Source organism: Dama dama, chromosome X, assembly GCF_033118175.1.
Source record: "Dama dama isolate Ldn47 chromosome X, ASM3311817v1, whole genome shotgun sequence".
Classification (NCBI taxonomy): domain Eukaryota; kingdom Metazoa; phylum Chordata; class Mammalia; order Artiodactyla; family Cervidae; genus Dama; species Dama dama.
Window position 1 is genome coordinate 112,374,581 of NC_083714.1, and position 288,358 is coordinate 112,662,938.

The window sequence follows — 288,358 nt, forward strand, 5'->3', positions numbered from 1 at the left end:
GAGACAGGGTGCTCAGGGCTGGTGCACTGGGATGACCCAGAGAGATGGGATGAGGAAGGAGGTGGGAGGGGGGTTCAGGATGGGGAACACATGTACACCCGTGGCTGATTCATGTCAATGTATGGCAAAAACCACTACAATATTGTAAAGTAATTAGCCTCCAATTAAAATAAATAAATTTAAAAAAAATAAATTAGAATGGTGGTTGCTAGGGGGTAGGGGAAGGAGGAAGTGGGGAGTTAGTGTTTTAAATGGTACAAAGTTTCAGTCTGGGAAGATGAAAAAGTTCTGGAAATGGATGGTGATGATGGTTGCACAACAATGTGAATGTACTTAACGCCTCTCAACTTTTAATATTTCATCAGTTCAGTTCAGTCACTCAGTCATGTCTGACTCTTTGCGACCCCATGGACTGCAGCACGCCAGGCTTCCCTGTCCATCACCAACTCCTGGAGCTTGCTCAGACTCATATCCATCGAGTCGGTGATGCCATCCAACCATCTCATCCTCTGTTGTCCCCTTCTCCTCCTGCTATTTCATACTTTATACATTTTTTAAAAATGTAACATATTTTAGCACAATAAAAATTGAATAAAAACAAAATACATACATTCTTATATATGGGAATATACGTATATCTCCTGAGGAATATAAACCAGAGTGAGCAGGTGTTGTTTCTGGAAGGTGGCATGTGTTCTCACTTACTCAGTCATGTCTGACTCTGCAATCCCATGGACTGTAATTCGCCAGGCTCCTCTGTCCATAGAATTCTCCAAGCAAGAATACTTGAATGGGTTGCCATTTCCTCCACCAGAGGATCTTCCTGACCCAGGGATTGAACACACATCTCCTGCATCTCCTATGTAGGCAGGTGAATTCTTTACCATTGTGCCACTTGGGAAGCCGTCTGGAAGGTGGAAGCACAGAGAATACTCTATATTATATTGGGTTGGCCACAAAGTTCATTTGGGTTTTGTCGTGAAAAACCCAAATGAACTTTGTGGCTAACTCAATATATTTTCACATTGTTTGAATGTCTTCCAAGGAGCATGTAATTTTTAATCACCAGATAATTAAAGATGAAAAAGCTCTAACAGAGGAGGCCGTAATATGATGGATGACCATGAAAAGAGCATGTCATGGGACTCCGGCTGAAAGTCATCTCAGGAGAGGGTTTTCCTTTTTGGAAGAGGGAGGGGTCTGCTTTCGCTTAAATCCCTGGGAATGACTGGGAAAGAGGCAGACAGACAAAAGGTTAGGGCTCTGGAAGAAGCTGACCCCCAGGAAACTGTGATGATTCTCCTGCTTGAGCAAAAGGGACTTGTCAGCAGAGCAAATGCATATCCCCAACCTGGGCCCTGGCCAGGGGTCTGAGGTGGTTAAGTATCCAGGAGCTGAGAGACCCACAAGCAGAGGCCCCAAGACTTAGGCATCTGGCTAGAGAGCCTAGGCCAGGCCTCAGGGGCTACATAGCAGCCTCTCCACCCAGCAGAGACAGGCTCATACAGACATTCTCTGTGGCCAGCCTGCCCTGTGGGAGAAGCTGGCACAATCCAGGGGGCTGGGAGGGAACTGGCACTTGAAATGTTTGTTCCTCCGCTCTGCTCCCAGGTTGCTAGGGTGAAATTCATAAACACACTGACTAGCTTCGTTGCGGATTAATGAGCTCCAGCTTTATGTCTGACAATCCTTGGACTTGAACCAAGTGGCTCCCAGCTCCTCTTAACAGAAATTCCAAGCCTTGTGCTTCTCCCCCCAGCCCCACGCTCCGCCAGCACAGTCCAGAGGGATAACTGGTCCTTCCTTCTTCACTGAGGGCCGCTAAACCCTCAACTCCTCTCTCCTCATTTGCCTATTTAAAGTTCAGTCAGTTCAGTTGCTCAGTCATGTCCAACTCTTTGCAACCCCATGGACTGCAGCACGCCAGGCTTCCCTGTCCAGCACCAACTCCCAAAGCTTGCTCAAACTCATGTGCATCGAGTTGGTGATGCCATCCAACCATCTCATCATCTGTCATCCCCTTCTCCTCCTGCCTTCAATCTTTCCCAGCATCAGGGTCTTTTCCAACGAGTCAGCTCTTCACATCAGGTGGCCAAAGTACTAGAGCTTCAGCTTCAGCATCAGTACTTCCAATGAATATTCAGGATTGATTTCCTTTAGAATTGACTGGTTTGATCTCCTTGCGGTCCAAGGGACTCTTAAGAGTCTTCTGCAATACCACAGTTCAAAAGTATCAATTTGCCTATTAGGTCCCTCCTAATTCAGAGACTGGCTGAGTGGCCGTGTCCCCTCATGTGGCTGACAGGGCACTTGTGTCCTTGAACTCATCCTTCTCATCCATACCTGAGACCTTTCATGATTTCCCTACTCTTATGTATTCTCTCTTGAACCAGACTTCATCTTCACAGGCTGTCCATGTGATTCATATTTCCCTTGTCCTTGAAAAAATAAAACCCAAATTGTGGCTTTTAGCACAGCCTCTGTTCCAGGCCATACCACATCTCTCTTGCCTCTCTTTCCAGCCCCCAAACCACTGCAAGTCATTGTCTAGGGCCAGGGCACCTCCTGTGTGTTCAGAATTCTTTTTTAAAAGACAGTTTTATTAAAGTATCCTTTACATATAATCAAAGAACCAATTTTAAGTGTATATTTTGATGAGTTTACAAATGTATACACATGTATAACTACTATCACAATCAAGGTATAAAAGATTTTATTACCCTAAAAAGTTCCATAGTGTCCCTTCTCAGGCAACTACTGGTCCTCTTTTCTGTCATTCTAGATTAGATTTGTGTTTCTAAACTTCCACATAAGCGGAATCATACAGTATGTACCCTTTTGCATCTTGCTCTGTTTGCTCAGCATGTTTTTTGAGAGTCATCCATGTTGTTGCATGTCAGTAGTTCATTCCTTTTAATTGATGAGTAGTATTCCGTTGCATAGAAGTACCATAATTTGTTTATCCATGTAGATGTACCATAATTTGTTTATCCATTTACCTGTTGAAGGATATTTGTGCTGCTGCTAAGTCGCTTCAGTCGTGTCCGACTCTGTGTGACCCCATAGATGGCAGCCCACCAGGCTCCCCCGTCCCTGGGATTCTCCAGGCAAGAACACTGGAGTGGGCTGCCATTTCCTTCTCCAATGCATGAAAGTGAAAAGTGAAAGTGAAGTCGCTCAGTCGTGTCCAACTCTTCACGACCCCATGGACTGCAGCCCACCAGGCTCCTCTGCCCATGGGATTTTCCAGGCAAGAGTACTGGAGTGGGTTGCCCTTGCCTTCTCCGATATTTGTGCTAGTTCCAATCTTTTAAAAGATATTATGAATAGAGCTGCCATGAACATTTTGTATCCAAGTCGTCTTTTTTTTTTTTTTTTTTAGTTGCAGCATGTGAAATGTGGGATCTAGTTCCCTGACCAGGGATGGAAGCCAGGCCCCCTGCATTGGGAGCTTGGGACCTTAACCACTGGACCACCAGAGAACTCCCTGTTTTCATTTATTTTGGGTAAATATCTAAGAATAAAATGGCTGAGTCATATGGTAATTTTATGTTTATGTTGATAGTTGTTGTTTAGTAGCTAAGTTGTGTCCGACTCTTTTGAGACCCCGTGGACTGTAGCCTGCCAGGCTCCTCTGTCTATGGGGTTTCCCAGGCAAGAATACTGGAGTGGGTTGCCATTTCTTTCTCTAGGGGATCTTCCCCACCCAGGGATAGAACCTGTGTCTCCTGTATTGTAGGTGGATTCTTTACCGCTGAGCCACCAGGGAGGCCTCCTTATGTTGATTAGGAAGTATCAAACATTTTCCAGAGTTTCTGTAGCATTTGACATTCCCACTAGCAGTGTATGAGAATTCCAGTTCCTCTATATCTTGGTCAGCACTTGGTATTGTCAGTCTTTAATTTTAGCCATTCTAACCATTTTGTGTGATAGGACTCTGCTTTCTTTTAGATTTTTATCATGAAATATTTTCAGCATTTGAAACATTAAGAGAGATTAATATAATGAATACCATCGACCCAGCACCTAGCTTTGTCAGATGCTAGCATTTTGCCATAATTGCCTCTGATCTAATTTCTTTTTATCCAGAGAGTCTACTGAGAATTCCATGTATAGCACAATCATAGGTCTACATTATGTTTGAGGAGAGAATTTAGTTTTGACCTTAGAAATAATTTTCTTAAGCCAACCATTGACAACAAATTGCAGTAAATTTTAGTGACTATCAATATCAGTATTTATTTTTTTTCAATATCTATTTTTAAAAAATTATTTGACCTTGATAAAAATTTTTCTAAATGAGCACTTTTTTTTTTTAAATCAGAAAGTTCAGCGTATAAAGTGTGAAGTGGTGAAGCATCTTCTTTTTAAACAGCTCCATTAAGATATAATTTACATACATACCATTCACCAATTTTTAAAAAAATTTTAATAATTATATTTATTTTATTTTTGACTGTGCTGAATCTTCATTGCTGCATGGGCTTTTCTCTAGTTGCAGAGAGTGGGGGCTACTCTCTAGTTGTGGTGTATGGGCTTCTCGTTGTGACTTCTCTCATTGTGGAGCAAAGGCTCTAGGCCACATGGGCTTCACTAGTTGTGGCACATGGACTGAGTATTTGTAGCTCCTGGGCTCTGGAGCACAGGCTCAAAAGTGGTGGCACACGGTCTTAGTTGCTCAGAGGCATGTGGGATCTTGCTGCAGCAGGAATTGAACCTGTGTCTCCTGCATTGGCATGCAGATTCTTTACCACTGATCCACCAGGGAAGCCCTCATTTTTATTTTTTAACTTTTTTTTTTTTTTGGCTGCATCACACAGTTTTCAGGATCTTAGTTCCCCAACCAGGGACTGAACCCAGGCCCCTGGCAGTGGAAGCGTGGAATCCTAATCACTGGGCCACTAGGGAATTCCCTCACCCATTTAAAGTGTACAGTTCAATGCTTTTTAGTATATTTACAGATGGGTGTAACTATGATCCCTCTGAGTTCTGAGTTCTTTCTATTTTCATAAATTTGTTGAAAATTGGATACTTTAAACAAATAATATGACAACTGTGGAAATCATAGTCTCCCCCATTCCAAAGTTAGTTATTGTTGCTGCTGTGTATTCTTAATGCTTGTTTCTGAACTAATTCTGTAAAATGTATTCTTTTTTATGAGTGGCCGCTGAAGTCTGCTCATCAGCTTAGTGGTCAGCTAGTGAATGAATGGCCAGCGATGTCCTTAAGTGTCTGGAACTAATAAGTCTCTCAGTCATTGCTGGAGGGCTTTGTGTATTTGTTGTTCAGTGCTCAGTCAGGCAGTTGACAACTCTGCCATAGCCTTCACTTCCTGTTGGCACAGAGCCTGAAGCTCAGTCAGAACTGAGAGATGAGGACTTTCTCAGGTCTCTCCTAGGCACATGCACATTCTTATGCATGCAGATGGCCTTCTAGATTCCCCGGTGTATTTGGAACTTTTCAAAGGCCTCCTCTATGAACATCTCCTTCTCAGCTCCTCCTCCTCTGTCGTCCCTCTCTCTGTTGACAGTATCTCCAGTTTAATTGGGACTTTTTAGATTATAGAAAACAGTTTTTCCTCAGAGAGGTCAGCTGTAGGTCCCATGTGTGGAAATCAGGGATACGGGCCACAGGGCCTCTTCAGGCCACCAAAGGCAGAAAGAAGCCAGGTTAGCAGAAGCCTGAGACTCTTCCAGGCCACCCTCTCATCACATCTCCCCAGCTCTTGGGCAATCTGCTGTCTTCTCTCTCTGATGATCACATCCTAGGCTTACTCATTCATCCTTTCTGTTCCCTCATAACCTCTGCTGACTCAGGGCCTACCCACATCGTGACCTTTTAGCTTCTGCTCGCACTATTATCCGATGAGTTCCTCAGCATGCCCTAGTTTTAATCATCAAGTGAGAGGAAATCTTGTCTAGGCTTGTGGATTTATTTGTCTCAGGTTAAGTGCTCACGCTCATCTGATTGGCCTTTGAAAGTGGGTGGAGTCAGGTGTTTCATTGAAAACCACCTTCCAGGGGGCCGTGGCTGGGACAGTCTCACTCAGAAGATGGTGAGGATTGGCAGACATCACAAATGACATCCCTAGGACTGTCAAGTGCCATGGCAGAGCGTAATGATTAAAAGCGCAGTGTCTGAAGCTAAATTGCCTCAATTTGCATTCTGGCTCCTCCACTTACCAGTTATGTGTCCTTAAGCAAGTTAACTTCTTGGAACCTCAGTTTTCTTACCTGTAAAATGGGAATGGTGGTAATAGTCATACCTAGTGCAAGAGGATTAAATGAATTAGTGCGTGTAAAGCACTTAGAATAATGTCAGATGTATAATATGTACTCAATTAATGGTAGAAATCATTATCTAGCCACTAAACGTAGAAAATGCAGACTCACTTTTTCCTCTCTATCTCCCACTTCCAACATCACATTCTATCAGTTTTATAACCAAGTTCCCTTAAGATTCCATCTGGACTGCCTCACTGTTTCTCTTTGAGAACCTGGCAGGCACCTCCCAAGTATTGTCCTTATTTTCGAACCTTCCCATTCTAGTCCCATCTTCTCACTGCCTCCAGAATTATTTTCTAAAAGACACAACTGGTCATGACACTTTCCTTCTTGAAAAAACTCTAGTAGCCTCTAATGCCTACAAAATAAAGTTTAAGTTCCTTAACATTCCCAGGTTTGTCCCAACTGATCACTCTCAGCAGGATGAAGTACTGAACTAGTCTTTTATATGCTCTTGGGCAAGCTGGCCAGGCCTGTGTAGCTCCTTGCCTTAGGGCCTCTGAAGGGTCAAAAGTGAGCTGCTCTCACTGTTTACAACAGCCAAGACATGGAAGTAAACTAAATGTTCATTGACTGATGAGTGGATAAATAAGATGTGGTGTATATATATACAATGGAATGTTACTCAGCCATCAAAATACTGAAATAATTCTATTTGCAACAACATGGATGGACCTAGAGATTAACTAAGTGAACTAAGTCAGACAAAGACAAATATCATATGATATAATACATGTGGAATCTAAAAAAATGCTACAAATGAACTTATTTACAAAACAGAAACAGACTCATAGACATAGAAAACAAACTTATGGTTAACCAAACAGGGAGGGATAAATTAGGAGATTGGGATTAACATATACACACTGCTATATAGTGAAGTCGCTCAGTCGTGTCTGACTCTTTGCGACCCTATGGACTGTAGCCTCTACCAGGCTCCCCTGTCCACGGGATTTTCCAGGCAATAGTACTGGAGTGGATTGCCATTTCCTTCTCCAATATAAAAAATACAAAAAATAAAAAATAAAATAAAATACACAACAAGGTCCTACTTCATAATACAGGGAACTATACTCAATATCCTGTGATAAACCATAATGGAAAAGAATATGAAAAAGAATATGTATATGTATAACTGAATCACTTTGCTATACACCAGAAACTAACACAACATTGTAAATCAACTATACTTCAATCAAAACAAAACGAAGCAAAACAAAACAAAACTGAACTATTCAAGGCAAGTCCTCTTTCCAGTCTTTAGGGAAAACCTGGGTTGATGGAAGAGGTCCTTCGGGCCCACAAGGGAGTAACAGGAGGGAGAAGCATTCATCAGAGAGGGCAGGAAGGGGCACTGGCTAAGTTCTAATGCTTAAAGAACTCAAACTCCCCCATGGCTTTCAGGGAAGGGTTTTTAAAGCAACATTTTGGGATGAGGGTTGTAGCTTGTGAACGTCCTTCTAATTGGTTGATGGTGTGGTAACAGGGTGGTGTTTCAGGACACTTTAAAAAAAAATTTTATTGGATATAATTGATTTACAATGTTGTGTTAGTTTCAGGTATACAGCAAACTGAATCAGTTATGCATATATCCATTCTTTTTTAGATTCTTTCCCCATGCAATTCCCAGGCAATTACAGAGTATTGAGTAGTGTTCAATAACAAGCCTACAAGTCCTTGTTAGTTATCTATTTCACATATAGTAGTATGTATATGTCAATCCCAATCTTCCAATTGGGAAGATATGGTTAACTCCCCCAGTTAACCATAAATTTATTTTCTACATCTGTAACTCTATTTCTGTTTTGTATATAAGTTCATTTGTACCTTTTTTAGATTCCACATACAAGTGATATCATATATTTGTCTTTTTCTAACTTACTTCACTCAGTATGACAATCTCTAGGTCCATACAGGTTGCTGCAATTGGCATTATTTCATTCTTTGTTATGGCTGAGCAACATTCAATTGTATATATGTACCACATCTTCATCCACTCATCTGTTGATGGACATTTAGGTTGCTTCCATGTCTTGGCTATTGTAAATCATGCTACTATGAACATGGGGGTGCACGCATCTTTTTGAGTTAGAGTTTTCATCTTTTCCAGCTATCTGCCCAGGAGTGAGATTGCTGGATATGGTAGCTCTATTTTTAGTTTTTTAAGGAACCTCCATACTGTGTCAGGAAATTTAATCATCAACCTTCTGGTTCCAACCAGTCTGGGGTCTACCTGCTTGTGGTTGGCGTGTGGTAGCCATTCTCTACCTGGATTGGGGGTCTTCATTTCAATAAAACAACTAAAAGGTATGTGTCAGATTGTTATGTCTGCTCTTTTTATTTTATTATTATTATTTTTAATTTTTTTGTTATGTCTGTTCTGAGAGGAGGAACCAGGACTCTGCTTCATTGCTCACTGTTGTTTAAGCTATCATTATTTTTCTTGCTTAACTGCTTTCCCTTTGTTTCTGAGTTCCCTCACTTCCCTAATTAGTAAGTGCTTGAGTCTGCTCTTTGGGAAGGCCTACGAGATTAAAGCTTTTTCTCTACAAACAAGAAATGGGAAACATGGGGGGAGCTTTGGTACCCGGCAGGACCCTACAGGGTTCTGCTTGGTTTTACACTGATGTTTTCCCTGAGACTACCACTCTAGTGAACATGGCTGTGGCCCAGATTTCTCAGCAGAAAGCTCAGACCATTACCTCTTACGCAGGATGGAGGGTGGGGCTGGCTGCAAAAGGTGAGTGTTGATGTCTCCAAGCCCAGAGATCTCCCCTTCACAAAGCTTCCTCTATTGTCTCTGGGATTAGCTCCGCTTCCCAGGCCACACCACCTGGTTAGACAGCAACCAGGGCTGAGGTTTGTTCTAGAACCTGGGATTGCCCTGGGGGTGGAAAACTTGCTAATCAGAAATGGCAGTAGCCATACTTCTCCTCCTCCTTGTCCTCCTTTGTAGCACCAGTGATTTTCAAGGTGAGCTTCTGGGCCCACCGGCAGCAGCAGGACCTGGGAACTTGTTAGAAATGCAAATTCAGAAACTCCGAGGGAGGGGCCCAGCACTCTGCTTTAATGAGCTCTCCAGGGTAAAGGGATGCAGCTTGAGTGTGAGAATTTGCTAAGCTCTTTTAAGTCTTTCCGGGGATTTGATTAGAGTGCATCTTTCCTCCCCACTAAGTAACTCAGCTGGGGTGGGTGTTGACCTGAGCAGCTTCTGCAGAGGATGGCGGAGCCTCTGGGATCAACTCTTTTTGATTTGGGAGCATTGATGGGTGAGGGACCTTAGGTAACTGGGTAGATGGAGACAGACTTATTTTATAAGCACCATAAAAAAATAAAGTTCTCCTGTGGTCCACCTGAATGTGAGATCATAAACACAGCTTTTTTGTTATCTTGTTTAACCTCAGGTGCAGAGAGTCAAATTAATAACACTGCTCTGTGGTATATCAACAACAAGGATCACATAAGACCTGTTGTGTGTGTGTGTGTGTGTGTGTGTGTGTGTGTGTGTGTGTGTATTTCCTTTTGATCTCCATTCCCCACTTCCCTCCCCCCATAGACAATCATTTTATTTTTATTTTTTTTTCATTTATTTTTATTAGTTGGAGGCTAATTTCTTTACAATATTGTAGTGGTTTTTGTCATACATTGACATGAATCAGCCGACAATCATTTTAATGTATGTCTTTTCCTTTATATAGGCTCTTACAAAATGGGTACTGGCGTTTTCCATGAATGTATTTTTGGTTTTAATGTAAATTGTATAGCCATGTAACAGACATATGGAAAATGCACACATCATAAGTGCACAGCTGGATGGATTTCCATAAAATGAGTACAGCTGTGTAACTAGCTCCCAGCCCAAAAAAGACAACATGATGAGTGTTCCAGACGCTCCTCTCCAAGGGCAATTTGTCCAGACTTCTAACAGCATCAATTAGGGTTCCTGTTTTTGCAATTGAGATGAATGGCACCTGTATGCATATATTTTGAAATTACATTAATGGTACTGTGTTCTATAATTCATCCTGTTTCTTTTTTCACTGTTTTTCAGAAGCGTCCCTGGTACTGTGTGTACATATAATCCTTTGCTTCTAATTTCTGCATGCTAGCTCTTTGCCGTCACCTCTAGAGCAGGTTTTAGGTTTTTCTGTGGACATGGTCCTTTTGTTTAGCTCCTTTTCACACCTGTGGTAGCCAGTCTCCAAGATGGCCTCCAGTGATCTCTGCTTCCTGGTGCTTTCTGGGGTTCATGCCTTTGTGTAAGCCCTCCTGTTGAGTGTAGGTTGGACTTAAGAGTAGAATAAGGCAGAAATGATGATGGGTGACTAGGAGACTAGGTCATAAAAGGCAGGGTGGCTCATCTCTCAATCTCTCTCTCTCTTCCCCTCATCCCTCGGGCTGCGGGAACACTTGTCTGGAGGAGCCCCACAGAGAGGCCCACGTGTCAAGGCACTGAGGCCTCCTGCCAACACAGCCACATGAATGAGGTCGGAAGCAGATCCTGTAGGCCCAGTCAAGTCTTGGGAGACTACAGCCCTGGCTGCCAGCTTGATAGTAGCCTTCCCCATAAGCTCCCCTGAGCATCCAGATTCCTGCCCCTCAGAAGACACGTGTGATAATAATAACTGTCGATTGTTTTAACCTGCCACATTTTGGAGTAATTCGTTACACAGCAATTTATAACCATGAACTCTGAAACTAGGCTGTCTGGACTTAACTCCTGGTTAGGCTACTTCGAGGTTGTGTGACTTTGAGCATGTGACTGAACCTTTCGGTGCCTCAGCTTCCTCAGTTATAAAAATGGGGGACACTACTGTTACCTGCTTCATCGGGTCATGAGGATTACATACATACATAAAAGGGGCTGAGCCAGGTGCCTGGCATGTAATTAGCAGTTGGTAAATGTTGATTGCTGCTGCTGTTATGATTCTGGCTGATGGGAGAAGGCTGCAGAGGCTGTGTGAGGAGGAGGGGCAACACTGCCACGCACCATGATAATGATTTCCAGAGAAGTAAGGGTGTCTTTACCAGTCCTCCTGAAACAGGCCCCTGTGATTTTGCCTCCAGGCAGAGCATGGCCAGGCTCTGTATATTGCAGGTGGGACCATCCTGCCCAGGTGAAGAGAGGCAGCCCTTAGGATGGCTCCATGGATGCCAGGCCTCAGGTCATGCCCATTCTTGAGTGAAGCGGCCATGATTCTGAGCATGCGTCCTTGGGTTTTAAAAAATCCCTGCTCCGGAAGATGAAGTCAGAGAATGCTTTAGAAAGGTTGGACTTTGACATATACACAGTACTATATATAAAATGGGCTTCCCTGGTGGCTCAGTGGTAAAGAATCTGCCTGCCGATGCAGGAGACTCAAGTTCAATCCCTGAGTCAGGAAGATCCCCTGGAGAAGGGAATGGCAACCCACTCCAGTATTCTTGCCTAGAAAATTCCCCGGGCAGAAGATCCTGGAGGACTACAGTCCATGGGGTTGCAAAGAATCAGACACAAAGAATCAGAGCGGCTGAGCGTGCACACACACACACATATAAAATAGATAACAGCACAGGGAACTCTCCCCGATACTCTGTAATGACCTATATGGGAAAAGAACCTAAAAAGATGGATATATGTACATATGTATAACTGATTCACTTTGCTGTATATCTGAAACTAATACAATGTTATAAATTATAGTCCAATAAAAATTTAAAAAAAGAAAAAGTTTGGACTGTGGCTGAAACTGGAAACACCAGGATTTCTAGTTTCCAGTATGCAGGAAGTATGAGTTTTCCTTGTCCCAAAGTTAAAACATTTGTTTCCAATTTATTTGTAAGCCTGACATAAGCTTTTTTCCCTCAACTGGAAGGTATTATGGACTGCGTACTAAAGGAGAGAAGGGTTAGAAAAATGTAAGCAGCAAACTTTTACCACAAAAGTAAGATGAATTACTAAGTGAGAGAAACCAATCCAAAAAGCCATACATACTGCACAATTCCAACTATATGATATTCTGGAAAACACAAAGCTATGGACACAGTGAAAGGATTAGCAGTTGCTGGAGGTGGGGGAGGGATGAGCAGGAGAAGCACAGAGGATTTTTAGGGCAGTGGCTTCCTGTACGGCTTTCCCGACGGCTCAAGCGGTAAAGAGGTCGCCTGCCAATGCAGGAGACACAGGAGACTCGGGTTTGATCCCTTGGAGTAGGAATGGCAACCCACCTCAGTGTTCTTGCTTGGGAAATCCCACGGACAAAGGAGCCTGGCCGGCTACAGTCCATGGGGTTGCAAAGAGTCGGACATGACCGAGCACACACTAAAACCCTAAAATGGTGGATACAGGTCACATTATACGCTTATCCGAACCCACACAACACCAAGAGTGAACCATAATGTAAACTCTGGACTTCGGGTGATGATGGTGTGTCGGTGTAGGTTCATCAGCGGGAACAAACACACCACTCTAGGGGAGGTGTTGATAATGGAGGAGGCTGTGTGTGTGTGTGGCAGGGGGGAGGGCAGGAGTTATATGAGAAATCTCTGCACCTTCCTCTCAATTTTGCTGAGAACCTAAAACTGCTCTTAAAAAAAAAATTAAGTAAAATGAGAAGGAAAGCTTCAATTTGAGGGCATATTATTTAGAATTCTGAGTACAAGTACCAGAAGTTTCAAGCTTCCTGAAGCTCCGAAGAAAGTTATAGGTTATAGGTGTCTGGTGAAACAGAAGACAGAGATTTTTGTTCTAGAAAATGAGAGAAGGCAGCAGTTGGGGCTCGGAAAGGCCTGGAAGGCAGCAGGGAGTTCAAGCAGAATTCCTGTGGCCTGTCTCTCTCTACGCCAGCCTGTCTTTATATTCTCTTCTCTCTCTTTCTCTCGCCCCGCCTCAGCCTTTTGTTCTTTCACACAGCTCCCCTCCTCAGGCTCACAGCCTCCCACAGTCCCCTACTTACACAGACCGCTTTCTGGCTCTTCATAAACACTGTTTTCTTTTTCTCCATCCCAATCCTAAATTCCTGGGCAAAGGGGCGCCGGTGGTCCAGTACCTTGGGGCGGGTGTTTGCTCCCTCCCCCAGCAGCTCGACCCGCGGGCTGGGGGTGGGGGCCACCTTACAAACGAAGCTGCCTGGAGCCCATCCCTGCAGAACAACAACGAGTGAGGGTTCCCGGAGGTGGGCAGGGGCTGCGGACTTTTAGCTGGGCCGAGTTCTGCGACCTGTGACAGTCCTCTCCCCAGAAGCAGATCATGTTTGCTGCTGGCAGAACTCTGCCCCACTTTCCCTTTTGATTTAAGGCCGGTGCAGGGGCTCGGGTTTGGAGCGACTCTTTACCGCCAGCTCGCCTTAATTCGTCCTTCTTATATAACCAAATGGCAACCGAGAGGATATTTGGATTCCGTTTGCTTTTTCTGTTGTTGTTGCAGTAGTTTATTTATTAGTGTGAAAAAAAAAATTTTTTTTAATTTAAAAAAAATTAAAAGGAAGAAATGAAATAACCTTGTTTATGTTCTAGTGCGCGGGTCTGTGTGCTCGTGTGTTTGCAGCCTGGCAGGGGGAAGGGGGACGCAGGGCCCCCGGGGAGGGGGCTGGAAGGAGGGTGTCAGCATCTTCCGCTGCGGAGACGACGGGCCAATGCAATTCACTCCTCTTCCTCCCTCCCTCCCCCCACCGACTCCCCACCTTCCTCCCCGCTCCTCCGCGGGTTCCGGGCGTCCTTGGAAGGAAAGGGCTTGCTGAGAGAGTGGTTTCGAGGCCAGAGAACTCTCCATCAGTCATTCTTTAAGGAAGCAGGGACGGGATCAACAGGGCGGTCGCAAGCCGCCCCACCTCCCGGACTGCCGGGCGCCCAGCTGCGCTCCTTCACTTCGGGGCTGCCCGCAGGCGTTACAGTCTAGAATCTGAGCCCGGGGATGCTGGGGTTCCGGGAGAGCGTGTCTCAGAGGGGCAGAATCCCGGAGAGCTCCAGAGCGACCTTTAGCCCCAGGGTGGCTCGCCTGTCCCCTTGCAAGGATGAAGGGCTGAAATTCAGGCTGGTCCGCCTTTTCCAGCCCCTTTCAGCCCCACTCTCACCCTCCCCCGGAGCCCGAGGCCGTGCTGTCGAGCAGGGCAGGCGGGCCTGGGTACAGTCTTGCCCTTCCTTCCAGGGCAGGAAGGAAGAAAGGAAGGCAGAGCGGGCTGCCCCAAGCCGAACTTCCTCATCGTCTGATACTCCGGGCTGCGGGGTTGGGGGCTCCTGCCCCGCTGAGTCCTGCCTGCTGGGGGCCCTCAACTGCCTTAGGAGCTGGTTTCTCATCCTTGTTGGTCTCATGACACACCCAGAAATTTTATGTAATATCTCTATGACCTTCAGGGGTGAACTGGAGAGTCAAAATGTGGCCTGCTGGGGGAAAAAATGTATTTCATTCTGTGTATTATGTAATCATGTAAAAAAAAATTCAGTGGTATAGCTAAAAAACAAAAATAGACATATACATTTTAAAAATATATTTATTTATTTAGCTGCACTGGGTCTTCGTTGCAACATGTTGGATCTTTAGTTGCCGTATTGAGGGTCTAGTTCCCCCACCAGGGATGGCCCCCTGGCCCCCTGCGTCAGTAGCATGGAATCCTAGCCACTGGAACACCAGAGAAGAGCCACATTTTTCCGATGAAATCTTTCCAACCCTCCCTTTTATTTTTTACTTTTTACTATGGAAAATTTCAAATATATACAAAAATAGATGAGTAGATAATGAATCCCCAGCTTCAGTAATTATCAAGGTAAGGCCAATTTTGTTTCCTCTCTACCCTCACCCACTTCCTCTGCCTATTACGCTTTTTCATTTTTTAATGATAAATTGAACTCCAGTTTTAATTACCTTTTCCTGTGTAACAAGCCACCCCAAGGGGTAGTGGCCCCAAACAGTAATAGGTTATGATGTGTTAAGATTGTGCTGGTTGGTTGGGTACTTCCTCTTGCCAGTTTTTACTAAACTCATTCAAGAGGGAGAATCAGCTGAGCTGGAAGATTCCAGATAACCTGACTCACATATCTGGCTATGGACTAGAGCTCCTCAGGTCTCCTCTTCTCCATGGCTTTTTATGTTCTAGTCGGCTAAGTGGACTCCTTTATATGGCAACCAGAACTTTCTGAGAGAATCAAGGCAGAAGCCTCAAGCTTCCTGAACTGACTGTGGGAGTCTCAAGTCACTTCCATCTACTGCTATTGACCAAAGCAGGTTACAAGGTCAGTCTAGACTCTGGGGTAGGTGGGTGAAGAAATAGACCCACCCTTGGATGGAAGGAATGAAGGGCAGGGATACACTGCAAAGTGAATACTAGAATGCAAGGGATTGTAGCCGTTAACCAGTCTAGTACACAGTTTTTATCAACATATGAGGTTTTATGCTTGCACTGCATGCATGCTCATGTCACTAAGCCATGTCTGACTCTTTGTGACCCCATGGACTATACCCACCAGGCTCCTCTGTCCATGGGATTTCCCAGGCAAGAATATTGGAGTGAGCTGCCATTCCCTTTTCCAGGGGGTCTTCCAGACCCAGGGATTGAACCCAGGTCTCCTGCATTGCAGGCAGATTCTTTACCATCTGAGTCACCAGGGAATTTCCACAATATGAATGTATTTAATACTACTGAACTGTATACCCCAAAATGGCTCAAATGATCAATTTTATGCTGTGGATATTTTACCAAAATAAATTTTTTAAAGTACATCTTTACCCCAATAATTTGAAATGCCATATACTTTGTCATATACTAAATTGCCAAATATATTTGAGTCTCTTTCTAGACTTTCTCTGATCTATTCCACTGGTTTCTTTTCTATTCATGTACCAGTATTACATTGTTTTCATTCTAGAGGTTTTATAGTATTTTTAATATATATTGGGGAAAAATCGTGAAATTTATGCCAACAAATTTGACAACTTAGGTGAAATGGAAAAAGTCCTTGAAAGACAAACTATCGAAGCTCAATAAGAAGAAATAGGTAATCTGTTTAGCCTTATATTGATTAAGGAAATTGAATTTATTGAAAACATTTCTACAAAGAAAACTCCAGGCCCAACTGGCTTCATGGGAGTATTCCAATAAATATTTAAAGACAAAATGAGTCAATTCTCCACAAACTCCTCCAGGAAATTAAAGAGGAGAGACTATTTTCCAAATCATTCATGAAGTGGTCAGCTTACTCTATACCAAAATCAAACAAAAATTTTATAAGAAAACTATATACCAATGTACTTCAGAAACACTAATGCAAAAGTTCTTAACAAAATTTGAGCAAATCAAATTCAATAATATACAATAAGAAAAATACATCATATCTGAGTGGGTTTTATCCTAGGAATGCAAGATTAGTTCAATATTCAAAAATTAATCTGTGTAATTCACTATATCAATGATGAGAAAAGCCATATAATCATGAATATGAGATATATATCTCTCACATCTTCTTTATATATAATAGATTACGTCTCAGCCATAAAAAAGATGAAATCTTGCCATTTACAAAAACATGGATGGATCTTGAGGGTATTATGCTAAGTGAAATGTCAGAAGAAAGACAAATATTGTATGATTTCACTCATATGTGGGATATAAAAAAATAAATGAACAAACCAAATGAAACAAAAACAAATATGTAGATACAGAGGGCAGAGTAGTGGCTACCTGTATGGCTGGTAGCATAACTGATGCCATCTTGGGCTCTTGCAATTTCTCCCATCTTTTCACTGACCCTACCTAGACTGTACTATGTAGTGAATCACTTATCTGTCATCAAGGGTTTTGTAGTTAATAGATGTCATTTCATAATCATCAGGATCTGGTAGGCTCTATGCTTTCTTAGTCCCCAAATAATGATGAAAACCCTTTGTGACGTATTCCCAGTGCCCACATGACTAGCTACCCATTCATAAATCTTAATTTAGGAATGCATTGCCTGCTTTCAAGTATCTGTATCCCTACCCTAGATTAACTATAAAATTGTCCCAATGCCCCTCGCTGGTGCAAAGTGCAGCTGCCAACTTGATTATATAGAGCTGCTTGCCTAATCTTTTGGTCTCAAGATGACTTCTCAGTTTCATGGGCACTTTTTGTTCCCTCTGTCCCCCAATATTACCAGAGGAAGGGGGGCAAATTGGGTAAAGGGGATCGACTGTATGTTGATGGATGAAAACTAAATTTTTGGTGGTGAGCATGTTCTAGTGTATAAAGAAGTAGAAATATGGGAATTTCCTTGTGGTCCAGTCGTTACGACTCCTCACTTTCACTGTCAAGGGACCAGGTTCAATCCCTGATAGGGGAGCTAAGATCCTGCAAGCTGAAATAGAAATACGTTGTACACATGAAACTTATACAAAAGAATGTTACCTCAATTAAAAAAATTTTAGAAAAAGAAAAAAATGGCCGTCATTACTATCTTCTTTGTACCTTCATCCCTTTTCAATGCAGAGTAGCTGCCCCCATCAAGAACTGCAGCCCTTGAACCTGAGCTGGCCTTGGGACTTGCTCTGACCAATTGAATACAAAGTGAATACAAAGTGAATACGAAGTGAATACAAAGTGTCCTGGTCCAGGCCTATCTCAAAAGGCTGTGAGCATTTTTTTGCTGTTTCAGCTTACTCTTCAGCAACTCAGCTACCTCCCTGTGAACAAACCCAGGCTAGCCTTGGGAGATATGAGACCACACGGAAGAAATACAATCTAACTAGCTGAGGCTATCTCAGACCAGCCTGTCCCCAGCCAACCTGGCAGTTGATGTCACAGATGTGGGCATGAGCCAAGTGCATCACTGGAGTTTAGCCCAGATTGCCAGTCTGCTAAATCCAGAGTTGGTACTTTAAGGTAGGGGTCCCCAACCTCTGGGATCTCATGCCAGATGATCTGAGGTGGAGCTGATGTAATAATAATAGAAATAAAGTGCACAATAAATGTAATGCACTTGAGTCATCCTGAAACCACCTCTCCACCCCCTGGTCCATGAAAAAATTATTTTACATGAAACCCACCCCTGGTACCATAAAGGCTGAGGATCACTGCCTTAAGGCAGCAAGCTTTGTGGTTGGTTGTTTTGTAGCAAAAGCTCACTGACTCAGAGTATGACAATGGACTTTTTTGATGAGGAGACTAACCCTCTCAGATGCTGGCTTCCTTAAAGTTGGAGAGTTTGAGGGACACTGTTTGGTAATGTAACCAAGCAGGACCCTACGGGGGCCTTCCCAGGACGGACACCTCCCCCCACCCATGTCCTCCACCTGCCTCTTGTCTGTAGGAAAACTTTAGCCTTCTAGCCCTTCCCCGGGTTCCAAAGAATGTAATCAGAATCGTGAGAAAATGCAGAAAGCAACAGTCAAGCAGGACAAAATAATGATAGTTTAGCCCTTAAACAAAGTCAGGGACTTTTAGTTCCTCCTCAAAGGCTATAGATAAAATTCTGAGCCAAATCCTTTGAGCTGTTTCGCAGAGACCGAAACCCCCACCAGATGGAAGAAGTTAACTGTCTGTTGGCCACAAGCACACAGGCCCCAGACCAGGTGGAACTTTTGATTACCTCATCACCAATCCACCAGAAGAATGTCCACCAGCTGATCACATACCCGGCAACCCTCTCTCTCATCTTTAAAAACCTTCCCCTGAAAGCCGTCAGAGAGTTGGGTCTTTTGACCCTTAAGTACTGCCGAGGCTCTTTGCTGGAAGCCCTGAGACAGATGGTGCACTTTCCTTCCCCATAACCGGGCGTCAGTCGTTGGGCTTTACAGTGCGGGAGAGCGGATCCAAGTTTGGTTCGGTAACCCTAAGGGTTAGGGGAAAACTTTTGGACGTGGCTGTTCCCTTCAATAATGCTGCAGAAGGCTTCCCTGGTGGCTCAGTGGTAAAGAATCCCCCTCCCTAATGCAGGAAGCATGGGTTTGATCCCTGATCCAGGAAGATCCCACATGCTACGGAGCAACGAAACCCGTGCGCCCCAACTATTAAGCCTGTGCTCTAGAGCGCGGGAGCTGCAACTATTGAGCCCAAACATGCTAAAGCCCGTGCTCCACATCAGTAGAAGCCACTGCAATGAGAAGCCCGCGCAGCAACGAAGACCCAGCACAGTCAAAAATAAAGAAATAAAATTCTATAAAATAATGCTGAAGAAACCTAGGATTACTTGGAGGTCATGTTTCCAGCCATAATTGTTCTTGGACCTCAGACTCCAGTATGAAGGAGATATGGGTGAATCAGCGCCTGGCTGAGGATTTCAGTGTACTGATGGCAGGGCATGGGGATAGGAAGGGGTGGGAAGCCAAGCTGGCCCCCTAAAAAGCAGGCCCACTGGCTCCCCCATGGGCCTCCAGGATCCTTTGCAGCCAGCCCTGCAAAAACAACTCCCTGCCCGCCCCCCTTCGCCCCTCCACCCCAGGAAGGCTGGCAGGCCCACCCTGCTTCACCTGGTGGGAGGTTCACACAGGCCAAGATTAACACTAAATATGGAGACTGTTATTCAGAGCTGGGTTTCACACCTTCTGGCATTCCATGCTAGCCTAGTTTTTAATGAAAACAACACTATTTTGGTGCTGTAAACCTATTTTTCACCATCTGGCATACCCTTGTGCCTCTTATGTTTCTTCTTCTAGTACAGCCTGACAGGAAAAAAACCAACGTGGGACTAGAAGCTCTCCACCAAAGAGGATACTGTTGTACATTCGAATGGATAAGGCACCTTTCTGTAAGTTGTAGCCGCTTAGCTCTGAGCAACAGACTTTCAAAACAAAATCCTCTTTCTACAGATGTCAATAGGACAAGATGAAAGAAGTTTACCTCATGAAACATTAAGGTAAAACGTGAAATTTTGTTCTGTTTTGTGTAACAGACGATGACAATCCTAAAATATCCAAGAGACTAACAAGGAAGAAAACTCACCCCTTCTGTCTGAGAGAATGGTGACAGAATGGCCCCAAGCTGTCCTCTGCAGTTTCTTTGGGGGATGACACTAAAGGAATGGAAGGCTCTGGGGGAACCAACAGCAAAAGTACCTTAATGAGTGAAGGTCATTCTCATTGGATCAAGCTTTTAGTAAGTCTATGATTTTGTGATTCTCTGAATTTTCTAGAGTCAAAGTCAGCTGTTGGACCTAATGTTCACCAGCACCTTTTTACTGATAAAAGAGCCACTTCAAAGCACACAAATATCTCTAGAAAACAGATCATGTGCCTCTTTTTACTTAATGAGGCTATAGTTCTTGATTCTCAAGTATGTGATGAATGGTGTTGTGTGGGTGTTCGTTTGAGGCAGCTCCAGGTTTTGTGGGTTACTGAGGATTATATAACTTGGGGGGGGGGTAAAAAAGAACAGAAAATTAGGAATACAGAATTAGTTAGGAAAGGAATGTTCTTTGGAATCAGAAAAAAAACACAATACATAACATTTTAAAAGCTGAGAAATACTTCAAATCTCACATAATTCAGAAAACTGATATAAAGTTTTGTTAACTGCCTGACAAACTCCTATAACACATTTTTCCCCCCTACAATTTTTGGCTGCAGATGCTTTGCCTGCCTTTTCATATGACAACAATCTTGTAATACCATTTTCTAGCAAGAGGATAGAAAAATAATTCATGCTGATTTTCTTTTGGTAGATGGAAATTTGGTTTTCATTATTGATAGTTTAGAAGTTTCAGCTTTGCAATTTGTTATTAATGCTGTGTACATTTTTAGGACTGCTGTCAAATTTCGGGAAATCTCTGTCAAGTTTCTTTCCTATGAAAGCTATACATTTTCTGGGTATATCAAGGTTTCATATTCAGAGACCCATCTTAAATACTCTGAAGTGACAATACTCAGTCAACTTGACCTCAATGTCCTGTAAAGATCTATTATGAGATGTGTGTTATTTTTATCAGTGTCAGTATTTTGGTCAAGTCAGCAAGAAACTTAATTTTCCTCCAGTGTGTTCATATACTTCACTTCTTCTCATTAAGTATATTATTAATCCCCAAACCCATATATTGCCTCTATTCAAATTTTATCTCTTTTCTCTTTTTCTCTATCTCTTTCTCTATGATCTGAAAAAAAAATTGTTACAATTTACTTCTCCATGCCAGAATTGTTTCTGTTGGTTACATATGGACATATTTGAAAAATTTTTATAGAGGGAGTTTGCAGTTATATTCACTGCATTATTGATGATAACTCTCAACAGGAAAAACTTCCGTTTTGAGCTGCTCATAAATTTAGGCATTTGATGATTGGAAGAATTTTCCACATACCAGCTTCCGGCTCTGTACATTTCAAACCTTGTTTCTCCTCCTCCTCCTCCCACATCCCAGCTGCTCTAGTGCTCAGTGTCATGATGGCAGGTGGGCAGTGGGATTATTCCTGGAAGTCATTCCTACCCCAGGATGGCCAGTAATAGCTATCTATGTAAACAGTTCCCATTAAGGCCACAGTAAAATGTACCCCCCAACTCAACTTGCTCTCAGGCAGCTTCTAATGCTTCAGGACCTGAGGGGAAGCGTGACAGAGTCAGGGTGAGAAGAGAGCCATCTTTACCTATTACGATTCAATACATATCTTAACTAATTTGCAGTTCACTCCTGCAAATGGTACCAACGCGTAGGACCAGGTGGATCCATTTCTGGCCGCGCCCCCAACCCCCACCTCTACCTCCGCCAAGAGTCGTCTGCTAACGAGGGGCTCTGCCGCTTAAGCTCTGTGTAGGTACCAGCCTGTGAGGGGGTTTTTGTTGTTTCTTTGACTTGACAAAAGCGGAAGCAGAATACCAAAGGGCCGACTCCGGAAGGCTTGGATTTGTGTCTCTCCGTGACCTTGAACGGGTTGTTCCCCTCTCCGTCTGCCTCGGTTCCCCCACTTCCCAGCCTCCCACGCGCGAAGGGCCTCCTAACGCCCACCCGGTGTCGGTCCCCTGCCGTGTCAGCACGCGGCCGCTAGAGGGCACCATAGCCCCGTCGCAGAGCTGGGGAGGCCAGGCGACTGGGCCGGGTTGCCAAGGCGACGGCGGCGGCAGTCTAGCAGCTGCTGGCTCAGCTCCGCCTTCTTGGATGCTTTACCCGACCAATCACGAATCGTGCTCCATGGGAAACGTCGACGCCCACAGAAAACTGGTGAAGTGGGCAGGGCCTCGCGCAGACTCCGCTTGACTTTGAATGGCCGCTCGCGACGCGATGGGAGCTTTAGAGAGAAGGCGGGTTCCGTGACGGGGAGTGCTGTGATCCCTGCCGTGGCCCTCCCTGCCACCAGGGGGCTTTGTCACCCCTCAGGCTCCTGACACTCACAGGACACTCCTTGATTTGAGGTGTCTGGTCCGGGGAGGGACTGATCAAGTGATCTGTGACGGACTGGACCACCAATGAGAGAGCAAGGCTCAGGGCCTCCCAGGCGGCTGCTCTTCCGGCTCCGGTCCTGGAGGGCCTGTGTTGGTGGCACCGCCCTGGGCTAGGTGGTAGGATCTGATGGCGTCCGCAGAGCCCCCATTTGGAGGTCAGGTCATGCACCCGCAGAGGATCCCATCCTGCCGTGTGGCCCTCTTGCAGGGTGATGGGCATTGCTCAACGAAAGTTCGCAAGAGATTTTGTCTTTCATCCCTGGGCCTGAGGCATGTGAGGGGGCTCTGAAGCCCCCCTCACATGTCTGGGTAGAAAGGGTGGGGGTGAGGAGGCAGAAGCAAAGGATGTAGGTGAGCGGAAATCGATCTGCCTAACAACAGTTGTCTGTCCCCACGAGTGAACCCTGGGATAGCCCTGGTCCATGGTGATGTGGAATTCCTTCGTGCAGGGCTTAGTGCAGGGCTCAATTTAAATGGATACTTATTGACTTGGGAGGGGGAGGATAGATGGCAGAAAGGGTCAGCCAAACAAAGAGGGTACAGGAGGTTGTGCAAGGAACCAGTGCATACCCAGCAGTGGGAGTAGGGGTGTGTGCAAGAGCTCCTTGTAACCACAAGGGGGCGCGGTGGAGGGGAAGCCTGTGTAGTGTGTATGTGTTAAAATACACGTAACATAAAAGTCACCATTTTAACAATTTGGGTTTTGTGGGGGGTTTTTTTGCCCACTCTCTATGGCTGTAGGATCTTAGTTCCCCAACTAGGGATTGAACCCAGGCCCTCAGCAGTGAATGTGCAGAGTCTTAACCACTGGACTGCCAGGGAATTCCCAACAATTTTTAAAGTATACAGTTCAGTAGCATTTAATACATTCACAGTGTTGTGCAACTATCAACATTGTCTAGTTCCAAACATTTTCATCACCCCAAAAGGAAAACCTCACCCATTGGCAGTCACTCCTTATCCCTTCCCAGCCCCTGGCAACTACTAATCTAATCTGTGAATTTGCCAATCCTGGGCATTTCATGTAGATAGAATCATAACAATGTACAGTCTTTGTGTCTGGCTTCTTTCACTCAGCATGATATTTCCAAAGTTCATCCACGTTATAGCAGGTATTTAGTACTTAATTCCTTTTTATGGTCAGATAATATTCTGTTGTGCAGGTAGACCACATTTTGTGAATCCATTTAGCTGTTGATGAGCACTTGCACAGTTTTTGCCTTTTGGTGATTGGGAACAGAAGTACAATTACATCTGTGTTTTCCTGTCCTCTGTGGGCCCCTCTGGCTGCAGCTGTCTCTGAATGTTGGGCTGTGAGCAGGTCTTCTGGCATCTACCCCTGCTCCCCACCACCCCAGCCCAGGGAAACTTTGTGTGGCCTGGGGGAGCTTGGACTCATCAGTCACCACCTCAAACAGAGAGAGTTCACTGGAGTTATTTTGTTTCCTCTCAGGGGCTAGGCCTTTACAACTCAGACATCAGAATCTGCTCTTTTTTCTGTTCTCTGCTAATTATCAATACATCCATAAAGCAGAGAACAAGACTAGTCCGGTTGCCGCCACATTGAGAGGGTGAAAGAGCGAGGAACAATGGAAAAACCCTAAAAGGTGGGAGGACATGGGGGAACAGAGGTGTCAGTTCGAAAATATGACCGTGCATACTTTGATTTTTACTTACTCTCTTGCTAACAACATGTACACATGATTGGAGGGTGGAACAATGTGGGACATGGAGGACACGTCCCAGGAAAATGCGGATGGGAAGTCGGGAGGGGCTCTCTGCCTCAGCAGGGCCAGTCTGCCCAGACCCTGATACGAAGCAGGAAGAGGGGAGGCGGCATGTGTATGTGGAGCAGGGGGCAACCCCACTTGGACAAGTAGAACCAGGGGGTCCTTCTTTGCCAAGTGAGATGGGTAAATTGTGATCACCGGTCCTGAAAAAGGTAGCCAATGGGCCTCTGGTGGGGGGAATCTCTCCCCAAATCCACAAAGTACACACGCAAAGAATCCTCCCTAGGCCTGTGAATCAGCTAACAAACCATGTCAATCTGGGATTTTAGTGGTTAGGACCCTTTGATGCATCAAGTTCTCTTTTTTTAAAAAGTTGCTCAGTCTTATCCAACTCTCTTGCCACCCCATGTACTATAGCCTGCCAGGCTCCTCTGTCCATGGGATTTCCCAGGCAAGAATACTGGGGTGGGTTGCCATGCCCCCCCTCCAGGGGATCATCCCATCCCAGGGATTAAACCTTGTCAGGTGGGTTCTTTACCACAAGCGCCACCTGGGTTTGCTAGATTCTAAATCAGCTGTTCCACTGAATACATGCAGCCCCAGTAACTCACTGCAGTTGGGATTCAGCGTTTACTGAGATGTCCTGGATGAGCTGCTCTCAGATTCCCAGGTTTCACTTTTTTTTTATTTGAAAGGAGACCAACATCCCATGGACAGAGGAGCCTGGTAGGTACGGTCCACAGGATCGAAAAGAGTTGAACAGCACAACAATGGTTTGCCAACTTTGTTTTTTCTTCTTAAATCCTTTTTTGTTGTTGTTTAAATTGAAGTAAGCTCTTCTCTGGTGGTCCAATGGTTAAAATTCTGTGTTTCCAATGCAGGAGGCATGTGTTTGATCCCTGGTTGGGGAACTAAGATCCCACATGCTGTGCAGCATGGTAAAAAATTTTTTCAATTAAAATATTTTTTTTAAAAAATAATACAAATTGAAGTATAGTTGATTTACAGTGTTGTTAGTTTCTGGTTTAGGCTTCCCTGATGGCTCAGACAGTAAAGAGTCTGCCTGCAATGCAGGAGACCCAGGGTGGGTCGGGAAGATCCCCTGGAGAAGGAAATGGCAATTCACTCCAGTATTCTTGCTTGGAGAATTCTATGGACAGAGGAGCCTGATGGGCTATAGTCCATGGTGTCGCAAAGAGTCAGACACGACTGAGCGACTAACGCTTTTCTTTTTGGTATATAGCAAAGTGATTCTGTTACATATGTGTGTGTTTATATATATATATTTCTTTTTCAGATTCTTTTCCATTATAGTTCATTATAAGACACTGTATATAGTTCCCTGTGCTATATAGTAGGACCTTGCTGTTTATTTTATATATAATAGTGTGTATATATTAAACCCAAATTTCTAATTTATCCCTCCTTCCTCCTCATTCCCTCTTTGGTAACCCTAAGTTTGTTTTCGATGACTGTGGGTAGGTTTTGTAAATAAGTTCTCTTGTATCATTTTTGAGATTCCACATATAAGTGATATATGGTATTTGTGATGGTACCCATCTAACTTCCTTCACTTAGTTTGATCTCTAGGTCCATGCATATTGCTGCAAATGGCTTTATTTCATTCTTTTATATAACTGAGTAATATTCCATTGTATATACAAGCCATATCTTTATCCATTCATCTGTTGATGGACATTCTGGTTCTTTTTGTGTCTTGGCTTTTGTAAATAGTGCTGTAATGAACATTGGAGTACATGAATCTTTTCAAATTAGTTTTCTCCAGATATTTGTGCAGGGGTGGGATTGCTGGATCATATGGTAACTCTATTTCTAGTTTTTTAGGGAACCTCTGTGTTTTCCATAGTTCCTGTACCAATTTATATTCCCACCAACAATGTAGGAGGGTTCCCCTTTCTTCAAACCCTCTCCAGCATTTATTATTTCTAGACTTTTTAATGATGGCCTTTCTGACCAGTGTGAGGTGATACCTCGTAGTTTTGATTTGCATTTCTCTAATAATTAGAAGTGTTGATTAGCATCTAATAAAAAAGATGGTGATCATCTTTTCATATGCTTATAGGCCATCTGTATGTTTTCTTTGGAGAAAGAACAGACCTTCTGCCCATTTTTTGTTTGGGATGTTTGTTTTTTTGTTATTAAGCTGTATGTGCTATTTGTATATTTTGAAAATTAAGCCCATGTTGCTCAAAGTGTTTGCAAATATTTTCTCCCAGTCTGTCGGTTTTCTTTTTGTTTTTCTTATGGTTTCCTTTGCTGTGCAAAAGCTTATAAGTTTAAGTAGGTCCCATTGGTTTATTTTTGCTTTTATTTCTATTATCTTGGGAGGAGACTGACCTAAGAAAACATCACTACAATTTATGTCAGGGAATGTTTTACCCATGTTCTCTTATATGAGTTTTATGGTGTCATGTCTTATGTTTAAGTCTTTAAGCCGTAAGTTATCTGCATATAATGACAATTTTACTCTTCCCTTTCAATTTAGACAACTTTTATTTCTTTTTCTTATCTGATACTGTGTCTAGGACTTCCAATACTATGTTGAATAGAAGAGGTGAGAGTGGACATCCTTGTCTTGTTCCAGAATTTAGCAGGAAGGCTTTTAGCTTTTTACTGTTGAGTATTATGTTGGCTGTAGGTTTGTCATAAATAGCTTTTATTATGTTGAAATATATTCCCTCTATTCCCACTTTGATAAGACTTTTTATCATGAATGGATGTTGAATTTTGTCAAATGTTTTTTCTGCATCATTGAGATGATCATGTGGTTTTTGTCTTTTCTTCTGTTGATATGTTGTATGACAAGATTGGGTTACATATGTTGAAACATCCTTTTGACCCTGGGATGAATCCAACTTGATCATGGTGTATGATCTTTTCTGTATATTGTTGGATTTGATTTGCTAATATTTTGCTGAGAATTTTTGCATCTATATTTATCAAAGATATTGCCCTGTAGTTTTCTTTTTTGGTAGTGTCTTTGTCTGATTTTGGTATCAGGGTGATGGTGGCTTCATAGAATAACTGGGAGTACTCCCTCCTCTTCAGTCTTTTGGAAGAATTTGAGAAGAATCAGTATAAGTTCCTCCTGTGTTTGGTAGAATTCCCCAATGAAGCCATCTGGTTCTGGACTTTGTTTGCAGGGAGGTTTTTTCTATTATTATTAATACAAATTCTATTTCACTTCTAGTGATCTGTTCAAATTTATCTAATTCTTCTTGATTCATTTTTGGTGGGCTGTCTGTTTCTAGAAACTTGTCCATTTCTCTAGGTTGTTGAATTTGTTGGCATGTAATTGTTCATTGTATTCTATTTTTTAAAAAAATCTCTGCAGTATCTGTTATTATTTCTCCTTTTATTTCTTATTTTGTTTATTTGGTTCTTCTTTTCTACTTGGTGAGCCTGGCCAGAGATTTGTCAGTTTTGCTTACCCTTTCAAAAAATAGCTGTTAGTTTTATTGATGTTCTTTTTCTATTATTTTTGTAATTTCTATTTTATTTATTTTCTCTCTGCTCTTTATTATTTTCTTCCTTCTGCTGACTTTAGGTCTTGTTTGTTCTTTTTTTCCAATTCTTTTAGGTGGTCAGTAGGGAGTTTATCTGAGATTTTTCTTGTTTTTTGAGGAAGACCTATATTGCTGTGAACCTCCCTCTTAAGACTGCTTTTGTTGCATCCCATAGATTTTGTATGATTCTGTTTTCATTGTCATTTGTTTCAAGGTATATTTAAGTTTTCTCTATGACTTCATTGTTGACCCATTGTTTTTTTAGAGCATGTTATTTAGTCTCAATGTAATCATTTTTCCCTTCTTTCTGTGGTGGTTTTCTACTTTCATACCATTGTGATCAGAAAAGATCCCTGAAATAATTTCTATTCTCTTAAATCTGTTGATGCTTGTTTTGTGTCCTACTATTTTAGAGAATGTTCCATGTGTAATTGTTAAGAATGTGTATTATGGTTTTTTTTTTTTTCCTGGCTTCATTCACTTTATTTTTCTCATATAAAATTATGTGGTGGCTACAGCTGGAGCCTGGGTCCTCTGCTTAGAGACTCTGGTGTGGGTCTCGACAAGATGGTCAGTGAATTCCTGATACGGAGAGTTGGTGGACACCGTCTCTTTCTAGAGATCAGGGGTGAGATAACTGTAGGTCTTGGAAATGGCATCAAAAGTAGCCTTGGCGAAAATGCCAGGGTGATGGTGCAGCCACTGGCAGAGATGTAACAGTCATCAGTGCCAGCCATCATCAGGAGCTTCTTGGGCACAGGGGCTGAGGTGATGCCAGTGCCCCTGGGAGCAGGGATGAGGCCCACCAGCACAGAGCCCCAGCAGCCAGTCACCTTGCAATGGACGCTGTGGGATTTGCCAATCTTATTTTCCTAGTAGCCTCGTCACGTGGGGATGATAGAGAGCTTGGCCAGGATGATGGCCCCATGGATGCCAGTGTCTACTGCCTTAGAGCACTTGACATCTGAACCGACACATCCGTTGTAATCCCTGATGGCAACAAATGCCTTGAACCTGGTCTGCTGACCAGCACGGTCTGTTTTTGCATGGGCATAATCTTTAAAACCTCATCCTTGAGGAATGCTCCCAGGAAAAAGTCAATGATGTCAAATTCCTTGATGGGCAGAGAGGAGAGATGGATTTCCTCCAGGGACTTGATCTTCATGTCCTTGACCAGGCAGCCCAGCTTGGTAACCGGGAGCCACACCTTGGCCTTGGCCTTGCCTCCGTGAGCTCTGTGATCTCTGCCCTATCCCTGATCCTGGCTGTGACCCAAACCCAGGACCCCCCTGCTGAAGCCACCTTGGAAGCCGCCACGGCCTCCCATTCCAGGCCTTCTCTAGGCTTTCTCACAGCACCAGTATCATCCACCATTTGGTGTTCTTGTGAAGAAGTGTATTCTGGTATTTTGAGGCTGTAATGTCCTGAAAATATCAATTATGTCTCACTATTTTATTGTGGAATTTAGGATCTCTGTTGCCTTATTGTTTTGTTTTGTTTTGGTCTGAAAGATCTGTCCATGATATCAGTGGGGTGTTAATGTTTCCTAGTATTATTGTATTCCTGTCAATTTCTCCCTTTATGTCTATTAGTATGTTTCATGTATTTAGGTGTTCCTATATTGAAGACTGAGGGCAGGAAGAGAAAGGGGTGACAGAGGATGAAATGGTTGGATGGCATCACTGACTCAATGAACATGAGCCTGAGCAAACCCTGGGAGACAGTGAAGGACAGGGAAGCCTGGCATGCTGCAGTCCATGGGGTTGCAAAGAGTCGGACACAACCGAGCGACTGGACAACAGCAACAGCAAATACTGAGTGTATGTATGTTAATGAGTGTAACATCCTCTTCTTGTACTGATCTTTTATCATTGTATAGTGTTATTCTTTATCCTTCTTTATGGCCTTTTTCTTAAAGTCTATTGTGTCTGATATGAGTATTGCCACCCCTACTTTCTTGTCATTTCCATTTGCATGAGATAGCCTTTTTCATCCCCTCACTTTCAATCTATGTGTGCCCTTTGCCCTAAAATGGGTCTCTTGTAGGCAACATATTGTAGGCTCTTGTTTTCTTACCCAGTCTGCCACTCTATGTCTTTTTTAAAGTTCTTTTTTATTGGAGTATTTTATTGGAGTTATTTTACAGTGTTGTATTAGCTGCTGCTATGCAGCAAAGTGAATCAGTTATATGTACACAGATGAAAGGTTGCTGCTATGAGCCATGAACACACCAGGATTCCTGGCCTCTGGAGGAGAGGAATTCAATCCAGGGCCAGTGATGAGGCTTGATCGCTCAGAGCTTGTTGAGTAATAGCTTGTTGTGTAATAGTATAAAAGAGAGAGAGAAAGTTTCTGACATAGACAGCAGAAGGGGACAGAAAGAGTGCCTCCTTGCTAGTTTTTAGCAAGGAGTTATATACCTGTTAGCAAGCTGCTAATTAGAGAAAGGAAATGCCTCAAAACTTAGAGAGCTGCACCAGGCCCCTCACCCACAACATGCATTTTGAGATAGCATTGGCACAAAGTGAGTCATCCCGGGCCATAAAACAATTCACAGGAATCTTGAAGAAAGGCAGATTTCCAAGCAAATACATAGTTCATTAACACAGCTTAAGAAAGATATTTCCATAAGAAAAACACAATGGTTAGCTCAAGGTTTGAGATAAGTTCAGGTGGAACCAGGTGTTACCATGACAACATAGGATTGGAAGAGAAAAGAAAAAAAAAAAGTCTGCCACTTGCAGTTTGTTTCCTCCTGCTGCTTAGAGACCTCTGGCCTCCCTACCGAGGCTATTAACACTTTCACGTATATCCACTCATTTTTAGATTTCCTTCCCATTTGCACTGTATGTCTTTTGATTGACGCATTTAGTTCATTGACATTTAAGGTAATTATTGATAGATAATTATTTATTGCCATTTAAAACCTTTTTTTCCAGTTGATTTTATATTTCTTCTTTTTGTTTTTCCTTTTGTGGTTTGATGGTCTTCTTTTATGGTTCTTTTTTGAGACTCTATTATGCTTGAGTTATCTTCTTTTTGGTTTTTGTGTATCTGTTATGTTTTTGATTTGTTGTTGTTCAGTCGCTCAGTTGTGTCTGAATCTTTGTGACCCCATGGATGCCAGGCTTCCCTGTCCTTCACTATCTGCCGCAGCTTGCTCAAACTTTATGTCCATCGAGTCGGTGATGCCATATAACCATCTTATCCTCTGTCGTCGCCTTCTCCTGCCTTCATTTTTTTCCCAGCATCAGGGTCTTTTGTAATGAGTCGGCTCTTCATATCAGGGGGCTAAAGTATTGGAGCTTCACCATCAGTCCTTCCAATGAATATTCAGGATTGATTTTGTCACACGAGTGTATGCTCCTCAGTTTTTGTCTCATCACAACAAAGATTTGGAGTGAAGGACATTAAAGCCCCCCTCAGCGTGTCACAGCTCTCGGGTCTTGGACAGACCGTGTTATAGCTCTCAGGTCTCGAACGGACCGTGTTATAGCTCTTAAATAAATCAGTGTTACAGCTCTCTTTTATTTAGATAATAGCAGGAAAATCCATCTTCGAGGCATGAGGACACGTTGATCCAAGGACGCGAAGAGAAGAGCGCCCCATCGCACGGGGGGTCGGGGGAGAGAGAGAGAGCCCTTTGGCTCCTCTCTTTATATGTTTTTGTTCTTTTTTTTTTCCTCCCTGGGCCTGTCCTATCTAAATTGGGCCAGCCAGGGGTGCTGTTTGTTTTACCTGAGGTTCTCACTCCAGTCCTCGGACCTTCCTTTGTTCTATTTTCACGGGCTTTTCCCTTCCAGGTCTTTTAGTAACCGCCATTCTGGACTCCTTTTCCCTATTCTAACTACCTAACAATTTCATTTAGGATTGACTGGTTTGATCTTGCAACCCAAGAGACTCTCAAGAGTCTTTTCCAATACCATACTTCAAAAGCATCAGTTCTTCAGCACTCAGCCTTCTATATGGTCCAACTCTCACATCCATGCATGACTGCTGGAAAAACCCATAGCTTTGACTATATGGACCTTGGTCGGCAAAGTAATGTCTCTGCGTTTTAATATGCTGTCTAGGTTGGTCATAGCTTTTCTTCCAAGGAGCAAGCATCTTTTAATTTCATGGCTGCAGTCACCATCTGCAGTGATTTTGGAGCCCAAGAAAATAAAGTCTGTCACTATTTTGTTTCCCATTTATTTGCAATGAAGTGATGGGACCAGATGCCATAATCTTAGTTTTTTGAATATTGAGTTTTAAGCCAGCTTTTTCACTCTCCTCTTTCATCTTCATCAAGAGGCTCTTTAGTTCCTCTTCGATTTCTGCCATGAGGGTGGTGTCATCTGCATATCTGAGGTTATTGATATTTCTCCTGGCAATCTTGATTCCAGCTTGTGCTTCATCCAGCCCCACATTTCCCATGATGTATTCTGCACATAGGTTAAATAAGCAGGGTGACAATATACAGCCTTGACATACTCCTTTCCCAATTTGGAACCAGTCTGTTGTTCCATGTCTGGTTCTAACTGTTGCTTCTTGAACTGCATACAGGTTTCTCAGGAGGTTGGTAATGTTAGGGGAAGCACACTGATTGAAACCGCCCACCCTGGCCAGGCACCACAGTCACCATCTGCATGAATTATTTTACGACAGGAGGTCCTGGTAAGGAACAGGGAACTAATAAGCCTCTACCAACCGGAAGAGTTCGAGAAAGGTCAAAAGGAGACACCACATGTCCGACCACCTCCCAGAATCCTTCTCTCTGGCATCCATCTTGGCTGAACATGGCATGCACCACCAGGAAGGACTCTGAGTCAGAATGATTGGCTAAAGACAACCCAGAAACTAACCCCAGCACCATAAAACCCGAGACTGTAAGCCATGTGGCAGAGCTGTTCTCCTGGGTTCCCTAACCCTACTGTTCTCCACCCAGGCGCCCTTTCCCACTAAAATCTCTTGCTTTGTCAGCACATGTGTCTCCTTGGACAATTCATTTCCAAGTGTTATACAAGAGCCCAGTTTCGGACCCTGGAAGGTGTCCCCCTTCCTGCAACAGTAAGGTGGTCTGGTATTCCTCTCTCTTTAAGAATTTTCCATAGTTTGTTGTGATCTGCACAGTCATAGGCTTAAGCGTAGTCAGTGAAGCAGAGGTAGATTTTTTTCTGAAATTCTCTTGTTTTTTCTATGATTCAGCAGAGGTTGGCAATTTGATTTCTGGTTCCTCTGCCTTTTCTAAACCCAGCTTGAACACCTGGGAGTTCTTGGTTCACGTACTGTTGAAGCCTAGCCTGCAGAATTTTGAGCCTAGCTTGGCGAATTTTGATTTATGTTTGCCCTGATTTTCAAGTATATTAACCCAGTACTGTATCTACATGCTTAACACTGGTAGTCATATAGGCTCAAGCACATTCTTTAGAAAAAACTACAGAACTTGCCTGGTCAAGAATCTGTCTACCAATGAAGGGAACATGGATTCAATCCCTGGTCTGGGAAGATCCCACATACTGAGGGGCAACAAAGCCAACGTGCCACAACTACTGAAAGCCTGTGCTCTGCAACAAGAGAAGGCACTGAAATGAGGATCCTGTGCAGAATAACTAGAGAAAACCTGCAAACAGCAACAAAGACCCAGTGCAGCCAAATAAATTAAGTTTAAAAAAACTACATTTTTTTATTCCCCTTCCCCACATTTTATGATTTTGATGTCCTCTTTTACATCTTCATGTTCATCTTTTTGCTGTTCTTTGGAGTTATAATTGAATTCACAAAAAAATTTTTGTATTCTGTAGCTTCCCCCACTACCTGCACCACGTGGCTTTAGGGATCTTAGTTACCTATCCAGTGGAAGCACTGAGTCCTAACCACTAACCCTGTACTCACTTATTTAAGTGATTTACTTTCCAATTTTTATTTTCCCTTACAGATTCTTGCTGCTTTTCTGTTTCGAGAAGACCTTTCAATATTTCTTTTAGGATTGGTTTAGTATTGCTGTAGTCTTTTAGTTTTTATTTCTCTGAGAAATTCTGTATCTCTCCTTCTATTTTAAATGATTATCTTGCTGAGTAGAGTATCCTAGGTTGCAGGTTTTTCCCTTTCAGGATTTTGAATATTTCTTGCCACTCTCTTTTGGCTTGCCACTTTTCTGTAGAGAAATCAGCTGATAGCCTTGTGGGAGTTCCCTTGTAACTAACTTTGTTTTTTTCTTACTGAATTTAGAATCCTCTCTTTAACTTTTGCCATTTTAATTATGTCTTAGTGTAGGTCTGTTTGGGTTCATCTTGTTTGGGATCCTCTGTACTTCCTGTACCTCGATGTCTATTTCCTTCTTTAGGAAGTTTTCCACCATAATTTCTTCACATACATTTTTGATCCCCATTTCTCTTTCTTCTCCTTCTGGGAACCCTGTTATGAGTAGGTAGGCTCACTTTATATAATCTGGTAGGTCTCATATATTGCTTTCACTTTTCTGTCCACTGTTCTGATTGGGCAATTTCTATTATTCTATCTTCCAGATCATTTATTACTCTTCTGCAATATTAAACTTGCTATTTATTGCCTTTTGCTCAGCTTTCATCTTAGCACACAAGTTTTCTAATTTTAATTGGCTCCTCTTTATAGTTTCTAATTCCTTGTTATAGTGATCTGCACTTCTATTGATATCCTTTTATAATTCCTTCAGTATTTTTATAACCTCCTTTTTGAACTGAAGATCTAGTAGACTGGAGAGGTTGGTTTCATTGTTTATTCTTTCAGGGGATTTCTCTTACTCTCTTAATTGGGAGTGCTTCCTCTGCTTCTTCATTTTACTTATATTTGTCTGACTATGAATTTAGGAGAAACAGTTATTTAGTGTCATCTTGGAGGTGTTTGTCAACCTTGTGCTATACCATTTAGAGAATGAAACACACATACACACAAAGCCACCTCATCATATAAGGATGGAGATTTAAATTTCAAAAGATCCATCTATATAAAATAGATAACTGACAAGGACCTACTCTGTAACACAGGGGACTATACTCAATATTTTGTAATAACCTATAATGGAAGAGAATGTAAAAATATATAAATATTTCAATAAAAATTTAAATAATACCAAGAAAAGATCCAAAGATCCTATAATCTTATAGGGCAGTCTTTTATTTTTCATTTATTTATTTTTATAATTTTATTTATTTATTTTTGGCTGTGCTGGGTCTTTGTTGCTACAGAGGCTCTCCTCTGGTTGCAGTGGACAGCTTCTCATTTTGGTGGCTTCTCTTGTTACAGAGCACAGGTCCTAGAATGCATGGGCTTCCGTACTTGTGGCGCACGGATTTAGTTGCCTCATGGCATGTGGGATCTTCCAGACCAGGGATCGAACCCGTCTCCTGCATGGACAGACAGATCCTTTACCACTGAGCCACCAGGGAAGGTTATAAGGCAGTCTTTTAAATGAGACAAATTCAATTTTATTAAAATCTTACTATGTTGTCCCTATTTCTCTCATTTTTCCTTAATTTGACCAAACATATGCTCAGAATATGAGGTTTGAGGACCAGTCCAGGGTTTAGGGCTTCCCTGGTGGCTCAGACAGTAAAGAGTCCACCTGCAGTGGACTGGGTTCAATCCTTGGGTGGGGAAGACCCCCTGGAGAAGGAAATGACAACCCACTCCAGTATTCTTGTCTGGAGGATTTCATGGACAGAGGAGCCTGGCAGGCTATAGTCCATGGAGTCTCAAAGAGTTGGACATGACTGAGCGACTAAACATTTTCACTAGGGTTTAGAAACCTCTTCACTGATCCCCTACCAGGGCCCCTGGAATCTTCTCATCTGGTTATCTTGTTTCCTTCTTCAATTAGTATTCCCAATTTGATTTTTAAGCTTATGTATTTATTTATTATCATTTTATTCCCCCGGAGGAGGGCATGGCAACCCACTCCAATATTCTTGCCTGGGAAATCCCATGGACAGAGGAGCCTGGTATACTGCAGCCCATCAGTCCATGGGATTGCAAAGAGTCAGACATGACTTAGCAACTGAACAACAACTTCATATATATTTATATGAAGTTCATTTATAAACATTTATATGATTAAAAAATCATATAAAAACTTCACTTATATATATGTTTCCCAGGTGGCGCTACTGGTAAAGAACTCGCCTGCCAATACAGGAGGTGTAAGAGATGAGAGTTTGATTCTGGGGTCAGGAAGATCCCCTGGAGGGAGGGCATGGAAACCCACTCCAGTATTCTTGCCTGGACAATCTCATGGACAGAGGAGCCTGGTGGGTTACAGTCCATGGGCTTGCAAAGAGCCAGACATGACATGACTGAGCACAGCACATCACATAGCTTTATAATGTTGTGTTACTTTCAGGTATATAGTGAAGCGATTCTGTTATATATATATATATGTATATATTATATATATGTATTCTTTTTCAGATTCTTTTCCCATATAGGTTATTACAGAATATTGAGTAGAGTTCCTTGTGCTCTGTAGTAGGTCCTTGTTGGTTATCTGTTTTATATATAGTAGTGTGTATATGTTAATCCCAACCTCCTAATTTATCCCGTGTTTCCCCTTTGGTTAACCATAAACTTATTTTTGAAGTCTGTAAGTCTGTTTCTGTTTTGTAAATAAGTTTATTTGTATCTTTTTTCATAGATTCCATATAAGTGATATTCTATTTGTCTTTATCTGACTTATTTAGTATGAGAATCTCTAGGTCCATCCATGTGGCTGCAAATTGGCATTAGTTTATTCATTTTTTTGTAGCTGAGTAATATTCTACTGTACATATATACTATGTCTTTTTTGGTGGGGAGGGCTGCTCCATCAGCAGTGAGAGTCTGTTGTCCTAACCACTTGACTGCCGGGGAATCCCCTATGCCATGTCTTTTTTTTTTTTTTTTAATCCCTATGTTGATGGATAGTCAGGTTGCTTCCATATCTTGACATTTATTGAAAATAGTGCTGTTATGAACATTGGGGTGCATGTATCTTTTCAGATTAGTTTTCTCTAGATAGTTGCCCAGGTGTGTGTGTGCTGGATCATATGGTAGTTGTTTTTTTTTTTTTTTTAATTTAATTATTTATTTATTTATTTGCTGTGCAGTCTTTTTTCTAGTCACGGTGAGCTGGGGTTACTATCTAGTTGCAGTGCACAGACTTTTCATTGCCATGGCTTCTCTTGTTGCTGAGCACAGGCCCTAGGGTGTGAGGGCTTCAGTAGTTGTGGCACGAGGGTTCAGTAGTTGTGGTTCTTGGGCTCTAGAGCACGGGTTCCATAGCTGTGATGCATGGTTGCTTCTTGGCATGTGGTGTCTTCCCGGATCAGGGATTGAACCCATGTCTCCTACATTGGCAGGAGGATTCTTTACCACTGAGCCACCAGGGATGGTGCTGGTAGTTCTATTTTTAGTTTTTAAAGGAACCTCCATAGTGTTCTCTATAGTAGCTTTGCCAATTTACATTCCCACCAACATTGTTGGAGAGTTCCCTTTTCTCCACACCCTCTCCAGCATTTATTATTTGTAGATTTTTTAATGATGGTCATTCTGACTGGTATGAGGTGATATCCCATTGTAGTTTTGATTTGCATTTCTCTAATAATTAGTGATGTTAGGCATCTTTTCATGTGTTTATTGGCCATCTATATGTCTTCTTTGGAGAAATGTCTATTTAGATTGCCCACTTTTTGATTTTTTTTTTTTATATAAGGTTGCATGTTGCTATTTGTCTATTTTGGAGACTAATCCCTTGTCAGTTGCTTTATTTACAAATATTTTCTCTCATTTTGTGGGTTGTTTTTAAATTTTTATGATTTTCTTTGTTGTGCAAAAGCTTTTAAGTTTAATTAGGTCCCATTTGTTTATTTTCACTACTCTTAGTGGTGGATTCAAAAAGATATTGCTGTGATTTATGTCACAAAGTGTTCTGCCTATGTTTGCTGCTAAGAGTTTTATAGTATCTGGTCTTACATTTAGGTTTTTAATCCATTTTGACTTTAGTTTTGTATATGGTGTTAGTGAATATTCTAATTTCTTTTTTTTTGCATGTAACTGTCTAGTTTTTCTAGCACCATTTATTGAAGAGGCTGTCTTTCCTCCTTTGTATATTCTTGCCTCCTTTGTCATAGATTGACCATGGGTTCATGGGTGTATTTCTGGGCTTTCTATCCTGTTCTGTTGATCTATATTTCTGCTTTTGTTTCAGTACCATACTGTTTTGATTACTGTAGCTTTGTAGTATAGCCTGAAGTCAAGGAGCCTGATTCCTCCATCTCCATTTTTCTTTCTTAGGATTTCTTCAGCTATTCAAAGTCTTTTGTGTTTCCATACAAATTAAAAAATGTTTTGTTCTAGTTCTGTGAAAAATGCCATTCGTAGTTTGATAGAGATTGCATTGAATCTGTACATTGCCTTGGTATTTCCAGTTTACTCTTTTTTCAAATTGAAGTATGGATGATTTCTAGTTTGCTTAAAAAAATCTGTATTGAGGAGTAATTGCCAGATATAATTGTATTCATTTAAAGTGTACAATGGGGGACTTTCCTGGCAGTCCAGTGGTTAGGACTCTGCACTTCCACTGCAGGAGGCATATGTTCCACTCCTTGGTTTAGGAACTAAGATCCTGCAAGCCATGCAACATAGCCAAAAGTTAAAAATAGAATAAAGTTTATGATGTGATTTATTGACATGCATACACATAGAATGATTACCAAGATCAAGATAATTAACACACTCATCACCTTACATAGTTAACATAGTTAACTCTGTGTGTGTGTGTGTGGTTAGAATGCTTACAATCTACTCTTGCCAACTTTCAGGTATCAAATACCTTTTTATTAACTATCATCAGCATGCTATTCATTATAGCCTCAGAACTTATTCTTCTTGTAGATGCAAATTTGTACCCTTTGACCTACAGCACCCCATGCTAATTAGAAAGCATACTGCTCAAATCAGAACCTCTGATAGCTTCTAGAAATCTCTAGTGTATTAGTGGTGAGCAACCTTTATCCGCTCCCCCCCCCACACCCCGCCTCCCCCGCGGCCTTCCTCAAGAGACAATTTCAGGGAAAGAAAATGATGCTTATGGGCTGCCTGTATTTGCATTGCAAATGAAAATAGCTTTGAATCCTGTGGGGGAAATATGTATTTTCTTCCAGGGGAGCTTGCCTGTGCAATCAAGTAGATTTATTCTAATGAGCAACCGATGCCATTTGCCAGTTACTAAAATGTTAATATCGGCAGAATTGAAAACTAGTCACATAGAGGCAGTTTTCTAATATTTTATCCTAAAATTAGTTGACAGGCTGAAGGTAGAGATAAATAGAAGAGCATAAAACCATTTATTACAAGTAGTAGGCTTCATCTCACTCCCTTTGATACATCAGTTAGACTTGTTTTGATGCACTACAGGAAACCAGCTTATTAAGAATTCCGCTTGTTGGTAATACATTGCAAGCTGTACATTTCAGTCAGAACTCAAATGGTTTCTAAGGTACAGCCATAAAGGCCAGTGCTCAAAATAGCTGCTGCCCCCAGGGAGTGAGGGCTTCCTAAGAGGCCCTTAAGGGAGCCCAGACCGAATTTACTGGAATCGCTGGTTTTGGAGTCTTTAAAAAAATATTACAAATATAAGTCCTTATGTGTTATCAGGCAGATTTTGACACACAGGTCCTAACTCAAAGTATTGTGTGGTTGACACTTGTATTTACTAAATCATTCAAGTCCTAGTTGATTAGAACTATGGTAACAAAGAATTTGATTCCTTTGATGCTGAGGCAGCTGAGTTAACATCTGGAGTCAAAGTGCCCAGATTGGAACCCCTGAGAAAGCACTCTTATCTATTTAGTTATCACTCTGTTCTGGCCACTAGTGCAGGGGGACTTACAGAAAGGACCAGGGGAGGGTAAGGTGGTTAGCAAGATGGCACATATGGGAACTTATTAATGATACAGCAGAGGAGGAACAGACATAAGGTATAAAACTTGGAGAAATCACATGATTTGGGAGACGCTTCGAAATTCACTTCCTTATGTTTGTAGTTTTAGGCAAGAATGTTCCTTACCATAGCAAGACTAAATACATTGTCTGCCAGGCCTTAATTCTCAAATTGGTTTTCATTGTTAAAAAATGATGTAGAAAATCCTGAGTTGCATTCTCTCTGAAGTCTGCAGCATTGCAGAGCCCATTTATTAGAGGCCATGAAAGCTACAGAAGTTCTCGTCTTATTTTCTGCATTTCTAGTTTTATGCAATTTCATTAGATATTTCTGCTTTGGTAATAAGTTTAGAAAGGAGAAGGAAAAGAACAGTTACAAATACAACACTTACGGACTTTCCTGGTGGCCCACTGGTTAAGAATCTGCCTGCCAATGCAGGGGACACAGGTTCGATCATCGGTCTGGGCAGATCCCACATGCCATGGACCGACTAAGCCCATGCGCCACAACTACTGAGTCTGTGCTCTTGAGCCGGCAGTCACAACTACTGAAGCTCAGGTGCCCTAGAGTCTGTGTTCCACAACAGGAGAAGGCCGCACGCTGCAACTAGAGAGTAGTCCCCACTCATAGGAACAAAGACCCAGCACAGCCAAAAATAAAAGTATTAAATATATATATATATAAAACACTTCTTACCGTTTGAAAGTGAAAGTCACTCAGTCGTGTCTGACTCTGTGACCCCATGGACTATACAGTCCATGGAATTGTCCAGGCCAGAATACTGGAGTGGGTAGCTGTTCTCTTCTAGAGGGATCTTCTCAACCCAGGGATCGAACCCAGGTCTCCCTCATTGCAGGCTGATTCAATTACAATTTGCTTGCCAGTAATTAATGATAACTTTAATCCCTGCAATACAGTTTTTCTAATTGAAATACATTTGATGTGTAACATTGTGCAAATTTAAAACTCAATTTTTCCTTTGTTTCCTTTGAAGATAGTGTGACTTGTTTCTGGACAAAAACATCTTCAGTATTGGGTATGTAACATTAATCACGGGGTGGGGAGTAGAATTGATCAACAAATAGTATCAGGCACAGTCAGGAAGAGGAGAAAGGGCGGCAGTGGATGAGATGGTTGGATGGCATCCCTGACTCAATGGACATGAGTTTGAGCAAACTCAGGGAGAGAGTGAAGGACAGGGAAGCCTGACATGCTGCAGTCCATGGGGTCGGGGTCGCAAAGAGTTGGACATGACTTGGTGACTGAACAATAACAACAGTCAGGAAATGCTAGCTTTCTCTTCAAAGAGATAAAACCATGTATTTTGGTCCCCAGTCCCACAGATGAAACATTTCATTATTAAATGCTGATGGATTCCAGTCAAGTCACGACACAGGAGCCCCAGCCATTAGCACCATCCATAACTGTGGGGTAGTTTCGCAAAGCTACGTCCTGTTTGTTTTATTCATTTGACTGATAGTTTGATACAAAAAAAACAATTTCTCATTTTTCTCTCTCCCTGCTGAGCAACCCCAGAAAAAGTCATTTAAGCTTTTTGAGCTGAAATTTCTTCATGTGCATAACTCATATGATGCTGAGGATTAGGGCTGTCCTGCTCGCTAAGAATGAAATAATCCAATCTTTTCATGTTGTCCTATTCTGTAGAAAAGAGCAAATAAATATAATGTGATCTTGTGATATCACTTAGCAAATCAATAAGGAAAAATCCCCACTGGGCTTTTTTTTTTTTTTTTCCCCCAAAGCAAACACAGAGGAAAGCTAACTGCCATTGGCCATTTATGAATATCATTCCCCAAGGGCTACCAGGAATCACTTGGTGAACTACATGGGCCAATGTTCCAGAAGATCCTTTGTGCTAATTTTAGCAACAAAGCCAAATTTAAACAGAAAAGTACCCCCTCAACATTGCCACACCCCCACATTTTCTTGCTTTTCTTCCAAAAGGAAGGGTGCCTGAGCAACACCAGAGCACATTACATTTCTTTCTCTGAAGCAAATCACACGTTTCCAAAACATCTTGGCTAAAAATAAATTAAGTTGTGTTTCTTTCCGAGATGGAAATTGCTTTTGGCTGCTCACCCAGCCATACTTTTCTGCTAAACTCTGGGCTTTGTTTTTGATTTTCATGGAAGCAGGTTTATAAACACCAGAGGCAAAATGCAGCAACTAGAACAGATGGTTAAAGTGCTATTTCATTTGTCATTATCGGTTTGGGGAATACTGCAGAGTCGGGCTGCTGGGCTTACAGGCGTTCGGCTAGAGGAATTGTCTTGGGCAGAATCAAAGCCCCCCGTTGCAAAGCTGGGGATCAGTATTTTCCTTTCCTGAAAGGAACAGGTGACAAAGAAACCATTCTCTTCTTGCCTGTGGGGCTCTTCCCCCAGGTGAAGAAAAATCAGGTGGCTAGAAATCTTGTCTTTACAAATGGGGGAAGGCAATGTTGATGAAAAGAATCAATAAACAGTCTATAGTAGGAATAGAAAAGAGTTTTATTTGAGCCAGACTGAAGATTATAGCCTGAGAGACAGCCTCTCAGATGACTCTGAGAAAGTGCTCCAAAGAAGCTTGGTTTTTAGTGCAGTTTTATTAATATATCTCGTCAGAATGAAGAACATTAAACAAGTCAGGGATACATTCCTGCAAGGTTTGAAAAAACAGACCAGCACATACAGAGCGAGTCAGTATGGCCTTGGCATCTGGGAAGGGAGTCTTATCATTGAAGGAGCACCACCATTGGTGTCCCAGGAAGGGGAGCATTTAATCTTTATTTTATTATTATTATTTCATTTTTACTTTTTGGCTGCCATACAGCATGTGGGATCTTAGTTCCCCCACCAGGGACCAAACCCGGGCCCCCTGCATTGGAAGCATGGAGTCTTAATTATTGGGCATCCCGGGAAGTCCATAATCTTTATTTTTTAACACAGACTTCCTTACTTCTGGTCAATGCACCCTTTTCTTCAATAATTAAAGCAGATATACAATATATGTTTCATAGGCCACAAACAGGCTGTTTAGTTAGCATGACGTTCGAGTTAGATTATGTCTAAGCCAGAATGACTTCTCCATACCTCAATACCTGAAATCGTCTTCCATCAGTGGTCATGTCTTATCCCATGGCCTTACAGTTGGTGGGGAAAACCATTTCTAACCCAGAATCCCTTCACCACTTTTGACCTTTGACACCTTTGCCTACAAGATACTACACTACGGTTGTTTTGTTCACACACTGCATTGTCAATGTTCCTGAATTTACTAAATCCTTTTTTTTTTCCTTGGGGTTCTTTAGGGAAGATTCTCCCTCCTCCTTCTCTAGAGAAACCCTGTGAGGTGCCCGGGGGTGTTGCTGCACCCCCTGCACGGGCCACCTGGCAGCAGCCTGGGCACCATCACAAACAGTGCCTGAGGGACACTCGCTGAGTGACAACCGCGATGGCTTCTGAAATGGAGGAAGGGAATGGGGCTGAGCATGCGGGTGGGGGGACTCGGGGGCTTTGTTGTAACACTTGATGTTTTTTAATGAAAATAATACTTGAGGCAAATATGCTAGTAATAGGCACCTGGGTGTCTGTCTACTTGTCTCTAGTTTTAACGTTTGACAACCCCCCTCCTTCTTTTTTTGAAAAGAACAACAGTGCACTCTGGAAATGGTTTTCAAACCTGACTGCAGTTACATGTGGAACTTTAAGAAATATTTCAGATTCCTGGGCCCGCTACGCCTATACTCAGTTTTCAGGGGTGAAAATTAGGGTCCTCAGAAATTAGGGTCCTTTAAAAAGCTCCCCAGATGTTTCTCATTCAGTCAGTCCAGTGTTAGCCCTTAGACCAGATTTGAAGCACCACTACGTTGCAAAGGTTATTCTGTTGATACTTATAAGTATTATAATACTTACGCGTGTGTGTTAGGTCGCTCCAGCTGTGTCCGTCTCTTTGTGACCCTATGGACTGTAGCCCGCCAGGCACCTCTATTCATAAGGATTCTCCAGGCAAGAATACTGGAGTGGGTTGCCATGCCCTCCTCCAGGGGATCTTCCTGACCCAGGGATCAAACTTGCATCTCTTGTGTCTCCTGCATTGGCAGGCAGGTTCTTTACCACTAGCGCCACCTGGGAAACCCATAATACTTATAATCCTATGTATAACCCCAAATTGTGTTAACTTACACTATGGGGTGGTTGTTTTTTAGTATGTATCTATCATTGGGTCCTTTTAATCTAATTATAATAACCTAAATTTTTGGTCTTGCAAGAGTAATAAAAGGGTCTCTTTTTAGTCTCTTTGTGAAAACTAGGTCAAAACTCATTTGACAACACATAGATCCTTGTGCAGTTTTAAAGCCAAACTTTTAAACTTTAAGAGATTAGATTTTAGATTACAACACAGCCTATAAATGGCCTTTCAATATACATAAAATTTCCTTTTCAATCTGAAACTTTAATTCTGCCAGGTTTAGGGCAGTTCAGCTTGACAATAATAGCATCTTTTCCCCAGTATCATTGGATATTATAGAATTGTGTACACAATTTCTTTTGCTTGTCCTCGCGTTTAGCTTTTCTTTTCCCAGGCTTACTCAGAAATTTTTTAGTTTTATTTTATTAATTAATTTTTATTTATTTATTTTTTGGCTGCAGATAGTGAGAATTTAGTTCCCTGACTAGGGATCAAACCCAGGCCTTCAGCCGTGGAAGCATGGAATTCTGACCACTGGACCACTAGGGAATTCTGCCATGTTCACTCAAAATGATTGTTTTAAAGGTAATGAGTTTAAGTACACATATGTGTACTCACATTTACATGTGTGTGCCGGGAGCCGTTATGGGATGTCCCGCTTGTGACGAGGTCATGAGGAAAATACCGGGCAGGCAAGGCCGTCCGGGACCCCATCCATGACGAGGTCACAAGGAAAAAACCTGACAGGCAAGGCCGTCTAGGATAAGGGACCCTCCAGGTTGGCCTCGGCCTCTACCCCACCCTATGTCCTCCCCCCTTTTCTGCTGTTGCTCTTATTTGCCCTGCTGCGGATTCTTGTGTTGCCTGCCGAGAGCTCTCCTGCTCCTCTTTCACTGAATAAAGACCAACTTAAAAGCTAATTAATAAATCTCCTGGATGCTGGTACCCTATGAAGGGGCCAGGGATGAAGGAAATGCTTCAATTCAAACCCTTTTGCTGGCATTCTGGCTTGTGTGATAAATATGTGCTCTCATTGCAAAAAATGCTCTTGATTGTTCTAAACTTCCTAAGCACAGCACGCTAACAAAAGAAACCATTAAGCATAGGCCCCTTCACGGGGTGAGAAAAGCTCCACAAATATGATAGCCACAAATGTGCCTAATAGAAAATAGTTTAGATAGAGATTAGCTGGCGACTTCTTGCAGGTGGTTAACTTTTAGACTAAGAGCCTGTTTTGTGCCATATCTGCTGTTTCTGCAGTCCTTCACATTTCTGTTCTGTAAAAATGTAATCCTATCTAGTTCCCATAGAGATGACGCTTATTAGAAAGAAAATAGATTAATTATAAGAAAAACAGGGTCGGCTACTGAAGTTGCTTAAGTCACACCAGGTGCAAGCCATAAAATGTTAGCAGGCCTGAAGGCCAAATGATAAGAAAGACTCTTGTGAGCGAAAAGTACGTGGGTGACATCCTGTTTCTGTTGAAGGTCAAGTTGCTGTAATGTTTTGAGATGCCGTGTGTGTCAGCAACATGCACTTCCCCCAAAGATGTTGTTAAGGGTATAAAGGGGCCGTGCAAAAATAAACTTCAGACTTAGCCCCGAGCTTTGTCTCACTGTCTCTCTCTCTCATTCGCCGATGCCATTCATCCTGAGGGTTCCCCTGGATCCTGCTGGGGCTGGACCCCGACATGTGTGCAAAGTCACTCATTGACAGTTTTGTCCCAGTGGCACACGTGAAATCTCTCCCTTTTGCTCAATCTGTGCTCAGCGGCTCAGTCATGTCTGACTTTTGTGACCCCGTGGACTGTAGCCTGCCAGGCTCCTCTGTCCAGGGGGACTCTCCAGGCAAGAATACTGGAGTGGGTTGCCATTTCTTCTTTCAGGGGATCTTCCCAACCCAAGGATCGAACCCAAGTCTCTTGCATCTCCTTCACTGGCAGGCAGATTCTTTACCACTACATTACCTTCACCACTACCCCCATCCTCCATGAGATGGTGAGCAACAAAACAAGGAAGTGAAATTAAACAGCTCTCTTTGCTATTTGGCAGCAGCTTGGTCGAGGTAGCTAAACCTAATAAATCAAAACCAGGACAATTTTATGACTATGTATGGCTTGCACTAAATATGCAAGCATATTTTATGGTTTGTTTTCTTCACAACAGCTAAGACTAGGCTGGGTTTTTCTCTTTTCTTTAAAAAAAATTAAGATCGATCCTCTAACAGGTGAGAAGCACTTCCATGTCAGAAGGGCCCTCCAGCCCTGGCTGTCCAGACTGTGTTTGGGACTGTGAGTGTGAGGCTGGCCCGCTTTGGGCTGGGCAGGTTCTTAGCCCAACCTTGCAGGAATCATTGTGTATTTCTTTGGCACCTGTCATGATCGTGTCCTTCATCCATATTCCTGGGATACCTGTCACATGTCCAACAACGTCTTACATACATTTCAGTAGGTAGCGAAAACTGAGAAGATTCTCTTCTTCTCAGTGTAAAATTCTCCTATCCTCTGACTTGTTTGCAACTTCACTGATGTGGACAGGCTTATTATAAGAGCAGAACCGGAGACCTAGTGACCAGCTGTACTCAGGTGAAGTGTCCCTGCTCTTTTTGTCTGGCTCCAGAACTTTCCTAGGGGTCACTGCAGCCCTTGCTGATTCCTTGATTTCATAACATTAGAAAAAGGAAAGCAAGTTCAAGTCTATAGGAACATTAGAACAGCAGAGAGTTTTTGTTTGTTTGTGTGACTGTACCATGTGGCATGTGGGATCTTAGTTCCCCTGCAGTAGAAGTGCAGTCTTAACCATTGAACCATCAGGGAAGTCCCTCGATCATCTTCAGTCAGTGCAAAGTAATTCAAGCAAATACAAATAAATAAGGGCTTCCCAGGTGGCGCTAGTGGTAAAGAACCCGCCTGCCAATGCAGGAGACATAAGAAATGCGGGTTTGATCCCTGGGTCGGGAAGATCCCCTGGAGGAGGGCATGGCAACCCATTCCAGTTTTTTGCCTGGAGAATCACCATGGACAGAGGAGCCTGGCAGGCTACAGTCCATGGGGTCACACAGAATTGAACAGAACTGAAGTGACATAGCAGGCCAGTCACAAAGAAAGTGGCCAGAGTTGGACAAAATAATATTCCTTAAATGTGTATATGTTCAAAATCTGAATGTTAAAAAACAAATACGAACAAGCAACTCAAAAGCCAACAATGTAAACAAACCACTTTGGGCTGTGTCCACCTATCCAGGTAACCAAGCTCAACATAGGATTTTATTTACAGGAATCCTAAACTTAGTTTTTCGATTTTAATTCAAAACTGAAAGGTCTGACTGGTTGCCTTTTTTTAACTTGAAGGTTGCAATGACTATAAAGAAAGCTGGCTTTTCTTATAAAAGACACAAGCAAGTACATCTGAAAACCCCCAGTAAGGACATGCTGATCCTAGCATTTATTTGGAGCAAAAGCAAATGACTTTACACTCAGGATTAATGACTGCACTTGATGACCAGAGACCAGAGCTTATGAGGGATGCACTTGGAACCCAATCCCCATGTTCAAATCAAGGGAGCAACCGTTGTTGTTGTTTAGTTGCTAAGTCATGTCCAACTCTTTGTGACCCCATGGACTGTAGCCCGCTAGACTCCTCTGTACATGGGAATTCCCAGGCAAGAATACTTGAGTGGGGAGTCATGCCCTTCTCCAGGGGATCTTCCCAATTCTGGGATCAAACGTTGTGTCTCTTGTCTCCTTCACTGGCAGGCGGATTCTTTACCACTAGCGCCACCTGGGAAGCCCAAGAGAGCAATGCAAGATGATGCAATTAAACACATTATCTGAAGTTGCCTTTGAGTGAGAAGTGTGCTTGACATGCAGCACCCGTGCTTCCATTTGCTCTGATAAGCACCCTTACCTCCTTTCTTTACATTCATTTATTTCTTCAGGGCCCATAACCTGTTTGTAGTACTAAGTACTTCTTCAGAGTGACCATTACAGCAAAATTAACTTCTGATGAAAACTCCCTTTAACAAAGCCCAGACTAAAATGCACAGGAGAAAAGCCCCTGTCCTGCGGCTACCCAGGTGCACTTTAAATTCCGACCATTTCCGAAAGGGTTATAAGGAGGTGAGTCTTTAAATCAAAATCTCCATGGTTGGGTTTAATATGAATAAAGAAGCTTTTTAAAAAAGCGTCTTATTTTTACACAGAGGAGAATGTTTATAGTTGAGCTCCAACTTGAGAACCACACAGAAAGTCAGGCTGCCTTGTTCTAGGCATTGCTATTTGAGTGGGCAAGAACACAGCGCATAGACCACCTCTTCTGTTTGGTGTGGGATTGAAGTCATTACTGGGGTCTGTGGCATCCATACTTTAGGGCAGAGGAAATGGCTGGGAGTGGTACTAGGGCAGGATACATCCTACTGTCCCTTGGAAATATGAGGTGTCATTTTCTTTTCCCTAGGGGTCTATGTTTGTTGAAGGCATGTTAGCATCTTCTCATGCCAAGAATTGGCTACAAGAAGCCCCTCATCTGAGCTACCAGAAATGTGTGAGTATAGCTTTTCAGAATGTGTGTGCACACTTCGCTGTGTCTGACTCTTTGCAACCCCATGGACGGTAACCCGCCAGGCTCTGCTGCCCATAGAATTTCCCAGGCATGAATACTGGGGTGACCTGCCATTCAAATGTACTTATTTTCAAATCAGAACTAAGAAAAAAAGTAAAATGCATATTTCAGTTTTCAAAGTTGTAACCTCACGTCAAATTCTTAACGCTATTCCTCAATGAGAGCTCACACTAAACGCATGGCAAAGGACTACTGCAGTTGATGTAAAGCATAATTTAAAATACGGGATATTATTTTAGGCAGCTGTATTTCCTCTTTTAACCTAGGCTCAAAATGTAACACTATGTTTCAGATTTAATACACCCATAAACAAATTCAGAATACACCAAAAAACCTTACTTTTTCCCCCCTTAGTCACTAGTCAAATTTAGAAGGCCAAATTTTAACACCTGCTTTCAAACCAACCTTGTTTTTCCCTGGTGGCTCAGTTGGTAAAGAATCTGGCTGCAATGCGGGCGACCTGGGTTCAATCCCTGGGTTTGGGAAGATCCCCTGGAGAAGGAAAAGGCTATCCATTCCAGTATTCTGGCCTGGTATAGTCCATGGGGTCGCAAAAGAGTCGGACACAACTGAGCGACTTTCACTTCCTTCCAACCTAACACTGAACTTGAGTATTTAGGAGATTCAGGTATGACATGTATGTCTTCCTTTGGTTCTAGCATTATATTTTCAGTTCATTCTTGACTTTAAAAAAAGTGTTTAAATGTGTTTAAAGTGTTTAAACCTTCTAGAATTAAACCAGCTTTTCTATGATATATATTATCAGTCTTCTTTTCAGCTTCAAACTGGTTTTGTAATGACTATTGCCTGTCACACTTTGTCACAGAGGAATAGCAATTACAAACGTAAACGTGAATTGCATATTGATAAATTATCACTGCAGAAAAGCGTCTGAAAATGTTAAGTGCTACTTTTGGTTACTTGGCACCATGCTTTTCTAAAGACAAAAACACAATGAGAGGGACATCCTATAGCCATTTCTCGTTTATCAAAGTGTAAGGTTTTTTTCAACACTCACTACATTCTACTCTGGCCTGCACTCCTTCCAAAACAGTATATTGGAAGCTTTTCCCTGTAAGAATGGAGGGTCTGCAAATCTCAGTGTAAGAAGCCTACTTCAAGTGTCTGATGCTGAGTGGATAAGTGCTAAACAAAAACCCAACATCCGATTTATCTACCACTTACATTACTAGTTACAGTTAACTAATCCAAGCTTCAGTAAATTAGAAAGGCAAATCTGTTCATATTTTACTGCAAATCTTTTTTTTTTTTTAATTGATTTGGCTGTGCTGGGTCTCTGTTGCTCCGCAGGCTTTGTTGTAGTTGCAGCGAGTGGGGGCTACTCTCTAGTTGTGGTGTGTGGATCTCTCATCGTGGTGGTTTCTCTTGTTGATTACGGGCTCTAGAGCACAGGTTCAGTAGTTGTGGTGCATGGACTTTTTTTTGTCTCCAGGCATGTGGAATCTTCCTGGACCAGGGATCAAACCCATGTCTCCTACATTGGCAGGCGGATTCTTTTACCAGTGAGCCACCAGGGAAGCCCGCAAATCTCAATTTTTGGTTTTTGGCTTTTAATGAAAAATCTCAACCTTGAGGCAATAGAGAAGGTTAACTACAACCCAAGAGCTTGGTATTTAAATCTGACTCAGTAACTTTAGCTTTTAAATCTCTCTAATGTAATACATTCATGACCTAGTCAGACTTCCTAAGGAAGATATGGTTAACACAGCCTTGTAGGAATCCACATTAGGCCCATTTTGCTGAGAAAGGACTTATACTAAATGCTTAAGACATTCTGAAAGTAGATGACTGGAAGAACTAACTACTAGTACTACTGATTAGTATTTTCAGTAGTAATAACCTTCTAGATTTTTGACTTTAAACACACAGCCTGAAAAAGCTGTTTCCCTATTCACCCAACAGAACACACTAATTTACATCAAGAACCCTTTAGGGACACATCCTAAACATAGAGACCTTTGGGAAAAGGATTACGAAGCGTTAACCTATATCTCCTTGGTGACCCAAAGACACTATTCCTTGCTGACAGCCTTGGGGCACGCATAGTAGGACACTGCCAGCCTTCACAATGTTAACACTTCCTTCTCAGTCCCACTTAAGAGCACCAGATTTAAGACCCCAAGTTATCTACTTCCAAAGATGCACCCAGTGTTTTAATGGGTGGGGAAGAACTAGATGGCAACTCAAAGAATACACATGGAATCCTCGTGTGAGGATTTGCTTGCGGAAAAACATTCCACTGTCCAAAGCATCTGTTTTGAATAGTTTTACATCTATACAATTGAGAATAAATAGGAGAAGAGTTGACTTCAATTTTGTAGGGTGGTCCCCACTGGGCTCCCTGTGGGGGCAGGAGGTGGTGAAGGGAAGGTGAGGCTGGGGCAGCTGGTGTTTGAACTGTCATTTACATGAAAAAAGCCCACCACAATGAAAAACATCTATTTTTAGATAAATGCTGATGGAGCAAAATGAGATGACCGTCTGGTCTGTTTTCAGATGACAACTAAAAGCATTCCCATTTTACTCTTGAGCTGCATACATTTCAGTGGAATATCTTTAAAAATCAACTGATTTTTATGTGGGTCTGTAATTTGTTTTGTGGAGGGAAGTTTTTAGTAGAGCTTAAGAACATTTCCCTTGAGAATTTAGGTCCTAAAGCAAATGAATTATTAAGGAAGCCTTTGCTATCACCTTAACTTTAAACTTCGAGGTAGAAATATTATCCATTTTCTATCTACCTGTAAATCATCAGATTACAATGAAGCAATTCAAAATATTGGTGGCCATATACATTTTCACTGTTAGATATGTTCATGTGTCTAAAAATACTTAAAAGTCAAACGGCTTAATCCAACTAGTTATCCAAACTGCAGAATACTGGATTTATTCATCTTCTCATTCTTTTCAAAAAACAAAGTTTGATGAAAATTAGGGCTACGTCTCTTTCTTTAGCCGTAATGCTTGCAGTAACCCAACTTAAGGGAAGTACCAACAGGTTTCTATGGAAGTCATATTTCTTTGGAACATGGCAACAAAGAATTACTTTTCAGATGCAGAGCAGATGGAATCTGTTAGACAATTAAGTGAATTTCCACTTCTATTCAGTTCAGTTGCTCAGTCATGTCCAACTCTTTGCGACCCCATGAATCCCAGCATGCGAGGCCTCCCTGTCCATCACCAACTCCTGGAGTCTACTCAAACCCATGTCCATTGAGTCGGTGATGCCATCCAACCATCTCATCCTCTGTCGTCCCCATCTCCTCCTGCCCCCAATCCCTCCCAGCATCAGGGTCTTTTCCAATGAGTCAACTCTTCGCATGAGGTGGCCAAAACTGGAGTTTCAGCTTCAGCATCAGTCCCTCCACTTCTATTAACACCCCTCAAATATGTGACCTGCTTTATTGCTGATTTAAGTGAACTTTGAAACCAAGTGTTTGACCAATCTTGGTTTTATAATGAAGGGTTGTCAATAGTTAGACCACATCTCGTTTGAAAGGCTTAGATGTGAATATACAAATTAAGGGCTGCATCCCTCTACTTAAAGTTCCCTGCAGATCAATTACACCTCTAATTTACCTTCCATTTAGAAAATCTTATTTTAATAAATAAAAGGGGAAACCATAATTTAATTTATAAAGTTTTATTTTTGTATATGTGCTAAATCTTAGGAACTGTGGACAATCTTCAGTCTGTTGGCTTGTAAAAGGCTGAGAAGTATGTGATCTGGGTGGTGAGATTTCCTTTTAGGAATCTGGATTTCAAAATGCAAAAAAATTTTTCCACTCATTTGCAAGTTTTAGAACATGGTGCACCTGTCCCCCTTTTTTCTTAGACCTATAAATTCAGAGGAAAAGTGCTACATTTCTGCGGACGTAAAAGAATCTAAAATAATCGTAAATACAATCGGCAGCAAGTTCTTAATACATTTAGCACTTCCGTAGTGATTTACCACACCCAAAACCTTATTTTCAAACACTAAACACTCACATAGGTGCAGGACCAATTTTAGTTGAGCCCCACTAGGAAACCAGTATTGAATTTTTTTTTTTAAATCAGTAACACAAAAACTGGGGGTTAAGAGGAGCAGTGTTTACTTTCTCGGCAGTATGTAATACCTTCAAACTAGAAAACAAAATTGGGCACTTATGAAAAGGCAATTTTTTTTTTAATCCAGTTATAATTCTAAATAAGGCAGGATATATCCACCAAAATTAACCACAAGATTCAGCAAAGTAAGAGTTCCAGCTGGAAAAATAAGAAAAAATGGAACTATTTTGGAGTAGTCATCTGAGTATTCACAGACTTGCTTTCATTTATAAATGTAATTCAAATAAAAAAGGCTCCTCTTCTTTTTAACCCACTACTAGGGTTAAATACTTAAATTGTTATCATTCACTAATAAAAGTTAATCATGAAAAAAATATAAAACATTTTCATAATTCTAAATTTGTACACATAACAGCTGAAAGACAAGGCTGGGAAATTATCATTGAGAGAAAAATCAATGAAGACAAAAATCCCAAATATGAGGATGTTCTTATTTCTGCCTCGACAATGCTGAACATGAAAATTTGGTTGATAGAGGGCTTAGAAACAGCAGCAGTAGGGTTTTTGCCAAGTTGTGCACTGAAATACTTAGATCCAATAGGGCAAAGCCCTTGTTCACACAGATTAACAATGCAAGTATCTTCAGTCTTTATGTTAACAGATTCTACTGTCTCCTATAAAGTAACCACGCCATTTAGAATTTTCGGGGGTACTTTTCTGAAAGGAAGACTAGTGATTCTGCAACAAACATTTAAAGTAGGAAATATATATATGGCTCAAGAAATCAGTTGAGGGAGAATTAAATAATCTGTAGGCACTTTGAAGACTTGAAGTTTAAAATGTGCCATTTGTTTTCAGAAAAAGACCTCAAAATCACCGCTATGTTGCTCTTACAATAACATGCATCTTAAAATTTTCAGTTATACATTAATGCTTGCTTAAGAGTTAAATAGAGAAAATAATTTGCACAAACAAACAAAAGTAACTCTTTCCATTCACTTTCCCTAGATCCTGATCACAGCACAGACCACTCTTTCTCAAGTGGAGGGGGAAAGGATTCACAAGCCCTCAAAGCAGCCAAGGTGGGATCTCCCTCCAAGGAGAAAAATTCACAGCCTTTTAAAATGTCAAGTTTTGACGTCTAGGAAGTCATTCGTTTTTAAATTAAGTATATTACATACTTTTGTTAAGGACCAGGACACACACAAATCACTTCAGATGGTTAGACGGTGTAATTTATGATAGCAACTTGTCCAAATAAATTTAACCTATTTTTGCTCATTGTTAAGTAAACTTGGAATTGAGGAACTTCTAAATTAAAGTTACCAATTGGAATTGCAGATAGTGTGTATGACTCTGGCTCACACTTAAACTCATATGTAATATACTCAAGGTAAAAACAGGCTCTATCTGGTGTCAAATTTTCCTAATGTTACAGAAAACCTAGAAGCACAGATTGACTAGAGTACTGCAAATAAGATATCCAAAGCTTTATCTTAAATACCTGCCCCCTTTAATCACAAAATAACAAATTCTCAATTTTGTTTCTGCTTTGTTCAATTCCAACTATAGCCTTTTTGACAAAACATTTGCCTATTAACTGAATTGTAAAAAATACAACCAAGCTTGTGCTCATTAAATATACATGTATATAAAAAACATACAAAAAGTACAAGATTGATTATGTTAGGAAACTTTTACAGTGTCAACATCCTGTTTTTCTCTTAAATCTTCAGTCAAGGGCCAAAGGTTAAATCTTTCTGTGCACAAAAACTCAATGGGACTGAACTCCTGAATTCAGGGTCATGTCTAGGTGTGTTATGCACAGAATTAACCTTCATATGCAGTCCTTAAAAAAAAAAAAAAAAAAAAAAAGACAAAAAAGTAACAACAACAAAAAACCCAGAAACACACCACAGGACAAAAAGTTCTTCTTAAATCAAATTCTATTTGTGAATTCAGCAAAATAATTTCTATAAAATAAAACAGCAAAATATTTAAATAGAATAGGGTGGACTGTATCTGTTTGCAGGGGTATTTGGTTTTTAGACAGGTTCCAAAAAATTACACACATTCAAGTTACCAATTCTCTTTTAAATACAGTATTAGCTGATGAATTTATCATCTTAAATGTTTATTCTGATATTGATACCTCAATTATATTAACCAGTTTTCTTTTTAATTAGACCCTGCTTCAAACATGAAAATTTTTGGAATAATGGAAAAGGAGCTAGGACAACTCTTGCTTTCAAGTAAGACTGTGACTGAGCAGCAGCTCAGCAAACATCTTGGTGCAGTGGTATTCCAAGTACTGTGGGTTTCTGAGGACTTCCGCTTCCCTGGGATCCAGCAGAAGGCAAGTTTTAGAAGGTTCTCCTAGTAAGCTCTACAAAAGAAACAAAACAAGCACACCAAATACAGTCTTCTATTATGCTCCGAGCATCCTGGCATAGCAAATTTTTGCATATGTGTTTTAAATCTTTTAAAATTCCCATTACTGACACTTAAAGTTTCTTTATCCCACCCAGAGATTGAATTGTCAAACATTAAGATGTAAGCAACATATGTGTAACTGAAATCCACCTGTTTATCACACTTCTCCCCTTGTTTTTCTATTTTATATTCTAGGTGTAAGAAGGAAAAGCTCTGAGCAATCCAGCTGCCACACTGGGACAACTGCTGTCATTACGGTAATTTTTTCCTCATTGGCTACACTAACCTGGTGTGAAGCCATGCTAAATGTTACAGCATAACTATAGCTTCAAAGTGATTAACCTAACATCAGAATAAAAAGGCAATGAAAAAGATCTAGAAACAATGTTACATCACCAATTTTCCACATCAACCAAATAATTTAAAGGTTACCAGCCTTACATTGCTCATAATAAAACTGACTCCAGTGGCAAAGAATTAACATGAAACTATTGGTGTGGCTGACATGGATGGGCTCTGGTTTGTTGCTGTTGGTTTAGTTTTTGTTTTTGTAAAGGAGTTGATCCAACTGCCGTCAGGCAGGCAACACTGGTTGCAGAGTGCAATGGGTATAACAAGAAAATTAACTTTTGTAGGTTTTGTAGATCTGTGAGTCTCATCAAGAAAAAAGTCTCGCTTAAGAATTAACAGTCAGACATTAATATACTATATACACCTTTGCCATTTACACATTAGCATCAGGCCATTTATTACAAAACACTATACACTTTCCACTGCAGGCGAGTTATATATTGACAGCAAATTTCTGCAGATAAGACAGTGAATAAACTTTCCACTCCATATTGATTAGGAATAGTTTTTTCTAGTTTTAAATATTAGCCAGACACAGAAAAAGGTTGGACTGTAAGGCCTGGGTGCACAGTCTTGATGGAACCAGTTAATCATGTGCATTTCACTGATCCTTCGTCTGAGGTGGGGACACTTCTTCACTGCCTTCATAATTTTCTTGTGCTCGTTGGCCAGTTCTCTGAGGGTTGTTCATGTGATGCGCCGCTGGGCCTGTATACGGCTGTCCATGCACATGGTTATTCTGGGAGGGGAGACAAGATCTGCATGTTAAAACTTTTAATATATTGAACTTTAACTTTAAAGACCACAGGCTGAAGTTTGTGGAAATGTAAACATTTCCTTTTATTCCTGGGACTTAACGAGGAAATACGCTTAGGCTAATGATGAGAAACATTGGTTTGAAACAGAAAAGACAGCCTCAAAGCCCCAAGTAAGAGCAGCGTAGGTGTGATTCTTTGGCCAAGGTGATTTTAAGTGTCCAAAATTATTCACATTCAAGTCTGACAAATAAGGGATAACACAGCCCATTATTGCTTGTGGTAAAAAAAAAAAAATAAAAATTCACAAAAGAGCCAGAACACATCCATTCTCACTCTAAGCACATAACTTCTATATGAGAAATCTGACTAAATGATCATATGAAATCCGCATAAGCAACAACCCTCAACACAGAATGATGTTAATGAAAACAAAACAACATTGAAGATATTGGATTAATCAGGCATGATTAAGCATGAGCTTTCTCAGGGCTGAGGGAAGTAACTCTTCTGCTGGATTTGGGTCCTTAATGTTTTAAACCCCTGAACTCTCATTTTTCTGTACATTCCCACCAGGCAAGCCAAGAAGATTTTAGGCTTTCACTTTCTGTAATTTCTATTAGGAAAATAAATATCCTGAATATGCATTTTCTAATTATCTAGCATGCTTCTCCCTCTACTATGAACTGTAAGAATGCTTAAATAATGGCTCTGAAAGCATGGTTCCTAGACCAGCAGCAGCATCAACTGGGAACTCATTAGAAAAGTAGATTTTTCTGCTCCCATCTCCTAGACCTATTGAATCAGAAACTCTGAGGTACCCCCCCACCACAACAGCCCACCAGGGGATTCCAATGCTTGTTCCAGAATCACTGCCACAAAAGATCAAAATTAGTCACACCTGGGACTTAGACACATTCTCATTTAGAAAGTTTCATCTAAATTTAGTTATTGATCTTCTAAAAAAATTCAGGGAAATCTGTCAAATCCCTGACTTTTTTCCAATAATTTTTTACTGTCATTGAAGCCTTGGTTATGCTATGTAAGCAAACAGTTCTTCCTTCATTGCCATATCCAGGGTCTTCCTTCACTGCCATGTTTCATGTCCCTACTCGCAGACTTGGCCTACCAGGAAATGTCATCTTAATCCATTATACTAAATATTATCATTTTATATTGATACAATTAATCATAGTTTTTACTAACTTCATCTACTAAGTACAAGAGGGGTGCATATATTTGACCAGGAAACATCACAGGGGAAGCTCAAACATGTCACACTGTGACCCCATGCCAACCATTCCTCTTTTGATCATGCCCCCAAAGCTGGTCTAGATTACCCCCCTATTACTTTACATTGGCAACAAAAAACTTAGCCATCCTATAAATAATGCGTACAAATTCTAGGGGATAAAAACCCAAACTAAGCCTGATATACCTGCTGATACTGAGATCCGGGTGAATGGGGGTATAACGGGGCATCTTCAGGTGGAGGTGACTCATGCTCATCCGGGGCATCTTGGTCATCTGGCTCCTGATTTTAAATATTTAAAGATAAAGAATTATGTAGGCAAATTCAGTTTTTGGGGGGTTTGAAATAAAATCTTTAAAAAACCGACCCACTAACAAATTTTATTATAGACAAAGTAAATGAAAGAAACCTGATTTGGGTTCTTTCAGAAATACTAGATTCAGGCAATCTCCCCCAAATTACTTTAAAAGAAGACTCCCTCATTAAGTTAAGACCACATATAGTATACACATTAAAGCAAACAAAATCTCCACATAACCCCCCGCCCATTATCATTAATATAAACACTGGCCTATAAAGTAAAGAATTACTTTGCTTTCTTCCATTTCTATCTGCTGCACACTGGTGGCTTTTTTTACCTCCTCTGGACAGAGTTCACAAGCTTTTGCAAGTGTCATCCTAGCACTATGTGATCTCTCCAAGAAATAACCATTTGATGTTTCATTGCTTTGCACCGGAGGAGACCAATTATTATAAGTGTATTGAGGATTGCCAGTGTATGGTCGTCTTTCAAGTTCATCTCCAAGCCATTCCACGGCCCAGGTCCACTTCCTTTTAAGATCTCCATTGCCCTTCAAAAGAAAAGAAAGCTATGCATGTAAAAAGGTTTTGCAATATTTTTCAAAGTTAACTTGAAACGACAACTCCAAATTCTCATAATTCTCTTCTTTTAAAACAGAATCCTTAAATCAGATTCAGGTTTCTACAAAATTATACACACACACAGACAGAGGTTTCTACAAAATTATATACACAGACACACAGAGAAAAAAACCCTCACCTGTAGAATCTGGTAAGCAACAGGACAATTGCTGAAGAGAGCTACCATACATTTTATACACTGGTATGCTCTTTTTTGATAGTGATTCTTAGAGCGCTGGATTGTGTCAAACAGCCCATCTCGGTCATCTGGGATTCCTTTGAGTGCATTGTGAATTCTGAAAGAAAACGACATAAATTAAAACTTCTAAAATCAAATAGCAGCTAACATTTACTAAGTACCTACTATGAGCCATTCAATAAAGGTCTTTAGTCATGTGATCTAATACTTGAACACATAAGAAAAAAGAGGTTAAAAGGCTTGTACCCAAGGTCATGTGGCTGCCTAGAACCAACTTATTTCTGATCCAAAATGACAAATATTGTGTGATTCCACTTACATGAGGTATTCAAAATAGGCAAAAGTCAGAGAAAGCAAGAATAATGGGCACAGAGTTTCACTTTGGGATGATGAAAAAGTTCTGGGGATGGATAGCAGTGATGGTAACACAACACTGTACACTTAAAAATGGTTAAAACAGCAAATCTTGTTATGAATACTTCCAATTTTTCAAAAGAGATTTTAAAAATTACCTGCCTGCAATTCTACTCTGAGCTATGTAAAAAGAGAATTGAAAACACGTGGTTTTTTGAAAATACAAAACGTGTACATGAATGTTCACAACAGTATTCCTCACAATAGCCAAAAGGTGGAAACAATTCAAATATCCACCAACAAATGAACAAATAGATAAAATGTAATGTGTATCCATACAACAGAATATTATTCGGTCATGAAGAGGGATGAATTAGATATGTACTCTAACATGGATGCATTTGAAAACTCTGCTAAGTCAAAGAAGCCAGATACAAAAGAACATATTGTATGATTCTGATCATATGAGATGAATGGAATATCCAAGTCCTGGGTATTTTGCCCATGGATAGACAAACCTATAGACAGAAAGCAGACAAGTGGGTGTCAGGGTCTGGGGGATAGGAGGACAAGGAAGTGACTGCTTAACTGGGTTTGGATTTTCCTTCCAGAGTGATGAAAATGAACGAAATTAGACAGTGGTAATGGTTGCACAACACTAAATATACTAAAAGTCACTGAATTGCATATTTCAAAATGGTTAAAACAGTAAATTAAAAAAACCTGAATTTTATCTCAATAAAGAAACATTACCTGTATAGTCAGTAATTTTAAAAAACCTTTTATACACTGTATATTTTACTTAATAGAATATTTTAAATCAAAAGGCAAGTTTTGTCTTTTTTGTATTACATGCATTCATAAAATTCATTTTGTTTGGAAGTAACTTTGTAATTCTGCAAAATTAAACCATCTCAGGCCACACAATCAACCACATACAGGCTTCCTGCTATTTAATCTGAAACACTGCAGTGTATTTTCTGTTTTTACCTTCAATTTTTTCAAGTGATAACGAATCAACTGCTTCACAAATGCCATCTTTATCAATATTATCTTTGCCTCCCTTGTTCTTCAATGCCTAACAGTGCCAAGCCCATGGGAGATGCTCCATAAATACACAGTTTACTGAATGACTAATAGCCCACTATGAGAAAATTATTTTCAAGCTTGATGCCAGGGAATCATAACAACAATCTTATTACACAAAAAACAAACTCTCATGTTTAAACCAGCACACGTGCTTTTAGCGTTATTACTTATTCTAATTAGGGCTAAGATATGGCTAATTGGTTTAAAGCTATACATATTTACAATATTTTCAAAAGAAAATAGTGAAAACTTAAGATTCCATTTCAACTGACTCATAAGTTTTAAATCCTCAGATCATATTGAGAAAGGTACTGGTAGTGTTCAAAATAAACAGCTACAGTTTTGGAACTATTAAATTTTGTTTTTAATGGAAACGGATTTCTGGTTTAATCTGATTTTTGTAATATTAACTGTTTGAAAACTATGATTGTTAATTTTGGTGAATAATTTGAAAATATTATTTCATGATTTCTGACATTTGCAATCCACACTAAGACTCAAGACTTTTTATTTTTTGTTGTTACAGAATTTGTTTTCAGGTTTCTGTTTTAGTTATAGTGACAGAGAGGAAGCAGTCTACTATACAAATTCTTAATGGTTTCCCAACAAATTCTTCAATATATATTAAATAAGATTTCTTTAAACAGAACACAATTTTAAAAAGGTTATGTATTGATTGGTTGAAAAAAAATGTGCCCAGAGGCTTGCATGAACCTAACTCTGTGTATCTCCCAGGAGCAATGACCTAGCACTTGCTCAGTGTTCATACTGACTTTCAGATCTAAATTAACCACTATGAATATTGGGAACCGCCTATACTTATTTACCGAAGGGACTCTCACGTAATTCTAAAACTAACGTAATCCAATCCTAAAATAACTCTAGTGCATCACTGATGAAATGGTAACATTCACCAAAAAATTCCTCCAAATAAAAAACATAACGCCAATTGAAAGAAGAAGGTTAGTATGTTAAGTATGCAACTTGGGCAATGAGAGGAAAAAAAAAAAAAAGGAAGTTGTGAGGGAAGGGGGAACCTTTTTATTCATCCTTAAGTTTTACAATAAAACATTTACTAGACTTCCAAGAGGTTAAAAAGAATAAATGTGCTGTTAATTTCACTTACTCTAAGAACTGGGCAAGAAACAAAAAAAGGGTAGCTACCTGTGAGTCTGCCAGGAGTCCTCAATCAGCAAGATCTGCAGAAGCAGATCCAAGTAGGGCCGGAGTTCGTAAGTATAGGAATATGCCACCTAAAAACAGGTAAAACATGGTGAAGACCTTATTTAAAGCAGCAACAGTGGTGATCACTTTGTAATGTGTAATGTATAAAAACATCAAATCACTATGTTGCACACCTAAAACTAGTATAACTATAAAGTCAATTATACTTAAAAATATAATAAAAATAAAATAACAAGTTATAAAGATATATGAATGTATGTTTTCCTTTAACCTGCCAGAGAAGTTCACTGAGGACAGTAGATGAGAACTGAGGATTCTCCCAGCAGCAAAAACGAAGCAATTTGACGGTTTCCTCTGAGTTGCTGCAGTCCTCAATGATTTTCTTCACATAACTTGTCCTCACAAATAAAATGTCTGCCACGTTCTGCTGAATTGGCATTATAGGTTGTGATAAATTAGGATCACCAAAAGGATTGGGAAGTGGAGGGTTACCTAGAATACAGATTTGTCATCAATGAAAAACTAATCGGCTTCTCCACAAGAATATCCAGCTTTCACTACAGAAAATAGGTTCATCATTGTTTTAAAAGAAAATAATAATATAGACCGTTTCCTAAGTACAAAGAAAGTAATATGAAGCATTATAATGATAAGATACAACAAGATGATAAAAAAAATAAAAGTTAAACACCAATACTGGTGTTTTCTTATTTAAAAGTTAGTTCTTAAACTACTTCATAAACAAGATACCAACCTCAGTAGCAAGTAGATAGAAAGATTCCCTTTTAAGCATGTGAAAAACGTGCAGGACTCAAAATATTATAAAATATTCCAAAGCATGGACTTTCAGATTCTTGTTTCATACTGAAACTTCTTCAGAATCACTTTTAATGAGGTACTATTTATGGCCAGCAGTACTTTAAAACCAATGTAAAGAATGGAGTATTTGACTTTACCATTGATTGAAGACTGCATTCTTGACGAGACATTGCAACAGCGGATCAGCTGCGACACTACCGAGTATAATTTGCCTAATTCAGCATACTGATACTTGATTGGAGGACCTGGACCTTCGTCTAAAGACACAAGCATAAAGGTAGCAGGTACACTCAATTTCAGAAGCTGTGTCTTCTCTGCCACACCTACAGTACAGAAGGGAGAAGCAGGAAGAGAGGGGAAGAATTATGTGAAAGAACTGGGACGGAAGGGCTTCATAATAAAGTAGTTATTTTTTCTACAACCTTTATGATCAGAAGATTACTTTTACTTGGCATTCAGAGTATTATTAAATCATACTTAATACAAAAAATAATTATTAAAAAAATTAAAAGAACCAAAAATCTAATTGGAGTTAAGTATTAAAAGGACACTGCAATCCTCTGGACACTTTCTATGGCCAGGGGAGTCTCAGGGACCAGCCTAGACAGCAATCCTTAACATTAGGTGAACGCCGAAAATGGAGAAATCAGAGTTCTTTTATAAATTGCCTTTCTTCTTTCTTCTAAGCCAAGCTTCTTGAAAGACGCCTAACCTCGTTCCCTCTACTTTTCTCGTTTTCCCGCTCTTCAATCCATGCTTATCTGGCTTCTGCCCCTCTTTCTGGTTTAAAGTTAAGGAATAGTTCTCAAATTGTAACCATTTCACCCTTTCTTGGGTTCCTCTCTTATTTTCTTTCTACCTCTTCTTGGTCTTATTTGTGAGTCCTCCTCCTGTCTCTTAAAAAGTGATGGCCCTCCAAGTTCCCATGTCAGGCTATCTCCTCACACACACACACACACGCCTTCCCTGGATGATCAAACCCATTCTAATGGCTTCAAGTTCCAGCTATTTTCATTCAGCTGATTCAAAAATATTTCCAAAGAGATCCTGTTCTACTGGACACCTCTATTTGGGTGTGACAAAGACTCAAATTCCCTGTCCATGTTCTTCCTGTGTCTCCCCTGCTCAGTACATGGCACTACTACCTGCTCAGCTTATCAAGCTGGAATTCTGGGCATCATTCTTAACATCTCTTCCACTTTACCCTTCCCTGAACATCCAATCACCAAATCCTACTGGCCTTGCATCTAATGAAAAGCACCAGAATTTGTCTACTTGTATCCCCCTCACTGTCAATTTCTCAGTATAAGCCACATTTCTGGTGACAGGTGGTCTAGGATTAAAAAATCCTCTAGCCTTACTCTCCCTGTAATCCATTTCACACTGCAGCCAGGATGATCTTTCTAGAAGCCAGACATCTATTCAAAATTCTATAATGGATCATCAATGCCCTCAGGATAAAGTCCAGAATCTCTCAAGGCTTGACAGAATAGCACAATTAGAGAATTCTGCTCACCGCTCCTGCCATCCCCATATTACATCAATTCTAGTCAGACTGAATAACCTTTCATTTCCTCCAATGAGCCATGCTGAATTTACTTCCAAGTCTCTGCACCTGCTGTTCACTCTGGATGGAAAAATTCAACCAATTCCTACAATCAATTTCTCCACTAAGTCCCACACACTCCCCAAATCTGGTCAGGTACCCCTATTGATGTACTTCCACAGCACTCTGTATTTTCCCCATTATTGTCACAAACATATTTTATGGCAAGTACCCTTTAATTTGCTTCTATACCCCATTAGAAAGTAACAGTCTTATTTATTGCCATGTTCCAAGAAGTATATAATAAATACAAGTCCACAATCCCTTATTTGAAATCCCTAGATTCAAACAGCTCTTTTCATCAATATAAACAAGTTCACTTATAAAGTTGGTTTGAAAATCTGGCCTAAACTGATAAAAGCTATTACAGTCTTCCATCCAGCCCCTCTCAATGTGAATATTCATGTGTATGATTACAAAGTGCTGTTCTGGACACTGCTCCAGGGATGTTACATAATTCATGGTATATGCACTATTTTACCTTTCTTAAACCCGAACAGTTCTGAACCCCAAAGCCTATTGGTCCTAAGGATTTTGCATTAAAGTTTATAGACCTGTATTTGCTTTCAGCAGCGAAACTTTAGATTACATTATGGACAAATGATGAATGCTTTTTTAGACAGGGAATACCTAAAAAAGGGAGTTGAGCAGAGTAGAATTTTTATAAATACCTATGATTTAGCACATCTAAGTGTAAAGTACAGATTCCCCTTACGCTTGTTTGTGTAATAAATATTCTTTTCAACTGCAAATATGCAAGTATTTCTAGTATGGGGAGGTAAGGGAAAAGAAGACAAATACAAAGTAGAATGTTGCTGTGTTAAAAGGGTCATGGATCAGTGGTGATTAGTAAGTGACACACACAAACCCTGGAATGACAGTAATGTTTGGGTTTAGAATTTAACATAAATAACAGGCAATTTAAGTGAATATTTATATTATCCCCAACTTTTAATTTCATTTACTTCAAACCAAAACTTAAGTATAGACCAAATCCTTTACCCAAACTTGGTGAATATTACACAATCATCTGGGGCCTTTTGAAAATGTGGATTCCTCGTGTTAGTTCTGAGAATTCTTATTCAGTTGGTTTGGGATGGGGCCTAGGAATCAGTATTTTCAAAAAACCAGGTCTAGCACCACTGCTTTAGGGAGATAAAAATATGACTAAGATACAGATTCTGACCTGTGTCTGAGCAGAGATAAGACACATGCATAAATAAAAGTACAAGGTAAAAAGTGTAGCAAAAAGTTTCAGATAAAATTCATAATAGGTTTTATGAAACACTTTCTATTTTAGACCAGGTTATATTTCATCACTTGACTTATATGATTTCATTACTTAATACATTAAAAGAAAATTACGAAAACTTAAATTCTTACCTAAATTGGCATACATTACAAACAGGTTGAAATACTGCTGTAAATGACGCCCATGCTCTGAAACTTCTCTTCTCAGCAGATTTAATACTGCTCTTAGTAAGTGATCACTCAGGCTTAAGTTGTCATAAGCCTGTAAAAGATGAAAACATTGGTTGTTTTCTAGCAACAAGATGCAGGTATGATATAATTTCCTTCACATAAAAAAGGAAGATGTACATATACATGTTAAATATAGGCAGATATTTCTGGAAGGGCTGATCACACAAGAACAATTAAAAAGGGTTGCTTTTTTAGGAAAGGGGATGAATTAAAATTCATGTATAACATATAACGGTAAGTGTATAACTAAGCCACTGAATGTAACCAAATTAACAGAAAATTCCGTTAAGTTTTAAAGAAGCAATAGTCACTATTCATTGCTGGGAAGTACTTTTTAATGGAACTCATAGACATTGAGGCATCAGATCACATGGTTATTACATGCTCATGCACATTTGTTAGGTAAACATCTCAAACAGATGCACATATGTGTGGCTTCAGCTTCCAGGAAACAGAATTCACGTGTAAGCATTTAATCATTAGAAGTAAACTGGGCAATTACCTGACTAGAAGGTCCTGGAGAGGCAAAAGGTGAAGGACATGGTCCATCTTGCAAGGAAAAATGTGCAATAAAAACTATCAGTTTTGCAAATGCACCTCTCACTTCTGCACTAGGGCACTCCAGAAGGTATTCAGAGAAGCGATTTGAAACATTAAAAAGGACATTATGAGCAAACCAAAAACGTACATTCTTGCTGTGACGAAGCAGAATACATAATGCATCATACCTAAGACAAAACAAAATACGAGGTTCAATGACAAAAACAATAACCCCCATTAACATCTTACTATTAGAATAGTTAAGTAAATACTGTTAAATCAAGGTATGATATAAATGGTCTCTAAACTTCCACAATTAGAAACAAATTCATTTTAAGGTTTTACCCTTTTAATCTACGGCTGAATGTAATCTAGGGAAGCTAAAATGTGATAATTTTGTGATTAGATAACCTTTAAGTATCATCCTGTAATGTTTTGTACACAGAAGTCAAAGATATGATATACACTATAACAGAAGCCGGCTCTTGAGTAATAAAAGGCCACATTTAATCTCAGGAATTACTTAAATATGATCTTTCAACTATTGCTACCAAGATTTTTTAAATTCTGCATTCCAAATCTGAAACAAGATTATTAGGGCTTGGAAAAAATAAAGCAGTATATTAAAGAACCAAACTAAATGCCAGTAATAATAGGAATGAAAATCCAAAACAATGTACCAATCACTGGCGGAGCCACGGACTATTTTCTTGGTATGAAATCCTGTGGTAAAGAGGAACCTAGCGGCAAGCTGAATACTAATCATTGTGATTTCTTCTGCTTCAGGCAACAGGTGATCTTGCCCTATAAAAAAAGTGCAGATTAAAAAAGAGTCAAATTTGTATGCCCAAGCCCCATTTTCACACAAATCTCCATCACCTACAATTTTCCAAGCCCCAATTATGTTAAAACCCCTCTGAGGCTACTTATGAAATAATTCTGTTCATTAAAGCACACTTCAATTAGTGCCTGAGTAAATAAAAACAAATTGTTATAACAAACAAAAGCTCCTGTCTCTAAATACCCAGACAATATATAATTCTCAAACAGTCATCTGAAACAGGACTTGAAAACAATCAGAAAGAAAACGAACATATTGACACTTGCTAAGAAATCCTGCAAGAGGAGGAATGCTTTGTTACTAAGAAGATAAATTCTTGATACTTACCTGGAGGAGGATTTAAGTAAACACCATTACATGTAAGCAGTTTTTTCATAAACTGAAAATATTCCAAACTGTATTGCATTCGGTTATGCATGAATTGCACGTTCTGTTTCCGTACACTTCTCTCAATGGCTGATGGCATAATAATCTGATGGGGTCTTGTGGTGATAGCAAGCTCTGATATATATCTTATCAACTCATCACCCTGGTCTATTGTGTCCAATCGTTCATAAAAAAGTATGTAAGCATTCCACCACCTTTTCTGGCGCCTGTATGACATGCGCTTCATCATGTGATCGAATACTTCTCCCATGTACTCTCCACCAAAACACTGGTTTTTCATTTCTTCATCGTCATCCATTTTACATTCAGTTACATCTCCATCATCAAATTTATACCAACGGTTTCTCTCACCATCTCCTCCATTCCTTTGAATGATATAAGAATAGTAATGTCCTCCGCTTGCTTGACCGCTGTGTACGAGCACCCCCACAAGTCTGTATTTCGTGCTTCCTGCTGTCTCACTGTCAGACTGCTCATTCTGTTGTATCAACTGACTCTCTGGGTTTACGTTATCTCCTTCCAGCTTTGCAACACCTGCAACTGTGTAAGGTTCCATGTCCAGCTCACGAGGAAATTCAAAATAATCATTAAACTTGATTGCACATTCTCTTTCCCAATCATAGTCGAATCGTTTTAGTTGGATAGCAAGAACAGGAGGCAATTTTTTAATAAGCAAGCGCTTTACAGTATCAACCTAAAATGAACAGAGCAAATTACTAGATGTTCTCTTAATCCACTACAAAAAAACACCAAACTTTAAAACTCTATTGTTAAATTCTCAACACTAATTTGAAATTTTAAGTGTAAACATAACGTGATAGTGAACATAATCAGAGCAATTCTGTCAGTTTATAGTTTTAATGTTAACTAAAACAAGTAATATAGAAGTACCCTGATGCCACTTGCTACAAACTGCAAAAATTAGTGATTTACTCACTGCCTGATTTCAATATTGGCAGTATTATCTAACCATTATTATCTGTTTGATATTTATTGTTATTTTAATGAAGGTGTGGTTTCCTGTGAGCCAACTACAGAAATATAATAACAGCACCTAATATATATTGGGCAGTTAGGTATCAAATTATATGCTAAGTGCTGCCGCAGTAGTAACATGTACAATCCTCACAACCCTCTCAAGCAGGTACTACTGAACCTTAGCATGAGAATGAGGAGCAGTTGAAAGATTTAAGTAACCTGCCTCAAGTCTTAGAGCTGTGAGTGGCAGGGGTATGACTTTACAGGTCATCTCAACCTCTAGATTTTAAAACCTCTCCAAGTGGTATGTAAAGTCAAAACAATACAGGTGACTTAGAGGTGAGAGGGCTTGGGAGCCCAGAAAGATACTATTAAATGCCCATAGACAAAAACCAATACCAGGTGAGTCAAAAAAAATTTGATCCAAGTGGTTTAAAAAATACAGGTGGTAGAAGAAATCTTATGTGGCTAAATAAAGCAATTAAAACAGTTTGGTTTCAGCGAACTTCTCGGTCTTGGCTAGTAACTCTGGATGTGAGAGGAGCAATGTTTTCCTCTATGAGCTCTGTAGCTTTGTGGAGCTCAAGCAGTCTGGTCAGATATGGATGAAAGGTGCCTGTGTAAGTCAGACAAGAGATTGTGGTATTAATAAGCTATTGTGACCTCGAAAGTGATTCACTCATCTTTACCTGTTTCCCCTAGCCCTTTCTGGCACTAGTTTCTCTCGATAGTCTTTACCTGACAAACCTTTTAAGTCTGTTATCTTAACTACCTCTCTGCTACCACCGTTAACAAAGGAGGGCAGGGAATAAAGAGGGCAAATTTCGAGAACAAATGAAAACAATCATTCTTCCAAACCCATTATATGTAACCATCATTATTTTAAACAAAACTGAGCAATCCATACCTTTTTATTGCATTTTTCACAATGATAAGCATTTGCACCTTCTAATAAATCTCCTTTGACATATTGTTCCAAAGAATCAAGAAGATTTTGGTGATTTCTAATGTCTACATTCAAAGTCGTAAAAGATTCTTCACACTCGTATCTAGAGATATTATTTAAGAAATGATCAAAGAGAATTTATTCCTTAATTTTCTAAACATCTTAGTTATGAGCTCAATGTAAACTACTTTTGCAATATTTATAATAGAACACAAAACCCATTAAGTCAAAAAAATGTATTAATAAATGACAGTTACCATTTACGGGCCATTTACCCTCTGCTGGGCACTACATTAAATTATTTACACACTATATACTTTGTCTTCACAACAAATATTCTCTATCACCATCTCCACATCAGAGATGAGGGAAATGGGGTTCAGAATGTGATTTGGCCAAGATTACCAGAAGAAATGGTGTTTTGAAGCTAGATCTGTCTGGCTTCACAGCTCTGTCTATCTATATAATCTATGATGCTCCTTCCGCCATCATCTGTTTAGATTATAATGAGCTAAATTTCTGAATGTTTCTCCTCTTCTATAATGGAAACATTACTAAAGCACAAGTTGAACACACAAATGAATATGTGCTAAGCAATCTGACTAGGAGCCAGAATCCCACCTTTTGGCAACATTCTACCAAAGGAATTCTCAGATTTGTGATGAGACATATTCATAAATTTAGAACATGCGATGTGAGAATTTCACTCTCAACCATTAAATTAATTCACTGAACAATGCCATGCCTACCATGTATAAAGCACTGTGGGATAGTCAGTGTTTAAGATGGTCCCTCATATTAAGGGCTTTTCAATTTAGTTAGTGAAAAAGGCATTTATAAGTGACATGAATGGAATATGAAGTATTAAGCAAACTGTTATGATAACTAGGGAACAGCCCATAGATGAGGAAAAAGTTCGATTTTATGATTTCAGGTAAAAAATTGGTCATTCGAAAATGAGAAGTCAGCAAAGTTTTTCTGTATGTAAAAGGCCAGAGAGTAAATATTACCAGCTTTTTCGGACAATGAGGTCCCTATAGCAACTACTCAAGTCTGTTCTTACAGTGAGAGCAGTCAGACAGCTGGTAAAGGAGCGGGTATGTGCCAATAAAACTCTACAAAAACAGATGCAGGGCTGGACTTGAACTATGGTCCATAGTTTGTTAACGGTTATTCTAGATAAATACCCTAAAACAGACTGTCACAGGACTCTCATTTATGTAACCTTCTAGCATGGAACAGGACTAGTTTAGTTGTGGAGTTAGGTATTTGAACTTCAGGAATTTTACTTAAGAATAGAGAACAGCATCAAAGCATGTATATTATCTAGGGTGAAACAGATCACCAACCCAGGCTGGATGCATGAGACAAGTGCTCAGGCCTGGTGCACTGGGAAGACCCAGAGGGATCGGGTGGAGAGGGAGGTGGGAGAGGGGATCAGGATGGGGAATACGTGTAAATCCATGGCTGATTCATGTCAATGTATGACAAAAACCACTACAATACTGTAAAGTAATTAGCCTCCAACTAATGAAAAAAAAAAATTATAAACTAGAAAAAAAAAAAAAAAAAGAGTATATGTTCTCTGGACATTTTCACTTAGCAAAGAAAACCAGTAATTTCCCAATAATTTTGAAAACTGTCTATAAGAAATCAAGACAAACTGACCAAAACAGATAGCCAGAAAATTTTTTTTAAATCAGTATAAAAACAAGAGGTTAAAACGACAATTTTATGGTCCACCTAATAATGCACAAGGTCTTTCAAAAGAAGCAAAAGTTGCCCAGTCTGTGTAAACAATTTTATGGCCTCATTCAGAATGAATAGCTTAACATTTATATATAATATTACCACTCCCTCAATCATTTCCAAAATGAAATGATTCTAAAATGGTTCAAAAATGAAGCACCCCCAACTTACCATACACACACACAACCTATGACTATACATAATGCTCTTTTGTTGCTGTTGTTCAGTTGCTAAGTTGTGTCCTTGTAGAAAATACTACCTCTTACTGTGATCTTTTGGTGAGAAGGGACTTCAATAACTAACATTGATTAACTGATGACATACAAGAGAAGTTCCAAAGTAAAACTTCCATAAAGTAGTCGTAAACGTGTATCTGTCAGTAATAAACTTTAATAGTTATTTTAACTATTTTCAATAAGTTCTTAATCAATTTCCCTCTTAAGAAAAAATCCAAACAAATTTGTTTATAGTCATTTTTTGCTATAAATGCTTTGTGTGGGAATGACAGTGAATCAATGCTATTTTTAAAGTCAGTATTTCATTTGTATAGGAAATAATGCCCCACACTTGTCATCTTCTAAACTTAACATATTTACAATATTATTAACTATTTTAAGATAAAGGAAAAATTCATTAGTAATACCCGTATATGCAAAATGCCATGTTATTTTCTTAGGCATGATCATACATAAGGACATATAAGAGTATAAAATAGTAAGAGCTTAGGTGGAGTTAAAGGAAGCAAGTATTATTTGACAAAAACAAACAGATCCACAAAGGTCATGTAACTTTTCTGTTCTGTTAAACTTCACTGTAATAAAATGAGAAAACAAACAAACAACCCCCAATAGTAAGGTATGCACAATATATTATTCATCCCATCTCAGGTATTTAGTAATCGGTAGCATATTTCACTTGTTTACATAATTAATAATAAACAGTACAACATACATATAGAGTATGCAATTAGTACTCACCTATGTGGGCAGCCTTGGCAAATCTTCTGATCGGCAAAGGAACCTCCTAAGACTTTACTTAGCATAGCTGGATGTCCTAAGGCTTTCAAAGCTTCATCTAAACTATCCACCAATGAATTAAAAAATTCTAAAGCATCATGTTGTTCACGAAGATTAACAGGCTCACCCCAAAGCCTAAGAAATGAATGGAGTAAAATATGTAATGTGCGACACTCCCAGAACAATAAATACCATATATTTTCCAGGAAAAAAGCAATACAACCAAAATAACACATATAAACTGAGATTTTATTCCTCAATTACATGAGGAAGTAGGAAAAAAAGGAATGCTCTTTATGTATTGATTGCTGTGGAGGAGAAAGTAAGATTCACAGTAAAGGTGGTACTTTAATAGGAAAGAAATACCACAAAACTACAAAGAAAAACTACGTAGGTGATGTTACTATATGCTTCTCATTGCACTGCATTCAGAGGTATTTCTTCTTGCCAAAAAAGTTTAACCTGAATCTAATCATGGGGAAATAATCATACAAATCAATAAAGTACCATAAAGGTCATGACAAATTAGGGAGATTAATTTAGAGATGACTGAAGAGCTAACAACCAAATTCTTGTGATTCCTTCTAGGAAACCAGTCTGAAATTGGGGGAAAAAAATTACAAAGACTATTTTGGGGAAATTGGAATATATACTGATGAATTAGACATTACTGAATACTAAATTTCATGCATGTGATAATTGTATTAAATATTATGTAGAAAAATGTCCTTATTCTTACAGGATACATTTTGAGGCATATAAGGAGATCAAGAGTAATATTTGCAACTATCAACTAGTTTAGAAAAAACAAACAAAACCCAAAACTCAAGTATACCCATAAGCAAATATGGCAAAATGTTAACAACTGGTAAATCTGAGTGAAGAATATGCATCATAAAGGCGATTCTTATACTACTTTACCTTTTCTGCTGGTGTGAAATTTTTCAACATAAAAAATTAGGGGTGCAAAATGTGGTTAACTCACCCACATGTACCTGGAGTACATCACAGGTCTAAAGTGTAGATAATCCAAAAGTGCTAGTCTAGACAAATTGAGAGCTCCACTAACATAGGGAACAATTAACTGAGAAGCCAAAAAAAAAGCAAACATATTACAAGAAGAGTGATAATTATAACCAAATAACAAATTTTAAGACAAAAGTTCAAAAAGTTTAAGAGTAATAATCTGGAAGAGAAAGAACAGAAATGCTAAAAGCCTTATGGCAGAGATGGGACAAGCTAGGGAAAGAAAGAAAACTTGACTAGTCAGAGAGGAAGGTGAGAGTTCTGCCAGGTGATGGGACTGAAAGAGCGAAAGCAGAGCTGGGAAAGGGGTGTGTGTGTGTGTGTGTGTGTGTAAGCCAGTAAGTGTGCATTAAATAGGGGGCCTAGTTAGAGAAATCGGTGGAATTTATATGGTGAGTCATAGGGAGGTCACTGTATTATAAACTAGTGGTTTCAAAAGAAATCTAAGTAGTATCCTGGTAGGCAAAAGGGCAGCTGCTATGACTGAAGCAGAGAAGGTGGACCAGAGCAGCAGTGTCAGGTGACCCTTGGCTCCCCTGCTCTCAGGTGTCTGGGAGATACCCTGAAGGGATTCTAAGGAGTATTATTTAAGGGAATTCCCTGCTGGTCCAGTGGTTAGGACTCCACACTTTCACTGCCAAGGGTCTGGGTTCAATACCTGGTTGGGGAACTAAGATCCTATAAGCTGTTTGGTACAGCAAAAAAAAAAAAAGGGGCAAGAAAGGAGTACTATTTAAAAACAAAAACACTACTACGAAGGATTATGGTGTTTTCATACATAGTACAGATACGTAGTTGTATAATACTACAGTATTTTAGTACAGTGCATGACACAAGAGGTAATAAAAAAAAAAAGGTGAAATAAATGAAGCCAGAGAAATAAGATCAAGATATAACTGAAGATTTTTTAAAATTAAAAACAACAACAAATCCTGCCCCACCCCCCCACCCCAAGGTATTTATCACACCTTTCCTATAAAATTGTCCATAAGACTAGCCAAAAAGTTGCTATGGGGATGTTTCCTTTACAGATCTACTCTGGCTATTAAATGAAAGAATGATAAAACTAGGATGTGACCATTTTGTAGTCCTGAGGAAATGTTGCACTTAGGCAATGATAATCAATGGGTGTTATCCTAAGAGGCAGAGAGACATTATGTACTTCTCCTCACTGAGCTTATTGTTATCACCTATGAGGTAGGCCTTGTCTAGCCACTCCAAAACAAGAAAAAAATAACAGTGGAACCTGATCAAGCCCCTCTCTCTTTACCTATTTATATGACATGTAGGGAACTGAGGAAAACACAGCACCACAGGGATCTCAATAAAATCCAAATGGGAAAATGTATGGAGTTAACTACTTATTTTTTATCCCCAACAAATAATTACAAGGGTGAAAAAAGAGACTACAGAGACATATCAACACCTGTAGCACATGGACTTCATTTGGGTCATGATTTCAAAAAACTTAATAGTACAAAAAAAAAAATTATGAGGTCACTGGGTAAAATCAAATATTGACAAGGATATTAAGGAATTTTTTAAAGACACGACAATAGTATCATGGTCATGTTAAAAAAGACATTAGAGATACACACTGTAATGTTTATGGGTGAAATCATGCATCTGCTTCAAAACAACCTAAAAAGAAGCAGATGGGAATGTAGATTAAATGGCAATGAGTTGACAATTATTGAAGTTGAGTGATGAATACATAAGGGTTCATACTCTTCTCTCTACATATGTAAATATTATAAGCTTTCAAAATAAAAAATTATTAACATCTTATGAGACTAAAGAATGCTGCCTCTTACTAAGACATTTTCTACCTCCTTTGGGGACAATGAGAAAACAAACCTAACTATGGAAATAAACTTTGACTATTACTACTTATTAAATATTAAACATATAAGTGCTTTCCCATATAGGTTTTAGAAGTTTAATGTTAGTGTCATGAGACGGTCATAAAGGTTTAAGCAATATCCCAATTACCAGTCATCCATAATTTACCTGAACTGTTTCCAAAATCCTCTGGGCACATAGTACTGTAGTCGAGAAGCAGCTAAATGACCAAAGATGACCTGAAGGTGTCTCAAAACACCAATATTGTACTCTTTTCTGTCTTCTGTTTTACTTAATGCTGGTTTGTCTTCAAATTGTTGAGGGTATCCAAATACATCATCTCTGGGATCAACATTGCTCTGGAAAGCAAAACGTATCACTAATGAGCTAATCGAACTTCAAAGTACAGTAAAAATTATGTTGAGACAAATGCTGAATGATTAGTGAACAAATCACTTGTATTTCTATTTATTTCCAAAGCACTTAATGTTCAATTTATAAATTTTAATTTACAGTATCAGTGTTTATCCCCACCCATTTCACATGAGTTGTCATAAAGGAATAAATATGTATTGCAGAGGTAGGTGATAGAGCAAAGGACAGTTAAGTAATTAACTTAGGCTGTACTGGACACAAACGCAGGCTTTGCTACTTATAAGGCTAAGTGAGCCATTAAGTGCCTCATGTGTAAATGGGTGAACATAACTCTTCATGTAGCTGTTGTGAGGAGGATATGAGATAATATATGCCAACTGCTTAGACTTGTAAACATTCAATACAATGTACATGTTAAGAGAGTAGTACTCCAACAAATGGTGCTGGAAAAACTAGATATCCATATGCAGAGGAATAAAGCTGGACTTTCCTCTAACACTATACACAAAAGGTTATTCAATATGGATCAAAGATTTGAATGTAAGAGCTAAAACTATGAAACTCTTAAAACATAGAGCAAAAACTTCATGCATTAGATTTGACAATGATTTACTGGATATGATACCAAAAGCACATGCAACGAAAGAACAGAGACATATTGGACCTCAGAAAAATGAAAGAGCTCTGTGCAAAGAAACTGGAATCCTAGGACGCAGTTAGTGGAAAATGTAAAATGGTGTAGCCACTGTAGAAAACAGTTCCTAAAGAAAAATAAAACTATCAAATGATCCAGCAATTCCATGCCTGGGTTCAACAACCGAAGAACTGCAAGAAAGATCTTAAAAGAGATATTTGTATGCCCATGTTCAGAGCAGGATTATTTGCCAAAAGGTGGAAGCAGGGACTTCCCTGGTGGTCCAGTGGTTAAAACTCCAAGCTCCCAATGCAGGGGGCACAGGTTCTATCGCTGGTTGGGGGACTAAGATCCTACAAGCCGAGTGGCAAAAAAAAGAAAAAAGAAAAAAGTAGAAGCAACCCAAGTGTCCATTGATGAATAAATGGATAAACAAAATGTGGTACATACATTCAAAGGAATATTATTCAGTCTTAAAAAAAAGGAAATTCTGAAACATGCTATGAAATGGATATTACGTTAAGTCAAACAAGCCAGTCACAGAAAAATAAACATGGTACGAATCTACTTTGATGAGGTACCTAGAATGATCAAATTCATAGAGATGGAAAGACAATGCTGGGTGTGGAACTGTGTGTGAGACCCAGATGTAGAAATAGACAATGGTCAGCCCCTGCTCAAGAGAAACTTAGTCTAGCGAAGGAAAAAAGCACAGAGGCAAAAAAAAGCAAACCTGGGAAGAGTTGAGGGAAGTGTATGTTTCAGAAGCCCTCCCCGTAAGTGATTGAACTACTCAGAGCAAAGAGTTTGGTGACTGAAGAGATGGAATGAGAAAAGAACCATTTAAGATATTTGCTACAGACAGAGCATGCTCTGGCTTCTCTCCTCAGCTCTCACCAACACCATGAATGGGAAAAGGTCAAATAAAAACAAAGAAATACAGGGTGAACACAAACATGACCACAGTCTCTTCTTTAAAGAACTATGCCATAGTTAGATCAGCTCTGCTCCATCACTATCTAATTTATTCACAGCTTTATTTCTGCATTGGATACTTGGCAGGAGCCTAAATTTTGTTCCAAGTAGAGAGAAGCTTGTTTCCTAAGTAAAAAGAGTTATGATCTGGGAGAAAGGCAAAAGTAATCAAAAAGTAAGCATAGGTAATGAAACTGGTATATTATATAACAGCATAAATGGAGATACATAATTAAAATACCAAACAGGAAAGTAAAAGTGTAATCAAACTATTATTAAAGATGAAGGTTTTTATCATCATACAAACTCTAAATTAAACCAAACCTCCAAAAGTGAGTACATTAACTGTTGCTTTAAAAATATTAACTATCAAAAAAAAAAAACATTAACTATCATAAAAATCAGCTGTAGTTGGAAGTCCCATAGGTAGTGAGCACTATGTCGAGGGAGCAGTCTACACTGGGAGGTTCTAGGTTTATTTTCAAATATAGGCCAACAGGTCCAATGAAAGTAGCTCTCTAAGAACAACAGTTATCATGTATTAGAACTTCGAACACAGAAGACAAAAATGCTAAATAAAATTTACCTCATTGTCCTGCTTTTCATCCCCAGACAAATCATCGTCTACATCACTACCTGTGCCTTCAATTGCAAGAATACCATTCCTAATGGACGGAATCATGTAGAGCTGCTGAATCACAGAGTTCATGTAACAAGTAGCACCAGCGTTTTTCAGCCCCACAAATCCTTTTGGTGGGCGAGGTCCAACAGGCGGTAGATATTCCCACTCAGTAAGTGCTTCACAAGCTGAGAAGACAAAAGGTTCTTGGAGTGTGAATACAAATATTTTGCCCACTTTATACTTTATCAAGTTGATAAATTAACATCACCAACAATTCCACTACTCTTAAGGTGACCTGAAGCAGTGCTCTAAGCATACATTTCAGTCTCAATAAACCTAAGATGTATGGCAACATGTACCTCTGTATACATTCTTACCCCAGGGTCTGTGAACCCAAGTTTTACCTGAGGTTTCTTCTAAGGCAGTCTCAGTAGTCTCACAAGATGGCACAAAGCTATTTTCCACATGTTTACTTTTAACTTTATTATAGTTTAGTCATTATGAACTTAACTTTTTCTTCTCTTGTATGTTTTTTTAAAGCACCTTCAAACTCATTCTGGCATGAAGTGTTATATAAAATATATAAATACATAATAGCTTACTCAGTTTTAAATAATCCTAAGATATTACCTGGGTTAATATAGCCAGGTTCTGATACCTACCAACTCTTTCATCTTCAGCTAACCTCCGTTTTCTTCCTAAGAAGTGTCATAATAAGAGTAACACTTGGCTTGCTTATAACTACAATGTTATTTTGAGGAGCAAAGGAGACAGTGGATCTGAGTTCTGTGAGAATTATAAATCACTGAACATCTCCTTCTACCTAGTATAAACCTGAAAACAATGCAAATATCATCACTGCCTATAAGACCAGTTAAAGAAATTATAGCACATTGAACTGAAAGATAAATAGCTAATAAGTGGATTTAGGTAAATATTTATGTGTTGATAGAAAATAGATATATTAAGGGGGAGAACAAAGTGAAGAACGCTGTGCACTACATCACAATGTGTGGTTAAAAAACTAAACAAACCGAATAAGATTTTGTGTGCGGATTCTGCATACAGAGATGCTGGGAGGACAGCAGGGACTGAAGATGATGGTCACAGCTATTGAAGAGGACGACGGGACTGGAAGGGGCAGGAAACAGTTTGTAGGATATACCCTTCTTTGGTACTTGAAATTTTTACCGTGCAAATGTACTACTTAAAAACAAGTGGCCTTTCTCTTTCTGACATCTTGGAGCCTGTGGAGGAATGCTGGGAACAGTACTTCTAAAACAAATAGGTCTGGAAGGCTATGGTCCAAGGCTCCACTTTTGGTGGCTATAAGCAGGGTCCTGTGAAACCAGAGGGAGCATTTGGTTCCTCTTCTGAAAATTGGAGGAGTTTATGCCCAAGATGAAACCGAAATTTGGGCAAGAGATGTGCTCACGTGTACAAAGCAAAGAACAGTGACTCCTGGTGCCAAACTGAACAAAACTGTAAGAATCTGGGAAAAAGATAACTTGTGTCCATGGAAACAGTGGCTTGGCTCTTGTGGAATTCCGCTATATCTCTTGAGGGCTTAAACTTATTGAAAACTAAAGTGTGGAATTGTTTAAAAAAATGAAAACAAAAAATCCCGATCCTACTGTATATAGATTTAGATTGGATAACTATATAATCTTTTAAGCAGTTTAATCAGAACCTCCTAAAATATTATTAATTAAACATCCTGATATTCTAAAATATAACAAATCACAAAAAAATTTGACATGTTCTCGAAGACTGCCTATTATCAAATATATTCTTAAGCTTGGTTTTCTTCTAAAACAGAACAGCCTCCATTGTGGTTTGCTTTCTTATGTCTGTTGTATCAGTCATTTTCATATCACCCTCATCCCCTCTGAGCTTCAGTTCTGTATCAGCGAGATCTGGAGTCTACAGTCAGTTCCATGGGCTTCATGTGAGCATTAACTGAGGATCAAGGGCACTAGAATGTTACCTTCTCACATCCTAGTCTTTAAAACCAGATTTTCTCAGAATTCATTTGAAAATAACATAAAGAGCTTCTAAGTGAGGGCCTAAAAGGTTTCTCAATGCATGTAATTTGAATTTTTACATTGTTGAACTCTGAAATCTATTGACTATTTATTCCCTCCTGGAAAAGGAAATGGCAACCCACTTCAGTATTCTTGCCTGAAAAATCCCATGGATACAGGAGCCTGGCAGGCTACAGTCCATGGGGTTGCAAAAGTCAGACATAACTTAGCGACTAAACCACCATTTATTACTCTGGAGTTTGGATTTTAGTCCATATTTGACTGAAATCAAATTTTGTGGCTAAATGCTTGTACCACTCACAGGAAGACATTTTACAAACATCTGAAAACTTTTCTACATTAAGACTCGCTTGTAATGGTGTTAAACTGGTTGTGAAAGAAAGGAAAATATTGAGTTGAAGATATTTACTAAAAGAATTTGAACACATTAGAGAATTATCTGTCATCAGAACTTTGTATTTTAAAATACTTACTAGTTATTGCTGTGCCAATGTAATACATTTCAGTCAAAGAATCTACTATCTGTTTGAGGTTCCTCACACAGCCAACAGCTAATGCTACAAGTAACTCAAAGCCCGCATTAATGGTAGCTGGTGAACCACAGACTGGAATAGCCTGTTCGGCTGGCAGTTCTCCATTTCTCATATACTGCAGGTAAACATTGGACGCAGGGAAGATGAAATCATCAATTAATTCCTGCAAAGTTGAAAAAGGATTATGTATTAGCAATGGTATGTATTTATATAAAACAAATATAGTTATTTATGTGTGCATGTGTTTCTTAAGAAAGAAATGTCTCTTGGCAGGAAATATTGTTAAATTACTCGTCAGAACACAAGATCTCATTACATTTCCGCTAACTTACTTGTATTTTCTAATAAAAAGATCCCTACTTCAAAACACTTTCCTACAATTAACAAACAAATCTAATTTGTCAGGTTAAAAACTATGTTAAGTATCAACAACAAGCTGATTGTAGCACTTACAATTCACATTAAGTAAATTTACTCTTAATTACATGTATACCTAAACTCACTTTGAATTAAAAGAAAATGTCCTAAAGTGGTACTTTTTGTTTCCCTGTGTTACCACGTATGTGAAAAAACTCATTATAGAAATATGCACAGTCTTGGGACTTCCCTGGTGGTCCAGTGGCTAAGACTCCACACTCCAAATGCTGGGGGCCAGGTTTTGATCCCTGGTCAGGGAACTAGACCCCACACACTGCCACTAAATACCTTGCATGCCACAGCTAAGACCCAGTGCAGCCAAATAAATATTAAAAAAAGAAAGAAATATGCACAGTCTTACATAATAGAGGTCTGTCTCATTTTACATAGTCTGATGAAGTGAAAAGTTCAGATTTTCTAAATAGAAAAATTAAATAGTGCTTATTTACATAGTACTGAAATTTTATTTATGTATAAAGTTTAGAAACGATATTTAAAACATTACTGTAGCCTCTATATTCTTTAAAAGTAGAAAAGAGAAAAGGACAAGATAATACACCAAAGACTAACGATACCATAAATTAACCAGATTTGCTAACAAACATTCAGAAGGTTATGATATCTAGCTTAGGACCAAGATGACATAACTTACCTTAATGAGATTAGCACCTCCTTTTTCACAACCAATATGATACTTTTTCTCAGGGGTTTGAAAAGCCAGTAATTCTTTTGTTACCCCAAGATGACCTTCCAAGATCGTCTCTTCAATACCCGTTTCACCTGTTCTCTTAACATCATCCTGCCAAAGAAAAACATCAAATGCCTAACTTATGAAAAGGTGGTAAAGAGGGAAGGAGAAGCCAGAACAAAAGAGCTGGACAGACAATTCCCTTAAACCTTTCTATTCTAAACAATTTTTTTCTCTCCAGAACTTTCAGAAGTAGGCTTCCCAAACTAGGAAGAAATGTTAATCCGAAGGCTACTAGCTATCAATCTTTTTAGAAATAAATTCTTCTACAACTAAGTATCAGATGTTAATAAAGTTAAATTAAGTGCTGGCCTATCACTGATTTTTTGATGAGAACAATTCAAAAATACTTTTGAAAAGATGAAAATTTGCAAATGGGCCTAAGATTCTAAAATGGAAGAAGCTGAATATCAGTGTTTTGAGTCTCATGTAAAACAAAGCATTTCACAAAACTAGTTATGCATTCATTCAGTGAATCAAGAGTTAGTAATATCCAACACCACAGAGTATATTCTTTGGTTCTTTAACCAAATTGCTCAAAGACTATCAACTATCTATTAATAAAACATTCTATTTATTGATACGATAAACACAGTATTAAATGCAACTTACCCTGATTCTCTTAAGCCAATCAATTTCGTTATTAAGAAGAACTTCAGCATTGGGTATGTTAATATTACTATTGTAGGCATAATTAAGAAGGTGCCTTAAAAGAGTAAAGTAGTCGCCTGAATGTTTAGCTCTCTCTCTGGCTGTGCTCTGAAACAATAAAGTTGAATAATATTAATTTACAAGTCCATCCTTGGCATCCACTTTTTAAAAACCCAGAGTTAACTAGAGTAGATGACTAAGATAGTATGGGCAATTACTAATATTTATTAAATAGACTGCTCTGACTTTAATATAAGCTAGAACCATCAATTCTTGACTATTCCTGGTGTAAGAATGAATCACAATGATAAGCATATTTTTAAAATGTCTCACCCCCAAAACGGTGAAGAGCAGAGTAATGAAGAAAAGTAGAGGCCTGTGTCCCATGCAACATCTGGTGCACATTAAAAAGAACTGCTCCTGTGCCACCTGGCGAACAGTTCTGAAATAAAAATTTTTCACATTCAATATATTATCTTCATGAAAAAAAGGAAAAAAAAAAAAAAAAACTTCCAACACTGTCTCTTGGGACGGGGGACGGTGTTAAGGTGTTGGTAAATTCAAAGTAAAAATACAAGAATATGTAACACCCCTTTAAGCAGCAACATTTCATAGATGAACTTAGGCTCTGTGTCAAGAACTAAAATGTCAAAATGTCACTGAGGGAATTTGAGGGATACCCTCTCACACCCTCTCTTCGAATAGGCTGGAAATGTTCCTCTAGATACAAGAATTCTATGGTAAGTCTTATGCATCTTCTGGGCATTCCACAGAATTTTTATCTCAAAGCATATTACCCAGATCAGTAGTATCTGAGAACTTGCTATGTGGTTTCTCAGGTCCCAGCAACCCGTGTTTTAATAAACCCTTCAGGTGATTCTAACATGTGCTAAAGACTGAGGACAACTGTATTACACAACATTCTGTGGATTACTCATGGGAAAAACTTCTCTGGTCCCATTACTGGGAATTTTACCTAAGCATCATGGATCTCTTAAAAAATATGTATCCTATACAGCTATCACTAGAATAAATGCTTCAAGAGGGCAAAGACATCATCCATTTAGTTTACTTCTGTGCCTCCAGAATGAAGAATCATGTCTGACATGTAACAGGTGCTAAGGACTAGTTACCAGATGTATAAGTACTGTTGGTTTACAAGATGGAGGTCTGTCTCCATTAGATAGTAAGCTCTTTCAGGGCAGGGCTTTGCTTCATTGTTACATGAGTTCCTGGCACCTAAAGCAAGTTCTGACATATGGAAGATGCTCAAAAAGTTATCTCCTGACAAAACATTGGTGCATTTCAGACATTACAAACTACATTTTGAGAATAACTATGTTTCTGTCAATGTGCTAGCTGATAGCTTAGAACCAAATTTTTAATTCAATACGAGAAGCTGAAAGTATACATTCTGTGTACTAACCTCCCTCATGGAGATTTTTTAGGTTTCTGAACTCATACATAGTCCTGTAAGTCTGAGGGACCTTTAGAAGCTTTGTCGGTTGAGTCTGGTGAAATCTCAAATAAATCAACACCAAGAGTACTTTGTTTTGGGGGTAGAGGGTCTGTGACTTTTACAAAGATAAATGTCATTCATACTGTCCCAGCTTATTTATCTTTTTTGAAGTTAGATATGCAGCCCAAAGAGCATGAGGGTCTATAAAGAGTTGATGCTTGCCAGTTCCTAATGAATCCTCCCTCACACATGAAGACTTCAGTAACTCATCAAAAGAAACATGTCTTTAATAGGATTTTTAAATAAAATCTGGTTGTATGTATCCTCACAATTTACTCAATCTGATTATTTCTCACTTCTACCTAAGCATCATGGATCTCTTAAAAAATATGTATCCTATACAGCTATCACTAGAATAAATGCTTCAAGAGGGCAAAGACATCATCCCTTTAGTTTACTTCTGTGCCCCTAGTCTGTACTTCCAGACTCTCTCATCTTTTATTTGGACTAATGAAGTAGTCCAAGTGTGTTTCCTGCCACTCTGTAACTTATTCTCAACAAAGCAACCAGAATAAACTTAAATGTTAACCCAGGGCCAATAGGGGCCTTCCCTCACAGTCCAGGGGTTAAGACTCTGTGCTCCCAATGCAGGGGGCACAGGTTTTAATCTCTAGTCAGGGAACCAAGATCCCACATGCCCAGCAGAGTGGCCAAAAAAACCCCACAAAAAACAAAACAAACCCCCCCCCCCCCACCAAAACCACCCAACCCAAATGGAAAACAAACCCTCCAATGGATACCCATTTCACTTAGGGTAAAAGTTAATGTCTTTACAGTGATCTATAAAATCCTCACAAGCTGCTTGTTGCCTCTCTGGCCTCACCTCCTATGACTTCCCTGCCTCTGCTGTTCCAGTAATCCTCATCTCCTCCATACTGTTCCTGCCTTGGGATATTTGCATCTGTTGTTTCTTTCTGCTTAAAGCACACTTTCCCCAAGGCGGTAGGGGGAGGGATAAACATGGAATTTGGGATTAACAGACTACTATATACATATATATAAAGGACCTACTATATAGCACAGGAAATTATATTCAGTATCTTGTAATAACCTATGATGGAAAAGAATCTGAAAATATATATATATAACTCAATCACTTTGCTATACACCTGAAAAAGCTGTAAAGCAGCTATACCTTAATTAAAAAGCAAACATTGAAAAAAATATATATTTGGTCACATAACCAAATATATATTTTTCACATAAAACAAAATTTTAAAAAAGATATGATGGCGGTGTTAGCTAACCTAAGGCTATGGTGGTAACCATATTGCAAGATATGAGTGTATCAAACCAACACTCTGTACACCTTAAACTTACACAGTTATGTTGACTACATCTCAATAAAGCTGAACAAAATAAAAAAATACAATTCAAAATGAAAAACAAAACACAAAAAAATCCCACCCAAAAATCCAACACACTTTCTCCAAAGATCTCTATGTCACTCTTTTCAGAGCTTTGTTTAAAAGGTCTCCTTCTCAGGGAAGCCTTCTCTGACTATCCTACATAAAACTGAACTCCACTGACCAACCCCCCCCCCCCCAATCCCTAATTCCTGCTTTCTCTCAATAGCATTTATTATTATAACATACCATATTTCCCCATGTCTTCCCTCCCCACTCCTCACCTCCCTTTTAGTACAGACTCCCAAGAAGGTTGACATTTTGCCTGTTTTATTTACTGCTATATCCCCAGTAGCTAAGTTACATATGACAGTAATAATGATTAGAGCTCAAGTTTAAAAAGTTACCTTATGAAGGTCAAGATTAGATTGACATAAGAGGATGGAAAACCGACATTTTCTACAAATTTGATTGACTTGCACAAAAAGAAGCCCAAAGAACAATCAATGTCATTGATTAAATTCTTTTTTTTTTTATTAAATGCTCTTAAAATGAAAAGCTAGGACTTTATAATTGGCCTTTATTCTTGGTGTATAATGTAAAAGTTATTACCATAACCACACCTTGTGAATTTCATACTGACTTAACAACTTCACTAAAAAAAACACTTGCCTTCTAGGTATGCAAGAAAGGAAGCCAATGTCCTATTTATTTAAATCCTGTAAACCACATTTTTAAAATGGACTAAAATACATACCTCTTAGGTGAAACTAAATTCTGGAATTATAGAAAAAGTAATTTTACTTTTGAGAATAATGTTGGCATTGTGTAGACAAAACCAAACAAATTCAGGTCTAGGCAAAAACACAGTTTAATAAAAATTTCCTCAATATTAATGTTCTATAGAGACAATAAACATTTGATTTCCGGGACAAATTTTGCCAACATAAATTAATTCATTTCTGCTTCAAAAATTAAGATCAAATCTCTTACAATTAAAAAGATACTTACTTGCTGTGACAGTGCAATAGTAAATCAATAATGAATGTCTGCCAAGCCTTTTCTTTACTAAGAGTATCTAAGGCTGTTGGAATCAAGGCAAAACATAATGTCATCACTTCCATTGCTTCACAGCAAACCTGTTCATCCTCCAAATCTGGCTCATTGCCTGCATTGGTCTGTAAAATTATAGTCAGGGACAAATTACCTAGAGATGCATTTAAGAAAAATCTCATACAACTTCAAGTTAGTGCTTAATACATACCTACTCACTTAAACCACTTGGCCTGAGCCTCTTTCCCTACAACTCCTAAGGCCCCTTTGGAATAGTCCAGAGATGACTCCAGAGGATGAAGTCTAATGCCATTCTTCTGCTACATCCCAAGGAGGGCTGTGGAAGCACACCGAGCATACCGCCTGCTTCTCTGCCCTTCTGGCTCCCAGAGACCTTCTGAGTTGTGTACTTCTGCACCAACAACTGTTCCTTCCTCAAGAATCATTCTGGCACTGCAGACAGACTACTCAACTGACTAGTTCCATCATGTAGCTTGCCTACAGCACTATTTTATTCAAACACAATGGTCTTAGACCACTGTTCAGGAAGGATTTGAAGGTTTTATAAACTAAAATATGCTTCAGTAGGTAGCTAATAAATTCTAACCTGAATTTATCAATAAGCAGCGTTTCTAGTACATGCTGGCAAAAGAACAGGCATTCAAATATTAACTAAATGAATAAACAACACCACACCAGACATACTACAGGACATAAAAACATATCCCAGGCAAATCAGGGTTATGTTGGCCATAAAAGGGAAGCTCCTACAATTTAATTTCCCCTTCTATAAAGGCAGCAGTGGTTATCAAGGGCAGGTATATATAACAGAAAGTCAAGAGTCAGTCTCTCTTCTTTAAATGACTTGATTAATCTAATGGGAGATCAAGGATGATACCTAACTGGTTGATATTCTTGACTGCTTTAAAAGAATCAAAAATACTTAAATGCCATGGTATCCCAACTGACAGTCACCTAAACTAAAATTTACACAAGACAAAAAGATAATGAAAGAAGAATAAAGAGAATAGGAGAAAGCAAATTCAGTATGGAACAATTATATCTGATCATAGTGAGAAGTAAGCCTTGTGGCACAAATCCGAAGTAGTTTATTTTCAAAGTAAAATTTTACTATATCCTCACCTTAACTATAGCTACCAGTTTACTTTCAACCATTAAAATGCAACTGGTTTTACTTTTAAAGATGGCAGATATAATAATTCAGCCTCATGCACAATTAAACAGCATTTACTTTAAAGTATTATATTTCTGCGGTCATTCTTACCTTCTCATAAATTTTAGTGATTTCTTCATTTGGGCTGAACACTAGCTGTAATGCCCCACATCCTGATGCCCAGATGATTTTTTGGATAGCTCTAATTACACAAATATCAGGCATGTATCTTGAAGCCTGCAAGACAATGGGTAATTAGAACAGTGGATAAACCATTGGAATGAAAAAAATCCCTAGAAAAGCAAAAATGCTTCTCTGTAAAGGAAACAGAAATGGCTATGAAGCAGTACCACTGACTTTAGGTTCCCACATTGCCTTTGTTCCATTATTTCGTTTAACAGCAATACCATGAAGTCTGCTCTCCAAGTTATTATCCGGCTCTACAATACTTTCAGAAGAATCTGAAAAACACTACAGACGTGACCTAACCATTCTACTCCTAGTTTTTTTACCCAGGAGAAATAAAAACTTACATCCACACAATCACTTGTACAGAATGTTCACAGGAGCTTTATTCAGAGCTAAGAAAGAGAAACAATCCAAATGTCTTTCGCCAAGTATATGGATAAACACAAGGTGGAATATTCATAATGGGATATAATACTCAGCAATAAAAAGGAATGGACTAAAAGGTCCACACCACAGATAATGCTCAAAGCCATTATTTTGCGTGAAAGAAACTAGACATAAAAGAACACAAACTGTAAGAGTCCACTTGTGTAAAATTCTAGAAAGTGAAAACTACTATACAGTAAGAAAAGATCAGTGGTTATCTGAGGCCAGAGGAAGAAGCGACTGCAAAGGGGCATACAGAAAGAGGGACAGAGATGTTCTGTGTCTTGACTACAGTGGAGGTGTGACACAAACATCTATTTGTTAGATTTTACTGAAGTATATACTTTAAAAGGATGCTATTCATTGTACATCATGTATTATGTGTTCAGCTGCTCAGCTGTGGCCAACTCTTTGCGACCCCATGGACTGTAGCCAACCAGGCTCCTCTATCCCTGGGATTTCCCAGACAAGAACACTGGAGTGGGTTGCCATTTCCTGCTCCAGGGGATCTTCCCAGCCTCGGGATGGAATCCACATCTCTTACATCTCCTGCATTTGCAGGTGGATTTTTTTTTTTTTAACCACTGAGCCACCTGGTAAGGTGATTAAAACCAAAAGGTACTAATATTAACATTAGATACAATTCATGTTAAGGGGACTTTATCTGGACTGACTTGGTGATTAGAGTGAGTGGGTCTAGGAAAAGGAAGCCCCCAAATGTGATAAGGGTTATTTCTACATTAACAGAGGGTCAAAAATGAAAGAAATGAACCTTCTGGAATTTGAGAGCCTTACAAGTTTAATACTAACCTCATCAGATATTTGCTGAGCAAGACGAATTGACACATTTCTAAGCATGCATTCAGATGATGGATTGGGAATGCTCTGAAGGGCACTTTGTAGCACCACTGCTTGATCATGAGTCACTTGGTTGACCTGAAAAAAGTCAAACATTTTAATACTATGTACATAGCCAGATCCAATCATTTGCCCCTCATTCATCCCCACCCCGCCTCCCCCCGATGACGTGCCTTCTGTAAATACACTGTAGAACCTGTGTGGCTTACACAAAAAGTTCTTTGCATTACCAACAATGTGGGCTTTCTCTTTACCTTGTGCAGTGGAGGGCCACATATCCCTCTGCAAATCCCTTTTAGATCAATCTGACTTGTACTCTACAGCTGCATTCAGCAGAACTTGTAGAAGTGAGTGAATGATAAACCAAACTGACTCATTCCAATTCTATCTAGAAACTCAGTAAAGTACTCCACATGCATGCTCCTGGGCAGAGCCTGCTCCCCATTCACCTGGTCATCAAATTCTTCTTAGAAAAGGAGAAAAACTAAGGAATATCAGTAACAGAATAGAAGCATTAATGTATAAAAGGCACTAGAGCATCACACTTAAGTTCATAAAGAAAAAATGTTACTTTAAAGTCATTAGCCAGGCAATTCTGTTTTATAAGTTCTACCTCCTCTTTATGCTCCAAGTATTTCTACAACAGTATTTAAGACAACTCTGTGTTACTAATTTTGCCTTTAGTGTCCTGCTGACTGTGAGCTCCTTGAGATTAGAGGCTATTATGTACCTTCATATCCACAGTAGCACATTTTCTGAATAAAAGAGAAAAGTGAAAGAGGGAAGCATTTATATTTTCTGTTTACCTCATTAACAAGCTCCTGTGTCAGGGATTACAATAAAAATTTGTTTTTATCTTAAGAAGAATACCACTGTTTAAAAATCCTAGTAAATATACTTTTAATACAGAACAATTTAAGACTTAGGCCACTTTTTTTCATTATCCTTTTTAATGAAAATTTCTAATATATATGACAATGGAGAGAATAGTATTACCCACTGTGCTGCTTTAACAATTATGAACAAAAGGACCAAAATGATCTTGGCTAACCACTCCTGCTCACTTTCCATCCTCTCCCTACCCCAGGATTATTTTGAAGCAAATCCTAAATACTATAATTTGTAAATGACAATTATTTTTGAGAGGGTTCTTTCTTTTAAACATAATCATAAGTATCATCATCACACCTAAAATAATTATGTTATTACCTCAATTACATGTGATTATTATAATATCACATACATAATCAATATTCTAATCTCCCTAAGACCTAAGCCATTCCTAAAACAGAAAATTTGTACTCCTGAAACTTGTATCTTCTATTGCTAACTTAGAAAACTATCACTTATGAGGCATGTAAAAGAACTCAAATGCATAGTTTTGACTTCTCGTAACAGACACTGAATTCTGGCATGTCTTGAGAACCTTTGCTAAAATGGATCAAGGATGCCATCAAGAACGACAACAATCAAAATGAGATCAGAACTGGAGGTTAAGCCTGTTAAGGCGGCAAGAGAGGCTGGCAACAGGGTAAATCAGTTACAGGTGACCCCTGAACAGACATTCCATGCAGTCGAAAATCTGCACATAACTTTACAGTTGGCCCTGGGTATCTGTGGTTCCAATCAATTTAGGATGGTGTAGTACTGCAGTGCTTATTGAAAAATCCATGTACAAGTAGACTCGAGCAGTTCAAACCTGTGTTGTACATGGGTCAACTGTACATCTTTTTTATTACCACCTGTGTCTATATGAGGTAGTAAAAGATTCATATGGAGTTTTTAATAGGTTTAAAATAATTGAAAGAGTGACTTCCCTGGTGGTCCAGTGGTCAGGACTCTGCGTTTTCACTGTTGAGAGCCCCGGTTCATTCTCTGGTTGGGAAACTAAGATCCCACAAGCTGCTCAGCAAGGCCAAAATAAATAAAATAACTGAAAGACTATCTGGGGTTTCTAGTGGTTCCATACCAACTTTAGGATTATTTGTTCCAGTTCTGTGAAGAATGTCACAAGTATTTTGATAGCAATTGCATTAAATCTGTAGATTGCTTTGGGTATGAACATTTTAACAATATTAATTCTTCCACTCCATGAACACAGCAAAACTTTCCATTTCTTCATATTGTATTACAACTTCCTTTTATCAATGTCTTATAATCTTCAGACTATAGGTCTTTGATTTCCTTGGTTAAATTTATTGCTACAAATTTTTTTTCATGTGATTCCTTTCTTGATTTCTCTGATAGTTTATTATTAGCATATAGAAATGCAACAGATTTCTGTATATCAATCTTGATTCTTACAACTTTACTGAATTCACTTTTTCTAATATTTTTTTTTTGGTGGAGCCTTTAGGGTTTTCTAAAAATCGTATCATGTCATCTGCAAACAGGGATCCAAAAATTCCAGTCCTGGGTATATACTTCAAGAAAATGAAAACCCTAATTTGGACAGACACATGCACCTCAATGTTCATTAACAGCATTATTCACAATTACCAAGATATGAAAGGAAGCAACCTAAGTGTCCATCAACAGATGAATGGATAAAGACGACATGGCGTGTGCATAGTGTATGGAATATATTACTCAGCCATAAAAAGAATGGAAAGGTTTGCCATTTGTGACTACATGGACGATCATGAGGGTATTATGCTAATAGAATAAGTCAGAGAAAGACAAATATCATATATTTTTATGTATATGTGGAATCTGAAAGATAAAACAAACAAGTATAGCTAAACAGAAATAAAACCACAGATACAGAAAACAAACTAGTGGTAATCAGAGTGGAAAGGGGTAGGGTGGAGAAGGGCAAAAAAGGTGAAGAGGATAAGAGGTACAAACTACTATGTATAAAGTAAGTGAGTTATAAGGATGGAAGGTAGAGCACAGGGAATATAGTCAATATTTTATAACTACATGAAGTATGATCTATAAAAACATCAAATCACTATGCTGCACACCTGAAACTAACCTAACATTGTAGTCAACTACGTGTCAATAAACATTAATTGAAAGTCAACAGGACTTAAGGGGGCCGGGAAGAACTCTCTGCTCAGAGTACAGTCAGTGAAAAGCATTTTTAATTTTAATACAAATATAACTTATTAGAAGGAAACCAATAAAATGAGGTACTACTGGAAAGGAACTGAAAGCATTTTGAATCAACTCTGAACTCTATACTTAAGAGTTACTAAGTTTACCTTTAAAAACTGCCATCTGTTATTATAAAAAGATTTTTAAAAAGTCTGTATTACCGATGCCATGGGATTCACGCCTTCCACACCTGGCTGACAAGCTTCTGCCACGGCTCGAACGTGACCATAGCCAATGGCAGTTAGCAACAGCTTGGCTATTTTAAGAGCATTGAGGTAGGCACCCCTTCGAGTTTCCATATCTGCATTTGGTAAGAAGTTGTTTCTGGTTAGCATGCTCAAGACAAGGGGGAGGCCACCACTTTTCAAGAAGTGAAATTGAAAATCAGAGGAATCATCAGCCAGAGGTGCACCAGCAGGCATTAACAAGGCATAGACTACCTGGAAAAAAGAAAAACTGTATTAAAAGATTTTAAAAAGACAACTTATTTGCCTCATCATCATTAGTTTAAAATTTTCCTGCATTTTTAAATTCTTTCAAAAATACTTCACAAGTATTCCATGTTCTTCACACTATCATATAAGAGGTCAAATTTAAAGAACATGGGGTAAATTCAAAAAGTAAAAACAAACCTCTGTTAGGTATAGTACTTGTGAGGCTGAAGGACCAAAGAAAAGTGAGTCAAGAGATGGACTAAGGCTGCTGTCTCCAAGTTTGGCATGGTCTAAACAAATAGCTCTTAATTTTTCTATTGTTGTGCTGTCTGTAAGAAAAAAAAAAAAAAGACATAGTCTAAAATAAAACAATAATTCATGCATTCATATTTCATTTTGGACATTCTGAAGACTACTTTAGTATGAAATAGAAATCAGTTGAGTTATAGACTCAAACTTCACAAGACATAACCAGATCTGCATTGATTTAAAACAAAGAAAAAGTCACAATCAATCAGGGCTCTTTTATCATTCAACACAGATATGAAGGAAGCAGTCTCCTCCTACTCAGAGATCTGAAATCAACATGTCTTCCTCAGACACTAGAGGCTGAAAATGGAGAAGGAAATGGCAACCCTCGCCAATGTTTTTGCCTAGGAAATCCTATGGACGGAGGAGCCTGGCAGGCTACAATCCATGGAGTCACAAAGAGTGGGACACGACTGAGTGACTGAGCACACAGCAACGGAGACTAAAAAATATAACACACTTCAAAAGGAAGTAGTTCTTACTGAAAATAACAAAATGAAAGTATGACAAGCTCTCCTTTCCAACTTCTCTAATTTTAGCCTCCTGTCATGACACCATGTATTAACTGGTTTGTTACAATGCAAGAAACTTAGTGGTACCATTAGTAACTGTACCTTAAAAAGTAAACATTAAAAAAAAAAAAAAAGAAAGGAACAGTATCTCAAAGTAAAAAGATTTTTTTTTAATAATATTAGAAGATGCACTTCATTTAAGTCACGGTGAAAAGATACAGTAGAAAAGAGAAAGAATCCTATTATTAGCTACCAAATACTCAAACTTACTTCAGAAAGTACTTTAATAATGAAAAAATTTGCAAGGTAAATGCCCTATGATTTAAATACACTTGGATAAATAAGATTTTCTTTTTTTAGTAAAAGCTTTTTTTCTTTAAGAGTAAAGATAACTGAAAATTACTATAATTTCCATAGGCTAAGCTAACTTTTAGTGGCCCGGAAATATCTTATTAAAAAAATTCAAATTAGTGTTGAAATATGTTGGTTTTCCCTATTCTGAAGAGGGAGTAACATGTACCTAAATGAAATATTGTTTTAATAATATAACATTTGTGACTATTTTCTCCTGTCATTAAATATTCACCCCTACATCATTTTTAATGATTAAAATGATACGTCATTTTAACCAGTATACTAGTTTAATATCTAACAATGGTTATTTTAGGTTTTCTCAAAAAACGTTTGTTAGACAATAAAGATTCAAATTATTCTCTACAAAGAAACCAATTCATACACTATATCTGAAAATATCTTGCTTAGTTTTATAAGTATTCTGAGTGAAGGGCAAAGGGAATAGGAGAAAAGAAACAAGAGCTATAAGAAAAGGATGCACTGAGTTTTAAGTAAATCATTTAATGTTGGATTATAGTTTATTCACTTGCGGGATCTGAACCAAATCACTAGTGGCCATTTCACCTTTAGCATCTATGAACCTAAATAACTTTAGGTCCTCGATTATGTACATGCTCATTTAACAAAAATATGGAAAATAAAGAGAAAAATTTAAACTGCCCATAAAGCTGGATTTTAGTTTATTTCTTTCTAGCCTTTGGAAGAGATACCTAAGCCTAATTAATTATATGATATAGCAGCATGCTATTAAAAAGTCTAGAAAATGATGAGCAGTAACACATGGGTTAAGAGTACAAACTTTAGAGCCCAACTGCATGCATTATTTTAGAACTTCCTCTAAGCTGTGTGTCTCTGGCCAAAAGCAGCAGCAGCAACAACAACAACAACAAAGTCACTCCATGCCTCAATTTCCCCATCTTTAAAATACAAATAAAAATAATTCCCTCCATAGGAATGTTGTGAGGTTAAGTAACTTAACAAGTGTGAAGATATTAGTTAGACCAAACTCCTGGGAAAAAGAAAGCTCTGAAGAGGAAAAGCAACTCCTCTGCTGGTAAAGCAACATACATTTTAACTTCTCTCTATCAGGCAAGAACCTGGTTTCCTTATGTGCTTAAGGGTCACAAGAACTCTTGAGGAGTTTACCTACAGAGGACTGTGTAAGTTCTAAGGTTTAACAGCAAATTATAATGGAGGCACTTGAGTTTAGGCAAAGATTCAGAATAAACAGAAGTCAATTACTAGGAAAAAGCTTCTAATTCCACCTTGGTTTTGTTCCTCCTTTTAAAATATGTGCAAGTGTACACAAACACTAAATGACTCCTCAAATGTTAGAAACAGAATTTATAACTACTTCCTCTTCTTTGAGTTCCTGCTTCCTTTCTTAAAGAATGTGTTCGTGCACAGCCCATGTGTGCAACAACCACAGTGACAAAGACCAGGTTGACATTTGTTGAATACTGATTAAATACCAGTCACCAGGCTAGGGTTTTCCATATATGATCCCATTTAATCCATACAATTCTATGAATTGCTATTCATAGTTATTCAATAGTTATTATTGGTCCAGTTTTATAGATAAGGAAGCTCTGAAAAACTAAGATAACTTACGTCTAAGGCCATGGAATAGCAACTTGAAGAAGCAGGATCTGAACTCAAGTTCATTTGAGTCCAAAGCCTATGATTTGTCTACTGTTGTACAACCATTACTGGCATTTTCAAAGCTGGCTATTTCAAATTAAGGTATGATACTTGGATTATATAAAGTATGATAAAAGCACCCTCTTAAGTTTTCTGCTTGAGCTGCCTGGCAAGAGCTCCCTCTCACCATCTGGTGGCAGTATGCTCCAATCACAAGATCAGGGATTATGAGATGGCCTTTTCAAATGTTAAAGGTGAATTTGCATACATAAAGCAACAACTCTTACTCGAATACTAGGTAAGTAAAATAAATTCTAAGCAATACAACGGATAAAGATCAAATTAAATCAAGTCATTAAGAAAAGCTTTATTTAAGAATCTAATTAACATCTGAATTGATTATACACCGCATGACTCAGGAAATGAGATGGGGTGAGAAAGGTCAACATACTTTAGAAAAAGAAGATAATGGAAACATAAGACAGTTTTAAAAATTATCTAGGCCAATTACTGAACTGCATTTATCAGCAACAAACTTCACTAAAATGAGAATAAATTAAAATAAATAAACTCAAAAAGAATAAAGACATTGAAAGGAGTGGAAAAAATGTTGGAGATGTCGGTTAATTATTGAAGGTGTAGAGGGGATGGAAGATATTAATAGCTGGCTTAGCTGAACCCAAGAAGTGCTTTTTGGGGAGAAAGAAAAAGGGTACCTATAAATCAGCACCCCACCAAATTCTAGGAAAGTTAAGGATATGAAAGCAAAACATACTTGAGCAGATACAGATGAATTAAAGACTTTAAAAACAGAGTGACTGAAGTCTGCAAAAGAAGCCACTTTCTACTCTATTTCCCTAATAGACTGATAAAGCTGGGAAGCAGATGTCTCACTAACAGAGAATAGAGACAGATATGGAATGCAGAAAAACTAAGAAGTAGGATTAGTCAGTATGTGTCCATGTTTGTTTTCTGATATAAATGTGTGTGTGTTTAAGTGTGTATTACTTCCTCAGTTCAAAGAAAAGGCCTAGGTGACAAGAACACCCCAATAGTAACAAGCACAATTTAGCTGTTGGATTCTGGTTTCTACCAGAGTACCCTCCCCCTTGGTAAAAGGAGAAATACCTGTTTCTAGGGCTGGAATAGAGAAAGCACTACACGAACTTTAAATATCTTGTGCCAGAAAGTAAAAAGTACTGGAAAGATGATAAAACTATATCTAAACTACATCTAAAAAAGCATTGGGTTCATATAAAAAACATAGTGCGTACATCCACTGACCATAACTGGGACAACTGAGCATCAAAATAAATAATGATTGTAATGGCTATAATGGATAAGGTGGTTAGATAGCATCACCGACTCAATGGACATGAACTTGAGCAAACCCTGGGCGACAGTGGAGGACAGGGAAGCCTGGAGCGCCTGCAGTCCATGGGGTCACAGAGAGTCCGACACGACTCAGCAACTGAGCAACAACAACGTAATGGCTATAACCCAATGAATAAAGTAAGAATCTATGAGTAAATAGTGATCACACGTTAATTTACAGGGGAGAAGCAAGGCTCTACTTTATCGCTCTTGGAGTTCTTGAATTGTACTTGCAACTTTTCTGTAAAGGAGTAAATGTTACCAAAAAGTTTTTTTTAAACATTTTTAAAAAAGTTGTATAGAATTGAATGATCTGGTTCAATTCTTCCCACCAACTCTTATTTTCAGCTCATAACTTTGTAGAATGTTAGGTTTTAGACAAAAACATCTATTAGAGCACAAACACTGAAATGTGTTCATGAAAAACAAAATCCTATGGAAAGGATTCCTTGGAGGAAGGTCTTAAAATTTTAACACTAGAACACCTGGGGTCAAGAAGTTAACAGAAGAGCTAGAAAAAGTTAAGGATGCCACCACAAAGCCGAACTACTAATCAAATGTGAATGTTATATATTCAGATTAGTATTACTTTGGAAACCAACAAACAAACAAACCAAACCACCTCCCATGTACCCCCCTTCTGAAATAAATGCACGAAGGTTATCAGCATGATAACAGAGTCCCTCAAAAAAGGTTCAAGACATAGGAGCTGATGAACAGAAATCTACCATAGGAAGGCTGAAGAAAGAAGTCCCAAAATGGTAACTGCAAAACAAACAGCAACCAGATGAGAGGAGGCAGAAGAAAAATTCCAGAACAGTGGAGCCGACATATTATATAATACCCATGATAATGGAAAATTATTTTGAGAGATTATTAGAGAATACGTGGGAAGAATTAGTGATAGGTGTATAGAAAATCAAGAAAATGAAAAGGGAAAATTATTAAGCCCCGAAAAAAAAAGCTGCCATTAATCTAGCAAACTATTTTTCACACACTTGAACAAGCAAATGCTGAATATGATTTTAAGAAAATATTGGAGGAGGGACTTCCCTACAGGGCCAGTGGTTAAGACTCTGCCCTTTCACTGCAGGGGGCTTAGGTTAGATCAGGGAACTAAGATCCTGAATGCCATGTGGTGCAGACAAAAAAAGGAAAAAGAAAAAATTGGAAGAATGTGGAAGTAAGTTTACATTTACACAACGGAAAACCAGTAGGTATGTAAAACTGACAGTTGTATGAGGGTATTATTTACAGATAATACAAACATAGATAATAAAAGCTAACAAATCGAAAATGGTTGTTTCCCAGGAATAAAACAGAAACAATGCTATAGATGACACATGATCCAAAACACAGTCCAAGGGTCAGAAAATGTTTCCTGTAAAGGGCCAGATAGTAAATATTTAAGGCTTTGCAGGCCATATGGTTTCTCCCATAACTGCTGCTATGCTATGACAAAAGCAGTTACAGACAGCATGCACATGAATGAGCATAGCTCACACACCAATAAAACTTTGTTTATGGATATCAAAATTGAAATGTCGATATAATTTTCGTAAGTCACAAAATATTCTTTTTTATTTTTTTCTATAGCATTAAAAAATGTAAAAACCCTCCTTAACTCTTGGACTGTTCAAAAAGCAGGCAGTGGGCTGGATTTGGCCAGTGAGCTATAGTTTGCCAACTCCCGTTATTTTCCATCTAGGAACATAATTTGCTAACAAACCCATTCCTGTCCAACATGTACTTTATCAACACTATAATTATTTAAGAAGGAAATTCTTACCTGGTGGCATAAGTTTCATAAGTACTCTTGCTCCATCTCTAAGAGGTGGCATATTTAAGCTGCTACCCAAGTCTGCAACTTGCCAAAGGAAAGAGATGTATCTGGGATTCAGTGACATTATCTAGAATACAAAATACACCAAGTGTTTATCTGTAAATTACACCTCCACAAAGGAAGTCCCCGAATAAATGTTTGTTAATCTCCATACTGCTGCTTCTGTCATTTCTGTCCTGAAATGGTCGGCCTACACCATTTTCTCACCTTTAGAAACCCTTCATAATGTAGACTGAATATATTATCCGAGCCACCTCTAGTACGTTGTGTCCGACAGCTTTTTTACTATTTTGTTAAACTATTCCCATTATTTATACAAGTCAGATTCTGTACAAACAGCTGCCATGCCCCACTAACAGTTAAATTCTTAATCCAACTGATAGAGACTGCCAACTCTTCCGACACTAGAATGGCTGGTATTATTGTAGCCATTAAAATGTTTGTGGGGAGGTAAGGGAGGGAGACGTTACTTTCTTTAGAAACAAAAATACATTACTGACGATCTGAGAAAGACTGCGGGTATTTTCCTACAGAAACAGTTCTGAAGAATTCATTTTTTGTGACACAAATACAAAATACAGTGCTATTTTTCTCAGTGAACTTATGTAAATATAATGACACTCTATCTATACAAAATGTGGTTTTTAAAATTTCAACCAAGTTACAATCACCTTTCAAAGGGATCCATTTGAAAGTTGATGATTAACTGTACAGTTGATATTTTGCCACAATAAACTCTAAGTTCAAAAAAAAAAACCAAAAACTATTCTATACATGCTCTTCTTAAATAATCCAGCATAATGCCTGCATACAGTAGTTCAAAACTATCTACTCACCACCCCAGGCAAACAGCTTTCCACTTCTGGATTGGGACCATCACTGTAATGATTACCATGGTTTCCAGGAGACCCAGTTGAGGAATCAGAAGAGCTATCAGGGCTTGAAGGCATATTGGAACTGATCTGTGTAAGTTTGGCTGTAATTAGCTAAAAATGATATACTAAGTTAGTATCAAAGACAAGGAAAACTACACAAAACAGTAGTGATACACCAATCAAAACAAAAAACGACACACTATATTTTTAGAAATGTAATTTATAACTATTGTCTAACCTAATCACTTAAACAGTTTTGTTTTTAGAAATCTTTTCCTCTGCTATATTGTAGGTACCAATATGCCTGTCTCAGTGTTATAGTAATTCAAACACCTAATACAGTCACACATTTAATGGATGCTCCATCAACATTTATTGATTAAAATGTTGCCTACTAAATTGAGAGTCCCAGGCTTGATTTTCTTGAAAAATTTGGTAATTATACTTACCGACTTATCTTTTAAGTTTAATTGTCCGATCAACTTTCTATCATCTGCAGGATCTATCAGTTCACCACCCACAAAGAGCTCAATTTTTGTATGAGCTACATTGGCTTTGATACGATTGAGAATACATCGTCGTACTGAACCGATTGTATCATTTGTATGAGACCATACATCCAAGTCATCAACCTGTCTGCCTTGGTTTGGAAATCGAACTATAAAAGAGAGATGTTTACCACGGAAAGCTCTGGGGAAATAAAAAGGGGAAACATCATTGTATTCAGCAGACTTTCAATTTTCTTGCTAAGAAAATAAAGCTAGGAATTTAAAATGGAATATTTTCTTACTAAACAAGAGAAAATGAGTTAAAGACATATTATTTTTGTGTGCTGTGCTTAGTTGCTTAGTCATGTCGACTCTTTGCAACCCCATGGACTGTAACGTGCCAGGCTCCTCTGTCCATGGGGATTCTCCAGGAAACAATACTCGAGTGGGCTGCCATGCCCTCCTCCAGGGGATCTTCCCAACCCAGGGACTGAACCCAGGTCTCCCACGTTGCAGGAGGATTCTTTACCATCTGAGCCACCAGGGAAGCCCATATTTTTAGGACCTTAAAACAAGTATTTACTGCTCCTTTCAACTACAAATATTATAAGTAATCTTCAAAACACAACAATCATAGTTGTTACTCTTGTACCTGGTTTGTAGGTATCTAGTTACAAGACATTATAACAGAGACATGAGTAACATTTCACTTATTTTTATGCTATAAAAGCCGATCAAAACTCATCCCCTCAATGATATTTATGTTGGCATATTATCTTCTGCAGGTAAGAAGCAAAAAACTTAACATATTCAATGAGCAATTTAAATAATTTCATGGTCAAAAACAGAACTCTTAAATACTAATGGCTCATATTCAATAAATATTTCTAAATTATACATATTATTTGAAATTACTACATGGTAAAATCTTAAGAGAAGTATTAATAGACCCAAAGTTTAGTGAATTAGCTAAGGGGAATTTTTTTTTTTTTTAAGGGGAATTTTAAGAGGCATTAATTCCCTTACAAAAGTCACAAGACACGTAGTAACTAGGCTTATCATGGTGATCGCTCTGTAATGAAATATTCAACCACTATGTTGTATACCAGGAATTAACATAGTATTGTAGGTCAATTATATCTAAAGATCAAATAAACTCATAGAAAAAGAGATCAGACTTATGATCAGTAGGCAGGGGGAAGGATAGGGAGTGAGGAATTGAATAAAGGTGATTAAAAGGTATAAACTTCCAGTTATAACTAAGTACTAGAGATGTAGTGTTCAACATGATTAACATAATGCTGTTATATATGAAAGCTGTTAAGAGAATAAATCCTTACAGTTCTTGGCACAAAGGAAGAGTAATTTTTTTTCTTTTCTATCTATATGAGATGATGAATGTTCACTAAACTTATCACAATCATATCATGATGTACTAAATTATTATAAACTTATAAAGGCTGTATGTCTATTATATCTCAATAAAATTGGGTGAAAAAAGAAATGTTAGTAATCATTTGAAAATATTTCTTACTATATTGGCTATCTGTCAAAGCAGCCTATTTTAAGAGTTCTTTCTAACTAACTCTGCAATCAGACTATACTATTATTTTCAAAAGTGGAAATGAATGTTGTCAAAACACCTCAACTGCAAAATATCCCTGGCAACATTTAATGGGCAATAAAGTCAATGGCAAAAACAAAAACAAAACACCAAACAACCCTCCCCCCACAGAATAAAAAGAAACCAGACTTAATTTGAATGCCCTAAACAAAAACCAACAAAAAACAGATCCAGAAAACAAAACAAAAATGGTCTACTATTAAAAAAAGATTCTATAAGACATAAACACTGTTCGTAAGCAAGATGCTAAACATTTTCAAAAGTGAAAAATTTCCTCTCCTTCTTCCTGTACATCACTTTTTAGAATCCATTGGCTAGGAGACTGTCAAATAATTAAGGAGCAGCACAGTAGACAGTTACAAACCTTGACATAGGTAGAATTGTTCTTTCCTCATGATAATCACTGTCACATTCATTTATATATTCCCTTAATACAGTTAATACTCGAACCATTCGAACAGCTTCTTGTCTTGCACAATTAATACTGTCTTTGTCACCATCCAAAACACATAAAGTGTCATAGGAGGCTTTCAAACGATCAAAGCAAGACTGAATGAAGTCTTCATGGATAACCACCTACAAATAATGGGCCAAATAAAGACAGTTCAAGTTTTCTATAACAAAAGATGGGAACAATTAAGTTAAAGGTCGATTTCATTTAACCATAATCATATTTAACAAGAGGTTATACTGATAATAAAACACACTATGTTTGAAATAGACTTGTGGTTGCCAAGGGGGGAGAGAGGTTAGGGGAGGGAAGGATTGGGATTAAAGATGTAAACTATTATATACGGAATGGATAAACAACAAGGCCCTACTGCATAGCACAGGGAAATATATTCAATATCCTGTGATAAACCATAATGGAAAAGAATATGAAAAAGACATATTGTATATATGTATAACTGAGTCACTTTGCTGCACAGCAGAAATTAACAAAACATTGTAAATTAACTCCACTTCAATAAAATAAAAACAACACTCATTATGTTTTGTCAAAGAAAGCTAAGGTTATTTCTAAGTTAACAAGTATAAACTAGACACACAAAAACTGAATTTCAGGATGAGGTGTTAAAATTGAAAGAAATTCAGCTGAAATCTCCTACTATAATTATACTCAAAAATAATCACTTTAAGATAATTTTCAAAACGAGACTCATTTAGACAGCATTTTGTATGAGAGAAATGTGGATTAAATATTTTAGGTATATTTTTATAGTATGAGTTAAAACAAAAATTTTCTAGTTAATTCTGAATTAAAGATAAAAATTCTCATTAACACGAGTTCTTCAATCAGAATTCAAACTTGTGAAAACTTTAATACATGTTAATCCTCACCTGATTGACCTGTAGCCTTGGACCAAGATTTGTGTATATCTCTTTAAGGAGATCTATAGCTCGGCTGGCAATATCATCATTACTCTGAATCACCACCTAGATTCAAAAAGATTCAAGTGTAAGTATCTTTCAAGAAATATCTTAGTTGGCCATTTCCATTCAAACCATACCTTCAGTATTTTTAATACAGCATTCAATAATTTAAAAAGGAATAGGGACTTGTAATAATCAAATAAAATTAAAGTGAGAAAACAGACCAAAACTGTAACAAAAGCAAAACTCAACTCTTTGTATAAATCAAGTTAAGAAAGGAAGACACATTTCACTAAGAAGAAAATATGCTGTCATTAGTATCCTTTACTCCTGCAATTCAACACCTTGGTAACCAAGCAGTGGGCTTCCCTGGTGCTGTGTTTAGTTGCTCAGTCGTGTCCGACTCTGTGACCCTATGGACTGCAGCCCACCAGGCTCCTCCGTCCATAGGGATTTTCCAGGCAAGAATACTGGAGAGGGTTGCCATGCCCTTCTCCAGTGGATCCTCCCAATGCAGGGACTGGACCCAAGTCTCCTGCATTGCAGGCAGATTCTTTACCATCTGAGAACCAGGGCAGCCCAAGAATACTGGAGTGGGCAGCCTGTCCCTTTCTCCAGGGGATCTTCCTAACCCAGGAATTGAGCTGGGGTCTCCTGCATTGGCAGGTAAGTTGGATCCCTGAGTCACAAAGATCCCCTGGAGAAGGAAATGCTAACCCACTCCAGTATTCTTACCTGGGAAATCCCATGGACAGAGGAGCCTAGAGGGCTAGGCTATGGTCCATGGGGTCGCAAAAGAGTTGGACACAACTCAGTGACTAAACAACAACAACCAAGTAGTGAGATATTAAAGAAGGAATTTAAATTAGTTAAAGGAAATCAAGATTACATGAAATACAGCTTAGCATAAAAGGCTACCCACCCCATTACTATAGATCTTTATCATCTAATCATATCAGTGGTTTTCAAACTACGTATAGAACTCTACCAGTGATGAAGAATGTTAGGGATGAACCCTGTAATAGGCATGGGAGGGGGAAGGGAGTAAAGCACAGGGAGACTGAGTCACAAGAAAAAAACAACCACCAGGCTTTCTTTTCTCACTTCAACTAATTTTATATTTTGAAGTGTTATGTAAACTTTGATTTTTAAAAATGGTTTCTGCTGTTTAAAAATGAAAACCACTTAAAGTGTGAATAATCAAATACTAAAATAAACAACTTAGTCTGCCTATGGTTTGCAGAAACACATTTCATATCCAGAAAACAATATAAACTGCTGCGAACAGGTCAGATTTTTAAAGATATTTAAAGATAGGACTAATAATTAATAACTACAACATGGATGGAACCTGACGGCATTATGCTAAGTGAAATAAGTCAGAGAGAGAAATACTGTATGATCTCACTTGTATATGGAATTTAAAAATCAAAGAAACACAAACAAAAAATTGAACTCATAGATACAGACAATAGATTGGTGTTTGCCAAATGAATGAAGGGGTTCAAAGTAACATATAGCATGGTGCTATATTTAATAATACTGTACTGCATATTTGAAAGAGTGAATGCTAAGGCAATAAATTTTTCTTTTTGACCATGCCACACAGCTTGTGGGATCTTAGTTCCCTGCCCAGGGACTGAATCCAGGCCCTGGCAATGAAAGCAGAGCTCTAGCCACTGGACCACCAGGGAAGTCCCAGGTAAATCTTAAAAAGTTCTCACTACGAGAAAAAAAAAACTCGTGACAATAGATTGTGATCATTCTGTAATATGCACACATCGAATCATTATGTTGTACACCTATAACTAATATGGTGTTGTATGTCAATTATAACTCTACTAAAAAATATATATAATATTGCAAGTTAAAACAGTGCTGATAAAGTACACATTCATAAGCCTCTCTAAATAAAGTCTCCTTTTCTGTCTTCTATATTAGCATTAAGTGCAAAATAAGCTAAAATTAATACTGAAAAGAAACAGAGGTCTACATTAAATTAAGAAGGGGAAGAAAATAACTTTCATGGAGAGGCATGATTTCTATGGTTAGTGCACTTACTTCTAAACACATCGGGGGCAGACAGATTCAAAGCCAAGAGAAAAGGAATATCAGTGGCAGGACAGGGAGGTAGAGGGAGAGAGATATGAAAAAGTCCAATGACAAATGACATAGTAAGATAAAGATGAACTATCACTAGCTCCTAGGACAAGCATCACAGCAGCATATATACATGCAATTTATACATAAAATTGTGATTTCTTACCTATTTGAAAAAACTATATCACATACAGTGTTTATCAAGTTCCTACTTCTTACTTACCCTCCAAAGGTAGTCTAATCCAATTAGTTCCAAATCATCCATCATATATGCTCTCCTTTTGGCTACCAGTTTTCCTTCCCGACAATTCACAGCTTTGAAGAATCGTTCAAAACATTTCATCCCATTTTCAGTCAATAAGGATGGATCAAGCTGAAGTACATTGCTTTCAAAGAAGTCCTTATTAATATCAGGATCCAAGTCTGGTTCATCCCCCATCAACTTGGAATACCACTTAAAACAGGCTTCGCGATCACAAAGGTAAACTGCATTCTCTGCTAAGCATTTCCATATTTGCTTTGCCTGAGGAGCGCATAGCCACAGCTGGCCATCCTTTAATAAAAATCTTGAAAAACATAAAATTAGCAATTAGATCTACATGATTTTTTATTCTGAAAGGCAATCTATTTGTATACATGGGAAATAACCCACTTATCACAACTATATTTTAACTACAGGTAAAAGGATGTCAGTTCTTATCAGCATCTTAAAATAATTCATTTCTTAGTTTTTATCTATTACTAAAAAATACTAGGTATTCATTCAGCAAGCACATATTAAGCATCTACAATGTGCCAAGAACTCTGCTACATCATTGGACCTAAACTAGAAAAACAAAACAAAAACAAACCTTTGTTCTCTGTACACCTGAAAACACTAAAAATTCAACAGGATGCTTATCCATTATTCAACGGCATTCTCAGGGGTCTTTAAAAAGTTTGAGGACTATAGGTTTAGTCAAAGACAATAAAGGTGAACTCTGTTTCACCTAGTTTCTTCAGTTAGCTTTCTTTTTCTTTTAGCGTTCATCCACCCACCCTGTCTGCCGTTATCTCTGAATGACAGAATGAATCTCATTTTATTCTGAAAAACTTAACACAATTTTTAGCTAATCTAATGGTGCCTCTTTACCCAATTACAGAGTAGGGTGAATGTATTTAAGGTTCCCTTTTCATTTCAAAGCATTTTGAGTTATTAATTCTAGTGTCTTTGGTATTTTCATAAGATTGTTGACCTTAAAGAGGGCTTTCTAGCACCTGTCCTACTTAACCCTGTCGCCCTGTCTAATTTATAGATAGGAAACTGAGGTGCAATGTGATAAAATACAACTGTTTTCATTTTTGGGTTGTGTATGTGTGTGTGTGTCGTCTTCTTTTTTTTTTTTTTTTTTCTTTCTTTAAGCAAAAATTCCATTTGGAAGGGCACTGTATAAAAAATAAAAACAGAGTTGCTCCAACTGTTGGGAAGAGGAGGAAAGAAGTGAGAAAGGGAGATAAAACTTCTATTGCTTGTCCAGAAATCTTGGAGGAAGCTCTTCAGAAGCCCTAAGGCTCCAAAGTAGGTTTGAAAAATCACTTGTCTAATAGAAACAGCAAAGACTGAAGTTGGAAACACCTAGCTGAGTAGTGCAACTAACTATATACTGGGGCTGTGTGATTCCAAACATAGCTTTAAGCCATGTGAATCTCAGTTTCCATATTAATCAAATGGGGATAATACCTGTCTCTCCCTGTGCTGCTATGAGGTTTAAATGTAAAGTGAGTAAAGTTCAGTTCCTGCACCTTCAGAGAACTGATGTAGGTCATACAGGTAAGTATTATAGAGCAGGGACTAAAACAGGTTCTCTGATCCCAAACTTTAATTTAGCAAAAGAGCTTATAATCACTCTTCTGTTCTAGGCAATCTAAAGGATACAACACACACCAATCAATAACAATGACTTAACTATGGCAATGATTCTCAATCTGGGGAGGAAGGTCCTTTCATTCAGATGGTTGAAAAACCACACCCACACCCCCACCCCACTACAACTCACAGAACCATTTTGCTTTAAACAAAGGCCAAATTTCTTAAACTCTGGTGTCTAGACTTTACCCTCAAGTTGAAAATCTTAATGTAACTACTTATGCAAATATTTCCAAGTAAGCACATAATAAGCAATAAACACAAGCCTATAATTAATGCAGTCCAGGAGAAAATTCCCCAGTGCATCAAAATAATACATGCAATAGATTTTCTGAAGCACTGATCATTTGGGCATCTCCCTTAGCGTGCTTATGATCTCAAAATATATGGTGGGGTTTCTGAATTGCAAGAAACCTCTCATCATCAAAATTTTTTAACAATTTTAAATATATAAGTGTATGATCATTAAAAGCTAATCACTGAGTATATCAAGCCCTGGACTACATTTAGCTTTGGCTTACAGGAATAAGGGGCTTCCCTGGTGGCTCAGCTGGTAAAGCATCTGCCTGCAATGTGGAAGACCTGGATTCAATCCCTGGGTTGGGAAGATCCCCTGGAGAAGGAAGCGGCACTCCAGCATTATGGCCTGGAGAATTCCATGGAGTCACAAAGAGTCGGACACAACTGAGCGACTTTTCACGCCCTCACTCACTCACTATGGGAATAAATCTCTTTTCTCCATCCCCAACAGAATGTTATTAACACATGATTTCAGACTGCCTTTGAAAGCCACTGTTAGGATAAACAAAGCACCAGAGAACTCAAACCACTCTTTTAGGGTACTGGTCAAAAAGACTTTTGTCCCCATTTCCTTAATATGGTTCTCCAGCTGGCTGTGTCAAATACGGAAATTTGTTCTTTAAAAACTAAATATATTCTCAATATAAACACATATGAAGACCAGAAGTCTATACAAAAGGTTTAAATATGTTCTTTTCCAATACTGCAAAGAAGAAAAGTTAAAACCCAGTCAATAATTTAAAAATATTTAATCATGAACACTCAGGGAAATGTCCTGTGACTTTCACATAAGGATTTCCAGACTGGAAAAATCAAAGGTGACAAGAGTCACCTGACAAAGACCTAGCCATACAGCATATCAACTTGACATTCTTTATCTGTGTCTTAGAAAGAGCAACACTAATTGTTTAAAACAAACCTAAGGAAGTTAAGCCGTTCTTGGACTTCTTGAACATGACTGTATCTACTTCCCAGCCTCACAGTTTGTGGGTCATAGTCTTCATGGTCTGCAAATTAAGAAAAGTTGTGCATTACACACATGGTTATCCATATCATTGCTGACTTAATCGAAGGAAAACAAGACAGTTAAAAGATCATTAATTCTTTGTCACTAAAGGCAACTTGAAATTTACTTATTAGTCATAGTTTCTATCCATCTCCTTTTTTCCCAACCAGAATAATCTTCCCTTTTTTCTTACCAAAAGAAAATGGTCTGTTAAATGCATCATCAAAAAATAATTCTTCATACAACCCTCTGTCCAATTTTCATACATAATGAAGTAATGTCTGATTATAGCATAAGACTGACCTGAATGGTCTATGAAAATGGCCACCAAGACAAACTTTTTTCTCTCATTTCCTTTCTGTTATATTGAAATGTCTTCATGGAAAAAAATATAGTTATAAAAAATTATATTACTAACTTCTATCTGGACATTAGAGTGACACAAGATGCTCCTCTATATAATGAAGTTAGCATACCATAATTATCATCAGCATGTTGTTATGAAAGTCTTAGATAAATTTAAGAAAACCTACCCTTCTATCATGAGTATGAGTAGGTACTGGTCACAAGGTCTAGCTTAAATGGGAAATTCTTAAACAAAAAACTTAAAAAAAAAAGTCAGTAAACCCTTTGATTTTACTTTCATTTGAATATATCATACAATGGGGGAAAAAAAAGAGCCTTGGTGTTTGCAATGGAAGATTAGAGCAAAAAAAAAAAAAAAGTCTTTAAAAGCACCTCCAGTCCTAAAACACCGCTGAGAAAAGGATTCATGGTAATGAAGGCTGTGTTGTTAAGTCCCACATTCTGATTACAGAGAGCATGTCAGTGCTGATGGTGGGGTAATGAATATAGCTTCCAACTCGGCAACTACCTAGATACTTAAAACAGAGGCAGCCTGAAAGCTTGGCTCATTGCATCAACATAAACATTGGGAACACACTACAACAGAGCTTCCTAGCCCATAAAAATGGATCCCAGGCTTTGGCCCAGCAGTGTGAAATGGGGATACAGTCAATCTTCCACAAGGCAGCGCTTCCTCAAGAAAACAAACTTCACTGGGCAAGTTAACCTGATGCTAAATCTTCTGAAAGTGCCTTCTAGTATCTGTTGGCCACTGACATCGGTATTGCCAGGATAAACAACATAAACTGCTTCGGGATACCTACTTTTCCTGCAGAGCCCTTAAGGCACACCATAACATTCTTTCCCTTCCTCCGCCAGCATTGCAGTATGGATGAAAAACACAATCACTGTTTGATTTTTCCCAGTTTTGCTAGATGACACAGACTTTTTCTCTGTAGCAGCACTCGGACTCCCCAAATGACAGTAAGTAAACACACACATAAAGTTCCACATGCAATTAGCCCAGGGAAGAATAATGAATTAAAAAACCTGAATTCTGGAGAGAATACATACACACTGCTATTGAGGATGCTACGGTATTAATGATCAATTTTCAACCTCAACTCACACAAGCACCAACCCCTTTCGGTGGCCGCCATCTCTCACTGACCCTTGAACTCAGAAAGCTCTTCGTTGTTCCTCTTCTCTATTGGCTCCTGATGGATTATGTCTTAATTGCTGAGTTGTTAAGATACTAGTCCCTTGTGAGATGTATGGTTTGCAGATATTTTCTCCCATTCTCAGGTTGTCATTTTAAACTGTAGCAGTTAAATGTATGATATATTCCAATCACTGTTTTTTATCCTTACAATTTTCCTTTGCTTAACTCAAGACCACAAAGATTTATTTGTATGTTGTTTTGTTTCAGCTGAGCCTTGAACACCACAGGGGTAAAGCCAAGTATAACAAATTCAGCAAACTGCAATCGCAGTTTCTCTGCATACACAGATGAAACCAACCATGGACCATTCAGTACTGTAGTGTTTACTACTGAAAAATATTCATGTATAAGTGGACTTTCACAGTTCAAATGAGATTTTCAAAAGCCAACTGTACTTTATCTATTGTAAATGCAATTATTTTGATTTCATTTTCAGAATGTTCATTGCCAGTGTATAGAAATACAACTTGTGCATACTGATCTTAATCCCTGCAATCTATGGGAACTCATTTATTATTAATTTTAATAGATTTTAGCTGACTCTTTAGGATTTTTTTGCATATGAGATGTGTTATCTAAGATTAGAGGCACTGTTTCTTTTCCAATATGGATGCTTTTTCTTTTTCATGTGTAGTTAATTTCACTAGCATCTCAAGGAGAATGTTAAACAGAAGCGACTAGAGTGGAAATCCTTGTCTCAATCCTGTTCCTGAGAGGGAAGTAGTCAGCCTTTCACTGTTAAGTATGATGCTAACTGTAGCTTTTTTGAGATGTGCTTTAGCAGGTTGAGGAAATTTCCTTCTAGTCCAGGTCTGCTGAATGTTTTTATAATGAAAGGTGCTGGACTTTGTCAAATGCTTTTTCTGCATCTACTGAGATAACCTCATAGTTTTGGCCCTATATTCTATTAACAAATGACTTTGGAGTGTCAAATCAACATTGTATTCCAGGGACACACTGATTATCTTTCTTATACGTTGTTAAGATTCTGTTTGCTTGTTTTTTGAGAACTTTTAACTATATTCACAAGGTCTGTAGTTTTCTTTTCATGTCTTTGTATTACTTTGGTGTCAGAGTAACAATGCTTCATAGAATGAGCCTGGAAGTGCTCCTCTTTGTTTTATTTTTTGGCTGTGTTGGGTCTTACTTGTGGCATACAGGATCTTTGTTGTCATGTTGGATCTTTCATTGCAGAGCATGGACTCTGTAGTCGTGGCGTGGGGGCTTACTTGCTCTGAGGCATGTGGGATCTAAGTACACTGCAAGATGGATTCTTAACCACTGGACCACCAGGGAAGCCCCAGTTCCTCTGAAAGAACTGGTTTAATTCTAGTGTTAATTCTTCTTTATATACCCAGTAAATTCACTAATGAAGCCACCTGGTTCTGGGCTTTTCTTTGTGAGAAGTTTTTTGATTACTAATTCAATCTTTTTACATGTTATACACCTATTCAGGTTTTCAATTGCTTCTTGAGTCAATTTCAGTAATTTGGCATTCTCTTATTTTTCTTATTTTCGTAAGGTTAGCAGTGATATCTTCTTTTTGACTTTCCCAACTGAGCCTAACTAGAGGTTTGTGAATTTTGCTGATCTTTTTGAAGAACGCTAATTGATTTTTCTCTTCTCTATTTCACTTATCTCCACTCTAATCTTTATTAATTTCTTTCTGTTTTCAGGTTAGTTTTCTCTCCCCCACTTTTTGAAGGTGAAATGTTACTGATTTGCTATCTTTCTTCTTTAATGTAAGAACTCAGCAGTATAAATTTCCTCTAAGCACTGATTTAGGAACACTCCATTAGTTTTTATATTTCACGTTTTTTTTCATTCATTTCAGCATATTCTCATTTCACTTGTCATTTCATCTTTGACCCACTAGGTTAGTAATGAATGTATTCTTTTGGCACACTTGTGAAATTCCCAGATTTACTTTTTAATTCATAATTTAATTTCACTGTGGACCAAAAAAGACCCTACTTTGTATAATTTCAACACTTTTAAGGTTAGTAAGGCTTGCTTATGGCCTAGAGTATGGTCTTGTCCTGCAGAATCCTGTGTATATATATGAGAATATACATTCTGCTGTTTTGGGTGGCTCTGAATTACTGTCTGCTGTCACTTGCTTTCAGTGTAATTACTTCCTTTAGTATTTCTTCTCAGGCAAGCTGGCTAACAACAAATTATCCCACTGTTTGAGAATGTCTTTACTTTTCATTTTTGAAAGACAGTTTTGCTGAATTAAGGTTCTTAGTTGTCAGGTCCCTCCCTCTGCCCCTGGCACTCTGAATAGGTGGTCCTATTGCCTTCAATGTTCTGATAACTTAGTTGTTAATTTTAGTGGGGTTTCCTTGCCTATGAGGACGTAATTGAAAGTGGCAGCCCTGAGAAGACAGAATGCAAAAATGTGATCTACAGTAAAGACAAGTCCTCCAACTCTATCCAGAAACCAAGGAAAAAAGGTAAATAAAACCTTTACAAGTGTTCAAGTCACTACAGTCTATCCTACCAATACGGTAAAACTTGAGTAAAAACTGAAAGATGGTTTTATATTGTGTTGTACATGCACATGAAAAACTTTTAAAGAATAACTTGGTAAGCACCAAGACAATAAGAACATGAGTAAATACTGAAGATAATTTTATTTTTTTTTCTGAAGATAATTTTAGTTATAAATAACGCTAAAACAGGAGGTAGAATCAGTTGACTGTACTATTGAGAAGTGGGGTTTTTTCCTCCCCATAGCTTAAGATACTAGTAGAGATGAAACATGGGCAGGACAAATACTTAATATTGGTGAAATACTTATCAGAAACTAAGAATATCAGTAAACTAGAAACCTGATATTATCCTACTGAATAATGTCTCATACCTAATGGGATCCATGCAACACTTTTATTATAAAGAGGCTAAAAGAAATTTATTTTAGAATTACAGACTTGGAAATTAGTGACTGATGGTATCATCAACCACCAATTTCTAAATGCTGTGAAAAGCCTGTTTTAATAGGAGAATTTTACTAGCTGGAGACTGATCAGTATTAATCAGAAGAGTACTATAATATAGCAAGAAAAGGTATATCAAAGGTTAGGACAAACAGAAGGTATGGTTCCAATAAACTCAGGGGAACATAGCAACAAAAATTCAAGGGCTTACTATGTGCCAGGCATTATTCTAGCATAAATAACTTGTTCAAGGTCATACACCTAATACGTTAGGTCATGTTTCAAATCCAGGCAATCTGTGCAGATTCACAGCTCTTACTTTATGAAGATACAGATAATATAAGAAGGGGAAACTGAAGCCTGAAGATGTTAAGTCCATGCAACTGAGATGAAGCAGACTCATGTAGAATTTGACTACAAAGGAGCAGAAAATTCGAGTGAGACTGAATTGCATGTGCATCATCTCCTGATAGCCTCCACAGCAGGGGTCTCAACCTGTGCCAATGAAACTAAATGAAATACCATATGCAAATAAAGTATGTAAAAATTAGTAATGGAGTCATGTGATTTATATTAAGGCTTCATTGGGGGAAGGCCTGTATTAGCCTCTGTTGAGGGCATTATACCAAAAAGAGGAGGTGACATCATACTGAAGAATCAATTACATTAAACTAAGCTTATATCTCTCTCAGATTTCGTTTGACATATGCAAACATGTCCCAAATGTTGGCTGCATTCATATACTGCCATGATTATTCTAACATGCTACTTAGAAGGAACTAAGGAATGAAATTATAAAAGATCACTGCCTGGTGCCTATCAGTTGCCTGATTGCTTATGCTCAGAGTGGTAAATGGAAGACAGTCAACAAAATCAGCTCAGGTATCTGAGAGCCGTTTCATTTTTCAATTATATTTATCTGAATTTTATATGAGAATGTATGTATGTACCTGAAGTGTTAAGGAAAAATATCCTTGCAATGTGTAAGAGCCTTCGTTGGAATTTTATTCAACAATGCCAACAGTCTAAATCTTCAAATAATGAGGTATGAGAAATATCCTCATTTTTAGTACATATATTGGCTTCTGCAGACTCTAACCTGTTAAAAGGAGTGGTATGTTCAATATCCATTATGTTAATTCTATCTCTCTGGTAATATAAAGTTTTCTTTCTGTGCCTATGGGGACCAACTTCAACCTACAAGAAAGTTTGGGGGTTTATTTTGGAGCCTATGAATTTGGTGTAAGACAGAGGAATATGTACCAACAACCAATCTGCACTCTGGCACACACACTCAGACACAATTGTCAGAGGGCAAAAACATGCTGAAACAGAGCTCCATATATGGCAGGTGCTTAAAAACTGACTGTTGACGCCACAGAAATCTCTACCAGAACATGTTAAAGCAAATTCACACTTTGAAATCCAATGTAAATATGTGGACTCTAGTAGTCTCGGATCTCATAAACTTTCAATTCATAAAGTCTGAAGAACTTATGAAACACAGACTTAGGATTACAAAAGAATTATGGTACTTGCAAGAACAGACTTTGACAAAAGTTTTCTTAAAAAGATAAAGGTGGTGGTAGGAAGGAAACAAAGGATGGAAGTGAGTCAGGTACATACCTAGAAAGGTAACAACCAATTGTAGTATAGGCAGGCAGAGCTCCCAGGCAGAGAAGAAAAAGAAATCAATTTAAGAAGGAGAATAAGAAAGGCAAGCACTTAGTAAAGAGCCTTGAACTGCTGGCCTGGAGTTTAGGGTGTGTAAGATAAGAAGTAAAAGAAGATCACAAGCTCATAAAGGAACACAAGTTATAAAACCTTGCATCTTTAAAAATATATCTGTTGTCACTTCTATGGTAACTGATTAAAAAAAGCTGGGAAGGGAAACTGCTGTGATTTCCCATAGCTCATGTTAGATTACAATACATACCTCTAGCATATAGCCTCATGCTTTCCATGTACGTTGCAAGGTTTTCTGCTACCAAAGTAACTAGGGCATGATTGTGCTGAAGTTGATTGATTAAGTCATGGCGATAGAACACATGGGGACTTCGCTGTGTTTGACTGAAACGAGAAGAACTTAACAATATAATTAGGCAATTAAACTCTGCTGTAATCAAAAGAGCTTATACAATTCTAAATTCTTAGCTCCTAATTTAAAAACTTAAAATGGTTTCCTTCGTAACAGAATTAACTTGGCCATTTACTTTAATGATAATATTAAGCGATTTAAAAGAAAATAATCAATGCCTCAAAAATAAGACATTAATTCCATTATTCTTACTTTATAGAAAAACTACACATTAATATTTTCCAATTCACACCATGGGAAAAAATCAATGACTGATGTCTTCTTCTATACTATATAATAGTAGTACCAAGGTGCTTCTAAGTTTACATGATTATTAGCAGAGTTATAAAACAGAAACATTTCTTGTAACATTAGCACCAGGAAGATCTATGTTGTAATTGTAGTGGAGGATTTAATCAAAGAAAGGGCTTTCATTAAAATTTTATTAGCCAAAGTACAGAATTATCTCTTATTTCTAGCAAATATGCCAATATACTTTCAGTGGCATGTTTTCTGTCTATTAATGTCATTCCTCATTTCATTTTCTCTCTCCTGCTTTGTTTCCCTTTTCACCAGTATCTACACTAATCCATTAATTTTTCTTACAGATGTAATCTTCCCATGATCGGTTTACTCTGAAATAGTTAATGTTTTATTGACTTTGAAATGTCATACTATGTTAAGTCTTCACAGTAAAATAAACCTACTGGTTTTTTAAATAGTTAATTTTTAAAGTTAATTTCAAATATTAAATTGCACGTATATTTAAATGATGAAAGATGACAAGGCATAGTTTGAAAATACCTTTTCTGATTTTTTTTTAGCTAAATTTCTGTTAAATAGCCAACTTTAAATATCTTAACATGCCAAACTTTAGTTACTGAAATAATGTGTTCTTGAACTTTCTGGTTATGTGAGCTGGAACAGATAACATGAAGGCAATATTATCACCTCTATTCTGATACCTATCACTAAATTCTGTCTTCTTCATCAATAAAATTAAAGAGGTGGATGTGATAAAGGAATCCTCTTTTTGAATTTAGTGTGTAAGCTTCCTGTCGCCCTACTCTAGTTTTCTTTTTAAAACCTGCTTTCATGAAAAAAATAAAATAAATAAAAAAAAATAAAACCTGCTTTCAAAAAAAAAAAGAAAAAAACCTGCTTTCACCAATGTTTCTTTTCAATAAAATATGTAATTAAAAATATTGAAATTTTCTGTTAAGTCTTACCTCAAATTCTGAGGTGCTTCACCAAACAAACTACAAATTTCTCTAATTTGTTTCAGTGCAGGAATTACCCATTTGTCATTTGTGCGAAGCTCTTCTATAAAGCGATCTATCCACTGTATCTTCTGTGTGTCACGGTCCTTAAGAAACAATTTCAGTGTTTTATATAGGTCAATACTCAGAAGAATTCTACCTCCAAATTAGTTTGAGAATTACCAAATAGAGCTCTTCTTGTAATACCAGCATTGTTGCAGTAAAGAATTTAATGATAAAAAAAGCTGCTTTAAATATGCTTTTATTCCACATATACTACCAAAACTCCTAAATACTATTATAAAAACTCAACATGACATGGATTCACATATATCTACTGAAAGGTATTAAGCACACTGACAGAAAGTTTGATTTTAAAAGTTGCCAGGAGGTAGGCATTTAAGCTTTACCCAATGCTTTAAGAGATTCTACCATATAATAAAAATCCAGTAAGAACACGTAACTCCGATTGCTACTCTGTATGGGTTTGTTTTTAGCATAGAAAGAACACAGAAAATTTGTATTTTACCAAGGAAACAATGGTACAACAACTGAATGAAAAAAATTCACCAAAAACAAAAATAAGGACATCTCCACATACACACAAGGAGAGAAAGAGAAACAGTGATAAGCAATTAAAAATTAATGTTATAAAATCAAAACTACTTCAAATATTTTTACTTCTCATACTTTATTTACTTTACTCCTTCCCTGAGTCCATAGTAATCAGAAATGCAGGTTTGTGTACCTAAAAATTTAAGTTCGGATTACTTTTATTTTGTGTTTGTGTGTTTAATGAAATAATTTAAACTTGAGGTTCTTATTATTTGATATACCAAATACTTAATGAACTATCTCAAGTATAGGAAAAAAAACACCTACACCTGCTTGAACTTATTGGTTTTTATCTAAATTTCAGTTCATCAGTATAGCAAAAAAGTTTTAACAAGCAGGAAATTAGTTTTTCAGCAATATTCATTTTACCATGAATTAAAAGATACACATGCTACAAGTTAGAATGCAGGGAAGTTGTATGACTTGCTTACAGGGAAGGCACTAAAATGTTTCAGTGTTTAGGAAATTCTATTAATTTTTCTTAACTTCCCTAAGAAGCAAAGAAAACCTAACTTCTCTTACCTCTGAAGTCCATAATTAGCTTTAGTATCATATGATCTACTTGAAACTGGTATTTAGCACCATACATCTGACATTACCGCAACTTTGTAACTTACTTATACTGTCTTTCTACCAAGAAGACTAAAATGTGTTCAGATGATGCAGAAAATTTAAGACATAAGAGACAGAGGAAGGCAGTGAACCAAGTATGTCAATTCTTAAAGATCACTTCAAAAATGATGTCAGAAAAACCTAGAACTATTCTATATCTAAAAGCCATCCTCATCGTGAAAGAGAAAGGTCACAAAAAGTGAGCAAGACAGCACAGCCTTACCTGGGAACAACTGTAATCTAGTATTTTTATGTGGGCGCTGAGGGCCAGGTCCATGATGTCTACAGGCACATCATCACTATGGGCCAGATTCCAGAGGAGGTTCAACACTTTGTGCGCCATCACACCATCTTTGTCATCTTCTGCAAGACGACGTATCAGCTCAAGTAGCTTTTCTCGCTGCTTTTTACTCGCATTTGTCCAACTGGCCTAGAAAATAAATTGTAAACGATATGGCAACACCACCTATTTATTCATCACTGCTTAAAAGTGTCACCAGATAAACAATATTCATCAGAAAAACGACACAGCTGAGCACAGAATTATTCAAGTGGTATTTGAGCAGTAAGATACGATAGATTTAAACTCCAAGAAAAATTTTAAAAATCTCCATTTACAGTTAAATACCATAGATCAGGGTTTCTCAGTCTTGGTATTACCAACATTTTGGACTAGGAAAACTGTTGTGGGGGGCTGTCCTGTGCACTATAGGAAGTTTAACAGCACCCCTGGCCTCTACCCCACTAGAAGCCAGTAGCAACGCCTCCTTTTCTCTGTAACAACCAAAAATATCTCCAGGTATTGCCAAGTATCTCTGGGAAGCATAAGAGCCTCCTGCTGAAAACTAGTGCCTTAGATTCAGTCTGTCATTTGTACCTTTAAAATTATATTAAAAGATGTTAAAGACAACTTGATATACAAAAATATTCATAATAAATGAAAAAGCAATGTGCATTGCACACATTAAAAAAAAAGTCTATAACAAACTCTGTTATTATTTAAGAAGAAGTTTCTAACTTACAGGCATGAAACAATGCTATTTCAATTTAGTAGATGACCGGCCACTCATTTAAAAATTCTAAAATAGAAAAGAAACAAAACAAAACAACCAAACACCCTCCCTAAAATACTTCTTTCTAAACACCCAGTTTATATAATGGTGTGTGTGTGTCTGTGTCTGTGTGTATGCACTAGTGGCATGTAGTGGGTAGAAGCCAGGGACATTGTTAAACAACATGAGGAAACGTGTATGTATAAAGTTGGTAACTGGTTGTTTATTGGAAAATAAACTGAAAGCAACCAAATGGCAAATAGCAGGATGATTAAGTAATTACAGAGGATTCTTTCAATGGAATTATTATGCAGACATTAACAATGTGGTAAATACAGGATATCTTGAAGTCAACTGGAATGCATACTTCCAATTCCTCCAAACGCCTTAAAATTATGAAAGGAATATCTGAAAGCTGCTAAGAATATGACTGAAATATTAGATTATATTACAAATAAGAATATTTTGAGAGACCAGCAAGCATGATGTGCCTCGTAAAGGAAGAGCACATCACCACCTACGATATATATTAGCAAAAGAACAATGAAAAAGCCTTTTTTTCATACTTTTCACAATCAATAATCAATCCAGTTTCAACAAATAATTTACAAGGAAAAACAAAAGACAATGGGGGAAACTATAGCTTCAAAGAGCCTTAAAAAACATTTGCAACTAACTACAAACTATGGAGCCTAATTCAAACAAACTTCAAACAAAGTATAATCTGAGACAACCGGAAGTTTTATCACTACGTGACAATTAAGGAAGCATTAGTTTTTAGGTATGATAATGATATTGCATGTACTCATGTACTCATCTCATGTACTCATCTCAAACAGATACATACTAAAATCATTGAACATGAAAAGGAGAAATTGATTAAGAACATTTGCTCATCCAAAGCCACCATAAAGTTAAAAAAAAAAAAAAAAACCAACCACAATTTACAACACTTGAACTGATAAAAGACTAGCATTCAAAATGTGTCAAGAATTTCTATGAATCAATAAGGAAAGTATAAATAACTCAAAAGGGAAAAATTAGGCAAAAGACTTGAATAGGCTTCTCTCTCTCTCTCTCACACACACACGGAGAATAGAAACGTATGAAGAGAAGTTTAACTTCATTAGTGATCAAGGATATAAAAACCAATACCACAATGAGGTAACACTTCATACCAAGCGGACTGTCAAAAATCCCTAATTTTCACAAAAACAAGCGCTGGCAAGGATGTGAAAATCTTGATGGGACTGTAAACTGGTATAAGCACTTTATAAAGAACACAGACTTAATTAGAACTCAAACAATGAAAAAGTAGACCAGGTAAGTACATAAGTCTAAGTCACTAAGCTTTGAAATCATTTGGTTGCCCTCTATAAAGAACTGCAAAGTGACCTGGACTTCATGTTTCCTTTCAATCCTCATTAGTAGGAAGTTTCAACACACTCTATAAAAATTCTAGTTTTACCAACATCTCCAAAAACACTGCTTGTTACCACATAATAAATGCTCAATAAAAATCTATTAAGCCAAAGTAGGTGGAACATAGATAATGGAATTCTTTTTATATTTAGACTATTATTATATTTAGACCACTCTGAGAAGAGGGGGTAGAGGGTCTAGAGAACATCATAATATTCAACCTTTCTTCTTTCCTTTTCCCATCATGGTCATCACTGGTCACGAACCATCATTTCATTAAGTCATCTCAAAATTAGAAATGAATGGCAATTAAGAGTACCCACCTAACTGATTCTATTATTTCCTTAGCTGCCTTTGATAACTTCAAACTTAATTTTTCCATAAGGCAGTGATTTACAACTCTACTGTAATTATCTGAGAATCCTGCTTAAAATACAGACTCCGAGGTCCTAGCAACTCAGAATTAATTGGTCTTGGATGGAAGCTAGTAATTGGTATTATTTTTTCTTCAACTGTGAAATACACATCAAGAAAGGTACAAACATACACATTAAAGTACATAATATAAACACCTATGTTAACTATTACCCAGGATGAAAATAACAAACGGCAAGCAGCACTCCAGAAGCTAGCTGGGTCTATTTCTGAAGTTTATGTTCTATCAAAGTTTATGAATTCTTGTGTGCCTTCATTCCTTTCTTCAACCTTCTGTTTATTAGACTCATCCCTGTGGTTGAGTTGGTCATTCTCATTGTTATGTTTCATTATATGAACATTCCACCATTTATCCAACTTACATAGCAACTGTTTGCTATTACAAATAATTGTGCTGCAAATGTTGAATGTGTATACTGGTGCACATATGCATCAGTTCCTCTAGAGTATACATTGAGAAGTCAAACTGACTGTCATGAAAATCTTAACATTTTGCCAGAAACACCAAACTATTTTCCTAAGGGGTTGCAAGAACTTATGTTCCCATCAGCAGTCAGTATACCTTATTTTTAACAAGATACCTTCATGATCTTACACTAGTTATTAACAGAATACCCCTTTGTGAACACTGCCATGGCGTCTTGTCTTCTTAATCCACAAATTCACTCATCACTTGGCTTTTACAAACCCAATACTAGTAACTGGAGAGACCACTATACAATAATGGCCTTAAAAAGTGCAGGACGGCACTAATGCAGATATGACCATAGGAGCTCTTGGGCTACACCTTATGAACTACAATTCCACAAAGTCCATGAATTACATTTCCAGCTTGCCTGTGCATATCACCCTAGACTACCAGGACTACCCACAGCAGGTAGTCCTTGCTGTTGACGATATTTCATTGTAATCACTTATCTTTCCCTTCAGTCCTACAGAACCTATAATAAAAACACAAACTGCTAGGGGAAAGGAATCCAAATTGACCACCTGAGTTTAAAAACCAAGAAGGAAAAAAAAAAAAAAAAAAGGTTCTTTGTTTATAAGGGCTATTATTATAAAAAGTGCTCACTGAAAAAGAAAACAATGGTCAATTCTCTTACACCAGAAATCATTTAAAGATTTCTATTTAAGTATTTACTGGGTAAGAATCATTCATAGATCTAATGAACTAATTCTATTAAAAATGAAACTGTACTACTAAACTACGTTAACTATTACCTTAAAGCAATCAAAAAGATGATCAAGTTGCTCAGGAGAAAAATCCCACGCCAACTTTGCCAGTAGATCGTGTACATTCTTCACAATGGCTTCATGCTTCCCTGCCTGTGGAAAAAACAAACAAAATCAGAGCACACTAAAATCTCAACAGCAATAAGTAGCATATACTGTCTCAACAGCAATAAGTAGCACATACTGTCTATGAACACTATTAATTAATCAAGTGTTCCCATCTCCATCTAACTGTGTAACCTAAGAAAATTCCTAACATTTTAAATGCTTTAGAACAGCCATCTAAAACCTGACAGCTTGATTTCTTGATGGTTAAATGTAGATGGTTAATGTAGACTTTGGGAACTCATGTTAACTTTTAGTACAGTTTATTGAATTTAACATGACAATTTTAACAATGCAAATAGGAAAATAATAAGGCACACCAGTGGTATTGTTTCAAAACTGGAGCTAAAGACAAAACTGAATGTTTTCTCAGTTTCTGAAGACTAAATAAGGGCTTCCCCGGTAGGCTCAGTGGTAAAGAATCAGCCTGTAATGCAGTAGACGTGAGTTCAATCCCTGTGTTGGGAAGATGCCCTGGAGAAGGAAATGGCAACCCACTGTAGTATTCTTGCCTGGGAAATCCCATGCAAAGAGGAGCCTGGTGGGCTACAAGTCCATGGGGTTGCAAAAGAGTCGGACACAAGTGAGCGACTAAACAACAACAACAAACTCAATAAACAAAGCTTTGTAGTACAGAACTCATGAGTAATTCTCAAGTGCTCCAATGAACAGAAAACTTGTCATTAAGATAATCATACAGTTTCTATCTCTGAAACCAAAGACTACTTACCGTTCTAAAAACTATTAATTCTTTGGATTATTACAGGTTTTTATAAATAATTTAGTGATTTAACTCTCCTGACACTAGAGTTCTTTAAGTATATGAAGAAATCAATTATAGATGTCTTATACTCTTTCAATAGACATTTCTCATTATTTTACTCTTTGCTTCTTATTTAAAACCTACAAATTGCTGACTTTTACCAAATATATATAGTAGATGATGGACTATTTTTATTTTAAAAATATGACTGGCTACTTCAAAAAGATTCTTGACAGGACTTTCAAACAATGTAAGCCTTCATTCCATTTCACTACAACTACTTCATTTCTTTAGTTTTTAGTACGTTTCTTTTTACAAATCAAATAACCACCATCTTAAAGTCCTTACCTGTGCTGCCCAGATATTATCAAGATCTTGTAAGGTCAGGGCTTTTTCTTTGATGACAAAACGAAGAATCTTCTCTAGCTTTTCCACATACTGTGGTTGATGAAGACTATCTCGCAAGACTATCGACAAAATATTGTTCTGCTGTATCCATTCCTAAAAAGAATTAAAAAACTTGCCTCAAAGCTTTCAAAAATATATACATAAAGTATTGCTCACACTTCTAAGCATTAGTAGGAATTTAAAAACTCACAAAATATAATGTACTAATGTAACACATTTATGTGTTTTGATACAAAATTATGAAAAATCACAATTTCATGGAACTTAATTTTGCACAAACAGAAATGCTTCATGAATTAAAAATAGTGAAATCATTAAAAAATATTTTACTCTAGCATTTACTCAGAAAATCATTACTTAAATGTAGCAATCACCATGGTTTAACTATGGTAGATACAGGACCCATTTTAGGATTTAGATTTTTTATACCAGTTTTGATTTGGATAAAAGGTACTTTTAAATTTTTTGCTTTTATTTATTACCCAATTACACTATTATTGTTTATCCATTAGCTTGTTTAATCTTAACAATCCTAATGAGGGCTATACTGCCCTATTACAGAAAAGTAAACAGGCTCAGTAGTATTGGAACCAGAAACTGAATCAAGGCTGTAAGCTTCCTAAGTCTGAACACTATGCTACATTGCTTGACAGGCATTTATTTAAGCCAATAAAAGAAAACTAACTCATGATATTATACAAAGTAATAGCCCACACTGTATGATTTCACAGTATTCAACTTACTAAAACTATATAGTCCCAAAACATGTTAGAGAAAGAAGTACACTTCTCAGCTAGTAAAGGTCCATTTTTACTTCTAATCTGTTACAGGCATATACTTTTGAAAAACACAATTAAAATGTGGCAGTATCAATTTGCTACAGAAGTTCCGAAACACTTACTGCCATTTTCTGTATTCATCTAGGCTTTGCAGCAGCTCAAGGACCAGAATGAGACCTCAGACCACAGAGTAACTCTGTGCTAGACCTCCCATAAGGTGAACAGACAAATAACACACACCAAACCAGAAGGCTACCACCTGACCCCCCAACACACAGCCAAAATCAAGGCATCCTCCACATACCATACCTTTTTATCACATCCTAATCACTGTCTTCCCTATTAAACTGAGGCCTCCTTGAGGTCAGGGACACTTCTTTTACAGATGTCTCCTCAGTACTGTCAGACAGTATGCACTGAGGTTATGCAACCAATGTTTAAGTGGCATTCTTACTCATTTTTAAACTACAAGGATGCAATCATCTATGGTAAGTAAAATTTCCTAAACTTTCAACATCAAAATAATATAAACCCAAGTGCTTAAGTGAAGTCCTTATAATTATGATAAAACATTAACTTACGTGTTCTGTATTCCAGTAATTGTATTTCCTATCTTAAAATCTTTAAGTGGAATTCATCAAATGAATAGGTGACTTCATTCAATAGGTACCAGATACTACCCAATCACCTTTCTTTACTCAACTTCAACTCCCACCCAGCTAATAATTACTTCAGAACACCGACATACAGCAGTAAGTGTATCAAAGATGTGCTAAGCTACCCATTATCATCAAATAATTATATATCACCAAAAAAACCACAAATAATAAACCATGTTACTTACAAAAAGTTCTCAGGATTAACAGTCACAAACTGATCCAACCATCTCCCAATTGCAAAATTTTCTTTAAAATGCTAATATCACTAACTTTAAGTAGAGCTACGGTTTTTGCCTTAGATTCTTATTCATGAAATTAGAATCAAAGGACTTACCGCCATTCGTTCAGCTGTGAGCCATTCTTCCTCCTCAGGGTTACCGTGCCGATGGGTGTAGTACGATACACTCGATATCACCTTATTCACCTCATTAAGTGCATTCATCTTTCCATTGAAAGAAGAAATTTGCAATAATCTGTAAGAGAAATTAGGTGTTAAATATGATTATAAAATTCACATAAATTATTTCAAGAGGTAAATATCTTACCTAAGTATCATTTTTAACCTAAATATTTCTAAATTTTTTACAGTTTCTTCTTGTCCTGGAACTCTTGAAGCTAAATTTTTCAAAGATTTAATAATCATTGAAAGAGCATCATTTTTGGCTTCATTCTTTGCTTCTTTTTTCAGTTCTTCATCAGTTAAGTTTTCTAAAAACTGTGGAACCATTTCTATTACTGGAAGAAAGTACTTTTTCACCGTATGAAGAGTGAGAAACTCATAGCATTGTCCAAATGGTCTGAAACAAGAAAGACAGAAATTTCTTTCAATATACAATTTCTTACAATCAACTAGGACTGAACTCAGGCTATTATTTTTTTTAATCCAAGTTACCAGCTAAAGAAACCATATTTGAGAAAGGAAACTCAATTTTTATTAAGCAATTAAGTAGCAATTTCTAGAATGCACTGAAGATTCATTTTAAAACATAACTTACTTAATAAGGGCTGCGATTATTTGAACATTTAATGCTGATCCATTAATAAAACGATCATGCAAAATCTGGAATCCATTTAAAGTGCCGAATTTGTTGAGAAGATCCACTAGCCAACCCTGTAATACAGTTAGTAAAAAAGTTAACTTCCGACTTTGGGAGGGAAAATGCTATCTGAAGTAATTTCTTAAACACATTAGAAACAGGAAATGCAATAAAGGAAAATAATTATGTAAAACCATCTTTGAAAAAAAGACACAAAATACTGCATGTTGTTCACAGTAATCCTGTCTATGAGAGAAAAGCATAATTGGTAGTACCGATTAGATCATTAGGGCACAGCTGTTTGTATCAATATAACTGGTAAACTGGAATTAGAAGCCATGCTTCTATCTCAAATACCCCATCATGAGACTACCTTATTATCTGAGGTCTATTTTTAAAAATTTAAGAGGGTAAAAAGACTTCAAGAAAAGAAAGATTATTTGGTAACCTAAGATACTATTTGAAATTTATTTTTTGTTGTAGCTTTGAATAACCACAAATACCCTTGAAACACAATAATTTTAAAGCTCAAGAGTGACCTATCCATTAAAAATGAATTCCTGGTATCCTATTTGTTGCTCCTAATTAGAACATGCTGGTTGATGCTTTGTGCTGACTTGTGAATACTTCCCAGTTCTCATGCTAGAGGTACCACAATGCAATATACTATGAATTACCTTTCAACCTCCTCCCTAAGAGACAACAAGTACAATGTAGCTGGGATAGGCAACAGTATGTGTAGTTAAAAGCATGCCTATAGGTAAAATTAAAAACAAATCAATAGCTTACATAGATAAAAGAATCAAATATATTTAAAAACTCATCTACCTAAAACAGCTTTCTATTCCTTGCCTTCTAAAAGGCTGCATTTTGGAAGTCCCTAAGGGAAGAAAAACAAAGGGAGCTGGGGGTGAGGGAGGGGAGGGGCACTTTCTATATTAGGTCTTAAGCGAAAGTCATTTCTACAACTATTTAAAAACAAACAAAAAAAAACAATGTTCAGGACATGGGGAAAATGCCAAGTATTAGATAATGCTTTAAAGAAACACTATGGCAGTTTTGATATGATTTTTATAAGTTCATTTTAATATTTTCCTTTTAATTTGGCCTTAAAAGGCTAAATCAAAACAATGAAAAATCTGAGCATTTAATTCACCAGGTCCCTTCTGGCATTCAGCAATTCAAAGAAAGTACATTTTTATTATGTAATATATTTTTATTTCTCCAGTAACTGCAATGGGACTATTAGGCTGATACACTCAACAGTTATTATAATATATATAGCATATTATATATGTATGCACAAAGTAAAAATCAGTCTAAAGTTAATCTCATATGTTTTTAGTTGAAATGTACATTTAAGCAATTAGAAATACTCAAAAACTAGTAATATTCAAGAAAAGCTAGGCTTCAAAGATACATAAAAAAATCTTCAACTCAAAGCCATCCTAAATCAAGTTGTCCCCTCTGAGACTCTTGCAGATTATTGACTATAGGGCAAAAAATAAAAAAAATAAAAAAACAAACAGGTATATTTTGGAGATTGTCATTATTTAAAGACTGATTTACTCAAACAAAAACAAGCCTGAAGCAGCAACAATATCAATCTTAGGAAAAATCAGAAAATCTTAGCTCAATGTAATCAATATACTTTGATGACTTCCACTTTTAACAGGATAAACCAAACATTTTAAGTTCAAATTTTCCTGTTTTTAAAAAAAAGAATAATAAGGTCATCAAATTTAAAAATGTCTTCCTAAATTCTAAAATTTAAAAACTATATATGGGTAATTATTTAATATTTATTAGAATAAGTATAGTTAGGCATTCTTTTTTTTTTTTTAGGCATTCATTTTTTAATGTACATTCTATTTATGCTGGTATAGAAAATTTACACTGGAGGACTTTTGCATTTTGTATACTAAATATATTTAATTGATATTTGTCAGCTTTGCTATTTTGCTTTCATTTGTATTTTCTATTGTTTTATGACACATTAGACAGGCCTCAGTCAAAGAAATAATCTACTCCACCCTTATTGAAAAGGAAAAACATGTTCTGTTTCATACTAACTCAAATTGTGACTATTTCCCAAGAGAATGGGCAAAAAACAATGGGACTAACTATACTGAGAAAGCCAAAAATATTTTTAAATTAAAAAAATAACAACAACAATGCAAAATCCCTTTAAGAGCTATATGAAATAACTCTACTCCATGCTACCAGGAGGTTAAGGTCATTTAAAGTTCTGTAGCAGAGCAGAACAACTGTTAACATTTAACTTTAAAAACAACAAATCAACACACTTTTGGTGATCGAGGGTCTGGAGAACGAGCAAAGAGTTCGTCTTCAGGCAATTGAACATTTGAGGAAACAGATTCACACGGACGTGTACCATTGTAGATATGGAATTTGCAATGAGGATTTAAGGCCATGGAGAGAAGTTCTAGAAGTGGAAACCAATCCTGGGACAACTTGGCCACACATAGCTCCACCAGGCGATGAGTATTATTGATAATACACCTCTGTTATATAAAAGGAGAGGGTAATTAATGAGATAAAGACATTCTGAACAGAAGTATCTTCCAATCTTGATTAATTATATTTTAATAATTATCCTTCAGTTGTTCGATACTGATCATTTGAGTTATGTTTAACTTTACTAATATTGGGATCAAACCGATGTATCAAAAAAGAAATTAGGGAGGTGGCAAAGAGTTTCAAGAGGGAGGGGACATATGTGTACCTATGGCAGAAACCAACACAATATTGTAAAGCAATTATCCTTCAATTAAAAATAAATTTTAAGAAAGAAACTAGCATTTACTTAAATTATATAGTATCTACTTTCAAAAAACATTTGCAATGGCTTACAAAATGAAGTAGGCACTGCTCTGTGTCCCCAGACAAGATGCAAATTACCACTGCTTCCTCTCTGCAATTTTTAAACTAGAGGCAACAACTCTAAAATCTAAGCAATGTACTAAATATCCAAGATGGAATAGGTTTACTATCTAAGCCTCAATGCAAAAGTCTGATACAACTCCCAAAGCTTCCATTCCATACTCAAAAACTCACAATTTGAGACCATATTTCCCTATAATAAACAAGGAACAGAGACTTGTAGTAATTACAATACTTCAATCTTAAAATGCACATTTTTTTTCACTTTTTAAGATCTTTAGAATCTGATTATATCATATAATCATATAATATTATATCATATAAACCTGAGACCACTACTGAATATTGGCTTGTGGTTAAAAATTTCAAGAGATCTTCTCCCCCTCCATCAGGTGCCAAAGTTGAAATGTGCAGGTTTCTTTGGTGTCTCTTTTTGTATGTAGAGTTTATTTCTCTGCATTGACCCTTTGTGTGCCAGATAATAGGTTCCCCATCTTGGGCATTTTCCTTCCTTAATGGTACATAAAATGAGTGACTGGTGCATTTCACAACCGTGTCATATTTTCAGTGAAATAAGTCACATCTCAAAAGTCACAAGGCACTTGAGAAATAAGGAAACAGATTAAACCAATGTTTTCTAACTTGAAAACTCACACTCATTCTAAATGATTATGCTTCTTCCAACCGAAATTATAACAAAATTTCTCATTTTAAAAAATCCTTTAATTCAAGTAGTGATCAAATATGTAACCAAATATATATATATATATATAAATCAGATTTTTAAAATAAAAGACTCACATGAATTTCAAACTTCCAGCCACTCACTGCCTCGTCTGTAAGGATTTTAGTGAAAGATATTGTTAGCCCATCTCGAAAAAATCGCTGACATGCTTCACTTTTAACATCAAGGCCTAAGAAAAGGAGAGAAAAATTAATGTAAACAAATTATTTATCCGATTGTCTTACAATGTCCAATTACATGATAAAAGCAGTAACTGTAAAATAGTCAGTAACAGCTAACAATTGCAGACTAGTTTTGGAAAAAATTCATAGCATTATCTAAGAAGTCAAAAAAGTAACAGATTGAAAAATAAAAACAACCATCAGTGAATTTCAAGAATACTTAACTGTATAGAAATACATTAAGCCAAGTAATACTAAGATGAACTGAAAATATTTCTAATTATGACAGTGGCCCAACATTAAAAACACAATGGTTATGAGAACAATGTGCTAGGAGATTTAAATACATTATAGTATTTTATTGACAACAAACTTTAAAACAAACAACAAATGATGCTTCTCAACTATTTTTTTTAAAATCTCATTTTGGTTGTAAATTATCCACTTGACAAATACTATTATATTATTCTACAGAAGCGCTTCATCAATTAAAGATAAATTATCATCTTCATTATTAGTCTCTTTTACTGGCCTAACATCTGTTTCTTAATGTCTTTAATTCCATCTGGTTTCAGAAAGGCAATAGTGCTACATGTCCCCAAACACACACAAAAGATCTTTAACTCTTGATGACAAAATGAAAAGCCATTCAATTTGTATATAAAGTATTATCTGATTTTGGTTGTAAAAAGACATGACATTTAACCCTAGTACTGTACTTTTAAAAAATCTGAACCTTGTCTAAAATTAAAAACAACCATGGGTCCTAAAGAAATATGGGGGAGTGGGAGGGGTAGAGACTGCATGTCCCATGGATGTCAATGATATTAAATGAAATAACCATTGTGTGTTTTTACCTAACATTGTATAGTCAGGACTTAAAACATGCCTAGGACAGAAGTTTTCAAAAAATTTGCTGAACTGATGAATAAATGTGTAAATGAACAAAAGAAATTTGAGCAGTAGAAACAATGGTAATCTGAAAATGCATTTTCGTAACTCATTATATTGGTTTTTATAAGATTAATAAGGTGTAAAGACACATTCTTTAAATGAAGGAGGGTAATGAAGACAAAGGAAATTTTACCCTTGCCATGGAATGAGACAGACTTAAGCAAGGTACCAAAGACAATTTTTACAATAATTAATTTCAACTGATAATTGGAACACATCCATGGCTACCCAATTTCAGAAGCTAAAATGTTACTGCTGTTTACTTTAATCTCCAAAGCCTTAAAAATAAGTAGATATTACAATAGTAGCCCTTTGCTAAGAGAATTCAGTTGCACCTCAAGAATCAATCATTGAAAAAAATTATTTCCAAAATTAAGCTTTTACTTCTAGACAAGAATAAAAAGTTTTTAAAAAATGGGTTATTTAAAAAAAAACAAAAAACACACAGTATCTCATCTTTCAAGTCTTTTTTTTCTTTTAGAGGAAATTCAAACCTTTCTGTGTATTAAAAAATAATCAACACATAAGCTGGACAGTTTAAACATGATTATATACAAATTTCATGTATAACTTCAGAGTTCACAAACATCCTTGAAGGTTGTCCAAAGGATATGAACCCGTGCTCCAGGTATAAATCTTAAGCCATAGCAAGAAAACTTGCTAAATGTTCTTGTCTAGGAATATACAGAAAAAGTATTCAGGCATGAAGTGAAACTATTTTCTAGTAGGATACATTATATGGAAAGCCTCATACCATTTAAACTTACCTTTTTTACTAAGGTCAATAGCAGCTTCTAAAAGCACTTCTAATTCCCCTTTTGGCAAAACTGGAACCACCCATCGAGGCCTAAGAGTTTTAATAATATACAAAGATGTTTATTGGTTGAACACTGAAAGAGGCACTATAAATGAGTTACTAATTACTTACCTCACCATGAAAATATTAAAATTAAAATGACACTAAAATATTAAAACCATAAGTTGGCAAACTATCTGCTTTGTTTGACTAAGTGTCATCTGTTGTCTCTACAAACAAAAAACTTTAAGACACTGTCAAGAAAAAAATATAAAAAAAAAAAGAAAAAATATAGCAATGAGAGAAGGGGGAAATAGATTATTTTAATAACTTAGCTATAAAACTACTATAATAATCAAATATCACTTAAATGGCTATCTATTGTTAGAATTCATACGAAAGTGCAAAAAACAATCATTTTATGTTTCTCTTCCCCAAGAGATTTGGTAACATGCAATTTTGTCCTTGAGTGAGCAACCACCAGACAAAAATTGAAAAGCAAAATATAACTTTTTGCTATTGTATCTCTGTTATAGAGAATGGTCAGAGACATCACAACTTTATACAACTGTTTGCTTGCTTGACTAATTCATTATATACATTTAATGTGTTCTTTCAAATATACCTCTGAAAACAATGAATATATATTAATAGGAAAAATATTTAAGATAAATGAAATGAGGAAAACATTTCAGTAATATATAAGAATTCCATTATTTGTAGAGAAAGCAGTACTTATGATAATAAACACAAAGATAACCTGGAAGAACGCACACCTTATTGCTAGTGATAACTTTTGGTTGGGAGGTGTGTACCTAAGGAGGAAATTACAGTGAACCTTATTGACATGACATATTTCTATGTTTAAGAGTGCGTACTTACATTTTATTAGTTATGTAATCAGAATGTTTTTAAGAAGTAAACTTAGTAAAAGCAAGTAAGTCCCTATAAGTGTGTGTTTGCCTTTTCTTTTGAGGGGATGTGTCACACCTCCCTAGGACTCACTTGTTGAGCTTACAGCCTGGTGTAAGACCACAGACCTGTGGGGGCGAGGGGGCGGGTCCCTGACACACTCTTCCCTTATCTTCTTTTTAAATATTTTCCTTCCGTATACACAAGCTTAAACTTTCACTCTCTGAGTCTTATTCCAAATAAAGCGTGGGGGTGGGTGGAGGTGAATGTTTGTATTATGAGTATGAAAAACTGTATACTCTGAACTACCCCCATGAGATGACGATCAGGAGAAACAAATGGGTGAGATGCTTAAATGCCTCAAACTAATCAGTTGACAAGGGGCAGGCTCTGAGGAACTCAATCTCCTTATGACCTGGTTTACCTCAGGGCCATGCAAAAAGTATTCAAGTCATCCAGTAACCCATTCACCAATAAGAAAAAAGGGAAATCACACATACGGTTATACTTCAGTAATACACCAGCTAGAGTGATCATCATTAATCTTAACACTTTATTGACACTGTTACTTCCTTTCATTTTTAAATCCATTAAGAACCACAGGTTGCAAAGTACTTGGTAATGACTAAGATGTTAAGGTTATTAAAACAGGCAACATAGTTTACTGTGATATTCCTATCCACTCTTGCTGTTTTCTTAGTACTAATGACTATGCTGAAAATCTTGTTTTTCCTATGTATGACATACATCAAAAAACAAGACAAAATCAACTCACCTATTGATCATGTCATCCAACTTTGCTAGGTCAGTATGTGGAAATGCAGGCTCCTCATCTTCAAGCTGTGATGGGGCATCACCCTGACCTTGTTCATCGGGAGGAGTTGCCGGGGAATTTTCATTGGAAGAATCAGGCGATGAGGTCTTAAAGATTAGATATTCCAGATTTAAGTTTCTATAACAAATGTACATCTAATAATTCAAACACCAAAACAGATTAGGGGGACATAATTTAAATTTTTAAAGAAGATATGATCATTGTAAATTTATGATGTATCAGGCAGTCTCTGGGCTACTACACTTTAACATAATTTCATTTAATCGTCAACAGCCTAAGGAAGCATTCTTCCACTTAATAGATTAAAAAAACAAAACCTCAGACAATACATAATTAGCCCAAGGTCACAAAGCTCCAATTCTGTGGTCAGGATTTAAATCCAGGTCTAATTCTAAAGTCTGAGTTCTTATCTACAATGTGTACTGCTTCTCCACTTACATTTTCCATTATATGAGCCCTTCATGATACAAATTATTGCACACATTTTACAGATTAAAAAGTCTCTTGACTTATAACTTTTATTTTTCATTTTGAAGAGGAAAAATAACTTTTATTCCATAGCTACCCTAGTCTCAAACTACTATCGAAACAATTATTAAAACTTTATTGTGGTTTCTAAACAAGTCACTTCATCTTCAACTAATAAGGCTAACTTTACTCTTCACTGTTAGTGCTTCTTCCCCACCCCCCATACTTTAGTTGTAGAAATACTGTGCACAGCTAAGTGTATGAACTTTTAAAACCCTTATTAATTTTGAAAGCAGACGGTATTTTTCTCCTAATTGAAACTAATCTAAATTTTAAGCTGATTTTTGTGTGTGTTTGAATTTTTCTACCCACTTGAGGTTGATGGCCCTTTTAGAGAAGGCCCCATTCCTTATCATTTTATTAGCACTTACTGAACAGATGCATAAATAAATGCTTGTACTGAAGATAGGTGGGTATGCTATATTCTAGTTACAAACTTTATACATGAACTCATAGAGACAATTTGCAAGAAAACAGTAAATCTTTACTTAAGATGATGAACACTATGCAGGTGCTAAAGGGCTAGTTTCAAGGCAAAAAAACTACAGAACAGAATTCAAGTTTTAGAAGCCCAACAGAAATATTTGCATTTTAAGTATGTAACTTAGGAAGTCTGCCTCATTAATTTTTAAAAAGCCCCCCCCCCATTTCCTCTGGTATATATGTATTATAGATATGCTCACAGAAATTGTAAAGACAAAAATAACAATTAAGATACCCATAATAAAACACCAAAGATAAGCACCAGAGACATTTTCAATTATTTCCTGAAATTTTTGTTCTGTGATCTCCACAAATCCTGTCCATATACACGTATAAATTTTCAATAAAATTGGGATTATACTTGCTTAAGTTTGTGTCTTTTTCCATTTAAGTATTTTCCCACATCACTAACAATCTTTTTTAAAGAGCTGATTAATGGCCATATGGCCATAGCATTCAATCAATTAAAATTAAAGGACATTTAGCATTCTGCAATTTTTACTGCTAACATAAAATTATACTTTTATATATAAATCTTTTACATAAAAATTTTCAATTTTTCCTTAGGACAGGACCCTGGGAATATAATTAGTACAACAACGGTAAAAATTATTTCTTTTAGGGCTGCTGACATATATATTACCAAATTCCATTCCAGAAACTTTGCACCCTCCCATAAACATCTCCCGAGTGTTCATCTCATAGGGCCTTTGCTGAGGCTGCTTCATTTATCACTGAGCTGTAGTAGAGCTTAAAATTCTCTCCTGTGGGAATGCTTTTAAAAATTACTATATATTAAGTGAAAAATCTGATTGATTTTAGAAATTCCCTTTATGCCATATGAAAAAAAAATACTCAAGGTAAGCCATAAGGTGGGCAGTGATTAGTGCTATGGTAGCTTCTCCCAGGTCCATTAAGTGCCAAACCTTTTGAAATAACTAGAATCCTAACATTAAAAAGTAGAGAATAAGAAAGCGAAAAAGGGAGGCTACAGACGGTTATGAATATAATTTGTGGGAATTCCCTGGCGACCCAGTGGTCAGGACTCCGTGCTCTCACTGCCAAGGGCCCAGGTTCAATCCCTGGTCAGGGAACTAAGATCCCACAAGCTGTGAGGCCAAAAAAAGGGAAGAATGCAATTTGTTTGTTCCTTTTTTAATTATCATCTCCAAAAATATAAAGAGCTCTTTAAAGGAAGAGGACATAATGCAGATGCATAATATTAACTTGAAGATCACAAACCCAAGCGCTCTTAGTATACCTTAAGAGTAAGATTAGAGATTTAATTTCTACCTAAAGCCATGCAAACCACAAACACTGGCGAATGATTTAGGAGTCTGTGCACAGTGCAGGTATGAAACAGAAAAGAGAGGGCAAAAGACACTGGAAATCGAACTACAAGCTCCTGGTTTAAAAATATAAATCTCTGGCATCCACCACAAACTGACTACGTTTAAAGAAACATGAGTACTGGCTAACAAATTTATGACATAGGAAAGACTTAACTCTGTCCAAGACCCGTGACCATATACCTAAGTATTACATGTCCTAAAAGTGGGAACTGGAGAGGAAAAGGAATAAAGTTGACATTTATTAAAACCTGACTTGCTCACTTCTCTAAAATGACAGAGGGAGAGGATGAAAGTGGGGGAAGGAGGGTAGGAAAGAGGACGACGCACATGGGCGCGCACACACACACACACGTGTGCAACTCTTTCCTATCATACTTGTAAATAGAGAGAATGACCTATAATAGCTATACAATAAAAACTTACCCTCCAATGACAGATGTAAGTACTCTACAATAACTTTTGCCTAAAACTTACCCATACAGAATTCTACATAAACATACACCAACTGTAAGCAAGTTTGTGATTCACGGGCACGCCCCGCAGTGACAAATTCACCTCTAAGTGCTATTTGAGCTGCATTACAAGTTTTAATGTTTGTCTTATTCAATTTAATGTTTCCTGGTATAAAAGTATGTACAATAGAAAGCTGAAAATTAATTCTTTAAACTCCCATTTCAAGAAATGAGAAAAAGAACAGCAATTCAAATTCAAAAGTAAAAAGCGAACATGAAATAAGGGTTAAAAGCATACAAGTAGGAAGGAGGAAGAGAGTTAAAGCCAAAAATTGGTTTGAGGGAAGGTTTGATGAAATTGGTAAATCCTTTAGGAAAGGGTAATCAGGAGAGAGAACACAAATTAGCAGTATCAGGGATGAAAAAGGAGATGTTACCACAGATCCTAAGACATTAAAAAGATAAAAAAGGATATTATAAACAGTCTTGCTTCAATAAATTTGACAATCTAGATGCAGTGGACAAATTCCTTGAGAAAACACATTACCAAAAGTTACACACACACACACACACATCAGAAAATCCCCCTGTTAAAAAAACAGCTGGATCTGCAGTTATATCCTTTCCACAAATAAAGCCCCAGGCCAGATTGTTTCAATTTTACTGGTGAAATTATTAATGCAGAAATAACTGAAATCTTACACAAATTCACCCAGAGAACAGAAAAAGAATATTACCCTCTGAGTTTTGAGGTCAGCATAAAATCTTGATACCAAAATCTATTTTAAGCTCTTAGAAAATATTATTTCATTTGATCCTCTTAATGATCCCATGAAGTAGTTACAGTATTGTTATCTTTTTACAGCAGAAAAACTGAGGCTTAAAAGGTCATATAATTTACCCAGAGTCTTAAAGCTAGCATCGCATGGTGCAAAGCTAAAATGTGAACACAAGCAACGTGACTTGAGTCCATTCGCTCACCACAGGCTACATCAAATGACTTAATGCTTTGCTCTGGAACTGACAAAGGGCTTAACTTTAATGATTACTGGTAGAATAAGACACCAGAGGGAAAAAGGGGGCTACAGACCCAAGCATCACCACCTATACAGCATTTGAGATTCTTGTTACTGTGTAAGACACCTGTTTATTTTTCTTAATAACAGCTTTATGGTTACTTCCCAAATTATTCAGAACATGGGATATTTAGTTATTTAGAACATGGGATATCTGTATCCGTAACAGATACACCAACATAGCTTTAACTAGTATCTTAAACTTCCTACCTGATTCTGTTGGAGGGCGGGCTGAGACTGTCCATCAGGAGCCTGGCCCTGGCTGTCATTCCCTCCTACTGGAGAGCCACGAGTCGTGGCTGTCATACTCGACACAGGGCAGATCTTTGCAATTTTGTCTGCTTATGTAGTTGTCTTGAAAAAAGAAATTATAGTCCACTTATAGAAGATGAAGTACCAGCATTTGTCAGTCTTAAAAAGCTCCAATTCAAGAATAAACCATCTTGCAGAGACCATTGCATAACCTACAAGTAGAAGAAAAAAGAGCACATTTGTTTTAGACATAAAAAACATTTAAGAATTGTTCAAATTCAATATTACCAGTGAATCTAGTCAGGAGAAGGTGGCTATATAAAAGAGGACAAAGTGAAAAGTTAGTTTCATTAATACTGTATTTAAATAAATTGATAATAGTGTATCAGTAGTTACATCAAGAAAACATACAAGTACAGCCTCATAATATTTCAGTTTCCTCCTGGGATTCCAAGGACCTTATCAAGGTTATTTACTTGGCTGTTATTTCGATTCAACTATGGAGTGGCAAAAACTGTCTTCAATTTGCTAATGCCTTGAATATACACAATTTCACAAACCTATTTAAGACATAAACCAAGTAATAAGATCTGAATTATTAAAAATATTTCATGTCAATGTATGACAAAACCCACAAAATATTGTAAAGTTATTAGCCTCCAACTAGTAAAAATAAATGTAAAAAAATAAAAAATAAAAATAAAAAGATTTCAGGAAGAACTGTACAACTAACATTTATCACTGGTACATGGGTATTAAAATGATTTCTAAACAAATGTACATGTGGTTTTAACAGAAACTTTAAAACTTTGGGGGCCTTTTTCTTTGGAGAGGGTTCAAACTGGATCCTACTCCTCCAATACAACCTGTTTTGTCAAATGACCTTGACTTTTCCCTTTTGGGAAGGTTTTGGCCACAAGCACTCCCAGAGCCACGGCAGGGCTCCAGACCCAAACTGTTTAACAATGGAATTCTTCTTTGCTACCTGAGCAGCAAAGGTGTATAGAGGAAGACCACCAAATCCTCAATTCTGTATTCTTGGCTGCAGAGTAAAATCATCCAAGGTGCTTTTAAAAACACTGATGTCCAAACCCCTCTCCAGTATGAATAAATTACAATATTTGGAGTTAAGCCTAGGCATCAGTACTTTTAAAAAAATCTCCCCCATAACTAATTCTAATATGTCACAAGAATGAGAACCTCAACTGATTGATTTACAGGTATTTAGTTTTAAGGAAACCACATTTCCATTTACTCCATGTTTGCCTCAAACTTAAATATAATCACTTAACCTAGAGATGGGGTTCTAAGAAGATTTCCTTTCACTTATCAAACTGGAATAACAAAAAGCTTAAGACTGATAATATCAAGTACTGGTGAGGCTAAAAACGGAAAAACCTTTATTTAATACGTAAAGTGGAAAAACAAAAGGTAACATGGTTGAACAGCCTCTCTCTCACTTTTGCTTTCCATTTTTATACAACCTACACTACAAAAAAGTTTTACGTGAAGTAGACAATTTAAAAAACCCAGAAAAACCCACCTATCACTTTCTTCAGCCATTTTGGGTTGGCTGGCAAATTGTTGAACTATTCTTTTTCTTACCACTCAAAACATCAGCTAACCAATTCAACTTCAATCTTCTCTACTTCAACCCTGCTCCATCCAATCTCTTCCTTTTGATCCCATTACTCATGATCCCCAATGATATCCCAATTGTCACCCCCCTCAATCTTTTCCTGGATGTCTCTTAGCCTATAAATGTGCTTGAATCTTCATTACCAAAATGAAAATTCACCACCTTCTGCCCTTCCCTTTCCCCTCAAATCTTAAAAAGAATGCCTCTGCTTCCCCCTTCCTTTCTTCCATTCTCTCTCATCATCTACTTGTATCTAAGCTATCAAGACTGTTTTAAGCCAGTGGGTCTTAGACCTCAGTTGAGGTCTATGGACAGGTTTGAGGATTAAATCCCCTCAAATTACATGCAAATTTTTATAAATATGTACTTGAGGGGGAAGAAGGTCTGGTTCACTGACCAATGCTCTACTAATTGACAGCTGATAGTCAAACGACTGTCTGTTGCTGTTCACCCTGTCTGTCCTCTTCTCAGAATTAGCCACAACTGGCTGCCACTACTCCCATGTCTGTTCCTGAACCTCTGAGGTTCCTTGGCTTTTACAATCCTGAACTTTGATTTCCTTTCCACTTCTTTTCAAAGGGGAGGGAAGAGAATAGTAAGTAGATAGTAGTCACATCAGTGACAAGTACAGTTTTTGACGCTGAAACAACAGTGAAAACATCCACTAAACAGTTGACTTTAGGTTAGAAACTGAAGGAAAACTTGGGGGTGGGGGTTTTGAAGAGAACGCTAATGTTCACAAAAGAGTGGGAGATGGATTCATTAGCATCGTATGGGTTGTTGTTCAGTCGCTAAGCCATGTCCAACTCTGTGATTCCATGAACTGAAGCGAACCAGGCTTCTCTGTCCTTCACTATCTCCCTAAGTTTGCTCAAAATCATGTCCATTGAGTCGGTGATGCCATCCAACCATCTCATTATGTTGCCCCATTCTCCACTTGCCCTCAATTTTTCCCAGCATCAGCGTCTTTTCCAATGAGTTGGCTCTTTGCATCAGACAGCCGATGTACTGGAGCTTCAGCTTCAGCATCAGTCCTTCCAATGAATATTCAGGATTATTTCCTTTAGGATTGACTGGTTTGATCTCCTTGCAGTTCAAGGGACCCTCTAGAGTCTTCTCCAGCACCACATTTCGAAAGTGTCAATTCTTTGGTGCTCAGCCTTCTTTATGGTCCAACTCTCACATCCATATATGACTACTGGAAAAACCACAGCTTTGACTATATGGCCTTTGTCAGCAAAGTGATGTCTCTGCTTTTTAATATACTGTTTAGATTTGTCATTGCTATTCTTCCAAGGAGCAAGTGTCTTTTAATTTTGAGGCTGCAGTCACCATCCACATTGATTGTGGTATTTTCCTATAAACTAGAAAACCATGGCTCTAAGAAGTGACTTGAACAAAACACAAATAGATAAGTTAATAACTCTAAAGAGAATTCTATTCCTTTGTCCATTAAACCAATGCCATCACTCTTCAAAAGGTATTTCCAGGAAGCAAACCCAAGGGTGAACAGATAAACATTTGGTATACACACACAATGGAATAGTATTTAGCGTTAACAAGGAAGAAAATTCTGACTTTGATGTACCTAGAGGACATAATGCTAAATGAAACAAGTCAGTCACAAAGGGGCAGACAGTCCATGACTCCACTTATACGAGGTAACTACACTCAGAGAAGGCAAGTAGAAAGGTGGTTTCCAGGGGCTGGAAAGTGGGGTGACAGGCAATTATCGATCAAGAGGTACAGAATTACAGTTTGGGAGGATGAAAAGTTGTGGAGATGGCTGCACAATGTTAATGCACTTAATGCCACTGAACTGTATTCTTAATAATGGTTAAAATCGGTTATATATTTTCCCCACAATAATATATTTTATATATATATATTAAACAGCTCTCTTGCTTTGTACTCCTTTAACATTAGGACATTAACTTAAAACATCTTAAAATTATATTCTCATGTTGTTTGTTTATGGTCAACATCCATATGCATCTCAGTGACTCTCCATCTATAGACAAATCAAAAATATCTGGCAAAAGTCAGAGGACAAATTATTCTAGATAAAAGCATTCTGTGGATAACTAAGGGACTATCCTTTTCAACAAAATAACACTAAGGTAAATGGAAAGGGCAGCAGTCTGAGACCTCTCCCCAAATAAAACCTTTCTCTCAGACCACAGAATTAAATCATCCTCTCCACATTCCTGTGCTGGGCAGGCACAGTAGGTCTCAGCACAGCACATGCTCCGCTCTATTCTGCTATTTTTAACAGTCATCTCTCTACCACCTCATTAAGAACTGGATACTTTTTCCTTAGTGTGCTAGGTTGAGAGATTAAGAACAAGACACAGGAATGGAGCAATTAAAAGTAACTTCTGGATTCAAACATAACTCTTGCTCAAAACCCCACCTCTGCCACTTACAAGCTGCCCTATCTTAAAGTCTAGTAACAAGTACTCTCACTAATTTTCCAGGTCTTTAAAGCAGACAGTGCTACCCACAAAAATGCCATGAAGGGGCTTCCCTCGTGGTCCTGTGGTTAAGACTGCATGCTCCCAAGGCAGGGGACAGAAGGTTCGATGCTCGGTTGGGGAACTAAAATCCCACATGCCATGTAGCACAGCAAAAAGAGAAAAAAAGTCATGAGAATTATTTTAACAAAAGTGTTTCATAAATACCAAACACATAGTAATTCTCAAAAATTTTAATTTTCTTTTCCTTTTCTATAGTGTACCGTGCAGGGTTAGTGAATATTTGAGCTAAAAATTTGAAAATAATGTATTCAAATATAATTTGGAAAGTCTGAATGGGAAAAAAAAAAAAATCAAAGATATGCTACAACTATGTTACCCAAGAATAACACCACTATTTTTTTCCTTCTTTTTCGTTTCTTCTTTTTTTGGGCTGCACCACAGGGCTTTCAAGACTTTAGTTTCCCCACAGGGATCGAACCTGGGTCACTGGCAGTGAGAGTGCGGAGTCCTAACCACTGACAGCCAGGGAATTTCCAACACTAGTAGCTTTCTAATTTTTTTTTTTTTTAAGTGAAATGTTAGTCGCTCAGTCGTGTCCAATTCTTTGCCACCTCACGGACTGTAGCCCGCCAGGCTCCTCAGTCCATGGGATTTCCCAGGCAAGAATACTGGAGTGGGTAGCCATTCCCTTCTCCAGGGGATCTTCCCCACCCAGGGATCGAACTAGGGTCTCCTGCACTGCAGGCAGATTCTTTTACCATCCGAACCATCAGGGAAACCCTTGGAACATTGGTACCTTTCTTAATAAACCCCATTCAATTCAAGTGGATGGGATTTGAATGGCTATCACACTCCTTTACTTGATTACAAGAAGTACTCTCGAGGTTCTAAAGGAGCTTATCTTCCAAGTCACAGATATTTAGGCATTCATAGCTGAGTTAGAACAAACTTTCTACCAAGTCAAAGTAGCAGTATCCTACACAGAACTGAGCAACTCAATAATCATTCAAATCATTTAAAATCTGACACAATACCCACCACCTCCTGTAGGAACACTAAAAGTCAACAAATCACAATGTGAAAATTTACTGTACGAAGTAAAGTCTGAAACTTAACATTTTATTTTAGAAAAACAAGAGTACTGCAAAGGTCATTGTTCTCCCTCCCTTCCATATGAATTTTACCAGAATGCAACTTGGATTTTCTGCAATACAAAACGGCAATATTAGGTGTTTTATCTGGGGGGAGGTCTCAGACTGCTGCCTTTTCCATTTACCTTAGAGTTATTTTGTTGAAAAGGATAGTCCCTTTAGAACCTACAGTATTTTTATATTCAAACTTAGCGTCTTCCAAAATGGGAATAGCATCATTATCCATTCACCCTGAATAAAGCTTGGTCACCCATTATACTAAATAACCTAGTATTCCATAAACATCAACCATTTGTATTTATTTTAAACTTTATATGACTGAATTTCTATAGCAGCTTTCCAATGCAAGGGCCTTAATACCACAGAAACCCTCAAGACAAAGAATGGTCCTTCTCTACATTCTTCCATCTCTGCTCAAACTTTCCCTACATTCCAGAATCTCTTTTATACAGCACACTGAAAGTCTCTACAATTCCACATATATGATCCTACTATACTTAAAGAGTCCCTTCTCTTTCTAAATTTTCCTCTTTTCATCCAAAATATAAAGGACGTTAAAATAAAAACTCAAAGCTTAGTCATTTGAGAAATATATGCTGAGTAGTGGGCCACATATTGTTTTAAGCATAAAGGAATAAATGCATGGCATTACACAGCTGGCAAATCTCTCTACTCTTGTGGAACTAACATTATACATTGTGTTGAGAGATAAACAAGCAACAATGGCAAGTCCAACAGTTCAACAAATTATTTACTGATCACCAAAATGAGTTCATTAGAAACTAATCTGATAGATCATCCTTATATACATCCGTGAAATTATCTTGAAAACCTAACTTATTCTGGTTTTATGTGTGAAAACCAAAGGGGAAAATTATTTAGCATCTTTCTCCATCTAGTGACTTTCTATGTTTAATTGGCATCTATTACCCTTGTTTTCCTCTTAAAATACTTGACTCAAGAGGTGAGACACGTAACTGTGAAACACAAGCTGTACATACCTAGCACTAGACCTTACTACTCTGACCAATCACTACAAAATGAAAACCTTAATTACAACTAATTAGACAAACTATTATTTTGCAATTAATACTCTAGCACATAACAGAAAGAAAGAACTTACATGTTGGTTTAAAATTTTACTGCAAAATGTGTAAGTCGTCTCATCTTTATTGTAAGTCAACATGAAACATCTTTTAAGTACTAAGCTTTATTTCAAAATAACCACTATTTTAGTGTATTGGCTTATTTTAAGCCCAGAGTACTTAGATCTTCTTGAATCTTAAATGGGAATTTCTATTGCTATGATAGATCCAACATGTTTAAAAGCAAACTTTTTATGCATTGTAGTCTGGAAGAAAAAATATCCTTCCCTACATAGCAGTTCTTCTACAACATAAGAAATGACACACATGGGGTATTACAGGTTTGACACACTTCCATGGACAGAGAAAAACTGCCAAAATCCTCAACATGTATGAAACAGAACACGAAATTAAAAAAAAAAAAAAAACCATCAAAAACAGGTATGTACTTTTAATCATTTGTGCAATACCCGGACTTCTGGTTTTTTAAAAATCCCTTCTAAGATAACATTGAAATGTTAAGTGAAAATTATTGTGGGATAATCCTGACTAATTTTTAGATAAACTCATTTGCAAACATTGTCACTGTATTTGTTTTAACTAATTATTTAACTACTTATTATTATTACTTGTGACATAGCTCACAATCAATTATATTAATACACCATGACCCATAACCACTTTAGTGGGTAAGGCAAGACACGTTTCAGTATTTATACTATCCAAGGAATTTTTTCTTTTGTGGAGTTGTTGGTTCTATTCCATTCAAAGTTTCTCTGTGGCTCTACAATTCTGTATCCCATTATTTACAATGGGTGTTTTTTTGCCCCACACCAAGTAATTATCGATACCAGCTGGATGTCCTACAATTCAACTCAATTCTGACACTGTCTACCGAAAGACAGCTTCAGATTCCACTTGCTAAGGGCTCAGTGTTACAAGATTGACCCTCCTCCCACTTCACCTATCAGCCACAAATCCAAGTTGTCACCTGTGCTTCTGACCGACAGGCTACAGAATGGAGGCTCCAAAGATTCCCTCTTCAGGTTAATTTGCTAGAGCAGCTCACAGAAATCAAAGAAACATTTTACTTACTAAATTATTGGTTTATTTATTGTAAAAGGGTATAAGTTAAGAACAGCCAGATGGTATACACTATTCATAGGGTTGGCTTCCCTGGCAACTAGCCCCCATCCTTGGGGATCTAGGGGCTTTTCAAGTTATTTCATTAACATAACAACAGACACCTTCCAGATCCTCACCACTTAGATAATGCCAAGTTTTAAAAGCTCAGTTGCCAATAACTGGGATACACAACATTTCTTATTATAAATCACAATATCACAGGTTCCTTTCCAGTTCCATCTTAATTTGTACATTACTCTAGAAAAGTTATGAGCACTTTTGTACGAGGCACAATAGTAGGTCCTTTATTTATATAATCTCATTTAACCACCAGGATACCTATTCCATGATTATCAGTCCAATTTAACAAACAGAAGCTAAGAGATTAAGTAACTTCAGTTTGTCCAAAATGGCATTAACATCTTTTTAGATTCTCAAAGCCGTTGGCTCTTCCATTATATATCATGAAGATTCTCTACAGCCCCCAAGATAAAGATATTCTTTCCATATTTGAAGAGGGAGAATTCAGAGGGAGGAGAAGGTGGGAAGCAAGGATAAGAGACTGATTTTTCTCTTAAAAGTATGGTTACTGTCAGGCCTGTCTGTGCCAATTATGTTTCTCTTTTTTTGGCATTAAAAATGATCACTATTGAATTTTATTAAAATGCAAACCCTAAAATATCATGGCCCTGCTTAAAAATCCTCAAAGACCTGATGAAGACCAAAATACTTCTCTAATGGTCTAGGAGGCTCTTCAACACCCAACTTCGGGCTCATCTTGCAACTACTCTACCTAAAACTTCTTGTTGTCCCTTCAAAATGTACTTTCTCATGCTGACTGTGCAGCCTTTGCAAAAGTGGTCTTAGTCTTGCCCATGCTGATTCACCAATCCTCAACTCTCCTTACTCAGAATCCATCAAGTACTCCTATCAGAGGCTCTCAGAGGAAACTGCACTTTTCTTTCATAGCACCTGTGTATGATCTCTCTCCCTACCAGAACAGAAAAGCTCCACAAGCGGGAATTCCCCAGCAGTCCGGTGGTTAGGACTCTGAAATTCTACTGTAGGGGGCACGGGTTTGATCCGTGATAGGGGAACAAAGATCCCACGTGCCTCAAAGAACAGTTTAAAAAAAAAAAAATAACTCTAAGGGCTGAAGCTGTATGAGCTTTGCTCATCATTGAATCCCAAGAATTCATTGGCACACAATAGGTAAACACTCAAAACAAAAAAAAAGGGGGTGGTGGTGTTAAACTACAAATCAAACCTCTCCCTTTCCAGTTCTATTAATTCCTTTTACGACATGTCCAACATCATTTTTTCCACTCCCACTCACACCACTCCAGGCTAGACTCCAATTTTAACATCCTGGATGGTCTCCATACTACCAATCTTTTTAGTATATTATTGCTAAATTAATCTCTCAACACTTTCAGTCTCTGAAACCTTTAGTGGCTTCCTCCTCTCTACTTTTTACATAATATTGTTCAAGATCAATCACAATCAGCCCTAACTTATTTTTCCAAGTCTATCTCTCATTCCCCAATTTCAATACTATCACAGTCAGGTTGACAAGCCTCAGAAAGTGAGGCAGAGTGAAGAGGCAGTCAAGTGGAAGGGCCAGAATTCTAACTGAGGCAGTACAAGTTCCAGGGTTCTACAGTCTTAACTACCAGGCCATGCACAAATGATGCCTGAAAATAGGGAGAAAACTACCATTAATCTCACCATATCCACACCTCCAAGATACAGTATCAAAACATTTATGATGCAGAAGCACATTTGATAAAATTGGATTTTTCACCTAATTTATAATTTCCTCATGCTAAGTATTCTTCTATATTCACCTTTAATGGCTACATATCACAAAATATTTTCTTCTAAAGCACAATAGCTGTACTCCTAAGAAACATGGCATAATCAAAAATGATGTTATAAAAATAAGAGTTCAATGGGAAAATGCCATTTCATATCCATAACTATAAACCTAAATATCCCTAGGCAATTTTAAAATGTAGCCTTCACTCAAGAGTAAAGGCCTTTCTTTTCGTCATTCAACCAGCACTGCCATTATCATTATAACAGGACTCATCATTCTTATCACACATTATTACAATACACAAAACCAGTCAAGGCAGCTATATTAAACAGAGTCCCCACCCCTCCAGTGTGATGCTAGTTTTAGATAGCTTCAAATTCGATCAATAACTCAGGCTAATGCAATTGAAGATGTCTAATTAATCTTTGTTAAATCCAAATACATTACTTAAGCTAAATGTCCATATTCTATTATTATCACTATTAAACACACACACACCGTTAATTTGTCACCAAATCACTACGTACATCCACTAGTACTTCCTAGAAGTCATCACAACAGAACTGCATCCTGCATTCTCAACTCTGTGGCAACAGAAATTTATTCATTTAGAAATGCTCAGTAAATGGTCCTTTTTATTCAAAACTTCTCCATACTGTGTCTGTCAAGCCATATGTACACAATTGGGGTACTGCAGGTTTTTGTATGTACATAAAAGCTTTAATAAATTCTAGCATCCTTCCCAAAGCATTCTCAAATGTGAATTTTTTTAGTGGCTGTAGGCAATGAGTAACAAATTAAAAATGACTTACAGGGGACTTCCCTGGCAGTTCAGTGGTTAAAACTCCCCCTCCCCTCAACACAGGGGAGACTGACTGGATCCCTGGTTGGGGGACTAAGATCCTTGTATGCTGCTGCTGCATCGCTTCAGTCGTGTCCGACTCCGTGCGACCCCATAGACGGCAGCCCACCAGGCTCCCCCGTCCCTGGGACTCTCCAGGCAAGAACACTGGAGTGGGTTGCCATTGCCTTCTCCAATGCATGAAAAGTGAAAAGTGAAAGTGAATTCACTCAGTAGTGTCTGACTCCTAGCGACCCCATGGACTGCAGCCCACCAGACTTCTCCGTCCATGGGATTTTCCAGGCAAGAGTACTGGAGTGGGGTGCCACTGCCTTCTCCAAATTGTATGCTGCACAGTGTGGCAAAAAAAAAAAAAAAAAAAGGACTTGTGGAATGATGGCATCAGAAGCTCTGTGGACGCTCTCGCCAGTGAATCAACTGTAACTGGTAAAAACCATTAAAAAACTTTTTGTAAGTCTCTAGGAATCATCCTAAGGGTATACAGCAAATGAATACTAAAAAAAAAATCTACTCAGTAAAAACAGAGAGTCTGGCATTTTGAGCCAGCTCAGCAGGACAGAAGCTCCATTCCAGGTGGGTCCAGAGAGGAACACAGGGCTCTTGCCCCCAAACTCCCAGTCAACCCCTCCCCCCGCCCACCCCACCCTCCCCTTAAGAGGAGGAAGACAGCAAGCATTTCTCCTCATCCTCAACTCTCAGCTGCAGAGGCTCCTACTGCAGGGAAGAGCAGCTGAGAAGTCTGGAGGGGGCTCTTTCCTTCCATCCAGGTCCCACTTGCAGAGCAGAAGCTTTGACCCCAGGTTCAGCAGGCCGAGAATAACGCGGTCCTAATGCCCCTCACTCACTCTGTCTCATGCACATGACTGAGATTCCACACCAAGAAACTAGAGGCTGCTGCTCCCACTCAGCACTGCTCATGAAGCAGGGGGTCACTGGCAAGCACCCCATGAAGCAGGGCCACTGTTCGACCCCAATTCTGAAGCAATGGTGTAAAGGTTTTGTTCAAGGGAAGAAGGAGGCCAGAAGGGATCTCTGAAGTTGTCTCCAAGTGAGCTGACTTTACTTGTAACAGAGTAAAGGGAAGTTCATGCCCGAGGCTGCACTTTAACATAATGCAGGCTGAGGTAATAAACAATTAAGGGGCTGTCTGTCTGATGAGGGCAACAAGCTCAACTTGACCAGAAAGAACAAGGGGAAAAAACAGCCAAGAAGAGCCTCCCTGAGGTCAGAACAAACCTAAAAAGCTGACCTCAAAGATTACCTCTTTGGAAAGGAGGGGAAATCCAGCTGGATTAGGCTGTGGGGCAATTAAATCCCAGGATATCACCTAAAACAATACAGCAATCAGCCAACATTTTTAGTGGAGACTAGCATTTGCAGGTGATGCCAACAGAGGGGGACAGTTTGAGAGGGAGATCATCACAAAGCCTCGCTAAAACCACTGTTGTCCCAGGATGGCTGTGTGTGTAACTAAAGCTGCGCCCGCTGAAGAGCAAAAGCGCAGGCTGAACAATGCAGGGAAAACAGACTTCTTTAAAGTAGTCTAGCCAGTCAGTAGACAAATAGGTGAGCAAATAACAAGGCCCTGGGGATGGGGGTACTGGGGACTCAGTATACAAATCTGCTGCATTATATGAAAGGTCCGATTTTCACAATAAATAAAATTACAAGATATGCAAAGAAACAGGAAAGTGTGACCCATACACCGGGGGTGGGGAGAAGAAGGCAAGCAAAAACCAAACGACTTGGTAAGTATGTTTGGGACTTCCCTGGCAGTCCAGTGGTTAAGACAGAGGGCATGAGTTCAATCCCCGGTCAGGGAACTAAGCTCCCACAAGTGGAGTGACACTGCCAAAAAACAGACTTCAACCTCGCCCCACCCCACCCCCACTTTCAATAATAGATAGAACTAAGCAAAAGGTCAACAAATAAAGACTTTAACAACTACACATCAACTAGGTCATATAGACATCTATAGAACACTCTACCCAACAGCAGAATATATAGTCTTCTTGAGTATACGTGCTAGACTGTCATCAGTCTCAAGATATTTAAGGACAGAAAGTTAAGTCTATTCTTTGAACACAGTGGGATAAAATTAGAATTTAGCCAAAGGGAATTTTGGAGATTCACAAATATGTGAAAATTAAATAGATTAATTTTGGCATGATAATCATTCAAACCCCTTACTAGCTCCTCAGCTCATTTTCCCGGTATAAAATCCTGCCACATACAAATAATAAAAATTCTAAATTCTCCTTAAAGATAAAATAAAACTAAGGTAAGATTTTGTCACTGAAATATACTTTTAACATTTTTTTCTTGGTTAATGTGTATATAAAATACAAAAAACTTAGGCACACAAAATGGTTAGACTAATGCACAGCACTTACCTTAAGAAATAAAAGCATTACGAGTCCTTATAATCACTGATTTTTAAGACTGTCCAGCCCTACAAACAACAGGTATTCAAACATATACACCTAAAACATTAATGAAAACTTAGGAAGTATTGGAAAGATTAATAGTCGTAAGTATAATCTATATTTAACTATTTCAAATCAATGATACAAAGAGATGGGGAGGAAAGCGAGATATTAGGAAAACAGTATGGAATTAGCGTAGAAAAAGAATGAACCAAAAAGGAAATGAGGGAAGCAATGGGGCAGGAGTGACAAACAGTTAACATCTACTGAGCAGTTACTACGCATCAGGTATCATTTAAAAGTTTTGACCTATTAACCCATTTAATACTCAATCTCAAGAATTAAGTACTCATTATTATTATTACCATTTTACAGATGGAAAAAAATGAGGCACATAAAGGTAATCTGACTAAAATGAAATAACAAATAGGGGACAAAGCTAGCAAATTAAATTTCAAATCTAGATACCCTGGTGCCAACAGTTTTGCTCATCTCCCTGCTATGCTACAATTGCTATTCCTATTTCAGCGCTATAGGAGGAAAGACCATAGAGGGGATAAATAGAAGGACTTCATCAATTCTATTAAGTGTGTTAGTCAACCACTTTTGTTAAAGATCTCAAACTTATTTTGCCAGAAGCAGTGTGGTATACAAAAGCAATCCTCTGGCAGCACTGTTTATAATAGCCAGGACATGGAAGCAACCTAGATGCCCATCAGCAGATGAATGGATAAGGAAGCTGTGGTACATATACACCATGGAATATTACTCAGCCATTAAAAAGAATTCATTTGAACCAGTTCTAATGAGATGGATGAAACTGGAGCCCATTATACAGAGTGAAGTAAGCCAGAAAGATAAAGAACATTACAGCATACTAACACATATATATGGAATTTAGAAAGAAGGTAACGACAACCCTTTATGCAAAACAGAAAAAGAGACACAAAAGTACAGAACAGGCTTTTGAACTCTGTGGGAGAAGGTGAGGGTGGGATGTTGCGAAAGAACAGCATGTATATTATCTATGGTGAAACAGGTCACCAGCCCAGGTGGGATGCATGAGACAAGTGCTCGGGCCTGGTGCACTGGGAAGACCCAGAGGAATCGGGTGGAGAGGGAGGTGGGAGCGGGGATCGGGATGGGGAATACGTGTAAATCTATTGCTGATTCATGTCAATGTATGACAAAAGCCACTGAAAAAATAAATAAATTAATTAATTTAAAAAAAAAAAAAGCAATCCTCTGGCCAGAAATATATGAACTTAAATTTCTACTCTGGTACGTAACTGTGTGATCTTGGGCAAAATTCCCAAACCTCTTTGGGACTTGGTCTCCTCACCTGAGGTGGACACAAGGCTACGGTTGTGATGATTAAATGAGGTAATGATTATCTTTAAATGTCAGAGGTGTCCAGTTAAGCATTAGTTCCCTTTCTTTTCAAATTATATTTCATTGGAAGGGTGACACTTCAGAGACAACTATTTTGGTAACTAAGTACTGCGGATGGAACATGTCCGAGGGTTTGGGAGTGAAAAACACTTGGTAAATATGAAGTCTGGGGGGGCGGGGGGGAAATGTGTTGTTACAAAACATGTACAGGCATACCTTGGAGATGCTGTGGGTTCAGTTCCAGACCACCACAATAAAACAAATATCACAAAGCGAGTCACATGAATTTTCTGGTTTCCCAGTACACACAAAAATCGTGTTTACAGTATACTGTAGTCTACTAAGTGTGCAACAGTGTCATGTCTAAAAACACAATGTACACACCTTAATTTTAAAATACTTTATTACTAAAAATGCTAACCATCACCGTAGTCTTCAGCAAGTCATAATCTTCTTGCAACAGTAAAAAAGATTACTGATCACAGACACAATAACAAATAATGAAAAAATTTCAAATATTGCGAGAATTACCAAAATGTGATCGAGACACAAAGCAAGCAAATGCTGTTGGAAAAATGGCACCAACAGACTTGCTCGATGCAGGGTTGCCACAAACCTTCAATTTGCAAAAAAACCCATCTGTCAAGATCATTAAGCAAAACACAGTGTAGTTTTTTTGTACTGAGATTTACCTCACTGGAAATACCAGTAAACACACCTGAAAATCATGTTAGCTCATAAGCAATTTTCCCCTCAATATGCTAATATTTTGTACCAAGTAATCGCAGCTGAATAATGCAGCCTGAGGATGGCATAAAGGTCTGGACTGGAAAGCCATCATCCTCCATTTTTCTTGGCTCAGTCTGGCCATACATACACTGTTCCCGCTAGTCTCTGTACATTTTCATTTTATCTCAGTCTTGTTCCTAACTCAGTAACCTCCCCATTCCCTATATGGAAGGGTTACCTTTAAAAAAATAAAGAAGTCTATATTTACCATACTTCGTCAGGAATTTAGGATCTTTTAAACTGTGCTGTTTATTTTACTGAAATTTTTCTTGTTTTTGTTGCTGCTCTAACTACAAGATTACACAGCTTCTGAGCGATCAGTTTGCTCTCAACCCTATTTTCCCCATAAGTCCTGTTACTTTGTGGTGCATGATTTTGCAGAACATGGTTTTTTAGCAATTGCAATATAATAGATACACATGGAATAGATCATATTTAACCTCCAAGCATCTTTTTCTCTCTCTCAAGGTGGCCAACACCTTGAGAGATTCCTGAAACACTTTAATGGAAGAATGATTTTGAAGTGCCATGCGCAAAGGCGGCACTCAACAAATAGTAATGTTTTAACAAACGCTGGTTATTTCTCCCTTGAAATGCTAGTTCAATTATTATGCACACTTGACAACTAATTCTGAACTTTCCTGGGCTCCCTATGAATATGATCTCTAGATCAGTCCAGGGGAAAAGTATTCTCCCAACTGTAAATTACCAGGATTCTGTGTTCCTGATATACATATCATCACTGTGCAGGTTGAACTTAATAAAATGAACCACCTCAACAATGTTAAAATGGTTACTTTTATTATTCTGTTAACATTAACACAGAAATCCCATATTTCAAAAATTTGCCCTACTTTTCTGAAAAGTCTCAAATCAAATCTTACCATCTGTAAGACAATTCATAGCACAGCATTCCTATCAGAATTTGTGCTGGCTCTAAAGAAAATGTTACAAGAGGAAAACTAAGGAAACCAGTAACCAGACATAGGTTACTTACTGTGTAACACTCAGTAATTTCTATCTTTTGAGTAAAATAATGAACAAGTGAACCACCCCTTTAAGTATAAATATATTTTTCACTTAGTAAATAGGGAAATAACCTGGTAAACATGGAATTGGAGCCCCAGTTCCAGTCATGTGACTCCAAGCATCAGATTTCCATCAATAATATACTAAGCTGACTCAAGTTTGCCAAATCTGGTTCTACCTTAACAGTATTTAAAAAAAAAAACTAAATTACTTTCTATTTTAAGGCTGCTTAAATATGTGCATAAATGAAATTAGAATTCAACTCCTTATGCTTACTGCTCTACTACAAAACAAGTTTACAAACTAAATACAAACAAAACTATTAATATTAATAATACGTGACAGATGGCAGCACACTGCTGACTCTTCGGGCATAGGTTCCTTTGAGTGCTGCATGGCTATCCTACTACCATCACCTACCACGCGGGAGATACAGCTTTCCTACTTAAATTACTCCATCACTCGGTCTCTATACAGGATTTGCTGTGACATCACTTTTCCTTCACACCAACACATCATTTGTGTGTCAGGTCTGCTTCTGTTGCTCTCATCTGACAAACTGTACAGTTGAACGTTATTACATTAAAAACACAAAGCGAACATTAAGTGCTGAAATGGTGTGGCAGTTCTTGACTCATAAGACAGTCATCCAGGTACCCAAAAACACATACACTAATATTTAATATCATAAAAATGAAAAAGACTTGTTTTAAAAAGAGAATACTTCTTCTAAATTGAGCAGAAAAAGGGCACCATAGAGATACTTGTTTTAAGGCTAGAACCTTGCAGGGCATCGGGGAGAGGTGCTTAAACACTACGAAGATTTGGAAACTGCTCCAATTGTAGGAATTTCTACATTTACATCTTCCCTTGAAGGTTTTCAGTTATAACACTGTAAAGCTCACTGCTCTCAGCAAGGTCTCTTTTTTATTGAGTCTAAGGTCTATTTCCCTTGTCACTGACACCTACTGCTTACAGTTCTGCCTACTGAAACAAAAGTTAATAATATTCACCACTTTCTAAATTATAATCCTTCAAAATACGGGGATTTATACTGTACATAAACTCAAATCACTTCTCAAAAAAAGATATACTTTTCCTTAAATATTCCTTTATTAAACCCTTAAAAAGAGTGCAAGGTCTCAATAAATTTTAGTCCCTAAACAAATCAATCTACTCATAAAAAGCAAGTGAGCAACACTGACTTAAAATATTAGACACGGTGCCATATCAAATATCACAGAACATATGCCTACTTATCAGTCTCCTCTTTGTTAAAAGACAGGTTAAGATAAACAACACAAAGTTATTCATTAACAACTCTCACCAATCTTTATCAAAATTAGTTAACACCTGGCTTCCCTGGCAGCTCAGATGGTAAAGAATTGGCTTGCAATGCTGGAGACCCAGGTTTGATCCCTGAGTCAGAAAGATCCCCTGGGGAAGGAAATGGCTACCTACTCCAGTATTCTTGCCTGGGAAATTGCGTAGACAAACGAGACTTGGCGGCTGGCAGAGTCGACACAAGTTGAGGGAGTGACACTTTCACTTAAAAGTCACTAATCCCATCATGACTATGTTGATCCAACAAATTGAAAAGAGACTTCATTTCATTTAGTCATTTTATATAAGGCAGATAGATTGCCAATAATTACCATTTTCAATGTGCATCCAGTAGGTAAGGACTCTTTTCGCCTGAATCTTCACAAGACTAAACCACAAATGTAAAGAATTTGAAAAACCAAGAATTTTAAATTCCTTCTCGTCAATGAGACTATCTTCACTACATCTGAGGTTACATATAATAAATTTTTAATAAGTCTTGAGATATAGTTCTACTGTATTTAGTTTATTTAGAGTTGTACAGCTATCACCAAAATCAGTTTTAGAATACTTATCACCCCAAAAAGAAATCCCATACTATTAGTGGCAATCACCCCCATTCCCTCCTGCTTCACCCCTAGCCCCAAATTAATTGATACTCTTTGTCTTTATAGATTTGCCTGTTCTGAATACTTCTTATAAATGGTACCATACAACATGGAGTCTTGTGACTGGCTTCTTTCACTCACCACGACTGTTTTCAGGCTCATCCAAGTTTTACCATGTATCATTTCTCTTTGCTGCTGAAAAATATTCCATTGTATGTTACACGTTTTATTTATGTATTCATTAGTTGGACACTGCATTATTCTATAATATGGTTTTATACATGCAGACTCCACTGAGAGAGATAAGAAAAAAGCTATCCTTTCAAGTTTGCATGACTGTGTACAATTAATCCTAAAGGTTCAAAATAACATTCTTACAGTATACCATGAAGGCTAATACTCAAATCAAAAGAGGAAGCTACATAAAGTCACTGAACATGAAAACATTAAAAAGTTTAAAACATTCTAATACCAATTATGGCACCTCCCCCACTTAGTATACTGAGACCTTTAAAAAAGAGGCCAGAGGTTAGCAATATTTTTGACAGATCACAAATGAAATAAGAAGCATAAGTGCTAAAGGCAAGGGAACCTCATCTTTAAAATGAGAGGCTGCATGCTAAGGGCCCTTTAGCTACATTTTATGCCTACGTGCTGTTGGCAAAAGAAGGCCAAATTAATAACAAGGGGAATGCTAATGGAACTCATTTAGTCGGACATTATACAGTGCAGTGGTTAAAAATATAGAATGAAGACAAACTGCCTCAGTTATTTACTAGGTGTCCAAACCGGACAAGTTCCTTCACATCTGTATCTTGGTTTTCTTACATATAAAATGAGGATAATAGTAGCTATCTTTTCAAGTTGCTGTAAGAATATAAAGAAATTTTATGCATATATATATGTGCTCTGTGTGTGCGCGCGCAGTCGTGTTTGACTCTCTGTGACCCCATGGACTGTAGCCCACCAGGATTCTTTGTCCATGGAATTTTCCAGGCAAGAATACTGGAGTGGGTTGCCATCTCCTCCTCCAAGGGATCTTCCCAATTCAGGGATCGAACCCTCATCTTCTGTACTGGCAGAAACTGGCAGGCAGATTCTTTACCGCTGAGCCACCAGGGAAGCCCAAGGATGAGTAGCAGGCCAACCCAATAAACGTGTGCAGGGACAGAGGAACCTAAGACAATGTAGTTCAGAGTAACAAAAGATCAGCACCAATTACCAAATAAGGCTGATGGCATGCATAACTGGGCAGCATCCACAACCTTGGTTCTCCCCCTCTGTCATCAGATGTAACATAGATATATTTTTTGGCCATGCCACGGCATGCAGGATTTTAGTTTCCCTGACCAGGGATCAAATCTGTGCCCTGTGCAGTGGAAGCACAGAGTCTTAACCACCAGACAGCCAGGGAAGTCCCTAGACGCAAAATTATAACAAAGAAAATTTGGTCTATATAAAAAGTTCACTGGTGGTAAAACATGCAGTCTTATTAAAACAAATCAGTAGTGTTAAGGGTATGCAAGAGTTATCTCTACCCCTGCCTATTCCTTAAAGTATGTTTAAATAGGTGAAATCTTGTTAAATAAAGGCAGGGTGAAATAAAATATCTATGAGAAAGATAACTTGTTTTATCTTGGTGACATTACTGAATAGCAACTCTGTGCCAGACCCTGAAAAGATAACTAATAAACAACACACAGTTTCTGCCCTTCAGGAATTCACTAGTCTAGCTCCCTCCCCACTAAAGGAACAGACAGCAAGCAAATTCTTTAAAATGTATTTCATGACTGAATTTCACACACACAAAAAACAATAGCCAACCTGGGCTTCCCTGGTGGCTCAGTGGTAAAGAACCCACCTGCAATGCAGGAGACTCAGGAGATGCAGGTTCGATCCCTGGGTTCAGAAGATCCCCTGAAGAAGGGTATGGCAACCCCACTCCAGTATTGTTGCCTGGGAAAACCCATGGACAGAGGAGCCTGGCGGGCTGCAGCCCTGGGGTCACAAAGAGTTGGACATGATCGAAGCAAATGAGCATGCACACAAGCTTAGCGACATTAGGATGCATTAAGAATAAAAGTCCTGGACAGTCCTGAACAAACGGAGAATGGAATAAGCTTCCTGGTTTATAGCTTTTATGATAACAAACAAACTTTTTTTTAATGTTTTTACATTTTGCCAGTCCTTCACCCATTTCTCCCATCCTACTCCCTACCTCTGGTAATCACCAATCTGTTCCCAATATCAGTGAACTTCAATTCGTTTAAGATTCCACATACAAGAGAAATTATAAGGTTTCTGCCTTTCTGACCTATTTCACTTAGCATATTGCCCACAAAGTCCATCTGTGTCGTCACAAATGACAAAATTCCATTCTTCTTTATGGCCAAATAGCATATACAAACATACCACAATTTCTTTATCCATTTATCTATCAATGGACACTTAAGTTGCTTCCATACTTTGGCTACTGAAAATAATGCTGCAATAAACATGAGGGTGTATACGTCTTTACAAGCTAGTGTTTTCGTTTTCTTAGGAAAAATACCAGAAGTAGAATTGATGCATCATATTGTAGTTCCTGTTTGTAATTTGAGGAACCTCCATACCATTTCCCACAGCAGCTGCACCAATGTACACCCCACCAACACTGCACACTCCTTTTTCTCCAAAACCTCACCAACACTTGTTATTTCTTGTCTTCTTGGTTTATTTCTAAAGGTCGTATTTTAATTGGAAGTATTCAATCTCTCACGTGCAAACGTATTTCCAGACATATTCTAAAGCCATAAAATGCACAATTACGTTTTAAATTATCACAGGAATGTTTATCCTCTTTGTCACTACTAGATCAATTACTAGTTCATCTTAAAGAATCTCTTATTTCAGAGAATTCACTGAACTAGTGATTTTGAGCAGCAAGACAGTGTGTGTGTTTGTGGGGGGGGGCGGTGTGTGGTTGTGCTGTATCTTCACTGCTGTGAAGGTTTTCTCTAGTCTCATTGTGGGGGTTTCTTTTTTTTTGGGGGGGGGGGTTCTCTTGTATTGGCTCCAGGGGGTGTGGACTTCAGGAGTTGTGGCTCCTGGGCTCTAGAGCAAAGGCTCAATAGTTGTGGTGCACGGGGCTTACTTACTCTGTGGCATGTAAGATCTTCCCAGACCAGGGATCGAACGCATGTCTCCTGCATTAGCAGGCAGACTACTTGACCACTGAGCCACCAGGGAAGCCCTTGCAAGAGACTTAAGTCATCGACTGGCCAAGCTTCAATTTTACAGGTAAGAAAGAGTTAAATGGACCAATAAATGAGAGTTTAAAAGACCAATAAGCATATGGAAAAAGTTCTATCATCATTAAACACGGGCAAATAGATACTGAAGCCACAATTAGATATTTCTAAATCTCCACCCAAATGGCCAAACTCAAAAGGACCAACAATGCTAAGTGCTAAGGAAGAACATCAACTACACTGATGGTAGGATTCTAAACTAGTACAAATACTTGAGAAATCGATTTGGCAGTATTTACTAAAGTTAAACACATATATACCCTACAATCCAGCAATTTCACTTCTGGGTGTATACCAAAGAGACCATCAAAAGACACATATTGGACTTCCCAGGCAGTCCAATGGTTAAGACCCTGTGCTGCCAACGCAGAGGACACGGGTTTGATCCCTGGTCAGGGAACGAAGATCCCAGATGCTGCACCACAAGGCCAAAAAATAGAAAGTAACCTATATAGCAGGGAAGCCACTCAAAAGATAATATCAAACTTCCCTTGGGAGTCTAACGCACTGGTTTTCAAAGTGTGGTCCACTAAGAGCCTTTCAGTAGATCTAACGGATCAAAATTGTTTTCACAAATAATATGACATTATTTGCCATTTTCACTGTCATTCTCTCTCGAGTATACAGTGGAGTTCTTCCAGAGTCTTTATGATGTACAAATTGAAGCAAATAGTAGACAGAGACTCCACCTTTTTTCTTTTTTTTAAATTAAGTCAGATATGAAATTTTGCAAAAACATTTTAAAAATGTCACTTTTAATTTCTGTTTTGGAAGTTATTTTACATGAAAGTATTATTTACATTAACATGCAATGAATTTTATTTTCAAACACACACAAAGTTTTTAAGTGTCTCTGTTTTTAGTTTCTAATACAGTAAGCATCGATGGACAGAACTCCACATAAACAAAAGCTCCTTGGGGTCCTCGATAATTATAAATGGGTCCTGAGATCAGTAAGTTTAAGAATGACTGGCCTACTGATAAACAATAAAAACGATAAGCTTCTTTTGCCACTTAAAGTGATGAAAAAAAAAAAAAAAAAAAACCCCAAGGTTATCAACATTTTCTCTGAAACCATCTGTGCCAGACAAAAATCACTGTGACTATATTTATCGGCATACTTTCTTAAAGCTTAATCTAGACTTCAGATGCGGAGAAGGCAATGGCACCCCACTCCAGTACTCTCGCCTGGAAAATCCCATGGACGGAGGAGCCTGGTAGGCTGCAGTCCATGGGGTCGCTAAGAGTCAGACACGACTGAGCGACTTCACTTTCACTTTTCACTTTCACGAATTGGAGAAGGCAATGGCAACCCACTCCAGTGTTCTTGCCTGGAGAATCCCAGGGACGGCAGAGCCTGGTGGGCCGCCGTCTATGGGGTTGCACAGAGTCGGACACGACTGAAGCGACTTAGCAAAAGCAGCAGCAGACTTCAGATGAAAACTTAACCAAACTTTTAAGCTGCTCTGCTAGCCAAGAAATTATACCTCTGGCTAAATTCACACTATTAGCTGTTGGGCAAGCACAATTAACCCACAGGATACTAAATAAAATAAAGCCCTCCACACACACACACGCACAACCAAAAACAAGGGTGAGGAAAAATTCAAATTACATTATCTCTCCCTACTTGTCAATCCCATGCTAACTAATAGGCTTAGGCCTATTAACTCTTAAAAAAAAAAAAAAATTTTCCGATGTTCCTTTACTTGAAAATGTCTCTTCTGTAAGACTCAGTTTTTTCCACATCTCTAGGGGATACAGATAAAATTCACTAACTTAAAAAAAATAAAGTTCCTTAAGTCATCTCTTATCCAACACCTTGGTTTTACAGGTAAGTGTAGGGAGGACTCAGAAGGTTAGTTAAGTGATTTAACATATAGAGGGGGATACACAACTATAACAGCCCTTCTGACTCCAAATCTAGTACACTTTCACTGACTATGTCATTTTCATTTCAAATATGAAAAATTTTTTAAAACAAAAAACTCTCCAAAATAGGAGTCAGTGGGGTTATTGCAACTATTTAAACAATAACATTATTCATCTATTTTGTGTATCAATCTGTTTAAAAAGCTGTAAAATATCACCTATACAAATCATGGAGAGCCTACAGTTAACACTTAACTGGATGCCAGTCAGATTCTAGTCCCCTACATGTTGAGGGAAAGGGTTGGTTATATATATATAAAAAGGCATGTGCTTTGAGAATCCACTGTTTAAGTAGTGGAGCCACATTGAGAAAGTCATTCTATAATACAGATTCCTTTCTCCTGATGACCGTTCAATAGATCTGAACAGAAAGAAGCTCTCAGTGGAGAGAGTGGGGGAAAAAAGAGTTTAAAGGGAAGATAATAAAGGTTTTTAGCTAAGGACTGTTTTTTAAAGGCTTTCCAGGTGGCGCTAGTGGTAAAGAACCTGTCTCTCAATGCAGGAGAAATAAAGAGACACGGGTTCAGTCCCTGGGTTGGGAAGATCCCCCTGGTGGAGGAAATGGCAACCCACTCCAGTATTCTTGCCTGGAAAATTACACGGACAGATGAGCCTGGCAGTCTACAGTCCATAGGGCAGCAGAGTCAGACACGACTGAAGCGACTTATCACGCACTCCATTCAGTGATACAGAAGCCAAAGCATCATCCTCATATAAGTGAAGTCTCAAGTACCTCCTTCCCTTACTCCACTCGCCCTAAACCACTCTTTTATCTTCGGCCATGCGTGCGTACATGCATGCTCACTCACTCAGTTGTGTCTGACTCTGTGACTCCATGGATTGTAGCCCGCCAGGCTCCTCGGTCCACGGGATTCTCCAGGCGAAAATACTGGAGTGGGTTGCCACTTTCTTCTCCAGGGGATCTTCCCAATCTAGGGATTGAACCCAGGTCTCCTGCACTGCAGGCAAATTCTTTACCGACTGAGCTATGAGGGAGAAAATAAATACTACTTCCTACTATAGAAAATCAGAAAATAGTTCATTAAGGTGGCTTGTGAGCTAGGTGGCAGGCTAGCCACAAAGGGGAGATAGAGTTCCAAAAGTACAGCCACGGGAACTGCAAAGACTAGAGCATCCACATCAACCATGAATAGTTTGATTAGGTGGGAGAAGAAGTAACCTCTGAAAAGTAGATGGCAATTACATCAAAATGACCTATTTGGGTAAAGCTGGTAAGAGTTTTGAGCAGTATTTGGGAAGAGAGAAGGAAGAGAAATGGTGGTACTTGAAGAACCTGATTTTTGTGGCTGTGTGGATGAACAAAAGGCTCCCCAGGTGGCGCAGTGGTAAAGAATCCGCCTGCCAACGACACAAGAGCCGATCCCTAGATTGGGAAGCTCCCCTGGAGTAGGAAGTGGTAACCCACTCCAGTATGCTTGCCTGGAGAATCCCCATGGGCAGAGGAGCCTGACGGGCTACAGTCCCTAGGGTTGCAAAGGAGTCGGTCATGACTGAGCTACTAAACAGCAACGACAGATGAACAGAAGCCAAAGAATCTTTCCATTAGTCTCTTTTCACTGACATGATTCTTCTTCTCATGGTGCACTGAGGATAACTAAGGTGATCCTGGTGTACTGTGCGTGTGTTCAGTTGTGTCTGACTCCGTGCAATCCCATGGACTGCAGCGTGCCAAGCTCCTCTGTCCATGGGATTTTCCAGTAGAAGCAATTCAAGATAGCTGACAGGTAGCTCTGATAATGACATTCATTATAAGACAGAGACTCCACTGGGCTTCTCCAAACCTCTGCCCAGACTCACAGTGTCTCTCACCCCAGTTCAGCATGCTTCAAGTTAAAAACTCTCAAGAATTTTGGATAACTATATCGTACACTTGATACTAATACTGTATGTCAATTACATTCAACAACAACAAAAAGAATTTTGGTAACTGATTGATATCTGTGTACAGGGAACACGGTAAACGTTTATACACAGGTTAAATATAAGAAAACGAGACTTTCTGTAGTCATTTCCACAAGAGTCTGGGCAAACGCTGTCTATAGTCAGTACCCTCCTTTCATACATAATGCATTCCTGAAAATATGACAGAAGTCAAATCTTTCAAAGCCAAACAACAGATTCACATGTTTATAGAGGCGTTTCCAACTTTGTCAGAGTAAAGGAAAGTATTATAAAATCCCTAATTACACTTCACCTTTCACAAATAAGCTTTATTACATACTTACCATACTTAATTTCCTATTTTGTTCTAATTATTTCATTCACCACTGAACAAAGTCAACCAACATAACCAATGAGCAGAACCTAATCCAGTTAAGGTTAAAGATTCACATCCCCAATCAGTTCCTTGCCTCAAAGACATCAGGTGTGAGCCCCAAGCTGATGCACTTTTGTTTTCCTACTCATTTTTGAAGGGGCAAAATACAATTGAACTTGCAAATTAACATACAAGACAGTACTGTACAAATATAGCGTAACTGCTGAAACAGAACTGTTCTCAGACAGGCAATGCTGCTGCTGCTAAGTCGCTTCAGTCATGTCCGACTCTGTGCGACCCCATAGACGGCAGCCCACCAGGCTACCACCATGCAATAAAAAGACATTTGCTTCATTTCAGCTAATGGACAGAAGTCTGAACGCGACTTAAAGAAGGGAGGTTACTTCCCTGGTGGTCCAGTGGTTAAGTATCTACCTTCCAATGCAGGGGATGTGGGTTCAATCCCTGATCAGGTAATTAAGATTTCACATAATTCGGAGCAACTAAGCCCATGCACCACGACCAGAGACACCCTTGTACCACTAATGAAAAGTCCATGTACCACAACAAAGACCCAGCGCAGCTCCCCCCACCAAAAAAGAAAAAAAGAAGGGAGGTTAATACATAGTGTATTAAAGTACTGAGTATACAAAAATCTTACGTATCACCGTTGAGGACTAACATGTTTCAATGGAAAAAAATACAGAAACAGGAAGCAGAGCTCAAAGTTCTTGGAAGAAATTCACACTCTATATACATATATACACACACACACACACACACACACAATTAGACTATTAACTCTTACCTCCTTTCCCAGTCCACAGCACAGTTTAAAGGGTGGGGCGGGGGGGAGGAGGAAATAAGACTGGAACCAGGACTGACAAAAGTGAAAATAAACATTGAGAAAGTGAGATAGCTTAAGGGAAAAAAAAAATTTTTAATTCAAAACAGTCTGGGACCTTTTTAGTGTATATGCGAACCATCCTTAAACTTCAATAGCCACCAAAGAAGAAAAGCAAGAAATACCTAAAATGAAACAGGCCAAAAATAGTTAAATTATACTCCCGATGTTACTCCCACTAGCAAAGAACAGAAAGCCCCTAAAAGGGGGATTGAAGAAAAGGCAAGCGAAGTGGGGACTCACACAAGGTGTACCAAGAATCCTGAGTCAAACGAACAGAGGGCAGGGAAAAGAAAGTTTTAAACAGCAGGAAAGTTGGAAAATCATATTAAAATCAATTTCATGATTTTTGAGCAATATTTACCAAAGCAGCATCTTAAAAAGGAGCAGTAGAGTGAGGAGGGACCCAAAACTGCGTCTTCTAGGATGAACGAACAGCACACTCTGAAGTCCTGAGGCAGAAGTGGAGGCAGGACAGGAGCAAACACGACTTAATAAACTGATCATGTGACGAGAACCTTTAACACACAGCTAATAGCAAGGTTGCTTCTACATGACGGCATTATCAGGGGGTGGAGTCTGTGTGTTTTGCTCCTTGCTTTCATTCTCTTATGCTACCCAAACTTTTAAACCGAATAGAAAACAGTAATTTCATAATCAGATAATTTTTTAAAAAGCACATAACATCTTTAGAAAGCTTTCCATCAAATAATAAATTGGTTTTAAGTATTTAAAAGCAAGTTTTGGGGTTTTGAAAAATTCATTTAAACAGAATATTATCCCCTCAGAAATCAAATTAATGAATATTTTGATAATGAACCTTTCCAATTTAGCTTTCCTTTAACATGAGTATCAAACACCACTGCACTGCTTTTAAAATCATGCTCTTTGTCCCCAGACTCCAGTTCTAAAGGGTTTGTGAAAATTAATTTTTAAACTCCCTCCAACCAGTATGTATAATGGGGACAACTCTGTTTTGTTCACCTTGTGTATCTGTTACCTGGTATAACACTACACAACAGGCATTTAACGTGTAATCACTGAATTTAAAGTACAAAGCAAAATAAAACAAAAAATATTCAAAAAAATTAGACAAAGCGATTAACCTGAAGAGAATTAGGATATGCTGGATTTCATCTCTAAACCAGTAATTCTCCAAGAGTAGTTCCATGCTTGGGAGTTGTTAGAAATGCATGTTCTCGGGCCCCATTCCATACTTACTAAATCAAACTCTGGAGGCAGGACCCAGCAATCTGTTTTAACAAGCCCTCCAGGTTTGAGAACCAATGCTCCATACCAGGGCTGCCAAACTACAATCACAGATGAAACCTAGCCTCCTGTTTTTGTACAGCCCACAAACTTGAGAATGGATTTCACACAGGGTGAACCTGATGGCAGAGCATATGAACTTTAAACTCCCAATAGGCAAAATACTGTATTGTTAGTCTTCCCCCCCATTCTATATGCCTCTCATTAGACCAGAATTACAATTAATTGTACTCAATTATCATTAAAGTTTAAATTTTATCAACAAAAAATTTACCTAATAGCTTTGATTTTGCCTCTTAGAATGCAAAAACTGAAGTCTATAATATTTATAATCTGGCCCTTTACAAGAAACGACTCAGGCAGTGTTATCAAGGAGAGGCCAAATCTTTCTATACTACCTAGGCAGAACATGCGGAGAAGGAAATGGCAACCCACTCCAGTGTTCTTACCTGGAGAATCCCAGGGACGGGGGAGCCTGGTGGGCTGCACAGTCGGACACGACTGAAGAGACTTAGCAGCAGCAGGCAGAACATGGGTCTAATACCACATAATTTCCTTATCCAAGTTAAACAGGGTAGACTTACTTAGAAGTTCTAAGTAGCCAGCTGAAAGAAAAGACCAGAACACAGAGAGGAAACCAACCACCTAAACTTACAACTCTTAATAATCACCAAAGTCAGTATGAAGGAAATGGACATTAATAAATTGACAGGAAAAAGAGATTTCTCCTGCTCCTTTTCTTTCTAAATTTTCTTCTCTTCCCACTTCATAGGCTCTGTAGCAGAGGATCGGATCCAAGACAATCAGCCCAAAGCTGTCCCAAGGAAAACAATTCTTCGGTAGTGGTTGGCCAATTAGTCTAAAGTGTTCAAAGCGTACATGATTGATCAGTTACAGAAAAGATAAACAGAAAGGGGCCATAATATGATACATCAATTTTGTATAGGCCATTCTAGACATCAGGAGTCAAACATTCCCCCAAATTTTGCCATTCAGGCCGTCAAAGTTATTGTTTACAATCTTGGGGGGAGGTTTCTTTTTGTTTTGGAGGGTTGGTTTGTTCTTGGCCACACGGTGGGCCATGTGGGATCTTATAGTTCCCCAACAGGGATAGAACCCATGCCCCCTGCAGTGGAGGCACAGAGTTTTAACCACAGGACCACCAGGGAAGTCCCGGTAAACAATGTCATTCTGTGTGTTCTGTAATACACAAAGGTGAAGGACAGAATCTCTGACCTTATTTATCCATTATTAAGAAGAGATTTTAAGTGTGAATTTTGAATGACTACAAAGGTTATGGAATCCAAAGAATTCAGTAATTAACATGGCTTGTTAGATATGGAAATAGCTTCACACAGAAGCTAGTCTATGCACACTATCTTAGTGAAGTTACTTAGTTTGTTGAGCCATGTTCCACACCTGAAAAACAAGGAGTTTGACTAGATCCTTCCAGGACTGCTCATCATAAAAGGATTATTTGGTCAAGTTAAGTGACTCCAAGTAATAAAGAGAATTGGGGGGGGGGGGGGGGCAAAGAAATAGAGGAATCATACTAAGAAAATGAACTAAATGTCCAACAAATAATTATTGAAAGTCTACGTGCCAGGCATATGTCAATGACTTAGGATCTTGAATCTGATCAGATAGATGCCACCAACCCAGAAAGAATGTGAACTAGTAAAATTAATCAAAGCATCTGAACAAAATAAGACAAAAAAATACAAGCAGTGCAGAGATAACTGACAGAACATCAATGGTAAAATAACAGTTGACACCAGAGTATGTAGTAGTTACCGGCCCAAAATTAAAAGCATCCTAAATACGGCTATTTCTAAAACCAATACTGAAAGAATACATGTCCGCTGTACTTGACATTTGGGCTCACCGGAGAAGGCTGGCATTCATAGGGAAATTCTATTTAATTTACTTAAAGAGAATAAAAGGTAAAAGGCAAGTTCCACTGGCTTGAACGATAACTAAGCATATTTCTTGCATGCGTGCGTGCTCAGTCACTTCAGTCGTGTCTGACTCTATGTGACCCCATGGACTGTAGCCCGCCAGGCTCCTCTGTTCACGGGACTTCCCAGGCAAGAATATGGAGTGGCTTACCATGCCCTCCTCCAGGGGATCTTCCTGACCCAGGGATCAAACTCATGTCTCCTGCATTGCAAGCGAATTCTTTACTGCTGAGCCACCAGAGAAGCCCCAGCGTATTTCTTACAACAACTTAAACTAAGGCCCCTTCTATGAAGCACAATAAGGAATAACAAAATTAGAGCTAGGAAGGACTTCAGAGACCAGCTAGTCCAATGGCCCTCATTTCATATAACAAAAGCTTCCAAACAGTAATCTCTAGAACAGTGCCTGGCACGTGGTAGATGCCAAATAAATATTTGATGAAAAGAAAACTAATGCCTTAACAGGTATTAATAATGTTAGTATTAAAGTTGAAACTCTAACTCTAAGGAGATGCTCAGTAAGAGATAAAAAATTAATATGTGTTAACTCAGAATCTCATTTTCCCTTTTTCTAAAATACATTGCCAAAAAACAACCTAGCTGCTCATCAGAATCATATTCTTAGTCTTTAAATGCCAGTTGCCACCTCAAATCTACTCAATTATAATCTCCAGAGAGTAAGACCCAAGCAAATACATTTTGAAAAAGCTGCACAGGTGATTCTGATACACAGCTCAACTAGAAAATTGTTATAGACAGTGACTGTAGAACTGGAAACCCACCAGCTATGAAATGCATGTAGAGAGAGAGTGCGTGTGCTGGGGCCCAAAAGACTAGCATGGGCACATTTGAAGAAAAAAATTTATGTAACGTATCTCATCTTAACAGTATGCCTTTTCACACCGTATTCCTTAAAAGCGTATTACATTGATCATTACTTTATATGCAAGAGTAATAACTGAACGATAAATTCAAACTCCAATATCAGACCTTTCGTGATATTTTTTTTTCCTCATGATGGACCCTACAGCATAGGAAATAGGAAGCCAGTGATCATTAAAGTGACAGATCTGTGACAAATCGTGTGACACCTTAAGGATGCTCACAGACTCTGTTATTAGCAACCTTCTCATATAGAATTTAGCACAATGGACCAAGGGAATTAAGAGAAATACCAAATAAAGGTGTTATTGCTATTTCATTCATCCCATAAAATTATCAACCAATACTGCAAAAAAAAAAAAGGCAAAATAAAACCCTTCATTTTGAAAATCTTTTTGTGAAAATTACACCGATTTTAAACTAAGCTAAGTAAAACTCAAGAGTTCTCAAATTGAGGTAACAGAAATTCACATGATACTAAATGTTCACTTATGGGATGATTTAAATAAATTGCTGGGAAAGAAAATGTCTGATGTTGCATCTTTTAGAAATCTTAAGTTGCCTTACGTTATTTTAGTCATAAACAGATCCACCAACTAAACGATCAACCTGAACGTGTTGGGAAACATATGGAAGGGGAAGGAAGAACCTATTTGCAGCAGAGTTTTAGCATTTCCCTTAGTCAATCAAGATATTTCTGAAATTGCAGACTATTATATTTTTATTAAAATTTTAATCTAAAGCCTCTCTGGTACAGGAAACAAAAGTCCCATTAAAAAAAAATAATTGGCATCATTTTATTAACAAGGCAGAGTAGTCGAAGCACCACTACTTGAACCTAACAGACCTTAGCCCTTTGTTTAATGGAAATAATATTTAATATCCACATATGGTGTCAAATGGAGTGTTTAACACAGTCCTGGCACATAATTCAACAAATGACAATTGTTGTGATAATGGAAAACAGTTAAGGAAGAAAAAACTATCTTATTTATCCACTAGAAAGTTCAGTAAGAACATGCTACCAGCAACAACAGTGGTTTTTCAACCCTGACAGCGTGACAATCACCCACAATCCTTTTAAAAGACACCTCTGCCCAGGGCCCGTATCAGACCAATTAATAAGTCTTTGGGAGCAGGACCCAGGCATTAGTTTTTGTTTTGTTTTTAAAAACAAAAAACTTCCCTAAGTGATTCTAATGTACAGTCAGGGTTGAGGTCCAACGCATTAAACCTTTTCTAAACATTGTTAGACTCCATGTTAAAATTAGAAGAGAATTTAGCAATAAATACAATACCTTTCGAAGATACAGCTCCTCAAAGAACTACAGAGAAACTAAAACCTCATTTTCCAAATTCTGGGGGAAAATATCTCAAGATTCAGAGAACATACCACCACTAAGAAAAATATAATGCAGGCTAAATAAAAGCATTACACTGTTTAAAATTAAAAAAAAAAAAAAAACAAAAAAAAAAACCAACTAGCTCCACAGCCACAGAGTAAAATTCCCCTACCCCTGTTAATTGTCCAAAACATTTATAAGAGAACTAATCCTTTAAAACAACTTTCTTTAACCTGATTTAAACAAAGTTTGGTTGCAATATAAAAATTCTGAAAGTACAAAAATTGTTATGAAACAAACAATAAGCTTACGAAACAATGAGCGAAAAGAATGCTTGCTGTGCCCAACTAATCAGGAACTTGAGGACTAGCAAATTCATGAGAAAAATCCATTTTCAAAAACGAAGCAGCATTATTAATATCATATCAGAAGAATTATCTTTAAGGAGGTATGCATAAAATATCTCGTTTTCTTGAGATATCAGAAAATTTATTTCAAAAGCCTGGGTAAAAAAAAAAAAGATCTAAAGTAAATCCTCCTGAAGCATTTTCATCGATAAAACAAGAAAACTATGTTAACACCAAGGGATTCCAGAAATTTGATGAAAGGTAACACTCGCCCTTCAAAGTTCCTTTCTTAGGAATTTAGATTCTCAGATTCTAGATTCATAGATTCTTGTATGGTTTTTGCTGCTATTTAATCCCTCCAGAAATTTTCTCTCTCAGAAACTACCAAGGTCAGCAAACAAAAGAAACGGCAAGAGAACATTAAGATAACAGGTTGAGAGTTACAAATTGTGTTCTTGCAAAAAATATAGGGAACAGGGTAGAGGAAAAAAAGCATGTATAGTTCAAAAGGATCATTTTTAAATGAGAAAACAAAACATAATACGCTATCAGAATCATTTTGAGTTCGCCCTTGGTGTATCAACTCCAAATGTTTTTCACTCTAATCCAAGCGCTGTTACAAGTATGACAAAGCACATGGGTTATCAAATGGAGAATGTTGACATCTTTGTACATTGAATGCATAAATCTTTCAGAACTATGAAGGCATTTGGTAAAACCAAAATGGCAGCCCACCGAATCAGTACACCAGTAAGATCTAAAGAAGAGTTTGTAGTCTCTATTTTTAAGTTCAAGTGTACGGATTAACAAAGCCCAGCGAGTCACGGTTAAGGAGTCCTTACCATATAATCGCTAAGAATGGATAATGCGCTCCAAAAGAGGTTAAGTACCTGCTAAAAAGTTTCTTTAATCAAAGACTCCCAAATTCTTCCTCAAAAGTTAAGGTTTACCAATGTTAGGCAGATTCAGGGGGACTCGAGGGTTTCCAGGTCAGAGAGAGCTGCAAAAGTCTTTTCCCTCGCCTCGAAATGAAGCGTGACTATTTAACCATGAACCCGCTCAGTTACATTCAAAGATAATCTGAAGAAATTACACACACCTGTAAACTGCACGACGGAAAACCCAATTAACATTTTAACTATGGAACTTCCAAATAATAACAAGCTTAATTTAAGCAGATTCTGTTGAAGAGTTTAAAAATCCCCGGGTAAGTTCCAGTCGCCCCAGAAATCCATACAAATACTGCAAAACACGTATACACCTGCTCCCTAACTCTTGAATATTTCACAATGAATGAAAAATATACTATTTCTCAAATCCGAAGCCTCACGTCACAAGAATCCGAAGGTTTTATCATTAACCAACTCGCACATGCTAGTACTTTTTTTTTTTTTTTCCTTGCAGAAACAGTTAAAAATATAAAGGTGGTGGGTCCAAGCTCGCTAGGAAGCGATTTCTGCATCAAAACATCTTCCGCAGCTTTAGCCCTCCGTAAATGAGGGAGGTGGAGGAGGCCGATAACCCGGCTCCGGCTCCCAGACCCCAGGGCCCAGGAGAAGCTGCGGGTTATCACGGGAGGGTGGGGGGGAGGTGGACAAGTCGGCGGGCCCGATAGCCAGGCGTAGCCGAGGCCTAGCTCTACGGCTCCAAATCACTCCACCTCAGTAATGGCGTTTGGTGTCAAGTGGAACGAGACCGGGAAAGAGAGCGATTGCGAGCCCGCCGAGCGCCGGGCTGCAAGCCCCGAGGCCTGGGGGCGAGGAGCCCCCGGCGCCGACCTGGCCGTGGGCTGCGGATGCGGGGGCTGCACGCCGCGCCCGGAGACTCCCTCCTCCGACTCGGCCCCAGACAGGACGGGAAGGGGAGGAGGGGGGAGGGACGGAGCCGTCAGCCATTTTCCCTTACAGTCCAAAACATACAGACACGCTCCCGGGACGCCGGCTCGGCGTGGAACGGGGACCCGCGCCCCCACCCGCGCCGCGCGCTCCCTCCCCGCCCGAGGCCCAGGACCGGGACCTGGAAGCCCCCGGCCCGGCCTGCGGCCGCGGCGAGAAAAACCGCGCACACGCACACCCCCTAGCCCTCCTCCCCTCCCCTCCCCTCCCCTCCCCTCCCCTCGATCCAGCTGTTGGCCCCGGAAAAGCGCGTCGTCCCGGCGCTGCTGGCTACTCACCGCACGACACAGGCGTCTTCTCTTAAGAAGCAAGACACGCGGAGGCGACAATCAAGGCTCAGTCCCGGGACAAGGCCGACCCTGGGTGCATCCCAGGCCCAAGGGTGACGAGCGACAAAGTGTGTCGAAGGACCGTAGGCGTAGGGACCGGGGAGCTGCACAGGGGCACCGGAATTCGCTGCTCGCCGCGCCCGCCTTGCAGCAGAGGTGGCCGCGGCCGCCTCCTCCTCCCCCTCCCTCCTCAGCCGGCGGCGGGCCTCTTCCCCCTTCTCGCCTCGGGCTGAGGCTCTTTCTGAGCGCAGACGGGCTCCGGGCGGTGCGTTTCTCCTGCGTCACCTCCTCCTGCTCCTCCTCCCGCAGTGGCGGCTTCACCTTCTACTGGTCGCCGCCTCTGTCCCCGCTCCGGGCCTGCTCACTCTGCTGCGGCTTGCTCCTAGCACCCGGCGCCCAGCGAAGCACCGGGCGCAGAAGAAGCCGCCTCCCGCGAGGCCTGTGAGCTGAGCGATACGGGGAGGGGCTCCGCGCGGCAGAGGCCCGGACGGGCCGGGTGCAGGGAGGTTGCGGCTCCGGCGGCGGCGGAGACTAGCTTCCGCAGCCGCGGATGCCCGTCCTCTTCAATATGGCGGATCCGGCAAACCAAAAAAAAAAAAAAACCGCTCGGCCAGTGGCGGCGGCGGTAGCGGTGGCAGCAGCAGTGGCGGCGGCGGAGGCAGCAGCGCGACGGCGCAGACTCCTACAAGCCCCAGCCCCGCCCAGACCCGAGGTTCCCCGCCCTCGCCAAGCCCCGCCCCTCACGGGGCCAGCCCCTGAGCCCTCCTCCTCCTTCACCCCACCCCCCTTCTCGCTCAGCGGCTCCTTCTCTCCCTTTTCTCCCCCGTCCAGCCGGGGCGGTCTTCCGTCGGGGGAGAATGGCTCCCGCCTCGGGAAAAGCCGGGCCAGGCGAAAGACCCTTGGAATTCGAGGAGCCGGGCTGGGGGAAGGGAGGAAAATGCGGTCAGGATTTCTCAAACAGTACCGTTTATTTCGGTCGGGCCCTCCAGGGTTGTACTACGGCCAGGAACTGTTCCATGCCCCTCGCCTCCGGGGCGGTGTGAGGACAGAAGTGGCAGGATGGGCAGAAGCGGGGGCGGGGAGACCCGAAAGGCTCTGGCACGCCGAAGAAGGAACTGGGATGTCAGGATTGGCAGGGTGCGTGGACAGGACAGAGTTAACCGCGCAAGCCACAGTCGCGTCGCTCAGAGTTTGACTCGGGCCGCTTGTTTTTGTTCCATTGTGAACCAAGGCCCCGCCGCCGAGTGCCCGGATGATGACGTCACCACTCCCCCCCCTTTCCGGGATTGTGGGGGGAGGGGTGGCGGATCCAGAGACCGCGCGCTGGGCGGTCGCGCTCGCAGTGGTTGGGGGGGGGGGGTCCCAGTGGCACAGCTGACCCTCGACACGTGTGAGCCGGCCAGGCCCACGGGGCGGGTACCTTGCGAGGGCCGTGGTGCGAGATGCCAAGGGCCAGCCACCTGCTCCTTGCCGATAGGGAGAAGGTGTGGCTATCTCCTGTGATGGCAGGGGGGAGTTGGGAGTGGGGGCCCTCTCCCCAATCTTAGAAGCAGGTGCTCTGAGAAGTTCATTCAGGTGATCCTGCAGCACCTGTGCCAGAAAGCATTTGGGCTCCTTCACAGCCTGACCGTGACCTGCCACCCTTTGGAGCCTTGAAACATCAAAAAGAACACTGTTAGGTGCCACTGGTGGCATAGCGAATGTGCCAAGATTAGCCTCATACCAAATCATCGGCACAATTCAGTGTTAGAACCCGGAAGGGCCTTACGAACCTATGTCATCCATGTCATGCATTATTTTCTACTTTTGTTTATAATCCAACGTGAAGCCTACCAGGCTAAACTCAAATAAATGGAGTGCAAGGAAAATACAGCCTGTCTTGAATGCCCAGAAGAGAAAAGAAATGTAGCTCCTAATTTAAGCACAGATACTCTTTGGACGTAAAAATCGCTGTGGACACCAAATTGTATGCAAAATTAGAGCAAAACCCTAAAAAATAAAATTACATTTTGTGTAGAACAGGGTTGGATTTAGTGGCTACAATTAAGTTCCTTTTTAATAAACGCTTGTTAAGATGGAGTCCAAACTAGGATGACACTAGGAGAGCATAATGTTATCAGTACATTAAATTTTCAGGGCTTCCCTGGTGGTCTGTTGGTTAAGAATCCGTCTCCCAATGCGGTGGACACCAGTCCAAGCCCTGATCCGAGAAGATGCCGCATGCTAGGAGGCAGCTAATCCGTGAGCCACAACTACGGAGCCCGAGTGCCCTAGAGCATGTGCTCCGCAGCAAGAGAAGTCACCCCAGTGAGAAGCCCAGGCAGGGCAACTAGAGAGTAGCCCCCGTTTTCTGCTACTAGAGAAAACCCATGCCCAGCAATGAAGACCTAGAGCAGCGAAAAACAAATATTAACAATAACTTTTAACTATTTCCGTATACAGTAGTAAACTACACAGTTTCACCATAAAAATCATCCAATAAAGTGTCCAAGACACAAAATTCATAGGCCTAATAACTGACACCACATTTAATCTTATTTTTATAATTATTTCCATGAATGGATTGTCTTCCACTAGTGTATGAGCTCCTAAAGAGTAGACTGCCATCCACGTACACTCCTCTAAGTGAATGGTTGTTTTATTTAATCCTCAGAACCGCATGAGATAGCCAGAACATTTATTACTATTGATGTTAGATAACAAAAAGAATCAGTGATTCTTACAAGGTCACCAGACAGGATTGGTAAATGTTGAACATAGGTCTTTTATTTACCCCTATCAAAACTGCACCTTTAGGGACTTCCCCGGTGACTAAGACTCCAAGCTCACAATGCACAAGGTCTGAGTTTGATCCCTGGTCAGGGAACTAGATCCCACATGTTCCAGCTAAGAGTTTGAAAGTTACGACTAAGACCCAGCACAGCCAACTAAATAATACTTAAAATAAAAAAATTTAAAAATGCATCTTTAAAAGGATGTCACTGATTCTGTTCAACATTGTACATGTGGCTCAAACCAAGGAAAGAAAAAGAACTACAAGGCATTCAGGTAAGAAAGGAAGAATTAAACTATTATTTGCAGATGACATAATCTTATATGTAAAAAATCCTGGTGAATCCACTATAAAAAATTATTAGAAGGGCTTCCCTGGTGGTCCAGAGGTTAAGAATCCTCTTGCCAATGCAGGGGACACGGGTTCAATCCCTGGTCCAGGGATGACCTCACATGCCACAGAGCAGCTAAGTCCGTGCACCACAGCTACTGAGCACACACTCTAGTGCCTATGAGCTGTAACTACTGAAGCCCATGCACCCGAGAGCCCATGAGCCGCAACAACGAAGTCACTGCAATGAGAAACCCATGCACCACAGCTAGAGTTAGCCCCCGTTTGCCAAAATCAGAGAGAGCTTGGGTGCAGCAATGAAGACCCAGTGCAGAAAAAAAAAAAAAAACTATTAGAGCTAATAAATGAGTTTAGCAAGATTGCCATATATAAGGTCAATATTTTAAAACTCAATTATATTTTTATATGCCAGCAATCAACAGTCTGAAGATGAAATTAAGAAAACAATTCTACTTCCAATAGTATCAAAAAGAATAAAATACTAATGAATGAATTTAAGTAAAGGACAAGATTGGTATACTGAAAACTACAAAACATCATTCAAAAATTAAAGACCAAAAGAAACGGAAAAACAGCCAGTGTTCAACAATTAGAAGATTTAATATTGTTAAGATAGGAGTACTCCCCAAATATATCTACAGAGTCAACCCACTCCTTACCAAAATCCCAGCTGGCTTTTTTGCAATAGGCACAATGAAAAGATGCTAAACATCATTAGACGCTGCTGCTGCTAAGTCGCTTCAGTCGTGTCTGACTCTGTGCGACCCCACAGACGGCAACCCACCAGGCTCCCCCGTCCCTGGGATTCTCCAGGCAAGAACACTGGAGTGGGTTGCCATTTCCTTCCACAATGCATGAAAGTGAAAAGTGAAAGTGAAGTCCCTCAGTTGTGTCCGACTCTTAGTGACCTCATGGACTGCAGCCCACCAGGCTCCTCCGTCTATGGGATTTTCCAGGCAAGAGTACTGGAGTGGGGTGCCACTGCCTTCTCTGCATTAGACATTAGGGAAATGCAAATCAAAACCATGAGAAGAAGCCACTTCACACCCATTAGGATGACTGTTATCAAAAAGTGGAAAATAACAAGTGTTGGCCAGGATGTGGAGAACTTGGAACTCTTGTACACTGCTGGTGGACAATGTAAAATGATGCAGCCAACATTTGGCAATTTGGAAAAACAGTTTGGCAATTCCTCAAAGAGCTAAACTTAAATCATATGATCCCGCAATTCCACTCCGAAGTATATACCCATAAGAATTGAAAGCAGGGACTCAAAACAAATACCTGTTCACCCATATTTACATCAGCATTGTTCACAATAGCCAACATGTGGACACGATTCAGATGTTCATCAACAGATGAGTGGAAAAACAAAATGTGGTTTAAACATACAATGGACTATTAGTCAGGCTTAAAAAGGAATGACATTTCAATACATGCTACAAATGGATGGACCTTGAAAACATTGTGCTCAGTGAAAGAAGTCAGACATAAAAGGTCACGTATCAAATGATTCCACTTAATGAGGTACCTATAATAAACAAATTCATAGAGACAACAGTGCTTCCCTGGTGGCTCAGAAGGTAAAGAATCCATCTACAATGCAGGTTTGCTGCCTGGGTTGGGAAGCTCCCCTGGAGAAGGGAATGGCAACCCACTCCAGTATTCTTGCCTGAAGAATTCCCGTGAACAGAGGATCCTGGCAAGCTACAGTCCATGGAGTGGTAAAAAGTTGGACACAACTGAGCAACGAAGCACACACATAGAGACAACAAGTAGGATAGAGGTTACCTGGGTTGGGGGAAGGAGAGAATGAACAGTAATTGTTTAACAGGTACAGTATTTGTTTGCAGTGATGAAAAAGTTCTGGAAATTGAAAGCGGTGGAAGTTGCACAGCACTGTGAATGCACGTTAAGCCAATGAATGGTACACATTTTAAAATTTTATGCTATACACATTTTACCAATTTTTTCCTACCTGCAATGTTGTGCAAGTAGGAAAAAAATCAATGTCATATGCTTTAGCCTAAACTACATCCCCATCAGCAGTTCTAGGGGGACTTAGTCCACCAAGTCAGCAGCAACTCATTCCTTTCTCTGCTCTTTGGAGCTACCCAGTGTGCAACGCGGCTCCCAGGGTGGGTGTGGCCTATAAGACTGCCCTCTTTTGACACCTTCCACTTGGCTTCCCTCCAAGCTCAGTTGGTAAAGAATCTGCCTGTAGTTCTGGAGACCCAGGTTTGATCCCTGGGTCGGGAAGATCCCCTGGAGTAGGAAATGGCAACCCACTCCAGTATTCCCGCCTGGAGAATCCCATGGACAGAGGAGTCTGGCAGGTTACAGTCCATGGGGTCACAAGAGTTGGACACGACTTAGCGACTCAACCACCACCACTCAGTTAATGGGATAGAAAATGAACAGTTTTAAATTTAAAGCATAGGGCTTCTCAGGTGGCCCAGTGGTAAAGAATTCGCCTGCCAATGCAGGAGACGCAAGACACTCAGGTTCAATCCCCGGATAGGGAAGATCCCCTGGAGGAGGAAATGGCAACCAACTGCAGTATTCTTGCCTGGAGAATCCCCATGGACAGAGGAGTCTGGCAGGCTATAGTCCATTGGGTCACAAAGAGTCCAATAGGACCGAATGACTGAGCACAGCACAAGTTTAAAGAATAGGTTCAATGTCACAGTGCAGCTCCTTAAAATCCTTATAGTCCAGGGCCTCCTCCTTAGGTCTTTCATTTTGGTTTCTCTTTTCTGACACCTATCCTTTAGGTTTAAAACTATAATTTTTTACTTCCTAGTCCTGCCTCGGTAGAGCAAAGCCTTATTATATCACATTTCCTAGTAAAATTTCCCAATATACTCTTCTTTCCATGATCCCCCAGAAAACCTTGGTAAGTTTACTCATTACTTCCTAGTACACTTTACTTAAAGAATAGACAGAAGAAAAAAATATATAATTTCCTGAACAATTGTTATTATTTAATACTTTCAGGGCTACACATTTCAAGGTTCTATAGGCAAAGTGTTAAATGCTTCACCCCTGCAGAAGTGTCTTCTAGGTTAATGTCCAAGCTAATATAAAAAAGGAGGGATCTTTGATAATATGCCCCCTAGAGAAGGCTTTGTGATTTGAATGGAATGAAGAAAGCCCACAGTGACTGGGTATTTTAACATAAAAATATGAGAACCAAGAATCTGAGGACATGGCCCCATTTCATCTTCCTTCATGACATCAAGCAGAGAATGAAGCCAGGGAGAAAAAGTACAACATAAAAGATCACAGCCGATAATATGCTAGTGCTCAAGGATATTCAATTGAATTTTAGACACCAGTGCCTAGAACAGACATGCTTAAAAATAGTCTGTCCAGCCTGCTCTGAGAGGATCTCTCTGAAACCGACTTATTCCCAGTCAAGCACTTGGTTACAGTCCAGGTTGTTATTTCACTTATTTTACTCTAGAATTTTTGGTTCTCTTGGGTTTTACTTAAATTTTGAAGAATTCTATTTCATATATTTCACATAAACCACAGTGCAAAATGATCTGATCCTTTAAATGTGTTTTTACTAGCACAGTCTTGCTATTTCATCTAAGCGAGAGAAGTACATATTTTCCCAGTTGGAGAGTAACAACTGCACGTCTAGAGAAGCCTGAATCTTCCTTTCTCCAGTTTGTGGCACAGGTGAGCTGCTTGAGCATGACTTCCCGATGCTAATTAGGCCTCCCTCCTGCCCTTATGCTAGTTCTAATAAACTCAGAGCTCCTCAACAGTGGTATAGCAAGGCTCTGTCCATGTATCTGTCCAGAATATTCCAAATTTTCCAAGTCTTGCTTAGCCAAAGTATATGCCTCATGATTTAAATGTCGAAGTGCAAAGTTGACCTGATCTTCTCAACCATTTTCACAATCAAAACAGCACTACGGTTACCCTGCCACCAAGATGCTACCATTTAGCTGCTGTGTGTGTGTGCTAAGTCACTTCAGTCATGTCTGACTCTTTGCAACCCCATGGACTGTAGCCCACCAGGCTCCTCTGTCCATGGATTCTCCAGGCAAGAATACTATAGTAGGTTGCCATGCCCACCTCCAGGGGATCTGCCCCACCCAGGGATTATACCTACTTCTCTTATATCACCTGCATTGGCAGGCTGGTTCTGAGGGCACCACCTGGGAAGCCCTCATTTAGCTGCTACGGTATGCCAAATCATAGTGGAAAGTTCCAAGGCAGGAGAAGCTATCTGCACTCTGCATAGGGGTCAGGCTGAAACCAAGAAGCTATAGATTGGAAGTCTGGGCCTTAAAACACATTTTTCTGGATAAATGTTATTGATTTTCTAATTAGAGCCAAAGGCCAATGCGCAGTCATCCATTAAGCCTTTGAGATGCCCAAATGTTAACCAGGTACCCAGAGTATTATTGCCTGCAGGAGTATTTGAGGCCAAGTACCTCCTGAAGAACGGCTTCCGTTGTAGTTCAGTTGGTAAAGAATCTGCCTGCAATGCAGGAGACCTGGGTTCGATTCCTGGGTCAGGAAGATCCCATGGAGAAGGAAATGGCAACCCACTCCAGTATTCTTGCCTGGAGAATCCCATAGACAGAGGAGCCTGGCAGGCTACAGTCCATGAAGTCGCAAGAGTCAGACACAACTTAGCAACTCAACTACCACAGTCTCAAAAACGACAGAATGATCTCTGTTCATTTCCAAGGCAAACTATTTAATATCAAGGTAATCCAAGTCTATGTCCTGACCTGTAATGCTGAAGAAGCTGAAGTTGAACAGTTCTATGAAGACCTACAAGACCTTCTAAAGCTACTACCCAAAAAAGATGTCCTTCTCATTATAGGGGACTGGGATGCAAAAGTAGGAAGTCAAGAAACACCTGGAGTAACAGGCAAATTTGGCCTTGGAGTACAGAATGAAGCAGGGCAAAGGCTAACAGAATTTTGCCAAGAGAACACAAGAGAAGACTCTACACATGGACATCACCAGATGGTCAACACCCAAATCAGATTGATTATATTCTTTGCAGCCAAAGATGGAGAAGCTCTATACAGTCTGCAAAAACAAGACCGGGAGCTGACTGTGGCTCAGATCATGAACTTCTTATTGCCAAATTCAGACTTAAATTGAAGAAAGTAGGGAAAACCACTAAACCATTCAGGTATGACCTATATCAAATCCCCTGTGACTATATAGTGGAAGTGACAAATAGATTCAAGGCATTAGATCTGATAGAGTGCCTGAAGAACTATGGACGGAGGTTTGTGACATTGTACAGGAGGCGGAGATCAAGACTATCCCCAAGTAAACGAAATACAAAAAGGCCAAATGGTTGTCTGAGGAGGCCTTACAAATAGCTGAGAAAAGAAGAGAAGATACAGGAGAAAAGGAAAGATATACTCATTTGAATGCAGAGTTCCAAAGAATAGCAAGGAGAGATAAGAAAGTCTTCCTCAGCAATCAATGCAAAGAAATAGAGGAAAACAATAGAATGGGAAAGACTAGAGATCTATCTCTTCAAGAAAATTAGAGATTCCAAGGGAACATTTCATGCAAAGATGGGCACAATAAAGGACAGAAATGGTATGGACCTAACAGAAGCAGAAGATATTAAGAAGAGGTGGCAAGAATACACAGAAGAACTATACCAAAAAGATCTTCAGGACCCAGATAATCATGATGGTGTGATCACTGACCTAGAGCCAGACATCCTGGAATGCAAAGTCAAGTGGGCCTTAGGAAGCATCACTACGAACAAAGCTAGCAGAGGTGATGGAATTCCAATTGAGCTATTTCAAATCCTAAAAGATGATGCTGTGAAAGTGCTGCACTCAATATGCCAGCAAATTTAGAAAACCCAGCAGTGGCCACAGGACTGGAAAAGGTCAGTTTTCATTCCAATCCCAAAGAAAGGCAATGCCAAAGAATGCTCAAACTACCGCACAATTGCACTCATCTCACACACTAGCAAAGTAATGCTCAAAATTCTTCAAGCCAGGCTTCAACAGTATGTGAACCATGAACTTACAGATGTTCAAGCTGGATTTAGAAAAGGCAGAGGAACCAGAGATCAAATTGCCAACATCCACTGGATCACCAAAAAAGCAAGAAAGTTCCAGAAAAACATCTATTTCTGTTTTATTGACTATGCCAAAGCCTTTGACTGTGTGGATCACAACAAACTGTGGGAAATTCTGAAAGAGATGGGAATACCAGACCACCTGACCTGCCTCCTGAGAAATCTGTATGCAGGTCAAGAAGCAACAGTTAGAACTGGACGTGGAACAACAGACTGGTTCCAAATAGGAAAAGGAGTACATCAAGGCTGTATATTGTCACCCTGCTTATTTAACTTATATGCAGAGTACATCATGATAAACGCTGGGCTGGATGAAGCATAAGCTGGAATCAAGATTGCTGGGAGAAATAGCAATAATCTCAGATATGCAGATGACACCACCCTTATAGCAGAAATCGAAGAACTAAAGAGCCTCTTGATGAAAGTGAAAGAGGAGAGTGAAAAAGTTGGCTTAAAACTCAGCATTCAGAAAACTAAGATCATGGCATCTGGTCCCATCACATCATGGCAAATAGATGGGGAAACAATGGAAACAGTGACAAACTTTATTTTGGGGGGCTCCAAAATCACAGCAGATGGTGATTGCAGCATAATTTGGATGAAAGTGAAAGTCACTCAGTTGTGTCCGACTCTTTGTGACCCCATGAACTATACAGTTCATGGAATTCTCCAGGCCAGAATACTGGAATGGGTAGCCTCCCTTCTCCAGGGGCTCTTCCCCACCCAGGAATCGAATTGGGGGTCTCCTGCATTGCAGGCGAATTCTTTACCAGCTGAGCTACCAGGGAAGGATAGCCAGTCATTTATTGATGCATCCATTTGATATGTTTTTAATCTTTTGCTATTATAAGAAAATGCTGTCTTCCGGTTTCCCATACAGCATGTAAGGAGTTTGGAATTCATCACTCCCATCCTCACAAGAAGAAAGGTAAATAGATTGAAAATCAACAACTCCTTTTAAATCCATCAGAAAATTGAGATCTCACAGTTAACTGCCCCTCAAATGGGAGAGACAGGCAATTACAGAAAATTATAGTTTACTAGAGCAGAAGCCTTGGAACAGAAGCCTGCAGCTGGAGCCAGTACCAGGATAGGAAAACTTAAATTGTCATCAATAAATCACTGGAGATTCAGTGTGGAAAAACTAGAGAGCTAAAAACGTGAGGTTGGGGGTGGGGGTGTCCCGTCTTAGGAGGGCCCCCATAATTTTCTAAGTTTTACCTCTAGGAGTTCCACCATATTTTGTGCAGACTGAAGAAAAATCCCCTTCTACTTCTCAGCAGGGAGAGGGAAAAATAACCTTTGTGAAATATGTCCAGAATATTCTATTCTCCTTAATAAAGACCTGCCTTCAAGGGAAGCTTTTTTTTTTTGACTGTGCTGGGTCTTCTTTGCTGCGCGGACTTTCTCTAGCTGCAGAGAGTGAGGTTACTGTCTAGTTGTGGTACTTGGGTTTCTCACTGTGGTGACTTTTGTTGTGCAGCACAGGCTTTAGGTGGGTGAGCTCAGTAGTTATGGCACACAGGCTTAGTTGCTTCACAGTATGTGAAATCTTTCTGGACCAGGAATTGAACCCATGTCCCCTGCATTGGCAGGCAGATTCTTATCCACTGGACCACCAGGGAAGTCCCAAGGGAAACGTTTTAACATTGCTGATCTATGTTGGGTATCACTAGAGCCTAACAGATGTGGGCTGGGATGTTGGTCCCTGTAGCCTTTCACAAACAGTAAGAGAAATACTCAACTCCAGTCCCCACTAGCCTTCCTATTTCATCTATCGTGAGGAAGGGGGAAAGGATGAGAAGTACTTGTGAAGGTCACGGTTCAAGGACCCAGGCTCACAAAAAGACTGAGACCTAATCATAAACTATAGAATGCTCCCCCTCCCCTACATATTACCACCACATCACTAAAGGGCCATTTGCTACAGTTTCCTTTTTCCCAGTACATCATGTCCTAGACTTTCGACCAAAAAGTACAAGGCGTACGAAAAGTCAAAAAGTTTCAAGAGACAGCAGTATCAGAACTAAACTCAGATGCAGAAAAGATGTTAGAATTATCATACAAGAAATTTTTTTAGGCCCAGCTCCCCGGCACGGGCCCGCCGTCAGCACGTCACGTCACCGCCCGGGAGAGAGACCCAGGAAAATGCGGAAGGATAGATAGGCCCCCTCCTTCGCCCGGTGTGTCCCCCTGGCGCCCCGGTCGGTGCGCTCACGCTCCGCGACCGGGGAGCCCAGTGGCCTCGCTGCGGCGGGGTCTCCGGCGGCCGCAGTCTCCGTGACAGCGCCCCGCTTCTTTCCACCTCCTCCGCGCTCCCGCCCGCCGCCGCCGCCGCCGCTACACACGCGCCACTGCCGCCGTCTCGGCCGTAAAAGCCCGCGCGGGGCCGTGGTCCGCCGACCCCACGGAGAGGCAAGAGGCCCGCAACCGGCCCGGCCGCCCCCCACCATCTCCCGAGGGCCGCGGCCGGCCCCCGGGCCCTCCCCGGAGACCTACCGCCTCTCCGCGCCGGTCCTGGCCCAGGCGGGCCCTCAGACCCCCGCCCGCAGTAAATGTGTTTTCTTCATCCCTGTGGCTGGAGAAGATAAATTTAGCAACCCCCACTGTCCCCTGCCTTCGCTTAAAAAAAAAAAGCAACTTTGAAATAAAATGAAAATAGGCTTGCCAGTCTAAATGGGTGTGTGGGCAAAAGGAGGGGCAGAAGGGTTATTCTAGAGCACGTACCAAACTGTTTAATTTTTTCTTTTTAATAAACGTTCAGAGAACCTAATTGGTTAGCTTACAGCGGGAAAAATAAGAAGTGTTACATTTTGAAACTTGTTTTGCACATTGCAACGAACAGGAATTTTTAACGTATATTTTCTCTATATCTGTGTTTCACGGCTGGGGAGTCTGAAATATATGTCTTGTGTGACTGTTTCATAAATAAAGAATTTTTCACATTCTTTAATAAATACAGAGGGAGCAGCAGAATGGCGATATGGGTGTTTTTTACAAACGACTTAAGCCTTTCAAAGTTTAAAGAGACTTAGAAAAATATGAGTTTGAGTAAATAAAACATTCATCAACTCCAAAAATGTGTATTTTGCAATTTCGCTACTGAAATTGTATGCCTTTTCCATAGTGAACCCAAACTATGTTTAAAACTTACTAGTTAAACGCTAAATAATATAGCCTTTACATTAATTCAAATCTGATATGCTTTATTTTTTTGTTCAGTTCACTAAATGCTAAAGATACTTCTAAACAGTAAAGAACACAAAAGTTATAAAGCAAACAGCATATTAGTGTGAAATCTCTTCAAATATAGAGGCCTTCTATTTTAGTATCCCGTGATGACTTTTTAAAACTCCCAGAATGCAATTTGTCCTTTACTTTAGAACTCTTAAAACTATAAAGTTGCTTTCAAAAAGGAAAAGCAAAGGTACAGTAAGAAGTACTCTGAAAATGTACTTGATGGTAAATTTCCTCTCAAGGCTGTAACCTTGATTTTTTTCAAGCAATTAAATGATAAATGACATGTCATTTATAGAAAATTTCGCTGGGCTGAGATACTATTCACAGAAAGGTAAATAAAACTAATATTTTTTCAAGTTTTAAAAAAAAAGTGAAAAATAGCTTGTATACCCACACTAATATGATTTCAAAATATTGGTAACTAGCCTTTAATAGGTACTTTCCAAGGGCCTCCTTTTAATGCTATAACATGTCAAGAATGGGTCTCATCAATCATGTAACTAAGCAACATAGGACACAACCTAATGTCAATATTCTTGTTCTAGTTCTTCCATAATTACCCTCCAATACTTCTAAGTCCACCAGCACTTGAGGAAAAAGTGTCAAGGAACATAAAAAAGATTTAAAAAAAAAAATTTTTTTTTAAAAATCTGTGATTAATCTTAAAACTTCTGGTGGGAACAATGGACAACACATAAGAACAGACAAATAATGTAAAGCAAAGGGTTGGAAACTCTAAGAAATAATTTAAAAGAATTGCTAGAAATAAAAAACACTATAACAGAAATGAGTGCCTTTGGTGGCTTTATCAGTAGACTGGACATGCCCAAGAAAAGAATAAGTGAGTTGGAATATATGTTAATGGGAACTTCTACAACTGAAATGTAAAGAGGAAAAAAAGAATGAAAAAGACAGGATAGAATATCCAAGAACTGGGAGAGGGGCACAGTTATAAATGGTATAATGTATACATAATGGGAATAACAGAAGGTGAAGAAAGAGAAAAAGGAAATGAATAAATATTTGAACTAACAATTGCTGAGTATTTTCCAATATTAATGACAGACATCAAACCACAGATACAGGGAGCTCAGAGAATACCAACCAGGATAAATATCAAAAAAAAATCTATACCTAGGCATAGCATACTGAAACTGTAGAAAGCCAAGGACAAAGAGAAAATTTTAAAAGAAGCTGAAGGAGATAAAGAAACCTTACCTATAGAGGAGCAAAAATAATAATCACAATGGAATTTCCTTCAGAAACCAAGCAAACAAGAAGAGAGAAGGCTTGAAACATTTCAAGTGTTGAAAAAAAAACACTAACCTAGAACTCGGTATCTAGTCAATTATCCTTCAAATGTAAAGGAGAAATGAACACGTTCTCAGACAAGGAAAAATTGAGAGGATTTGTTGCCAGTAGATCTGCCTTTCAAGAAACGTTAAAATAAGTTCTTTGGAAAAAAAAACAATAATACAACTTAGAAACTTGGATCAAAGGGAAGAAAGAAAGGACATTAGAAAAGGAATAAATGGGGGCTTTCCTGGCAGTCCAGTGGTTAGGACTTCAAGCTCTCACTGACATGGGCCTCAGTTTGATCCCTGGTCAGGGAACTAAGATCCCACAAGCCACATGGTGTGGCCAAAAAAAAGGAGAAGAGAAAAGGAATAAATGAAGATAAAATAAGGTATTTATTTTTCTTATTCTTAATTGATTTAATAGATAAGTTTGTTCAAAATAGTAATAGCAACAATGTCAGCAATAATAGCAATACTTAATAAATGTAATAGCTAATACATAACTGAAATGAATGACAGGATGTTATAAGGAACAGGAGGGAGGAATTGAAAATACTCCATTATAAGGTATTAGCACTACTCATGAAGTGGTATAGTGTTATTTCAAAGTGAACTTAACTAGTTGTAAATATATATTGCAAACTCTAGGGGAACCACTAAAAATATATATAACCAATATGCTAAGAGAGGAGAGAAAATGGAGTCATATACAAAATGCTCTGTTAAAACCAGAGAAGGTAGCATCCCCCATGTTCATTGAAGCATGATTTACAATAGCCAAGATATGGAAACAACCTAAGCGTCCATCAATAGATGAATAAAGAAAATGTGATATATATACAATGGATAATTCAACCATAAAAAAAGAATGATATCTTGGCATTTGCAAAAACATGGATGGCCTTGAGGGTATTTATGCTAAGTGAAATAAGTCAGACAGACACAGACAAATACTGTATGACCTCACTTATATGTGAAATCTTTAAAAAATAAAATGAAAGCATGCTCATAGATACAGGAACAGATTGGTGGTTGCCAGAGATAGAGGGGGCAGGTGCGCAAAACTGGTGAAGTGCATCAAAAGGTACAAACTTCCGGTTATAAAATAAATAAGTCATGGGGATGAAATGTACAGTATGGTGACTATAGTATATAATACTGCATTGCAATATTTGAAGGTTGCTGGGAGAGTAGATCAGAAAAGTCCTGATCACAAGAAAAAAAAATTTTTTGTAGCCATGTATGGTGACAGATGTTAACTACACTTATTGCAGTGATCATTTTGTAAAACATACACATAACAAATCATGTTGAATACCTGGAGCTAATATAATGTTATATACAGTTATATCTCATAAAAAGAAAAAAGGCAGAAAAAGAAAAGGCAAACACATACACACAAAATACACACACACACAAACAAGGACAATGATTAGAAAACAAGAATATTAATCCAACTATATCAATAATCACTCTAAACATCAGTATTCTAAGTACATCAAATAAGAGACAAAAACTGTCAGAGTAGATTACAAAAAAACAAGCCCCAATCATTGTTGTCTACAAGAAACCCACTTTAAATGTAGACACAAATAAACTGGAACAATAAATTAAAAGTAAAGGGCTAGAGGACTTCCAGTGATTATGACTCCGCCTTCCAGTGCCGGGGACATGGGTTTGATTCCTGGCTCAGAAATGGAGATCCTACTTGCTGTGTGGTGCGCCAGAAAAAAAAAGAAAAGGAAAGGATAGAGAAAGATATACCAAGGTAACTCTAGGAAAAAAAGCTGGAGTAACTATATTAATTTCCAACAAAAACACTTCAGTGAATATCATTGTACACATATTTTTTTCTTATTTAGAAAACAGATGATCTCTTTCTCTAAACATTTTTGTTTGTTTTCCTCTTTTACTTAGACATAAAATATACACAGTAACATGGGTAAAAAGCACTAAAGAGTATAGCTTGATGAATTTTTTGCATACATGTATTTTTCATAGGTTCAACAATAATATTATCAAATAATTTAGTAATGAACTTCAGCACTGTTCTAAGTGCTTTACATGTATCAATTCCTTTAATCCTCTTATTAAACCTATAACTTAGGTACTGTGCATGCTAAGTCGCCTCAGTCATGTCCAACTCTTTGTGACCCTATGGAACGTAGACAACCAGGCTCCTCTGTCCAAGGGGTTCCCGAGGCATTGCCTTGCCCACTTTACCACTAGCGCCATCTGGGAAGCCCAACTCAGGTACTATTATCATTCTGTTTTAGAGATAAGGAAACCATGGCACAGGTAAGTTAAGCATTTGGCCCCCACACAGTCAGGCCACAATGTCTGTGCTCTGAATATTTCCATACTATAATCATGGAAGTGGCTTAGCACACTGTGTGATGCACAATAGTAAGTGCTCTAAATATTATCATCAGGGCTTCCCTGGTGGAAAGTGAAAAGTGTTAGTCGCTCAGTTGTGTCCGATGCTTTGCGACTCCAGGGACTGGAGCCCGCCAGGCTCCTCTGTCCATGGAATTCTCCAGGCAAGAATACCAGAGTGGGTTGCCGTTCCCTTCTCCAGGAGATCTTTCCGACCCAGGGATTGAACCCAAATCTCCCACATTGCAGGTAGATTATTTACCATCTGAGCCACCAGTGGTTTAGAATCCGCCTTGCAATGCAGGGGATACCAGTTCGATCCCTGGTCCGGGAAGATCACACATGCCTCAGAGCAGCTAAGCCTGTGTGCCACAACTACTGAGCCCATGCTTTAGAGCCCAACAAGAGAAGCCACCACTAGAGTAGCCCCTTCTCACTTAACTAGAGAAAGCCTGTGAGCATCAACGAAGACCCAGTGCAGCCAAAAAAAAAAAATTTTTTAATATTATCATTGTTTTTACAACCATTAATAAATACAGTTTCACTGAATCTGAGGTGCTTTCAATTGTAAGATACATCATTATTTTAAATACTACCACTAAGGAAAGATAACACCAGTCATAATCACTGAAGACTGGATTGAGTGTTCTCAAAAAGGTGAAAAAATGGACTTTATGGAATGGATGAAATTTCTGCAGTATTATTTGTACATACAGTGTTGCCATTAGTGTTGTCCAATGGCTTTAGATACCATCTAGGGCCTAAGGGCCCTCCTTTGAATTGTAAAAAAAAAAAAAAAAATTGTAAAAAAAAAAATATCCAAAAAAAAAATATCCAACTGCCTTTTTAATGTCTCCACATGGAAGCTTCACAAGCACCTGAAAGATCACATTGCTCAAAACTGAGTTCTCAAGTCTTTTACAGTCTATCTATTCTTCCAAATTATCCAAGCCCAAAACCTTGGCATCAACAAATTCTTATGTCTCTACCTTCAATATAAACCCAGAATTCAGCCACTTCTTTTTTTTTTTTTTCAGCCACTTCTTACCACCCTCACACTGCCAACACACTGTTCCACAGCACTCTTTGACAGAGATGGATAGCTGCTTACCTAATCCAGGTTTTCTGTGTCTTCTTGGGGGCACATTTCCCAAGCCTCCTTTGCAGTTAGGTATGGCCAGGCAATGAAATGATAGCAAAGGAATGCGAGGAGAAACTGCATGGCCACGGTCAGCCTGCTTATATAACCCCCCAAGCATACGCCTACATGTTTTCACCTTGCTACAACGTTTCCAGCTTGCTACAACGTTTCCAGCTTGCTAGAACAGAGATGGCTCTGTACCTTACCCTATAGATGACCTTGTTTGCTGCTGCTGCAGCTGCTAAGTCGTTTCAGTCGTGTCTGACTCTGTGCAACCCCATAGACGGCAGCCCACCAGGCTCCCCCGTCCCTGGGATTCTCCAGGCAAGAACACTGGAGTGGGTTGCCATTTCCTTCTCCAATGCATGAAAGTGAAAAGTGAAAGAGAAGTCGCTCAGTCTTGTCTGACTCTTAGCGACCCCATGGACTGCAGCCTACCAGGCTCCTCCGTCCATGGGATTTTCCAGGCAAGGGTACTGGAGTGGGGTGCCATTGCCTTCTCTGATGGAAAGATGGAGTCTTATTAAATGGTGCAAAAGGCTTGATTAAGGTAACGCTGTATTAAAAAAGATGTCAGGGGATATCTCTGGTGGTCCAGTGGTTAAGATTCCAAACACCCAATGCAGGAAGCCCAGGTTCAATCTCTGGTCAGGGAACTAGATTCTGCATGCCACCTAAAGATCCCATGTGCCCCAACTAAGAGCTGACATGCCACAATGATGATTCTACACATGACTGAGCCAATGGCTTTAGGGAAAGAGGATAGTTAATAGTGTGTGTTGATGGTTACTTGGTGTGTTTAACAAGGTATTTTTCCAAGAAAATGAAAAGCTCAGGCCAGAATTGGCAGATTCAAGGACAAAAAGGAAAAGAGGGAAAAAATTGGGGAACACAGGGTTAGAAAATCTGCCCGCTTTTGAATCCCCAACGACAAGAGAGAAGCCTGAAAGAGGCTTTGTGTGACAGAGTGTAAGGGACAAGCTGTATCAGGACACACTGGTGGCCTTGCACATCTTCATATAGGTCACAGAAGCAGGGCTTGTCGGTAGTCTGACCAGACTTGGCAGGAGGCTCTGCGATTCCTCCTGGAACAAAGGGAGAAAAGGACAGGGAGCTGCTACAAAGCAGTTTCCCCTCACCATCTTGTGGGAGACTGCCAGAAGGCCATTCCTCACCCATCTCCCTGGTTCTGGGGAGGGCAACCCTTTCTACCCACCCCAGTACCCGCCAGGCTACAGCTGCCAACTTCCATGGCTATCTAGAAAACTGCTTGACTGTAGTTTAGAATTGGCCTCCCCCCAGCAAAACGACTTAGCACACTGGTGTTCAGTCATTTGGCTCCTCTTGTTCAGTATGATGCTGTGGGGCGAGGGACATGGGGAGCGGAGACCATGCTGATCTCGCCTATGTGGTTTCTGTAATATATAATCTAAATGCATTCGGCCTCATTATCTCTCCCCAGCCTAACAGCTACAATCATGTCAGCCACCAGGCCCCAGCTTAGGGACTGCTTAAGCACTTGACACAAGGCACGTTAAGACTCTTCAGGTTAAAAAAAGAAAGAAAGAAAAGACTCCTCAGTTAAACAGAGGGAGTCTGCCCTGAAGCAAAAATCAGACTGAGTATAAAATAGATAACCAGCAAGGACCTACTGTATCACACAGGGAACTATAGTCAATGTTTTATAAAAACGTATACGGGAAAAGAGCTTCCCCGGTGGTTCAGTGCTAAAGAATCCGCCTGTCAGTGTAGGAGATGAAGGTTCATTCTGCAGGTTGGGAAGATCCCCTGGGGGAGGAAATGGCAACACACTCCAGTATTCTTAATTGGAAAATCCCGTGGACAGAAGAGCCTGAAGGGCTACAGTCCATGGGGTAGCAAAGAGTCAGACATGACTGAGCACATTCGCATAAGGGAAAAGAATCCGAAATATATATATATATGTCTAACTGAATCACTTTGTGTACACCTGGAACTAACACAACATTGTAAATCAACCATACTTCAAGAAAAAAAATCAGATTGAGGGTGGTGTCCATCCTTCTTATCTGAGCCTGTTTTTTTTTGTGACGGCATCAAGGTAGCTACCAGTCACTTGAGAAAGGAAAAGCATGGGAAGAAGGAGGAAAAAACACAAAGCAGACTTAACAACTATGTCTAGGAAAGAACTGTGACTATGGTTACAAAACTCAAAATTGCCTAGAAGCAAAAAGATCAGAGGCCTATTCAGGTCCGAGGGAATTGAATTGCCAAAGAAACCAAGAGCCCAGTCTGGAAAAGCTGGGAGGTTTAAAACAACCCTTGGGCAGGAGTGAGCTGGGAAACTGATGTAGTCTCCAATCCCCATCATTGCCTCTGACTCCATATCCCATTTGTCCTCCTCACTCTGTATTCCAACCAGCCCCTGGACCATTCCGTCAACATGATAAGCATATCCTCACTTCAGATCCTAGGACTTTGTGTTTCCTCTGCCTGAAAAATGTTTTTCCACATATTGACATGGCCAAGTACACTGTGGATCCCAATCCCAGGTATGCTTAGGGGTAACTGAAAGAAACCAACTAGCCTTTCTCATGCAGATGCCGCTAACACTGAACCCGGTGCCCATGGACCTGATGCCACTCCCACGGGCACTGGGTCCAGGGTTAGTGACATAAAAGGAAGGCTATGGTAAGCTACTCACTCTGCCCCAGGGTCAGGCAAGGACTTCAGAGCCCTTCAAATGCAACTACAGTAAGTCTTCTACATATGAAACTTTAAATTTCAAATTTTCACAGATACGAACATTTGTTTGCATGTTAGGGGCTCCGCTGGTAGCTCAGACAGTGAAGAATCTGCCCGCAATTCGGGAGACCTGGGTTCAGTCCCTGGGTCAGGAAGATCCCCTGGAGAGGGGCATGGCAACCCACTCCAGTCTTTTTGCCTGGAGAAGCCCATGGACAGAGGTACCTGGCGGACGCTAGTCCATGGTGTTGCAAAGAGTGAGACGCTACTGAGCAACTAACACTTCTTCGAATGTCAATCATACAAGTGAGTGCAAGTGTCTGGCGTACATTGTCATATATGTGCATCCTCTACAAGCAGTTGTGCTTTTGTGCACTTTACTGCACAGTACTGTATAGAGTACAGTAGTGTGTGCCTTGCTCAGTTGCTCAGTCATGCCCAACTCTTTGCAACCCCATGGACTGTAGCCCACCAGGCTCCTATGTCTATGGGATCCTCCAGGCAAGAAGACTAGAGTGGGTTGCCATTCCCTTCTCCAGGGGATCTTTCTGACCCAGGGATCAAACCCACATCTTTGGCATCTTCTTCATTGGCAGGCAGGTTTTTTACTTGCTGAGCCACCAGTACTATACTGTAAGATTAAAAATGTTTTATTTTTTGTGTTTGTTTATATATTATTTCATGCAGCCATGAAATTACAAGACACTTGCTCCTTGGAAGAAAAGCCATGACCAACCTAGACACCATACTAAAAAGCAGAGACATAAGTTTGCCAACAAAGGTCTGTCTAGTCAAAGCTATGGTTTTTCCAGTAGTCATGTATGGATGTGAGAGTTGGGCCATAAAGAAAGCTGAGCGCCAAAGAATTGATGCTTTTGAACTGTGGTGTTGGAGAAGACTGTTGCAACTCTCTTGGACTGCAAGGATATCCAACCAGTCCATCCTAAAGGAAATCATTCCTGAATATTCATTAGAAGGACCGATGCTAAAGCCGAAACTCCAATATTTGGCCATCTGATGTGAAGAAGTGATTCACTGGAAAAGACCCTGATGCTGGGAAAGATTGAAGGCAGGAGGAGAAGGGGATGACAGAGGATGAAATGGTTGAATGGCATTACCGACTCAATGGACATGAGTTTGAGTAAGCTCCGGGAGTTGGTGATGGACAGGGAAGCCTGGCACGCTGCAGTCCATGGGGTGGCAGAGAGTCAGACGCGACTGAGCGAATGAACTGAACTGAACTGCACTGGTAGATTATTTGTGTGAAAAGTATTATAAATCTATTACAGTATAGCCGATTGTGTTAGCTGAGTACCTGGGCAAACTTTGTTGGACTTCCGAACAAATTGGACCTATTGGACCTAATGAATGCACTCTCCGGATGGAACTCATTCATATGTAATTACTGTAATTATTTCCAGGAGTTGCTAAGGACTGTCACAGAGGCCTAGGAACAAGCCCATTCCAACAATCTCTATGAGACTCTGTTCTCAGGGGACACCACAGACATTGCTGCCAGCCTGAAGACTCCCCTTTGGTGTCTCCTGTGACATTCAAGTTAGTCCTGCCCTGGTGTCCCCGTGGACAGTAGAATGCAGAAGATGTCTGGTGGCTTGTGGATGGTTGGGGTGAACTCTCTCCCCACTGGGTTATCCTCTACTAAGGGGGCCCAGAGCAGTGCCAGATGGGAAATGAAGGCTAAGATAGCTATAGTGAGTCCTGTAACAAGAGGAACATTGGCACCTTCCTAGCACCCTTGTCTTTTAGGTGTTCTGAGATCCAATTTCCAAGGTATGTTGAGGGCGGGGAGGTTTCCCCAAGCAAATAAACAATTCTCAGACACCAGCAGGGTGTCCAAGAATTCAACTCGAGTCATATCAATTCTGATACCATCTACCCAGAGACAGCATCAGATTCCATAGGTTGAAGGTTCAATCCTACAGGACTGCCCTCTACCTCACCCCGACTTCAGATGCCAGTCACAAGCCCAGGCTGTGACCCATTCTTCTGACAAACTGGCTATAGATCAGAGATTCCTACCATGTCCTCCTTGGTAACTCAGTTCAGACACCAGTCCCAAGTCCAGGCTGTGACCTGTACTTTGGAGCAGTTGGCTTTGTTCTAACAACCCACTCCTTGGGTTCAATTAATTTGCTAGAGCAGCTCAAAGAACTCAAACATTTTACTCCTAGATACTGATTCATTATTAAAGGCTACAACTCAGGAAGCCAGAGGGAAGAGATTCATAGAGCAAGGTGGGGGGATAGGACTCCCCTGGGCTCATGCTTCCATGCCTTCCCTGGACTCACCACTCTCCCCACATCTCCACGTGTTCACAAGCCTGGAAGCTCTCTGAACTCTGTACTTTTAGGTGTTTATGTAGGCTTTGTTACACAGGCACGATTGACTAAGTCATTGGCCATGGGTGATAGATTCAACTTACAGCTCCCCTCTACTTCTCCAATATAAGGAGGTAGGACTAAAAGTTCCAACCTTCTAATCAACACATTGGTCCCCCTGGCAACCAACCCCCATTCTTAGGTACAGTCCAAAAGCCACTTCGTTAACATAACAAAAGCCACCTTTGTTGCTCTCTTCACTTCGGAAGTTCCAAGGATTTTAGTAACTGCCAGAATCGGGGACCAACGATATATATTTCTTATTATAAGTCAAAATATCCCAGTCCACTCCCTGATCTTCAAATATGGATCCCTTATAGCAAAATAATCCTAAAAGTCAAAAGATACCGGCCCATGACTAGAATCCCACTCAGTCATTGATAAATTTCCAACCTAGCATCAGATCGTATGAAAATGTCTCCCAGGGCCAGGTCCACTCAGGTTTGCAAGCTTCAATTTGATCTCGTCAGGTTCTAAAAAGCAAGAGTGGGGTCAGCAACATGCGGCTTCACCCTTTCAGGTATCTTGCTTTGAGCCTCTTGGGAGATGTTAACATAATATTGGATGTCCCTCATTACTGAACCAATTTATTTATTCATTCCTATTTACCCTCGGCTACCATTTTCCCTTCCCTCTATCTATATCCAAATTTTCCTACCTCTGGGAGGGACTTTAGGTTCGGCCTCGGTGCTGGTCTAGATGGCAGGCAGCAATACTAGTCAAGCAAGCACCTCCCCCTGAGTGCTCCTCTAGTCAGATAAGGTTACACAGACTCAGAACTAGCAGGCTATCTTTACCTCCAGGCAATATAGCTGCTTTTGCTGTTGATCCCAATTTTGTCAGATGGGTGAAGGCACATCCTGCCCCGTCAGGCTCTTAGGAATTCTGACACAAAGGTTAAAAACACAGTTACAGTTTCTTGCTCAGGAACCATCCCTGTTTCTAGCCCTGGTCTTGTGACCCCTTCAGATCCACCAGAGACACAGAGAAATCTACCCAGCAAGGAAACCCTTTAGCCCCACTCATGTGAGTGTTGAAGGCATGGAAGCTGGCCCTTCATGCTTCTATCCCCTGTTATAGACAACCATTGTTCTAACTGCCCCTTCAGATTCCATCACACTCTGAAGAGGATATATTGCAGTCCATCCTTGGAGAATCCCATGGACAGAGAAGCCTGGCAGGCTACAGTCCGTGGGGTTGCAAAGAGTCGGACATGACTGAGTGACTTAGCACAAACATACGTCCTTGGACATTATGAGCTGGTGAAGTGTGTTCCTTAGTCTGAAGAAATGATGACCAGATGTTCAAATTGGTGCCCTCTCCTGTGTTCAGGTCATTTCCTAACACCCTGAGAACTGGCATCAACCACCAGGCAAGTAAAGCCCAGGCTGGGCTCAACACTGCTCCTGTCAGGACCCAGGACCCATTTGGAGTCCTGAGCCTCCAGCCTTGGCCTCACTTGGCAGCTACAGTCAAGGTCTTCCCACTAGAGTCTGCCACATAGCCCACCGCACCCCCATCTGTCTCGCTGACAGAACAGCTCTTATTTGGCATCTTGCATCTCAGAGGGAACAAAAGGACCACGTCCAGATCAGTCCCATCTCTGCGATGCTGCAGCACCCCCATATCCACTCACTTTATGGACCCAGGTGACCACCTCCGGCAAGTGCATGGGGATGGATATCTGCTTGTTGATTCCAGTTACCTCCCAAAGCTGGAAGGGGGTTCTTCCAACGAGCATTGACACATCCTACCTTCACGCCCCCCTCAAATTCCCAGTGAGTTCCATATGGGCATCCCTTAAATAATCCAGGTTTCCCTTGCCCTCTGCCTGACAGTATGGCCAACAGCCGCTGCCCATGAGTCAGTAAAAACTCAGAGACAGGGGCTTTACCACTGTTCAATTCTTTCATCACTGCTAGGCAAACAGCATGCAACTCAGCCCACTGAGCTAATTTGTTTTCACCTTCTTCGATCCGGGATGTTCATTTACCATGGAACTGCTGTCCACAAACCAAGCGGCTCTTTCTCTGTCGGTAGAGAGCTGTTTATAGGACACTGTTCAAATGACGATAGAATCTAGCTGCTACTCACACAGTTCTGGAGTCAGTCCTAGGAGAAAAGAGACCCCCTGCTCCTGACTGTCTCCTTGCTTTCTTTCTCCCAATAACAAAATCCTGTATAACCCATTCCCACATTGTTAAGGAACTGTTCTGGTTGCTGCCATTCCTATTAGGGCATTTCTCAAATGTTGTCCTTGACATTATAACCATTTCAGATTTAAGAGCACTTTAAGTCCTTCAGTCATAAGGGTAGCTTCAATTAATAATGTACAATAACAAGATAGCAAATAGCCCTCAAATGGGAATTCTCTAGTTGCAAATCCCAGTTGTCAGGGGGAGCGCTGACAGGCTCCTGCCCTAAGTCCAAGCTACATTCCATGTTGGGCTATGGCACAGAGACTTTGTCCCTACTGGTACCCCAGCTTCTATTCCACTGTGTGGGCTTAGGTGGTCTTACTGGTTCCCGTTTAGCAAGTCCCATTAATGTTGCTTGAGGGGTGGAATCACGTGTCCTCTGTTTTACAATCCTCAGTGGGAGAAACATTCCCCAGTCAGATAGCATGTCCGTCCCCATGACAGGTAAGAGAGACATCACCACTTCACAGAAAGCCTGTTCCAACATACGGCTTCTCCCACAAAACTTTACCTTAGTACCATCCATTACGGTCCTAAGTGTAGCCTTCCTTAGGACCTCATCCACAGGTTTGGATTTTACAGCACTGGGTAGGGGAGGTGTTCCCCAGCCAGACATAACAGCCATTCCCACAAAACATTCCGGTAACACTGACACAACTTTTTTACATAATCCCTGCTTAGACATTTCAACTTTCATGATTCTATCAAACATTCCATTTTTACTTTCTCTCGATCTAGTTGTAACCTAAGTAAGGGCTTCACCAATGGGTTCAATGGATTCTCCTATCAGTGGGTACTGGCAACTTCTCTTCTTCACCCCCTCCCCATTTTATCCACTCTAGTGTAAAAGGCTTTAGGTCTCCAGCGAGGGGTCAAGCCTAGGGACCCCAACCCTTTTGTCAATCTCTGTTTTGATTAACAGGCCTAAGCATGACCCCAAGCAATTACTATACTGGTCATGTTTCTCATCGCAAAGTTTGCTTTCCAGCTTTTAATTTCTCCACTAGGGTAAATAGAGTGGACTTGTTTGGGGTCCTTTAATATTGGGAGTCAACAAGGGGTCCTTTTGCCCACCCATCCTTAGGACCCCTTTGCTTTGGTGGTCTATTGGATAGGACTCTTTCACTGCCGCAGCCCAGGCTGAATCCCTGGTCAGGGAATTCCCCCAAACCGCACAGCGTGGCCAAAAGAAATTATTTTTAAAAAGAAACCTTTGTTTTAACCCCACCAATGTCCCATTTTTATTTCATCTTATTTCTTAACAACCATCTAAAGATTTCCACCCTACTGGTACAAGTCCCCAAGGCTCTCTCCAGATTCTTCTTTGTTTCACTCCAGTCAATATTCATTTTATCCACCTTAGGCCTTAAAAAGTTTTAAAAGTTCCACCTAGTGGGGAAGAATTGCCTCTCAGTGTCTTCTCATTGTCTTGTTAATTAATCTAAAGTTTTTAATTAGCATCTGTAAGACCCTTGAGGGGAAGCAGAAGAGCAAATTATGTTGACTTCCCCAACTAGTTTAAAATTTTCTAATAAGGTTATATGTACCTCCCCACCCCCATTCATTCTTTCCCTTCCCAAACTACAAGTTTCTTTGAGCCTGGGCCGTTCTAGCAAATCCCATTTCACTGACACCAACTCTTGAGTTCCCAAACCCAATTCGAATGTGTAGGGTTTTTTAGGTGGGAGCGGAGGTGCTTCCCATACAACCCCAATTTTCAGACACCAGTGGGGTGTCCAAGAATTCAACTCAATCCTGACACTATACTTCTGACCAACTGGCTAAGTTCCAAAGATCCCCTCCTGGGGTTCAGTTAGTTTGCTAAAGCGGCTCAAAAAACTCAGAGAAACGATTTACTTACTAGATCATCGGTTTGTTATAAAAGGATATAACTCAGGAACAGCCAGACAGAAAGGATCCTTAGGACAAGGTGTGAGGAAAGGATGAGGCGCGTCCATGTCCCCTCCAGTAGTCCCATTTCCCCCGATAAGCACGAGTTCACCAATCCAGGTTCTCTGAATCCTATAGGTTTGGGTTTTTAAGGAGGCTTCATTACTTAGTCAAGATTGATTCAATCATTGGCCATTGGTTGACTGATTCAACCTCCAGCTCTCCTCCCATCCCCTCCCCCAAGGTTAGAAGGTGGGACCGAAAGTTGCAACCCTCTAATCACAGCGTTGATTCCCCTGGCAACCAGCCCCCATCCTTAGGTGCAGTTGGGGAATCACCTTATTCACATCACAAAGACACCTTTGTTGCTCTCTTCGCTTAGGAAATTCCAAGGGTTTTAGGAACTCTGCCAGAAATGTGGATGAAGGCCAACTACAGTATGTCTCCTACATAGGAACGTTCAAGTTGTGAACTATCAAAGATGCAAACGTGCGCTTGCACATCCAATCACATAATAGTTGACAGGTCTGGCGTACATTGTCTTGTGCGTGCCCTCTCTACAAGTGGCTGTGCTTTTGCGTAACTTACTACGGTACTGTATAGAGTCCAGCAGTACAGTATCTTTATTTCAGGCTCAGGATGCCCGGAAACAACCGTAAAAGCTGTACTTTGTACTGCTATCAGCCCCTGTACGCCAGCTATTGTACTATAGTACTGTACTTTTCAAGGCACTATACTGTAAGATTAAAAATGTTTTCCTTAAAAAAAAAAGTTTTCCTTATTTTTTTGTGTTTGTTTTTTATGTATTATTTGTGTGAAAAATATTACAAACCTATTACTGTACAGTAGTATATAGCCTATTGTGTTAGTTGGGTACCTAGGCTAACTTTGTTGGACTTACAAACGAATTGGACTTACAAACGCACTCTCGGAATGGAACTCATTTGTATGGAGGGGACTTACTGTATATATTTCTTATTATAAGCTGCAATATCACAGCCTGTACGTTAGAACTACATTTAGAAGACATATTTTTAACATCTAATGCACATTTAAAACTGCATTCTCTCTGACCCGGCATTTCTATCGCTCTGTATCTAACCTGGAAAAACACTCCTAAACTGGTACAAAGACACACAGACATGGATATTAATCATAGAATTTTGTTAATTGTGAACATAGATCACAAGCAAAATAAACAATGGCATATGGACATCAGGGAATATTATGCAGCAGTTAAAAAGAAATAGGTGGCTCTATGTGTCATAATATGGAATGAGTTCCAAGACAAATTGTTTTGTAAATAAAGCAAATTGCAAGAAACAATGTATACTCTGAAATAAAAACCAAAACCTACAAAATAATGCCGTGTATGTTTTATATACATATATATGTAGAAAAACACATGTAAATGATAACTGATAACAGTGATTACCTCTAGGGAGGAAGGAAGAAAAGGGAATCTAGATGGGGAATGGTGATTGAGAGGACTTTTGCCTTATGCTTAATGACTAAGAGTCTTTCAAAGATAATGAATGCTTGTGTAATGAGAAATTAATTTTTTATAAAGAGCATTAGGCCATGTAGCAAACATTGTCACACCCCGCCCCCCTCCCGCCCTTGTTCCCTCTCCCTTATCACTTTAGTACACACTGGCCCAACTTCCAAAGCTAGCTCCTACAGTGCTTTGCCTGAGTGTTGTCTCTTGCCGCTGGAGCCTGCCCTGCTGCAGGTGTTGACTTTACCTCTCCTGTGACTGGTAGTAAATGCTGGGTAATGAACCTCCCTGGAAGCAGCCTTCAACCAATGTCAGATGGGTGTACCTTTCAGTCAGGGCCCAGTCAGGAGGCAGAAGCCACATCAGTTATTTGAACAGGCAGAATTTCATGTAAAAAGCGTGAAGTAGTCATAAAGTTGTGAAGTATCAATAGATTAACTCAAATGGTGCAGAGAACTGTAAGATATCTTGGAGTAGGAAACAGAAAATTGCTACCACCCCCGCCCCAAGGCTTGATTACCAGGGAAAGAGAATGGAATCATTACAACTTAGAAGCTTAGAGGAAGGGCTCTGTGGGCTGGGACCCAGACCTCTGAGGAGGGGCTGCTGCTCACCTCATGCTGGTGTTTCTGATGTGGGTTTGATGAGGCTCATTCTGTGAATGTTGGAAAACTGCAAACTGCAATCAGCTGTTGACATGAACGGCGCTGCGGGTTCAGGGGTGAAGAAATGCTGCTGGGTGTGGGGGGGGGGTGCTGAGGGAGGCAGGAAGCTGGGAGGAAGGAACAAGGAAGAACAGAAAGGAGTTTAAATTCCTTTTTCTCCTCCAGCCCTGCAGTCTCCCTCTATCAACCCCCTATAGTCAGAATCTGATGGGAAACAGTTGGCAAAGCAGAAATGTGGATGGTCAAATTCCATCCCCAGAATCAAAAGGTATAGAAGGGTGAATTGAAGCTCAATAACTGAAGAACTTCTTAACATACAGAAAAATAAAGAAACAAGTTTAACGAGCCCCAATTTATCTATCATTCAACTTCAACAGTTATTACCCTTGTGGCTTTCTTGAGTCATTTATTCTTCTCTGTATTTCTCCCCAACAATATTTTAAAGCAAATCGTATAATTTCACCCATAAATACTTAACTATCTACCAATACAGACATTAAGAACACAATACCACCATCACATCTAATAAAATGAACACTAATCCCTTAATATCATCTGTGTTCAAATGATTCTGATAGTCTCAAAAATGGCTTTTTATAGTTGGTTCGTTTCAATCAAGAAGGCAATGGCACCCACTCCAGTACTCTTGCCTGGAAAATCCCATGGATGGAGGAGCCTGGTAGGCTGCAGTCCATGGGGTCGTGAAGAGTCGGACACAATTGAGCGACTTCACTTTCACTTTTCACTTTCATGCATTGGAGAAGGAAATGGCAACCCACTCCAGTGTTCTTGCCTGGAAAATCCCAGGGATGGCAGAGCCTGGTGGGCTGCCGTCTATGGGGTCACACAGAGTTGGACACGACTGAAGTGACTTAGCAGCAGCAGCAGCGTTTCAATCAAGACCCAAGCAATGTCCAGATATTGTTTTGATTAATATGTCTCTTAAGTGTCTTTTGGGCTTCCCTTGTAGCTCAGTCAGTAAAGAATCTGCCTGCAGTGCAGGAGACCCGGGTTCGATCCCTGGATTGGGAATATCCCCTGGAGAAGGAAATGGCGACCGACTCTAGTATCCTTGCTTGGAAAATCTCATGGACAGAGGAGCCTGGTGGGCTGCAGTCCATGGGTTGCAGAGTCGGGCACGACTGAGCGACTAACAGTTAAGTCTCTTTCAATCTATGACTCATCCTTTCCCCTTCCCTTTCCCTTTTATATGATGAATTCACTGAAGAAGTCACATCATCTGTCCTATGCACAGATGTGTATTCAGTCACTCAGTCATGTCTAACTCTTGGCTACTCCATGGACATTTATTCTATGAAAGTGAAAAGTGAAAGTCGCTCAGTCGTGGCCGACTCTTTGCGACCCCATGGACTATAGAGTTATTGGAATTCTCCAGGCCAGAATCCTGGAGTGGGTAGCCTTTCCCTTCTCCAGGGGATCTTCCCAACCCAGGTCTCCCGCATTGCAGGTGGATTCTTTACCAGCTGAACCAGGGAAGCCACATTTGTTCTATAGAACGTCTCATATTCTCCATTTGTCTGGTTGTATCCTGTTGGTATCATTTAGCATGTTCCTCTGTTCTCTTTATTTTCTGTGAGCTGGTAGTTATATCTGGAGCCCTGTTTAGATTCAAGTTCAATTTTTTGGCAATGATATTTCATAGGGTGTTGTGTACTTCCTATTCCACTACATGGGAAGACATAATGGGAATTTTTTATAATTGAGGTAAAGTTATTAAATTGAAGTATACTTGCAATAAACTGCATAAAATTTAAATGGATAGCTGAAAAAATATTTATATATGATCCAGTCATGTAGCTACCACTTAGATCAAGATATTAAAGCATTTTCATAACCCAGACCGTTCCTTCATGAAATGGTGATTTTCTAATTCTGACATTCTTCAAGAGCTTGAACTATAAGCTGAAGAACTTTCCCATTAATTCTGGATGCTCTGAAACACAGACAGGCAGTAAAAAATGTTTACATTTTTTTCCTTTGTCAATTTTATGATTAATAAGTTGGTGTCCAAGCAACCTCCAAAACGTGAACATTGAGGTTTTACTTATATTTTAGTATCATTGGTGCCTCAGATGGTAAAGAATCTGCCTGCAGTGCAGGAGACCTGGATTCGATCCCTGGGTGGGGAAGACCGTCTGGAGAAGGGCATGCAACCCCCTCCAGTATCATTGCCTGGAGAATTCCATGGACAGAGGTGCCTGGTGGGCTACAGTGCATGGGGTCACATAGAGTTGGACACAATTGAGCCACCAACACACATAATTATGAACTCACAAAGTTTTAAAATATTTGGTGTATAAAAACATATACTACTTTTAGTCATTATACTTTTTGGATGCTCAAAGGCCCTATCTTGGGCCAATGAGAACCCCTCAAAAAGTTGGCTCCTTAGTCCTTTAATTTGATTCTTGTAGCTCTTAATTTCTAGTAAGACAGAACATTCCAGGTTCATCTTTTCTATTTCCAGTCTCAAAATTGAAATTAGCCATTTCCCTAAGGAATTCTGCATGTTTATTTGTTTTAAATTATATTTAGTCATCACAATCTGGATGGGTATTTGTTGCTATTATGTTGTTATTTCTTTTAGGTCTTTCAGTGCACAGAGCTAGAAAGACATATTTTTGGAGACAGAAAAATAATGAATCTATACTGCTATCTCCAATCCAAATTAAAGAGCAAAGGATTTTTACTTCTTTGATTTTGTGTTTGTGTCTCTTTTCTGACTCATATAAAATCTTGGTTCTTAGTGATGTTAACATAATGACTTCTTTGCTTTACTTCTATATAGATAGAATAGTGTCAGGGCAGCAATACCAATGTCATTGCTTACAATTAAACAACGGAATGTCATTTAAGATTTATTTGCAGTTCTTTTTGTCCTTAGGATCTAGCACATTAGGGATGTACAGTAAAAAGTACTGTTTGCAAGTCACTTGAAGTAATTATTGTCTGTGTAGTTTTGCCACCGGCTTGATAGTTCAGTTTGTTTCCCTTTGTCTTGAATTTTTAAGGACTGCTTTTTTGTCTTTTTATTTATATTCAGGTTTTTAATTATTTAAAACAATTTTATGGCTCCAACGTGTATTCATGATCTACTGCCGCCTAACAAATTAGACTAAACTTAACAATTCAAAATAACAAGTGTTCATTATCTCAGAGTTTTGGAAGGTCAGAAATCTAGGATGACTTAGCTGGATGATTCTAGCTCAGGGTCTCTCATGAAATACAGTCTAGATGTCAGCCAGGGCTGCAGTCATTTCAAGGCTAAACTGGGGCTAAATGATCTGCTTCCAAGATGGTTGGTTCACACATGTGACTGTGGGCAGACCTCAGACCCTCACCCTGTGGGAGTGACCGCTCAACAGGGCAACTGCCTTCCCCCAGAACAAGTGATGCAAAAGAAATGAAAGAATAAAACGGAAGCCACATTGTCTTTTAAGAACCTAATCTTGGAAGTCACATATAATTTCTGCCAAATTCTTTTGGCCACACAGACCAATCCTGGCACAATGTTAAGAGAACTTTACAAGGATGTGAATACCAGGAGGTGGGGAATCTTTGGAGGCCATCTTTTACAAGCTTCCATCTTTGTGCTTTCCACATTCCTTTCCTCCCACTTAACAAAACCACTTTAATTATATTAGTTTTTGCTTTATCTTTCCATTGCTCTGTTTTGAAAAACATCAGGAAATATGTACCTATATTCATACTCTCAAAACATATTCCCTACTATTCAGCTTTTCTGCATCTTGCTTATTTTCAGTTAGCATCATCTCCTACTGAATCAGCTAATAGCAACACACAGGGCTCTTCATTACTCCATTTTATAGTTTCATTAAACTCCTTTATAGGAATTTTGCTGGTGGTACAGGGCTAAAGACTCCATCCACACTCCCAATGCAGGGTGCATAGATTTGATCCCTGGTTGGGAAACTAAGATTCAGGATGTTGCTTTGTGTGGCCCCAAAACAACAACAATAACAACAAAACTCCATTATGTATCTTACTGGTTTCATCATTTATTAATTCTTCTCCAACTTTTGGACGTCTAAATTGCTTCTAATTTTCATCACTACAGACAATGCTGCAATGGATATCTTTGTGTATACAGGTTTTTCTGGCTGTAGGATTATTATATTAGACTACTACAGATGCATATTTATTAAATCAAAAGTATGAACAGTTCTTATGCTCTATTTATGTATTACTAAATTGGTTCAGAAAAGAACTACACTATATTACATTTTCTCTATATTCTAATCTGAATTGAGTAGTCTAATTGTTTTTAATCTATACTATTTTGACAATTATATCTAGGTATATTCTTGTAGTGGCCATGTAATTTCACATCATGCTTCAGTACTGTTCGTTTATTACTCTGTATTTCAGACATAACTCTTATTAATTTACAAACTAAATATATCAAATATCTTTTTGACTATTTAAATTTATATTTCTATATCTTTTAAGTGCATGTGGGCTTAATATTTTTCTGAGCCAGTAAATACTGAGTACTTACATGCAAGACTATAACATGTGCAAAAATTAGAAAATGCAGCAAAGATTATACAAAAGTCATATAAAATGCAATAAAAATTATTCTAGCAATTTTAGTACAAGATATTCATATATTTAGACCATCAAAATAGTCATGTGATTTTTTTCAGATTTATAGCACTATGGTTTTATTTTTGCTCTAATAATAACTGTTAACCCTTTTTCACTAAGAAAATACAATCTGGAGTTCGAGATCTATTATTCATGAGCTACATATTCAGTAAATGTTTTTAAAACAGCTCTGCCATGTTTCCCAATAAGATAGCTATGGCATATGTTTCTAAATTCACAAGTCAATCCTCACTGGAGGAATTGGCAAAATGATTTTTTTCTCCTTTTACCTTGCTCAGTGATATCTTAAAAATCAACTTATAGGTCATACAAATATTCGTATGTGTAGTTCTACTGCTGCCACTGTGAATACTATGAATAGTTATGAACATATATTTAGGTATTTATAACACCTAGCCATTTTCCTGAAATGTGACCAGACAATAGCCCTCTGGGTGTGGAGGCGGGGATGGGTAACATCAAGACCACCTGCAAATCCTCAGTTTCACTGTTATTGATAAACAATATTAACAACCTGGGTCAAAATGTCCTGAAATTCCTTGGGCCCGAGGTTAAAAGGAAACTGTTAATCACTATGTTTCATGTCTTCACCAGTAAAACAACTCAGTCCAGCTGGAATTAACCCCTAGAGCATGACAATGAAACCCTGATTATATCTCATTATTTTCCAGAAAGCTACAGTCCAAAGCACATTTTTGTTTTTTAGACCACAATGAAAACATTAGCAGAAATGGTTAATAAAAATCAAAGCAAAATGCAAATCAAAACTAGGTACTTTAAAAATTCATTTATTTATTTACTTTTCATTGTGCTGGGTCTTCGTTGCTGGGAGGGCTTTTCTCTAGTTGCAGAATCAGGGGCTACTCTCTAGTTGCAGTGCGTGGGCTTCTCGTTGCAGTGGCTTCTTTTGTTGCGGAGCATGGACTCCAGGTGTATGGATTTCAGTAGTTGCAGCACTTGGGCTCAGTAGTTGAGGTTCCCAGGCTCTAGAGCATGTGCTTGAGAGTTGTGGCCCACGGGTTTAGTTGCTCTGTGGCTGTGGGATCTTCCAGGGCCAGGAATCGAACCCATGTCTCCTCCATTGGCAGGTGGATTCTTTGCCACTGAGCCACTGGGAAAGCCCAAACTAGGTACTTTTTTTTTTTTTACTTTTTTTTTTTTTTTCATTTATTTTTATTAGTTGGAGGCTAATTACTTCACAACATTGCAGTGGGTTTTGTCATACATTGACATGAATCAGCCATGGAGTTACATGTATTCCCCATCCCGATCCCCCCTCCCCAAACTAGGTACTTTTTAAAGAGTATAAAACTGGTGAAAATTAATGAGGATGTTAATATCTAGTGTCAGTAAGGACGGGCTTCTTCATTCACTGCTCAAGTAAAACATAAATTTGTTGGGCCTTTCTAAGGTACATCTTGGCAATCTTCATCAAACATTTTTTGAAGGTGCATTACCTCTGCCTAGCAATTACATATAGAGCATTTCGTCCTGAAGAAATAAATGAGGATATGGGCAGGGAAAAATTACAAAGACATTTATTATACTACAGTAAAAGTGTTAGTTGCTCAGTCGCGTCCAACTCTGCAACCCCATGGACTGTAGCCTGCCAGGCTCCTCTGTCCAAGGGATTCTCCAGGCAAGAATACTGGAGTGGGTAGCCATTCCCTTTACCAGGGAGATCATTTCAATAAGTTATAATATCTATATGCAATTATTCCAAAATAATTTTGTAGGGGTCTATTTGTGGCAGGCCTTGTTACTTTTGGGTCTAATATCCTTTCCCCTTCTCTTCTCTGCTAACAGAACCCAGAGATTTGTCACTTAGCAATGAATGTTCACTGCTCCAGGCACAGAATCCAGACAATCCTGTTCCCACTTTTCCATCTTCCCCTGCCCCTAGGGATGGTCCTGTGATCCAGTTATAGCCAATTGAATAGAAGGGGAAATCTTCTGGGGACTTCTGAGAAAAGATGTTGCTTTCCTGATAAAAAGGACAGATACGATTGATGCTAGCGCTCACCCACTGCAGACCTTCTGTTAAGTCAGACCGACTCCTGTTTATTCAGCAAGGGTCGGTCAGGTTTTCTGCTCTTCAGAGTCAAAAGTGTCCCTAACCATGGTGGACCCTGTGATATGCTGCATAGATACCTCTTCAGGAAGCCCAACTATTGCAAGTACTACTGGCTGACAGCCTTCATCTGTCATCTATCTTGAGGAAGTCAGCTACCTTGCCCAGGGTCACGCCCTCTTCCCGGGGTGGGGGTAGCCCACATCTAACAACCCAGGAGTGTAAAGTCCTAGCCTTCTTTCTTCAATTAGAGACAGCTTTACAGGGCCCTTTAAGCTCCAAAGTTGGAGCCCTTGCTGCTCCTGCACCATTACCTAGCTTGCCCTCCTGTCTGATCCTACTTCATTCCCTTCCCCCATACATGTTGAACTTGAAAGCACTGCCTAATAAACTTCCGGCACACAAATCTCTGTCTCTGGGTCTGTTTCCTGGGAAACCCCACCCACAACATTACCTACACATTTATTCATATGAAAAGATGTTCAAAATCTATTGCTAAATGACAAAACCGCAGACTGTAAAACACTATGCATGATGTCATCTTGTTTTCTTATTATCCAGACTATAAATATGCAGAGAAAAAAATATCTGGAAAACTTTTTAGAAGATGATATAAGAGAATATCTTGATGATCTTGTGATAGCAGAAAATTTCTTAGGACAAACCATGAAGAAAGGCTTATACATTTGAATGGGCTTCCCCGGTGGCTCAGGTGGTAAAGAATCTGCTTGCTGTGTAGAAGACCAGGGTTCGATCCCTGGATTGGGAAGATCCCTAGAAGGGAATGGCTATCCACTCCAGTATTCCTGCCTGGAGAATTCCATGGACAGAGGAGACTGGTGGGCTCTAGTCCATGGATCGAAAAGAGTCGGACACGACTGAGCGACTAATACACTTAAAACTTGTTAATCGAAGGACACTATAAAGAAAGTGAAACCATGATCCACACACTAGAAGACCATATTTTTATATTTTCAGCGTGATAACTGACAAAGGGATATATCCAGAATATATAAAGAATCAATTAGAAGGAGTGAAACCTAATAGAGAAGAGGACAAAGAATATGAAAAGGCAAGTCACAAAAGAAAAACCATACATGGCCAATAAAATACTGAGTCAGAAACTCACCAACTTTCAGGAAAATGCAAAACATTTTTCACCCATTGGACAGACAAAAAGGAAAAAGACTGGTAATGTTCAGTGTTGGCAAGAGTGTGGGGAATCAGGCATTGCTATAAATATTAAAAGAAAAAACAAAACCAAACCCAGCCCTATTATACGTCACTTGGCCCAGCTGCTTTGGAGAGATTTATTTTTTCAACAGCAAAAAAGTCAGTAACATTTGTGCTGATGTAGAATGATCTCCAAGACAAAATATCAAGTGAATAAAGCAGATTACTCAATGCGTGACTAGTACAACCCCCTTTGTGTTTTAAAAAGATCACTATATATTTCAACCTTTACATTTATGCACATTCAAACAAAAAGGATTCCCAATAATATCTACCAAACTGTTAATAATACTGGTTACTTCTGGAAAAGGGCAAAGGTTGAGGTGGAGAAAGGGGGATTTTTACTTTTTACAACATGCTTTTCTGTGTTCTTTTAACTTTTTCTCAGTATTTTAACACTAAAATTTCAAACATACAGCAAAATTGAATTTTATAGTGAACACTGATAGACCCCATCTTGATTTTTACCATTAACTTTTTACTAAATTGTTTTATCATAAATTTCTTTATCCATCCCTCCATCCATTAATCTATCTCATTTTTAATGTACTTTAAATTGTGGACATCAGTACATGTCCCCCCAAATACTTCAGCAGGCAGATAATTAATTAGAACATTTGTTTATAGTTCTTTTGATATAAAATCTACATATAATGAGACACAAATTTTAAAAATACATTCACCGAATTTTGCCAAATGACTAGTGACCTAAACCCCTACCAAGATATAGAGCACTTCCATCACTCATGAAAGTGGAACAGAGAAGAACAAACTAGACTCCATATTGGGTCTATTCCTTTAGCTCTAATCCTTATGCTCTGTTGCCTGTGCTTAGCCACGTTGGCTCTGCACCTTTGTAAAAGAATGAGAGCCCAATCTCATACATTTAAAGGTATAATACTTCTTCTCCTTTCATGCAAAAACAAAAAGTTGCAGAACCGAAAATAACCTCCTGAGGGAACTTTATAGCAACATTGTGACCAGATCTACATGTACAGCTGCTAGAACAAAAGATTCCAACACCAAGTTTGCAAAAACAAACCGTACTCCCTCCCCTTTTAATAGAAAAGAAGCCTGAATTCTAACTGATAAGATGGTTGTTTGGGACAGTTGATCAGTACCTTCTCAGGCTGCTAGCTTTCCAAATAAAGTTGCTATTATTTGTCCCAACAACTAATCTCTCAATTTATTGGCCTGTGTACTGCAAAGAGTATGGCACCATGAACTTGGACTCAGTAACAAAAGTTTCCTTATGTTCTTTCCTATAATTCCCAACCCTATCTGCCAGAGGCAAACAATGTTTTGACTTTTTCCACTACAGATGAGTTTTGCTCTTTCTAAAATTTCATATAAATGAAATCATACAGTATGCATTTTTTGGGTAAGGCTTCTTTCACTCATTGTCATGCTTTTGAGATTCTTCATGTTGTTGCATGTATCAGTTCATTCCTTCTGAGTAGTATTCCAGTGTATGACCATAGGAGAGCTTGTTTTATCCATTCTCCTGGAATCGTTGACCGTCCTATTGATATTTCCTCATCTTGGTTATTATGAATAAAGCTGCTATGAACATTCATATACACATCTTTGTGTAGGCATATGTTTTCATTTCTTTTGTGTAACTAGCAATGAAATTGCTGGTTTTCAGGGTACTGAACATTTGGTTTTATAAGAAACTGCCAGATCTTTTTCTGAAGTCATTACACAATTTTGCATTCTCACCAACAGAGCTTGAGAGTTGGAGTTTCTCTACATCCTCATCAACCTTTGGCGTTGACAGTCATTTTAATTTAACCGCCATAATAGGTGTATAGTGGTATTTCACTGTGACTCTAATTTATATGAAATTATCAGTGATCTTGATCACTTTTTACTGTGATAATTTTCCATTTGTTTATTTTCTTTTGAGAAGTAGCTGTTCAAATTTTTGTCCACTTTAAGTTTAGTTGTTTGTCTTTTTATTACCGAAGTTATAGAGTTCTTTTCATATTTTGTATAGCAGTCCTTTGTCAGATGTATGTTCTCTGCATATTTCTTTCCCCAGTCTGTAGATTGCCTTTCAATATTCTTAATGGTGTCTTTTTTTTTTTTCCTGGCCACGCTACACGGCTTGAGGGATCTTAGTTCCCTGACTAGGGCTTGAACCCAGGCCCTTGGCAGTGAGCGTGTGGAATACTAACCACTGGTCTGTGAGGGAATTCTCTTTAATAGTGTCTTTTGATAAGCAGAGTTTTTGTTTTTTCATTCAATACGAATTTATTTATTCAGTACTTATTCTACAACAGGAACTGTCTGGCATAGGGATAGAGGTTTTTATTTTGATGAAATCTAATTTATCAATGTTTTCTTTTATGGTATTAATATCTGTGATCTGCTAGCCAACTTGACCTATCCCAAATCAGCAAGATATTCTTCTAAGGTTTTCTTTTTAAAATATATGTTTTATATTTTTTAAACACTTCTTGACCTTTTGGTTAAGATCAAGTGTAAAATATTTGTTTTTTGTTTGTTTTTTTCGGGGCCATGTCATGTGGCATAAGGGATTGTAGTTCTCTGACAAGGGATATAACCCAAGCCCCCTGCAGTGGGAATGGCAGACTGGAGTCTTAACCACAGCACCACCAGGGAAGTCATCCTAAAATATACAGTTTTATTACTTACATTTAGGTGTATGATCCATTTCAAATTAATTTTTGTATATGGTGTGATGTAGAGGTTGACATTCATACCTTTGCATATGGATAGCCAGTTATTATAGCATCATTTGTGGCATAAACTTTCCTTTCCCTATTGGATTGCCTTAGTGTTTTTGTAAAAAAATCAAACAACTGTGTGTAAGTGTGGGTTTATTTCTAGCTCTCTATTCTATTTGTTAATTTATGAGCTATACTTTCTTGATTAGTGTAGGTTTACATTAAGGCTTAAAGTTGTGTGGTGTAAGTTCTAAAACTTTGTTCTTCTTTTTCAAATTCTTTGCATGTTCTTGGTCCTTTATATTTCCATATAAAGTTTAGAACTAGATTTTCAGTATCTATAAAAATAACTGCTAGTGTTTGGATATAGATTGCATTGACTCTATTGACCAATTTAGGGAGAACTGACAGATTAACAATATTGTCTTCAAATTCATGAACATAATCTATCTACCCATTTACTTAGTTTTTCTTTAATTTCTCTCAAAATTATTACATAGTGTAGAGATTTTGATATATTAAATTTATTCCTAAGTATTTTGTTTATGATGTTATTATACATGAAATTGGAGAAGGAAATGGCAACCCCCTCCAGTATTCTTGCCTAGAGAATCCTGTGGACAGAGGAGCCTGGTGGGCTGCTGTCCATGGGGTCGCACAGAGTCAGACATGACTGAAGCGCCTTAGCATGCATGCATGCACTGGAGAAGGAAATGGCAACCCACTCCAGTGTTCTTGCCTGGAGAATCCCAGGGACGGAGGAGCCTGGTGGGCTGCCGTCTATGGGGTCGCAGAGAGTTGGACACGACTGAAACGACTTAACAGCAGCAGCAGCAACATACATGAAATTCATTTTAGTTTTAGTTTACAATTGTTTGTTAGTAGCACATAAAAATACAATTGAGTTTTAAAAAATTAATGTTGTCATCTGTGAATTTAAAAATTAGGTAGTAGTTGTGTATATTCCTTAAGGTTTTCTAAATAAACAATTCTGTCAATTGCAAACAGACCTCTCTATGCCTTTTATTTTTCTTCCCTGTTGCACTGGTTGAGGCTTCTAGTATCGTGTTGAATAGAAGTGATGAGAATGGAATTCTTACTTTGCCCCTGCTTTTAAGGAGAAAATGTTCAATATTTTACTATAAACTCTTATGTTAGATATAGGTTTTTTGGTGGGTGCCCTTTATAATTTTGGAGGAGAAAAAAATAGTGAATTTGTAGATATAATAATTGAAACTGTTTAAATTTTTTAAAAAGTAAAAAAGCATAAGTGAGATGTTTGATAACTTTAAGAGGTCTAGTATGTGAAAACTGGTGCCCCTGAAAAGGGAGAAGGACAGGAAAAACTATTTGAAGAAATATTGGACAAAACATTCTAGACTTCATGGAAATTATAAACCCACAGATCCTAGAAATTCAACAAACACAAGAAATGAGAAGAAAACTAGCATTCTACACCTGGGGGAAATATTCTTCATAATGTAAAGCAATAAAAAGTCATTTTCAGTCACTTGAAAGCTGAAAGAATTCATAACCAGCACCCAAGCAGTACAAGAAATGTTAAAGGATGTCCTTCAGGCAGAAGGAAAGTGATACCAGATGGAAATCTGGATCTACACAAAGGAATGAAGAGCACCACAAAAAGTTAACTACATAGATAAATATATAAGACTTTTCTTTATTATGTAAATCTCTTTAAAGGACAATTGACTAAACAAAAATAATCATACTGTATTATGGGATTTGTGACGGATGTGAAAGTTAAGGTTAAACAACAATTGCTATGGAATATGGGAGAAAAGTTATGACCAACTTAGATAGCATATTAAAAAGCAGAGACATTCTTTGCCAACAAAGGTCCGTCTAGTCCGTCTAGCTATAGTTTTTCCAGTAGTCATGTATGGATGTGAGAGTTGGACTATAAAGAAAGCTGAGCACGAAGAATTGATGCTTTTGAACTGTGGTGCTGGAGAAGACTCTTGAGAGTCCCTTGGACTGCAAGGAGATCCAGCCAGTGCATCCTAAAGGAGATCAGTCCTGAATACTCATTGGAAGGACTGATGCTGAAGCTGAAGTGCCTACTTTGGCCCCCTGATGCGAAGAGCTGACTCATTAGAAAAGACCCTGATGCTGGGAAAGATTGAAGGCAGGAGAAGGGGATGACAGAGAATGAGATGGTTGGATGGTATCACAGACTTGATGGACATGAGTTTGAGCAAGCTCTGGGAGTTGGTGATGGACAGGGAAGCCTGGCGTGCTACAGTCCATGGGGTGACGAAGAGTCAGACACGACTGAACTGAACTGAACGGCAGCTTAAAGGCCGAGAGAGAGAAATGGAAGGATCCTATTGTAAGGTTTCTTATACTATAAATGAAGTGTTAAAATGTCACTTAGATGTAGACTAATGAGTTAGCTATGTGTAGTATAAACCCTAAGACAGCTACTAAAATTTAAAAATATCTGTAATTTATTATCTATTGCTGTATAACAAATTATCACAAATTTGGCAGCTTAAGACAACATCTGTTTATTAGCTCATAGTTATATAGGTCAGAAGCCAGGCACAGTGTGGCTTAGTTCTCTGATGAGGGTGTCAGAGGCTGAAATCAAATTGTTGGCCAGGTAGAGTTCTTGTTTGGCAGTTTTATGGGGAAAAATGCACTTCCAAGTTCTTTTGTTGTTATACTTCAGTTCCCTGTTTGTGTTGAACTGAGGTCTGTGTTTCCTTGCCAGCTGTCCACTAGCTGTCCTTCAGCTCCTAGAGGTTGCCCACCATCTTTGACACATGGCCCCCTCCATCTTGAAGACAGCAACAACACGATTAAATCTTCTTGGGTTTTGATTCTTTGACTTCCTCTTCTGCTATTAGCTAACAAAGGTGATAAAACTTTATTATACAAAATACTCAATTAAGACCCCCAAAAAAAAGTTAGTGAAAGAGAAAAAAGAGAACAAAGAGCATGTGGGGCAGACAGAAAACAAATAGCAAGATGTTAGACTCAAACTTAACCATCCAAAAAAAATTACATTACAGGTAAATGGTTAAACACCTCAATTAACAGGCAAAACTAGAAGTACTCAGGAAGATCTTGCCTCAGTAATGGGGAAAAATTAGTCCTAGACTGCTCCAGACCCACCTAACAAATATCAGGAAAGCAAGAGTCAAAAGGATAAATCTATGTCCACATAGTTGAACTGCATCCCAGACAAAGGTTAAAAATATTTATAGGTATACAGAAATGTCTGGCACCTTACAAGATAAGATTTACAATGTTTATCATTGAATCAAAGATGACCAGGCTGGGGGGTGGCGTGTAAAAGAAAAATAAAGATTGCCAGGCATGTAAAGAGGCAGGAAAATGTGCCCTGGGATTAGGCAAAGGCTTTTTAGATACAATACCAAAAGTGCCATCCCTCCCTAAGTGATAAATCGAACTTTATCAAAATGAAAAACTTCTGTCCTTTGAATGACGCAAGAGAATGAAAAGACAAGCCACAAACTGAGAAATATATTTATAAAACATATTTAAGATATTTTAGTTGTGGCAATTTTTATATAACATAAAATTCACCATCTTAACCATTTTAAGTGTACAGTTTAATCAGTGTTAAGTACATTCATGACATTGTACAACCAATCTCCAGAACTCTTTCTATCTTGTAAAACTAAACTTCTATACCCATTAAACTCCCATTCTTCCCTCCTCCAGTCCCTAGGGATCACCGTCCTACTTTCTATCTCGGTGGGTTTGACTACTCTAGGCACTTCATCATGTAAGTAGAAACATACAGTACTCGTCATTTTGTGATTGGCTTATTCTATGTAGTATAATGTCTTTAAGATTCATCTATGTTGTAGCAAGTGTCAGAATTTCCTTCCTTTATAAAGTTGAATATTATTCCATTGTATGGATATACCACATTTTACTTATCTGTTATCTATTGAAGGACACTTGAGTTGCTTTCACCTTTCAGCTATTGTGAATAATGCTGCTATGAACATAGCTGTACAAATGATCTCTTTAAGTCCTTGCTTTCAATTCTGGGGAGTCTAAACCTAGAAATGGAATTGCTGGGTTATATGGTAATTCTATTTCTAAGTACAAAGCATATGTTTTACAAGGGATTTGTGTTTAAGAGATATAAATAACTCTCAAAACTCAATAGTAAGGAAACAAACAACCCAATAAAATTTTAGCAAGTGATTTGAATAGATACTTCACTAAAAAAGATATATGGATGGCCAAAGAGCCTTAAAAAGATGCTCAATGTCAGTATTCCCTTTAGGGAATTGTAAATTAGAACCACAAGAAAACACTACATACCTATTAGAATGGCAGAAATTAAAAAGACTGACTATACCATGTATTGGCAAGGATGCAGAGGAACTGGGACTTTTTTTTTTTCTGGGGGGACTTTCTTAAATTGCTGGTAGAAATGTAAAATGGTAAAACCATTTTGTAAAATGCCTGGCAGGTTCTTAAGAGTTAAACATATACCTACTTTATCCCTGGTATCTCACATGGTAAAGCATCTGCCTACAATGTGGGAGGCCCAGGTTTGGTTCCTGGGTCAGGAAGATCCCCTGGAGAAGGAAATGGCAACCCACTCCAGTATTCTTGCCTGGAAAATCCCATGGACTGAGGATCCTGGTAGGCTACGTCCATGGGGTCGCAAAGAATCAGACACGATGGAGTGACTTCACTTCACTTTACTTTATGATCCAGTATTCTACCCCTATGTATTTACCTAAGAGAAAAGAAAGAAAAGAAAGCATATATCTATATAAAGACTTATACACAAATGTTCATAGCAGCTTTATCTGTAATAGCTCCAAATTGGAAACAAACCAGATGTCCATCAACAGGTGAATGGATAAACAAATTGTGATGCAGCTGTAGAATGGCATACTACTCAATAAAACTAAGCAAGGTGAAAAGACAACCCTCAGAATGGGAGAAAATAATAGCAAATGAAACAACTGACAAAGGATTAATTTCCAAAATATACAAGCAGCTCATACAACTCAATACCAGAAAAACAAACAACCCAATCAAAAAGTGGGGAAAAGACCTAAACAGACATTTCTCCAAAGAAGACATACAGATGGCTAACAAACACGTGAAAAGATGCTCAACATTGCTCATTATTAAAGATTATGCAAATCAAAACTGCAATGAGATATCACCTCACATGGGTCAGAATGGCCATCATCGAAAAGTCTACAAACAATAAATGCTGGAGAGAGTATGGAGAAAAGGGAACCCTTTTACACTGTTGGTGGGAATGTAAATTGATACGCCACTATGGAAGACAGTATGGAGATTCCTCAAAAAGCTAGGAATAAAACCACCATATGACCCAGCAACCCCACTCCTAGGCATATACCCTGAGGAAACCAAAATTGAAAAAGACCCACGTACCCCAATGTTCATCTCAGCACTATTTACAATAGTTAGAACATGGAAGCAACCTAGATGTCCATCAACAGAAAAATGGATAGAGAAGTTGTGGTACATATACACAATGGAATATTACTCAGCCATAAAAAGGAACACATTTGAGTCAGTTCTAATGAGGTGGATGAACCTAGAGCCTATTATACAGAGTGAAGTAAGTCAGAAAGAGAAAGATAAATATCGTATACTAACGCATATATATGGAATGTAGAAAGATGGTACCAAAGAATTTATTTGCAAGGCAGCAATGGAGAAACAGACATAGAGAACAGACTTATGGACAAGGGGAGAGGGGAGGAGAGGGTGAGATGTATGGAGAGAGTAACATGGAGACTTACATTAACATATGTAAAATAGCTAGCCAATGGCAATTTCCTGTATGTCTCAGGGAACTCAAACAGGGGGTCTGTATCAACCTAGAGGGGTTGGATGGGGAGGGAGATGGGAGGGAGGTTCAAGAGGGAGGGGACATGTGTATACCTGTGGCTGATTCATGTTGAGGTTTGACAGAAAACAACAAAATTCTGTAAAGCAATTATCCTTCAGTTAAAAAATAAATAAATTTTTTAAAAAGGGACAAGTTATTGACACATGCAACAACATGGATGAATTGCAACCTAATTATGTGTAAAAGAAACCAGACAATAATGAGAGTATACTGTATATATTCCATTTATATAAAATTCTAAAAAATTGCAAAATAACCTATAGTGACTTAAAGCAGATCAGTGGTTGCTTAGAGCAGGAGTGGGTTGGGGAGGGGCTGGAAGGAAGAATTACAGAGGAGCACCAGGAAAATTCTGAGAGTGATGGTATGTTCATGATATTGCAGTGATCATTTCGTGGAAATATAAACATACAGACATATATATATATATATATAACTATATATAGTTATATTACGTATAAAACTATATATATAGTTTTCAAATTGTATAGTTTAAATGTGTTTAAATGTATAGGTACAGATTTTGTATATCAATTATACCTCAATAAAGACTTGCAAAGAAACTCCCAGACTTGGGTTCACCACTCCCCCAACAGTGGATCTCTGTTATCTTACATAATCTTGACAGCAGGGAGACATAAAAATTTTGGCAAGTGCTTACTTTTTCAATTTTTTTTAATCCAATAATTCATTTTTTAAGACTGTTCCCCATTCACACATGGATTCTCATACAGTAGAAAGGACCCACCAAATCCAGATTCAGAGCAATGGTACAATCATATACTGGCTGTGGCTTAACACCAAAAGGCAACCTTTGAGGCTTCTACTTCTGGGAATATGGAGTAAATGTACTTTTCTCTAGACTTTATATGTACAATAAGCATTGTTGGTGTTGTTTAGTTGCTAAGTCATGTCCGACTCTTTGTGACCCCACGGACTATAGCCCACCCGTTCCTATGTCCGTGGAATTTTCCAGGCAAGACTACTGGAGTGGGTTGCCATTTCCTTCTCCAGGGGATCTTCCTGACCCAGGGATTAAACCCGTGACTCCTGCTTTGGCAGGACGCATTCTTTACCATTGAGCTGCCAGGGAAGCCCTAGAGCATGGGAAGACTCTAAGAGGTGGTGAGAAAAAGGCAGACTGGTTAGGAACCTCAGAACCCAAGCAACAGCAAGGTGGTAAATTCCTAGAGTTTTCTTTTTGTCTCATATCTCCTTGACTGGGTGCTGGAGAAGCTCACAGCTCAAAAAAAGAAAAAGAAGGATTCTAAGAAAAGCCTGCCCTTTCTAGCCAAAAGACCAGGAAAAAGACAACCTAGTGAAACTTTTAGACAATACTCTCTCTACTTCAGGCAAACACCACAGAACAAAAACTGGGGTCCTACTCTGCCAGCGAAGACCAAGTGGGGACCTCCATCTTTGCCATCCTGTAAGGAAGTGCCCTCAAACCATCCCTTCGCGCCCCCCACAGCCAAGTGGTATCAGAGAAGGCTGAATGGGAAGGTGGGACTTCTACCCCTTGTTGGGTAGTAAGGAGCCCTGTACCCCTTGATGCCAATGGAAGCCACCTGGAAGCCTGAGCTTTCACAGCTCCGTCACCCTGCAGTAACAAGGTACCCCGCCCCCTCTCTTGGGGGTGGTGTCAGAGGAGATCCAATGCAGGATCAAGACTTTCACCAAGGTTCAGAGGTTATGGGGCCACCCCCCACCACAGCGTCAGTGACAGCAGTCAGGAAGCACCTTTGACCTTCCCAGGAAGGGTGGGATCAGTAGAGGCCTATGGAGAGCCTGAACTCCTGTCTCTGTCCAGCAGTAACAAGGAGTGCACCCCCACACTTGTCAACAAAGGAGCAACTGGACTTTCACCCTCATCTGGCTGGGCAGTGTCCTCACTTCTTCTGCTTGAGCAGCTTCAGAAGAGGTCAGCTAACACAAGATTTAGATAATATTTGAACTCTTATAACACTGTACTGCCCTAGATGTTTCAGTCAAAAATCGCTGATCATACCAAGAACTAGGAAGGTCTCAATCTGCATGAGAAAAGATAACCAAGATGACAGAATTGTTAGAATGATCTGACAAGGGTTTTAAAGCAGCTGCCAGAAAAATGTTTCAATGAACAACTACAAAGAGGCTTGAAAGAAATTTTAAAAAAATCTCAGGGAAGAAATTCAAGATATAAGGAAGAACCAAATGGAATTGCAATAACTGAAATTAAAAAAATCAATGCATAGACTCAACAGCAGAATATAAAGAACAGAGGAAGGAGAGAATGAGGATAGAATGGAAATTACCCAATCTGAACAATAGAAAACAGACTAAAAAAAGAAAAGAAAAGAAAAAACAAGAACAACACTTCAGGAACATATAAGACTATAAGAAAAAACTAATATTCAGATCATGGGTGTCTCAGAAGGAGAGGAGTAAGAAGGTGGAGCTGAAATAGCGTTTGAAGAAATAATGGTTAAAATTCCCCCAAATTTGGCAAAAGATATAAACCTACAGGGGGGCTTTCCAGTTGGCACTAGTGGTAAAGAACCTGCCTGCCAATGCAGGAGACATAAGGGACACAGGTTTGATCCCTGGGTTGGGACGATCCCCTGGAGGAGTTCATGGCAACATACTTCAGTATTCTTGCCTAGAGAACCCCATGGACAGAGAAGCCTGGCAGGCTACGGTCCATAGGCTCCCATAGAGTTGGACACGACTGAAGTGACTTAGCACGCATGCATGCATAAACCTACAGATTCAAGATACTGAAGCAAACCTCAAACAGGATAAACCTCAAGAAATGCATGCCAAGGTCACCATAGTCAAACTTCTGAAAACTAAGGCAAAGAAATGATCTTGAAAGTAGCCAGGAGACAGGACACTACCTATGGGGGAAAACAGTTTGAGTGATGGTGGATTTCTTCTCATCCAAAACCATGGAGGATAGAAGGAAATGGCACATTTTTCAAGTGCTGAAAGAAAAGAACTTTCAATGCAGAATTATATAGCTAGCAAATATATCCTTAGAGAGTGAAGGGGAAATCAAGACATTCTCCCATGACAAAAAAACTAAGAGAATGTGTTGCCTGCAGACCTACTCTTGTGAACAAACGGCTAACAAATTCTCTAAATCGAATGAAAATGATAAAAGAGGAAATCTTGGCTCATCAGAAAGGAAGAAAAATAGCAGAGTAAAAGTGTGGGTAAATACAATAGACTTTCATTCTCTTTATTGAGAGAATTTTAAAATTATGTTTCATGGTTGAAACAAAAATTTAACACTGGCTTATGTAGTTCTCAGTGTATGTGCACACATGTGTGCTAAGTTGCCTCAGTCATGTCCAACTCTGTTCGACCCTATGGACTGCAGCCTGCAAAGCTCCTCAATGTATGTAGAGGAAAATAATAAAAACAATTATATTATGAATGGGGGAGGGCAAAGAGTCTTAAAAGGAAGTAAAATTTCTGCACTTTACTCCAACTGGTAAAATGCTGACATCAGTAGACTAGTAAATTATGTATGTATAAAACAGCACAGTCACTAAAAATGCTGTATAAAGAGATACACTCAGGACACTCCTGGTAGTCCAGTGGTTAAGAATCCACCACCAATGCAGGTGACACAGGTTCAATCCCTGCTCCGGGAAGATCTCACAAGCTGTGGAGCAACTAAACCCATGAAGGTTATGAGGCTCACAATCCCCGAACCATGCTCTGCAACCAGAAAAGCCATCGCAATGAGAAGCCCATGAACTGCAACTAGAGAGCAGCCCCCGCTTGCTGCAACTGGAGAAAACCCTTGAGCAACAATGACTCAGCACAGCCAAAAAAAAAAGATACACTCAAAGAACACTACAGGTAAATCAAAATGGAATTATAAAAAATGATCACGCAGCCCACAGGAAGGAAGGAGAAAGGTCATTCTGGTGGCACATGAGAGGCTTTGAGGGTGAGGAGGCTGGGTGCCGAAGTGGTGGTATCTCTGCCTTTACTGTCAGGGTTATTCCAGAACTAACCCAGATTCTTTTGCCCAAAGATTGATAGTTCATCCTACTGCCTTGCCGTGCATTGGAGGTGGGGACAGGGAAAAGAACCTGCCAAGTTCTTCCATGGAGCTTTGCCTTGGGAGTTCCAATTGGTTAGTGAACTGTTTATAGTGGTACTTAAGGAAGGTTCTTCTCCAGGCCAGCAGGCCAAGCTGCCATCACACAAGAAGCGGCTCCTTGCCAAGGCCTGGGCTCAGCTAACCTTCATCATCATAGCGGTTCCCTCCTGGAGCAGGATGATACCTTTGTGTACTGATGGCCAAAGCCAAAAGCATCACTTTGTGGGTGACCTATGCTGCTGGAAAAATTAAATTAAGATATCTTTGAAAAGGGCCTCATGCAACTTTGGCAAGGAGGAGAAACAAACTCTATACATTTGGAGCTCTGCCCTAAATGCTTAAGCAATATTTGGGTTCAAAATCAGCCAACCTTGGCAAACTTTCCCTGGCAGAATATAAAGGCCTATTTTAACAGGCATTTTTAGTCTTTGAACAATTAGAAAGAAGATGAAGACTGAGTTCCAAAGCAGTTCAACTTGCCTTTCATTTTACTAGGGATGTTCTGTATCCTTCCAGGTAGGTGAGAAGGCTCCAAGTCTTGTGGTAGATCACCTCTTAGGACCCTCTGGCCTTGTGTTTCTGGTCTCCCAACTCTGAGTCTTCCAGAAGAATGCCTTTGCAGACTTTCCATTATATAATATACAATATAAATCTATTTCCAGATATACCTATAAATATATATTTTACATACAAATATATATATAGTTGTTTGTACTTTTTATACTTGAAAAAAAGTGTTGGGGGCTATTTTGTACATTACTCACCATTCATTATTCCAAATGTCATTTTAATCATTTCAACATGAAACCATCTTAATAGTCTCAATAATAGAACTGGTAACTTTATTTAAAAATTTTTAAACATTGAAGTATAGTTGATTTACAATAATATATTAATGTCAGGTGTACAACATAGTGATTCAGTCTTTTTATAGCACGAGAATTTCAGAAAAATAGCTACCTCTGCTTCATTGACTACACTAAAGCCTTTGACTGTGTAGATCACAACAAACTGTGGAAAATTCTTAAAGAGATGGGGATAACAGACTACCTGACCTGCCTCCTGAGAAACCTGGAATGCAGGTCAGGAAGGTCAGGAAGGAACAGTTAGAACCGGACATGGAACAAAGACTGGTTCCAAATTGGGAAAGCAGTACATCAAGGCTGTATATTGTCACCCTGCTTATTTAACGTATATGCAGAGTACATCATGCAAAATGCCGGGCTGGATGAAGCACAAGCTGGGTTCAAGATTGCCAGAAGTAATATCAATAACCTCAGATACACAAATAAAGTCTTTCAATGTTTCCATTATTTCCCCATCTACTTGCCATGAAGTGATGGGACTGGATTCACTGCAGATGGTGACTGGTTTTCCAGTGGTTATGTATGGATGTGAGAGTTGGACCATAAAAAAGGCTGAGTGCTGAAGAATTGATGCTTTTGAACTGTGGTGTTGGAGAAGACTCTTGAGAGTGCCTTGGACTGCAAGGAGATCCAACCTGTCCATTCTAAAGAAAACCAGTCCTGAATACTCATTGGAAGGACTGATGCTAAAGCTGAAACTCCAATATTGGGGCCACCTGATGCGAAGAGCTGACTCATTAGAAAAGACCCTGATGCTGGAAAAGATTGAAGGCAGGAGGAGAAGGGGATGACAGAGGATGAAATGGTTGAATGGCATCACCAACTCAAAGGACATGAGTTTGAGCAAGCTCCAGGAGTTGGTGATGGACAGGGAAGCCTGGTACACTGCAGTCCATGGGGTGGCAGAGAGTTGGACACGACTGAGTGACTGAACAACAACAACTTAAAGTTATTAGAAAACAATGGCTATATTTCCCTATGCTATGCACTATATCCTTGTTGCTGATCAGCACTGTTAACTTTAAATATTAAAATCAACATTAGGTAAAAAGAATAAGCTAGCCAGTTCAGTTCAGTTGCTTTAGTTCCTCTTTGCTTTCCACCATAAGGGTGGTGTCATCTGCATATCTGAGGTTATTGATATTTCTCCTGGCAATCTTGATTCCAACTTGTGCTTCATCCAGCCCGGCATTTTGCATGATGTACTCTGCATATACGTTAAATAAGCAGGGTGACAATATACAGCCTTGATGTACTTCTTTCCCAATTTGGAACCAGTCTGCTGTTTCATGTCCAGTTCTAACTGTTGTTTCTTGACCTGCGTACAGATTTCTCAGGAGGCCGGTGAGGTGGGTCTGTTATCCCCATCTCTTTAAGAATTTTCCACAGTTTGTTGTGATCCACACAGAGGCTTTCGCGTAGTCAATAAAGCTAGCCAATGTGCCCTTATGAACAATATATAGGTGCTTAAGTTTAGCTGATTTGTGGAAAATTGCTATCTTCACAATATTAAGTCTTCCAATCTAGGTTTCCATGCATTTCTGTTAACAATATTGGTGGTTTAGTCACTAAGTCATGTTTGATTCTTGAGACCCCATGGACTGTAGGCCTGCCAGGCTCCTCTGTCCATGGAATTCTCCAACCAAGAATACTGGAGTGGGTTGCCATTTCCTTCTCCAGGGGATCTTCCCGATCCAGAAATTGAACCTGGGTTTCCTGCATTGCAGGCAGATTTTTTACCGACTGAGCTATGGGGGAAGCCCGTCAACAATATTAATAGTATTTTATAGCTTTCTCTGCAGAGTTCTTGCGCAACTCTGATAAATTTACATGTTTAGTGTTTTTGATGCTAATATAAAATATTTCTCTTAAGGTGTCATTTCCTAATTACACTTTTTTAAAAGATTTTTTTGATGTGGACTATTTTTTTTAAGTCTTTATTGAACTTGTTACAACATTGCTTCTGTTTTATGTTTTGGTTTTTGGCCTCGCGGCATGTGGGATCTTAGCTCCCTGACCAGGGATCAAAGCTGCACCCTCTGTACTGGAAGGCGAATCTTAACCACTGGACTGCCAGGGAAGTCCCCTAATTACGCTTTTAATGTCATATAAAAATTTGATAGTGTGTTTTGAAAAAAAAAAAAATTTGATAGTGTGTTTTGACAATTTCTGCTGCACCTTGCTGACCTTCCAATACACATAACTTTCCATGTACACAATCATGCTGCTAACAAATAAGATGGTTTATTTCTATTTACTAGACACAATGCGCTGGTGATAAAGAACCTGTCTGCCAGTGCAGGAGACGTAAGAGATGTGGGTTAGATCCTTGGGTCAGGAAGATCCCCTGGAGGAGGGCATGGTACCACACTCCAGTATTCTTGCCCGGAGAATCCCATGGACAGAGGAGCCTGACGGGCTACAGCCCATAGGGTCGCAAAGAGTTGGACACAACTGAAGCGACTTAAGCACACATACATGATGCATTCTTATTTATTCTTTTTTGCCTTATTGTCCTAGCTACATTATGATGGCTGTTAAATAGAGTGGACATCCTTGTCTTGTTCCAATTTCAAAACCTTCAATATTTCATCACTGTATGATTGCTGTAGGGTTTTAGGAGGTGTCACTTTAAGGAAGCCCATTTCTATTTGGAGCTTTCGAAGAATTTTTTTTTTTATCATGAATGAATGTTATATTAAATGCTTCTAATGTATTTTGAAATACTCATGATTTTGCTTCTTTATTCTGCTAATATAGTGAGTAGCATTTGCTTTCAAATTGCACACCAATCCTGCATTTCTGAAATAAACATATCCCTTTTCATAAAAATAAAAGGCAACCTTGCCAGCTCTACCCAGACTGCGTCATGATGACTCATAGTGGCAGCCCTCTGGAGCTTTGAATATTTTTGATGTTATGTGCTGGAATTTTGTGGAAAATTCATTCTCTAAGAGGTAATAACCAAATGGGGAAAATCTTTAAAAATATTTACTGGTTGGTTTCTTGTATGAGCATGTTTGTCTCTCTTTCTTTCTGTGTTTGCTTTAAAACCAGATTCGTAATTATCCATCCTTTTCTTATTAAGGTAGGTTTACCTATTTTGGTAATGCATTGCTGATTAGCAAAGTGCTCCAAACTTATTGGCAAAAAAACAGCTAGTATTTTATTATAGATGGATCAGGAATTCACGAAGGAAGTGGTGGGGTCAGTTTATCTCTGTTGTATGAAGTCTGGGGCCTCAACTGGGAGACTGAAATGTCTGGGGATGAGCTGAACAGCTGGGCCAAAGACTTCTTTTATGGTGTCTGGTGCCTGGGATAAGATACTCTGGAGTCTGGGCTCAGCTCAGATTGTCTGCCAGAGATTGTCTGCTTATGTGTGGTTCTCCTTATGACTTGGATGCCCACTGCATGGTAGCTCTAGGTGGCTGGATTGATGGCATGGCAGCTCAGGGCTCAGAGAGTATTGTAGTGAGCAAGGTGGAAACTGCATGGCATTGGATGGCTTAGCTCAGGGGTTAGCAAAATTTTCTGTAAAGGGTCGGATAGTAAATAGTTTAGGTGTGTAGGTCGTAAATTTTTTCTTGCCCCTGCTGCTGTAGCATGAAATTAGCAATAGACGGTACATAAACAAATAGGCATGGTTGTATTGGAATAGAGAATCAACTGCATTTATTTCAACCAGTAGCAGTGAAGTTGCTCAGTCGTGTCCAACTCTTTGCGATCCCATGGACTGTAGGCTACCAGGCTCCTCCATCCTTGGAATTTTCCAAGCAAGAGTACTGGAGTGGGTTGCCATTTCCTTCTCCAGGGGATCTTCCTGACCCTGGGATCGAACCCAGGTCTCCCGCATTGCAGGCAGACGCTTTACCGTCTGAGCCACCAGGGAAGCCATAATTTATTTAGGAACACTTAAATTTATTTAGGGTCACTGAAATTTGAATTCCATATAATGTTCACATGCTTCTTTTGAGTTTTCTCAACGCTCTAAGAAAAATGTACAAGACATTTGTCACTTACTGACTGTACAAAAATTGACAGTGGACCAGATTTGACCCATGGGGGTGAAGTTTGTCAACCTTTAACATAGAGTATTTGTAGCCTTTCATAAAGTTCCCCTGGTCATTTTTTCAGTCAATGTTTACCTTCACTCATAGTTCCAGGCAACCATCGGCCTGTTCTCTATCAATATAGATTAGTTTTGCTCATTCTAGAATTTCATGTGAATGGAATCATATAGTATGGCTGGCTTATATTTCTCATCATAATGTTTTGAGATTTATTGGTGTTGTATGTATAAATTGTTTGTTTTTTTAATTGCTGAGTAATATCACTTCATATGGATATACCATAATATGTCTAACCATTTTTCTATTGATTTTCATATTGTTCCCAATTTTTGGCTACTATGAACAAAGTTGTTATGAACATTTGTGCACAAATCTTTGTATGTTTTCATTTCTTTTGGATTGTATAGTAAGTATATGTTTAACTTTGAATCTTCAAAATTGTTCCCCAGTGTTGTATGAAAGGAGAGAAGGTTAGCACTCCCCTTGACAAGGATGGAAGGGGCTCTCGGGCCTGACAACATGCATATGATTAAGGCATTGCCATCTACTTTGTGGCATCTAACCACTGTTTTTCACCAGCCCAGGTTGGATGTATGAGACAAGTGCTCGGGCCTGGTGCACTGGGAAGACCCAGAGGGAGCGGGTAGAGAGGGAGGTGGGAGGGGGGATCAGGATGGGGAATACATGTAAATCCATGGCTAATTCAAGTCAATGTATGACAAAAACTGCTACAATATTGTAAAGTAATTAGCCTCCAACTAATAAAAAAATAAAAAAATTTAAAAAAAAATTGTTCCCCAAAGCAGCTATAGCATTTTTATTCCCAATAGCAAGGTATGGGAATTATAGTTGCTTCATATTCTTGTCAACTCTTAGCAGTGTTAACCTTTTTAATTTTAGCAATCTAGTTGGTGGTATTTTTTTTTTAAAGTGGGTGGTTTTAAATTACATTTTTTCATAACTAATGATATTGAACATCTTTTCATGTATTTATGGACCATGTCTTCTTTTCTAAAGTATCCGTTTAAATTTTTTCCTATATATTGGGGATTTTCTTTTTTTTTTTTTTTAATTTATTTATTTATGGTTGGGTCTTTGCTGCTATGTGTGGGCTTTCTCTAGTTGTGATGAGCAGGGGCTACTTGTTGCAGTGGCATCTCTTGTTGTAGAGCACAGGCTCTAAGCTTGGGCCCAGTATTTGTAGCACATGGGCCTAGTTGCCCCGAGGCATGTGGGATCTTCCCACACCAGGAATGGAACCCATGTCCCTTGCATTGGCAGGCGGATTCTTTACCTCTGGGCCACCAGGGAAGTCCCTGTCTTATTGTTTTAGGAGTTCTTTATGCATACGAATCTTTCATCAGATATATATGTGTGTGTGTGTATATATATATATATATATATAGGGAATATTTTCTCTCAGCCACTTGTTTTTTTCATTTTCATATTATTGATTTTCAATGAACAGTAGTTTTAAGTTTTGATTAGATTCAATGTATTAAATTCTTCTTATCTAATTCACATTTCTTGGGTCCTATCTGAGGAATTTCTTCTTATACCAAGACCACAAAAATTTTCTCTTATGTTTTCTTGTAAAAGTTTTTTATTTTGAGTTTTACATTTAGAACTAAGATCCATTTTGAGCTTATATTTGTGTATGATGTAAGGCAAGGTAAAGCTACAATTTTTTTTCATGTGGATATCCAGTGGTTTACCAAGTCTTGAAATTAGGTTATGTAAATCTCCAACATTGTTCTTCTTTTTCAAAATTGTTTAGTCTAATCTAGTTATTTTGCATTTCCACATAAATTTAGAAATAGCTTGTCAATTTCTTTAAAAAAAAAACACTGGTAGGATTTTTATTTGGATTGCATTGAATCTATTAAATTTGGGGAGAACAGATATCTTAATAATATTGAATCTTCCAATCCATGAATATGCTATATCTCTCTGTTTATTTAGATCTTCTTTAATTTCCTTATGTAGTATTTTGAAGTTTTCAATGTCTAAGTCTTGGATATATTTTGTTAAATTTATTTCGTGTATTTGGATGGTATCATTGATGGTATTTTCTTTTTTTTTCCATTTATTTATTTTTTTCCCATTTATTTTTATTAGTTGGAGGCTAATTACTTTACAATATTGTAGTGGTTTTTGTCATACATTGACATGAATCAGCCATGGATTTATATGTATTCCCCATCCCGATCCCCCCTCTCACCTCCCTCTCTACCAGATTCCTCTGGGTCTTCCCAGTGCACCAGTCCCAAGCACTTGTCTCATGCATCCAGCCTGGGCTGGTGATCTGTTTCACCCTAGATAATATACATGTTTCGATGCTGTTCTCTCAGATCATCCCACCCTCGCCTTCTCCCACAGAGTCCCAAAGTCTGTTCTGTACATCTGTGTCTCTCTTTCTGTCTTGCATACAGGGTTATCGTTACCATCTTTCTAAATTCCATATATATGCGTTAGTATAGTGTATTGGTCTTTATCTTTCTGGCTTACTTCACTCTGTATAATGGGCTCCAGTTTCATCCATCTCATTAGAACTGATTCAAGTGAATTCTTTTTAATGGCTGAGTAATATTCCATCGTATATATGTACCACAGCTTCCTTATCCATTCGTCTGCTGATGGGCATCTAGGTTGCTTCCATGTCCTGGCTATTATAAACAGTGCTGCGATGAACATTGGGGTGCACGTGTCTCTTTCAGATCTGGTTTCCTTGGTGTGTATGCCCAGAAGTGGGATTGCTGGGTCATATGGCATTTCTAATTCCAGTTTTTTAAGAAATCTCCACACTGTTCTCCATAGTGGCTGTACTAGTTTGCATTCCCACCAACAGTGTAAGAGGGTTCCCTTTTCTCTACACCCTCTCCAGCATTTGTTGCTTGTAGACTTTTGGATAGCAGCCATCCTGACTGGCGTGTAATGGTACCTCACTGTGGTTTTGATTTGCATTTCTCTGATAATGAGTGATGTTGAGCATCTTTTCATGTGTTTGTTAGCCATCTGTATGTCTTCTTTGGAGAAATGTCTGTTTAGTTCTTTGGCTCATTTTTTTTTTTTGGCCCATTTTTTGATTGGGTCATTTATTTTTCTGGAATTGAGCTGCAGGAGTTGCTTGTTTATTTTTGAGATTAATCCTTTGTCTGTTGCTTCATTTGCTATTTTTCCTCCCAATCTGAGGGCTGTCTTTTCACCTTGCTTATAGTTTCTTTTGTTGTGCAAAAGCTTTTAAGTTTCATTAGGTCCCATTTGTTTATTTTTGCTTTTATTTCCAATATTCTGGGAGGTGGGTCATAGAGGATCCTGCTGTGATTTATGTCGGAGAGTGTTTTGCCTATGTTCTCCTCCTGGAGTTTTATAAAAAATATGGAACACTTCATGAATTTGCGTGTCATCCTTGCGCAGGGGCCATGCTAATCTTCTCTGTTTCCTTCCAATTTTAGTATATGTGCTGCCGAAGCGAGCAGTGATGATATTTTCAAAATTTTAATTTCCCACTCTTCTTTACTTGTAGATAGACATATAGTTAATTTTTGTATTTTTGTCTCATATGTCTTGAAGACTTGCTAATCTCACCTGTTAGTTCTAGGGCTTTTTGTAGATTCCTTAAAATGTTTTATGTACATGATCATATCATATAATTTCAGTTTTATTTTTTACTTTCCAATCTGTATGCCATTTATTTCTTTTCCCTGATTTATTGCACTGGCTAGTACAATATTAAGTGTAAATAGTGAAGATCAGTGTTTTGGCCCTGTTCCTTGTCTTAATGGGAAAACATTTATTCTTTAACATTAAATATGATGTTAGCTGTAGATTTAGCATAGACATTCTTTATCAGATTAAGAAAATTGTCTTTTATTCCTAACGTTCTGAATGATCTTATTATGAATGAGTGTTGGATATTATCAAATGTGGGGGGGTTTTGTATTGATATGATCATATAATTTTTTTTTTTTTCTGGCTGGACTATGCAGCTTGCTGTATCTTAGTTGCCCCCTCAGGGATCCAGTCCAGGCCCTGGCAGTGAAGGCACTGATTCTTAACCATTGGACTGCCAGGAAATTCCTATTCAGTTTTTTTTTTTTCCTAATCAGTTTTTTTTAAACCTGTTAATATGGTCTTTTTATTGGTTGATTTTCAAATGGTAAACCAATCTATATTCCTTGGATAAATACCACTTGGTCAGGTGTAGTATCTTTTTTATATGTTGCTGGATTTGAGTTGCTGTTTTATTCAGAATTTTTGTGTCTATGTTTATGAGGAATACTGGTCTGTAGTTTTATTTTCTTTATTGTGTTCTTTGGGGGGGCCCGTGGATTTTTGAACTTCACTGCAGCATGTGGAATCTTTAGTTGTGGCATGTGAATTGCTAGGTGTGGTATGTGGGATATAGTTCCCTGACCAAGGATGGAGCCCAGGGCCCCTGCACTGGGAGTGAGGAGCCTTAGCTGTTAGACCACCAGGGAAGTCCCTGTAGTTTTATTTTCTTATATCAGGATAATGTTAGTCTCATACAATGAGTTGTAAAGTGTTCCTTTCTCTTCTATTTTCTGAAAAGAGTATAGTTGGATTAGTATTATATCTTTCTTATGTGCTTGGTTGAATTCAGTAAAGCCATCGGGGCCTAGAATATTCTTTCTGAAATGGTTATTTGTGAATTCAGTTTTTGTAATTGACATAGGACTTTTCTTCTTTTCTATTTCTTGTTGACTCCATTTTGGTAATTTTTGTCCTTCAAGGAATTTGTTCATTTCATCTAGTTGTTAAACTTATGGTGTTAAGTCATTATATAAATATATAGTCTCCATGATCCATATGATGTGTCCTCTTTTATCTCTGATTTTGATAATTTGTGTCTTCTTTCTCTACTTGATCAGTCTAACTAGAGGTTTATCAACTTCATTGACATTTTCAAAAAACCAACTTTTTGTTTCATTGATTTTCTTTATTGTTTGTCCATTTTCTAGTTTATTGATTTCTGTTCCTATCTTTACTTTTCCCTTTCTTTGGGTCTAATAAGTTCTTTTTCTAGCTTCCTTTTTAAAAATTGAATTATAGTTGATTTTTTTGTTCTAGCTTCTTAAGGTAGAAGCTTAGATTATTAGTTTTAGACAGTTCTTCTTTTATAATATAAATATTTAAAATTATAAAAATTTCCTTGTGATTTCTTTCACTTATGTGTTTTATAGAAGTGTGTGGCTTAATTTCCAAATATTCGGACATTTCCAGATCTTACTGGTTTAATTTAATTCTGGCAATTGTGCGGTAGTTAGTTGAGCTATTTCAAACCCTAAAAACTGATGCTGTGCAAGTGCTGCACTCAATATGCCAGCAAATTTGGAAAACTCAGCAGTGGCCACAGGACTGGAAAAGGTCAGTTTTCATTCCAATCCCAAAGAAAGGCAATGCCAAAGAATGTTCAGACTACCGCACAATCTCATCTCACACACTAGCAAAGTAATGCTCAAAATTCTCCAAGCCAGGCTTCAACAGTACGTGAACCATGAACTTACAGATGTTCAAGCTGCATTTAGAAAAGGCAGAGGAACCAGAGATCAAATTGACAGCATCTGTTGGATCATCAAAAAAAGCAAGAGAGTTCCAGAAAAACATCTATTTCTGCTTTATTGACTATGCCAAAGCCTTTGACTGTGTGGCTCACAACAAACCATGGAAAATTCTGAGAGATGGGAATACCAGACCACCTGACCTGCCTCCTGAGAAATCTGTATGCAGGTCAAGAAGCAACAGTTAGAACTGGACATGGAACAAGAGACTGGTTCCAAATCAGGAAAGGAGTACGTCAAAGCTGTATATTGTCACCCCGGTTATATAACTTATATGCAGAGTACATCATGAGAAACGCTGGGCTGGAAGAAGCACAAGCTGGAATCAATATTGCCGGGAGAAATATCAGTAACTTCAGATATGCAGATGACACCACCCTTATGGCGGAAAGCGAAGAAGAACTAAAGAGCCTCTTGATGAAATTGAAAGAGGAGAGTGAAAAAGTTGACTTAAAACTCAGCATTCAGAAAACTAAGATCATGGCATCTGGTCCCATCACTTCATGGCAAATAGATGGGGAAACAGTGGAAACAGTGTCAGACTTTATTTTGGGGGGCTCCAAAATCACTGCAGATGGTGACTGCAGCCATGAAATTAAAAGATGCTTGCTCCTTGGAAGAAAAGCTATGGCCAACCTAGACACCATATTGAAAAGCAGAGACGTTAATTTGCCAACAAAGGTCCATCTAGTCAAAGCTGTGGTTTTCCAGTGGTCATGTATGGATGTGAGAGTTGGACCATAAAAAAGGCTGAGTGCTGAAGAATTGATGCTTTTGATCTGTGGTGTTGGAGAAGACTCTTGAGAGTGCCTTGGACTGCAAGGAGATCCAACCAGTCCATCCTAAAGGAAATCAGTCCTGAATATTGATTAGAAGGACTGATGCTGAAGCTGAAACTCCAATACTTTGGCCACCTGATGTGAAGACTCATTGGAAAAGACCCTGATGCTGGGAAAGATTGAAGGCAGGAGGAGAAGGGGATGACAGAGGATGAGATAGTTGAATGGCATCACCGACTCGATGGGCATGAGTTTGAATAAGCTCCGGGAGTTCGTGTTGGACAGGAAGCCTGGCGTGCTGCAGTCCATGTGGTTGCAAAGATTTGGACACGACTGAGCGACTGAACTGAACTGAACTGTTTAATTTTTTAAAAAACTTTTTATTTTGTTTTGGGGTATAGCCAATTAACAATATTGTGATAGTTTAGGTGAACAGTGAAGGGACTCAGCCATATATATATACATGTATTCATTCTCCGACAAACCCCCTTCCCATCTAGGCTGCCACATAAAATTGAGCAGAGTTCCATGTACTATACAGTAGGTTCTGGCTGGTCATCCATTTTAAATATAGCAGTGTGTACATGTCCATCCCCACCTCTTTAACTATCCCTTCCCCCTTTCCTTTCCCCTGGCAGTTATGTTTGTCCTCTAAGTCTGTGAGTCTCTTATTGTCTTGTAAGTTCATTTGTATCATCTCTTTTTTAGATTACACATATAAGAGATGTCATATAGTATTTCTCCTTCTCTGTCTGACTTCAGTCAGTATGACAATCTCTAGACCCATCATGTTGTATTTTTGCTTTAAATAGTTATCTTGTAAGATAATTGGAAAATTAAGAAAATAAATTTTAATATATTTAACCGCATATATACCATTTCAGCACTCTTCATTCCTTTGTGTAGATCTAAGTTTCATGGTGTTACATGCTTGGAAGAACTTTTAACATTTCTTATAGTGCATGTGTGCTGGTGCCAAATCCTCTCAGCTTTTGTTAGTCTGAAAACTCTTATTCACCTTCATCTTTGAAGGAGATATATTTTCTGAGTAGAGAATTCTAAGTCAACAGATCTTTTTTATCTTTCAGCTCTGTAAAGGTCTTCTGTGCCTTTCATAGTTTCTAAAGAAAGGTCTACAGTGATTTTTACATTTGTACATCTGTACATAATGTGCCTTTCTTCTCTGGCTGCTTTTAAGATTCTCTCTCTCTAATTTTGAATGATATATACAACTTGATTTAACACTTCATGAGACTTCCCTGGTGGTTCAGTGGTTAAGAACCTGCCTTGCAATGTAAGGGATGTGAGTTCAATCCCTGACTGGGGAACTAAGATCCCACACGCCAAGGAGCAACGGAGCCCGTGTGCTACTTCTAGAGAATGATGTTGCCACAAGGGAAGATTTCGTGTGCCACCACTAAGACCTGATGCGGCCAAAAGAAAAATTCTTGAGGTGGAGTGGTGCCGAGATTTTCTCTTGATCTTTGTTTTCTAACATTTTGATTTGGATGTGTCTTCATGTAGTTTTCTTTGTGTTTATCATGTTGGGGCTCCTTGAGCATATAGATACGTTTGTTTATAGGATTTTTTTTTAAAGGAAAGAATATTACTTTTTAAAAGATCTTTTTAAGAGAAGTTTTAGGTTAACACTAAAATTGAGAAGGAGATACAGAGATTTCCCATATGCCCTTTGTTCCCATATATGCATAGCCTCTCCCATTATCAACATCATTCATGGGAATGGTACACTTTTTTTTTTTTTTTAACGAAGATGAGCATACACTGATTCATTATAATCATCCAAAGTCTATAGTTTACATTAGAGTTCACTCCTGGTGGTGTATATTCAGTGGCTTTGGATAAACGTATAATGACATATATCCACCATTATAATAAACACAAAACATTTTCACTGTCCTAAAAATCTTCTGCGCTCTGTACCATTCATCCCCATCTCCACTCCAACCCCAGCCACTGCCTGACAACCGTTGATCTTTTCACTATCTCCATGGTGTTACCTTTTCCAGAATGTCATATAGTTGTTGCTGTTGTTTAGTCACTAAGTCATGTCTGTCTCTTTTGCAACCCCATGGACTGTAGCCCGCCAGTCTCCTCTGAGATTTCACAGGCAAGAATACTGGAGTGGGTTGCCATTTCCTTCTTCAGGGGATCTTCCTGACCCAGGGATCGAGCCAGTGTCTCCTGCTTGGCATGCAGATTCTTTACAACTGAGCCACCAGGGAAGCCCTGCCATATAGTTAGAATCAGGCAATATGTAGCATTCTCAGATTTAACATAGTAATGCACACTTAAGATTCCTCCATATCTTCTCATGGGTCGATAACTCATTTCTTCTTAGCATTGAATAATACTGTAGTCCTTTGTCTGGATGTACCACAATTTATTTATTCATTCACCTACTAAAATTTAACAGATTTTATTTAATTTTTTTTTTTTCGCATGTCATCCTTGCGCAGGGGCCATGCTAATCTTCTCTGTATCGTTCCAATTTTAGTATATGTGCTGCTGAAGTGAGCATTAACAGATTTTAAAAATCAATTTTGGAAAAAGGTTGGCCCTTACTTCTTCAAGTATTTTCATGTTCTTTTTCTTTCTCTTCTCCTGGGATTTCAATTGTGTATGTGTTAAACTGCTTGATATTTTCCTATAGATCATTGAGGCTCTGTGGGTTGTTTCTTAGCTGTTTTCTCTTTATCTTCATTTTGATAGTTTCTATTGCTACATCTTTAAGTCCTTTGGTCTTCTGTGTTGTGTAATCTGCTGTTAATCTCATCTAGTGGAATTGTAAATTTAAGTATTGTGTTTTTCATATCTAGAATTTCCATTTATCTTCCATTTCTATTTTCATTCTGTTTATATTTTCTTTTACTATACTTCCTATTTTTATTTTACTATATGGGGAATACTTACAATAGCTGTTTTATCATTTTTGTCCATTAGCCCTATCATTCTGTAATTCCTCTTTCTGTTTCTATTGACTAATTTTTCTCCTTATGGGTCGTGTTTTCTATTTCTTTGCATGCTAAGTAATTTCTGATTGGATTTCAGGCATTATGAATTTTACATCGTTGAGTCTTAGAATTTGCCATATTACTTTAAATACTATTGGACTTGTTTTGTCAGATAGTTATTTTATTTGTAGGTCAGCTTGATCCCTTCCAGACTTTCTTTTAAGAATTTTTAGGGTTGGTCTAGAATAGCCTTTTCTTTAGGGCTAGATTAGCTATACTCCTAAAATATGATATTTCTGGAATCAAAGTTTCTCTACTCAGACTGGTAAGAACTTGAAGATCCCTGATCCTGTGTAAACTCTGGAAATTGATTGAATACAACTTTTGGAAGTTCTTTCATCAGAAGTTGTTCTTTGCCCGGCCATATACTGAATAGCATTTCATTCTATGTGCTTGGGATATCAATTCAGATTTCTGCAACTCTTAGAATTCTGTCTACTGTATCATGGTACATACCTACAAATTTTATTTTGCAGCTTGGTGTCCTGAACAACAGTGAGAATGAAATTGCATATATGTTCTAAACTATTAAGCTCTATTCCAATGGTTTATCCAGTAATAAAGCATTCTGTTTATTTTACAGTTTCATTGAAGTCTAATATTCTAAGTATTACTAGACCCAGTTACATAGTATGATGAAAATATGAACACACACATATAATTGGTATCACAATAGATGACTTTATCGGGAAAACTACCTTGAATAATTCAGAATCTCTATTTCACCAATGAGGACACTTGTTAAATTTGTTACTTGTTGGAATGGAACAAAGTTTGCAGGCACCTAGAGAGCCTGCCTATCTATAGTTCACTGGTGTGTCAAGAGCATTTCTCTTTGCCTTCTAAGCTTACTAGCTTTTCATTCTAAATGATTGTGATGCTTTTATTGTAAAGTAAAGATAAAATGCTGTGGCAGAGGCAGAACCATTTCTTAGTGTCAAGGATGAGGAAGTCGGTTGAAATTACACATTATAAGATATACTGTATGTCAATAGATAAGAGATTATCTTAAAACAAGTGATAATTAGATTTTTTTCACATTATCTGTGTGGATGACTCTTTTGGTCACATGTCAGGAAAATTTAGTGATACGTTAAAGATTTTTGCTCTGCTTTATGATAGTATCATACCTCTGGCACTTTTTTAGGGGAAGGAATTGTAGTTGACTATTTCTAGTCTTGTAATTGATAAAGTACCTGGCTAGACTCATGATTTTAAGTGTAAGGACAGTTGCTGACTTGTTTGCATGTCTAACTTCAAATTTTACAAATGCATATAGATTCCATTGTGAGAAATGTAGGAAAAATCCCGGTTCAACAGAATCATTGCTAATGAAATTACAGCTTTGCATTAAACTGTTAAAAATTCAACTAGAAACAATTTAAATTACTTGCTATTTTGCTGAGTGGAATAGAAGCTTCTCTGAATTGCATTGTTGATGATTACTATCCCTGGATACTATACCAGATGCTCAATAAATATTTTTCTTCTAAGTTGAAAATAATTAAAACTCTTGAGGAAACATCTTTAATGGTTAATAGCATTAGAGAATATCAGGCTGCTGAAAAAATAGATGTTGCCAAAAAAATCAGTATATTTAATAGCATTAAATCACAATGATCCTTCTGAAATTATGATGTTTTGCTTTAGATTTGAAGTTTGTTTGTGTTGTATTTTTTGTATGTTTTCTCCAAAAAGACTGCAATGATGTAGTGATGATTCTGGAGTAAAAATACCTGGGTTCAAAATTCTGATTCCACTACGTATTAGCTATGGCACCTTGAGCAAGTCACATAATCCCTCTATATTTCAGTTTTCTCATCTTAACCTCTATACCTGCACCAGCAGCATTAACCACCACTTGGGAACTTTGAAAAAGTGCAAATTCTTGGCCCCAGCCTAGGCATACCAAATCAGAACATCAGGAGGTGGGGCCCAGCACTCCGCTTTAATGAGCTCCCTCTTCTGATAAACACTAAAGTTTGAGAAGCAGTGTTCTAAGCCCTGTAATACCTTCCGTGGTTTCTCCTAATCTCTTGTGATGGTGAGTGATTATGGTTAATCTGTTTCTTGGCATTGTCCTTAAAAGTTGAAATCTTAAGCCTCCATTAAATGTGTCTATTGCCAATGAAAAACTGAGGGATTAGAGATATTTAAACAAAACTTCAATCAGACTAAATTTCAGAGGAAGCACAGAAGACCCTCCAGTAAGGGTCATTTTTTTAACAGTGTAGTTGCTTCAGTGTCCAGCCTGTCTGGTGTTGAGCAATGAGATGAGACAGACTGGGAGGGGACAGGCTGAACCTTGGCCCTTGTGTCCTAGTTCCAGGCGCAAAGACAAAATTCGTTCCAGCAGGTCTAACGCAGCACGGAAGTCATAATGGTAAGTTTTATTTGTTTCCCCCTGTCAGTCTCTTTAGTATTATTACCATTATGAGAGTCTGACAGGGAAAAACAAATAAAATGGTAAGCATGGGAGGACCAAACATGGGAACAGAGGAATGAGGTTTCTCAACCAGAGGGCAGAACTTGGTGACCAAGGCTCTAGAGGAAGGCAGTGTTCTGAGACTGAGGCAGGCAGGCCAACAGGGAGTCTATTTAAGGGACATCTGCTAGCAGATGCAAAGGCTTCAGTTCCTGGAACTGGTACTGACAAAAGCTTGGCAGGATGCAGTCCTATGGAGGGCATATTATCAACAGTGAGGGTTGGATCTCCGGGACAAGGAAAGTGACCACATGTCGGGAACAGCGTGTGCATTGCCTTACTGGTCCTCATGTAAGAGTCAAATAACAGTTGGGTCAACTTGGTGCTTGGGGTCTTCTGTCACTTTTTTTTTTTTTTTTTTGCCACGCTGTGTAGGTATGTGGAACTTCCCTGACCAGGGATCCAACCTCTGGTACCTTGCAGTGGAGCCCCGAGTCTTAACCACTAGACCACCAGGGGCATCCTTCTATCACCTCTTTATCCAAGGCGGGTGTTTGGTCCTAGGGCTGGAGTCAGGCCGAGCCTGTGTATGGGTCAAAGTGGATGGAGCTGTGGGAAGAGGTGGGCTATCAGCTGGGTCACACATAACCTAGAGAAGTGACTCTGGTGAAGAAATTTTCCAGCCAACAAGAAGCAAAAGGGTGGCAACATGGCCAAATGGTCAGACTCCACTATCTATTGGCAACTGTGCTTTAAAAGGAAATAGACAAGTACAGATGTACATATTGTCTTTTCAAACATTTAAACATTTTGAATAAGTAATGGATTCACATAGTTCTGCATTCAAAGTGTAAAAGAGTCTGTAATGCAAAGTCTCCTTCACATCTCTGCACTCCCCAGACATCTAGCTTTCTTCTCAACAACAATATTATTTGCTTTTTGTGTGTATATATATCTATATATATGTAATATAGATATATATTTCTTTATGTTTACATATTTTCTCTTTGGTGTTTGAATTTGTATATATAATGTTCCCCTTTTCCCTAAGTGGTAGCATACTATATTCTTTTGTTCCTTACTTTTTTCCATTAACAATATATCTTGAATATATTTCCAAATCACTACAAAGAAGGCTTCTTCATTTTTTTTTCACAGATGCATGGTATTCCATGGATGTACCATGATTTATGTAACTTAGCCTCCCACTGATGGGTATTTAGGTTGTTTTTAATCCTTGCTCTTCGAAATAATCTTGTACATACATTGTTTTGCATGTGTAAATATTTCTGTAGGATGAATCTCTAGAACTAGAATTGATGGATCAAAAGATGTATGTATTTGTAATTTTGATAAATTTTACAAAATTAACCTCTAGGGTTATACCAGTTTATTTGTCCATTAGCGTTTTAAGAGAATAACCAGCAACTGTTTGCACTGTGGAAAAAGTTGATGCTATGACTACACAAAAATATTTCATGGAAATAGTTCCTACAAGTGTAGGTCACCAGGTATGGCAGAGTCAAGCTGATTATTCCTTCCATGAAACTGTGGAAAGCTGCCACTTTATTTAGGGAGACTCATTAAGCAAGAAATGTTCATTATTCGAAATATTAGGCTTCCTGTCTTTTATAAAGCTGAAATGTGAAACATAATCCCACTACAATAACCAAAATAAAGATGATGCTTTATAGTTTATGAAGTGTTTTTCCACACAGTTTTTAAAATGTTCTCTGAACCTAAAATCTAGGTTTAAAGTGATATACTAAATTTTAAGAACTTTGCCTCAGATATACTACAAAAGTCAAAAGAGAACTAGAGCAAGAAGTCACTTGTCAAACTGATACATGTTCCTCATGTCCGCAGGCCTAGTTCTGGACTTTAAAGTGGTTAGTTTTCTCTCTAGGAGTGTTTGGAACTCTGGGTGGCTCTTGAGTACAAGCCCGTGTATTAAAAATGAATGACAGCACCATATTATCATGGCTGATTCCTGCTTTAATCATTCCTGTAAAACCTTTTTGCATTCCAAGACAATGAAAAATGCAAAAAGCTGTTATAAACGGCTGAGTCAAGATCTAATTCTCCAGTGTGTTTATTCTTATTGAGTAAATTCTACATAACCCATTGGCAAAGGAGATGGGATAACATATTCTGGCAGAAATGAAAATGACTGACAAACAGCTCATGGTGCTAGTTACAAAGGCACGACAAGAATCTTTCTATGGAATCTTTTATCCACCCATATAGTTAGCGTAGGTCACGTGACCATCTTTGCAGCTTGTGGGAGAGGGACAGAATTTGCTTGTGCAGTGCAGCAAGCCTTGAAGAGGTTTTTTTTATCCTCTGCGAAGTCCATGGTCATGAGAATTGTGAAAAGCTTAACAGCAGGAGGCAGTTCTATTCATTTGGAAAATAACCAAAGCCCTCTTTTCACTGATATATTGTCCACAGATATCTCAGAAAATGATAGATTGATAAGTCAATCAAATAATCATAGCACTACAAAAGGTATGTTTTTAAAGACCATTTTAATAGATGAGTCTCATATCTGAATTTATAATATTGGTTATCTAGATAGCCTTCCATTTACACCCTTTGCTGGTGTTGGTCTCTTCATTGTTTTTCCTCAGCAGCTGTGGATAAGAGCTCACCAACGATTCCCAATTAAGAACCAGTCATCCACCTCGCTAGTTCTAGAAGATGAAGTGAGTGAAATTCTCTAGAACCGGGCTTCTCAAATTTGAATGTGCAAATTAACTACCTAGGGAGATCTTGTTAAAATGCAGAGTTTGATTCAATAGATCTGTTAGAAATGCTGACTTTGCTGCTGATCTGAGGATCACACTTAAAAGTAGCACTGCTGCTTTATAAAAATCTTTGACAACTATGACTCAAAATACAATTGCCATAAGGAAAAAAACAGATAAATGTGGCGACATTAACATAACTGTTGTTGACATAGAAAACAAACTTATAGTCACCAAAGGGGACAGGGTGGGAGGGGACAGGGGGAGCTACATTAGGCGTTTGGGATTAACATATACACATTACTATATATGGGCTTCCCTGGTAGCCGAAGAACCCACCTCCCAATGCAGGAGCCGCAGGAGACATGGGTTTGATCCCTGGGTCGGGAAGATTCCCTGGAGAAGGAAATGGCAACCCACTCCAGTACTCCTGCTGGGATAATCCCATGGACAGAGGAGCCTGGCGGGTGACAGCCCATGAGGTCGCAAAGAGTCAGACGCGACTGAGCACGCAAGCAGATAGAGACTACTATATATAGAGTAGGTAAGCAATAGGGATCTACTGTTTAGCACAGGGAACTCTACTCCATATCTTGTAATAACCTATGATGGAAAAGAATATGAAAAAGAATGCATATATATGCATATATATGTATAACTGAATCACTTTGTTGTACACTTAAAACTAACACATTGTAAGTTAACTACACTTCAATAAAAATATAACTGTTGCATGCAAAACCAACAACCAACCCCCAAACAGCTTAGATAGAATAAAAACATAAATGACAAAGTGGGAAAAAATATTTGCAAATTGGAGCACAGATAAAGGGGGAATATTCCTAATGTATGATAAACGTTTAAAAATAGGGAAGAAAAAGACAATTCTAGAAAGCGGGCTAAAGATAAAAATGATCAATTTAAGAAAAACAAGTGCAAATGTCTCTTTACCATATGGAAAGAGCTTGGTCTTGCTCATTATAGAAACGCAAATTAAAACTACATTGAGGTATCTTTTCTCTCCTACCAGGTTAGCAAAAATCCAAAAGTTTGACATTTTCTTTTGATATTCTCTCTTAGATGAATCTATCCCAAGAGTATACTATAAAAAAAATGAAAGCACAGATATTTATTGCAACATTAATTATAATAGCAAGAAACTGGAAACAATGCAAATGACTATTGGGAGCCTCGATGAATAAATTCTGATACATCTACACAATGAATACTAATTTTTTTTGGCTGCACTGCCTGGCATGCAGGATCTTAGTTCCATGACCAAGGATGGGATGAAACCATGCCCGCTGCAGTGGAAGCTCGGAGTCTTAACCACCAAACCGCCAGGGAAGTCCCCAACTATGAATACTATTTAAATATGGGAGAAAACAAAGAATATCTTTATGCATTGCTATAACGTATTCTCCAGTATTTAATGTTAAATAAAAAGAAAGTAAAGTGGAAAAATAAAAGAACATAGTTTATCATAGTTTATCTTAGAAAGGGGGAAGAATGCAAATATGAATGTACCTATGTTTTTCTTTCCCTCCACCCCAACCCCCTTCCCGAACAGGACCTATATTTTTAAGAGACAATGTGAAGGATAGATCATAAAATAAATAAACTGTTACCTATGGAAGGAAGAAGGAAATAGTGGAGAGATAGAACCTAGATTTTTTTCTGAAGATACTAGAGATGTAACTTTAGAACCATATCAATACTTTACATAATTATAAAGCAAAATTAAATTAAAAAATTTTAAAATGTGATATCTAAAAATCCAAAGCAACATGAAATAAATGGATCTATGTACTAAGTTAATGCCTTAATCAGGTGGAGACAAATGCTTTCAAGTGAACTTCAAAAGATAGTAAATTTGACTCTAAGTTTCTAATGGGCTATACCCTAATAAAAAGGAAATACATTAAAAAAATCTTAAACTGAAAGTTACATATATTTTTATAGTAAAAATATATATTTAAAATAACATATGTTTTTTCTGATAATACTATATATTTGTATATTATAGTTATTAAATATTTAATTTAAAATTTTTATTGTATTTACTTATAACTATTTATTAAATTTAAATATATATTAAGTATATGTTATATATATTTAGTAGTATAAGACTTATAATTAATTGTTGTAATATCATTAGGAACCAAGATTTTCAGCATAGAAGAGAAAAAGTATATTTAATAAAATCAAATTTAAAAATAAAATTATTTTTAAAAAGATATTACATAGTTACTGAGTATATTCCCCATACTGTATATTTCATACCTGTGATTCATTTATTTTGCAACTAGGAATTTGTACCTTTTAGTGTCCCTCACCTATTTCTTTTTTCTCCTCACCACCTCTGGCAATCACCTGTTCTCTGTATCTATAACTCTGCTTCTGTTTTTCTATATTTGTTAATTTGTTTTGTTTTTTAGATTCCCCCTACAAGTGAAATCATCAAGTGTTTGTCTTTCTCTGTCTGATTTATTTCACTTAGCATAATACTCTCTAGGTCTATCCATATTGTCACAAATAGCAAGATTTTGTTCTTTTTTATGATGGAGTAATATTCAATTGTGTATATAAACCATATCTTCTTTCTTTTTTTCCTTTATTTTTTATACCACATCTTCTTTATCCATTCATCTGTTGCTTTGTATCTTGGCTGTTGTAAACTGCAATGAATATAGAGATGCGGCATTTCTAGTTAGTGTTTTTGTTTTCTTTGGATAAATACCCAGGAGTGGAATTGCTGAATCATATGGTAGTTCTATTTTTAATATTTTGAAAAATCTCCATATTGTTTACTATAGTGGCTGTACCAATTTACATTTCCAGCAACAGTACTGAGGGGTTCCCTTTTTTCCACATCTTCACCAACACTTATTTGTTGCATTTTTAATAACAGCCATTCACACACGTGTGAGGTGATATCTTGTTCTGGTTTTGACTTGCATCTCCCTGGTCATTAGTGATGTTGAGCATCTTTTTATGTATCTGTTAGCTGTCTGTATGTTCTTTGGAAAAATGTCTATTCAGTTCTTCTGCTCATTTACTCATTGGGCTGTTTGTTCTTTTGATGTTGAGTTGTATGAATTGTTTGTGTATTTTGGATACTAACCCTTTATCAGTCTTATCATTTGCACATATTTCTCCCACTCAGTAGGTTGTCTTTTCATTTTATTGACAGTTTCTTTTGCTGTGCAAAAGCTTTTACATTTAATTAGATTCCATTTGTTTATTGTTGCTTTTGTTACCTTTGCCTTAGGAGACAGATCCAAAAAGTAATGTGATTATTTGTGTCCAAGAGTGTTCTGCCTATGTTTTCTTCTAGGAGTTTTATTTCCAGTCTTACATTTAGATCTTTAATCCATTTTTAGTTTATTTTTGCATATGGTATGAGAAAATGTTCTAATTTTATTCTTTTACATGTAGTTGACCAGTTTTCCAAGCACCACTTATTGAAGAGACTCTCTTTTCTCCATTGTTTATTATTGCCTCCTTTGTTGTCGATTGGCCATGAGTGTGTGGGTTTATTTCTGGGCTCTCTATTCTGTTGCACTTTTGTGTCAGTACCTTACTGTCTTGATTACTGTAGCTTTGTAGAAGTCAAGGAATGTGATACATCCAGCTTTGTTCTTCTTTCTCAAGATTGTTTTGACTATTTGGGGTCTTTCGTGTTTCCATTTCTTTAGAATTATTCGTTCTTGTTCTGTGAAAACTGCCATTGGTAATTTTATAAGGATTTCAATGAATCTCTAGCTTTGGGTAGTTGGGTTATTTAAACAATATTAGTTCTTCTAATCCATGAACACAGTATATCTTTCCAACTGTTTGTGTCTTCTTCATTTTCTTTCATCAGTGTCTTACGGTTTTCTGATTACAAATCTTTTACCAATTTAGATTTATTCTTAGGTTTTTTTTTTTTTTTTTATTCTTAGGTATTTTTGATGCAATGTACATGGGATTATTTTCCTAATTTCTCTTTCTGATAGTTCATTGTTAGTGTATAGAAATGATTTAGATTTCTATATATTAATTTTGCATCCTGCAACTTTACCAAATTCATTGACAAACTCTAGAAATTTTTTGGTGGTGTCTTTAGAATTTTCTATGCAGAAATCACTGATGTGGAACATTAAAAAAGAACAAAGAATAAAAAGAAATGAGGACAGTTTAAGAGGCTTTTAAGACAACGTCAAATGTAGTAACATTACCATTAATGCAATGTTAGTAGGGTCTCAGAAGGAAGAAAGGGGCAGAGAACATATTTGAAGATATAATAGCTGAAAACCTCCCTAACATGGATAAGAAACAGGCATCCAGGTCCAAGAAGCACAGAATCCCAAATAGGATCACTCCAAAGAGAACCACACCAAGACAGATTGTCATTAAAACGGCAAAAATTAAGGATAAAAAGAGAACACCAAAAGAAGCAGGGGGTCGGGGCGGGGTGGTGGGGGTGAGATTTCTTTGGTGGTCCAATGGTTAAGACTCCCTGCTTCCAATGCAGGGGATGTGGGTTTGATCCCTGTTCAGGGAACTAAGATCCCACATGCTTTGCAGTGCTGCCCAAAATAAATAAAGTAAAAGCAGCAAGGACCAAGCAACATGTTATGTAGAAGGGAACCCCCATAAGGCTATCAGCTGACTTTTCAGCAGAAACTCTTCAAGCCAAGAGGGTAGCACAATGTATTTAAAATAATGAAAGGAGAAAACCTACAACTAAGAATTCTCTAACCAGCGAGGCTTTTATACAGGTTTGATGAAGAGATCAAAAGTTTTACAGACAAACAAAAGTTAAAAGAGTTCAGCACCACCAAACCAGCTCTATAAGAAATGTTAAGGGGACTTCTCAAAGCTAAAAAGGAAAGGCTGCAACTAGAGACATGAAATTATGAAAGGAAAAAAATCTCCTTGGTAAAGGCAAATATACAGCACAGGTAGTAAATTAACCACAGAAAACCAGTAGGAAGATTAAAAGACAAAAGTAAAATCTATATCCATAATAAGTAGTTAAGGGGTGTATTAAAAAAACGATGCAAAATGTGATGTCAAAACCAATAAATGTTGAGGGAGGGCAAGGAATAATGTGGGGTTGTTAAAATATGTTTGAATTTAAGAGATCAGCAACTTAAATATATATATATATATATTTATATATATATAAATATATAAACAAAAATGAAGAAGGAATGATAGGATTAGAACAGTGATTCTCAAAGTATGGACCCTTGGATCATTTCAGGGATCCATGAAGTCAAAACTATTTTCATAAGATTTTATTTACCTTTTTCACTAGGTTGACACTGCATTGATGGTGGAAAAGCTAAAACCGCTAGTGCTTTAGCATAAGTTAAGGCAGTTGTACTCATTGTCTTAGTGGTCACTTATTTTTTACTGCCATGTTAAAAAAAAAAAAAATCACAAGTTTCACTTAAGGATGTCTTTGCTGAAGTAGTAAAAATTATTAATTTTATTAAATCAACCCTTGAATACGTGTCTTTATAATATTCTGTGTGATGAAATGGGAAGTCTGCACCAGGCATTTCTGCTACGCTCTGAAATATGATGGCTGTCTCCAGGAAAAGCGATTGTGCAATTATTTGAGTGGAGAGCTGAACTAGCCACTTTTTTTTTTTTTTTTGTCAAAGCTATTTTTACTGACAGGCAAACTATGGGTATTCCGACAGAGATATCTGGCAGACATTGTCTTGAAAATTAAGATGTGGACCTTGTCAGTTCAAGAAAAACAACTTGACAGTATTTATTGCCAATGATAAAATTCAAGCTTTCAAGTGAAAATTGGAATTTTGGAAACTTGTATCCACCCTGTGAGTTTAATATCTTGTCAATATTTAAAGACTTTTCAGATGAGACTCTTGGTGATATTAACAAATGTGATTTGGGGGATATTGTGCAATGAGATGTGTCAACATTTGTAATATTTGCATAACTCAGTGAACCAACATTTTTGAAATGACTAATGCATGATGTTACAAAATCATGGATGGGTAAAAGATCCACTCAAAGTACAAGATAGATTTTAATGAAACAGGTTATGAAAAGTACATTGATGTGGTTTCAGATTCCACATCGCAACTACCCTTGAAGAAATTACCATTTCTTTCTAAAAAGTACATCCATGATTATCTGTAAAGGCTATTGAAATGCTCCGGCCTTTTCTAAACTACAGATTGGTATGAGGCTGGGTATTCTTCCACCAAATATACTTCAACCAAAGCAACATATTACAGCAGACTGAATATAGGAAATATGAGAATCTAACTCTCTTCTAGTAAGCCAGACATTAAAGCAATTTATACAAATGTACAGTGCCACTTTTTTCACTAATTATCTTTCTTTTGGAAAAAGAAAAAAAAATATGGTTATTTTCCATAAAATATGCTATTTATGTTATTACATTATTTTTAAATGCACTAATACAAACATTCTAAAATTTCTCAGTTTTAATATTGCACATGGTAAATATCAGAAGCTATAACCTACATAAACAAAAGCTCTTTGGGATCCTTAATAACTATTAAGAATTTTGAGTCTAAAATTTGAGAACTTTTGAATTAGAACATCATTATTTTCCACGTAATAATAGTTAATGAAATAATGAATCTTGGAATTGATCAATGGCCACCGTATCACAAAAAAGGTGATATTATATACTTCCTGATAGATATTTACAACATTATCTATGAAATATTCTTTTCAAAAAATCTGTCTCTGATAAAACTCTAGATTCTACTACCAGTTTATATAAAATATATAAATTTTTATATAAAATTTTTATATACAATTTTATATATTTATTATATATAAAATAGAAGGGCAAGATGAACCTGTTAAGGTCACACTGGGTATATAAAAAGCAATACCTAGCATAACAGGTCTTTCCATAGGAGATATGACTCCATTTCTTCAATGAATAAATTGCAAGGAAAAGAAAGGGAGAAGCAACCCATGGACTTCTGTTCCTGTTGTGTGGAATGCTTTACCCTCCATTTCCAGTTGGTGAGCTCATATTTATCTTTCTTTAAAAATTTTTTTTCTTCCAGTTTTATTGAGATAGAATTGACATACAATATCATGAAATGATTACTACAGTAAGTTTAGTGAACATCCATCATTGCATATATTGGGTTGGCCAAAAAGTTCGTTTGGTTTTTCCATCCCATCGAGCAGAAAAACTCGTATGAACTTTTTGGCCAACCCAAGAGATACATTAAAGAAACAGAGAAAATATACCTTTTTTTCCTTGTGATGGGAACTCTCAGGATTTACCCTTTTAACTTTCATATATAACATATAGCAGTGTTAATTATATTTATCATGTTGTATAATACATCTGTGTGTGTGTGTGTGTGTGTGTGTTAGTCGCTCAGTTGTGTCCAACTCTTTGCGACCCCATGGACTGTAGCCCACCAGGCTCCTTTGTCCATGGGATTCTCTAGGTAAGAATACTGGAGTGGGTTGCCATATACATCTCTAGTACTTATTTATTTTGTAACTGGAAGTGTGTATGTCTTGACTATCTTCATCCATCCCCCCTCCCCCCATCCCCTAACTCTGGTAACCACAAATCTGATCTCATTTTCTATGAGTTTGTTTCTGAAGGATAACTGACCTTCAATGCTACGTTAGTTCTTATTACATAGCATTGTGATTTGGTATTTCTATACACTTCGAAATGATCACAGTTTACTCAGTTTTCAGGTCAAAGTTACCTCCTCAGTGAAGCTTTTCCTACCTTCCCCAGACAGAACCCATTACTTCTTTTGTACTCCAAAGGTATTTTGTACAAATCTGCAGTTTACTGCTCACCATACTTTATTACAGTGTCTGTTTACAAGTTTCATCTCTCCTTGAGTACCAGCACCACCTTCTCTATGCATATATATTTCCAAGGCTCGGCACTATAATTTGGTTCATAACAGTCAACAGATGTTTATTAAATGAATGAATGGGATGGTGGTTGGGTCCATGCTCAAGTCCATGAATTTACACTTCATTCCTTTTCTAATGAATTCTACTACTGTCATGGACTGAACTGTAACCCCTCCAATTGATATGTTGAAGCCTTAACCACCAATGTGGTGGTATCTGGAGATGGGGCCTTTGGGAGATCATTAGGATTAGATGGATCATGAGGGTGGGGCCTACAGGATGGTACTGGTGCCCTTATAAGAGTAGAGGTGCAACCTTTCTCTCTCTCTGCCAATCTTGCTCTCCGTCTCTACCACGGGAGGACTCACTGAGAAAGCAGTCATCCACAAGCCAGGAAGAGAGCTCTCAGCAGAACCTGACCATGCTGGCACCTTGATCCCAGACTTCCAGTTTCCAGAACTGTGAGAAAATAAATGTCTGTTGTTTAAGCTACTCAATCTATGATATTTTATTATAGCAGCCCAAGCTGACTAATTCATCTGCCTTTGCTCCTCCTACATCTTCAGGTTCTTCACCAGTTTCCTTTATCCAGGAAACCAAACTTGACACAAAGTCCTAAGGGGCTGATCATGACTAATCTTGATGGAAGGCAAGTTTAACAATAAGTACAAACAGTTACTGAGTGCCTAATCTATGGCAGGCACTGCTCTGGGTGTAGGATGGTAGTAGGGTTAAAAAATCTAGGGCCTGCTATTTTGAGCTTAGAACCTACTTGGGAGATGGCCAATGATTAAGTGAATCCATAAAAATAATTGCAGCTAAAGTAAGTGCTGTGAAGAAAATAGAACATTGTGATGTAGAATCAGGGTGTGTGTTGGTGTTGGGGGGGGGGGGTTGGGGGAGTAGTGCAAATTACTCTGACTAGGGTGGTAAGGGAAGGAGTGATATCTAAGATGAGATAACAAGCGAGCCAGCTGTGTGTGAAATAGGGGGAAAATTTGATTTATAGGCTTGGGAGACAGTAAGTGCAAAGGACCTGAAGCAGGGGAAGAGCTTGGCATGTTTTAATTGGTGGTAGATGAAGGGAAGCAGCGTTCACCACCTCAAAATATGTCTCTTTAGCGTAAGAATTCTTTTGAGCTGGTTATTTTTAGACATAGGAAAAGCTCTAAAAACCCACCAGAAGTTACTCTTTTGTAAGAGACATTTACATTTGTAAGGGAAATCTCCATTTGTAAGGGTGTCGCCCTCTCCAGTACCAGGAAAAAGAGGATGACTAAACCTCTAGAAACTCTCAACAATGGAGATGGCAGTCATGTGTCAGCCCTAGAACCTTACCTGTGCTTTTTTTTTTTTTTATTCTGGGCTGTGCTGGGTCTTTATTGTTGGGTGGGCTTTTCTCTAGTTGTGGTGAGTGAGGGCTACGCTTCGTTGCAGTACGCAGGCTTCTCATTGCAGTGGCTTCTCTTGTAGAGCACAGGCTCTAGGGCTTGAGGGCTTCAGTAGTTGTGGTTCCCATGCCACACGGGCTTAGTTGTTCCAAGGATGTGGGATCTTCCTGACCCAGGAATCGAACCCATTTCTCCTGCAGGGCATCACTGAGGCACAGGGGAAGGTGATTGCAAAGAGGTACTGTTATCTAGTTCTGCGCAGGCCTGCGCTACTAAGCTACAGGCTTCTGCTCTTAGCACGACCTGGGGGTGGAAATTTTGGCCCTCTGATGTCAGAAGGTCACTGAGCCGAACACTTCCGGGTGTCTGCATGCCCAGTTTGGGGGGAGGGGGGTCAGTGGTCCTATCCATTTTTTAAAAAATTTTTATTGGAGTATAGTTGCTTTATGGTATTGTGTTTCTACTGTACAGCAAAGTGTATCAGCTCTATGTATATATACATCCCCTTTTCCTTTCTTTTTTTTTTAAACAGGAAAAAATCAAGCAAAAATTTAATAATCTATACATGGGAGAGACTCAGGAAAACTAAGTATTTCTGGTCTATTCAGTCTTAATGAGCTCAGCTCAACCTAGACAACTGATTCCAAGTTCCTGGAAAACAATTCTGGTGAACATCTTGTTGTTTAGCTTACTTGCCACTTGGAGGATATGCAAGTCTTCAAACGACCTTGATTAGTGAAGGCAGGTGAAATGGATTTGACTCGTGATTTACCCACTGCTTCACGAGGAGGCTTTAAGAGGCGTCCAGGCAGGGGATGATGGTGGAAGCAAAGAAAGAGATGCAGAGCTGTTGGAAATCTATATGGAGGGTCAGCAGAGTTTTCTGATGGGGTCTCCACATACTGCAGTACCCCTGTATCCTTGCAGGCAGCGCTCCTAAGCTGGGATCCATGTGTCCCAGGAAATTCCTGAATGCACCTTGGGGAGTTCACACCCCTCTGAAAAGGTATGAGGGATGGTATGTCTGAGTATTGTCTTGGTGGGGGTGGGCGCCCATGGTTTTCATCAGCTTCTCAAGGGTGGTAGAAACCCCAACAGATATGAGAGGTGATTGAAGCTGGAGGAGGGACACGTTGGGGGTTTGTCATGCTCTTTACTTTTCTGTTTGCTTGGAAGTTTGCATAATAAGCAGCTCAAAATGTTGGTGTGCCAACTGTGCAAGAAGAACAAAGAAGGATTGTTGTGGCAGACCTTTTGAAAGGCACATTGCTACATTTTATGGCTCATGGTCAGTCTGTTCCAAGATTTCCAAGGTGTTCTCAGATTGCCACAGCCCCTGTCCTCCCCTATGTGGCTTTGGTGGCCACTTTGTTTCTCCTTCAAGGGGACTGCCTTTTGCTGAATTTCATTTTCTGAATTTCACAAATGCAGAGTATATTAAAGTTCCTTGAAACAAAGAGCTGGGGTGCTGGGGTTTGACTTGAAAACAGCTTTCTCAGGCACTGGTGACCCTGAGAAATAACAAAAACCTTGAGCCTCAAATTCTTCTATGTAAAAGAGGACTTATATTTGCTCTTTGGGTGATTGGTGATAAAAAAGAAGATCTGGGTAAAATACATATCCCAGCCCTGCATGACTAAACATGAGCTTGGCGCTGCTGTCCTTTTCAAGTTGTGGAAGAATCATGCAAAATTGGCGAGCACGGTGTCCTCTTCCGTCATTCAACTGGTCAAGGTAGGATTTAATTTTTATTTTATTTAAAAAACACTTTTTACTGAAGTATAGTTGATTTACAGTGTTGTGTTAGTTTCCAGTGTACAGCAAAGTGATTCAGTTATACATATGTATGTATCCTTTTTTAGATTCTTATCCATTACAGTTTATTACAAGATATTGAATATAGTTCCCTGTGCTATACAGTAGGTCCTTATTGGTTATCTATTTTTTTTTAAATTTATTGATTTTTTATTTTTGACTGTGCTGGATCTTTGTTGCAGCATGGGCTTTTTAGTTGTGGTGAGCGGTGGCTACTCTCTAGTTGCAGTGCCCAGCCTTTTCATTGTGGTGGCTTTTCTTATTGCAGAGCTCAGGCTCTAGGCCCATAGCCTTCAGTAGCTGAGGCCCTAGACCACAAGGTCAATCGTAGTGGTGTACGGGCTTAGTTGCTCCACGGCACGCAGGATCCTACTGGATCAGGGATCGAACCAGGGTCTCCTGCCTTGGCAGGTGGATTCCCAACCACTGGGCCACTAGGGAAGCCTGGTTATCGTTTTTATACATGTGCTGTGTGCTGTGCTTATTCACTCAAGCATATCTGACTGTCTGTGGTCCCTTGGACTGTAGCCTGCCAGGCTCCTCTGTCTATGGGATTCTCCAGGCAAGAATACTGGAGTGGGTTGCCATTCCCTTCTCCAGGGGATCTTCCTGACCCAGGGATCGAACCAGCATCTCTTGTGTCTCCTGCATTGGCAGGAGGATTCCTTACCACTATAATATATATAGTAGCCTGTATATTTTAGTCCCAAACTCCTAGTTTATTCTCCCCTCCCCCCACCTTTCCCTTTTAGTAACGGCAAGTTTGTTTCCTTTCTCTGTGTGTGTTCCCAGAGGGCTGGGGAAAGCCATTTGTTATGTTGAATGCCTCTCTCACCCCCCACCACCAGTAATAAGCACCCCAAGGGTCAAGCAGAGTTGGGCTGACACCCTGATTCCCCTGACTCTGCTGAAAAACCTGCAGTGTGTCTTTGAGGTATAGTTCTCTCTCTTGCTTGTTCAGTTCTGCTTTTGACAAAGTCAGAGCTGTTGGCCTGGTGGCTCCGTGGGCAGCTTGTGGAGGCCACACCTTGGCTGGTCTCCCCACCTCAGCCCCCGTCCTCCTGGTGACGTCCCGGGCTGCTCCGGGGGACTCATCCTGCTTCTCCTCTGCTGCTCCAAGCAGGTCAGTCTCTGGTACCTGGTTCTTCCCTTGTTCTCAGCTCAGCTTTCCTTTCTTCTCCTGTAGCTGCTCCCAAGGCAATTGGCCACGTTCTTCAGCGCCTGCTTTCTTTAGAGCCCTGAAGCCAATCTGTTTTGGTTTCCAGGGTTTCAAACGATGACAAGGGCAAGGCCTCCTGTAATGGAAGAGCATCCCCTATCCTCTCTCATCTGACTCTTCCAACTGTTTTAATCATACGGGGGCTTGGAGGGTGTTATGGAGGCAGTGCAGGGTGGTGGCTGAGAGAGCAGGCTCTGGTGTCAGCAACTTTGGGTCCCATCCTGGCCCTCCTACCTATTAACTGAGTGACCTCGACCAAGTCACTTAACCTCTCTTTGTCGCCATTTTTTACCTCCACCATAGAGATAATACCACTTACCTCTGGGGCTTATGAGGATAAAGTACTAAGATGACATGGCATATAAAAGGTGTTTAATGAATGAAGAAAATCACATAAGAAGGGTTCAATTAGTGAAGAAAGTCATGGCAAGAGGGTTCAATGAATGGAGAAAATTCTGGTCACTCAAGTAGTGCCAGACTGCTCTTGCTGCCCCTTTAGACCCACTCTTCCCACCCTGTTCTCATCTGCCTGACTTCTTCTTGGGTTTGGCCATTGGTGAGCCCCAGCAAGAGCATAAAGGATGGAGGCAGAATGAAGTCAGAGATCTATTTCCCTGACTCTGTTCCAACAGAGTCACCTTACTCTGCCTATGTTCCTTGTCAGGAGGTCATAGCTCTTCTTAAGGCAGCCCTCTCTATGGGACTTCTCCCTTTTGGGTTCCAATGAGAAGTCTGTCTCTTCCATCTTTGGAGCTAGGAGTTGAACACAGTCTCAGGGTACTGCATTGACCCTAACTGGTGTAACTGGGAGCTTCCAGAATGACCTCCTTCTTGGTGGGCTCCTTACTTCTCATAGGCTTGGACCTTTGGGGTGTCTTTCTTCACAAGGTCTTGAGGAGATGATCCAATGAAATACTATCTGGAGTATGTTGTTGACTGTAAAGCACTGTGATTACTATAGGGTTTTATTTTTACTAGGAGGTGACCAAACCCTCATAGGTGAAAAAATGACTGTAGGAAAAATATCTGGGAATCTGTGATGTTTACCTTGTGTGTGTGCGTGGTCAGTTGTATCAGTCGTGTCCAACTCTTTTGTGACCCCATGGACTGTAGCCTGTCAGGCTCTTCTGTCCTTGGAGATTCTCCAGACAAGAATACTGTAGCGTGTTGCCATTTCCTTCTCCAGGGAGTCTTCCCAACCCAGGCAGCAAACCTGCGGCTCCAGTGTTGGCAGGCGGATTCTTTCCCAATGAGCCACCTGGGAAGCTGATGTTCACCTATTTAGGTATTGGGATTATAATTTCAAAACCCAATCTATCAAAATGGTACCTCCCTCCCCTCACTGAGAACCTGAGAAAGGAATGTTCTAAGGATCTGTGTTCTATGCAATGGGTCCCTATGGAGGCCTTTAATCTCTTCTACCACATGATGTGAGGAATTTCAAGGCCTATCTCTTCTAAAGCCTAAAGCCTGCAGCACCACAATCTCACTGAGGGCTCCACCTGCTCTGTTTTGGTTACCAACACATCTGTCTTTCCAAAAGGTGAGGCAGTTTGATCGACGAGCTAGATCTTCTTGGTCTGTGAATCTGGGGGGCTTTGCCTTATCTCTGAAGACAGTTTTCTACAATTTAATATGTACGTCAGACATTTCCATTTCTGACTTCTTTTTCCCTCAGGCTGTCTGGCTGGCTCTGGGAGACATCATAGATATCTCACCCTTTTTGGCACTGGCCCCAGGCCAGAATTCAACTCTTTTGACAACCCGGTCCCTGGAGCTAGCAGATATCTCTCAAGAAACATTTCTCTCCACTTTGCAAGGAGATCAAGGGTTTCTGTAGTCTCCTCTCTTAACTGAATCCCACCCTCCTCTTCCTGACTGCCTTGGCCATCTTCCTTCCTATTTGTATTAATCAGTGTCCCCCCTGGTTCAGACTTTTCTAAGCTCCATGCCCTCCCCTTCTTCTCTGAAATGTCATCCTCTAGGACATGCTCCCACCCCATTGTCCAGCAGCCTCTCAGTCAGTATATGTCATTGTTACCTTTACAGCCCAAACTCATCTCAGTCATGATGAGAGATACAGCAGTGAGCCATCCTGAAGAGAGAGCTTAGTTCCCTGCCCAGGGGTTGAATCTGGGTAGCCTGGATGAAAATCAGGAATCCTAGCTGCTAGACCACCAGGGGCTTGAGGCAAGAAGCAAAATGGCCCTGACTCTTTCCCCTCCTTTGAAAGCAAGAATGCTTCAAGGAGGTGAAAACTGGAAAAACAAGTATACAAAGTTTATTATTAGAGACTCAGTATAACATGTGGGAGAGCACACAGAAATAGTTTATGACAGAAGCAAGGCAGAAATGCCCACCTGAAGAGAAAGGGTATGGGCGTCTTCTCTAATGAGGGGCACCTTAAAGAGGTGATTGAAATCAGTAATAATTCATGCAGTGAATGAAGAGTCCTTCATCACATTGTGAGAAAGTAAAGTTACCTTGCGTCTATGGCCACAGAATTTTGGCTCGAATTCTGAGGTGTTCTACCTGTTTAGGAGGTATGGACCGTCCTTAAAGTCAGTTTTTATTATTTACCCATCTTTTCCCGAAATCAGTTCAATTTAACTGTGTGTGAGGGGCAACTTCTTGATTTAGCTTGAGTTGTACTGGACAGAACACTGAACTCACAACTGTTTTCCTTAATTGATCTCCAAGGGTGACCCTTTCCCCTCTGAACATTATTACCTCTTATTAGACCTGTTCCTCTTCTCCACTCCTGTGTTTCCTTAGCCATTCTCCCCCTAAACATAACATTTTTGTTCCTGTGAAAGTCACAATGAAAAAAAGAGCCAAACTGGGCTCAAGACAGTGGCAGAGATGTGCTCTAAACAAATAAGGTAATAAGTTGCCAACAAGGTCATGGTAAACCTTGGCTGTTCATGGACAATTATGGTTAGACAGAGAGAGCTAGAATGATCCAGAAACCTGTAGGGCATATGTGAATGGCAGAGTGCCGAAACCAGCACCTCGCATTCTAAGCCCACTCAAGAACAGGGTCAACGATTTAGCAAAACCATCTGGTTTCACACAGGCCTTTTGTTAGCGTCAGCACTACAGATGGGTGCAATAAGCCCCTTTTTAAGGGAAATGGAAGCACACTGGCTTAAAAAAAAACCTTTTTGTTGAAGTGTCATATATGTACAGGAAAGTGGGGACTTCCCTGGCGGTCCAGTGGTTAAAACTTGGCCTTCCAATGCAGGTGGTGCGGGTTCAATCCCTGGTCAGGGAGCTGAGATCCCACATGTCTTGTAGCCAAAAAACCAAAACATGAAACAGAAGCAATATTATAACAAATTCAGCTTTCGGCTTTCAGCTCGGAGGAGGCGAAGGTGTAACTTTATTGGTCGTCCGGAACCCGGGTTCATCCGACACCAGCCGCCTCCACCGTGCCGCCTAAGTTCGACCCCAATGAGATCAAAGTTATGTACCTGAGGTGCACCGGTGGGGAAGTCGGTGCTACATCTGCACTGGCCCTCAAGATCGGCCCCTTGGGCCTGTCTCCAAAAAAGGTCGGTGATGACATCGCCAAGGCAACTGGTGATTGGAAGGGTCTGAGGATTACAGTGAAACTGACCATTCAGAACAGACAAGCCCAGATTGAGGTGGTACCTTCTGCTTCTGCCCTGATCATCAAAGCCCTCAAGGAACCACCAAGGGACAGAAAGAAGCAGAAAAACATTAAGCACAGTGGAAAGATCACTTTTGATGAGATCGTCAACATTGCCTGGCAGATGCGGCATCAGTCTCTAGCTAGAGAACTTTCTGGAACCATTAAAGAGATCCTGGGTACTGCCCACTCTGTGGGCTGCAATGTTGATGGCCGCCACCCTCATGACATCATAGATGATATCAACAGTGGTGCAGTGGAGTGCCCAGCTAGTTAAGAACTGCAAAGGAAAAAGAAAAATAAAGGATCATTTGACAACCAGTTGGGGGGGGGGGACAAATTCAGTAAAGACTTTAAAAATAGTCCATATAAAAAAAAAATCTTAAATAAAAAGTGCACAAATGTTTAGTGCGAGCTCACTGAGCAAACTGAGCTCACCCATGCAGCCAACACCTAGATCAGAAACAGAAAATGACCAGTGACCCCCAAAAGTTCCTCTTCTGATCCCTCCCAGTCACTGTCCAACACTTTCTCCCTGTGTAGCACTTTCTCTAGCATGTTACATATTTTAGTTATCTTATTTGTAATCTATCTCCCCCACTGGAATATAAGCTTCGTGAGGGCAGGCATTTGTGTTCTGTTTTGTTAAGTGCTATATCCCCAGCTCCTTGACCTGTGCCTAGCACATTGTTATCACTCAGTCAATATTTGTGAAATGAATGGATGAAACTCTGCAATAAGAAATGCTAAAAAATGTGGCCGAGTGGTTAAGGTGGTGGACTAGAAATGCTTAAAAATAAGTCTAACCTTCAACAGATGAATGGACAAAGAAAATGTGGTCTAACCATACAATGAAATATTATTCAGCCATAAAAAGGAATGAAGGATACCTGCTACAATATGGCTAAACCTTGGAAACAAGGATGCTGAGTGAAAGAAGCTAAACACAAAGAACCACGTACTGTATGATTCCATTTATATGCAGTGTTCAAAACAGGCAAGTCTATAGAGACAGGAAGTGGATTAGTGGTTGTCTAGGGCTGGAGGAGGGGGAAATTGGAATGGCTGTTTAGTGGGTAAGTGTTTTCTCTGGAGGTATGAAAATGTTTTGGAACTAGATAAAGGTGATGGCTGCATAACACTGTGAATGTACTCAGTGTTACTGAATTGTACACTTAAAGATGGTTTATTTTTTTCTTTCTTTTAAAAAAATATTTATTTGTGCCAAGTCTTAATGCCTTAGTGGCACACAGGATCTTCAATCTTCTTTGCAGCATGTGGGATCTTTAGTTGTGGCACGTGGGATCTAGTTCCCTGACCAGGGATTGAACTTGGGCCCCTTGTATTGAGAGTGCAGAGTCTTAGCCACTGGACCACCAGGGAAGTCCCTCATTTTCTTTTATGTGAATTTCACCTCAATAAAGCAAATATTAAAAAATCCTCAGAGGGACTAAATTTGCTGAACACCTTTTCTTCACCACCAGAAAAAGTGGATGCTGGTGACTGTAGGATTCTTTATTTGAGAAAGGTGATGGATATGTAGGCAAAAATTTGGAGGAAGTGGCCTAGGCTACAGTACTCTGTGTAGGGAGGGGAGGGAGGATTTCTAGCCATGGGAATTGGAAGATGGGAGCCAGCAAAGTTGAGTGAAGGTAGACAAGGATGGAGAAAAAGATATGGAGATGACAATGCTGAGAAAAGAAACTTGGGACGAACCACTTTAAAGGGTTTCTTGAGAGAAATGCAGCCCTTTTTGGTGTTAGGGATCGTTTCTGAATACAAAGCATGCGTGGGTGTTCAGTCCTTCAGTTGTGTCCAACTCTTTGCAACCCCATGGACTGTAGCCCTCCAGACTCCTCTGTCCATGGGATTCTCCAGGCAAGAATACTGGAGTAGGTTGCCATGACCTTCTTCAAGGGATTTTCCTGACCCAGGGATCAAACCCTGACTCTTAACATCTCCTGTACTGGCAGGTGGATTCTTTACCACTGAGCCACCAAGGAAGCCCTCTGAATACAATAGGTAACATTAATGAGTACAGCACTATGGAGACTGGTTCGAAGACTTTTTTTAACTTCTTTTTTTCATTGAACTGTAGTTGATTTACAATAGTGTGTTACTGCAGAGTCAATTATATATATATATATTCTTTTTCAGGTTTTTGCTCATTATAGGTTATTACAAGATACTGAATATTATTCCCTGTGTTATACAGTAAATCTTTGTTGTTTATTGTATACATGGTGTTTAAAAAAAAACTGAAGTATAGTTAATTTACAATGCTGTATTAATTGGTTGGAAATCTCTTGAAAGACTTCTGAATCTAGGGAGACAAGGCCTTATAGTGGTTTGAATGGTGGTCCCCAAAAGATATGTTCATTTTCTAATCCCTGGAATCTGTGAATGTGACCTTATTTGGCAAAAGGTCTTTGCACATGAAATTAAGAATCTTAAGATACAGAGATCTCCCTGGATTTTCTGGTGGGGGGGGAGTTAAATTCCAATAACATGTGTCCCTAGAAAAGAAAGTCAGAGGGAGATTTGAGACAGACAGAAGAAAAGAAGACAGACACAGAGTTGAAGGTGTAGTAGTGGAGGGAGAGATTGGAATGACGTGGCCACAAGCCAAGGAAGGCCAGCAACCACCAGAGGCTTGAAAGTGTTTGGCCCTGCCTGTGGACACCTTGATTTTGACCTTCTGGCCTCCAGGCTGTGAGAGCATAAATTTCTGTTGTTTGAAGCCACCCAGTTTGTGGTAATATGTTACAGAAGTCCCAGGAAACTAATTCAGGCCTCCAGTGATAAACCCAACAAGTTGGAGAAAAAACTACACACAAGGTCAAGAGTTTGGGTCCTTGGGAATCCCAGGAGTGGAGAAGATCCCCAAATCCCCTTTGTGTCTGTGAGGATGAGCTGATGGTCATCTGGCTTGTATATTGGCCCCCGTGTGCACTCATGTGGCCAACAGCAAATGAGGCATTCACGGGCTGACTGGCTCACAGCATTTCGTATTTTTTGGCCTGTCAGCATTAACACTGCAAGAATACAGGTAGGTGCTTGGGTCACAAGTAAGAGTGTGAAGACTTTAAAACAGCACTCAAAAAAAAAAAAAAAAAAAATAAAAATAAAACAGCACTCAAAGAGAAAGCAATCTATATTTGCTTCGTGGAAATAAAATTTTACTGCTCTGTGAGCTCGGTTTATTAATTCAGAGTAGGGAAAGGAAATTGGCAAAGTCTGTCACCTTTTATTTGATCAAGTGACCAGCCACCTGAAGCGGGCATGTTTTAAAGACACTGGGTGATAAATGTTCACTGTGTGAAGATGGAAGGAGGGAGGGAGAGAGTTTGATTTTGAAAGAACAATGCAGCCAAGTGTTTATTCATCATACATGCAGTGTTCCTAAGAGACGGACGTTGAATTTCAAAATTCTTATTGAAAAATTTTAAAACTTCCTTTCTCTGATTGTTGCAGAGAGGGAGGTAGAATTGAGAGGAGAAAGGAGAGGCTCTTTGACACACTTACCTATTTAACATTTAAAGCCTTGACTATACGCCTTAGCAGTACCAGGAGGCTGTAGGGTTTTACAATGTTTAAAATCCTTGGACATTGTTTTGCTTTTATTCACATGTAATTTCATACTTTATGTTTAAAGACCTGGGTTTCCTAGGTAAGAATCATTCCCTTCTCTTTCAATTCACAGATGATAGTTACTTAGAGAATGGAGACTGGACTGATTATTTTCTTTTACTGTATCCTAAAGAATTATGGTAAAACTTGACTGAAAATTTCTGGACTATAGAAACAACTTCTCTGCCAATCCCTTCCACTCTTCCACCTGTTTCATCTCATAAAAGCAAGATAAAGTTGTATTTTCTCAGTTGTTCCTTTCTATTGTGTTTCTCACTTCAGTCTATCTTTCAGGGACACTATTATGTATATTATTTGTGTGTGTGTGAGTGCTCAGTCATGTCCGACTCTTTGTGATCCCATGGACTGTAGCCCACCAGGCTCCTCTGTCCATGGGATTTTCCAGGCAAGACTACTGGAATGAGTTGCCATTTCCTACTCAAAGGGATCTTTCTGACCCAGGGATCAAACCCTCATCTCTTGTGTCTCCTGCTTTGGCAAATGGATTCTTTACCACTGTACCTCCTGGTAAGCCCATATATATTATATGTTGTATTATATATCATATACATTATATTACATATTACATGACTCCACTAGTCATTTAATAATGTCCCTTTACCCCCTATACCCATGGGCCATAGAGATTCTAAATAGAAGGTGGAATTCTGCCATATAATCTGGAATATTTCTTTTCTTATGTTAGTTTTTGTTTAAAGTAAGGCAAAATCCATATTGTGTTGTCAAGATTTAGACAGGGAAGCAGAGCCATCATGGATATTCTAAGAATGAATCCTTTTGCTGATGTGGGAGATACGGGGGGAGTGAATGTCTAGAAGCTGGGAGTCAGAAGATCAGAGAGTCACTAGCCACTACCAGAAGCATTGGTAGAACTGGACAAATCAGAGGTTTTGGGAAAGTTCAGGTCAAGTGCATCCAGCTGTCCAAGTATGGCGGTGAAGGGAGAGTTGGTGGAGAGGTTTATGGGAAGCTGGGGCCTCTGTGTCACTCCTGCCTGTGTGGGGCCACAGACAAGCCCCTGATGGTGGGACTGAGTCAGCCGTTGGCTAGCGGAGCCAGTGGTAGGAAATGTGAGCTTGAGGTGGAGTGGGGGAGTCGGATAAGCTAGCCTCTGCAGGGCACCTCTGTTTCTGTCCATCACTACATCTGTTGGGGTGGTGGCTGCCAATGTTAGTGACTACTGCTTGCCTTCTGCCCTACAGTTAATTCTCACACAAGTTCCACTTTTGGTAAACTCTAATCCGGAATCATACAAGAGAATGAGCTTCTAGGAAACTATGGAGTCTCCTCTCTTAATCAAGCTGCTATAGCACAATTCAGCCCAGCCCCCACTATCATGATAACTGAAATGACATCAAAACAAAAGCCACTTAAAAAAATTCAATAGATTAAAAAATAATTGAAGTATAGTTGATGTACATTGTTGTGTATATTTCTGCTGTTACAGCAGTGATTCAGTCATACATGTTTGTATTATATATATTCTTTTAAAAATGTTCTTGGATATTGTAAGTGAGATACACTAGGACCTTGTTGTTTATCCATTCTCTGTATAAAAGCTTACATTGGCTAACCCCAATCTCTCACTCCATCCCTCTTCCAACACCCTCCCCCTTGGCAACCACCAGTCTGTTCTCAAAGTCTGTGATTCTATTTTGGTTTCATGGATAGTTTCATTTGTATCCTATTTTAGATTCTATATATAAGTGATATCATTTATGTGATAAGTGTCTATTTATGATTTACTTCACTTAGTATTAATATGATAATCTCTAGTTGCATACATGTTGCTCCAAATGGCATTGTTTCATCTTTTTTATGGCTGAGTAGTATTCTGTTGTGGAGAAGGCATTGGCACCCCACTCCAGTACTCTTGCCTGGAAAATCCCATGGATGGAGGAGCCTGGTAGGCTGCGGTCCATGGGATCGCTAAGAGTCAGACATGACTAAGCGACTTCACTCTCACTTTCACACATTGGAGAAGGAAATGGCAATCCACTCCAGTGTTCTTGCCTGGAGAATCCCAGGGATGGGGGAGTCTGGTGGGCTGCTGTCTATGGGATCACACAGAGTCAGACACGACTGAAGTGACTTAGCAGCAGCAGTATTCCATTGTATATACCATGTCTTCATTATCCATTCATCTGTTGACAGACATTTAGGTTGCTTCCATGTCTCATGTATTATGAATAGTTCTGTTATGAACCTAAGGATGCATGTTTCTTTTTGAATTTTAGTTTTGTATGGATATTTGCCCAGGAATAGGATTGCTAGATTATATGGCAGTTCTATTTTTAGTTTCCTGAGGAACCACCATACTGTTTTCCACAGTGGCTGCACCAACTTACATTCCCACCAACAGTGTAGAAGGGTTCCCCCCTACATTTACTGTTTGTAGAATTTTTAATGATGGCCATTCTGACCTGTGTGAGGTGCTACCTCATGTAGTTTTGATTTGCATTTATCTAATAATTAGTGATGTTGAGCATGTGCCTATTGGCCATCTATATTTCTTCTTTGGAGAAATGTTTATTCAGATCTTCTGCTCATTTTTTGATTGGATTGTTTGTTTTTGTTGTTGTTGAGTTGTATGAGCTGTTTGTATATTTTGGAAATTAAGCCCTTGTCAGTCACATTGTTTGCAGATATTTTCTCCCATTCTGTGGGTTGTCTTTTCATTTTGTTTATGGTTTTCTTTGCTATGCAAAAACTTGTAAGTTTGATTAGGTCCCATTTGTTTATTTTTTGTTTTGATTTCTATTACTTTGGGAGACTGACCTAAGAAAACTTTCGTACGAGAATGTTTTACCTATGATGCCTTCTAAGAGTTCTATGGTGTCATGTCTTATGTTTAAGTGTTTAAGCCATTTTGAGTTTATTTTTGTGTATGGTGAGAGGGTGTGTTTTAACTTCATTGATTTCCATGTAGCAAAAGCCTTTTTAAAATTATTCTTCCATCCTACTGTCCCTCAGCTTAGAATTCAAAATGCATAAATATGTCACCCTTTTTAATACGATGGCCCAGTAAATCTGCTTTCAGTGGTGTTGAACCTGGCAGGACATTGGAGTATGGAGGGGGTGGCACATGCAGAGAAACTCACAGGATTCCCACTTGTGATTCTGACGAATACGTAACCCTGGGCAAATCCTTCCCCTCTGTACCTCTTGTTTTCTCCTATGAAATGGGAGAAATGGGCTGAATTGTACCCAGTTGATTTGGTACCAGTATCCAAATAAGATAATGGAAGTGAAAGCACCTTTGTTTTTATTGTTGTTGTTCAGTCGCTCAGTCATGTCTGACTCTTTGTGACTCCATGGACTGCAGCACGCCAGGCTTCTTTGTCCTTCACCATCTCCTGGAGCTTGCTCAAACTTATGTCCATTGAGTCGGTGATGCCATCCAACCGTCTCATCCTCTGTCATCCCCTTCTCCTCCTGCCTTCAACCTTCCCAGCATTAGGGTCTTTTCTAATGAATCAGTACTTCGCATCAGGTGGCCAAAGTATTGGAGCTTCAGCTTCGGCATCAGTCCTTCCAGTGAATATTCAGGGTTGATTTCCTTTAGGATGGACTGGTTTGATCTCCTTGCAGTCCAAGGGACCCTCAAGAGTCTTCTCTAACACCATAGTTTAAAAGCATCAATTCTTTGGCACTCAGCCTTCTTTATGGTCTAATTTTTACATCCCTACATGACTACTGGAAAAACCAGATGGACCTGTGTTGGCAAAGTAATGTCTTTGCACCTTTAGTGCTAAATACCATGATGGTTGTAAGTCCTGTTATTTCAAACTGAAGGAATATCCTTCAGCTTGGCAGATGTTAGAGATTATGTACAAAGTAGGTGATGAAAAATCATTTTGAAGTAAATGAATGAATGAATGAACATGACTTGGCACCATGGGAAAAAATTGAAAGTGTTGGTGAGGACATTATGTCAGATATGGAAATTGTCAGGGAACATCTTTACTTTCCAAAGTCAGCACACCCCATGAATCCTCATCAGTGACATGATGACCCAGGAGTTTCCCTGCCCCTAGAAATATATATGTATTTTCTAGTTAACAGAGAGTAAGGGAGACATCATTGTTGTCTCCATCATCATCATCGTTATCGTCATTTGCCTGAAGCCCCAGAATATACTGAAACATAACACTGCTGATGGGAGAGGGTTTAGTATTGCTCTCTCTGGCGGGTAATTGGGAAGTTTGGCTCATGACCTAGTAATTCCACTTCTGGGGGTTCATCTGAAAGAAGTGGCCTAATATGTATAAATGTGTAACTGCTGGGCCCTTGAGTTCTAGAGGTGAGCATACTTCATCTCTGTGTCTTGTGTTGAAGACAGCACCTGTATGAACCTTGATGGTACATTCTAATTGGCGAGAACTTGGATGGGCATAGGTAAACAAAGAATAAACAAGAGCACGTGGAGTTCCTCCACCCCTCATCCAGATGATGGGAAGACAGCCGTGAACAAAACAGACCAAGCTCCTGCCCTCATGCGGGAGAGAGGCAATCCAAAAATGAACAGTGTAATCGAATGTCAGGTTAAGTACCGTGAAGGGAAATAAAGGCGCGTCAAGGATTACAGAATGATGTGGGTGCCATTTTTAGACATGGTGGTCAAGGAAGGCCTCCTTTATTTATTTTTATTTTTTGGCTGCGTTGTGTCTTCATTGCTGCACACAAGCTTTCTCTAGTTACAGTGAGTAGAGGCTACTCTGCAGTTACAGTGCGTGGGCTTCTCATTTTGGTGGTTTCTCTTGTTGCAGGGCCTGGGCTCTAGAGTGCGCAGGCTCAGAAGTTGTGGTGCTCGGGCTTAGTTGCTCTGTGGCATGTGGGATCTTCCCAGACTAGGGATCGAACCATGTCCCCTGCATTGGCAGATGAATTCTCAACTACTGGACCACCAGGGAGGTCCAAGGAAGGCCTCTTTGAGGTGGTGCTATTGGCTCAGTGACGTGATTGAATGGAGGGAGGCAACTATGCTGATATCTCTGGGAGATATCAGGACATTTCAGGAGGGGGCAAACAGGTGCACAGGCTCCAAAATGAGAAAGAGCTTCTTTAGTCGAGGGACAGTAGGCACCAGTGTGGCTGTACTGCAGTGAGCAAGAGGGGAAGGTGGTAGTAGGTGAGGTTGGAGAAGGAGACAGGTGATGGACCACATTCACTTTTGATTTGAGACAAGTCAGATGGGAAGCAGTTAGAAAGCTTTGAACTGGAGTGTCACATTTGCTGGCTTAAATATTGAAGGGATATTCATGGAGAATAAGTCATAGAAGGGCAAGAAAGGAAACAGGCCTCGTAGGTTCTCTTGCAGTGGTCCATAAAGGAAGGAGACAATCAGGAGGCTGGGACCAGGGGAGGTTAGTGGTAGAGTTGGTGAGAGTTGTCAGAGCCACTATATACTCTGAAGAAAGAGCTGATAGGATTTGCTACCAGGCCAAATGCGAGGTGCTAATAGAAAGACAAGGGTCAAGGATGACTTCAAAGTTTTGGCCTAAGCAAGTGGATACATGGAGCTGCCACTTCCTGAGATGGGGACTGCTGGGCAAGGAACGAGTTTGGGAGGAATGCACAATTTAGCTTTTCAACGATTAAGTTTGCAGTGCATATCAATCATCCAAGTGAGGATGTGAAGTAGACAGTTGGACATACGAGTCTGGAGGTCGGGACAGAAGATATAAATGCAAGAGTCATTAGTGTAGAGATGATATTTAAAGCCATTAGACTGGATGAGATCACCCAGGAGTGAATAAAGATAGACGAGAGGTCTAGGGACTTCCCTGGTGGTTCAGTGGTTAAGAATCTGCCTTGCAATGCAGGGGATGTAGATTTGATCCCTGGTGGGGGAGCTAAGATCCTACATGCTGTGGAGTAACTAAAGTCCATGTGCCAGAACTAGAGAATTTGTGCACCACAACAGACTCATATGAGACAATGAGACACTGTCTCGTATGAGAGACAGTGAAGAGCCCAAGTGCCACAGCTAAGACCTGATGCAGTGAAATAAACAAATATTTTAAAAAGAGGTCTAAAGTCTGGATCCCGGGACACGTCAATGTTTACAAGTCAGGGAGAGGTCAATGAACCAGTTAAGGGGCCGAGAAGGAGTGGCCAGTGAAGAAGGAAGAAGACCAGGAGAATGTTGTGTCCTGGAAGCCAAACGAAGGAAACATCTTGAGGAGGAAGCGGTTGCTTGCGGTGTGGGAGGAGGTAAATAATAAAGTTTAAGAAGCATTTGAAATTTTCAGGGCTTACTGGGGTGAGGAGGTGGGGAGTTTAGGTACAGAGAAAGAGAAGACATGAAGTCAATGGAGACAGCTGAAGGTCTCAAGAACATGGCAAGACATCATGGTCCATGAAGGCACGTCATCAATGAAAAGTCCCCATATGGTGGAGAATGGCCAGCTACTTCCTAGGGACAGTATTACCTGGTATGAGTTTGAAGTTATTTCCTGCTGTGTTGTGCTTGACTTTCATTTCCTCCAAACCTCCACATAACTCAGCTATCTTTGGGTGGCGTGCAGTAGCGGCATTTTGCGCAGATGTAGGAAGAGCGACAGTCATGTTGAAAGGCTGCAGCTGCCCAAGAAGGTGAAATGCATGGAATAAACAGGAAAAACAGAGTGAGAGGTGACCAAGAGAAACAGAACCCCCTGAGGCTCCTTGGAGATCTTGGAAGAGCCTCTGGACTTCTCTTGGTTTGTGGGATGGAGTCATTAGCATTTTATTTAGATATTAAAGAGAAAGATGAACTGTGCATGCTAGAGGGCCTGGGGTCACCTGGGTAGCAAATATAAACTGAAAAGTGTGCAAGAACATATGTATGGGCAGGTCCTTAGCAGCATTTTTTTTTAATGCTAATAAAGATTGGGAGACAGCTTGGATGTCTGACAGTGAGAGAGTGATTAAGTAGGTTAATAATGCTTCTTTTTAATGGAGACATTAGAAATGATGACAAGGGCACATATTTGTTGAATGACAGAAGCTGGTTTCAAAACAGCATGCTTAATGGAATCCTACTTAGGTAGGTAATATGTGCATATCTATATGTGTGCAAGAAGAAACATTAAAACCATATTAACTAATGTATTTATGGCTTCCCTGGTGGCTTAGTGGTAAAGAAGCTGCCTGCAATGCAGGAGATGCAGATAACGTGGGTTCAATCCCCGGGTAGGGAATACCCCTGGAGGAGGAAATGGCAACCCACTCCAGTATTCTTGCCTGCAGAATCCCATGGACAGAGGAACCTAGCAGGCTACAGTCTATGGGATCACAAAAGAGTCAGACGTGACTGAGAAACTAAACACAGTACAGTACACGGTACAACCAATATATGTGAAATGTGGTACCTGAGTGATGCAATTATGGGTGACTTTTTTTTTCTCCTTTGTACTTATCTGTATTTTCTAAAAATAAACTTTTTTTACAGAGAATATCACTTTTACGATTAGAGAAAGCAGCCAGTGTTTACAGAAGAATCACTGATATATGACTTGGCTATTCATGAGCACTATCTCTACCTTTCTTGATTATGTATTAGTTAATTGCAAAGAGATTCAAAGAGCTTCCAGGTTCAAAATTCACTGGCGGATAATACAGGTGTGTGTAACCGAGATGACTCTGGAGACAGTTGGATATGTTCTGAGCTCTTGTGGTAGATCTGTTCTAGGAGAAAAAATGATTGCCAAGGCAGAGATAATAGTCTCCAGGTTACTGCTTACTATTTTCTGGTTTGGATCTAAGACCAAAAGACTGCAGGAGACTTTCTGGCTTCACTATGGAGTGTGGAGAAGGCAGTTGCGTGGTTGTCCTGATGCTAGATAGCATGCTTCCGAGATGGACATTCCTGCACCCTTCATCTCCTTGCAGAGCCCAGCTAGAGAGCTAGTTCCCTTTAGGTGTGCAACATCAATCTTGATGTTTGTGCAAAGCAGTCCTGGCCAGCTGGTACAGCATGGTTCATTGCTCCCGGTGTACACAACAAAATCATCAATCATTAACATAAAAAGCTTTCCCAGGGCTATGTTCCCCGCTGCTGGGCAATGGTTGATCATGGTTCTAGGTTCCCTTGGAGACCTGCTTGGAGGGAGTGAGCAATCAAACATGCGGTATTACGCTTTGCTACCTTCCTATTTTCCAGGTTTGCACCAGAGAAGGGCAGCAACTTAGTCTCTCAGATTCCCAAGTTCACTACTCCCAGGGAAAGGCTGTGATCCATTCATCTTGGGTTGGGTGCTCACTGCTGGGCCAATCAAGTGATAGTTATGTGTGCATGGGTGTGTGTCCATATGCCAGTCTCTGAGGAATTAAAGTGAAAGCTGCCTGTTGGAGGTTGGGTTTTCCAGGAAGCTGATTCTGAGGTGGAGTTAAGTGTGTAGGATAATTAAGAAGTGCTCTTGGCAATTAGGCAAGCAAAAGAAATAAAGGGTATCCAAAATGAAAAGAAAGAAGTAAAATTGTCTTTCGGAGTAGATGATATGATCTTATATATAGAAAAGCAGGGTGACAGTATACAGCTTTGATGTACTGCTTTCCCGATTTTGTACCAGTCAGTTGTTTCAGGTCTGGTTCTGTTGCTTCTTGACTTGCCTACAGGTTTCTCAGGAGGCAGGTAAGATGGTCTGGTACTTCCATCTCTAAGAATATCCCACAGTTTGTTTTTTGTGATCCACACAGTCAAAGGCTTTAGCATAATCAATGAAGCAGAAGTACATGTTTTTATGGAATTCCCTTGCTTTCTCCATGATCCAACAAATATTGGCAATTTGATCTCTGGCTCCTCTGCCTTTTCTAAACCCAGCTTGTACATCTGCAAGTTCTCAGTTCATGTACTGCTGAAGCCTAACTTGAAGGATTTTGAGCATAACCTTGCTAGCATGTGAAATGAGCGCAATTGTATGGTAGTTTGAACATTCTTTGGCATTGCCTTTCTTTGGGATTGGAATGAATACTGATCTTTTCCAGTCATGTGGCTGCTGATGAGTTTTCCAAATTTGCTGGCATATTGAGTGCAGCACTTTTAGGATCTTTTAGGATCATCTTTTAGGATTTTAAATAGCTCAGCTGGAATTCCATCGCCTCCACTAGCTTTGTTCATAGTGATGTTTTCTAATGCCCACTTGACTTCATACTCCAGGATGTCTGGCTCTGGGTGACTGATCACACCGTTGTGGTTATCTGGGTCATTAAGACCTTTTTTGTACAGTTCTCTGTGTATTGTTTCCACCTCTTCTTAATCTTTCCTGCTTCTGTTAGATCCTTACCGTTTCTGTCCTTTCTTGTGCCCATTCTTTCAGAAAATATTCCCTTGATATCTCTAACTTTCTTGAAGAGATCTCTGACTAGAGATCCATTTTGTTGTTTTCCCCTACTTCCTTGCATTGATCACTGAGGAAGGCTTTCTTATCTCTCCTTGCCGTTCTTTGGAACTCTGCATTCAAATGAGTATATCTTTCCTTTTCTCCTTTGCCTTTCGCTTCTCTTCCTTTCTCAGCTATTTATTTGTAAGGCCTCCTCAGACAACCATTTTACCTTTTTGCATTTCTTTTTCTTGGGGATGTTCTGATCACTGCCTCCTGGACAATGTCACAAACCTCTTTCCATAGTTCTTTGGGCACTCTGTCTATCAGATCTAATCCCTTGAATCTGTTTGTCACTTCCACTGCATAATCATAAGGGATTTGATTTCGGTCATACCTGAATGGCCTGGTGTTTTTCCCTACTTTCTTCAATTTAAGTCTGAATTTTGCAATAAGGAGTTCATGATCTGAGCCACAGTCAGCTCCAGGTCCTGTTTTTGCTGACTGTATAGAGCTTCTCCATCTTCTGCTACAAAGAATATAATCAGTCTGATTTTAAGTATTGACCATCTAGTAATATCCTTGTGTAGAGTCACCTCTTGTGCTGTTGGAAGAGGGTGTTTGCTATGACCAGCTTGTTCTCTTGACAAAATATTGTTAGCTCTTGCCCGGCTTCATTTTGTACTCCAAGGCCAAACTTGCCTGGATATCTCTTGACTTCCTACTTTTGCATTCCAATCCACTGTGATGAAAGAGACATCTTTGTGTGTGTGTGTGTGTGTGTGTGTGTGTGTGTGTGTTAGTTCTAGAAGGTGTTGTAGGTCTTTGTAGAACCAGTCAACTTCAGCTTTTTTGGCATCAGTGGTTGGGGCACAGACTTGGATTACTGTATGTTGAATGGTTTGCCTTGGAAACGAACAGAGATTATTCTGTCATTTTTGAGATTGCACCCAAGTACTGCATTCTGGACTCTTTTGTGACTATGAGTGCTATTCCATTTTTCCCTAAGGGATTCTTGCCCATGGTAGTAGATATAATGGTCATCTGAATTAAATTCGTCCCTTCCCCTTCATTATAGTTTACTGATTCCTAAGATGTTCATATTCACTCTTGTCATCTTCTGGTTGACCGTGTCCAATTTACCTTGATTCATAGACCTAACATTCCAGGTTTCTATGCAATATTGCTCTTTACAGCATCAGACTTTACTTTCACCACCAAACACCCACAGCTTAGCATCATTCCCACTTTGACCCAGCTGCTTCATTCTTACTGGAGCTATTATTAATGGTAATTGCCCTCCCTCCTTCACCAGTAGCATATTTGGGCACCTTCCGGCCTGGGGGGCTCATCTTCTGACATCATATCTTTTTGCCTTTTCATACTGTCCATGTGGTTCTCAAGGCAAGGAATACTGGAGTGGGTTGCCATTTTCTTCTCCAGTGGACCGCGTTTTGTCAGAACTCTTTACTATGACCCATCCATCTTAGATGGCCTCGCACAGAGTGGCTCATTGCTTCATTGAGTTATGCAAGCCCCTTCCCCACAATGAAGCTGTGATCCATGAAGGGAAAACAGTATGATACTAACGTAAAAAATAGACACTTAGGCCAATGGAACAGAATGAGAGCCTGGAAATAAATTCACACATGTATGGTCTACTAATTGTCAAGGAAGCCAAGAATACTCAAAAGGGAAAGAATACTTTTTCCAATAAATGGTATTGGAAAAATTGGATAATCACATGTAGAAGAATGAATTTGGATCCCCATCTTACACCACTAACAAAAATTAATTTGAAATGGGTTAAAGATTTAAACATAAGACCCAAAATGATAAATGGACATGAGTTTGAGCAAGCTCCAGGAATTGGTGATGGACAGGGAAGCCTGGCATCCTGCAGTCCATGGGGTTGCAAAGAGATGGACACGACTGAGTGACTGAACAGAAATGAACTGAAGACAGTAAAACTCCTGGTGGAAAGCATAGGGAGAAAAAAGTCTTGACGTTGGTCTTGGCAGCAGTTTCTTGGATAGGATACCAAAAGCACAGGCAACAAAGTAAAAATAAACAGGTGGGACTATAGCTACCTAAAAATATTTGGCACAGCCAAAGAAATGAACAACAAAATGAAAAGGCAACCTACAGAATGGAAGAAAATATTTGCAAATCATAGATCTTATAGGGGTTAATATCTAAAATATATAAAGAACTCATACAACTCAGTAGCAATTTAAAAAAAAGTCCAATTAAAAAATGGGCAAAGGACCTGAATAGATACTTTTTGGAAGAAGGTATAAAAATGCCCACCAGACATATGAAAAGGTGCCTGACAGCATTAGTTATCAGGGAAACGTAAATCCAAATCACAATGAGATATCACCTCACACCCATTAGAATGGCTATGATCAAGAAAACAAGAGATAAGAGTTGGTGAGGATCGGAGCAAAAGGAACCCTTATGTACTGTTGATCGGAATGTAAATTGGTACAGCCATTTTGAAAAACACTATAGTGGGTCTTCACAAAACTAAAAATAGAACTACCCAGCAATCCCACTTCCATATCTCAAAAAGATATCTACTCTCCTATGTTCATTGCAGTCTTATTCACAGTAGCCAAGATATGGAAACAATTGAAGTATCCATCAAAGGATGAACATGATGATGTGAGATACACACACACACACACACACATGTTATTCAGTCATGAGAAAAAAGGAAATTCTGTCCTTTGTGAAACTTGTTTTAACCTTGAGGGCATTATGCTATGTGAAATAAGCCAGAGAAAAACAAGTACTATGTGTGTACGTGAAATAAGTCAGGGAAAAACAAGTACTACGTGGTATCACTAATCTGTGGAATTTAAGAAAGCTGAACTAAGAGAAACAGAGTTACCAGGGGCTGGGGATGGGAGAAATGGGAAGATGCTAGTCAAAGGGAATAAACTCCCAGTTATAAGAGTAACAAGTTCTGGGAATCTAATGGGAAATTATAGCTAATAATACTGTATCATATATTTGAATGTTGCTAAGAGAGTAGATCTTGACTGTTTTCACCACAACAAAGAAATGATAATATGAGAGTAATCATTTTGCAAAATTTCAAATATATAAAATAAACACAGTGTACACCTTAAATTACACAATGTTATTTGTCAGCTATATCTCAATAAAGATGGGGGACAAAGTGCTCTTGAAATCAACACCTGTAGAATAGAGGGGAAGAAAGCAGGACTGAGAAGATGGAGAAATTAAGCTTTGATGCAAGCCTGGTGACAGACTTGGCTGACTCTCTGGGGAGTGCTGGAGTTAGAGTAGTCCTGCAGAGTTGTCCAGAGGTGGGTGGAAATGACCAGAACTTTATACACCTGCACTGATCATTGGATGTGGGCTGCATGTAGTATCCACCACAATGCCTACTTAGAGGGATAAACAAAAATAAATACAGTTCTAGGGCATTTGAATCATAATACCATATGTATTCCAGAAAGATGGTATTGATTCTATTCAATTTCAACCTGTTATTCCAGAACTCTTCCTTTAAAAAGCTTTAAAAAGACCAAAAACTCAATTAAAAATGAGCAAAGGATTTTAATAGACAATTTGCCCAGGACAATGTACAAATGGCTAATAAGCACATGAAAAGATGCTTAACATCATTGTTATGAGGGAAATATGAATCAAAACCACAATGAGATACCATTTCACACTCACTAGGATGGCTAAAATAAAAATGGCAGTCAGTAACAAATGCTGGCAAGAATGTGAACAAATAGGAACACTACTGGTGGTAGGTAAGAAAAAATGGTACCATAACTTTGGAGGACAGTTTGTTAGTTTCTTAAAAAGTTAAATATAAATTTATCATATGACCCAGCCAATCCACTCTTAGGAATCTACACAAGAGAAATGAATGCTTATGTTCATACAAAGACTTGTATGTAGATATTCACAAAATGTGGTGTATCCATATGGTAGAATATTACTTTGCTATAAAAAAGAATGAAGTATTGATGCATGCTATAACATGCATGAACCTTGACAACATCATCCTAAATGAAAGAAGCCAGACTCAGAAGAACATATATTGTACAATTCCATTTATATGAAAAGTCCAGAAGAGGGAAATCTGTAGAGACAGTTGTTGCCTGGGGTTGGGATGATACAAATGTTCTAAAGCTGTATTGTGGTGATGGCTGCACAGCTCAATCAGTTGGCTACAAATCACTGGATTGCACTTTTAAAAATAGGGTGAATTTTATGGTAGTAAGTTATGCCGCAATAAAGTTGTTTTAAAATTTTTAACTGGATCTAGAATATTTAATAAAATCCTAGAAAACTACAATCATTGCTTCTCAGCCTTTCAGCTAAGATCAAGTGTGCCGGTGGCCTACAGTCCGTGGGACCACAAAGAGTCAGACACGACTGGGTGATTAACATCTAAGTGCAATAAAACTACAATCAAAGGGAGATCTAAAATTAAGATACCTCATTCAACCAATCTTTACTTCTAAAGCATGTTAGACATTTCATACTCTAACTCAGAACGCTTTCTTAGCATAGAAGGAGTAGCACAGCAGATAATCTTCTTTTAGGGCAGTGAAGTAGATCTAGAATTAATCAGTGTCAGTAGATAAAAGCAGTGCTCAATTTTTTAAAAAGTTCAGTAGGTAATACGCAGACATGTTTACTTTTATCAGCCATTTAATAATACCTATGTGAAGAATTAATTTCCTGTTACCAACACAAAATTAATACAATTCATCATTACAATGGGTGAGAACAGCTATGTGAGCCCAGTCACCCTCCGATTTGTGAGTAAAATATTTTATTGGTTTTATGTCACCATTTTGGGGTGATTTGTTACACAATAATTTTTTAAATATCTATTTTTGTTTATTTATTTTTGGCTATGCTGGGTCTTTGTTGCTGTGAGCAGGCTTTCTCCGGTTGTGGCAAGCAGGGGCTACTCTCTAGTTGAGGTACTGAGGTTTCTCTTTGTAGTGGCTTCTCTTGTTGCGGAGCATGGGCTCTAGGGTGTGTGGGCTCAGTAGTTGTGGCATATGGGTTTAGTTGCCCTACAGCATGTGGGATTTTCCCAGACCAGGGGTCTAACCTGTGTCCCCTGCATTGGCAGGTGGATTCTTAACCACTGGACCACCAGGGAAATCCCATATCAGTTGATACCCTGAACATGCTCCAAACTCTGCAACAAGAGGAGCCCTCGGGAGATAGGCATCTCTCTACCGATCCCGCCATCACTCTCAGTGGCTTCACCATTCTCTTAGTTGCCTAGGTTTGAAACTACAAAGTCATTCTCTGCGTATTTTCTCTCATCCCCCAGGACTGGTCACTTGCCAAGTCTTGTCAGTTTCACATTGCCTGCCTCTGTTTCCTCCTTTCAGCCTCCCTGTCATTATCCTGCTTTCGCTCTTGCCTACATTATCACAGTAGTCTCCTAAGTTCTCTCTCTGCCTCTAGGCTCTCTCATTCCAACCCTCTGGCCTCTAAACCTTTAGAAGTTTCCACAGCCTAATCTCTAGCATTCAAAGTCTTACTGACCTCCAGTCTCACTGTCATTATCCTGTTTTGCCTCTTGCTGAGATGATTACAGTAGTCTCCTAAATTCTCTCTCTGCCTCCAGGATCTCTCATTCCAATCCTCTGGCCTCTAAACTTTTTTAAGTTCCCATAGCCTGAATGCTAGCATTCAAGGTCTTTCCTCAATTGACCCATACCTACCTGTGATGGTTTACTGGACATGTCAACTTGGCTGGCTCAAGGGGTGCAAAGATATTTGGTCAAACTATTCTGAGTGTATCTGTAAGGGTGTTTTTGGATAAGGTTAATGTTTAAGTTGGTGGACTTTGAGTAAAGCAGATTGCCCTCCCTAATGTAGATGGGCCTCATCTAATCATTAGGAGGTGTGACTAGAGCAAAAAGACCAGCCTCCCCCAAGCAAGAGAGAATTATCTAGTAGATTGCCTTCAGACTTCACCTGCAACATTGGTCTTCCTGGCTCTACAGTAGCTGGTCTTCAGACTAGAACTGCACTACCAGCTCTCCCGAGTCTCTAGCCTACAAGCCTTTGGACTTGAACTGTACCATCAGCTCTCCTGGGTCTCCAACTTTCCAGCCCACCCTGTAGATTTTGGACTTGCCAGCCTCCATAATCATGTGGGGCTTCCCAGGTGGCTCAGTGGTAAAGAATCCACCTGCCAATGCAGGATACACAGGAGAGGCATGTTCGATCCCTGGGTCAAGAAGATCCCTAGGAGAAAGGAATGGCAACCCACTCCAGTATTCTTATCTGGAGAATCCCATGGACAGAGGAGTCTGGTGGGCTACAGTCCCTGGGATCACAAAGAGTCAGACAAGACTTAGCAACTGAGCACTCACCCATAATCCTATGAGCCAACTCCTGATAATGAATCTCTTTCAATACATACACACATCCTATTGGTTCTCTCTGGAGAACTCTGGTTAATGGTTAATACACTTATTAACCTTGTGTCCCACTAAGCCCCTTTGTGCACCTGACCCTCCATTCAAGTTGAACTGCCCCCTGCCCCCTGTATTGCTCTGGGTGTTTTATCTTCAGGCCTAGCTCACATTGCTCCGCTTCTGCTCCCATCTTCACTGATGACATTAAAAAATGTCACCTTTGCCATGAGATCGTTCCTGACCATCTCTGAACCTCTCTAGCACATCATCTGTAATCTTATGTAATACACTAGCTCATATTACCTGCGTGTTGCAGTCCACGGGGTTGCAAAGAGTAGGACATGATTGAGCAACTGAACAACAACTGCAACCTCATATTATGGGTTTTTTTTTTGGGAGCACATCTTATCTTATTGATTATATCATGAGCAGCTTAAGGGGCAAAAAATCTGTTCTTTTTCTCATACATGCAACTGCCTGCTTGACATTTCTTAGATATGGCAAAGTTGCTTCAAAGATAACGTGTCCAAATCTGGACTCGTGACTCTTCCCCTGTACCTGATCCTGCCTCTTTCTCTGTTTCAGTGAGTTCAGAGCCACAGTTCAGATACTCCAGAAACAGACTTTTGAGACTGATTCACACACAGGAAACTTACTGGGAAGTTCTCTAGAAATCAATACTTTTGGGGAGTGAGTGAAGTCTGATTGGGCAGAGGGAAAAGTTGGGTTTGGAAGCAGTTGTAACAAAGGTCTCGGTGGATCCTATGGGGAGGTCTGGGAGCAGGAATTAACCTATGGTGATGCCTTGAATCGGGGCAAGTGGGCCGGGTCTTTATATTCCCCACAAAGCCAGTCAACGGATGTGGAGCTTATGTTCTAGCAAGAGGACAAAGTAGTAAGCAAAAAATACAAGAAATAAATTCTAGAGTATTTTAGCAGGTAAAAAGCATAATAGAAAAAGTGAAAAAGGACAATAAAAAGGATAAAGAGTTGAGGAGTGTGGACTGCAATTTATAATAGGGTGGTCAGGGTAGGCCTCCCTGACTAAAACGAAGACTTAATGGTAAGAAGTTAGTGTTGTAGATACACTAGGAAAGAGAGGCCCAGGCAGCATTGTTTGTATTTTACAATGAGCATTTATTGCTTTTGTTAATAATACCCCCCTCTCAGAGGTAATCATTATTTTGACTTATTACAGTCCTTTGGGCTTACCTGGTGGCTCAGATGGTAAAGAATCTGCCTCCAATTCAGGAGACCAGCGTTCGACCCCTGGGTCGGGAAGATCCCTTGGAGAAGGGAATGGCAACCCACTCCAGTATTCTTGCCTGGAGAATCCCATGGACAGAGGAGCTTGGTGGGCTACAGCCCATGGGGTCTCAAGGAGTCGGACACAACTGAGCGACTAACACTTTAACTTTCACACAATCTTTTAGTTTTGTCTTTTCTTGAATGTGATATAGGTGGAATCATACAGTATTTATTCTTGTGTCTGGCTTCTTTCATTCGTCATGGTGTCTGTGATATTCATCCAGGTTAGTGTGTATCTTAGTCGTTTGTTCTTTTTTGTGGCTGTATATTATTCTGTTGTCTGAATATACCACCCATGTATTTCTCTATTCTCCTGTTGATGACATTTTGGTTGTTGCCAATGTTGACTAGTATGAACAGTGCTGCTGTGAATATTCTTATACACGTATTGTGGTAAACATATACACTGATTTCTCTTAGGTATGTATTCAGGAGTGGAATTGCTGGGTCATAAGGTAGTTGTATGTTTAATTTTAGTGGACATTGTAAAACTATTTTCCAAAGTGGTTGTATCAAATTATATTCCTACCAACTATATATATAATTTATTTTATTTATTGAGATATATTTGACATAAAACATTATGTAAGTTCAAAGTGTACGACATATAGATGGATATATTTACATCACAGTATGATTGCCATTGTAGCATTAGTTAACACCTCTATCATATCACATAATCATTTCTTCACATGTTTGGAACAATTAAGATCTAGTCTCTTAGTAAGGTTAATGTTTATAATACAATTTTGGGTGTCTATAATCACTGTATTGTGTATTAGTCTCCAGGACTTATTTATCTACTACTTGCAAGTTTGTACCCTTAAACATCTCTCCTATTCCCCCACCCTCAGCCCCTGGCAACCACCATTCTATCCTCTGCTTCTATAAGCTTATTTATTTTAATTTTTTTTGGATTTTACATATAAGCGACTTTAGGACTAGTAGCATTTTATATACTTTAGTGTGAAGTAAATCTATCACTATACTCAGTGTGAAGAAGCCTGAGGAATACCTTCACCAATTTATTTTGTAATATAATTTTCCTTTTTGTGTATATCCAAAGTGATAGATGATAAAACAGACATCTAAGTCCAAAAGAGCTCTTTCAATATATTTGAAATAAAAGTTTGAAGTACCCCAAAACACACATTTGTGTCCACACATATTCAAATTCAGAGGAACTTCACATGATCCTTCATTTCCCAATAAGACAAAAAAAAAGTGCCCAATCAACTCATTGAAATCCATCCCAGAGAGTGTAATACTGAAGCTTCATCTGCGGGGCCTTTAAGGCACTGCCCGAAGAGGAGTTGGCAGGTGGATGGCTGGGACTGTAAAGACTGACCAAAGTCATTGACAAGTGCCTGGTGAAGGTCAGTGGTCAAGTTACCTTGCCAGCTCCTAACCTAGTTTATTTCTAGGCTTCAGGCTCCTGGTTCCACCCTGGAAGAGCTTCTGTTGTGACTTCATGACAACATCCAGCTTGACCTTACCCCCTGCCAGTGCCCCACTCCCAAGGTCTGAGGCAGCCCAGTGCTCTGTCTTACCATCTTTTTTTTTTTTTGTCTTACCATCTTTAAGATCAGCCCTCCAACTCTCTTTCTGCTGTGTTCTGTCTTTCTTCAAGAATCAGATACCTCAGGGACTTTGCTGGTGGTAGAGTGGATAAGAATCTGCCTGCCAATGCAGGGGACACAGGTTCCATCCCTGGTCTTGGAGGATTCCACTTGTGCTCTGGAGCAACTAAGCCTGGGTACCTAGAGCTTATGCTCTGCAACAAGAGAAGCCCCTGCCATGAGAAGCCTGCACACTGCAACTAGAGTAGCCCCTGCTCGCCACAACTAGAGAAAGCCCGCATGTAGCAACAAAGCCCCGGTGCAACTAAAAAAGGAAAATAATCAGATACCTCAGCAAATTCTCTCAAAAATCCCTAAAGCATTGACCATATTTCTCATACTCAGGACCCAGCATGTAAAGTCATATTTGGTCAGGATCTGATAAGGAAGTCTTACATCAAAGTCTTATCCGAAGACAGGGTATTGGATGTGGAAATCAATTCTAGTTGGCTCCCATGACTAGACAGGGGAGATTTAACCTTAATTTGATCAGCTGTTCTTTGATATGTTTAAAAAAAATCAAGAATAATGTTCATTTAGTTTTACATAAGCACTAGGGGCCTTTCCTGCATTCTGATCAAATTCTCAGAACTGTTATTAGGATTTGAATTGGATTCACAGATACAACGTTTGGAGAATTCTTTTCTCACTGAGATTTAGTGTATTATTTATTGCCTGACCCATATGATTCCAAATTATTTAAAATGTATAAATTATTTATGATCCAGATGGTGATCTGAGACTACTCTGCATCTCAAAATATTCTGGGCTTTTGCTGCATGCACAGACGTTCAATTACAAAATTCAGGTGGGTCTTTCGGTACCGGTGTGGTGTTGCTGCTTAGTCACTAAGTCATATCTGATTCTTTTGCGACCCTGTGGACTGCAGCCCGCCAGGCTCCTCTGTCCATGGGATTTCCCAGGCAAGAATACTGGAGTGGGTTCTCATTTCCTTCTCCAGGAGATCTTTCCCAACCCAGGGGTCAAACCCATGTCTCCTGGATTGGCAGGTGAATTCTTTACCACTGAGCCATCAGGGGAACCCATGTGATCGTCCAAGTAATTGTTGGTTACAAATAAATACTCCAGTTTTCAGCAACCCTTTCCCCCCTTGGTTTTCACTGCTTAGAATTAAAAACTATTCTGTGGGAACTACCAAATTAAGAAAGAGAAAAGGGAAGAAAATTCCACTTTTTTGGTCTTATCAGAGAGGGGAAATTTTTTAAGCCAAATTAAAACTTTCTAAGTTTTAAAACAAGAGGCTGTGAGTAGGCCTATATATTTTCCCCTATATATACATATATGTATAAAAGGATGGGTCTCAAATACGTCAGGAAGAGGGTAGAACAAGTCAGGGAGAATCTCAAATAGATAGGGAAAAATAAAAAACATGTTAGGATAGAGAAGTCAGAGTCTCAGAATGAACGAAGTGCTCTGAGCAGCAGTGCCTTGACGGTTGGCAGGAACAGGTACCTAATGAAAGGTGGCAAAAAGGAAACCAAGAAGAAAGTGGTTGATCCAATTCTTTAGAAAGATTGGTATGATGTGAAAGCACCAGTTATGTTCAATACAAGAAATATTGGAAAAACACTAGGCGTGAGAACTCAAGAATTCAAATTATATCATGTTTTTGAAATGAGCCTTGTTGATCTGCAGGATGATGAAGTTGCATTTAGAATACTCAAGCTAATTACTGAGGCTATTTGGGGCAAAGCTACCTAACTTTGTGGCATGGAGTTTACCTGTGACAAAATGTGCTCCATGGTCAAAAAATGGCAGCCTGTGATTGAAGCTCATGTCAGTGTGAAAACTACTGAAAGTTATTTAGTTTGTCTATTTTATTTAAAAATGCAACAGTTAGATTTGGGAGATCTCTTACACTCAGCAGCAACAGGTCTGCTCATTTACATCTCTTTAGCAATTTTATTAGTTTTGGACTCACATAGTTTAACACTGTTGTTAGGCACATACACATTAATGATTGTTATGTCTTTTTGCGGAACTGACCCCTTTCTCATTGTGTAATGCCCTTCTTTATCTTCGATAATGTTCCTTGCTTTGAAGTTTGTTCTGTCTGAAATTAATATAGTGATTTTGACTTAATTTGATTACTGTTGTTATTTAGTGGCTAAGTCATGTCTGACTCTTTTCTCTTTTGTGATCCCATGGACTGTAGCCCTCCAGGCTCCTCTGTCCATGGGATTTCCCAAGCAAGAATACTAGAGTGGTTTGCCATTTCCTTTTCCAGGAGATCTTCCTGACCCAGAAATTGAACCCCCATCTCCTGCATTGGCAGGCGGATTCTTTACCACTGAGCCACAAGGGAAGCCCATATCTAAGCATACATAAGTATATATCTATATATGTGATATATACATTAAGCATACATAATCAAATACATTTGTTGGTATTATTATTTTGAACAAACTGTTGTCTGTTAGATCAATTAAGAATAAGAAAGAGAAAAGTTTTAATTTTACCTTTACTTACTCCTTTTTTGATATTTTCCCTTGCTTTATACAGATTGAGTTTCTGACCTATATTATTTTCCTTCTCTTAAAAGAACACCTTTTAACACTCCTTGCATGGCAGGTCTACTGGCAGCAAATTCTCTTAACTTCTGTTTGGCTGAGAAAGTCTTTATTTCTCCTTCTCCTTTGAAGGTTAATTTTGCAGGGTAAAGAATTCTAGGTTGTTCAGTTTTTTTCCCCTCTCAACACTTTAAATGTTTCACTTCATCCTCTTGTTTGTGTGGCTTCTGAGGAGTAGTTCTTATCTTTGTACTTCTTATTTTTGTTCCTCTATAGGTAAGATGTTGTGGGGTTTTGTTATAGTTCTTGCTGTTTTGTTTGTTTTTTAAACCACTGACTTCTTTTAGGCTTTTTCTTTATCTTTGATTTTCTGTAGTTTGAAAATCATATGCTGAGGTGTAGTTTTATTGTCATTTATCCTGCTTTGCATTCCCTGAACTTCCTGCATCTGTGGTTTGGTGTTTGAGGTTGATGTGGGGAAAATTATCAGTCATTATTGTTTCAAATATTTCTTCTGTTCCTTCTTCTTCTCCTTATGATATTCTCATTATGCTGATGTTATACTTTTTTTTTAAAGTTGTTCCATAGACCTTGGATATTTTTATCTGTTTTTCTTTTTTCAGACTCTGTTCTATTTGCTTTCAGTTTTTGAAGATTTTATTGAAGTATCCTCTAGCTCAGAGATTCTTTCCTCAGCCATGTCCAGTATACTAATAAGCCCATCAAAGGCATTCTTCATTTCTGTTACAGTGTTTTTAATCTCTAAAATTTCTTTGTGGCTCTTTCTTAGGATTCTTATCTCTCTGCTTACATTGCCCATCTGTTTTTACATGCTGCATACTTTATCTATTAGGGCCCTTAGTAGTTTAATCATAGTTGTTTTAAATTCCTGATCTGATAATTACAACATTCTTCCCATGTCTGCTTCTGAGGCTTACTCTCACTTCAAAGTGTGTTTTTTGCCTTGTGGTATCTTGTAATTTTTTCTTAACAGCCAGACATGATGTACTGCGTAAAAGGAACTGCTGTAAACAAGCCTTAGTAATGTGGTGAGGTGTTGGGGGAAGGAGAGGATTATACAGTCCTGTGATTAGACCTCAGTCTTTTAATGACACTATGCCTCTGGACTGTGAACTTCACAAGAGTTTCTAGTCTTTTCTTCTCCTATAGTTGGGGCAGGATGTCTATAATGGGCTGTAGTTGGGTATTTCCCTTCCCCCTAGGTCAGTTAGGTTTTGATAATAACTCAACAGGTTAGACTCTGTTTAATTAATTTCCCATGAAGGCAGATATTGTTAAGAACAGAGTATGATAGTATATGTTAAAATACTTCCTTTCCTCTCCCCATCCCTATGAGGGGATTTTTCTCCAATATTAATTGTAGGAAATTGGTTGAATCCTGGAGGTAAATCTCATGATATTATGGAAACCCCCTTAATTGAGTCCCTCTGGAGTTTTTAGCTTTCAGAGTTGCATACTGAACCTTTAGCAATTCATCAATTACAGTTCAGATTTTTCTACCCTTGCAGTGGTCCCTATGGTCATTTCTACTAGTGAGTCTCTGTTCAAGTAAGCTGTGACTTCCTGTGTTCACTTGTCTATCTCTTCCATCTTGGGGTAGTAATTTGCCCTATGTTCTCCCCCCTTACAAATTCAAGAAGAGCTGTTGCTTTTTCAGTCTGTTCAACTTTTCACTAGGTTTCAAGACAGAGTGGCAACTTCCAAAGCTTCTTACATGCCAAATCAGATACTGAAAGTCTCAGTTATTGTATTTCCAACTCCAAAATTTGCATTTTGTTCTTTTTTTTAATAACCTCTCTTTATTATATCTCCAGAGAATACTGACTGAACAACAACAATCTCTTTATTGCTATTCCTACTTGATAAGACATGGTTATTCTCTTAGTTGGTTAGGGCTGCTATAACAAAAGACCACAGACTGGGTAGCTTTAACAAGAAACATTTACTTCTCACAGTTCTGAAGGCTGGGAAGTCCAAGATCAACGTGGTGGCATATTTGGTAAAGGTCTACTTCCTGGTTCATAGACAGCTGAGTTTTCATTGTATCTTAACAAGACAAAAGGGGCAAGGGATCTCTCTGGGGTCTCTTTGTAAGGACAGTAATCCCATTCTTAAGGGCTCTACCCTCATGATCTAATTATCTCCCAAAGGAACTGCATCCAAATACCATGATATTAGGGATTAGACTTCAGCATGTGAATTTTGAGGGGAACACAGACGTTCAGTCAATCATAGTGAGCATATCTTTCTCTCCTTTAAGCATGATTTCCTTTAGTTCTTTGAATATATTTATAATGGCTATTTTGACGTCTTGGTCTGTTAAATCTTACTGCTCTCACAGACAGTTTCTGTTACCTGATTTTTTCCCTGTGTATGAATCATACATTCCTTTTTTTTTTTTTTTTTTTTATGTCTTGTAATTTTTTGTTGAAAATTGGACATTTTACATAAAGTATTATAGCAACTCTGGACACTGATACTCTTGCTCCTGAGGCTAGTTATCGTTGTTTGTTTACTTGCTTAGTGGCTGGCTGGATTATTTTAGTGAAGTTGATTTCCCCTTCAGTGTGAAACCTCTGATACTGCTCCTCAGAGGGCAAAGTCTTGGGCATGAGCAGTCAGTCTGGGATGAAAGTTTTAGCAGGACTCTTTTTGAAGCTCTTTTTCCCTGATCACACCCAGCTGTTAAACCCACTAATTGCTGGCTGATTGCTCTATTGCTTTCAACAATGCCCTGGGACATAAATTGCCCCACAGAAGGAACCCTTTAAATCCAGATTAGTTTAGAAGGATAGTATTTGAGGTCAATCTTTGAGGGTTCTTCTGACCCTAGAAGGGGTATTCTAGCTGGCACTCTCACTGGTTCTCCCTGTAAACTAGCTGGCCTGTGATTTAGTTTGTGCCTCTAATGAAACTATCAGTCTCCTCCTAATCACTTTCCACTGTTCCTGCATTGTTTTTGATAGTATCCTTAGACTTGAGTTAGTTCCTTTGGAAAGAGTCCAGGGCTCTGTTTTATGGTCTGCCTCTCCCTTTGGGCAAAATTTCTAAGCCATGGCTCCATAGCTGGGGAGAGGAAATGTCACATGCTTCTTTCTGCTTTAGGAGCTGGGCACTGAGCAGGGTTTGGTAGCCTTTGGTCTTTTCAATTTTCCTTCATGAAACCTCTGCCTCACGAACAAGTTGGGACAATAGTGATTGATGCCCCAGTATTCTCAGTGTACTGCACCTGAAGTGGATCTTCCACTCAAGGAGTGGGGGCTATGTGGAAAATATAAAGGATAATAAGGACCATTATAAATTCTATAGTAAAAAATTGTATTACCTAGAAGAAATGGAAAAAATGGAATGGCAACCTGCTCCAGGATTCTTGCCTGGAGGATCCCAGGGACAGAGGAGCCTGGCAGACTACAGTCCATGGAATCACAAAGAGTGACTTGAGAAAGGAGAATGAAGCTGGAGTATCATGGTCCCTGATTTCAAACTACACTACAAAGCTATTTAATCAAAACAGTATGGTACCAGCACAAAAGCAGACACACAGATCAATGAAACAGAAATGAGAGCCCAGAAATAAACCCACACATGTATGGACAATTAGTTTATGACAAAAGAGAAAGAACATACAGTGAAGAAAGGGAAGTCTGTTCAATAAATGGTGCTGGTAAAATTGAACAGCCGTATGTAAAAGAATGAATCCAGACCATTATCCTATGCCACAAATAGGAACTCAAAGTGGATTAAAGACATGCATATAGGACCTGAAACCATAAAATCCCCAGAAGAAAACATAGGCAGGAACCTCCTTGACATTGGTCTTAGTGATGTTTTTGTAGATTTGACTCCAAAGGCAAAGGAAACAAATGTAAAAATAAACAAATGAGACTACATCAAACTACAAAGCTTTTGCACAGTGAAGAAAACCATTATCAAAACAAAAAAGCAAACTACTGAATAGGAGAAGATATTTGCAAATCCAATAAGATGTTACTATCAATATATAAAGAACTCATACAGCTCAACAACAACAAAAATAGTCTAATTAAAAGTGGGCAGATACATAAATAGATATTTTTCTATAGAAGACATATAGATGACCAACATGAAAAGATGAAAAGGCACATGAAAAGATGTTCAACATCACTAATTATTCGGGAAATGCACATCAAAACCACAGTAAGATATCATCCCACCCATACCTATTAGAGTGGCTGTTATCAAAAAGACAAGAAATAACAAATATTGGAGAGGATATGGAGAAAAGGGAATCCTTGTACACTGTTGGGAGGGATTGTACATTGGTGCAGCCGCTATGGAAAACTGTATGCAGATTTCTTTTTTTTTTTTTTTTTCTGGTAGAGAAGGCCAGGGAGACGCTTTCATTTATTGTCAAGGACTGAGAAACACGTCTGGAAATGCTTTATACAGGTGCTGCGGAGCCGCAGAGAGGGGTGGGGTGGACGAGACACCACTGTACACCGCCTTCCCTCGAGGCGCTCCAGCTCTTCATCCTGACGCTTGAACCGAGGACAGCCAGCGACAGCTGACCTCTGTCACTAAGGCTGCAGAAGAGGGGACACTTCGCTCAGTTCATCAGTTCCTGGAGGGCAGGCAGAGTGAGGATATTTAAAGCTGATGCAGGGGCCCCTTGAGGTCTGCTAGGGGCCCCACGGCAAACAGAACAGATGCTGCCGGTGGTCCACGCTGCTGTTGGAGGCTGGTCCCGGCTCCTAGGCCCGGGGCTTCTCTTGATTCTCAATGACAAGCTTGTCGGTCGAATACATCTGGCCAATGTGGACCTGCCGACGGATTATGCCCAGGTCTCTTTTGGCTTTATTCACCAGGGCTTGAATTTCTACAGGATCCTTCACATTCTTGTTTTCTCTGAAGGCGTCTCTTATCCTCCTGATGGCGTAAGTTCGGTAATTGTAGGCGCCGAAGCGCTTGCTCTCCCGCAGCATCGCGCGGTACAGGTCCAGCACCTGCGCGCGGCTGGACGCCGCCATCTTGACCGCAGCACGCCTGTATGCAGATTTCTAAAAAAAAATTAAGAATACAGCTACCATGAAAAGTGACAGTGAAAGTGTTAGTTACTTGGTTGTGTATGACTCTTTGCGACTCCATGGACTGTAGCTCTTCTTGCTCCTCTGTCCATGGAATTCTACAGGCAAGAAGACTAGAGGGTAGCCATTCCCTTCTCCAGGGCATCTTCCCCACAAAGGGATTGAACCCGGGCCTCCTGCATTGCAGGCAGATTCTTTACCATCTGAGCCACCAGGGAAGACATAGAACTACCATAGTGGATAGTGAAAGTTGTTCAGTCATATCCAACTCTTTGTGGCCCCATGAACTGTACAGTCCATGGAATTCTCCAGGCCAGAATACTAGAGTGGGTAGCCTTTCCCTTCTCCAGGGAATCTTCCCAATCCAGGGATCGGACCCAGGTCTCCCGCATTGCAGGTGGATTCTTTACCAGCTGAGCCATAAGGAAACTACCATATGACCCAGCATTTCTACTTCTGGGTATTTATCTCAAGAATATGAAAATACTGATTTGAAAAAATATAGGCACCCCTATATTCATTGTAGCATTATGTACAATAGCCAAGATATGGAAACAACATAAGTGTTCATTGACTGAGGGATGGAAAAAGAAGATGAGGTGTATATATACAATGGAATACTACTCAGCCAAAAAGAATGTTGTCATTTGTGATAACATGGATGGGCCTTCAGGGTATTATGCTAAGTGAAATAAGTCAGAAGGAAAAAGACCAACACTGTATGATTTCAATTAAATGTAGAATCTAAACAAAACAAAAGCAAACTCATAGATACAGAGAACAGCTTGATTACCAGAGAGGAAAGGGGTTGGGGGTGGGTGAAAGGGATGAAGGGAGTCAATTATATGGGGATGGATAGTAACTAGACTTTTGGCAGTGATCACATTATAGTGTGTATAGCTGTCAAATTATAATGTACACCTGTGACTTATATATAAACAAAAAATAAAATTGTTTTTGTTTGCAGATAATAAAATCTCATGTAGAAAATCCTAAAGTCTTCACAAAAAAAACTGCTAATCAGTAGATTCAGAAAAGTTGCAGGATACAAAATCAGTTGCATTTCTATATGCTAACAATGAAATATCTGAAAAAGAAAACAATCTCATTAATAATAGCATTAAAAACAATACAATAGTTAGGAAAATAGTTCTAAAAATAGTTCCCTAAAATAGTTAGGGAAAATTTTAACCAAAGAGGTAAAAGATGTGTACATTGAAAATTATAAGACTTTGATGAAAGAAATTGAGAAGACACAAAAAAGGGGAAGATATCCTGTGTTCATGGATTAGAAGAATTAATATTATTAAAATGTCCATACTTTCCAAAGCCATTTATATATTCAGTGCATCTCTATCAAAATTCTGGTGGCATTTAAAAAATTTTCTTTCTTTCTTTTTGACTGTGCTGGGTCTTCATTGCTGTGTGTGGGCTTCCTCTAGTTGTGGTGAGCAGGAGCTACACTCTAGTTGTGGTACATGGGCTTCTCTCTGCGGTGGGCTCTCTTGTTGCCAAGCATGGGCCCTAGGCGAGTGGCCTTCAGTAGTTGTGGTGCATGGACCCAGCTGCCCTGTAGCATGTGGGGTCCTCCCCGATCAGGGATCAAACCCATGTCCCCTGCATTGACAGGCAGATTCTTAACCACTAGACTACCAGGAAAGTCCTCCAATGACATTTTCCACAGAAATAGGAAAACAATCCTAAAATTCATGTGGAAGTACAAAAGACTGAATAGCCAAAGAACTTTTGAGAAAGAAGAACAAAACTGGAGGCATTGTACTTCCTGATTTCAAAGTATATTACAAAGCTATAGTTATAAAAACAGTATACTACTGGCATCAAAATAGACACATAGGCAAATGGAACAGAACTGAGAACCCAGAAACAAAACCATGCACATACTGTCAACAATATTTGACAAGGGAGCCAAGAATACTCTGGGGAAAGGATAGTGTTTTCAATAAATGGCATTGGGAAAACTGGATATTCACATGTAAAATAATGAAATGGATCCCTATGTTACATCACTCACAAAAATTAACTCAAAATTGATTAAAGACTTAGACATAAGACCTGAACCCATAAAACTCCCAGAAAAAAACATAAGGGAAAAATTCCTTAATGATTTTTGGCAGTGATTTTTTTATGTGACACCAAAAGCACAAACAATGAAAGCAAAAATAAATGAGTGGGACTATAGCAACCTAAAAAGCTTCTGCACAGTGAAAGAAGAAATAAACAAAATGAAGACAACCTATGGAATGGGAGAAAATATTTGCAGACCTTGTATCTGATGATAGGCTAATATTCAAAATAGATAAGGCACTCATACAACTCAATAACAAAAAGAAAAAAAAAAACAACAAAACACTCAATTAAAAATGGTTAAAGGGCCTGAAAAGACATTTCCCAAAGAATACATACAAATGGCCAACAAGTCACGAAAAGGTGCTCAATATCACCAATCGTCATGGAGATGCAGATCAAAATCACAGTGAGCTATCACCTCATACTTGTTAGAATGGTTATCATCAAAAAGACAAGAGATAACAAGTGGTGGCAAGAATGCAGAAAAAACATTTACTGACGTTGGTGGGAATGTAAATTGGTACAACCATTTGGAAAACAGTATAGAGGTTCCTTAAAACCTTGAAAATAGAATTACCATATGATTTAGCAATCCCATTTCTGGGTATATATCCAAAGGAATTGAAATCAGGATCTGAAATAGATATCTGCACTCCTATGTTCAGTATGGCATTATTAACAACAGCCAATATAAGGAAATAAGCTAAAGGCCCATTAGTTGAAGAATGGATGAAGAAAATGTGATATATACATATACATGCAGGAATATTATTCAGCCATAAAATGGCAGGAAATCCATTTGTGAAAACCTGGATGGACCTTGAGGGCATTATGCTAAATGAAATAAGTCAGATAAAGATAAATGCTGAGTGCTCGCTTCGGCAGCACATATACTAAAATTGGAATGATACAGAGAAGATTAGCATGGCCCCTGTGCAAGGATGACATGCAAATTCGTGAAGCGTTCCATATTAAAAAAAAAAAAGATAAATGCTGAATGATCTCCCTTATATATGGACTCTGACAAGGCTGAACTCATAGAAACAGTATAATGGCAGTTGCCAGCAGCTGGTGTGGGGGTGGTGGTGTTGGGAGAAATGGGATATGTTGGTCAAAGAGTATAAACTTGTAAGATGAACAGGTTCTGGAGATCTAATGTATATTATGGTGAGTATATTTAACAATAGTTTATTATATACTTGAAAGTTGCTGAGAGAGTTAATCTTAAATGTTCTCACCACACACATAGAAAAGGTAGTTATATTAGGTAATGGAGGTGTTAACTAACCTTATTGTGGTAATCATTTCACAATATACACGTGTATCAGATGATCACATTGTATACCTTAAAGTTACACAATGTTAAATGTCAAGTACATCCCAATAAAGCTGGAGAAAAATAAAACCATGCATAACCTTAAAAACACATCAGGAGGAGTATGTTTTCATGTCTCAAACATGTTCTTAAAGGTCTTAAAAAGTCAGAACAGATCTTAAGTATATCAAGAAGTCTCTCAAAATTGAAAGTCATCAGGAAGAGTGTTGTTTTTGTAATAGAGTTTCTTGTTGACATGATTCACATCCAGTAAAATTCACTACTTTAAAGTATATAATTTAGTGGCTTTTAGTGTGTATACAAGGTCTTGCAACCATCACCACTATCTAATTGCAGAATATTTTCATCACTCTAAGAATCACTCTAACCCCATGCCCTTTAGCAGTCACTCACCATTCCTCCCTACCCAAAGCTACTGACAA

At 39.1% G+C, this 288,358-nt stretch overlaps 2 protein-coding genes, 2 long non-coding RNA genes, 4 other non-coding genes and 2 pseudogenes across 11 annotated transcripts; 5 read left to right on the forward strand and 5 right to left on the reverse strand.

Moving 5' to 3' along the window:
* Positions 1-27,622: 27,622 nt before the first annotated feature.
* LOC133052810 (small ribosomal subunit protein uS5-like) lies at positions 27,623-29,187 on the reverse strand (annotated as a pseudogene).
* A 285-nt stretch (positions 29,188-29,472) lies between these two features.
* Positions 29,473-48,520, forward strand: LOC133051817 (uncharacterized). The gene is made up of 3 exons (XR_009691923.1): positions 29,473-29,671; positions 44,436-44,559; positions 48,429-48,520. It is a non-coding gene; the product is annotated as an uncharacterized LOC133051817 (long non-coding RNA).
* A 6,069-nt stretch (positions 48,521-54,589) lies between these two features.
* USP9X (ubiquitin specific peptidase 9 X-linked) lies at positions 54,590-170,381 on the reverse strand. 4 transcript variants are annotated; one of them, XM_061136387.1, is made up of 45 exons: positions 169,750-170,381; positions 135,607-135,860; positions 131,446-131,591; positions 129,730-129,809; positions 127,904-128,016; positions 126,505-126,723; positions 124,157-124,272; positions 123,707-123,958; positions 123,496-123,634; positions 121,664-121,816; positions 120,436-120,540; positions 116,529-116,735; positions 115,049-115,185; positions 113,679-113,812; positions 107,150-107,237; positions 104,248-104,590; positions 101,892-101,987; positions 100,915-101,126; positions 98,888-99,128; positions 98,400-98,549; positions 97,510-97,630; positions 91,729-91,859; positions 91,258-91,536; positions 87,950-88,075; positions 86,636-86,761; positions 85,309-85,475; positions 81,766-81,874; positions 81,394-81,540; positions 80,686-80,832; positions 79,557-79,779; positions 77,003-77,223; positions 74,601-74,791; positions 71,526-71,699; positions 68,761-68,902; positions 66,816-67,569; positions 66,328-66,451; positions 65,610-65,835; positions 65,009-65,138; positions 62,157-62,342; positions 61,472-61,692; positions 61,180-61,268; positions 58,513-58,669; positions 58,091-58,303; positions 57,639-57,734; positions 54,590-56,184 (listed from the first exon to the last, which is right to left on the reverse strand). In XM_061136387.1, exons 2-45 carry the CDS (start codon positions 135,700-135,702, stop codon positions 56,047-56,049), a joined length of 7,665 nt encoding a protein of 2,554 aa, XP_060992370.1. In that variant the 5' UTR covers positions 135,703-135,860; positions 169,750-170,381; the 3' UTR covers positions 54,590-56,046. The 4 variants fall into 4 exon arrangements, with proteins under 4 accessions (XP_060992370.1, XP_060992368.1, XP_060992369.1 ...); XM_061136385.1 differs by having other exon boundaries at positions 58,043-58,303; XM_061136386.1 differs by having other exon boundaries at positions 113,679-113,827.
* A 54,094-nt stretch (positions 170,382-224,475) lies between these two features.
* LOC133053351 (U6atac minor spliceosomal RNA) lies at positions 224,476-224,601 on the forward strand. Its single transcript, XR_009692264.1, has one exon. It is a non-coding gene; the product is annotated as a U6atac minor spliceosomal RNA (small nuclear RNA).
* Positions 224,602-227,399: 2,798 nt separating this feature from the next.
* LOC133053215 (U6 spliceosomal RNA) lies at positions 227,400-227,506 on the reverse strand. Its single transcript, XR_009692149.1, has one exon. It is a non-coding gene; the product is annotated as a U6 spliceosomal RNA (small nuclear RNA).
* Positions 227,507-232,820: 5,314 nt separating this feature from the next.
* On the reverse strand, positions 232,821-232,927 carry LOC133053243 (U6 spliceosomal RNA). Its single transcript, XR_009692176.1, has one exon. It is a non-coding gene; the product is annotated as a U6 spliceosomal RNA (small nuclear RNA).
* Positions 232,928-235,780: 2,853 nt separating this feature from the next.
* Positions 235,781-238,514, forward strand: LOC133051754 (uncharacterized). The gene is made up of 3 exons (XR_009691917.1): positions 235,781-235,803; positions 238,297-238,353; positions 238,476-238,514. It is a non-coding gene; the product is annotated as an uncharacterized LOC133051754 (long non-coding RNA).
* Positions 238,515-249,527: 11,013 nt separating this feature from the next.
* LOC133052811 (large ribosomal subunit protein uL11-like) lies at positions 249,528-254,888 on the forward strand (annotated as a pseudogene).
* A 28,920-nt stretch (positions 254,889-283,808) lies between these two features.
* On the reverse strand, positions 283,809-284,465 carry LOC133051498 (LYR motif-containing protein 4). Its single transcript, XM_061135950.1, has one exon. It carries the CDS (start codon positions 284,453-284,455, stop codon positions 284,180-284,182), a length of 276 nt encoding a protein of 91 aa, XP_060991933.1. The 5' UTR covers positions 284,456-284,465; the 3' UTR covers positions 283,809-284,179.
* A 3,004-nt stretch (positions 284,466-287,469) lies between these two features.
* On the forward strand, positions 287,470-287,576 carry LOC133053229 (U6 spliceosomal RNA). Its single transcript, XR_009692163.1, has one exon. It is a non-coding gene; the product is annotated as a U6 spliceosomal RNA (small nuclear RNA).
* The last annotated feature ends 782 nt before the right edge of the window (positions 287,577-288,358 follow it).

Coding starts and splice junctions, on each gene's coding strand:
- USP9X (XM_061136384.1), bottom strand. CDS start 135,702: ATGACAGCCACGACTCGTGGCTCTCCAGTAGGAGGGAATGACAGCCAG. Junction 128,017..129,729: donor TATTGACCTTAGTAAAAAAG/GTAAGTTTAAAT, acceptor TCCTTTTCTTAG/GCCTTGATGTTAAAAGTGAA. Junction 62,343..65,008: donor TGTAATGTATGCCAATTTAG/GTAAGAATTTAA, acceptor TCTGTACTGTAG/GTGTGGCAGAGAAGACACAG.
- LOC133051498 (XM_061135950.1), bottom strand. CDS start 284,455: ATGGCGGCGTCCAGCCGCGCGCAGGTGCTGGACCTGTACCGCGCGATG.